Here is a 246,979-nt window from a genome sequence, read left to right as displayed (position 1 = left end):
TGCAAAGCTCTTGGCGTGTTGGCCAGGTCTACTGAAACAGCTTTTGCCATGCTAAGCCAAGCTGGTCTGCTCCTCCAGCAAAGATCTTGCAGATCAGCCTGTTTGCTGACACAGGCCATTCCAGGCTCTCCTGCAGCTCCCAGGGGTATTCATATTCCTGGGAAAATCACTCCTTGGCACATAGGAACCTTCTGCAGAGAATCTCGTTTGTGGTGAAGGCAAGAGCTGTGCTAAGCAGAATATACTGGTGTAAACCTGGCCTGGGAGAGGGGGGTGATGTCTAGGCAAGAACTTGCAGAGTGGGAAGGAAGGAGGGTGCAGTGTGAATGTGGGTTTGGGACCTTCGACAAGAGGCAGTGGGGAATTCACTCACAGACAGCGGGTTTTATCAGGATCACAGAGCAGGCTGGTTCATGTGCTTTAGTCTCACAATGTGCTTGCTTTAGTCTCACGATGTGCTTGCTTTAGTCTCACCATGTGCTTTAGTCTCACCAGTGTGCTTATTTCTTTGTCACTGTAGCCATGGGCTGTTACGGTCCCTCTAACCTCTACCATGTGCTTATCATTCTGGTGCAATGGAGAGGGTGCTGCTTGGGGCATGATGGGGAGAGCACAGAATCGTATCATAGAATCATAGAATGGTGGACATCCTTGTTGGAAAATGGTGACTTCTTCAGAATTTCACTATTCCAGGAACTTTGCAAGATTCAACCAAAAATGGGAAAAAAACACAGTTACATTAAAAATATTATTAAAGAGAATCTTCCTGCCAACCTCTAGATAAAATTTCCTAATGCCTGGTAAAGGTCCTGGGTTGTATTGCTGCAAACAAACTGCATAAACTGAAGAGTGGATTTTCTTTCTTTGTTTATAAGGCAGTAGAAGATTTTACCTCTTTAGAAAGGAAGTACAGCCCCATCCTGGCTTGGCTGGAGGCAGGACTTGAGCCAGTGCTGCCTGTGCTCTTCTTGGTGCTCTGCAGGCTGATGGGGATTTAACTCCTCTTGGATTCCTGGTTATTCCCATCCCATGAGGATCTCATGGCACAAAATGTTTGCAATGTGCTGAACACTGCTGCAGATGCAGGCTCCCTATCAAAGGCAATCCCATTGCAAAGAGAACCCTGTAAGGTTTGGGATGTGTAAGCACGAGGGTCAAGGGATGTGAAGGGTATTGTTTGGAAAAACAGCTTTCCCTTGCCCCCCAAAAAAGCCAGAGTGTCACAGTTAGAACTTGGAAAATGCCAGCTTCAGGAAGTTTCCTGTTGAAAAATACCACAGGCATGGGGAAATGAAGGACATGATGTGAGGCTCTCGATGTCTTTTCAATCATTTTTTTTCCATTTGAGAAAAATTTCTTTCAATTTACATTTCAAAATGCAGGGTAATTTAATATATATATAAAAAAAAGGAGGCTGCAAACAGGGAAAGATCAAAACAATCTCCCTCCAAGATACCAGAACTGGTTTTGTTGGCATATGCATTGTTTGCATATTTTTGTTTCATGTTTGCTGTTAGCCTTGAGGTTTCCATGCAGGCTGGAAAAACAAATTCACAAAAATTCTTAAGGGATGGAATAGTTCTTTCCTTGTGCAGAAAACCTGATTCACTGTATCTAAATCTCTCCCCTTCTTTGTTTTGGAGTTTGTGACTCAGTTTTCAGAGGCAAATGAAGCAGAAGTTCTCTGAGTTCTGCTTGCCAGTGAGTAGGACCCACTTAAACTGCTCCAAGAATTTCCATGTACAATTGTGGGTGAAAGAAGTTAATTCATCTTACTGTTTTCCATTAACCAAATCCATGTGGTACACGAGAAGGGTCTTTTGTGGTCTCCATTTCCACTTCTGGGAGTATAATTTTCACTTTTTGGTGTTTTTGCTTTCAAAAGCGCACCTCAATGAAGGTCCTTAGGTGACTGACTTTCTTGAAGGAAGTAGCAGAAATTCCTGCACTTGGACAGAATGTTTTTCATTCTGTTAACCATTCATTCTGGTTAAGATGAAGCCTGGGATAAAACAGCACCCTTCGCTGTCTGTGGGGTAGGCTACGTTTTCCTCCTCCAGTGCCAGTTACTAGGATTCATGTCATAAATCATGTCTGCTAGGGCCCGAATCCACTGACGGAAGTGTGTATGGTCAAGGAGAACCTGTCTCTGTGTATTTAGGTGCTAAACTCCTAGCAAAGTGGATAAATGATTTAAAAATTACTTTTCTTTGCATATCCTCTCAAATAGCAACCAGCAAACATTTCCTTTGGTGTTCCCGTAGGACAGCCTCGACTATGTCACAGAAAGCACTGGCATCTCATACACAGCCAAAATGTGCGCGTGCATAGTTCTCCAGTGAGATTTCCCCATCCAAAGACTGAGAGTTCATGATGGCAAAGAGATTGATTAAGTGGTTGTTGGAGACTTGGGACAGTAGGGCAAAACCCCCTTTCTCCATGGTTGTGTCTGTAATTTCATCTATCTCAGGAGTAAGAGCAGAATTTCCCATATCTGATGTCCTCCACATGTCATATCCAGCCTTTCCTCCCTAAACCTTGTCATCCAATGAAAGCAATGAATAAAATTCATTGACTTCTGCCAACACTGATGTCTCAAGAAGGAGCTTGTACAGGGAATGCTGATGAGCTAATCCACGAATGGTGGGCATTTCTACCCCACCTTCCAGACAAAGGTCTCAGTAACAGAGCCTCACAACACCCCTGTGAGGTAGATATTATTATACCTGGGTGAGTAAACTGAGGCACGCATAGATGAAGCAGAGAGCAAGTGCAAGGAAAAGCTACAATGAGGATCCAGGGATCCTTGATGCCAGTGTGTTGCTCTGAATAGCATTTTCTCTCTGAAGAAGAAGACAGGTGGCTGTTTGCTGGAAGGTGGGAGAGACAGACCAGTGAGCTCCTGGGACAGCAAATCAACATTTATTTTCCTGGTTGAAATCCAGGGTTCAGCTTGTTAAAGGTCAAAAAGGGACACTGGGCATAACACCTATTAAAGACGTAATCCAGAAGAGGTAAGAAACCAAACTGGGAGGGGGACATGAACAATAGCACAACTAAAAGATAGTTTCAAAGGGACATATGCGGGCTTTTCACAATAACACCCTCAACTGAACTTGAAACTATGATGGAAACACCAAAGGGATTTGCTTTCACACATCCAGTCACTTCCAGTGATCATCCCACAAGAAAGAAAAAGGGCAGGAAGGAAGGACGCAAAGAAGGAAAGGGAGAAAGACAAAGAAGGAGAATGTGAGAGAGAAAGAGACTGAGAGGAGAAAGAGATAAATGTAAAGAAAGAGAGGCAAACTGAGGGAAGGAACGGTGGAAGGATGGAAGGAAGGAAGGGTGAAAAGAAGGAAAGAAGGAAGGAAAAATTAAGATAAAGAAAAGGAAGGAAAAAGAAAATAAAGAAAGAAAAGGCATATATAAAGCCAAATAGTGTTCCCTGTTTGCAATCTGTTCCTGATGGGACAGAAGCAAAGGGAATATTTTCCCTTCCAACATTCTGCAAAGTGCTACTAGGCAGAGAAAATACAGGGCAGACTGTCCCATGCAGAAGGTTTTGGGAGATAGCACCTGGTGCATTGTCTGCTACAATAAGTTGGTTATTCTTTATTGCGTTGGAAATAAAACAGTCATGTAAAGTCCTGCATAAATCCACAGTTCTGTCTTGCAGAATCTCAGCCTCACCTTTACTTTGCTGAATGTTTTCAGGGTTTAGAGTTTGAGGCTTTTTATTTTATTTGGTTTCAAGGATGGAAATTAAAGCTGGTCATGGGATGTGTTCTTCTTAGGGGCAGGAAGGGGAAAGTCTGTCTATACAGAGAGATTGTAGTGATGATGTGGTTAGAGGGTGAGCAAAGCAGTGTGCCGAGATTGTAATCCAGTGTAATGTTTTTTACGAGGATTTTTACCTAACCCCAGAACATGCTCCCATTGAGCAAATCAGAGCTTGGTGGGCAACTAGAAGATGAACATCTTTCTGGCAGCTGGAAGAGACTTGTGCTATGCTGTTGGCTGGTGCATAGCTCCAGCTATTTCTGTGGGACTCTGGTAATTTACATCAGATATATGGTTAATTGCTCAAATGAAAACATTTTCATGCTGGCTTTGAGACAGGTGAGGAGGACTGTCCATTGGAGGCTGACTCTCTGCAGGATGCTGTGCTAAAAGCCGGCTTCCTCTTGATGTATGTGGGGCCACAAAGAAGCAGACAGACCAAGGACATGAGCACACATCCAGACTGCATCTGTCAAAGAATAAGCTCTTTTCTAATAGGGCACAGCTCCTTCTCCCAGACATACTGGAGATACAGGAGGCCGACCTTGCAGAAGCAAATCTTGGCTATTAGGAAAGACTCTTGCAAGGGATGGACTACTAATGTCCTCCATCTTAGGATGCTCCACATACAGCCTTGTGGACTCTGAAGTACTGATCTCACAGCCTTTGAAAGCAAAACTTGATTTCAGCAGCAGCTTTTCTATATAAAGAATTAGGACTCATAATTGACTGAATCCCTCTTAAAGAGAAAGACCCACTGAGCATCACGCCACGACACACCATATGTGATTTGGGCATTTCCACTGTTTTACTGGAGAAACTCTGGATCTGGAACAGAGTAAGAATAAAGCTTACCAAGCTGGGGAGACGACCGCCACGAGCAGCTTTTCAGAGATGCAGCCAATCCTGCAACAAATCACAGGATTTGTAGTCAGCATCAAGGCCACAAGCCGGCATCCACCAAGCTGTGTAATTTGGCCACAGGATAGTGTATGTATCTGCATGCCAAGCAAGGATTCCTGCCAGAGCCTAATGTCAGGCTGTTTATTTCTGTCTGGATTAAAATCAGTTAGAACATCAAGCAGCAAAATCAGACTGTAACTGTGTTTTAAAGGAAGCAGTGGAGGTCAGAGAAAATGGAAAGTTAATTAGCCGATAGCTTTGTATAAAGAAGGGAGGCAAGGAACGAGAGAGGGATGGAGTTGTTTTATTTCTGGAGAAGAGGAGGGGCAGATTTGTTCCCTATTCTGTGCAAAAAGAGCATTTTAAAAGCTTTCAGGAAAGAAAAAGCTGATGAAAGCAAGCTGAAAAAGTTTAGGTTACTTGGACAGATCATTGCCCGACATTGTGTGAAGACAAAAAAGAAGAGGTGAAGTGCCTCAAAAAGGAAAACAAAATGTACTTTTGCTAAGCTCCCCCAGCGGCACGATCCACACTTCTTGCACTAGACTGTTGCATATAGGTGTTGTGAGCTGAAACATGTCAGGCAGGTTAACCCCAGAGGTGGCTGCAGGTTAGTAACAGTGCTTTGCCACTTTACAGGCTGTACAAATAAGATCGTTTTATGCTGGAAAAGCCCTTTAAGACCCTCTGGGATGAAAAAAATGAAGAAATCGGATAGCTCTATGTATCTAAGTCTAGCTCTCTCATATTTTTGGAAAGGCCACTGGAGACTTTTCAGGCATTGAGACAAGAATGTATCTGCATTGAGTGGCACAGGAGAATCCCAGGAGCCATTAATGGTCACTAAATCCAGTAACTTTTGATGGTGTTGGTGCAGTTCCTGCTGGAGGCTTCGAAATGTCCCCATTCTGGTGGTTCAGCAGAAGCAAAGCTTAGGGAAGACTGGTAAGAGGTGTGGTAGGGCAGGAGATGTGAAAAAGAACTGTGGCTATTGCCTGTGCGGTCCCCATTTGTATGTTTGGTCCTAGCTCTCATCAAATCCATCAGCCAGATTCAGCTCTGCAGGGAGCAGAGCCCAGCTCCTCTTGAACATGGCAGGATTGTGCTTCTGGACGGAGCATGGAGCTTATTGCGAATGCTGAAGATTCACCGTGTTTCTCATGGTGGCAAGGGCTGGTTGTCCACACTCCATTGCCGGTACCCCGTTATTTTAGTAGTGTTAGGTGGCTGCCACTAAAAGCCAAATTCATCCACTAGAGAGCTGGGAGAAACCCCAGGGGATGTTTACTGTGATCCTGATAAAACACATGCTGCTGAGAGGAAAAGCCCAGCCTTCATTCATTAAGGAGGGACCAAATCCTGCCCTCATACCCCTCCATTGTCAGAGGTTGCCGGGCCTGACACTGATGTCCTGGTTTCCAGCTGGAGCAAGCCACTCGGGTCCTCCTTGCCCCAGTGGCACTCACAGCCTGGCCTCTAGCATCTCCCTGCCGTCAAGTAAGATCCCAAAGGAAAGTCAAACCTGGACTTCACAGCAAATAAAATGGAAAGCAACTGAATCACAGCTGAAGCACAACATGATGCAAAACATCATTTTGCTGGACGAAACGCAGTTTCCACAACCTGGTTTTAAGGAACAGTATTACATATAAATAGATAACACTATGCTAGATCTTGAGAAAAAAATAAATAAATATGCTAAATAAACTAAGACATACAGTATAGGGGATATTCTGATCAACAAACCAATCACCATTAGAATCAAAAAGTAAACCAGCCTTTCACTTAGGACCCTAACAACATTTCTCAATGCACTAAGTACATTTTAAACCATGCAAGTTTACACAAACATCTTAACTAGGTTTTTTTTTTTTTACTTTTTAAAACACCAACATTATGCATTTCTTTGTTAATTATATTGGTTAAAGTTGCAGCCGTTCACTGCCAAATATCAGATACATCATATACATATTTTTATACAGAATCTGGACAACACAACATTACACAGCCTAAATAGAGAAAAAAAGATTATTTGTTCCTTTGTTTGTTTGTTTTTTTCAGTTTTGTAAAAAACATGAAATGTGATAGGAAGGAGGGAGAAGGTGTGGGAAATCTTCTACCAAATTAAAGGATTATATCAAAATAATTGCCAAATCACAGTACAACAAGGAAAAAAAATGATTCTAACTCAGCTCCACATTTAAGATTCTCTTAGCTAAGAAACAAGACTTTACACACAGAATGTATCAGTATTTAAAAATAGAAAGAATTGCAACACCATGCTGATTCCAAATACATCTCATTTAAAAAATGTTTAAAAAGGGGAAGAAAACAAAACATCAATAAACTCAGTGATTGCAAAGTTATCTTGTTGGTTTGGATTTCCTACCTACTCGCAATGCATTGCTGTGTGATGGAGCTGGACAGCCACCGTGGCCAGAACAACGCCAGGATAAAGAAATGACTCGGAAGTCGCTCACTGGTTCTGTTGGTCATAACGATCGGGGTAGCTGGAACTCTGAACACCATCTGAAACCATCCAAGTGGTTTGGGGGCTTTACTTTTCATTCTACTCAGCTTGTTCAGGCACATGTCTCTGAACAAGAGCTGCAGGTGACCTACTCGATTCCCATGGCCATGCCCTGCCCATCAACAGGTAGCAATGCATGCGTTTGAATAGACAGAAAGGAAGCAGAACCCGGAAATTAACCATGGAGGATGCTATCGTTGACATGGGAAATATACAAAAATGCTAAAATTTCAGATATAATCAAAGATACAAAATCGGTTCTGACAAGAGGGTTTTTTTGTTGTGTGTTTTTTTTTTTTTAATAGTAACCATTACAGTGCAAGGTTTTTAAAGTTATTATTACAGTAAAAGGTGTGTATCTGGTTTTACAGTAACTGTATCACTGATATTTGTTATGTATAGTAGGTCCCTGATGTAAAGTGTATGCACCAGTTTGAGAGAAAACCCCGCACAATAACGGCTCTTTAGTTTTAAATACATTTGTTTTTAACAGATACAAAATAACACATTAGTTTCACAATTTCACAAGCACATACTTTTGCCTTAAGAAAAAGCATGAAAACGTTGTCGGAACCCCGACATCTAAAGAAATGTAAAAACTGTTCAATGAGGGATGTGGCTGTGTGTTTGAGTCACTGCATTCTGCCACCTCACTGAGCTCCTGGAGTTCACAAGTGATTTTGTGTTGTCAAACTGCTGCTCCTCACTCACTCACCAGTCTCTGGCAAGGCAAACTGGTGTTCAGCTTCCCACAGCTGGGATTTGAGTTTGTGCATTTCACATTGTAAATGATCCACTTTTTATGTGTATGACATCCCTAAAGATGCATCATCCGTATCGGCCCTGTGACTCCAAGCCACAGATGTATCTGGAAGGGGCTCTTTCTTCTTTGAAACTTTCAGGATGAGATGCAAATGACTGCAGCCCTGGCAATAACCCACTGTGTGGAACTAAGTCCAGGAAGATGCTTAGCTCCTACCCTAAGAAGCCAACTTCACAGCTAAGCAAGCAGACACATAGAACATACCACAAAGAAGGCAATTCAGGAAATTTCTGAGTGAAACCTAATTCAACCCCTTTATTCAATGCAGATAATCCATAATTACCTTAGTGCAACTGGCTGCCCTGTCTCTGTGGGCTGGATGAGACAAGCTGAGGTCCCATAACTTTATACTCACATCTACTTTGGAAGGACAGGAAAACATCCCAGAGCTAAGACAGGAACCATTGCTCTGCTGCTTGCCTGTCACTCATGGTATGCTGCTGATCTTACCTGTCTGTGCATCTCTCTATCTAGCCTATCACATGCCCTAGACACACACATATGGGTTGCATTAACAAGGGCATCACTAGCAGAGATAAAAATGTCATTGTCCCACTCTACTTGCTCTTGTCAGGCCACACCTGGAATACTGTGTGCAATTTTGATCACTGCTATACAGAAAAGATGTGGACAGGCTGGAAAAGGACACCTAAGATGATCCAGGGACTGGGTAGCCTGCCCTATGAGAAAAGGCTGACAGAACTGCATTTTTTTTCAGTCTTGACAAAAGAAGGGTTAGGGAGACCTTACCACCATGTTCTGGTATTTAAAGGGTAACTGCAAAGAAGGAGACGCCCTTTCTACATGGAAAAAATGAAGGGTAATGGGTACAGGTTACTCACAGGAAGATTCTGGTTGCATACAAGAGGATAGTTCTTCGTAATGAGAACAGTCAGCCATTGGAATAATCTTCCCAGGAAAGTAGTGGACTCCCTAGTGTTGGACACTGTTAAGATCTGGCTGGGCAGGGTGCTGGGCCATCTAGTCTAGCTCATGCTTTGCCGCAAAAGGTTGAGCAAGATGATCCTTGAGGTCCCTTCCAACTATGGTTCCATGATTCAATGTCACTTAATGGCTTACTGCAGCAAACTTTGACTTTTAAAGCAAGGTTTAAAATAGCAGAAGCATCATGGGAACTTGCTAATTTAGTTGAACACATCGATTTTACTTCATAACCAGCTAGACTTTCATCTAAGCAAGAAAACAAAATAATCAGAAGCTAGACAGGAAGATCTGAGGCTGCAGAACAGTCTCAGCTCCAATAAGAGGTATCCAGTTGACTCCATAACCACCTAAAATACAGGCTTACAGAAGAAGTGTCCCTATCCTTGAAGAGTATTTCAAGTATTGATTTAGTGCTTGATTCTGCATTCTCTACCTCCTCAATAGCCTTTACTCAGGTAAATAGGATGAGTTTCATCTGACTTCAAGTTATTGAAAGTTAGACCCCAGAAAGTGGAGTGAGATGAATTGCTCTCCAAAGGTGCCCATCTCCTTCCACTGATGATATTGGGAAGAAGATGCAAAGAGGTTAGACCAGATACTTAAACTTTTAGAGGGTGAAGTGGGATTAGAGATTTAAGAGTTTAAATGGGATTAATCCCTGTGTCAACTTCTGTCCCCACTCCAAATGGCTAGGGAAGGAAATACAGAACACTGAAGTGGGAAAGGCTACAGAATTACTTAGATGGAATATTTTATACTAAAAAAAAACAACCCTCGTATTTTGAAAATTGCGTCTGCAATCCTCAGCTAAATGTTGTCCCAGCCTGGGAGGAGATAAAGGGACTAGAGGATGAACCCTATGAGCTCAAGGGAGATAAAGACAAATGTTTTTTCAAAGGTCTTCCATCTCTGCCTCCACTTAGATTTGATTCTGAACACTTGTGAGGCTATAAGAAACAGCAGGAGTCCAGCACAGGAGTGGGATGCTCTTGGCTGTCTCAGCAAACACATCTGTTCTGTCAGACAGTACATCCTCCCACCAGGCTTGACTCCTCAGTGAGCTCTGCTGCTGTTCTTCAGCTCCTCATTGCAAAGCCCCTCCACATAGGAACCCACACCTCTCTCACAGCACACCCTGATCGTGGTCTGTGGAGCAACTCCACGTGGCAAACCTGCCATTGCACCTCTGTTAACTTATTTTTAAAAACTACCTTCTTTTTGAGAAGAGCCTTCCTTTGCTGGTGCATTCTCCCTAACATGGTGGGAGCTCGTATCAGTCTGGCTCAAACTGAAGCAAAGAATTTGGCAAAATCACTGGTCAGGAAGAATGCTTATCCCTGTAAAGAGGAAAGGCTCAAGGATTAGACACATTCTCATCACAGGAGCCCAGTCCTCCTCTACCCTGGGCTTTCATTAAACAAGGCATTCATCTCAAAGCTTGATGTGCCAGTGGAAAAGCAAAGTACAGAGGCAAAAGCTAGGTGTGTTTCCTCACTGAAAGAGGCATTCATTTAGCTATGACCATTGTTCTAAAGAAAAAACAACAAAACAACACAAAACCAAACCAATTTAAAAGACAAACCTAAATTCAACAGCAACGACAACAAAAAATCCTTGTAAAAGGAAAAGCACTGCTCCTCCCAAACTCTAAGCAATAACAACACAGTGAACCATAAGACTAACCCAAAAAGGGTGAAAAGTCAGGATATACAAAGACTTCTCTAATGCCTACCCAGAAAATACCCAGATACTTACAGCACAAGCTCTCAAGCTAGAAAACAAGTGGTCAAAATCTGACAAGCTAGATTGCTTAACATTAGCCTATGTCAAGCTTTGGGATATGAGATTGTGAGGCTAGTTGAGAGGGGTGGGTTTGTTATTCTAGGAAACAATGAAGGCCTCTGCCTTCTACAGTGATTTTCTCCCCTTGGATGTTAATGTCTGAACTTCTCTGATGAATTGTGGATGGCAGATGGACACTAGGCATGTTGCCTTATTCGTATACAAAGGAATTTGCTGCATGACTAGTGAAAGTGGCCTGTGATATCCACATTGTGTTAAAAGATCACCCTTGGCTCTTTCTGTAGTCAGTGGAAAGAAATAGGCATTTCCAGAGAGTGGTTTATCTCTCATACTTCAGATATATCTGGTAGGAGAGGCATTATTCTCCAAGAATCAAAGAGAAAGTTAAGCAGCAGTAGCTTGAGTTTGGAGTTAACTTTCAGTTATCTAAGTCATTTAAAGTGAATCTTACCAGCAATATTTATACTGTCCAAGCTCTTAAAAATTTGTGGAGGTTTGGATTTTCTGAAGTACTGACACATTTCAGTGCTGGCTTATTCCGTTTTATCTTGGAGTAACAGCTATCTTTTTATTTCCTTCTTTTCATGCAAAGGCATCACAGCTTCTTTTCCACAGCTGCTGTCAGAACAGCTCCTCTCATCTAAATGTACCTATAGTTTGTTTGCCCGGTTGGGTCACTAGTGTACAGCCTTTGACTGTAATCTTAGCCATGCTTTGTTCGCTGTGTCATGCAAGGACACTGATTGCTAGAGCAGCAAAAAGCATAGAGATTCCAGCAAGATGTTCCCAAAAAATCTGCAAGATCTGTGTTTTATGGAACACAGGGAAACTCTCAGCCCTGAATGCTTGGTATCAGTCCACTAAACCCTCTTTGGAAGATGAGAACAAATGTTGAACTCATTTGTTGTGCCAGAAAAAGATGTCAGTTTTGTGCAAGAAAAATGGGTACACTGAAAGATTTCCTCTCCAATTGTAAAGTAGCAGACATTGCAGTTCAAGCCTTTGAATTATTTTCATATGTTGCAGTAAAAATTCAGAAGAGGTGCTGAAGGACCATACAGTGCCCCTTTGGAGATGCTTTGGAGGATCTCAGTTATTTAAGGCTGTGCTACATTGTACTGTGAGCTTATCTGAATTTAAAAGCTAACTAAAATTGACTACAGGAAGTCTGGATAGAAGACCAACACTAAAAGCAACTCTAGAGTTCCAGCAGGTGACAGTTCTCTATTGAAAGAAGATGAAAACTAGATTCTTTGGAAGTGCTTGTGTACAAATAAGTGTAAACTGGCCATTAAGTTTCCAATGAGATGTTTTGCAGAAATAGAAATCGAAATGTCATGAACTTGACTCATAATGTTGCACATGAGTTCTTTTCCTTCCATACCCATACAGTGTAACGAACACAAGATCACTTGACAGGTAAGCGGTCTGCAGAGTACACTTTAAAAACTGATTTTGATCTTGAGACCATGGGAGACTCATTATCTAAACAGAGATTGATGCTTGCATTTGAGTTAGTATCTTGGACTTCTTGTAAAGTGAAGACAGACACAGACACTTCTAGGACATGATTCATCTGACAAAGTGCAGGAAGCTGCTTTACAATGACAGGAATTGCATCCCAGAAGCACATATTCTTTTATACAGGTTGTAAAAGTGGCCTCCATTCATTAATCTACTCATGTGGGACATCCACACTGTAGATGTCTAAAGTCAGGTGAGATGAATCTCACCTTTGATTGCAAAGTTCCTCATTTTTTGCATCTTTTTGCCTCCCAAAGGATCCAGGATGTTATGGAGCAAACAGAAAGCTCAAAGGACCAAGAATCGTTTACATGGAAGAGATCTTACTTCTAGTGGAGACTTGGTCAAAATCTTAAAACTTCAGAGATTCCTACTGGAGCTCTATGGGAGACCTTTTCAGTTCTTGCTAAAGATCGAGGGGAAGAAGTAAAATTGCCTTGAGAGAATGACAGAGTACCACCATCTTGCCTCACACATATGCATGTAAAGTGCAGAGGGGTGGCTAATTGTCATGGTGATGTAGATGAAAGATTCCTTAATAAAGAGCAGTAAATAAGTCATGTACTAAAATCTTACGTTACTGCTGCTAAGAAGAATTTTAACGATTGGTGAGGTATTTTTATAGTGTTCTTCTTAGTGCCTGTAAAAGCAACAAGCCTGAGATCCTACCAAGATAACACAGCCTAGACACACATAGGGGAAGAACATCTGACTGCACACAGGGGAGTTAAAGCTTTCAAGTTTAAAGGACATATCTTCTGGAACTCCTCAAGAAGCTAAACAGACAATAGATGTAACCATGGGACACAAAAATAACTATACTTTAATCATTGCTTTAACACTTTTTTCAGACTAGACCTAATGAGAAGTGAGCAGAGAATAGTTTCTTCAATAACTGGTACATCACAGCATGTAGGCTAGAAATGGCAGTGCTAATGGATGGAACAGCAGAGCTAAAGAATTTTTGTCCAATGTCCCAATACCCCATCATGAAGACTGAAACAACAGTGGGCTCCAAGGAATATCTTCATTGGCGATTCCTGCCAAATAGTTTGATGCAGGGAAAGTCAGACAAAGGGTTGTGTCAGAGTAGCAATTTTGTACATCAGCAAAGTAGAGGTAACTACACTGCCGTTATCTGCATTTATCTATATTATTCATGGATGACAACCTCATTTCTGCTTGAAATTTGGTTTGAAATTCTCATTTTTTAAATGCCATTTAGTACAATTTTTTATATGAGAAACATTTCTGCTATCTTCTTGTTCCATATTACCAGGCACTTCTTTCCCTGAGAAAAGGACAGTATTTATCCAATAAAGTGTTACAGATGATCTCTGCTCTTTCAGTTACCTGTATTTGGCTGATATGGATGCAAGTTGCTTGTATCAAGATATAAAAAGAGGAAATGCTTTTTTTTTCTCCAATAAAAAAGTTTCATATTCATAGGAAAAAAGTAATGACGCAAAAGCACCTGATACACTGAATGAACCTGACAGAGTGAGCAAACACAAGTGATCCAGAGAGTTGTGCAGCCATCTGCTTTACCAAATCTGTGAAGACTTAACCCAGTCTTAAGTTGCCATGCCAAAAATCTCCCCATTGCTCAGGTGCTACAAATTTTTTTGGTGCTCTTGGTGATGAGTTTTGAGAAAGCCCAAGGCTGATTTTCTACTGAGCACTGGAGCTGAGAAATACTTCAGGAAGAAGGTAAAGAATTACATTTTAAATCACTCTTGGGCTGGGGGGAAGTGATCATTCCCCTAGCCTGAAAAACAAGGAATTATTGAAGGAAAATGCAGCCAGCTCTGAAACTGTTGAATTCTGCAGAAGTATCTTGCTTGTCAGAGGGAAATGCACATAAATACAGCACATTTTACACCATTAAAACTCATGCAGCTCTGTGCAGTCTTTATTTTTTTTTAAGAAAAGCAAGTATAATAGGGCCATATGCTGTCCTTGAGGCTCTGCTGGCAGCATAACAAAGGGAAGGCATGGAGCAAAAGAATTCTGGGCTCTTCCTGGAACATACTGATCCCCTCAGCTCCTGTGGAAAGGAAGGATGGTATTTTTGGACTTAATAAGAAACCTTTGGCACCTTGTAAAGATGAAATCTCTTGCTTTGGTGTGTACCCTGAGATAAGAACAGGGTACAGGCCATAAGGATTAAAGGGGCCACAAAAGTTTGTTAACACTAGAATGACAACGCAGAAACAAAATTCATTGCAAGACATTTCTAAACTCTTCCTAGTCACATTTTGGTATTGTGCATAGCCTAAGGTAATACGAGAGGCATGGTTTACAGGGGAAGGTATTTTAATACCAAAATATATATTTCTAGTAAAAGATATGATCTTCCCTCAAACCTTGTCTCTGTTATTAAGCAGGGATTTGGTTGCAGATCTAGTCAATATTACCTTCTCTTGACTATCACACCAAATCTTGTCATGCCATTTAACTAGCAGTTGGTGAGGATCCTCATATCTATAGCAAACAAAACACTGACAGGTCACATTCTTTCTCCCTGTGATGGTCTCCCTTAGCCTTCAAGACTGGGTATCCACAACAAAAGTGTCTGTTGCCTCCAGACCCCCTAAATCCTCAAGTAGGGAATTGTTTGGGTCAATGCTTGCTGTGCCCAGCCAAAACAGTGCCATGAATCTTGCTTACTATTGAAAAACATTAACAACTGAGCCTGTAGCCAGGTCCTGCTCTGTTTAATTTATTAGCGTGGATGTAGACATGGAACTGAACAGGAATGGGATAACAATCTGTGGCTCTTACTAAGTCTAGAGATTTCACATCTTCAGAGCACATCCAAATGTTACTCAACCCTTCACCCTACCTTTCAGTGGTATATAAAGAGCATGCTAGATTGTGAGATGAGACCCCAAGCATGTCCACCAGCAAGGTAGTTTGGTTGTTTAACTTGAAGACTGAAATTGGCTGGAAGTACAGTGCTTATCTGCTCAGGCAGATCTGTAAGAAATTCACTGCCAAGTGATGTCACTGGTGTGGAGCTAATGATGCAAAGAGGGACTGGCACCAAGAAGAGCCAAGTGTCCTCACAGCTAATGCCATTATCACTCCATAAAAGTAATTCAAGTTGGAAGTTTGAATGTGAAGCCAGCCTCAAAGATGGGATAGGCCCACTGAGTAGGGGGAAGATTATCCTTTCAGCATCTACCAGCCTTACACCTCCTCCTTGATACCTAATCAAAGTTACAGTCAGGCAGGCCTGTGGGCTGGATGGCATGACTGCTTTGGTGATTCCAGGCTAATTATCTTCAGGTTTAAGAAGATCCATTGCTTGTTTGAACAACCACCATCTTCTGACAGTGGAATGGCCGTAACAAAGCTTCACAATTGCCACCTCAGGCAGTAAGTCCTTAGCCCCCTTTGCTGTGTCTGTATTTCAGAGAAGGATTCCAGTGGGTTAAAATTGCAGCACTTGTTCTATATATTTTAAGCTCTGGTATCTTTTGTAAGATCTTCTGATGGTGCACTGGTCTCCCTTTCAGCATATGAGCCTTGGCATGTCCTGATATTTAACCATACAGTCATTAATGTACTCAGAAGCTCTCAAACCATGGTTTTACCATCAGAACTTGGACATAAGCCTGCTTCTTAACAGCATGGGCATCTCCTTCATTTGCTTCCAACTATCCTGACTTGACCTGAGCAATGAGTATGCCAACTCTGACTCTGTGCAGGGCTCTATGCCTCCAAACCTCAGAAGATAGCCAAGAGAAATAAACAAGTTCTGTGGATGAAAGCCTCAGTGCTCCGCTGCCTAAATGATCTCAGAAGACCTTTGACCCAAACCAAACGAGTCTTGGTTTCTGTAAGGGTTCCATTGCCAGAACCTGCTCAACCCTTTACCCAAATCTTCTGTTTAGTGAGACAGCAGAAGACATTCCCAGTGCTGTTATATCCACTTGTTATAACCCATCTGTCATACAACAGTCAACAGAGAGGCAACTCCTTCTCAGATAGCACACCCTTCTCACCAATGCATGCTGCTATTCCATGCCAGGATAAACGTTGAATCAGCTTCACTGAAGCTGGTAAAGCTCTCCCACATTTACAGAGTTGCAGTAACAGGAAAATTTTGCTCACAATGCAGCTGCCACAATAAATGGGACCTTTACAAAATGAACAGTCTGACAACCTGGAAAGGAGCAGACAGCACAGCAGTAAGCATGAAGCTAGAAGAACCACGCTTTCCTCCACAGAGATATTAAACATGATGGAAGAGACACATAGAGATTCCGTGTAAAGCATAACCAATGCTACAGAAAGACATAAAACCTTGAAGTCAGCATTAGCAGATCATCATGATACACCCTGAGTAGCAAAGCAACAAGAAAATGTTTTCATGACCACCAAAGGCATCAGTGAAAAGAAAATCTAGGCTCCTTTCAGACAAAGAAATTAAGAAAAATAAATGCTTAAGACTTTCCTATTTCACAAACAATGCACTAGTGCTCTGAACATCTGAGGACACATCTAATGCTACTTCAGACATTTAATTCAACCAGCATCTATGCCTGCAGCTGTGGAGTGCAGCAAGGATAAACCTGTCCCCTTGTTAACATTTACCAGCGTGACCAAATCAGATCCACAAGTGATTTGCATGAGCTTGTCCTTCGTAGACCACATTTCTCTGCACATGAGATAAAAACCAGGCTGTCTCTTCCATTTACTGTATAGCCTCTTTGTCACACAGTTATAAGGAAACCTTTCTGACTTTACAGTAGGTCTCAAAGAGAATAAACACTAAGTACAAAACTTCAAGTCTATTTTTAGAGCAAAGAACAAATAAAGCCAGGAATTCCACATGATTTCTGAGCAGAAATGAAACACCTGTATCTCTCCCTTTTGCCTAATACAAGACGATTAGTGAACAGCTGTAAAAGGATTATATATTTCTTGTCAAAATTTGGGGATTATAACTTTCAGACAGGCAAAGAAAGAAATAACGGAATGAAACTTCAATCAAATTGTAACAGTTTAACCATGATTGTGCTTTTTGGTATCTCAAAATCCTCAAACTTCATAAAGCCTCATTATTTCAAAATAAACCTTTCAAAAAGCTCAGTAGAATGACAAAATGCTCAAATTCAAACACACACTTTGGAAGCATACTTTTCATATAGGCATTTTTCTCACCATTAGATTTTTTTTCCAAATCAACTCCAACCTGTAATTCCATCTGCTATACAATTTCATGAACACATCTTATTTCATTCCATGTAGACAAAATACTACACCATAAAAATAGAATTAGCTGGGAACAGGCAACAGAAATAATAAAACCAAACCAAAAACCAAGCCAGATTTGTACAGACACCAGATCAGAATGAGGAAAAAAAAATGCTGTTTGTACTGAACAATTTTGCCAATTTTTGAGAGAAGACTAGGCAGAAGGGGTCTTGTGAATCCAACTCTAAATATATGTTTTGCAGTCCTGTCTTGTGCTTTAGGTGACACTCAATAGCATTTTCTCCACTGAGATTTATTCACATTGGGTTTCGTTTCCTGTATTTATTTCTTTTTCTGATGGAACAGATGGATTCAAAAGTTCAGTAGTATTTTTTCTGTTTGTTTTGAAAAATATATATGTCATACTCTATTTGTCCCCATTTCTGGGAAGTAATTTTTTTGTTTGCTTTGACAAAGTAGTGGCAGAAAATTGTTATTTTCCCCACAGTCTGGTCAAAAGAAAATGGAGAGAATTCCCTTCATTCTGTTAAGTAAATGTGTGAGATCCATGGAAGCATTTTCTAATCAAGCAAAGTCTCAGCATTTGGGGCTTGATGCTTTTTTGCATTCATTGCACTGGGCAAATGTGGGCTTTGCCCCTCACATTTCTGGCAGCAGGATCCAGCTGTGGGGCTCTTAGAAAGGCTTTACTGTGAATAAATAGACAAGATGTCCCATCCATCTCAACATGAACATGGAAGCAATAGGCAAAGTTCTCACTTTACCAATAGGCAAAGCTCACTTTACCAGAAGCTCCCACCTTCCTCACCCCTTCCATTGCCAGAGCAAAAGGTACCATGTGGATCAGAATAATGCACAACCAAAAACTGAGAGCTTGCACTTGCCAGGATGATACTTGTGCAATGGAAGTCCTTGAACTCGATTTTAGCCTCTAAAGTTGGGGTATCTAATGTGAGCTCATCTTCCCAGTTCCACCCATAGAGATGGCGAGAGACAGCCATCCTGAAGGAGATGCATCCCACAAGGGGAATCGTCCTAGAGAACTTTTTGTTTCTCTCCATTCCCACAGAAAGGACATGGATTGGTGACTCTGGGGCAATGACTGCCATCAGACAGCCAGCTTTTCACAGGCTGGAGTTAATTTCAATGAGTGTGGTCTTCATGCTCAGGCAAGTGCCACATTTCAATTATTTCAAGGAATGAATCCCCTGTCACCCAATGGAAACAGATGAACATATTTTGCCTTCAGTCAGTCCTAATAGCCCCTCTTTGTTTGCTCCCTCTCTGCCCCTGCCAAATTCTGTGTTAAGATCACACAAACCAAATTAGAAGATCAGGACTGCAAATTGTTTTCTTTCAATTTCACTGTTTGATTCCAGTTACAAACAGACTGTAATTTCTTTGGGGGGGGAGAAGTAAACCAATTCATGTTTGAGAATTCTGGTGTCTATTTCACATCTCAAAAATATCACTTACATGAAAAAGTAACAGAAATAATAACCATTCACTCATGAACACAATATTGATTCTAGTGTACAGGAAAATAGGATCCAGACAGGATTTTACAATTAAGAAGGGAATATCACAATAAAGATTATGACATTTTATGAATATTTGTGTTATAGCTTTGAGCTTTATTGCAAAGCAAAAAATATATATTTGTATATATATATATATTTTTATCTACATATCACCTCTGACATTGTATACAACACCAAATCACAAGAAATCAAAGAAATCATAGTGAGGTAGATACAAAACAAAGGGATGTTGAAGAATCTGGCTGCTAAATTTGGCTTAACACAACTGTTGTTAACATATGTATATCCAACACAGCAGTGAGCTTTGATTCACAGCTTAATCAATGGATCCTACTAAGATTGATATTAAAGCCCATTTAGAAATAATGCCATTTGGAAAGGGAGGAGGGAAGGGGAATGTAAATCAGAAGCGTTTCCTACAAACTAGTAATCTCCAAGGGAAAATTTTCCATTGATTTTTCATACCTTTTACTGTTGATAAAACAGCTCTGAGAAATAGCCTGTGTTCTAGGGGTACTAGTAGTGCATGAAGGCATACAAAGAGGGAGCGAGGGAGCACTCTATAATAGGGGACTCTACTGGGTTTGAACATAAGCAAAAGAAAGGCCATTTCCCCTTTCTTTTTGATGGTCAAGAGGAAGCAGCACACCCTGGGAACACTTGAGGCTACGTTCACCAACACATGCTTGTGAATGTCGGTCTGGATTTGATGGTGGGCAACAAAAGAAGGCTTTTGTAGAAGAGCAGCCCCTTGATGGATTCTGTTGCTCTTTTCAGGCAACAGCAGATACGTGGCAAGAAAGACGGTACCACTGAAGTGACCGGGCATTGGTTTGACCAGTGCTGGTACCTGGTGGGATGTGGCTGCTTGGTCTGCACTCCCACGAGAAGACTTGTTAAGGCACCTGGATGACTGGGGCTTTTCAGTTAATTCTCATCACAATAGCTTGGGAGGGATTTGGAATAGCCTTGGGCTTCCTGGCTTTTAAATGTAGTCTATCAATCCACGACATTATGTACCTGGTGCTTCCACAGGAGAAAAGACATGAAGATGAGAAGCAGTGGGGTTAACTACAGCAAGGAGAAACCAAGTTGGATACAGAAAAACCTTTTGAATAAGATTGAGCATAGGGAAGGCTGGTAAAAGCTCCTTGGGCCACTGGACCATCCTTATCCATGAGGTGGCATGTACAACAAAAGAAGGGCATGGTACCCTCACATCCCAGGATGCAGGAGCCACATATTATCAGGGATGTAAGGAGCTCTCAGGTGTGTGAAACATCAACAAGCTGGACTAGGCACCTCCTTTGCTGCTGCTCAAACATCTCCTAATCTTCTTGCAAAGGTAGGAAGTGGTGCTCTGGAAAGAGTGTGATTCCCCAGCTGTTCTGCAAATGGTGGCAATCTGAACTTTATTCTCATGTCATTTACAATGTCATGGCTGAATTAAAGAAAATGAGGAAAATTGACCAGAACAGATTGCTAATGAGCAGAAGAACAAGCCAATGAGATTGTTACCAGCTTGCTGTGTGAATCTACTACCGCTGTAGCTCAGATTTTGCTTTTCACTTAGTTAAAGAATGACCTTATCCTTTAGAAAAACACACAGAAGGTTATTGCTTGTTCATTAATTTTCAAGGAATTTTTGTGAATCCCTAGCGTGACCAGAAGACTGTCACAGAAAATGTGCATCACTGGAGAAAATCAAATTCCCAGATCTCGAGTGCGTCCCTCTCTCAGGTGCAGTCTTATAGCCTTAGTCCTCGGAGGAGAATGCCTGATGTGGATGTGCCATTTTAGCAGGGGCTGCTGAGCAAGCATGGAACTATGCTGTAGGAGGTAACTTTGAATGCTGGCAGAGCAGAAGGAGGACAAGTCTCATGGTAAGCCATGGTGGGAAATGCTTTGAAAACGTGGTGTCATGGTTTAAGCTATAGATCCGTGCAAATGCTAGCCACAACCAGAGCCTAAAACCTGCTAGTGCGGGTAGATGGAAGAGCACGCATTTGTGCAGGAAGAGCAGAAACATAGACACTTGAGGCGATACAGCTGTGTTACTTTTTATACCATTAAATAAACTATGGGTAACACGTAAGGCTGGGTGAGATGACCTGCAATAAGTTTTTTCAGTGAGTTCTGCTTTCCAGAGAACTGAATTACAGGAAGCACTCACAGGAGGCTCCTGAGCCCACCTGAATTTACAGATCAACAACCGAAGCCATGAGGTTGTGAAAGACAGGAAGAATGCCCCAAGCTTTTCCACTACAGTCATTGTCATATAAATGTGGCTTTAACACATGTCACAAGGCTGACATGAAGTTCTTGTTAAGGGCTCAAGCACAAAAGACTGAAAGAAGCACCATGCTGCCAGAGACTGATGTGGACACACTTGTGTTCCCACTGACACATGGAAGAGATGCCACAGATCCATTCCCCTCATCCTTCCCACTTTTACTGGCTTCTGTAAGGACCCTTTCTGTATCCACAGCTGTGTGTGGTAAATCAGCTGTCTAACAGTTCACTAAACCAGTTGTCCAATGATTCAGGAATGGGGTTTCATCTGCCCTACCCCAAGAAACTTGAGGTGATAGAAATCACGGAATCTCTCAAGTTGGAAGGGATCTATAAGGATCAAGACCATCAGGTCTGCGTGTAGTATGTAGGGCAAGCATGGGCTAATGGCAGCAACCCAGGGTTTTTCTCTTTGCTTAGTCATTTTAGTGCCTGGAGGTACCATGTCTAAGGATGGTACCTCCTTATAAAGGGTACTGAGTGTTAGCATGGCAAGCCATAGCTCTCAAGGACAGAGAAGTCTTGCGTGGAAGGAAGAAGCACAATGATGCTAATTTAAAATGTCATGGTTAGGGGATGAAGGTCAAAGCGCGGCCCAAGGAGGCAGTAGTAGGCTTCCGGAACAGAAGAGAGATGGAGGACATGGGGTAGATTGGTGAAGATCTCACTGTAAACTGGCCCAAATCATCTCCCACTGGTATTGGGAGGGACCCTGCGGTATTTGCAGAGGGGGACCATGAGTGCAAAGTGCTTAAAGGCTTGATAAGCATTAGCAAACCCAGTTTTACAGGCACAGAGAAGTGGGAGTGATGCAATCTAAGTTGCATGGTGAGTCAGTGGTGGGCAGGGGACATGGCAGCCACATCTCATGGTCTCATGGTTTCCTGAGCTCATCGCTGGATGACCCTGTTTCCTCACCAACACTCTTTCCTCGGCACCCAGTGGTAAACTGGGGTGGTGAAAGAAACGTTCTAAAGGCTAAATCCCCCGGGAATATTCTCTGTTAGTAGCACAGGAGGACAATATTCTACCTTTTGTCTAAGGACAGGGAAGTCTACCCAGTAGAGTCAGGCTATTTATTATAGCTTAATGAAATACAAAACATCTACTTTAATGGTATAGATGGGCACAATCATGTGTTTGGATATGTGTGTATATATTATACACACCCTAACATGGACATACGCTATTATATATTTCTATAATATATAATATAGTATATAATACACACACATGTGTAAGATACTCAAACATCTTAACTCCTCATAATCAAAATGGTCTTCCTTGAAGGTCATGTAACACTCATTACATTTTCTATATAGACAACTTTGTACATACAAGTCGTAAAGTGCGTTAAAAAGAGCGTAAAATATTCTATGTAGAAAACTATATACATATAGCACACACATGTACTAAAACACTTGAAGTTAAGCCAAATTTCACCTTCATCTTCACATCCCAAATACCTACAAAACCAGAATTAAAAAAAGAAAATAAATACATAAGGAAACAAATTTAAAATAAATCCTAAAACCCAAGAGAGAGAAAAATGAATCAAGAAACAAAATCAAACCCCAAAACAGTCAACAAAAGCCTGGCACATGTAGAAAACATTGATTCACTTAGAGAACACAAAGAGGGTCATGTCCGAACCTCCTTTTTCTTAAAAACAAAACCAAACCAAACCCCTTTTGTTTGTCTGTTTGTTAGCTCTTATCATTTGAGAAAGTCACAGTAGCACTCTCACCTTGAACCAGAGTTTGGAACTTTTTGTGTTTCTTTGTACAAAAGAAAAAACGGTTTAGGTTATGGAAAATAGTTGGGAAATTTGAGGTTGGAGAGAGGAGATAGAGAGAGAAACTGGAAGATTGCATAGTTGTGAACAGTGGCTTCTCATCAAGGTGAAAAAGTGCATCATCTGATAAAATAGCATCTGATTATTATTTTTTTGTTCGATTCCATATGTTTTTTTCCTCAGTCAACTGTACATGTCACACATGAAAAGGTATATACAGCACACACACATGCTAACATTAAACGTCTGACATTGAAACAGCCATTCTTTAAATGTTCCATCAGTTTTTTTTCCATGCAAATTTGTATTCTTTTTAAATACATTTTTTGCTACATCCTAAGACCACAAACTTGTCTAAGCCCATCTCATGTAATTTTGATCATTAGCAACACAAAAAGGGGAAAAGCACCAGAATGGCTCGGTTTGATCACCAAACCTCTGCTTTGACTTCTTTCATTTATTTTTTAGTTTTCATTCCTTCATTCACTGCTGGTTGTTTGCTTTTACTCTTTTTTTTTTCTCTTTTTTTTTTCTTTTTTTTTTCCTTGTTATTCATGTCATTTGTTCACTTCAATTTTCCAGAGATGGGAAAAAACAATTGACTTTTTATAAGCATTCTTGAGGTAAGAGTTATACTCAGCACCTGGGGCAGGCAACAAAGCTTTCAAAACATTTGAGAAATGAAGTGTGAATCCAAACACCATCACCAACATCATAAGCTAACAACAAAACACAATAAAAAAGTAAAATTGAGATGAATATTCCATGTTTCCGTGCTAGCTAAACCCCCCCACCCTCTTTCCATCCCTCTTTTCCCCCAAATCGCAAACAGAATTAAAAGGAATAAAAGTGACTTGGCACATTCCCTTTTGCACCAGTCAAATGAAAAAAGACAGGTGTTGTAGCACATTTAAAAGGATATTTCAAAAGCTTTTCATGCTTGCTGCCTGCCATAAGTGCATGTTAATATATGTCTGATCATTTACATTTATATAGGAAAGTCATGTTTGTTACAACTTTATACAGGATCACTTCATTTTTGTCCTTTTTAACCTTTTCACTTTTTTTTTTGTTTTTTTGGATAAAGAGTTGGTTATAACAATCTACAGTAAGGCTGCACAGGAAGAATTCTGTGTATTTTATTTTTTTCTCTAAGAACCAAAGAATATAAAATGAGGTTTGATTCTAGCACCTTTTACAGTATTATTGGTGTTGTTCCCTTTAGTAGATACCTTCACTCAACATCTGTTCTATCACCTATCTGTAGTTTCAGCAATATTTCAAAGGTAACAATAAGGTGATGATTGACCCAACCTAGCAGTCCTTTGACAATAAAAAGTCCTCCCTTGAAGTCAGGCAGAACTACTCGCATGAGCAAAGCAAATCGCCTTCACCAGCTTCCCTCTTCCTCCGCAGTGAGGGCTTCATTGCTCGGCTTGCTTGGAGCAGCACGGGAAGCTGAGCATCCAAAGAGGGAAACTAAAAATACACCAAGTTTCTGTCTCACTGGGGAAGCTGAGATGGAGAGGCTTGCCAGCAGATGGTTTTGCTAGCCAGGGAATAATGCCCTTGCCACCTGATGGTTGCATCACAAAGAAAAGGCAAGGATGCTGCCCTGGGATACTGCCCCGCTGGCCGCATCGTCCTCCTTTCATGGCAAGGGGAGACCTCCCCATACCGTGGCAGGAGGAAGATGTTGCCTTGTGTCAGCTTGCAGCATATGCTGGTGATGGGAAGGGCTATTTGGAGAAATTGCTATGAAGTGAAACAGCAGCTTTCACAGAGTGCAGGGAGGAGAAGGGCAGGGGGAGAGAAAGGAGCTGGAAAAATGAATGTGGGAAAGAGAGCTCCTTGCCAAGGTTGTAATGCTTTACAGGACGTTGAGTTGTTGGTTTCACTCGAGCAGTGTATAATCCTGCAGAGGAATGGTCCATTCCCCATACAGCGGCATCAGAACCTCAATTATATATATATAATTATAACTATAGCAATATATCTATATTTATATATGTATATGTTAAAGTCTGTTACTGCACTGGCACATAATATAGAGGAAAAGTACTGGCATTGCTGTTTGATGCAAGTGGTTGCCTCGACTGAAGTCCTGTGAAGGTTAAGCACCACAAGAAAAGGCACCACAAGGTTTTGAGAATTGAAATGTCACTGCCCTAACACAGCCATCATCAACAAACATAAAAGAGCTTTCTGGAGTTAATGAGGGCAAGAGGTTCCAGGCCAAATTCTGGCCTGAAAGCAGAAAAAAGGGATGTTCCCATAAAAAATAGTGGGATTTGTGCAGGGTGGCTGGTGCCTTGGTGAAGCTGAGACCAGAATTTGGCCTTTTAAGGGGCATGTTGATTTTGCGAGCTCTTACCTAGCACTTTGGACACTTTTTAACAGCCTTCCTAAATTAAAATGACCACATCTTAACCATGTTCAACATGTTTGCACTGATATAAGGAAAGCAGAATTGAACTTTGAAAGCTAGAGCATAATCTAACAGAAACAGGGCGCAACCTGACTTGGAATGCCTCCTGGGATGTGCTGGATGCCTTCAGCTTCCACTAAACCAGGGGAAGTTGAAGGTGCTCAGCAAGTTAGATCTCATCTCTCTGTGGAGCCCTGCCTTGAATATCTCAATCTGTCAACTCCCCCAGGTGCCCAGAGAAGAAATTGTCCTGGACATAGACAATGGCTTTGATGGGTTTACAGAAGTCCCACTGGACTGAGCTGGAGAAAAAATCTGCACATCTGGTTTTCTGAGATCTTAAACCTTTGGGCTGTCCCTTGCTCTATTTCTTTTGTTCATAAAATCCTGCTCAAGCATGCCCTCAAATATATGGAAATTAGAGGAAGAGTTGGGGAATAAAACAGAGTACATGCTCAGAGCCCTCCTGTGAAAGGAGAACGCGCTACAGACACTGTCTATAAACAATGGGCTTCCCATGCGTAAGGTAATTGCTTGGTGATCGAAAAAGAAGGGACTCGCAGGCACTCTGTGCCAAGTTAATAGCACCAGTTTTGCATCTTGTTGACACCTGTCAGCCCATCCCAACTAAACCACCCTAGCTCTTCAGACAGCTGCTGACAAGCAGCCAGCCTCTGCCCTCAGCAGCACTGCACCAAATCAAGGGAAGTGCCACCAAGACCAGCAGAAGAGGAGGGTCAGGTCTGTCCTTGGCCACTTCTCCTGGCCAGCTCAGAGCAGGGGTTGTTGGCAGTCCTCATATCTCCCAAGCATGACATGTGCAGCTTGCTGGCAGAAGCTAGAAATGGTGTTGAAACACCAGTTTGGGAAAGAAAAGGTGTTGCCTGTGTCAGGACTTGACAGTTTTCCTTGTTCAGTCAGATCTATTTTTGGGGGTCTAATTTGGGTCACAGTCTTGCTAGACCCCCAGTAAGGATGGCTCAGGTGCAGAAGGGACCTAGGAAGGAAACAGTCTCTCCCAGCTGAACTGGCAGATCCTTGATCCTAACTTGGATGGATGGGCATCTTCACCTGCAAGCCATACACTGAGTTTAGAATGGCACTGGAAGAACTTCAGATGAATGACCTGGGTCCAAAACGGGCTGAGTTTGGTTAATAAGGCAAGACTGAAGGCATGGGCATGACTGAGTTTCAAGCTTAGTTAACAAAAATGTACTTTTTACTAGGAAAGCTTAGACCACTATTTCTGTCTGATGTTCCTGATCAAGAGGGACTGGGGTGAGCAGACCGTTGCTTTGGAAGATTTTCAACCAGACAGGATTTTGAGTGGGAGAATAAGACACAGGGATGCCTGTGGCATGAACTCGGGAATGCACCTGATGACCCATATGCCCTTTCCATCTCTGCTTTCTCCATCTCCATGACTGTGAAATCCATGGCTTCTCACTTGACTTCCCCAAATGCTTTCCAAAGGGAGATTCGAGCATCTCAGAGGACAGAGAAAAGCAGTCCCCAAAAGCTTAGTGTGGCATTTTGAATGGGTTGTGCTAGTCCTCCTTGAGAAGCCCAATTTCGCATCAGCCTGCCTATTTGTCTCTGCTGAGCTACATGGAGACAAGGGGAAGGTGACCATACATTGCTTTGTCCTGTTCTGCCCAGCTCAGCCACAGTCCTGCAGCTCTTTGATGTTAAGGTCACAAAGCACTTCACCAACATTGACTAAATAATCCTCGCATCATCCTTGTGAGGCAGACTTTGCACCTCCCATTTTACAGATGAGGAAACTGAGGCACAGAGCAGTTACATGACTCACCCAAGGTCACACAAACAGCCACAGTGAAACTGAAGGCTATTTTGGGGCAGGTCCATGAGTCCGTGTTTTGGTAAAGTGCTTAGCACAAGGGGCTCCTAAGCCTGGCTGCAGTCCCAGTGTGCCCACTGCAAGGTAAATAGATAGTATTCAGTGGTTACAGTTTATTGCATTCAAAAACATTAGAAAAACCCAGGTGTCTTGCTTTTATACCTTCTTTTTACCATTCTGTAGTGATTGGGGAATTTGTTCTCCTTGAATAAGCTTTACCTGAAGAATTAAGTGCAAAAGTATCTTCCAGGTTTTGAATGTTAAAAAGTTCCAGCAATGATTAGTCAAATTTCAATGTTTATGGGAAAAGTGGCACTTCTGAAGTATAAGTATTTAAATTGTGCTATTCTCTACGGCTGTGCCCATTTCCCAGTACTATCAAAATTCACTAATCAAAAATGCTCCTAGGATGAAAACTAAATTGAGAAAGACTGTGGACTTTCAGGATTCCTTTCAGCTGGAAGGTGCTCAGGAGCTTTTCAAGAAGTATATAACTAGTTTGCGTTCCCAGCACTTCTGTAGGCTAGGGATCTTTAAACCCACATTAAAGGATCTTTAAACCCACACTGCAAAACCTGGGGCAAGTATGGCAGAGATCCAGGGTTGGAGGTGGGGCAGGTGATGGGAGTCAGTCAAGAACCTGCCCATTCCCATATTGCATGCCCTGGAGCACAGGCCAGTGGTACTAGGGAACATACTATACTTGCCAGCAGAGACAACCCTAAAATCCCCTTGGCTTTTCCAACCAACAGCCCGTGGCAGAGATGGAGAGAGAACGTGTATCTTCAGGCACCATGATTTTATCTTCTGTATACAACAGTGCATCCAAAAATATACACACCAAACGGATGGCATTTCCTTGCAATCAAAAAGTTATTCAAAGCCTCCAAAATATATAGGCTTGCTGTGAAAACCCTGGGTTTAGGGGAACAGCTCCATGACGTGGCATGCTAATTCAGGTTCCTGAGCACATCACCATTAATCTATGATAGGGAATACAGAGAAGACCATGGAAGGGCCTCACCCCAGCTATTATCTTAGACTGGTTTCATACTGGGTAATCACATCATCTTTAGCAGAATGGTCTGAACTTGCCCCAGTGGCAACGGTGTGAAATCACCAGACCTAAATGTGAAATGGTCCTTCCCTGAGTAATTTAAACACTTGAATTACTTCCCATTCTTCATTGGAACAAAAGGCTGAAATGGTAAAAGTTTGCAGAGTGGAAACATTTGCCAAACCACTTATTTTCCTGATAGAAAAATGTTTTCCACCAAAAGAAAACGTTTTAGATCCATTTTGGCAGGGGGCACATTTTTTGTAGCTAATGGCAAACTTTGATATCCAATGTAAAATCTTTTCCTTCTCACTCTCCCTACATGGAGAGGATGGGGACCAAGGGATTTGGCTGTGTTTTTAGAAAACATGCCTCATAGCTCTCCTCCAAAGGACTGCAATTACATACGATTTAAGGCTTGTTTAATTGCTTGAGTCGTACTAGATTTACGGTGCAAACCAGTCCACTTCCTACTACTTAGCCTTTATAAATTTGTTGACTGATAGCCAGGCTTCAGTAACTACTGAAAAAAAACAGGTTAAATGGGAATGATGTAAAACTGTAGTAGTTTGAGGGGGTCGCCTGGGGAACATTTGGTGTATAGTTTCTCTTACATCAGTGTCCGCTCAGAGCAAGCCCATTGAAGTCAAGTAGCTTCAACTTCACGCTATTGGAATTTCTATGGGTGCATGTCCCTCTGTGTACTTACACGCTCTCAGAAGCTGAAATAAAATCCTAAAGCAAACAGATTTCAGGTGTAATCAGCTGGGATTTGTCCTGGACCTTCACTACTTGGGAAAGAACAGTGTTTGCTTTTAAGGTGGAAGTAGGGGAGAAAAGATGGGGCCAGCGTGTAGGTGGTGTTCAGCTGGGTCTGAGGGAAGGAGGCTCTGACTCTGGCAGCAAGTTTTATTGGTAAATACAGTTAGAAAGGGAAAATATGAGTTGCTTGTGACTGATGAAGAGTAGTGACATCTGGAGAGAATACAATAATCATTTTCCCTTTTAGTGGCATTTGAAGGCTTGAAACCAGATCTGGACAGGGATTAACCCCTGTAAAGGAAAGCCCAGTTTGCTGTGCATATTAAGAGGGCTGCTCTCCTTGCAATGGCAATACTCAACTAAACCCAGGGACTACAAAGCCCCTGTGTAGGTCAGGGGGTATGCAACACTCAGATGTCTCCACTTGGAAAGAAACTGCTGATTTTTTCCAAGTTTTGCCTTAGTTTTCACAAAATCTACAAGCTCAAACAGGAAAAATTTCATCCCAGGTTAAGAAAAACAAAACCAGCACCAGCAGAAATTACTATTTTCAGGACAGGGAATATAAGGAGGCACCTGGACATCAATGGAGCTTTACTGATTTATACTGGTAACTGGTAACTGCATTTGGCCCTCATTTTTGGCCTGATGTTGGCTTCCAGATTTCCTAAGAAGAAGATCAGGTTGTATAGCATTTCCTCAGAAGGACCTTAAGCTTTTGATGGTCTTTTTTTCCCTATTTTTACTTAAAATACATATAAGGAATGTTTATTTCAGCCCTGCTTGCAAATCCCAAATTACTGGCACCTCACACCAGAAACTACCTTCCTCATCTCAAAAAGCCCTTTGGAATTCACAATGTGTTCATATATATTAAAACACATATACTGTTGCAGTAACACGGCATGTATGCTTTTCTATATTTCCACAGGACTGTATATATAGACACAGACATACATGTTGATTAGTCCCTTTAATCCTGAAAATTCATAGCCACCCACTTCACATGAGGCCTAATACACACTAGATGGAGTTTTCACTCTCCTCCCACTTTTCTATCTTTGCAGTTAAAGTAGCCATTGCTGCTGAAGTGGGTCAAAGCAAAATAACCAGGTGCAAACACAGCCAGATGTATTTACTGTTGAATAGTGCATTTTCAGGAAAGTTAAAGGGTGATTTATTGATCAGGTGAACTTTTTGTTAAATATATATATGTAATGCCCTCAATACCTTATAGGCTATATCCTATTTAATTCCACGAGGTGGGCGATAACTAGCTTTGAAAGCACTCTGCATTTATATCTTATTTTTTCTCTACTAGATACACATGAAACTGTAATTGCTTTCAAAATCACACTTGCCCTCTCTCACCCCTCTCAGTCCATCCCTGTTCAAGACACAGATGTGTGGTGCTTCTTAGGACAAAGAGGGGAAATCTGTACGTTGGCCAGCATTTGGTTGGGTCGAACAAAGCAGTTAGCATAGCACCGAAGGAGTTACATTGCTGTTTTTGTCCCAACATCAATCTTTTTGGAACATAAGTAGTAAAAAGAACCCAGAAGCACTGAGCTGAGTGCTTAAAACAGGGCAAATAAACGGCTGGGGAGAAGAATGGGGAAGGAGCAGACCCAAAGCTGACACAGATGCCCATCTGCAAAAGTAGGGCTTCTGAACTTGCTCTGCCCCAGCAGGAAGATATGCAGCTGCCTGGTTAGTCATGTGGAAGTGCCTGGCCCATGTAGCCAGATGATTTTAAACTACCTCCCCATGGTGGATACAGAAAAGGGACATGGAAGGTACGTGGCAGGCCAAGACAGAGCTTTGTTCTTGCTTCATGCATGGCAAATCTTGGGTTAAGAAGACAAGAGCCACCTGAAACACCACCCAGTTATCCAGAACAGGCCAGATTTCACAGTCCTTACTCAGGAGAGAAAATAAGACCCAATAACAAACCCAGGCGTTTTGCCTGAGTAAGGAGTGCATGGGTAGACTTAAAAAGCTTTTCTAAAAGGGAGCGGGAGTCTTGCCTTGCATTGCATTTCCAAAAGAGACATTATATAATGGTCAGCATCAACAAAAACACTTGGCTCAAAACCACAAAAGTCCCTCGGGCTTTCTACCACATGCCTTTTTCCCCCTTTTGAGTTATTCAACCAGTTGTGATACTTGAAGCAATGAACTGGATCCCTTCCCTTGTTCTAAAGAATGTTACCCTGGGTTTCACCCCAGCGTCTTGGGGTTCAACCATGGATGAAATCACCTCAATGGACACGTAACTGACAGCCAAAACTTCCATGGACGGCAAGGGAAGTTTTGCCTGTGGAAGGACTGTGAAGGCAGACCTGGCCTAGTCTCTCTGGATGTGGCCCAGATTTTTCTCCAGGAAAGTGGGTACTTTGAGAAGAGTTGCATGTGAGCAGCACTGAGTCTAGCTTATCCTTTCACAACCCACCTTCACCCTTCACATAAGGAAACAGTTAAGAGAAAAAGCTACTGTACAACCAAGTACACTGCAATTGTTGCGCTGTCTTAGGCAGGCAGGAAACTTAAAAGGCAAAAACAAAAAAGAAAAGATTTTTCACATGTTTATCAGTTGAGATTCTAGTTCTCCCATGCCTACAAGAGTCCTCAGCAAACAGTATACCAGCCTCCCAAATAAGGTCCAGGCTATTCCAAAACAGCGTGAGCAAATTTTTCACTGTATTCAGATGGAAGCTGATGACTGAATGATTACTGCAAATTAACCGTGGCTGATGAGAACAACTTTTAAAGAAATTCAAGTATTCATCAGTAAGCTGTTAGGTTCAGAAATACTTTTGTGATCTTTAGTTCAAGTTTCCAGAAACTGAAAGGAAAAGGGAAAAGTCACCTGTTGTGTAAGAAAACAAAATTGCAAACAGTGCTGTTACATTTGACCAGGAAATCAAGACTATTCAGTCAGCACACAATAATATTCTCCGTTTCTTGCTTTTGGGGAGAGAAAAGCCTTAAGATCACTTTCTCGACACATGCACTCACTAGCAGGCTTTCCTTCTGCATGTTGCAACAAACCCCTTTACTTCTCATTCCTGGTAACAGCATGAACCCAACAAGAATGGAATTTTTACGGGGCAGTTCCAGCACCTCTCACATGTGTTGACTTAAGCCTCACAACACCCCTGTGAGGTAGGTAAATATTATTATACCCATGGACAGATGGGTAAACTGTAGGCACAGAAAGGTTAAATCACTTGCCCAAGGTTACACAGCAGCTTTGTGGCAGAGCTGGGGTTGAAACCCAGGAGGACTGTCACCAAGAAATCTGCAATGAGTTTTAGACCGTGGCCACTTTCTACGCTTGCTGTAAAAGACCATCTGACAAACACAGCATTGCACAAATCCAAATAACTCCACGTATTTCAAAGTGCCTGGTTTCTGAACAGTGGCCTTGCTGCATGTGTCCCAAAGGAGGGGGGAAGGAAAGTTTAGGCTCTCAAATATTTTTTGTCTGTTTGCCGTGCTTTGTTTTATTGTGGTTTGTGTTTTGTTTGGGTTTTTTTAAGTTTTTTAATATACAACAGGAAATGATATTCCATATTATTTTATCAACATCGCTTTCCAATTGGGTTGTGTGCATGTCTGAATATACCTTAAGGTCCAGATGGTTTACAGAGATTTATTTTGTCACTAATTGCTTCCCTCCTCATCAGTGAAGAGCCAATGGAACATATGTAGCTATCAGTCATCACATTTTCTCATGTTTTCCCATTATCTTAATGTCTGAGCTTCAAGTAACGAACAAGGGTTGAACACAGGCAACACCTAGCACAGCAGGAAGGTTCCTACCTTTCTTCACATTACACCTCAACAAAAAAAGAGCCATCAAACCATTATTCCCAAGTTTAAACACAACAGAATAATGAAGCAATTCTGAATGTGCTCATGGAGAAATAAGTGGATTGCAACAATCTCTAGCAGTACCCAAAGGTCTGGAAACTCATTCTGCACACAGTGAAAGGTTTGCCCACGTCTATTTGGGATAGCCTCAAATCTTCTCATTCAAACAAGGCTGAGATTCTCTGCACCAGAATACACCTGAGCTCCAAGGAAAGATAAAACCAGAAATCATAACCCTGGGAAACTACCATCCATAAGCCCCAGGGCTTTTGACAACTGCCAAAATAACAGCATGCAAGCTTCAGCAAGAAAAGGGTACACAATGGAGTTCACATCATCCCTACCATCAGCTACCTCAGGTTCTCTGGGACTGGCATAGACCTTATTTTGTTGTGGTTATTCGGTTTTTTGTTTTACGATTTTTTTTGCACAACTTTCAATCTGAACAGAATCCAGAGAAAAGCTAACCCGGTAAAAGGAGAAGATATCCTAGAAAAGCCTGTCTCCATGATTTTCCGCTGACTCTGGCAGCTTCCAAATTGTCTCCTGCCCAAGCTGCCCAGCAAGCAGGCACTAAAAGGTTTTGCAAATGCACAGTAGTAAGTTTTCCTTTTCAAAGCACCTCTGAGCTTCAATGAAATCATGCTGGACGAACCTCAGACCACATTTTCTTCAGGAGGTTTAGTCATGCTGTAGGTATGTGGGTGACAAGTGTGTCACACATTTCTTTGTAGGGACAAGGAGTAGAGATAAATTGTGAAGTGAATCTTGTGTGTACAGAAATATATCAGAAGAGCGCAGGATAATTGCTCTCTGATAGTCAATACCCTTGTGAGTAGCATCAGCCAGGTTTTAGCAGACCACTGGCTAAAGCTGGAAATTAATTTTATCCTCTTTCATCTATTCAGCTTTAAATAAAAATACATGCAGATGACTACTGACTTTTGGCAGGTGCAGGGAAGGACAGGATGAAGCCGACAATTAGCTCCAATCCAAAACACTGAATATATATATATATATTTGCGCTCAAAATCAGTGGCTTGCTTGCACTTTCCACTGGCAATTATACTTTGGCTCCTCTTCTGCAGTTCAGGTTGGATTTGCTGCAGATGAAAAATGCCTTGTGTGGGTGGCAAAGCATGACAAGGGCATGGGCAGGGACCTTGTAATTCCCGTATTTCCACTGTTGACTTGGTCTGGTCTGAATCATTCCTGTCTCCAAATTAGCTGCCTACAGATGTATAACATTATCACACTAAGCATGCCAGCCATCTGACATGGATGCAAGGATGGATGGGTTGACATCAGCACCATAAAAGTGACGTTGTTTGCAAAATAACGTCAGCAAAAAGAACAAAGTGAACCAAAAAACACCTTGTCCATTGAACCAGGCAGAAAAACAGAAGAATGCCAAGTTGAAGCTGATTTATTCCACCAAGTCCTGAATCCCGGTCTGTGGCATATAGTTGCATCTTTATTAGTAAATTAAGCACTGGGCCATGAGCCAACTGACAAGTGCTGGCCACATCCATGCTGCTAAACTCTTTCTCCATCAATACAGAGCGTCTTCATCCAAACTGCCAATTGCGGATGGTCTCTGGCCAGCGTCAATGTCTGTGAAAGCTGTATCCAAGCCCAGGGCCCATTGGAGTGGGCCAAAACCATGCCAGGGAAGGTTTGAAAAATTTAACAGTGGGGATGGTGGAGTTCTCTTGCCCAGGCTTTGCCCTGGCATGGCACAGTTGGCTGGTTTAGATGATCCCAGGACGAATCCAGCAGCACAAACATGCCAGAGAAGTTGCTCACTGCTCTCGTGATGTGAATAAATATGGACTCAACCTTCTCCACGACAGTTTGAAAAACCCATCACGCAGTATCTTCTGGCAAGAAGGTGGGACATGGTGTAAGTAAGCTACCAGGAAGAAGATGAGGAGTTAAGAACCAAGTGAAACCAAAACAAGTCACTAACCATCCTGCCAAAGTGCACACCAAAAATCAAAGAGACCCTAGGAAAAAAAGTAAACAGGAGAAGACTAGACTTTTAGCACTAGGGTTAGTACCAATAAAGAGCTAGGAGTAATTTTCCTCCCCGAGCTTTTGGCTTGGCAAAAGGCGCTGTTTGGCAACAAGATCACAGATAATCCCAAGAGGAAATGGTCACCACACCAAACTGTCCACCTTGAACTTCTTGGGTGTAGTGGTAGAGCATGTGCTTTACGTTAAGGCTGTAATGAAGTCCTTCAAAGAGAAATAGTTCTTCAGGGTTGACACAGGCTCTCACTGGAAATCTTTTGCTTAAATCAGGATGCCAGTGGATATCATTCAAAGAAATGACTAATAGCTGAGGCAGAAAGTTTATGCAACTAAGCATAATGAAACAGTCTTAGTATGCAGTGGAGGCACCTGCCTTCATTGTTATCCATACTATGAGCCACAAAGAGAAAGGACTTTGGAGGGGTGTGTCAAGCCCTTTGTCAAGCTGGTTTGGCTGTGAGAAATTAGCACTGTATTGAGAAGTAAGGTCACTTCTAGAGTGTTTTGTCCCTCTACTCCCATAACAGGATGGAGAGGACGGCTGTTGCTGTGGCGTTCTGGAGCAATGGTCCTGTTCCTGAGGGAAGGCAGGCTGCAGATGTTCATGAGAGGCAACACTGAAGGGTCTCTTCCTTGACTCCTGATAAGTGTGCCTTGGCTTGTTGACTCATTTCATTGTCCTGGTGCAAAGTGTCAGGGTCCAGCTGTTCAGTTGGGCCAGGGAGTGGGTTCACATCTCCAAACGAGACCTCAAGGTTGACCAGTCTGGGGAAGGGGACCTTCTCATAATGCTTTTGAAAATGAGGATGCTATTTTCCTGGAGGAAAGACCCTCAAGGAACAGCAGGGTTGTCTGTCATCCATTCCTTTCTCATGCTTATGCCCATGAAATGCAGATGTAACGATTCTATGATTCTATGTGTAGAGGAGAGCTCTTCATGGAAGGACCAAGGAGAGTCTTTACACAGGGAATGATTCTCAGGGAAACTAAGTCTACACTAGTATTAAATTTAAGTCAGAAGAAAGTCCTGGGAAGAGAAATGCAGGCCTGTTGCTGGAGGATGGGCACCTCTGTTATTTTATGTCTCTATCTGGGGATAGCAAGTTCACTTCACAAATTACCCCTTTTTATGGAGACAGTATACTGATTAGGGAAGAAACAGGGAGAAATGTTAATAGGACACTTGAGAAGGGACTGGTTATGGGACACAGACAATGGAGAAGTGAAATGAAAGCTTTTCACAAATACATATAAGTGTGCATATATATATTTGTATTTATGTGCACAGTAAACAAGGGACTGTGAATTTAGATAGGAGAAGACATGACAAAATCCCTCCCTTTGCATGAAAATGTGATCATCGTACTGGTTGTAATCAGAGCCCAGAAACATTTGCCTGAAATGGAGTTGACTGGGAATTACAGTACCAGTGACAATTTGGCTTCTTATAAACTTTGCCATTTGTCTATAGTTTGGCGTGAATGAGTCCTGCCCTCCCTAAAAGGGACAGACACCAGTTAAAAGTTTTCTTTATAAAACAAAATGAAACAACTGAGGAAACCCCAACATTTTCTCAGAACACTGCAAAGGATCACTGATTGAAAAAAATGTTTCTTTTCAGGTATATTCAGGCGAAGAAAGCATTCAGCTTCTTTAAACTGTTATATAAAATTGGTACTAGTTTCTTTAAATACTTTTATAATTAAAAAAACAACTGATTCCTCAAATTAAACAGAAAAATCATAACCATAATTAAAAAATATCCCCCCATGCTGATCTCCTCTTCAGGATAGGTCAGCATGGGAGTTTTGCACCCTAGACAGTTACAGTATTTCTGGAATAAAAAATTGCAATTACACACAGAAAATACTACAGCATTCACTTAAAAATATCTCATTTTGTTGTTGTTTTTCCCCTCCCAAGTAGAGGGATGGTGGGATTGAAAAGATGCCCTGAAACAGGAATATTCCTTTAAAGGAGCAATACTCTCAAAACAGAAAAAGGCGTTAGATGCAAACCCATGATTTAACTTGAAAAAAGAGATTCCAGCACAGAAACAGCATTCAAGAGATGTGAATGTTCAGACACTGAGCGGGTTATTTGGAAATGTCAAAACAACCACACAACTCTCAGCAGGTGACCATCTAGGCTTTGCCATCAACGGAGGTGACAGCATCTCCTTGCGGTGAGAAGGCTAAGCTAAACCATGATGCTCTCGCTACGCTCCTGAATTTCCTCTGGTGGTGTTTCTTGCCATGTACTTACAGTAGAGGGTGACACAAGACAGTTTTTATCAGCAGTTCCCCACATGTACCGGGTTGAAGAATTCTCAGCTAAATCACAACAACAACATCAACAAAAATACAAAGCACCAAATCATCTCTAGATGTGAGTCAGTTTACAGGTTATTATCGTTTGAAGAAGTTTGTTGGTTGTTTTGTTGTTGTTTGCTTTTTTGTTTTTTTGATTTTTATCCCGATTTTCATGTTTTGTTTTCCTTAAAAACAAAACAAAACAAAAATCAAAACCCCAAATCCCCAAAATGGAACGAAGGATGCTTTACAATCACTTTAAGGCTCGCACTGAATGAGACATGACAGGTCTTACACAAGATTACAAATAATACATGTATGCCTTTCACAGCCTTAAAATGATACAGTAGGTCAAATTATTTTGCCAGTCACTGATCAAGTATTGTGCCTTTAAATTGACTCGCTTTTTGCTACTATGCTGAGTTTTATTATTACTGAAATAGTTATTAGACATGTGTAAATGTACTTTAGTATAATGTTTTTGGTATATAATTTCAATGTTTGGAGATTTCTTATTTTCCAGAAATCAAGGTGGCAGGCCTTATTCTGGGCTCAGATGGTTCTTATTTACTCCACTGAAGGCAGTGGCACTTTAGCGTGTGCAATTGTTTGAAACAAGATCAGATACTGTATTACCACATTAATGGGGTGCAAAAAGACCATTACACATGGCCCATTTACACGAGGAAAATGGTTACATGGAGGGATCATGTTTATAACATGACTTGGTCAAGGCTCACATGCTTGGCCAAATGGTGTTATAAATGCATTGCCGAATTGAGTTACAGACCTGATTTTGTCTTTCAGTTGGAAAAATCAAACTCCATTGGGGATGTCTTGGCTTTGCTTTCTTGTCTTTAGACATTTGGGTTTTTATTCTGCTAAATCCAATCAGAGCAACAAGATTTTTTTTTTTTTAATTGTACATTTCTCTCTTTTTGTTGTTTATTTTTTCTTTTCTCTTTTTTTTTTTTTAATTTTAAGATTTGCATTTCAGTTGGTTGGTTGTTTTTTTTGTTTCTTTTTTTGTTTTTTTCCTGGCATATAATCATCAAAGAGTTTTGCATGAGAAAGGTGACAGTACTTAATGAAACTCAGCACCTAAGGGCATAAGGCAGTTGTAGGTTTGTTTGTTTGTTTTTTTATTTTTCAATCAGCACCAATCCCATAGATAATGTTCTACACTTGGTGTACGGTATAAAACTGATGTGGAGATGCCTCCTTCTCCACCTGTGAATCCTAGGTGTGGAAGTTGAAATACTGTTTCTTGTGTGTAAAAAACAAAAGAAAAGTTTTTCTTTTTGTTTTTACTTACAAAACATAGAGAATATCTTTTTTTTTTTTATACATACAGCAACCAGAAAGAAAGCTTATCTGAAGGTTTGTGTTTGTTTCATGATCTGTGTTTACCGTAAACAAAAATAAGGTCCCCTCTTTTGCTTTAAGGAGCTTTAAAGTGAAGATTCATATTGTAGCAACTCATATAAGAGAGGTCCATCTCTATACCTAATACCTACAGCTGTGGGGGTGACATATTGGAGGATGTTGATAGTTCTTCTTAACCTCCTGTCTACAAAATGAGCATCCCATGCAGGGTACCTTTTTCTTGGGATGTCAATCTTAATGAGAGGCCCCTCGGGGGGGTAGGGTCGCCCAGATGGAGTAGATGGTACCATTGCTCTCACCTGGAAAACAGGCAAGCAAGTGTCAGCCGTGAGTTCCTCCTGTTGCTCCGTGACCGCTCTGGTGGGCGTAGCCTGGGCCCCCCGGTACCCAGGGGTTTGGGGTGCCATGGGCTCAACATCGGGGGGCAAAGGAATGCCCCAGAGCAGCTCGGCGCAACAGGAGCTGGCAAAGACCTTAGCTCTTGGCCCCATGGGATGCAGCACACCATAATATAACAGCATCAAAGCTATCCCAGCAGCAAAGCTAAGAAAGACACAACACAGTGCTGGCACGGCATATGAGTCAGTAGTGTCAGGATCTCTGTAAAAATACCAAAGGAGCGTCAAGGCAGCGTTCTCCGTCAGGACTACCGTGTAATACGCAAACATTCTGTATCGAGTCCGCCCTTCCTTGACATTAAACCAGCAGAAAATGTACACAATCCCTACCACCATGTTGAAGAGGATCTCCTCCCACTTAGACATGCAGAAATCTGTCCCACCATGGATGATCCAGAAAGCCATGGCACACCAATGGACCACTACAAAGATCCCAAAGTAGAGCTGGAAAATGGAAGCAAAAAGAGCAAAAGAAATAACTCGAGATGAGATGGTGAAGAGGCGCCAGAAGACATGGATGAGGGCCCCTCTGTAGCTCATACTCTTCTTGTCGTCCCTAGAGTCCCGAAGAAGCTTGTGATAGGAGGCTAGCACCCAAGCCAGGGACATCAGGGAGGCCACAGAGGACACACCTGCCGGAAGACACACAGATCCACTGAGTTAGACAGGAGGTTTGGTTGAAAACATCATCTGCTCACTAAATTTTTGCATCTGGGGCAGGCTCAGTAGCCCAGAGGTTCAACTCACGTCAGGTTGTCCTTATAGTCTGGAGGAGAGAAATACAGAAATATCAGTGTAGGAATTGGAAAGGATGCTGTATGCATGAGTTCTCTGACAAAGCACATTATGTGGCTCATGTTCATGAGCTGTTGGCTCTGCTACCACCCCAGCTCTTCTCACAGCGTACAACCTCTGCCCTCATCCTTATTAGATCCACACTTGAGAATTTGATATCCAAATCCCATCTTCAGTAGAAAGGGGTCTACCTTGCAGTGCACCATGGCAAGTGCAGGACATCTGTATTCCCTGTAACTGCATGCATCCTTTTATTTTTTCTAAAAAACTTTCATATAAGCAACACTCACTTTGACTTGCACTTGATTCTGCCTTAACCAGGAATCCTCTGGGAAAAATAGTCAGGTTTTTGTCACCCTGTAGTCCCATTCAGATGTATATATAAGCACAAGGAACATCGAGACTCATCAATATCCTCCAAATGGTCTCAATCCAAATACTCTGATCCCTACAGAAACTCCCTGCTCTGTTTCAATGATGGACTTAAGACCTATATTGGAGGTAGCTTATTTCCAGCCTTGTCTCCTGGGTGGACCACAGATCTGAGTTGTAGTCATGTCTCCAGCCTTGTCTCATTCTGCTCTCGGTGGGACCCTTTGAAGAGTCCTTGGATCTGGTCCAACCCCTTGCCTTGTCTGAGACCATTGAGGGAGCCATTACCAACATGCACTCAGCCCCTGTGGGACTGCTCCCATCAGTTAGTGCATTGCCTGCAAAAGGCTCACCCTCCGTTTCCAACTCATCCCCTGCACCCTGGCATGGGGCAGATACACCATGATATTCCAAAGGGGCCTGCCTCATCTTATTCTCCATCACAGTCAACACTTAAACTATCTATTTGCTCCAAAGGATAAAACAGTGCCCCATCACACTTCAGAGCTTTTAGAAATAAAATACAATTGATTATCGCAAGGGTAAATTAAACAACTCATCAAGCAAAGCATCATAATGAAAAATAATTGAAAGATCCTTGGGAAAAGAAAGGGCCACTGGCATCTTACGCCTTTTCTCCCACTGCTGCTCACTGGACAGCTGCTCCACAGGTGAGGGAACAGATGATGGACTAAGATCCATGGCTGGGAAGCTCAGAAGTTTGGTGGCTATAGTTTGACTGGGCCTTGGCCAAAGATTTGTCTGGGAGCATCACCTATAAAAACTAAAGGAAAACCGCTAATGGTTTCAACCAAAGCAAACAGTAACAAATGCCCCTCCATCTCTGATGTGTAATGCACTGGAAGATAGGTCCATTTCTTTTTTGCCCTCATTATTTTAAGAAAACCTAATGAGCAGCTTGCTGCAGTGGCTCTGGATTGAAAAGCTAAAATGTTTGAAACCCTAAATTTCTTTTTCTTCTGTTGTCTTCTCACTTTTCTCCTACCCACAAGAACCTGGCTCTCCTGGGGATGGAAAGAAGATCCACTGGCTCTTCAGACCTCACTCTAGAAACTTCATCTTCTTTCCAAGAAGCCCACCTCACAGTGTGGTGGGGTTACTTTTCCACTTCCAGCCTAGCTATGTCTGGAGGACAGGTGATGGAGAAGGTGGCCAGGAAGGATGGCAAACCTCCATCTCTCCCCTCACTGAAATTCTCCCAGCCTGGAGGTCCACCAAAACTACACCCTTCCATCAGCTCTGGCATGTGCTTTAACATTTCAGACTGAACTTTTAAAAACAACAAACCACAAACCAGTAAGATCAGTGGCCTTATCAAAGAGGCTAGCTTTAGGCCACCATCTAAACCACAGTTTTCCTGAAGTCTGAAGTCCTCAGTCAGAAACACTTTTATATAGGACTTGGGGACCCTAATGGATGAAAATTTCTGAAAGTGAATAGTCTCACCTCCAAACATATGTAGAGTAAGTCTGTTTTTAACCTACCAGATGAATTACACTTTTGGTAGACACAGTTAACAGTTTTGGAAGGCTGAGCAATGCCACGCTACTCTTAAAGTAAGTGATTCTATGTGCATAAGTACTGTTTGTTGCAGTATCTTCTGGCTATTCAGTTACAAAAAACTTCCCATGATTAGCAGCAAAGAAAAAAAAAAAAAAAAGTCAGGTATTTTCTTATTTTAGTGCTGTTATACTAGAAACTTGTATGGCATTAGATGCACCTATTATACTGAAACTCAAGCAATGCCAACCCACAGGAGACAGATGTGTCACACTGGCTTAGAAATGTTTCTGTTGGGTTCATTTACTTCAGAAAAGAAAGAGGAATAAAATACACCAGAAACAAAAACCTAAAGGCTTTTCCCACTGTAATGTTTTCAGTGCAGAAGCCTACACTAATCATAGTCTTTGTTGTGAATTGCACAGTGCTGTCTGAGAGTATGTTTGTTGAATCACTCACATTGCAGGGCACCTTGCCTGCTGATAGTCATCTGAACATCCCCTCGAGTCAACAGAGAGAGGCAGACACCCCCAGAAAGTGATTCACCCTGTCCTAAGATCCATGTGTGGGACAGGGAGGGTTTGACTCATGCTCCTGAAGTGTCTGACTCCATCCCTTGTCAGGGGAGTGTGGGGACTTGTGAACACCAGCAGTCAGGTGGGATGAGTCCTACTCTCACAAACAATTCTTTGCCTCCTCATCTGCACTAAGATCTGAGGGGGGGAATGAAGGACCACTAGACATTTTGACATATTCCTGTCGTTGTTTAAAAATTTATGACCCTGTGGTGAATGAAAATTTCATGACATCCTAGTGATGAGCAGGATCTGGACCTGGGGGTAAGGGCATGCTCTCAGTGGGTGGATGTCAACAGGAACCATAGAGTGATATAAAGACTCCTCCAGTACTTTTTACTGTGTTGACACAGAAATCATTCTATGGCTATTTCATACAGACTTCACACAGTATTATGTGCAGTTCTGGTGTCCTCAACATAAAAAGGACAGGGAGCTGTTGGAACAAGTGCAGATGATCAGGGGACTGGAGCACCTCCCGTATGAAGATAGGCTGAGAAGGTTGAGGCTGTTCAGCCTGGAGAAGAGAAGGCTGCGTGGAGACCTCATAGCAACCTTCCAGTATCTGAAGGGGGCCTATAGGGATGCTGGGGAGGGACTCCTCATTAGGGACTGTAGTGATAGGACAAAAGTCAGTGGGTTAAACAGGGGAAGTTTAGCTTAGATACAAAGAAGTTCTTTACTGTAAGGGTGGTGAGGCACTGGAATGGGTTGCCCAAGGAAGTTGTGAATGCTCCATCCCTGGCATTGTTCAAGGTCAGGTTGGACAGAGCCTTGGGTGACATGGTTTAGTGTGAGGTGTCCCTGCGCATGGCAGGGGGTTTGGAACTAGATGATCTTAAGGTCCCTTCCAACTCTAACTATTCTGTGATTCTAGGATTCTATTATTCTATGAAATGACAAAGCATGCCTTGGCTTTTGTCATATTGACCATGAGTTTCTCATTCCCACCCTTCCTTGTTACTTTAGTCTGTGACATCTTCGTACAATGTACAATTCTCACAGACTGTGGGATAAATTGTCTTTTCTACTTCTCCAGGCCTTACTTCTAAGCAACTATAGAGATCCCTCCAATTACAACTAGAACAAAAGTTCTATAAGTTGGATCACATGGGAATTATTTTTTAACTTGGATCTTGACTTTTGCATGTGGTGACTGACGCACCTTCATCCACCATAAGTGGGTTTTGGCTCCCTTCCAAGGTTTGTTTATCAAAGCATTGGGGCTGTTTTAAAACTGAAGTCACTTCATAATCCCACTCCCACTCCTCCCACTCTGTGCTTAGTCTTGGGAGTGGAAAATACCTGACATGCACTGCCATATCTCCGTGGGCATTCTCAAGCCAGGAGGACATCAGGTACGATGGGGCTAGAAGCCCTGTGGCTGCATCTGCCAGATCTATTTCCCACTTTCCCATAATAAGTCAGACTGACATAGACTGGTGTTATCTTCAAACTCTCTGCACCAGGGTTTACAACAACCCCTGAACTCCTGTCACCTGCTAGGAAGCAGTAAGTGACTCACAGGCCATAGTCAGCACTAGTGAGGAGTCAAGCCCATGTGTCTTGAATAACACATCACAAGACTTAGTCCCCCACATCACTTTAGTAATGCACCCTGAAGTCCTTACGGTGAGACATCTCCTAAGCTACATTCAGCACGGTGAGGCAAAGCTCTGTAATGTTCCCATCTGACAGATGAAGCACTAATATTTGAAAGATTTACCCAAGGTCTCACATGGAGACACTTCTGTTGGAGACACCTTTAAGTGCCTGAATATGGAGCTGAACTCACCCATCATCTTGAACTGCCCTAAGACTTCTTGCCTTAGTAATTTTGCCTTTCTCAGGGGGAGAATATGTGGCACACAGACTAAGGAACAGTAAATGAAGAGAAATGAGAAAGCTGTAGAAAGTAAGGCAGCTATATAAAAGGCTAGAGTTTCTGACAAGTGTTGGACCAAGGAACAGAGTCTCTGTAAAGGGTAAATAAGAAATGCTCCTTTGGATCACGAAGACATGAATGGATTAGAGTATAATGAAGGTAGTGACCTGATATCAGAGGAGAGGAGCTCAAGGGAAGGACCTGGAGCCTTGCTGAAGCTCACAGACGCAGGCTGAATTTCAGCCTGTTTTGGTTTTCACTGTCTAATTCCTACTGATGATCCAGAAAAACAAAAGGCTGTCTCAGAAATGTACCGAGGGTCTCGGAAGAATCCACATCAATAAGCAATGACTCTCCTTAAGCTGATGTTGCTGTTTTTAAAACCCACGTATGTGCAGGAACAAAACCAGCACATAGAAAGCCTTCCCAGTCTATCTGGCCTATTCACGCTACGCAAACACATGGTTTTACAACTATACTAATAAAAACTATAGAAAAATCATACACACAAAAACATGATACCAAAAATTAACAATATATCAATTTTTCTCTTATTTGCAGTGTTCAGCTGAGAAGAGAGGCTTTTCACTACAGGTATGCACAGTTCTCATCGGAATCCAGCTGCAGGTTGCTAGTTCTAAGTAATTTTAATGCACTTACTGTAGCATATTCCTCAAGTATTTACTGTGGTGCCTGTACCTTTAAAGCTGAAAATGATGCCTAAATGGGGTTCTATTTCTTTTCTGGAGTTAATTCTCTTGAAGACTCTACTAAAACAAAATGGGAAGATACCAACATTTCTCCTGGGTGAGCTGGACAGCAAATATTCAGTGCGACATGAAACCTTCCATCAATCCCTGTGCAAAGGCAGTGCTTGCTTAATGCCAAGTGCCATGTCTCAGTTCCTCCCCATCACTTGCTGGCTGCTCAGGCCTCTGTGCTGTGAACCCTGTTATTGTGTTTTCCCCTTTGGGTGGCACGTTCCTCCCTGAAGCTCAGTATGAGTCAAGGAACAGGTTTTCATCTTGATGCACAGAGACTGAAAATGCATTTATACACAACAGAGATCAAGCTAGATTTTGCTTTTGTAACAACATTGCTGGAAAGTTGCTCCCCCCTTACTTTTAAATCTGGTTTTATTTATTTGTGCCAGCGTAAAAGAGGTCAGAATCAGACCTGGGGTCTGCTTTTATTTGTTTCTGCTGGAGTTCAATGCTTGATCTTTCTTTTCTCTTTCCTTTCAGAGAAGGGAATGACTTTTCTTAATTTTCCCTTTTTTTTCTCTTTGAACGTGGAAAAATATGGATCATTGTCAGTACATGAATAATAAAGGGTTGCATAGACCATTTTGCCATTTCTTTTCCTCTTAGGATTTCAGGACAATACTTTAACCAGTTTCCCCAGTGTGCCACCAGTCCATTATGGCAGACTAGCACTATTCCTCCTATAGTGAACATTACTCCTAAGTTTGACTCAGGAATGGCCTTCTCACATCTGTGTGACACCTCTGTATTCTGCTTTGAGCTGCAGTGACCAGTGATGACAGAGCCTGACACCGGGAAGAGATGTTACACCAATGTCCTGTTCTATGCTCTTTTCCCATGAAAAATGTTTTGGTTTCATTGGGCAAGGGGTGATTTTCAAACCCTCAATATCTGCTCCTAGGGAGCTGTTCTGAGACCTTCCTCCAAGGATCACCACAGCCCCATTCTCCCCAGGACACAGTGTCACGAGTCCCTAAGAAATACAAAACTGTTGGTGACTGCGGAAGGCAAACAAAGGTAAAGAACTCAATTCAGGGACCAATCTCCAAGAAGGTCTGGACAATAAGAAGGTCTTTTACCACTGAATCCTACTGGGATTTCCTGACATGAGGCTTGCACTGAGTTTCTATACAGGGTAGCCCATGTCCAAGCTAGCACAAGGAGGGCTCATCCACACTGGACCAGAGGAACATCCATGTTCCCATACCTTTTATTGTGAGAGTTATAAAGTCCATAGCAAGGCAACTTCAGAACAGTTGTGTACACGGAGAGTTGCCCTCCCATCCCTTGCCAGTTAAAGGCTGGGTCTTGTCCTGAAATGTGAATATTTCCTAAAAACATCTTTTTTTTTTCTAGATTAAGATGTCTTTGCTGACCCCAGAAAAGTTGGATCTCTTTTTAGTTCCCATCCAGCCTTCACCTTAGCACTGCCTTGAGGAACTGCAGTCCACAGGTTCACTATGGACTGTGTTTCAAAAGGACTTGCTTTTCTCCCCTTTTATCCTGCTGCCTTTCAGTTCTCCCAAATGCTCCTTTTTCTCTGCTGCTAGAAGAGGTGACCAGCCACATTTGTCTGATCTGTGCTCTCATTATCTCAGCTGCTTCTGTCCTGTCTCCTCCTATTCATCTCCTCTGTGAACTCCAGAGCTGCCAAACCAGCTCAGGCCCTGGGGCCATCCAGTCTTATATCTTCTCCTGGAAGCAAGCCAGTGACTGATCCTCCTTCTGCAGGAGGCACAAGCACCCCAGGCCAAGCAGAAATGAGATAATCTGCCCTCTGTTTTGGACTGTCCTCGAATACCCCCGGGGAAGTGTCAGATCTCCTGTTGAAAATGTTGGCCATCACCCACCACATAAGGACTGGCAAAACTTCTCTCCTCCCCTCTCCCTTCTCCCCCATTTTTAAACACTCTTAATTAAGATCTTCCTTTCATCATATGCTTCAGTGTTTATCTCACCCCAAGGAATGCTGCCCTCTGGAAATGCCTCTCTGTTTCTCCATTAACAGCAGTGTGAGTGATCAAACTGAAATGACCAAACACGAAGCAACTAAGAAGAAAAGTACCCTAGGCAGCAATGGTTTGGCATACATCAACTCCCTTTAAGAGTTCAGAGGAGAGCCCCGAGTCCCAGAAAGGTGAGGAGAGAAGAAAGGAGGGTTGGAGAAACTTTCTTCTGGCTCCAAGATGAGCAAAACAGCTAGCATAGGCTCCTGCAGAGCAGAAGTTGACAGACCCAACATAATGTGGACAAACTCAAGTGACGCAATACAGTGATTTTATACCACTGAGGGCCAAGTAGGCAAAACAACTCCCCAGCACAATCCTCATGAGAGAAGGACATACTCATGTTGCATTTCCCTGAACACCCAGACAGAGTTATCACCATCCTCAAGAAAGTGGTAGCAGAAATACAATATCCCCCTCCTCAATCAATTAGAAGAGGTCTGATCTCAATGGGCATGTATGTACACAGTCCTCACAAGCATGTAAGTCATAGAATTATAGCCCATAGAATGATTCTGCCTTTAGAGTCCCTTTTGATGTTACATTAATTCTTACGACATTATTTAAGATGTGAAACTAATTATTTTGAAACATCTCTTCTATTTTGAAATAGAGCCCAAACGTCAAGAAAATGTAAAGAAAAGAAATCACTGTCCCCCTCTCACCAAAAGCAGATAGTTCCACTTCAGTGGATGCTATTTTGAGGGTGTTAATATCGAACAGTTCTTTCCTTTGTAATTTTTGGCTAGTAAACCAGAAATCTCATTAATCTTACTGAAGGTTTTTTTAGTGTCTGTGCAGGGCTACATTTGATGGTGTTTCCAACTAGAATAGCTCCTGTTATCACTTAAATTGGGGTTCGTGTTCATGTTGTTTTCTAATGGCACACGTACAGGAATGAGAGACAGTCTGGTCTAAACTTATGCAGGTATTAATCACCTGGGGTAATTCTGGGCTGGAAATGTGCTGGGAGTGCAGAAGCCAGTATTGCCTGGGCACAGTTTAGGTTGTTTGAAATAAAGCATGAGAACTTTCATATATGTCTCTTTTTGTCAAAAGCTGCATGAATTGCCACTCTGCTCAGGGCAAGATACCCTCTGAAGAGTCATCACTATAATTATAAAGACTTCTAGTTAAGCTCTTTTTAATCTCAATGCCTTTAACCACTGTCTCATCATCACACTGAAAAAGAACCCCACCTGAATCCCCAAAAGTGAACAGCCACAAACAAGAGGTTTGAAGCTCCTTGAGAGAGACCCAAGGAGATTTCACTTGAAATGGTCTATCAGGATGACCTGAAAACACCTCCAGGAAGGACAGGATTTAAATCTCTGCATGCAGAGCAAAATCCCTCTTTGCAGGCAATGTTACAGGGCAGCAGAGTCTATCACAGAAACCTCATTCAAGCTCATACAGCCAAGAGAAGTGTACAAGTCATCTCTACGGACTTCCACTGCTTTTTCTTGGTGTACTTTCTGGTTACTTTTGTGCTCATTTGCTTCTGAACTCGGTTCAGAAATCGGAGTAAGCTGTGCAGAGCCTTGAATCTACAGGGCCATGAGCATGGCCCGGAGGCATCCAGACTTTACCAAGTACCTGAGATGGAAAAGAAATCAACCTAAGCTATCTTTAAAGTTAATATGAAGATCTAAGCACCACCATTAGCATGGATCTACCATGGATCTCTAGAGACTAAAGACACACAAGTATGACTGTGCTGCTCTTGCAGACTCTTGGTTAGATGTACAGCATTGTGTGGTCACTGATTGCTGAGATCTAGGGTTTTTTTCCCTCTGCTATTTAAAATAGCCTTTCCCACAGCAACATGGGAAAATACCCCGAAGATGTGATTACTTTAATTGGGAAGATTAAGATAGGAAAATGTAAGAACAGTTACTCTTGGAGGAAAAATCCTATTGCACATTCATTCAACAGCTCTTTCTTTGTGAAGGACACTTACGACACAATGTTTATTGTCCAATTCTTTGCTCAGCTACTTCAGTATATTGACTCCAGTTGCTCCCAGTTTACATTCTGCCAAGATCAGAACAAGCCTCCTATATTGAGATTTTTCAGACCTAATGATATTTGAACTCTATTGCTAGGAACATTTAGAAGAGAAATACATCTTATGATACTCCTAGAATGCACTTAAATGGGGAAAACCCCCTAACCTTGCTAAACAAGACATGGCTTGATTTAGTATAAAATCTTCCCCCACCCATTTCTGTGTTCTGAGTAGGGATAGTTGGCATCAAAAAACACAACTCCGCAAACGCATGCAATATACTTGCATTTTAACATCATACATTTGATATTTGTCACAGCATCTTTATCCTAGCATTCTGTTTTAATTTAGATGAGAACCGCAACCAGAAGAATTTAAATCTGCCTAGCACAAGTTGAAAGGATGTCGTAGTCTTGCAAGTGGGACTAAAATACTCTGAAAAATAGGGGAACACATCACCACCAGGAAGGAAAGCATTATGAGTTCTGCTGTCTGATTCTGAAAGTAGCCATGAGAATCTCTTTCCTAGCACAGGTCTGGGGCAACTTTTGAACCTGGGACCCTGTGCCTAGATACCAGTAACTGAGCAAAGCCTAATTCTGTTGACTGCTATATCCATGTCATTATTCTGTCTCAGCCTCCAAAACAGGGTGTCACAATGCAGACTCCTTGCTGGGAACTGTTCTTGGCCTGTGCTGACACCTGAGCCAAGCCTGGGAATTGTTTGAGTTGGTGCTAGTTGCCATGAGCTAAAAATGTGCCAAGGACTGTGCTGATAACTGAGCCACATGGTTGACCGAGATCTGGTGGCTGTGCTCATGTTCTGATGTGTTTCAGTTTATTAGGATAGATGAAATGCAACAGACTGGTCACCAGATTGGGGAAACAATATCTTCTGCCAAGACTTAGTGAAGGAACTTCCTGCTATAAATACAGCTCCCACGGCCTGTTCCCTAGAGATGAGGCAACATCAAGGCAATGTTTCAAACAGTCTCTGATAGCACCAAACATGGGTCCTTCAAATCACCTCTGGTTCATAGTTTGGCCTAGACACAGAAAGTGTGCAGGCCATTAGGGAAATAACTTCATCCCAGTTCTGGAAATGCTTTTGACCTGATGGGGAAGAGGAAGGAAACCCAACTTGGTTCACACTCACTGGCAAAGGTAAGAGGTCTTCATTCAGTGTGCTTAGAGGAGATGTGTCAGCAGTACATACTTCGCTAACCTTATGGTTTATAAGTCTTTGTTATTGTGTAGGGAGCCATTGGTGGAATTGTCTCAGCATAACTGCAGGTGAGAGGACTGCTCTCCTGAAAAGAAGGAGCACCTCAGAACTTCTGGAGAGTACTCAGGGCTGGCATCATTAAAGTGAGTCTGGCAGAGCCGTTCTGTGAGGGGGAGTGACAAAGTGACAAGAACGGATGTGGTGCAGCTGGTGCTGTCTCGCTCAAGGCAGTAGGGACACTGATTTCCAAGGATAATGGCAGGAACCTGTTTCTTCCTCTGCTTCCCATGCTCTGTACGCTCTGCAAAGGTCTAAGTAATGTGAAGCAGGCCACAACTCAATGGCATGCCAATGTCCACGTTAGGTCAAGTCATGCTCATGTTGCCTTCTCTCTCCTGCGTCTTTTTGCCTTCTAGAAGTTCATGTGTGTACAAGATGGAGGTGAAACTGCCTCTTCAACAGAAGAATGAACATCACCTTTCCCAAGGACAGGCTGAGATCAAACCACACATCTATTCCCCTGCCGCAAATATCTGTTTGCATCTTAGGGTGTATCAGATGTGGGGTCCTGTGATAGGGAAAGGGCCGTGGCTGGTGGATGTCCCCCATCAGTGTTGGTCCATATGAAGAGGTGAAAGTGCTGAGGGCACTGAAAGCATGAGGTTGGTCAAATGCCACTTAGGACAAAAGTCATTTCAGGAGATTTCTCCTGCCTCAGTAAATCTGCTTTACCCCCAGACTCACGACTGTCACCCAAAGCTGATCATATAAAACAAGTGACAGTTTCTGAAACAAGAAAGTTTTTTCCTTCAGTACTCACTGATTTTGAGCCAGTTGCTCAACCAAAACTGCTCCACCTACATTAGCAGTAGAAGCACAGAGAAGTCCCTGCCAGCACTCCCCATCATCTTCCCCATTTACTTTTGCTCATCTCAGTGCCTATGTGTTCTCTGTTTACCCACAGTTAGCGTGCTCTCCTAGATGCCTGATATGAACCCCGGAGCTGCACACTAGAGCAACCTGAAGATGAAAATACTTGCATTTCCATGTGTTTTACTAGCCAGTTGCACAGTGGTGTGCAGCCACCTTCTCATATGCTCTAATCACAAATTTTCCATGAGAGGTATGTCTCCAGGAAAGTCTGCAGTATACATTTACCTGAAAAAAGCCTTAATTTCCTGCCTGGAATCTGCTTGGCATGAACTTGCTCCCCAGGAGCCTGCAAGGTACAGATCTTTTCCAAGACCTCTTTCTCTGTGCCTCAGTTTCCCAGCTGTCCTGCAGCTCCTAGGAACAGCATGTGCTAATGCTTGTGTAGTGCTCTGATGATGTAACCCCCTCCCAGCGATTACCACAGTCTTAAAAAGCCTAAAATTGGCAGCACTGGCTACCTGCCAGTGCTGTCCCGTGAATGGTGACTCATCTCTATTGGCTGTGGCATGTCATAAGTGTGATGGTGGCACATGGTACGGAACAGAAGGTTTTTTATCAGCACCCTAAAATAACAGAGCAAGGACTATGGCAAGGTGGTGGATGGACAAGCTGCAGGTGGGGATGGGCTAAGGGCTGACGTGTCTCTTTGGGCTTGCTCCAAAGCCCATTGGAAAAAAAAAGCTGTCATTGGCTTCAAAGGCTCCTGGACCCAGTCCTTCCCCACTGTGCTGGGACAATACGGCTGATGATAGGGCAAGCTCTCCCTGTGCTGCTCAATGCCAGCACGCCTCGGGCTTGGCCTGCTCTCAGCATGCCAGAGCAAGACATCCTCATTGCCCACTGCCAACTGTGGAGATGGCTTTTTGATGCTGCTGGGAATTGGCCTGGGACCAGCGACTCGTTTCAAGCAGGGCACCAAATTGCTGTCATCTGGCTTTGGTGAGAAGGAGGGGAAGCAGGAACAGAGCCGTATGCCCCAGTCTGGCAAAGCACTTGAGTCATATGAGTGGCCTCCCAGGTGAGCTGCTTATGTCTTTGGAGCTATCTGGGCATTTTGTGAGGTGCCTCCTTGGTCTGCTGATGAACATTTAAAGGGAAACTGTGGCTGAATCAGGACAAACTTTCAATGCAGAATACCCCAGTTTCTCCCTGCCAAGCCCCTTCAGCAAGTGCACAAATGGTGGGATCCCTTGCCCACACGGCAATGACCAACTGCTTTCCTGCTCATGCCTGTCACAGGGAACCAGGGCTGGGTGATGGATGTTTCCCATTTCTTTTCCCCAAGAAATGGCATGAGAGGAAGAAAATTATGCCTTCAACCCCATGGGCAAAGTTTTAACATCTTTATTTCCTTATGATCTGTCTCACAGCCCAAGCCAAAGCCCAGAGTGTGACCGGTAGATCATACCTCCACCCTATCTCTTGTTAGGGGACTTTACGAGGCAAAAATATTTTTAGGCCTACTTTGCAACTATCTTACTGGATCTTAGGTCAGAAAAGGAAAAGGGGTTCTGTTTCTGGAGGAAAAGGACTTTGCTTGGCCCTGCATGAATGTCTTAGCCATCCCAAACAGTCTGTAGATGACATGTTGCTCTTTTTGTACTGAGCCTTGTAGAATCTGATGCTTGTGTAGCGAGGGTAAGCCTCAGTTTAGTTCTAATGGGTAACTCTGGTTACGGGACGCTGCACAAATGGGGACAATTTTGTTCAGTAAGGTTTACAGAGATCTGAATTTGGGGTTTTGGATTCACAGTTGAGCACTGCTGGAATGTATATACTTAGATACACCCAAATTGAAAGACACCTATAGAGAACAGGCAGCAACACCCCACAGCAAACCCTATGCATACTTTTCTATCCAGCACAGCATCTCCTTCTATGGTCCTCTTTGGCTGCATAGCTACCAAGAATCAAGTATTTGTAGGGATTGTTCTCCAGCCCAGCAGCCAGTAGGCACACTCCTGCCCATCCATATCTCATCTCCTGTCATCCAAATGTGCCCATGTCCAACTGCCCACTGGGAATGGTCCCTGGTCTGTGTATACTCCCAAGCAGTCCTTCGGGATTGTTTGGCTTAAAGTTTGCTGGTCCAAGCCAGAACCATGGCAGGCCCATGCTAACTTGGCAGCAGTGGTGATGATGCATGTCTATTGCTGATGTCATTTCTGCTGAGCTCTCTGACAGCTTAGGCCAGCATGGGGAATCTTGCACGAACTTCTAGTGTCCCTTCAAAGTTAGCAGTGCTACTTGTAGGATGAACTTTCAAATCTAACGAGTCCCTTCACCACTTTCAGTGGAGACATGGGCATTTTAGCCTCTTCAGTTACGTTCAGGCCAGTGCTGATCACATTTGAAAATCATACCTCGGGCAACGAAAGGCTGAAGGCTCTTTTTCTAACGTGATTTCCCCAGTTAAGAAGTTTACTTTTATCTTTGGGGCCTGAGTGGCAAGAGGACTGAGAAAGAAGTGATCCATTCATGTGTTGTCCTTTAGATATGGCCTTGGTTTTAGATCTCAAATCATTCCTCAGCAAGTCATGGTGCCTTAAGATATTCCCTATCCTGTGAATATATCCAACAGGACATTATGGACAGTATGTATTTCACAGCATATCCATTATTCACAGCATATTACTGGTTAACTATCACCCTGTCACTGGGGAAAATTAAGTGAGAAATGTGCCTCCATGTTAGACTTAATCATTATCACCCACACAGGAATCTTCTCACTCAGGTGCAGGAGTGCTTAACTTGAGGTTGGTTCATCCTGAACCCACTCAGCTTGATGGGGGATGCCTTGTCTGGGAAGTGAGGACAGCGGCTAACCCACCCCTGCTGCTTGTACATCAATACCTTGCAAAGACCAGTTAAGTCTTCTAAGGTAAGTGACAGGGAAAAGCATCTTAATGTGCCCCTGAAGAAAAGGACAAGACCTGATCATAAATGGCCCCCAGACATTATACAGAAAGAGGGAGGACATGATAAAAGACAGAGCTTTGCTTTGGATGGGGCAAGAATATTTGCAGACTCCACCAGGATAACTCTGCAGCCAACACACAGCCATAGCTGAGATGTCTAAAGTCCCTTTTAGCTCCTAACTTATATCCCTCTGCTTAAAAGAGTCACCCCCATAAAAAATGAGGCTGATGTTGCTTTTTCTTAAATATACAAGCAGCTTCAGACTACCTACTGTGGGCTGACACCTCCCAGAATCCCAGAGATTTCCAAAGGACTTTGCAAAATGAAGGCTCATGCTGCAAATCTCTTTCAGATCAGCAGCAGGGTTATAGAGGAGATGGGCACAGCATCAGTGGGTACACAGGCCTTTTCGTGGGGGGGAAACCCTGCAGCCTCATGGAGGCAAATTCCCAGCAAAAGCTGGGAATCCATAAGGAGCCTGTGACATGAGTGGAAGGACATTAGAGATTCTGCTAAATCTTATTAAGTCTTAAAGCAGCCACATAAAAAATTAAGTAAAAAGAAACCTCTTTAAGAGGAGATTTATGCTGAGAAACTGGAATCCCTCTCACCTCACTAACTGCCTAGAAGCTGAGTGTCTCCTTTAAGCTGGTTGTAAGCGCTCTTTTCCATTCAGTGTAGAGAAACAGGCACCTCTGTAGGATGAAGTGGGTTAAGGATGGTTTATTCTGCAAGAAGTGAGGTGGATTTACTCCTAGGAGTGATTATTAAATGAAGATCTAGGTTGCTGGGCTTTTCTTGTTGTTAATATTATGTTTCCCCCTGCAAATACACCAGGTTATTTAAATCAGGGAAAGTCCTCGGCCAGTGCCGTCCCTGAATCTGAGATGGACATCCTTTCATTCCATCCTCTCCTAAATCCTGGAGACAGTTAACGTGAGTGAGGGGCAGAGCTGCATCTTCTTCTAAGTCCCATCCCCTTCTTTTACCTAACCCTGAAGGTAGGTCTAAACATATCACCTAGGTTCTGTCTAGATTCCCTGGAGAAAGGCGCTACTGGAGGGCTAGAATCTCAGCTCACTGCCTTCATTCTCTTTGGATAATAATGGTTGATCCAAGTTTTGGAGGCATCCTTCCTCCCTCACCTTCCTCAATGGTGGTTATAGCAGATGAATAGCTCATGAAGGGCTTCCACATGCATATCCAAGAGCTGATGTTGACCCTTTTTTTTTCCATCCCAGCAGCTGCTGCATAAAGTATTTCAGCTCAGCCTCTCAGCGTGCACCTTCCAGGTCAATCTGCTCACCTGATGAAGTACAGCAAGTTCTCACTTCTTTTCTCTCTGTGCTATTTTCTGCTTTTCCGAAGTCATCAAGCAACAGCACCTAAGCTGGGATTTGGTCTGCCTTGTGCTAGGGGTATGATGGGGGAATGAATCCTGACCTTTATGAAATCCCAGGGTTACTGTCCCAAGATTTACTCAAGCTGGAACTTGACCTGAAACTCTAGCTCCAGCACTTCTGCTGCTTGTGGTGTCAGACCATGCAGGAGATGCTAACTCTAGGGTGAGCAGGGACACATTAGTGGAACTGGTCTGTTCTTTGAGCACTGAAGGAGCAATAAACACAGGTTCCACCCAACTGTTTCAAACAGGTACCACTTCAGGGTAAAATGGTTCTTACAAGGTATGGTGAGATGGTGAGGCTTTTCTTTCTTCCACCAACCCAACGGATATGGAAATGAGGAAACTATGCATTAGCCTGACTGTAATCTCTTCTACTAGCCCTTCCAGTGCTCTCTTACTCACTACAACCACAAGAGGCCTTTCTGTCACTGTGTGAACCATATGGAGTCTGGACATACCAGCACGGGCTGTGCCTGGGTTTATCAGCATGGGCTGTGCCTGGGTTTATAAGCCCTGCTGTGGGATGTTTTGCCAGTGTGCATCCTTCAACGACACAGCTGATACCATCCCTGTTTAGAGGCAGATCTGGCATCTTCCTGTGACAAGCCCATGCTCACATAGACACAATGAGCCAGGAGAGACTTGATTTGATTTTTAAACACACCGCCTTCCTAACAATATCTATCTTCCTTTGCTTTCTGCCTGCTTTAATGGAAATCTCTGGGGCTCCCTTTCATAACGGCTCCTCTCAGCATTAACTTCCTTTTATATAATTATGTACTGGCCAGGAGGAGGAGGAAGGCAGAAGCACCAAAGGAGCTCTAGGAAACCTTGTACCTGAGTCAGGAGCGCTGAGCAAGCTTTGCTGCTCGCATCCATCAGCAATACCCGCTGCGCAGCATGCAGCCCTGAGATGCGCGACCGCATCCCTGGCACAGGCAGGGAGGGAGGAAGGGAGAGGGTGCACTGGGGATGCTGAGAGCTCGGCTGCTGGAGCGTGGCAGGCGAAGAGCCCTCCAGGGCTTGGGGAGGCAGGCGGGGACGTGCGCTGCCTTGGAAGAGAGCGCAGCCTGCTCGGTGTGGTGGAGGAACGGAGGAACTGCATAGCCGAGGAAGGGAGGGGGGTGGAAAATGATGCAGCTTGTTCAGTGGATTAGGCAGCCATGCCTGGAAGTGGCAAACTGAAAGAGCCCCAGATTTGAAAGCCTGGAGGGATTATTCGGCCGTGTGATCTGACTTGCAGCACAACAGAGGCCAGCAAACTTCACCCAGTGCTTTCTGTAATGAGTCCAACAATCTGCATAATGCCCTGGCAACCCTCTTAGGTTGAGATTTATATATTTTTAGTAGGATTAATAATATTGGAAGCAGTAAGAAAAGGGTGCTGCCAAATGTGTGTAGCTCTAGCAGTAGTTGTAGAAATGAATGTTTATCATGTCAGCACTTTGGAGGCCTGGAGAGCTTGTGGTGAGAGGTTTCAGAGGACTACTACATAAATAGGAGAAGGGAGGCCTCTATAAGCAATTGTGATGGGTATGCTTAAAGCATGGAGTAGGGGAGAGCAGTCTGACTTACGCTACAGATAGCAGTGGCCTTGGTCCAACCAGCAAAATTTAACCCTGATAAAGTGCCCAGTTCCAATCCCAGATCCAAGAAACTCCTCAGGTCTGTCAGAAAGGGCATGCTACAAACAGGCTGCCTTTGGGAAACTGAGTGTCATCCCTGGTGTGTGAATTGAGCAGGGGCTGAATAAACCGGCAGCTCATCAGCTGATACCACTGTTGGTTCTTGGAAAGGACAACTCTCCCACAGGCTGGTGAACCTTAGGCAGCCAGCCCATGTGTAGGGAGGGGTTGGTTGAGCTGCTCACCCCAGGGCAGGGAAAGGGGCTTATGCTTCTCCACTGGGGTGGATGCCCCGTGCTCAGGACATCACTGCAGCAAAGGACATCAGAACTGGCAAACTCTCTGTGGTTGCTTCCAAGCCTCTGTTCATCTACTTTTGTAATGATATCTGCACTACAACATGCATGCATGTCCCTACACAACTCCCTCCACTGCCTACCCCCCCTCTTTCCTTTGGCATGCAGAGAACCGTGGTACCAATGACTAAACCTTGATTCTTGGGCATTCTTCAGAAGGTCCTTCAGCATTTAGCTGTTGAAAACCCCCCTTATACTACACACCATCAGAGCATTGCACAGGCATTGAACTGTTTGTCTTCTCAACACAAATCTGCACAGTTTTATCATCCTACTTACATAAGGAGGGAAACTGAGGCAGGGAATGATTTGCCAGTACCAGGCAGCAAACGAATGGTGATACTTGCCATAACAGCAGAGACTTCCTGCCTCCTCCTAATACCACCATCATTTCTTTAGACTGGACTCGATGTGGAAGAGCTGAATCTCATCTTTTCACTGATTCTTTTTTAACCAGCAGAATGAGCAGAGATTTTACCCAGCAAACAATGCAGCACACAGCTGGAATGAGATTTGTCCAAAGTGGCAGCCCCTTACACACCAGGCTGTGTAGGGTGGACAGTTAGCAAAACATCCATCGGGTGCTGAGCATGAGATCAGAGCGGGGAGGCTGGGAGGATGGGGAGGGGGATGAGGGGGCCACTTACATGGTAATGTTTCTGCACGGTTCTTTTGGATCATTATGCAGAGCTGTAGCACCAGTTGAGGGGCACTCTCGAGGAAAGTTTCCAGGAGGCGCAACATATTTACGTCTGCATATTCGTACATCATAGCCCAGTAGAAACGCCGCTGGTGTTCCTTCCGCCTCTGGCTCTGGATCCCCAGGTACATAGTTCGGATATACCTGCAGGAAACAGGAAGAAAAGCTAAGTGTGAGACTTTGGCATGCATCGATGCCTGAGGAGGATGGGGCTGTGGGCAGTTGTTTGGCTGAGGGAGGCTGCCTGGGGGAAAGGGAATCTGGGGTAGAAACAGGGGTCAATGCAATTCTAACACTATCTCCTGCAAGATCCAAGGACCACTTTTGTATTGCAAGAGTGGGAAACCTCTGACTCACACCACCCAAATGTGGGGGTAGGAAGTTCTCACAAAATACTTGCACAAGAAAACAACTCATGCACTTTTTAGCAAAATGAAAAGAGGAGAAGCTACTTGACAAATACAGCATCACAGAACCACAGAATCGTTAGGGTTGGAAGGGACCTCTGGAGACCATCTAGTCCAACCCTGCTGCCAAGGCAGAGCCACCTAAAGCACGTTACACAGGAAGACATCCAGGCAGGGTCTGAATGTCTGAGAGAGGGAGATTCCACAACCTCCCTGGGCAGCCTGTTCACTGCTCTGCCACCCTGAACATAAAGAAGTTCTTCCTCATGTTCAGGTGAAACTCTTTGGGTTTTAGTTTATGGCCATTGCTCCTCATCCTGTCATTGAGCACCACAGAAAAGTGTCTGGCACCATCCTCAAATGGGACACCACCTTCACCTTCAGTACATGTGTGACCACAACTGCACAAGGCCACAGCTTGCCACTGGTCAGCCATTGAGACTTTGGGCAGTGTTGGGCTAGAAAGAGATGTCTCATGCATGGACAAACATTGCTCTGTCATTGCCTCTGTTTCTGTATCAGACAGATGTGCAAAGAGGCCTGCAAACCTCACCCTGGGGATGCAACGTCCCTGCAGGGAACCTTTGGCCAGCCTTTGTGAATGGAGCTGATCAAGTCAGGGTAGCACAGGGTACACTGATATCACAGAATCATATGTCACAGGACTCATGGCATTTAAGAAAGGAAGCATCTCCTACATGCTGGTATTAATGGCCTAATGTTGGATCTTATTCCTTCTCATCCTGAATGGTGGCCATAAACTTGTTTGGGATAGGAACTGTTTCACCTAACGCTGCCCCTGAAGTTGATCATCTGAGCTAGTCTGTAGATAGAAATGTCCCCTCCCGGGACTGTTCATCTGTCCCACCTCAGATGCCAGCATGACAGTGGGATGACGTGCCTTCTGGAGGCTCTGGGAGGGGCTCACAGCACAAACTGGGGTTTTGCCAAAACGATTAGATCATTCCTTGCCACTCGGGGAGAGACTGCACAGCAAGGAAGAGCAGGAGGAAAGGATGTAAGCCTCGGCAGCCTCCGTGTCTCCAAATTACACGCAGGGACAGGGAGCCGGGAGAGCAGCAGAGGTAGGACTGCAAGCCCTGCCCTTTCTCCAGCCTCTTGTCCTTCCTGCCCGTTCGCAGTGCTCAAGCACAGATGAAGTATTCCGAACGACACAAGGACACAATAAATGACACTGGAAAGCCACCAGATGGGGCTCGACACTCGAGTAAACGCCACGCCAGTCACACACGACACTGGTGACACTGGTGTGACACCCCCATCACAGCCCGAGGCGGGTGGGAATGGTCGTGGACCGCTGCTCTTCGATGGACATCAGTCCTCCTCCCGCTCCCCAACAGGCACAAAGCCACCGCCTGTACTTGGTCTTTCCATGAAAGACGCTGCTGCAGGATGACACAGGGATCCTGCCTTCCCTCCCTGCATGCAGGAAACTAAACGCAGTTTAGCTGCAAAGGCGATACGGGGGGTGGGAGCTGTAATGGCTCAAGGAAAAAGTAGAGAGAAGGAGCATGCAGCTGGTTTTTATAGCATCAGCAACACAACCGCCACTGAAAACCAGTGTGGTGCTGCATATAAGATGCTGCCCATGGGCAACACAGCATCACCTCCGCCAAACTCTTTCCAGGGGTTATTCCCCAGATCTGTCCGGCAGTCCTGTGTGGCCTCCCCTTTGCAGGAACTCCCATTCCTGCTAGTACATGAAACCTAAATGCCTCTTCTGAAGGTTAAGCCACTAATTTATGGACATAGACAAGGAGAATTTATTCATTTTCACCCTGCAGCAGTCTTTTACCTGTTTGCACATAGTTACCATGTAAACCCTTCTTTATTCCAGACTAAAAAATCCCACCATTTCCTTCAGTCCTTTCTCACAGCTCACATTTTCTAGACCTTTTCTCTTCTGCATTGCTGTCCCCATGACCTGTCTCTAGGTTTTGGTTATTTTTAAGACCATCTTCACTTTTCCAAGCACTCCAGGTCGGCAGAACTGACCTGTAACAACACCACTGAGTCACTTGAAAAAGATCAAGAAGAAACTAACAGAGAGACACCACATTGTGCAGTGATTCCTCCTTGGTCTCCAGGAATTCACCACCATCCACACAGTTTCAGCATAAATGTTTTTAACTGGCCACAGTGAGAAGACATACCACCTATTCATGGGGGCAGCATGCACAAAAGGACATTAAAATGTGTTGGATTAAATATAATGGTTTAGTGTGAGGTGTCCCTGCCCATGGCAGGGAGGTTGGAACTAGGTGATCTTAAGGTCCTTTCTAACCCTAACTATTCTATGATTCTATGATTCTATAATGCCCTGATCCTATCTCCCTCAATGGCCAGAACTATGGCAATGACGGTAACACCAACACCAAATTCCCTCAACTGCTGAGCCCACGGACCTTTGCAAAGTCCAACTGCATTTTTTCCCCTTCCATAGATGGGGAAACTGAGTCATGGAGCACCAAAGAGCTCTCCAAAGTCTTCCGGCATCAGAACCCAGATCTAAACACCACAACACAAACAGGTGAGTGGAGTTTTGCTCTGCTTGCTGATGGTCCTCCACCTGGGGTGAACATACTCACTCGACACCATGAAACCAGCCCTGCTCAATCTGATCTGTGCTGGAAGATCCAGAAGGACAAATCTGTCCCTATCCAAATGCCACATGAGACTGTGGCCTCAGGGATCCCTTGGCATAATATTGGCCAGCAAAAGGTCACAGCCTCCCAAATGAGCAGTGTGTGAGCAAAAAAGCTCCAAGTACCCTTTGTAGCTAAAGGGAAAAGAATTTCTCTTTGTACTCTCTTTTCAGTCCATACAAAAATATGGCGCTCTCTCTTCAGCATCCCTTAGACCCAAATCTGAAAAAGAGAGGAAAAGGAGGACTAAAGCCCTCTTCCTCTTGATTCCAGTCAATTGTGAATTTTCAGCAGAGGAAGTACAAGAGTTAACTGGGAAAAGCAGTATTTCTACCTGGTAGGCTTTCAACAATTAATAAACACCTGTCTAATTAATCAATATAAAATTCCACCCAGCTGTAACACTGGTGACTCTTAGCCCTATTTCCAAACACCAATGTGCAGCACTGGTGTAAGCAGTTTTATTCCAATAGATCTGTTTCTCTGTGCTACTTCATTTACTTGTTTGAGGGTCATTTCCTACCTGTACTAACACTGGTTAAGTGCATGCAAACTCTGAAGAAAAAATGAAATCAGCATCATTTCACCTGAAATTTGTTGTTCTTGATCAAGCTGGTAGCAAACAGGAGTCTATAATTAGACTTTCAAATCCATACTCAGGCCCGACCTTCAATCTTTAGCAACACGATGCCTCCTCTTATGTCAGTGAAAGCCATTCACTGCTCCGTGCTTTAGAAAATCAGGCTAATTTATTTATTTAAGAGCTTAATTTTGGATACAGGAGCCTTACTTTGGGCTTTTTATTTTTCAAATGTTGGCTATATTTATATCCGAGTGTGTGTGTGCATGTATTTTTAGTTCTAAGTCTCATCATGGCTTCAAGAGACAGAATTAATTTGGGGTTGGGAGGGGGATTCGGGGTGATTTCCTTTAAATGCACAAAGGGTTGGCTGTCTCTTCCATTCTGGCAGGGCTCCCAGAATTCCTGTTGGTATAATTACCCTCACGCTTATTTACTACGTATGTCACAGTAGCACACAAACTGCACAGGGCAAAGTCTCTGCTGTCTCTGCGCCAAAGCTGTCTCGTGCTTTTAAGGAGCCAAAGCCATCAGCTTTGGAACTGTGGTCAAACAACCCTTGAAGAGAGCCCCAGGGTGCCACCAAGATGGAGAAGAGGAGATGTAAACAAATACCCCAACAGCTTAACTTCTATGGAAAAGGATGCTTCATGTGGATGACAGAGGCTGTTTGGCTGTCTCAGCAAGGACTGTAACAGAAATGTCCAGGGATAGGATTAAAAAGTCAGAGGGTCTGGATGTATCATAGAATCATAGAATGGTCTGGGTTGGAAAGGACCTTAAGATCATCTAGTTCCAACCCCTTGCCCTGGGCAGGGACACCTCACACACAAAGCAGACCAAAGACCAGCCTTTGTCCTTGGCCAGCTGGCATGACTCGACCTCCATGTGGCTATGGCCATGCTAGTTGGCTTTGGCCAAAATTGCCACAGTCTGTGCTAACACTTTAACAGGGTGAACTATCAAAAGACTGCCTGTGACTTGGCACTGTTCAATCTACAGAGGTGGCTTTGAATATCACCAGCAGAAAGGGTAGGAGGATGCCTCAGGCAACAGGCTGGTTTGAAATGAAGAGGATGCTGATGTGTAAGAGGGGTGCAGGAGCACAGAAAGGCATAGAAACACAGGCCTTGGGCTATGTTTTGAGGAAGGAAGAGTCGTGATGGCCTGTCCCACACAACCACAAGCTGACCAAGGTATGGAATCTCAGACTATACCTACAATAGTCAACAAAGGACAGGGGCCTGATTGCTTTTCCTAAGACCAAAGGGCCAAGAATGACCACAGAAGTGAACTCATGTCATTCTTCAAAACCAGGTAGCTGCCTTCATACTCAGTATCGGGAATGATCCCTGGCCCCTACAGAGTCCTGAACCCTGCCCAGCTCAGGGAGAGTACTAGTAAGCCTTGACCAATCCAAGTGATTATACTAAATTAAGCATCATGATGAATTTACAATGCCCACAAGCAGGTCTTGAAATTGCCCAGTTTACTTATAGGTATATGGAAAGACAGAAGGGAATAGGATTTGAAGTACTCAGTCTCATCCCAACAATTCCATGTTGGAAAACTCTTCTTGACCAACCGCAACCAACACTTGTTTTCAGAGCAGCATACCCTGGCTTGACAAATGGGAGAGCATGCTTGATGAGCCAGAAAGAGACCTCTAGGGAAAGGAGGAGCTCAGAAAATTACCTCTGCTGGGTAGGCTGCAACTTACACCTGCAGCACCTTAGTAGGCTTAGTAGGACTTACTAAGACCAGGAGAGCAACAGGTACAGCACCCTTCCTAGCATCTCCTTAACTTCCTCCACTTCTCTCCAGAGAACCCTACTTTGCCATGGCACTGCAGGACCATGGTTACATCCTAGGTGTCATGGTAGCAATACACACCATATGGATAGGCACCATCTCTCTCCCCATTCCATGGCACCAGCCTTCTCCCTGGTGCTCACTCCTGGAAGAAGAGGGGTGGGATGAGGCGTGTTATTCATCTGAAGGTTCACCCTCCTGCTGCCTCCTCTGCCTGCATTCCTGCTCACTCTTGCAAGAGGCCATTATCTCCATGCACCCCAGGGTGTTTACAGCCCGCTCCTTGTAAGGGAGGAAATGAGGACATGTGTGACTGCTCGGCTGGAAGGCTTGCAGCGGAGGCTGCCTGAAGGTACCCTTAAAATGAGGTTATGTAAGGCCAGATCTCAGCTGGAGCGAGCTGGCATCCACAGGGCTCTCACCGTTTACACCAGCTGCGGCTTTGGCCCGCTTTTTTAATTCTAATGAATTATTTGCATCCTAGCAGATATAAAAGGAACACACAAAGCAACAGGGGAGCGCGAAAGTAAAATGCTGTCGGTTGAAAAGAATCAAAATCAAACTTAGAGTTGCCATCACAATGAATGTGCTCAATATCAACATTTGTTAGGGATTTTTTTCTCTGTTGTAATGTTGCAAGTTAGCAATAAGGATTCACAGATGGATGATTATTGTTCCTAGTTCGAGTATCAAAGTAGCATCTATGGGGCCCCATACAGGTGTTGATATACCACAGCTTTGCCTGGCTGCTTCTATGGCATCAAATTCCTCCAGAACAAGTGGCTGCACCAAAATCACCTCTAGGGAACGGTTCCTGGCCTGGGCTCATCCTTGAAGGGTGTGCAGGACATATTGACACCTCTGCTAGTTGTGCTGGGCCAAACTCATGCTGGGAAACACTGCTAAACCAGGAAAGATCACTTGCTATCTCCAAAATAAGAAAGAGCACCTTAATTCTTCTCACAGGACTAAGCAAGCAGTGTACCCTTCCTTTAATCCAGCAGTCTCAGAGTTCATCCCAACAACATCTAAAACTAAATCTCTCATCATTTTGATGGCCTTCATCAGGGCCCTGATTTTTAGTATTGGGATTTTCAGAGCTTTCCGAAATCTTGCCTTTGGCATTTCTTCATATGGTTTATACCTAAGAATGAATAAAATGCAATAAAAAGTGAGTTCATCAAGTGTTTCAGTTCTTCCCCCTTGCAGTTTCTACCCTCTTCTGTCTGGTAAATATGTTTCAGTGTAAAACTACCCTTTATCTAGTTAATTGCTTCTATCGGCTCCTATCAATTAATAATCTCTGTTCCATGCCTTGTCTTGCTTATTGGAGGATAATGTTGCTGAACACAAAACAAGCTTATTCTATGCCTTAGAGACACTTATAAAGCTTAAATGCATGGCATGACATCATCCATGAGTTGTGTAAACCAGCAGGTCACAGAGGACACTGTCCTCCTTTGGACACAGTTTATTGTCATCTCGGTGCTGAACCTGGAACGCCAACATGAGACTTCTTCCACCTCCTCACTTATCACAACATCACTATGATTCAGCATCAGGCTTAGGAGTCACTTGCAGCAAGATTACACGGTGATTTCATCAAGGTGAGAAAACTGGATTAGTTGGCCTATATTAACATTTTTGAGTCAAATGGTTTACTGCATCGATCTCTTTTCATATTTTCTAGCATTCACATGTTCCTGTTGGATCATTATTTCCTTATCCTGCTTGAAAACTCCTCTGTGAGTAAGTGAGATTCTCAAAAGCAAAGATCTATTCCCTTTAGAGCCTAAAGATCAAGCCAAACTTTCTGAATATTGCCAATTCTTAGGCATGATAACCATCACTTCAGGGAAAACACTGGTCTTTATGGAATTCAAAGCCCTATTCTTTAAATGCATGTATTTGAGAGGGGATGATACTTGAACATCCATTTATATTAGAAAGTTTTGCTTTTGCAAAATACTATTTGCAACTGAAGTATGTGCTAGAAAGAATGATAGTACCAGTCTTCTGCTGCACAGGAGAAACTGTAATGATTTTCTATTCTAAGCCAGTGTAAAGCTATTTTAAAGCACAGATGGCTTTACTATACACCAACCATGAAAGAGGCATCTGATTTATAAAACATACGTTGGGGAGGATCATATCATAGAGTGATAGCATAACTTAGGTTGGAAGGAATCTCTAGAGGTTTATGGACCAAGCCTCCCCTCCAAGTGGGGATAACTGAAGTCAGAGAAGGATGGTCATGACTTTATGTAGTTGAGTTTGAAAACCTCCATGAATGGACACTCCACAACTTCTCTGGGCAACCTATGCCAGCACTTAGCCATAACCATTGCAGCAATAATTTCCAGCCCAAAATCATTTTCACTATTTAAAGAAAGTCTGCAAATCAACCCCTCCTTGAAAAGGGTCAATTCCATCAAATAGTTGGAGACAATACAATCATAATGCTCTAAGATTTTTAGGATCTGATTCCTGCAGCTTTGATATCTGCAGGCTGATTTAACTTGTTGCTGATAATTCAGGGGCTCTGATACACAAAACAGGGAGCTGTGATTGATAATTTCTTAGTAATGTTCCCAGCTCCTCTGAAATGATTTCTCTGGTTGCAATACCATTCAAATGGAACATATACATATATCACCTCCTCTGAGGCATCGTTCATAGTCTGTGTTCAACTCCCTTTTACTGATGGTTTAAGCAGATATTTGGGACTACAAGACCACATGGCAGAGCTGCAGGTGTGCATTTCATCTTGCTGACAGATACCAGGGTCATCACCTCCAGCAGATGCATGGGGCAGAAAAGTGGGGCAAGGGCATCACTGTAGTTAAAGCTCTAGAGACAAAAACTGTGTGAGCTCAGTCTGGAGGATGTTTCTGGGATTCATCTTTGTGACTATTCTCCTTTCCTAGCTGCAGAGTAGTTTCCTCTGACTCACAGACTGAAAGATCACAACCAGAAGATGAGAAACAAATCATAAGAAAGTGCTAGCCCACATTCTGGCACTGATTTGTCAAACTTCCCCAGATCTGGCTGTTACTGAAATACCCATGCTTAGCCAGAGCCTGGCCAGCATTTCTTTATTTGCAAAACCAGTCATGAATGTGTTATTGGCATGTTCATTATAACCCTCATTTTGGAAGCATGTTTGCCCATGCAGCTTCTCCTTGCCACATCCCCATGGACTGTGGGGCTTCCATGGATATCCAGGTTGCAGAATCCCTATTTCCAGATCATTTCCCACTAAAACAGTGCAGAAGCTACCATAGTTTTGAGCCAGGCTCACAGGAATCATGTTTATGTGTTTACTTGTCAATTACTTTGTGAGATGTAGAGACCTAAAACAGAAAAGAAAAACCCCAAAGACCTCTTCAGCACCAGGGTATGACTGCCTTTTTTTGATTTTTTTGATTTTAATGTGGGAAGCCTCTCTGTGCTGCATAAAGGAGCAGGCAGTATAGCAGGAGCTGCTGGAGAGGGTATCAAAGTGATGGGTGCAGCAGAGACATATCACAGCATCTATCACACGGTCTCACGTCCGAGCACTGAGGCAGATGCTCTTTTTTATCACAGATTCTCCCCTCCCAAAATTAGTTATGAATAGTTCAGCCCCACTCCCTTTCCTATTTTGCACATACTTACTTATACTCCGACACCTAGTGCTATCGCCTCCGGCAAAGCCTTCTGTTTTAAATCAAAGCTGTTAAATAGCTTTACACAGAAAGAAGGAAGTTGAATTCAGACTGAATTTTTGCTTGAAGTGTGTTTGAGCTAACAGGGTTTAATGTCAGGGCCCTCCATTTGGAAATAAAACTGGTCCTAGGCCTACGGGAACAGATGCCCTGAAGTCCTTGAAAGGAAGTGGGGGTCTTTCAATTGACTTGGCTCCAACCAATGGAAGTTTCTGGGCAAATTCAGAGAAATGCCTGAGGGCTCCCAAACTCCGAGGCATGATGCTATATGGACACATGGGAATAGTCACCTTGCCCTTTCTATAGGATGGGCAACATTACAGAGCACCCTGATGGTCTTTAGAAGTGATCTGGCATCACTTGGACTCAACAGAGACACAGGATATCTCAGGAGAGGGGAAGTTTGCATTGCTCTGGGAGTCCAGTCAAAGACAGTGCCACATCTTCATTTCCTCATAGCTCTCTGCAAGCCTCCAAGATCCCTCAGTGGAAGCTGCTGAGCTGCAAAGGCGAAAGGCATGCCATTTACTAGCAGTGAATCCCTTGTAAATGGAGACATAACAGGGTGGTTTTCTCTTCTAAGAGTTTTCCTCTTCCTGAGCAATTTAACAAACCAGTTTGGCCCAAAGATCTGAACAGAGACTGCAGCTTGCTTGGGGTCTAAACCCTCAAAAACTTATGAGTACCCCAGAGCCAAAGAGGAACACAGCCGGAGTTTGACCACTCACTCAGAGGGAAACATTTCCTGCTCTGGCTGCTGAAGAAATGAGGGGGTCACATCTCCCACTGGGAGATCAGGGAGCTGATACAGGAATTGATTTGGATTCTAGGATGTTAATCACTGAATTTACAGTATTTACTTTCTCCATGGCCATCAAGGTCACTGATGCTGAAGCAGGACCTGAGATGACTAGACAAGACTTTTCCATACAAAGTCTCTCCTAACCCCCATGGACAGTGTCTTCGTAGAGCTGAGGAGGTGGATGTTTAACAGCATGCCAGGAAAACACCAGCCAAAGGAAGTTCAGAGGGAGAGGACCCTGCTTAGGAAAAGGGGAGCTAATTCTTGAGGACATGGCAAAACTGACAAAAAGCCCCCGCCTGCTGCAGAGCTGCCAGGGTCAGAGCTGTAGGCTTGCTGCTGGCTGCAGCATGCTCTCCCTGCTGTTTGCATCCCCTTCCTGGCACACGCTGCTGCAGACCAAAGCATTAGGGCTCCCTAGGGCCAGCAAACCCTCTGGGCAGTGCTCAGAAGCAATCAGGAACGCTGGGGTCCACCCCAGCCTTGCAAGACACCATCAGGAACCTGGGACTACACATTTAGCAGCACGCTCCCATCTCATCTGTGCCGCAGGGGTCAACGGCATCCCTGGAGCAAGGGTCCCGATGTGGTGGCTTTGCACGAGGGTTAAGACTGTCGCATTCATTTTGCCATCCGTTTGAGAAGAAGGAGCTAAAAATTGGGTGAGCGCCTGTGAAATCCTGGAAGAGCAGCCTCAGATCCCAGCTATTTTTAGTTTCACAGAAGCTGTGCATACATTAGCAAGGGCCTGCCTTCCTCTCCGGGTGCACACGGCTCTGAGAAATCTCACGGCATCCTCCCAGCCTGCCAGAAAAGAGTTTAACCCTTGTCGTCTCATCACAGTCAGCTCCATCCAGCTGCACCTTGATGGGGACCAGAAAAGGGGGTAGAAAGGTTTTCATGGCTGTTTTGGGTCTAGACAGATGGAGAAAGAATTGAGGGGGGTCTTTGAGTCACGGTTCTTACATCATTATATCTGGTGGGAGGAGCAGGGATCTTTGGTAACCAGATGGGGACTGGAAGGAAACTCCAGCACAGAAATGGCTTCTGACTCACATCACCATCAGCTCTTGCTGGGAAACAGCCATGCTACAGGCTGAGAAGGGCAGGGAGGAGTTCAGTGTGTTTGCAGCACCAAAGAACTAATGCTTCAACTCCAATGACTTTTTGTGATGGCTGAGATCAATTCAATTCAATTCAATTCAATTCAATTCAATTCAATTCAATTCAATTCAATTCAATTCAAATCCATCCACTGGTTCACCACCAGTGCACCCACCATGAGATGCTTAATCCAAACCTGCGATCTTTTAGCCATACAATCTCCTGGGAAACAAGACCTCACCACCACACAGGCTCCTCAGGTGCTTGGTGTCACATCTCCTTCCTCCCACTGGCTGTGTTTCCCTTGTCCAGACACAACACCCAGGGAAAGCCATGCTTTAGACCCATAAAGTGCCCATAATGAGGATGAAGCCAGGAATGGGGCACGAGATGACAAGCTCACGGAAATGCACAATGCCTTTCAATACACTATTAACAAAAAATAATTGCAAAGTTTATTTCTAGGTTTCTTCCTCCAGGAAAGGACGGAAAGCAATGCCCGCATGAGGAGCATGCCGACGACCTTCGCACTTCACACCCACAGTGCGTGTCAGCTCACTGCCCATGCACTTTAACATTTTCCAGCTCTTTAATATTTATTACCTCTGTTGCTTTGTATTACTCATCAGCTATTCCTGGCCAGAGGAAATGTACTGGCGGGTTCTGAAGCGTGTATGTAGTCTGCTTTTTAAGGGGGCTATAAGTGCAACAGCAGTCTTGCAAACACGCACACACTGCACTGCATTTGGGCATCACAGTCTCCTGGGGCTTTTGAGGTATTTGGTACAAGAGAATCCATCCCTCCACAGTGGCTTTTCAAAGGCCACAAGGATGTAGTAAGCCATCAGGAGAGGAGATACAGCACTTTTGGAAGGTACAGGAGCCCTTACCTCAGCACGTTTGTGCTGATCCCTGCAGAAACACCCCTTTCCCCCTCAGCACGCTTAGGGAGCTCACATGAGTATCCTTCCGTGCTTTACTTGCAGTTACTTTACAAGTCTCCTCCCAGCCCTGTGATCAGCCAGAAGCCTGCCAGCAGCTTTGCCTACTTAGAACATTTATTCCAGGTGCTGGGAGCTCTGGGGCTCCCACTAAGGATATAATATAATGAGGCAAGTCAAACTACACAGGAGTCTATGGGTGGCTGCATTTGCAGCTGTTTCATTTAATAGGTACCTCCTAATTAAGACTCATTCTATATAACATGACAAGAGGACCACTTTCTAGTGGTCATGTTCAGGAGAAGAAACAGCCCAAGTACAGTATTCACTAGTATTACAGTATTTTTCCCTCTTCTTCTACTAACTTGAAAGGAGCTTTCTGCTTGGAGCTTCATAAAGGTGAAGCCACCTGACCATGTCCTCACTCCCACCACCCTTCAGGTACAGCTGAATCTTTTCATGCCGTGTAACTTTACCCAAGTGTCACAAATGCGGTCACAGGAGCTTTCTACCAGTGAACAGCATCTAGGCTGTGAGATACAGGATTCTGCAGCCCAGCCTGGGGGTCGGATGCTCATGCACACTTAGGTGCAGAAATGGAGGTAGAAAGGGACTTTTCCCAAGCTAATGAGGGAAATCAGTGTAAGGGTCAGTGGGTTTTAATTTAGGATACGATATATGATGGATAGGATAGGATAGGATAGAATAGAATAGAATAGAACAGAACAGAACAGAACTGAAGCCACCTAGTCCAACTGACAATCTGGGAGGTCCTCGTCTCCCAGCTGGATGGGCTCCTTGTCTCCTTAAGGAAGTGCAAGGTGCGTGCCTAATACAAAAGAAAAGCAAGCCTTTCATTTTCACACACATCCTTTTGACCTCCTGCTTCTCAAAATGCTTCCCCAGCCCAACTGAATGCCTTTTGCATGCCTGATATAGCCAACGCAGCTGCCCTGCACTGCATGGAGGATGCCTGCATTAACATTGACTGTCATAAATGCTTAGACGAGATATATCCCAGAATCACCAATAAATTGCTGAATGCATTGATCTAGACATGACTCAGGAGTCACCACTGAATAATCTCTTCAGGCACCTTCCTCTGGCTGGGCCAGGGCAGAGTTTCTGCTGTCATCAGGAAAGCAGCAGAGGTCTCTTCCATCTTGCACTTCTCCAGGGGAAGGCCAGATTAAACAACACGTGGGGGCTATTGATTTCCATAATGAATGAATGGATTTTCCCTCCTGTGCTCACACTCCCCATTCCTCCTGTGGAATAATTCAGCACTTCTGCCATTTACTGCCCAAATGCCTCTCTGAAGTGCAAACATGCAACCTCTCCCTAATGGCATTGTGCACTGTCTCCAAAGCCCTGGTCTATCTCCTCTGTTTCCCCCTGCCTTCTCTGATCTCGCACAGCATTACCTCCTGAGGGGAAGATTTAACCTCATGCAGTGAGGCAAGGATCCTAGGCAATGGGGAACATGGAAGTTTTTCTCCCAGGGAGAGAGGCATGTGGCCAGTGGTTGTGTAAGCTCAGGCTGTGTGTCATACTGCAGAATTGACTGGGAAAGGTGATGCAACTGCCTGTTGGGATTAGCCTGGAAGAGATTCCTGCACTCTGGGGATCTGCTCTCAAACAGGAGCAGAGCAGAGGTCGTGGTAGTTGAGGAGCTGAAGGAAATACAGCTGTGGATTCTGCAGTTATGGGTTGAAGCAAAAGCTGTGGTCAGCTGAGAGACAAAGGGATGTATTCTTGCAGCTACAAGATGTCTCACTTCTACCCCAAAATGTCCTTTCTCCCTGCCTCCATTGGAACCACTTCCCAGTGTCTCCATAGCCTATCTGAAGTGCTACAGCTGGTCTCCTGCTTTTGAGACCCTGCTCTTCATCACCCCACATTCCAGTGACCTGTCCTCCCTGCAACCTGCTGCCCTGCAGCTGTTGGCCACAACCTAGGGGAATTGCTCTGCAGTGGAGGGATGTGCCAGCTACCTGTGCACGTGTTCAAAAGAGACCTTTTGCAGGCACAGTGCCCAGATGCTGCCTGTTAGTCCTCCTGCCCCTACAAGTCCTCCCTTGCCCTTCACAGGAGTCAAGACCTCAACCATCATGGGACACAGCATATGTTACCCCCTACATTTGCAGAGAAGATGTTGGAGAGACCTGCTATCAGCAACCAGTTGAACAAGCTCTGAATTATGTCCTGCCCATAAACCTGAGATCGCAGAGCTCAGTGTCCTACCTGTCACCTTTGGGAGCTGGGATTTAACATAAACCTGCCATTACAAACTCTCAGTCTTACTGAAGTTGCCCTTTGCCTCCAAAGCTAAGCTGGGACTGGTTAAAAAATTGCAGCTAGCTCCAAACATCTCATCCCAGAAAGTAAATCCCTTAAATCCCAGTCTAAACTTCAGGTATGAGTCCCCTAATCAGGTAAGCTACAGGAGGCAGACACAGAAGGGCCCACCCAACACCAATGACACATCTAGGCCACCAAGAGTCATAATTTCCTCTTCCATCCCCCCATGCTTCCAACACACCATCTCACACGTTGGTCCAGACCTCAACACCCAACTAGGAACAGTCCCTGTGCCCTCTCCTGCCACCCAGGGGAGTGCTCAGGTGGGCTCAGACCCTTCCTGTAGGTTCAACCCCCTTCTTGTGGGTTTAAATCCCTTCTTGTGGGCTCAAATCCCTTCTTGTGGGCTCAAATCCCTTCTTTGCTAGACATGAGGGAAGGGCCAGCAAACAGAACAAGCAAACCCATTAACTACCCTGGGCCATCGGAAGAGACAAGCTCTTAGATTCCTGTGTTGGGGCTGCTGTGCAGGATGTGTAACACTTAAACATCTCCCGATTCACAACAGCATGTCAGGAAGATGCTGGCTTGGAGGCTGGACTGAAGAGGATAATACCAAGACTCGATTCCCTGCAGTAAAAAACGCTTCCTCTGCCACACAGGGTGGCCGGGTGCCAGCGGGCTCGGTTATGAACATGGTTCCATGTGGACACCCTGTTGGAAAGAGGATGCTGCTGGCTTGAGTCATCTCCAGGCTATGGAGAGAACTAAGCCTCCATCTTCTACCCCCTGCTTGCATGCCCTGCCTCTTGAGGTGACAGCTAAAACTGGGACACCAATCCTATGCCTTTTAAGGTAGCTTTGTGAATGAATCCCGTTCCCCTTGCTTTTCTCACACAGACTTTGTCTCTGGGTTGCAAGGAACGTTTTGTGTCAAATGTTTCCCCCCTCCGATACCCCCAAGCCTCTGGGGGAGCCCTAGGTTCAGTAGTTGTTTGCTTCAGCTGTTTGCAGCTTTTTGTTGATGCTCAAATTCGTGTGTCCAAAAATATTTTCTGGAGCCACAGAAGTAGACACAAATCTTCTTGAATGGGATTTCCTTTCCTACTTCAGCTGTACGAAAGTGGAAAAGCTAATTTAAACTGATTGTTGCCATCCCATCTTCTATCAGTGGAGAGTGAGAAAGATATTTCCAGAAAGCCATTCATCCCATCACAAGATAAGTGTCTGCAACACCTCCCACAGATTTCCTGTCTCCTCCCCTTGACTACAGAAGGGTCCAGACAAGTAGCTGAGATCTGATGGCTGATACCAGATGTCTCCCATCTCCTTGGCACCACTTTCCTGTCAGATGCCTCTCACCTCCTTGACATGATTTTGGTATGCCATTTTGAGGACTTCCTTGTGCTGGATGCACACACTTCCCCATGGAAAAGATTTGGGGGACATGGAGACTGCGGCAATGCCAGAGACCATGCTAACAGGTAGGAAAGGATTTTTCCTGTGGGAAGTAAAGTTCACACTTAAACTGAATGCATTAACATCTGACAGCTGGAGTAGGAGCTCCCAGAACTGGCTGGGATATTTTTATTCCAGCCATCTCTTCTCTTGGCCTTCTTTTTCTTTGTAGAGCAGATACACAGCCCTCAGAAGATGACACATGCCATGAATAGCTCTTATCTAGAATAGACCCTGTCCTGTAGTTTCCACATCCTTCCCCATGCAGAGGAGTAGTCCTGCCTTTCAGTGAAAGTCCCCATAAAGGACAATCCTGTGCATAATCAGAATCACAGGACAGTTTGTGTTAGAAGGGACCTTAAAGCTCATCCAGTTCCAACCCCCTGCCATGGTCAGGGACACCTTCCACTAGACCAGGTTGCTCCAAGCCCCATCCAACCTGGCCTTGAACACTGCCAGGGATGGGGCAGCTACAGCTTCTCTGGGCAACCTGTGCCAGCGCTTCACCACCCTCACAGGGAAGAACTTCTGCCTAAGAGCTCATCTCAATCTACTCTTCTTCATAATCCGCCAGCTGGATTCTCCAAGGCATCCCTAAAGAAGCTGGAGACCAGAGGCAAAACATAAGTATGTGGAACTGTTTCAGAGGGTGTCAAAGATATCCACAGACTGCTGGCAAGTAGGTTACATAGGGTGTAGAAGACCTATGCCTTTCTAGACCCATAGCTGGGGGTGCACTGGGACACCTTGAATGGTGCTGGGTGCACTGGGACACCTTGAATGGTGCTGGGTGCCTTGTTTGGACAACTGAATGGAGCTCCTGGATCTCAGCCCATGAGAATCTTTATGACAACAAACCATGCAGGCTAACTCCACCCTGCCACAGACAAGAAAGTAGGCTCTCCTCCTCCACATGCTATTAATTCCTCTATGTACACACTGCCTGTGGGGAAACACCCAGTTTATTCGCCTCACCCCTGGAGATCTTGCCCTTCCCTGGCCCCTGCTGCCCATTGCATGCAGCAGCGGTAAGAATCCCTTGCTGTGAGACTGACAGCATAGTCTGCATGTCCCTGCAAGCCACAACTACTGAGACCCTCTGTCCTTGCAACCTCCAGGGCTGCTAGTCCTCCTGTCACCAGCCATGCCCTTTGACAAAGATGTCACTGTTCAGTGCTTAGAAAAGAGAAGCAGCATATAAAGGAGGTTTGGGAGATCGCTCTGTAGGCTTGTCAGCAGCAGAGTGGTATATGGGCAGAATACATCTCTGCAAACAGCTTTGTTTATTAAGGCAGTAAACAGGGAAGGTTGGGAAATATGAGGGAGCAGGATAGAAATCACGCAGTAGAGCCAAGACACTACACACAAAGCCTTTGCTCCAGTATTGGATCAGCTCTGAGTAAGTGCAACCCCTCTCATTTTTTTTTCCTTAGGACTAGTGATCAGTTCTGTAGAAAGCCAAATGTTTTAGTTATTGATCTATTTAGTTATAAATCTATTAGTTGTTCATAACAGGTTATTCAATGCTTACAGCCCATCAACCCTACATTAAAGTTATTCATAAATAAATCCTGTTTTCCTCTCCAATTCAGCCAACCCTTCTGACCACTGTTCTAGACATGCTTTATTTTAGCAAAGGGTAAAGTAACTTGTCCCTGACTACAACTCAAGGTTGAGAGACCTGGACAAAGAACCCAGGAGTCCTGGCTCCCAGGTATCACTCTTATTTGTATTACAGCAATGTTAAAAGGCTTCTGCTGAGATCAGAGTTTGACTGTACTGAGTCTGGTGCATACACGCAGTAAGAGACAGTTCTTGCCCTAAAGGATTTACAATCTAAACTGACAAGGACAGAAACACAGCAAAGGAAGGATGTGTTATTAACAGCAGGGGACCAAGGCCTTGAGAGATGCAATAAATTGCCTGCGGTCACAGAGGGAGCTTGTGTAAGAGCCAAAACCCGACCCTTGATTTCCCACAGTGCTGTCTTATCTCTCAGCCATCAGGAAGGTGCATGCCGGGTATCTGGGTGAGTCAGGAACTGCTGACAGTTCAGGTGAGGCCAGACCCCCATCAAAAAGCACAGCACAGCACAAACTCATTCTTGCCCCTGACCCATACTTATTTGAACATGATTGGGAGGAGAAAAGCTGCCTCTAACACTACTACCCTTGGTGCCATTGTCATTGCCTGTCAGCTGTCTTTGGTTCACACAGTTGGGTCCCCTCCAAGCCCTGTTAAAGGGGTCAGGTCTGAGGCTGACAAACTGCTCCAGGTAGTTCTATAGACTGGCAAGAAAGGAAAGCGAAGCTGAAATCATGTTTCCTTAGGAGAAACCTGACTGAAAAGGTAGGTTTCAGGGGACACCTGGCTGAAAGAGTGATCCTCAGCAAGTGTGTTATGGTGGGCACAACGCCTTGCTAAGACTCTAAGTGAGGCTTGTCGATCATTTCTGAGTCTTGTCAGGACATCTTATAGCATGATGAGATTATCCCACCTGTCTGTGTATGCATGCCCTACAATGCTCCACATCTACTTGCATGTGAGAAAGCACATGAACACAAATAAATTTACTTAAGCAGAGGCTGGTACTGCGTTAAGGAGATTTGGCCTTTGACATCAATCCATTTTCCATTAGCCTACCAAAGCTCCTTGGTTCTCAGGGATGGATTTGAACCATAGCAGGGATGCAAAGGAGATTTATACTATGCAGTGTAACTCCTAAATCCAAAGAATTTGAAAATAGAAATAGAAGTATTTGATTTCAGTTGATAAACACCCGTAAATTTAGGTTATCGCCTTGCCACATCCAGTTCCGGGTTTCATTTAGCTACTTGTTGTCAATTTTAACATCTCCAACTGTTCAGAACTTGTAATGGTCTTATCTGCAGGGAAAAAAAGAGACACGGAAGAAGCATGGTGGGGTTGAGGTCTGGACTCTTCAGAAGTGACAAACACCAATAAAAATGGCAGTCAAAAAATAAAATAGTGGGTTTAGCAGTTAAAGCTGTGTTTTAACAAAAATAAATGTCAAGTCCTATTGAGACAACTTAGAATTTTTATTGCTGAGTGACTCTGCATCAGAGAGGAAACAGAAACAGAGAAATAGAGATGACTGTATCTGCAGCCCCATGGCTATGCCCCAGCATTGCTGGCCCATACTAGACATTTTGTGGTCATTACACTGGTTTCTATTCTTAATCCATAACCATCAGAGGTCTAGCCCTCAGACAAGCATAGCACTAATGTAGGATGTCAGGGTAATTTGCTCACGGTCTTAAACAGCAAAACCAGTATTTCTGAGATCACCCTGCCTCCATTTGGTCATAGCATCTATAGCAACCTGGTCTAGTGGAAGGCCTCTCTGCTTGTGGCAGGGGATTGGAACTGAATGATCTTTAAGGTCCCTTCCAACCCAAACCATTCTGTGATTCTGTGATTGTATAATTCTACGATCCTATGCTTCTATGATTCTATTGTGGAATGGCTTTCCTTTCCCTGCTGCCCTAGAATCCACACTGGATTACAAATGGTTATGATACCAATAAACAGCTTACTGCTGTGGGTGCTCTCAACATCTGCATGTAAGCCCTTGTGCGCAGCCACGGCAATGGGGAATTCAAATGATCTGTCTCATTTCATCTTCTCCTTGCAGCATGCCATCACCGGAGCAAACATTCCCATGAATTACTTGTGTCAAATCACAGAGTCCCTGCATGCTCCTGAGTGCAAACAAGCACTCTCCTTACATGATGTTTGCAAAGCCGAAGTATTAGGTGAGGAATGAGCGGTTTTAGGGCTCATGTCATTTATTGGGGCAAGAAAAGGAATTATTTTTAACACAGACCTTTTTTCTGGTGTCTGGGGTCTCATATAAAGTAATTAACTAAGCATTTCAGGGTCCTTTTCTTGCCCTGAGACCAAGAGGCACATCCATGATACTGAGCTCTCTGAGCCTTCAAAACAGGGTGGGCACATCTAGCACTTGCAGGGAATGGGATGAGACTGGGGGCTTCAGACAGCAGTGCAGCTCTGCCGTAGCTGCAACCACACAGTGTGCTCTCACAACCAGGAAGGACAGGATGTAATAATGCCTTATGTCGATTTATTGCAAACATTAAATATTGTCACTCTTCTTCCATGGGAAAGCACCTCTGACTCTGGGAGTATAAGCCAGGCTGAGACAGCTGTTGCCTTTGCAAAGCCTTAGTGTTCCACAGGATCCTGTCCCAGTGAGAGCCTGCTTATTCCCAGGCAGACCCCTGAAGAAGGGTAAAGTCTTCAGGACAGGACCCAGCAATTCATTACTATGGTTCCAGGGAGACTTTATAGCAGCCTTCCGCTACCTAAAGGGGGCCTACAAGAAATCTGGAGTGGGCCTTTTACAAGGGCATGTGGTGATAGAATATGAAGGAATGGCTTTAAACTGACAGAAGGGAGATTTAGATGAGCTGAGGCAGAAGTTGTTCCCTGTGAGGGCAGTGAGGCGCTGGCACAGGTTGCCCAGAGAAGCTGTGGCTGCCCCGTCCTTGGCAGTGTTCAAGGCCAGGTTGGACAGGGCTTGGAGCAACCTGGTCTAGTGGAAGGTGTCCCTGCCTGTGGCAGGGGTTGGAACTGGATAAGCTTTAAGGTCCCTTCCAACCCAAAGTGTTCTGTGATGCCTTGATTCTGTAGTTTTCTTCATAACACAGACTGCTTATTTGTGCATTGCACGACCTAAGAATCCCAGCATTGAAAAAAATCACCCTCAAGCAGACTTTGTGTTCAAGCTAGTGCCCTTGGGCTTTGCAATCTGCCCCGCTCCCCCTCCTTTGGCTTCAGCCACCCTCAGTTAAAGTTAATTTAGGATGCCAGACTTCAGATGAAAAATGGTGCTTGCCTGGGAAGCCCAAGACTGAGGTCAGCTGTCCATGAAGGGAGACGGATGCAAGAAATGGGTATTCCTTGCCTTTAAGAATATCAAGGACAGTCCCCAGGAGGCAAAGCCATGTCTGAAATCCCTGCTGTTACACCCATCAGAGGCAGAGAGCTTCCAGGTGATTGTCACAGCACCGTTCTCACCGGGATCATTTAAATAACACAAAGCAAACCAAGGTATAGCAGTAACAAAGCTTTTCTTCATGGACCACGTTACTCTCAATCAAGGTCTTTTAGTAGCATGTTCCCTTATAATATTACCGCACCATAATGGTGTCTTCAAAGCCCAGCAATGCCCAGCAATTGAAGAGCCAGTAATATTAAATAACGTATTTTCCTTCACGGTGGTGAAAACTGCAGTGCCTTCACCCATTCTACTGAATAATGGAAGTGTTTCTGCAAGCTTGCCATGGTAATTTAAAATCAATTTTACTTTTGTATCCCATTATAACTTTTGCTACAGGAAATTAACACTTTAGTAAATCATATAATGCCTGCAAAAACAACAAAGCACATTAAATGTACTGCAAGGTTTGGTGGCTGGCAATGAAAAAAACCCCAATGGATAAAACTCAGCGGATATATGTATTATAATTTAACTACTTTTGTAGCACATCAACTATGAGAAATGCAAGGAGAATAGGTGAATCTGTAACGGACCACGACATCTGCTCAGTAATGGAGAGGAACATGCCCAGCCGCTTAAAAACAAACGGCATCCTTTGAGGTACCTTCTTGTATTGTAGAAAAGAAAGTGATTGTACAACTGGGACTTTTCACATCTCAGTTATCACTTTTAATAGCTTTCATTCAGCATTATGCAGGAACAGTATGACTACATCCATGCTAGAGAACTCAGCAGCATGTAGGAATGTGGAAAATAGCTGAAGCCTAAAAGTCCACACTTAAGTTGTTAGTGTGGTCCTGGAACAGCTTTGCACTGGGAAAATTAGCCTTTTCCCAGACAATTCCCAGGCATGGTTGAGGAATTAGCTGAAGCTAGGGACCATTTACAATAAAACATCTGGGTTGTTGCAACATCATTTTGATTGTTGGTAGATTTGATAGTGCAAATGAAAGCAGACCACATAGGTCAGTCTCAAGGTGAGAGAAAAATCACTGATTACTTCCCTGGTTTAAACGTAGACACAAAATCTGGGCTTCAAGTCCCCTGTTACCTATTTTTCACCTGGAATCCAACAGAGAGAGCTCCTTTTTACAAGGTCTGAGGTTTATTATATGGAAACTCCATGTTTGGGTGTAGAAGACCTTTCTCCATAAACCAAAGAAAGCACATAGGGGATGAAAGCGTATCTTTGGGTTGAAAATCAAATTCTCTTTCAGTCTTCCATGCGGTTATACGATAAGGTGATCAGAGACTGTAGTGACAGACAATATTGTGCCAATTAGATAGATTTAAAAAGTCCACTAAAATCATTATGGCTTTTTTTTTTTCTACTAAATGGAGAGCTAGTGAAGCAATGCACATAACTTCTTCTTTTTTGTTCACTGAAGAACCAAAGAAGAAACTGAAAGAGCAGTGATGCTGGAGGCAGCCAGTGACAGCAGATCCTCACTGGTTAGCCTGTGGTGGGTAAGGGCTGGAGCTCACATCCCTGCCCAAAAATCAGACCAATGTGGCAGAGGTGGACTTAGGACTGGGGAAAACATGGGCAGCCTGCCCCCAAAAGAGGTCATGTCCAGCCTGCACATGTAGGTCAGGTAATGGGGCTCTGTGAGGATAGATGCCATCTGCTCCTATGTGCCTTCTGGAGGAGCCAGAATGGCCAAAGCATTGTCTTGCTGTGTGATTGATGTTTGTCAGCCCCATAAGCAGTACTATGGAGGTGATAAATAAAACTCATTTCAACCTGTTGCCCTGCAAAATCATGTTGGATATGATCTGAACCCAGGTCTTCTGCTAGCTGTCAATTGGCTTCACCAACTGATTACAAGGTACGGTGGAGGACCCTATTCATCTTCCTGCATTTGGGAAATGATGCTCAAACCCTCTGGTGACACTGGCGTGAAAGCCAGAGCTGTATCTTCCACAGCAAATGTACTGCTCCACCACTTTGGACTTACGGGGCTTGTTTTCTGCCTGCTTTCCCTCTGGTGAGCAGACATATCAGTTACCTGCAGCCCTTTCCCTGACTATCACTTCAATAAAAAGTATGTTAAAAAGGAGAAAAAAGAAATTCACCTGTCTCTGAGGTCCCCCATTTAAATTACTACAGCCATTAAAAAGCGATGTTTCATGCTGTCCAAATCTCCAGATTACCCAGCCCAGCTCTTTATATGCATGAGATATAAATAAATAAAAGGCATTAGGCTGGGCCTTCATCTCCTCTCCTGATGATGCCTGCTTTCAGCCCTTGCTGTCAGCAGTCCCCTTCTACTATCGGAGGAATCAAAGGTGAAACTGGCTCCAACATGAGAAATAACAAAAGCACCGGCTTCTCGCTCCTGAGGCACAAGTCATTAGGAAGTTCCTGCCTTTCTCCCAGCTGCACATTAATGAGCAGAGGGAGAGCTGAGGATGGCTTTGCTCTGCGTTTGAGAGGCAGCTCGGGAGATGAAACCTACCGTTCAGTGGCTTTCACAGGAAAATCACTCCCCTCCCAGGCTCTGAAGTAACCTCATCAAAACTGGTATGCCCAGGTGGGCACAGCCTGAGCCAAAGGATGGAGGAGGGCGGAGCCCAGTTGCAGAAAGCCCCTCTGATGGGCCCCTCATTTCCTCAGGGGTGTATTATAGGTGGGTGTGTGAATTTTAAATGCAAGATAACTTCGGGATTAATGCCAGTTCACATGATTGGAGAATGGACAAGCTAGGGCGGACGTTTAGCATGGACTTAATAAGAACCTCCTCAACAGTACGGAGAGCCTGGACAGGACTACAATCTGTTTCAACTTCCCTACCTTGGTGGCATTTGCAAAACAGGGGCAAGTAGGTAAAGTTGTGACAGATGGGCAGAAAGTCTATGTCCAGACAGCAAAACTTCCTTCTACCTTTTAGTCTCCCTCTTCCCCATGCATGCCAGGGTATGGGAGAAGCATCCCATATGGACACACTTAGCTACTTCAGAAGATGGTACATGGAGCTAGAAGTCCACTTTGGATCCAAAAATAAGAACTTTCCCATGAATGCTTTCCCAACAGCAGTGCTTTCCCACCTAAAACATTTACTTTTGACAAACGGGCATCTTCCTTCAGGGGACAGTAAGCAGCCTCACTGTGAAATGCTTTGCTTGAGTTCATGGGTATTTTGCCCAGACACAGACATGCAGGGACCCCCTCCCCTGCCACGTGGCTCAACTAAGAGGTCTTGCTCTGCAAATCCTCTTGGGAGCTGGCAGGGTGTCCAATAGGCTTCCTGGTGTACAGTAAGTCCTGGGGGATTACTCACGAAGAGCCACACAATCACAGTGTTTCACGGGCAGGCACATGGAGCAGAAGTACAGTAAGAAAAGAACCTTCTCTGCCCCATCCTCTATCATCCCAAATCAGTGAGAGGCTGCCTGCGCCTAGGGTGCCACGTCCAAGACAATCACGGCTGACAGTGCCCTCGAGGGACGCTGTCAAAGAGTTTTAGGCTCATCGTTCAGTGAGGGAAAGATTTCATGACTGACTTCATGGGAAAGAGTCCCATTACAGACATGCTGGGAATGCAGCCTGCAGCCGGCATGGCTTAACCCCTGGCTCCTGCAACTCACCACCACTGCAGGTTGGTACTACCATCCTTAAGGTAAGGGTTTTGTCAAAGAGGCAGAAGGAGAGGTTGGGTGAGGAGTCAGGCAAGGATGAGGAAGCCTATCTATCTGGAAAGCTCTTATTAGGCAAACGGTGGCAACGCAGCCCTGGTGGGATGGGGCAATGCCCTTGTCTTCTCCTTGGCTTCTAGTGTATTGGGTACTGCAGGACTCCAGCTTGACATGAGACATTGGCAGCACCTTCGGGTTTGTGGCAAGCGGATGTGCAGTGTGTAATCAGGGCACCAGGTTATTCATGTCTCTAACATCGATGTCTGATGTCAACCAGGCTTCCTCTATGACCAAGGGAGGGCAAGGGGCAACTGCAGAGGGTGACTCATCCCATGACACCAGCCTCCTGCACTGAGTCATCCTCCAGAGAAATCTCTCAGATGGAGAGCTGAGGATGAGGTGGTACACAAAACTCATGGGAAGAGGAGCAGTGCAATGGCTGTCAGTGCTTCCAGTGGCTGCAGGGGACGGGGATCCTTCCAGGTGGCATTCAGGGACCCATGACCCACATCCATCCACACTGGTAAGGCTCAGTGCCCTCTATATTCAACAGGAAAACAAAGTTGTGGTTTTTCACAATGAGAACCATCTGATGTGTTTCAGGGGTCAGTTTTAGGCTGAGATGAATTATGAGTTTAATTATATATTATATACCTCATTTGGAAATATCTCTATTGCCAAAGCACTGAGTCAGATGAGGTATATACCGTCCTGTCCAACCATCCTTGTATTTAGAAATCATCTACATGTTCACCCACATCTGCTTTCTGACACTAGACTGTTGCCCCAGTTTCAGCTTTCCCAGGATTTTGCCCACAAGTCTCTTCATGTAATGACTCTGGAATGAATTTTTAAGCAGTTTTGATTTTTGTTTTCTTTTTAAATTTATGAGCACCACGCAGGACAATGTATCCCAAGGAAAAATATGTAATGAATAAATAAACCACATACACATATACAAACCCTTACACATATCCTTAAACATAGATATAGGTTCATATATATATGTACAAACATACATCCATACATATCTATGGCTTATCTATTCATTATAGGCATATATACATACATATATGTATACATAGTGGTATACGGCATATATAAAAAAAAACTGATTTATGATCTATATAATTATATGGATAAAAAAAATGTGTTTGCATATATCATACATATGACCATATACATGGTTTTTTTTTCATTTATATATCTATACAGACAATCTCCTGCTTGTGGAGTAGGTCAAACCAGGAACTGCGGTCTGATGTAAATATGAGAAATCAGCTTTGAGGTCAAGCTGGGACAAATAAATGAGTATTTTGAAGATTTTGTGTAAAAGACCTTTGGAATGATTTGGGAAAGCTCTTTTCAGAAACTGAGGAAATGTCACTTTGTGGCAAAATTGTTCTTCCAGGTTTTATTTCACTTTTTATACTTCATATTCAGCATATGCCATCCTTAGTGTTGGTGGGATGACCCATTACCATGTAATGCATTATCATGGCAAAACAAAAATGAAATAAAATTAAATGAAATTATATAAAATAAAATATAAAATAATAAAATAAAAAATAAAATCAGCTGTAACTTCATACAGATTGGATCATTGTCTTCAGAAAAGCAAAGAGTTTCTCACTGGTAATCCAAGGAAGCAGCTACGTCTTGGGATCCCTTGGTGCAGCTAAGGATAAGGGGAAAAGATGTGATATTGGCTTCCTGCTCCACATGGAGGCATCAAGAGACCATGGCCAAGCTCTTTCTGTCCTCCCCCCATCCGCACACTCTCTGAGGCGTTACACGAGCTGAACTTTGCTCACCATCTGGCACCTCTTTCAGTCCTTCGATTACTCCCCTGCCTTTCTCTGGTTTCCCTCCTGAGCTGCAGACAACAGGTCTGGACAAAGTCTCCCCAGAGCCACTGCAGCGACGCCAATAGCAGAGATCATATCACTGTCTCTGGCTGCTCAGGAGGGATGGAGGAGCCTCTCTGGCCGTGGCTGTGTGATGCGGACCGGTGCTCAGCCTGCCCCATCCCGGCATCCCCAAGCTGCATCCCCTCCACCACAACTCCCGTCTCCCAGTCTTTGTTCTGGGAGGTGTTTCCACACTCATTTGATCTACAAATGAGTGTGGAAATGACTCATTTGATTTTACACATACGCACATGTATCCCAGCCCAATGTATCTATAAAGGAATCTCTTCCATATTAATTCATGAAGAAAATCTAAGCTCAGACACTGATCTGGCAAACTCAGGGGTTGCAGAGATGTTCCGCTCCTGTAACCCCTGCTCTGGGATTTGGTTCAGCTTTTGATAATCTCAAGGGTAGATGGTCAGAAAGGCTAATTTATTAACGCCTTGTAAGGCAACTTATTGATGTCTGGTAAGAGGGGAAAGGAGACACGGAACACAGCCCTGGACTGAGTGCAAGCCAGGGGAAAGAGGAACAGCTCTCCACTGTATGTATATGTGTGGCACTTAGGGACATGGTTTAGTGGTGGATTTGGCAGTGTAAGGTTAACAGTTGGATTCAAATAATCTTAAAGGTCTTTTCCAACCTAAATGATTCTATGATTCCATGGCAAAGGAATGCCATCCAGGAGTCAGGGGATGATGCTATGAGAAGAGGTGAGCATCTAGGTGTGGAGAAAAGAAAAACAGCCAGGATACAGCCCTTTGCCTCTCTTGGAAAATCACTAAAGCAAGCAATGATAATTGGAGAGCTACTTGTAAGCTGGGCATTTTCTCCCCTACTATAAGCTTTGCCTGTAGCACTGAAGGAGCGGCTTGGGATAAATATATATATTAAAAATATCTGCTCTGACAAGCATGAAGCTTGAGAGCAGAGAAGAAGGGGAGGAGGTAAAGTGGGCAGGAATCATAAATCAAAATGTTTTGCTGCTTCTAATTAAATCCACCAATATATTTGTAACAAAACCACTCCAGGTCAACGGGAAGAGAGTGGGACAAGAAATGCCACTGCCTGATGGCTGCGGTGGCCAACTGCTCCCTCCATCAGGCTGAGCCTCACGCAAGAATATGGTGGCCTGAGTAGCTTTACACTGTGTTTTCAGCTTCAGATAAACCTCCAACCATCTGTGCCAGGCAGAGAAACCAGGAGAAGGCAAAGCAACCACAGCTAGCTAGAGTGGAGAGGGGGGAAAAGCATTGCAGGTTGTAAAGGGAGGGCTGGAAATCTTCTCACTGCACCACGTCCTCATGCTCTCTCCAGCCAGACGGCTACAATGTGCTTCTGCCAGCCCTGCAGCAACCGTGGCTTGTGCAACCAGCACAGCCTGGGAACAGGTCAGAAGAGCAAAATCAGATAAAAGGGAAGACTGAGAAAGGAAGAAACAAACAAGAAACCATGCTACTGCTTCACTGTCTGGGATGCTGCGTGTTTGTGGTCCCCACTCATCTCCAAGAGGATAGAACTAGAAGAGGTTCGGAGAAAGGTGGTGAACTTGATCAGAGGGATGAAGCAGTTCCTATATGAAAATATTTCATAGAGACCTCGAATCTTCAGTCCATAAAAGGGTCAACTGATGTGATACAAGATACACAGCTGTAAAGTCACAAGTGGCCTGCAATGAAAGATTTGAGTAGCAAGAGCTTGGAGCACCATATGGAATGGTTTGGTGACAGTTCAAATCTAGCAAAGGGAAGGCTGTTTTTTCATATGGAGCACAGTTAAATAGAGAGACTCTTTCTCATGCTGCCAATCATTAAGGAAAAAAACACAGAGACCAATAATTCAACCACTGAGGAATATTCTGCTATTAAATTGACAGCACCTTATCTAGCTCAGGATGGCCCTTCAGGACATTCAGAGATCCAGCATTGTGTGCTTGCCTTGTTCTTACGCTGTCTTCTTGCTGCTCAACCTGAACTTGGTAGACTCTAAAGCTGGCTGGCCCAGCACAACTGTTCTTTTCTTCAATGCCAAACTTGGCTTATTTAAAATTTCTAGCAAATTCCACCCAAAAGTTGAGTTAGCATCTGCAGGGCAGCTTCTGCTGAGCCCGCTGCTTGTGGCTGCAGCAAGGGTACCCAAAAATCTTGCACAGGGATGACTTTACCTTGGCTTTCCTAGGGCTCCCTCAAAAGCTTCCCGAGCTGAAGTGCTTGAAGACCCAGAGTTGGTCAGAGAGAAGCTGTGTGGGCTGAACTGTGATTTGTCCACATTCTGTCTTCTACTTGCAAATGTCATCAGACATTGCATGCTGGGGCCACATAATGGGAGGAAGGTGGTCGGGGGCATCAAAGTCATGAAGTTTAACAAGGCCAGGTGCAAGGTCCTACATCTGGGTTGGGGCAATCTCAAGTACAAACACAGGCTGGGGAGACTGGATTGAGAGCAGCCCTGAGGAGAAGGGCTTGGGGGTGTTGGTCAGTGAAAAGCTCAATATGAACCATCAGTGTATGCTTGCAACCCAGAAACCAACCATGTCCTGGGCTGCATCACCAGCAGCGTGACCTGCAGGTCGAGGGAGGGGATTCTCCTCCTCTGCTCTGCTCTGATAAGATCCCCCCTGCAGTCCCGCATCCATCTCTGGACCCAGCATAAGAAGGATTTGGAGCTGTTGGAGCAAGTCCAGAGGAGGCCACGAAGATGCTCTGAGTGCTGGAGCATCTCTGCTATGGAGACAGGCTGAGAGAGCTGGGCTTGTTCAGCCTGGAGTAGGGAAAGCTTTAAGGAGACCTTAGAACAGTGCCTAAAGGGGTGACAAGAAAGCTGAAGAGGAGCTTTTTTAAGGGCATGTAGGAATGTGGCATGTAGGAAGGTGGAATGGCTTTAAACTGACAGAAGGGAGATTTAGATGACCTGAGGCAGAAGTTGCTCCCTGTGAGGGCAGTGAGGTGCTGGCACAGGGTGCCCAGAGAAGCTGTGGCTGCCCCGTCCTTGGCAGTGTTCAAGGCCAGGTTGGACGGGGCTTGGAGCAACCTGCTTTAATGGAAGGTGTCCCTGCCTGTGGCACGAGATTAGAACTGGATGAGCTTTAAGGTCCCTTCCAACCCAAACTGTTCTATGATTCTGTGAAAGCCATCTACTACGGTGTCTTCAGCACAGACTGGTGCAGGTAGCCCAAGATCTTATAAACAACCTATAACTCTTTCCACTTGCTGGACCTTTGCTCCCTGCCTTGCATGCTGGCTACTGAATGGATTATGGGATCTTTATCAGAGGCTACTGTTTTCTAACTCATATTGCGAGTAGGAATCTGCTGACTTGTTGGATGAAAAGTAGGAGGTAAAAGAGCAAGCTCTGGAAAAACACACTGAGGTTACTATTATCTTGAGTCACCAGGCAAAATAAACACTGTGAAATTTCCACAGGTTGGTTCAAGTGCTGTGTTAATGCTAAATATTGCTGTGAAGTGGTCAAAGCGAAAGTGACAATTAAATACTTAATAAATGACTGTTTGTGTTTCTTTTTCTTCACAGATGCACGGAGGTGGTGTAACAGGACAGTAATGAGCTTCTGGAGTGATTACCCTTAGCACCTAAACTAGGGAATTTCACTTGAGAATGTCATCAGATCCCTATAAAGGTTTTTGGCTTCCAAACTACCCAGTAGAAAGCTACCCAGGTTTGACTTATCCATGCAAATAATGGCAAAGAAAATAAAATCCCTGTTGGTGATTTGTTCCCATTACTACCTACCCACACTGTTCAATGATGTGAAGCCTGTTTCAAGTTGGAATTTGACTGACATCACTTTCCAAACATGGGAGCTCACTAGGTGATTTTATCTCCTACAGCAGATATTGCCTTTCTGAGTGTGAGTAACTAATGGCGCTCATTCAAGAAGTGGCTGTGCTTATAGAAATCAAAAGTTCACCCACTGGGGCTATTCTGACTCAGGAGACAGGAGCCATGGGAACCATTGTTAGCATTTCACAGTAGAGTGGGTTGATATTTTTTAATCAACATTTGCATGCTTTAACATCACTTCTATTTTATTTTTATCCGCTCCTTTCTCCTCGTATTTTCAGAGGACAAAAGGAAAGAAGGAAAGAGAACTTTTTAATTAAACTTTTGAAGAAAACTATAGTTCAAAGCTGTTCTTTATATTGCAGGAGATAAATCACTGCAAACATTTCAGAGTGCAGACACCTAGCATGTGCTTCTGCTCCTAGGCCACCCAGGCTTTGTTGTCTCAGTCTTTGTGTCTTAGAATCACAGAATCATAGAATGGTTAGGGTTGGAGAAGACCTTAAGATCATCTAGTTCCAACCCCCCCTGCCATGGGCAGGGACACCTCACGCTAAATCGTATCACCCAAGGCCTTGTCCAACCTGGTCTTGAACACTGCCAGGGATAGAGCATTCACAACCTCCCTGGGCAACCTATTCCAGTGTCTCACCACCCTAACAGGAAAGAATTTCCTCCTTATATCCAATCTAAACTTCCCCTGTTTAAGTTTTAACCCGTTACCCCTTGTCCTGTCTCTAATGAAGAGTCCCTCCCCAGCATCCCTATAGGCCCTCTTCAGATACTGGGAGGCTGCTATGAGGTCTTCAGAAGCAACTTCCAGGATGGACATTTTGGAGCTGACTGAAACCCTGGTAAAATGCTGGCCTTGGCATGGCTCTTCATGAAAGCAGGTGGAACAAAGGCCATGGTCTATCCCTAAGCACAACCCCATGTTGTAGCCAAAGAGGAAATAAAAGGAAAAATAAAGGGACCCTGCAATAATCCCCTCAGGGGAAGGTGTGAAGGCAGAGCACTAGTGCAGGGCTGGAGCTGGGCTATATTTAACCACACCATGAGTCACTGTCAATAAGAAGGAAGGTCTGATGGTCCCAACATTGCAGAAACTTGCCCTATTGGTGGGCTCCAAAACACCCTCCTGTTATACACCTGCAAGGAGGCATCTCCTTGTGTATGCTGTACCCCTTGAGATAGATAGCTTTAAGGATGCCATGCACCCTCTTGATTCTGGTACAGAAGGGCTTGGGGCTCCCATAGATCCTATATCCAAACTACAATCCCCACATGGATGTCTCTGGGTATCTCAAGGGATGCTAGGCACCTGTATTTAGGCAAAATGCTGAATCTGAAAAAGCAGTAAGTAATGAATAATGCAACAAGATGAACCAAACCTTAGATGACTAAAATACAAGTGTCCACTTTTGAAATAGTTGCCCTAGGTCCTTTCTGTAATGAACTGAGAAAAATGCATTTGTGCTACTTTAAACACGTTTCCTTCTGTTAACCATAAAGGGGTTTGAGGTAACAGCTCAGAAAGAAGTGTCTACAGTGGTGGAGGGTTTCTTCTGGTTTGATGACTCCCACTATTTATATTGCCTGATATTTTCCCAAAGGTAGATAGCCCTTTGCACTGTTTACGCTGTTCATCCAAGAACCCCACTTACTGTATGTTGTAGCCACTATTGCCTGTATATCAAAACCATGAATGCCCTGAGTTTCTCTTAAAACACCCTTAAAAATGAAGCCTTGTTCTTGTTCATAGTGGAACGGATGGGTTAGTTCACCAGATGAAAAGGCATCAGCTGTTAATAATACCTTACTCTTTATCACACCTCCCACTACAGAGTGTCACTGTGGAGCTCCTACTGTTTCTGCTCTGCTGTCAGAGATGGGCCAACTCCGTACAGGCTGAATCAACACTACCCCAGAACTGGGTAGGGAGCTATAAGGACCTCAACAAGTGGCTTTTTCAAGATAAAACAAAGGGGAAGATAAGCCCTCTGCTCCAGACTAACAGACTAATGATAAAGGCTTCCTCAAAAACTCCTCAGTTGGCTCATTAAACACCGCTGAACACAATGAACTGACAGAACACTTCTTCACTGGTGCCAACAAGGGTCTCGTCATGCTGCCATGGACTTTGGAGCAGCATTTTGGTCATCAGACCCAATTCTCCTGAGCAGTCTGGCAGCAGTAGCATAGACAGCAGTGCAGCTAATAGGCAAGACAGGGAGGGATGCTCCCCCTCAACACCCTGGCAGAGAAGATCCTTGGATCTAATGGTTCATATCCCGGCCTGCTCCCCCTTGCACAGGAGCATTTGCCTGTCAGATTAATAATGCAGTCAATGCAGCTTGTCACCATGCATAAGGTGAGCTGTGATAAGCCCAGCATCCGATAAAGCTGTCTTCAACACTGACAGCTAGTGTAATTTCCCAGACTGTCAGCAGCAAAGGAATAGAAAGACATTTAATGGGACTCTCCCAAAGTATTTATTTTTTGGGCTTGCTGATCCTGCCAGCAATGGGGGAAAGCAGGCAGGTGAAGACCAGATCACTAACAGGGCGCAGTGTGTGTGCAACAGCAGCCTGAAATCCCCACAACAAAATCCTTCCATCTGTCTTTGCTCAGACACCAGGTTTGGTTGATAAGGGTTACTGCAAAGGACTTCTGTCACGTACTTGGCTTTGTGTCATGCAATATTTAGGTGGAAAATCAGCCCAACAGATCTCATGTCTGGTTGAGGTTGCAGAGAATCAGAGAAACACTGAGTGGAAGAGAAATCTGGAGGTCTCCGACCATCTGTTCGAAGTAGGACTATGTCCAACACCTCATCAGGTCAGCCACGGTCTGAGTAACTAGCTCTTGACAAACTCCACAGACAGATATTCCCCCACTTCCCTGAGTACATCTTCCAGTGCTGCACAATCTATTGCACCTTTCCTGGTGTTCAGTCTGAACATTCCGTCATCTTGGAGAAACAATACTTAGCTGAGAAAAGGCTACAGCCAAGGGAAGTGATGTGTGAATGTGAGTAACAGTTTTGCATTAGAAGTAAAAAGGCATCAAAGACAGAGCAGGAAAGTATAAGAATTCTAGTCTGACGTTTTAAAATCAAGAGCTTTAATCTCCCTTGCCAGCAGTTAGTGCAAAATAAAATGGGAAAAATCACCCTGAAACAAAGGAACTTCTTTTCTTTTCTAATACCCAGAAACAAGAGGGAAAGGTGCATTGGGAAGGGGAGAGTCTGTCTGTGCAACGTGGAGCAAACAGGAGTGCTCAAAATCCGATAGTAAAAAAAGGGGTGGATCCCCCTTCATTCAGTTTTCCTCCTGATATTCCTGCTTGAATCCACCCAGAACCCTTAATCAGTATGTTGGCATACCTCTAACCACGCTGCATCCCAGCAGACCCCTCCTCTGCAAACCATGAGTTCAGAGACCACACCATGCATTATGTCATCCTGCAAGGAGGAGCTGGGCAACTCTGCAATGACTTCTTTCCTAGCCCTTTTTATTCCACTCCCCCACAACAGCATTGCTGAAGAACTGGGTAAAAAAAAAAAAAAAGGAGCCTATCCGCAGGGGAAGGGTTTTACAAGAGGAGATCCCACACCAGGATCTCCCGACCACCACCCCCAAATTAAAAGTGCTGCGGTGCAGGGTTGAGAGCAGTCAAACTGCCTCCCTGGCTGCTCTTCACCTGCTGCACGTAAATGCCAGCTCGCTCTCGCCTGCAAGAAAACCTGTGTGCAGCAAAAGGTGATGTCATCCTTCCCCCGCTCCTGGAATCCAGCTCCTTGCCAAACAGGGCTCGAGGCTGGTGTTATTAACAGTCCCTTTTGACACATCCTGTGCTCTGATGATTCCTTTCTTTCTTTTTTCTTTTTTTCTTTTCCATTCCTCTTTCCTCTTTTTGCTGCACAGTGACCAGGCTCCTGAGAACCAGGTTGATTAAATTTCTATGCCTAGCAGCTTCCCTGGAGTCCACATAATTTATGTAAATATGAGAGATAAGAAAGAAGGAGAATCATGAGAAAAATGAAGCATTAAACCACCAAGATCCATTAAATTCTCCATCACCCTTTTCAGAATCTCAATGTTCAGCTGTGCCTCCCCCATGTTTCCCCCTGCCACGGCAGCATGGATCGAATTAACGCTCATCAGGCTGAGGAAATTCACAGGATCAGTCCTACCTCCTGCCTAACATTTGGGTTTAGTCCTGCCTGCAATGAATCAGTGTACAAAATAAGCCCTGTTTGGAAAGCAGGTGGTGCAGCTGGTTGCAGCCTCCTTGCCTCACTGTATCGCAATGCAATGCCGAGCAGCTGGAGCTCCCTCCGGGCAGAAATGACGCAGCGCACATCCCAATCGACGTAGGTACTGGTAGGTAAAGATGACCAGGGATTCTCCGTTTCAGGATACTTGGACACCCTTTGGGATATATCCACACTGTCAGCAAATGGAGGGCTAGTCTGAGCTCACTGGCATGACTACACCTAGCAATCCCTGAAGTTTGCCCCCAAACAGCCATTCAATCCAAAGTCCTGGAGAGCTGTGCCAGGCAGAAGTGGGAATAAGGTCAGCAGCCTGTTGCCCTCCTTCATGCAGTCCCTGCCTTTCCTAAGCCATTCCTAAGAAGCTTGCTGACTTTAAACCCTTTCTCCAGCCCATTCCTCAGTTGTGTCAGTCACAAAGCCAGCAAATCTCCCTAAAAGAGTGCCAAGAGGTCAGCAATACAGCTTAGTGGTCTATCTTGTTAAACTGCTCCTCGGCTGTTTTGGCCCACACCAAGAAACAAAGACCAAAACCAATTCCTGATACTGGTTTGGGAGGTGGCCTGGATGGAAACAGTTCCCAGTTGGCAGTATGGATGGAAACGCTCTGAGGAGGGTGCACGGATAACAGGATTGGGAGACAGGAGAGTGAGAGCATGGCCAGACAGCACTCATTAGCCTCAGGGCTGGAAAACACATCTGGAAATCTATTCCTGAGGTGTATAACCACTTGGTAAGTACCATCCCAGGCACGGGCAGCCATCTACAAGTGTGCACACACGTCAACCACCTCTGCCTGCTCCCAGGATAGGCTGAGCTCAGTCTGTGGGTGAGAATCACCACGGTCACAACATCCACAATCAACAGCAGTGCTCAGAGGGTACCTGCTTTCACAAATGGCATCTGAGACCAACTGTGACAGCACTGGGAGCCTTCGGGCAGGCTGCACTGTCTGTAAGTCACTCAGGGACAGAAACCTGCTCTTACACACAGCCTCCTGCTTCCCTGGGATTTTCAGCCCTGCACAGAAAATACAGTTTACTGTATTTTAACTGTTAGCTCTTCAGAAATATGTCTTTCCCTCTCCAAATGGATAGCATTACTAATAATACCACAGACTTTTTATTTAAGTTTCAAGCTCATGGGCAGCACTTGAATTGCTTAACAAGTGTGACAGACAGAAACATCTCTTTAATGGAAGTGAAGACTCTCCAACAACAGTATGATTTTAGGATATTGGAGCTTGAGGTGATGAAGTCCCAAGAGCAGAAGTATCAGCTCTTACTGAGCCCTGCCCCTAACTTGGATGCTACAGCATTACTTTGGGTGTTTCTGCTTACAGTGCAGAGTCAATCCTTGGTGCCTGTACCCAGGGCACGATTAACTACTCCAATAATCAAATAACAGCTTATAGGTCTTCCAATAGTCATCCAGGATCAAGATCTAATTAAGACTGTGAATGAGTTAATCATGTGTGATGAAGTCTTCTAAGCAAATTACACCCAAGACTTACATTTTGTCTGAGCTGCAGATACTTTTGACAAAGCCCCAGAGCAGAGATTAAAATAGTGAAGATTAGATGGAGTGATGGGTATGAAAAAGCAAAACTGCACATGTTTCATAAAAGAAGGCTACCTACAACCTGCAGCTTCGAGTGCTGAAATATTTGAGAGAAATCTGATTTGACAGATTCCCTTGAATTTTGCAACTCATTCAGTGACCAGCAATCAAAAGAGACCTATTAAGTCTCTCCCTTTGCCTGAGCGAAATATCTAGTTTTGAGCTGTGGGCAAATGAAACACACTCCCAAGACTACCCTTGATCACAGCCAGAAAAGGCCAAGAGAAGGGACGACCTGTTTGAACTTCCAAATCAACAATGGGAACAACACAGCAGAGTCTAAAGTGCCCCATAAATAATATGTGAGCCTGACATTTAGCAGGGTTTGAAAGGTCTGTTCCTTGGCTTTATCCTGTCCCATGGATGCATCATTTGCTGTGTTATCATGCTAAAAATGACTACGGTCATTAGGAACAATTTATGCTTAGGAAAATAATTACGGTCATTAATGGAGCTGAAAGCAAACGCCATTAGGAAGCAGAAGTGGAGTTGTGACAGCTGACCGTGCATGTGATGTGATTGACATACACGGCAATTATGGTGTTCACATGATTAGGCATCCCGAGTAACTCAAAGTTAAGGCTCAGAAGGGAGCCAATAAGTGATATGTCTAAGGAACACCTGGGAAAGGCCAACAGGATCACAAGACAAGCCACAGCAGCGTCTTGGAGAGCTGGAAACAGAGGATGGGTGGCAGTCACCAACAGTCACCACTGACCACAATGGTATACCAAGTGTGCCTGCAGTTTTAAGTCTGCTGATAATACTCAGTGAGTGGTGTCAGTGGCTCATACACAAGGTCATGTCTGGCTACTGGACCATAACTTCACAGAAACATGATGTCTACAAAGAGATGTCTAAGCCAGATACCTAAATCTTTAGGCCAGCTGATGGCACAGGTAGGATTAAGCATGGGTAGATACATGGAAGATAGCTTATTGTTTGGTGTAGCTCTCCCAGTGAAAACAATGGTAAAATGAAATCTGTAAGCATCCAACCAGGATCCCATTTTCAGGGCAGGTCACATACTGTGAACTAAAAAGCCCTGGTCTAAGAAACTCAATGAGAATTGGAAAGATCTGCCTGGATTTCCTCAGGCTCCCTCTTTCTGTGAAAAACATGGGATTATTGGCAGTTAGTTAATAAAGCTCATTTGGGTTGTCTGGACAGAGTCCTAAAGATTTAATATATTACTTTACAAAAGAGTGAATCTGGAAAGGGTACTGCTCAGTGAAACTGGACAATGGTTGATTGATATCTACACTAGTAATACAAATACCTACCGTTTCTGTTGAGACCAACTAGAAAGGGAAGTTCAACTCAGCACACGGCCATTCATATCTGAGGCAAATCTCTTCCATCCTCAAAACAGTAGTCTCAATTCAGCCTCGCTGTGTACCCTGGCCACATGTATGAGTTTCAGAACATGGATGGCCACATTTTTGCTCCACAGAGGACAGCAGTGATGCCTCAAGGTTATCAGGCATTGTACAAAGCCTCACAGACTCCTTCTGATATGATATCCAAGAGCAGTCACACTCAACCACTTCTTTAATACTCCCTGGTTCAAAACATCTCCCTCTTCCCTCATTGATTCCAAATTCACAGACCATCTGCTCTCCTCAGCGACCAAGTTACACCCTTGGGGACCTAATTTCCAGATGCCTGGAAAATATCTTGTCCCTTTGGCAGAGAAACAACTGATCATGTTTGTGCTCCCTGCTCTGTGTTGCTTGCAAGTGTCTGGACTTGCATTGACTTCCAGGCTGAATTTTACCAATTCAGCAGCTAGAACCTTGTTGTGATTTAACTTGATAAATTAAGGAGCCTTTTAGTATCGGGGATCTCCCTGGTGTTTATTTAGTGAGCCAGATTACACCTGTTCATATCATTGTGCACAGTCAAGAGTGCAGCCTGACAGCCCAATGGGGACATACTGCTGTCCCTGCTTTCATTGGGATTCTGCCTAGTGAGAGACACGGTTTCACCAGAGAAAGAAGCACACGAACATGGGGGTGGTAGGGAAAGAATGGGTTAAACCATCTGTTTAAAACCCAGGAAAACCCATCACAGAAAATAAGTACTGTCAAACTTCTCATCTGGTTGGATTAGGCACAAAATGAATTAACCGTTTGCAAAACAAGGATGTGCTGTGGCCATTTGTCTCCACGGCATCCTTTGGGTGGGAAGATGTAGTAATGGCCAACAACATTGAGGTCCCATCATCACCAAGCCCCTAAGTGTCAAGAGGATAAGTACATTAAGGATGCAAAGTGCTTAGATGTTAGCAAAATAAATGTGGCAGTGCTTTGGACTGCAAGGCTGACTGGACAGCAGGAAAATTACTGTGGTTGTAGCAAGCATCATGTCAAGCAGGACACAAAGGTTAACTGGATACTCAGGCTTTGGTGCTGCCTCCCAGGCTTCAGCATTTCTATAAATAGTACCTCTAATAAACAGGGCGTTTGGTTTTGCAAACATAGAGTCCCTTCATAGCGTATTCCAGCAGGTAGTACATGAAACATGGTGGCAGGACACAGCATCACCAGACTGGCAGTACGGGAAAGACTAATTAACAGGCAAAGAACACAGCATACAGAAAGTGAATGAGAACAGGCAGCATGGAGAGATTAAGGCAGGCAGGAGCACAAGCTTGCCAGGGAGAAGAGCCCACATACAGGCATGGGAAGAAGAAATGAAGCCAGCTGCAGGGGTGAACATGGATGGTAACAATATGTTAGAAAAAAATAGTTTTATCACTGCATTGTTGGAGACAGAATCATACAAGAAGAGAATAAGAATGGTGCTGATGACAGCTTCCCAAAACACAGCTTTTTGATGATTTTGAGACCCAAAGGAAAACTGGGGGAGTTGACTAGACAACCTCCTAAGGTCCTTTGCAACCTCAAATATGCTGTGACTCTGTGAAACGTCTGTAGTAGAGAAGGCTGTGCCCATCGGCTGCAGTCAAACTCTTACAGTCCATCCAAAGCCAAAGGGGATTGTGGGCTCAAGGAATCACTTGTAAAGCAACGGTCAGACAGCCTTGTTTGGAAAGACAGCCAAAAGTCTGATAGCAAAGACAAAATGGAGAGAAATCCCACAAACTTGCTTCCCACAGGGAATTAGACAATGGCACAATGGTAGTCCAAGAAACAAGACTCTTCTTTCCATCAAGGTTGGCTCCTCGCAACCTGGCTACAAAGCATGGACAGTCCACATGGGCAGGGAAGAAAGCCAAACCAGCCAGGTTTGTATTAGCAACCTCTGGCCCCTGCAAGTCAGCGATCATTTGCAAATGAAAAGTTAAAAATAAGAAAAACAGGAAAAAAGGGAGCTATAACAGCCCATATAGACACAGAGGAAGTCAAGTTGTAGAAGGAGGAGGTATCCTAGGGCTGTTTGCCTGCCTGAGGCTGGAGAAAAGGATGTGTTTAGAGATGAAATCGTTTCATTTCAGAAGCATTAAGCCCTTTTCCATGCTGGTGCTCAGGGCAGACCAGGTGGTGGCCCTTTGTCTATGTATGCTAGCAAAAGCAGGTGAAAGTGGCATCTCCATCAGCCTTGTGGGCAGGAGAATGTGGATGACTCCTTGCCTCTGTACTCTGCCTCCTGTAATGAAACAGGCAGAACGACCTACTTGTGTCATGCCCTGAGGGTCTTTTCTTGCTCCAGCCAAAGCGCCTCCAAGCACCGCTCTTACCAAGGCTCCTGTTCTATTTGCACTGTCTAAAAGGATTGCATTGCTCTCCTCTTCCATTCCTTCCTGTCCTGTAATCATCCCCTTGGCTCACCTAGGGCTAGACAGGCTGCAAAAGCACTTTGAGAGATTCAATGGGAACAGACAGCAGCCAGACTGCTCACAAGCCCAAGTTTTGCCATGTGATGGACACCTTCCACTAGACCAGGTTGCTCCAAGCCCTGTCCAACCTGGCCTTGAACACTGCCAGGGATGGGGCAGCCACAGCTTCTCTGGGTAACCTGTGGCAGGGCCTCACCATCCTCATGGTAAAAAACTTGTTCCTAATGTCTAATCTAAATGTCTTTTAGTTTAAAGCCATTCCCCTTTATCCTGTCACTACACACCCTCGTCAAAGCCCCTCTCCAGATTTCTTGTAGGCCCTTTTTAGTAACTGGAATTGTTATAAGGTCTCTCCTGACTCTTCTCCAGGCTGAAAAAGTCCTACTCTCTCAGCCTATGGGTGCTCCAGCCCTCTGGATCATTTTATTGAAATCATCCTCTCCTCTCTCCTTACAAGGAAGGAGCTGGGCTTTTGGGGACAAGGCTCTTTTTTTGGTTGGGGTATTTATTTCTGTGCCTGCTTAGCCACAAATATACAAGGGATGAGCTTTTCAAAAGCTCTCAGGATCAGCAACACTCTGCTCCCTCATTGATTTCGGAGGTATAACCTCTGTTGACTTCAGTGGGAGCTGAGACAGCCCTGCACTGAACTGCTTTGGAAAATCCAGCCCTAAAAGCATAAATTCTATTAATCCTTTTTTTTAAAGATTTTTATAAAAAGTATCACTGTGCACATTATCACGGGCTTTCTGCACAGCTCCCACAAAGCCAGACACATTTGCTCTGCATCTTGCAAGGCAGTCATAAAGAACCTACTGTCTGTGTTATTGAGCTCTTGTAGATATTTCTTTGTCCTTTAGTTGCGGCTGTAGCCTAACAGTTGTGACAGATTTCATTTAAGGTCCTTTATTTACAACTACCATGTGCTCTCATTTAATCAGCCCTGTCCATCCCGCTTCTCACATTACTGTGGCTAACTGTACTCTGGCTGGTTTGCTGGTCTGCTGCTAAGAAGATGGGAAAGACAAGGAGCAAAACTTAGAATTAGAGAGCTAATGACATTTTCCCTCTCCCATGGGTTGTCATATTATTTTTCCTTCTGTTGAGTTTTCCATGGACACTTGGGCAGAAATTGCTGAGCAAACTACAAAGGTGGGTAGACCCTATCAGAGCAAGATGTACTCTTTAGGAATATTGCTGAACACATCTCTATGGCACTGGCACTTACCCTGTTCTCCTAGTCAAATCGACCAAAGACGGTGGGATGCCTCAGACTTACTGCAGTAGGCATCTCTCCCATTGGACAAGCAACACTTTCTTGGTCATCCAGGTCTGAACACAAAACAGTGAGATCTGCAGACAGATGACATCCTGGAGCATGTTATTGCTGCTGCTGTAGTGGCATTTCACCCTTGCCTATATGGGAAGCCAGATCTGGCCAGTGTGAAGCACAAACCATCTGGATCGATGGGCATTCTCTTTGCCTAGGGGCCAGGTGATGCAGGACACCCAACTTAGTCTCACATCATAGGCGGTCTGATCATGAGCCATTGACTGCCATCTAGAAAAGCTCCTGCACGTACTCTAAACCAAAGGGACATTTCACGTGCTTGAACCCGGGCTTTGAGCTAAGCATCCTGTCTTAGGATGGTGAAATGGAGATGCTGTTCAAGTTTTGTCCACTTTTTGTCCACTAAGACAAGGTCTTGCCAAGTCACATGCCAGATGTGTCTGCACTTCAGAACACATGCTGGCAGAAGGGCCAGCAACAGGCTTCCCAGCCACCAGCTGCATTACAACTTCCCCACACTGAAGCCACCAGCTTAAATTTGGCCAGTCCGACATCAGCTTATGGGACAGCAGCAAAGATGAGGTTGTGGGTTGCAGAGGTGTGAGGTACATAACTTCAGTGCAGAGGAAGTACCAGGAGAGACCAACATACGCAACTCTGCTTGTAAAAACCCATATGAGATGCTAAACTCCACAGATGTATCAAAAATTGATAGTTCTGACTAAAGCTTGATGTAAAGCAACTTTGGCAAGGCTAGTTCACCATCTTTGTGACTTAACCCCACTGTCTCTCTGACACATAGCTCAAATCTTGAAATCATTTGAGCAAGCAAATAAAACTACAATGAAAAATACAAGGAAAAACCAGTGTGTTGTGCTGTGAGTGGGGTTGCAGAGTTAGACCATCCTTCCTGCAAATGCCTTGCTGTAAAATGCCAAGGTCCCCAAGAAGAAGCATCCATGAGAGGTGGGCAGCTTCCATCACAGGAAGCTAGTTTTGCAGCTTGGGTCCTAGGAGAAGAGCTGTGGCCTCCCCACCACCTCAGCATGCTCCATCCCCAAACCACCACTCCTTCCCTCAGCACGCACAGCTTCTCTTCTTGCTGAGAAAGCCTGGCTAGTATCTACACATTAGCACCATCACCATAATTGTTCCCCCAGGCAGCTCATCACAAAGAAGTTAATGTGAAGAGATGGGCCCCACCATCATCTGTTCCAAAAGTGACAAAGATCTCTGGTCATCCTAATCTCTGGAGGACTGAGTCCCACAGCCAAAGGGCAACTGTGCAGAAGGTCTGCCCTTGCTGCACTTGAGAAGTTCACCCGAGGCCTGTTAGTGCTGGCCTCCCTGGGGAGCTGAGCTGTCTCAGTTGGTTCCATCATGGGGGCAGGAGACAGATGATCTCACAGAGATTTTCTCCCTCCCTGACTTCATATAGCTTTTATTTCACTGATTGTGTTGCATTCCCACTGCCTTGGAGCTCCCTGTGTACCACAGCTCCTGCCATTTGAGCCTCTACCTTTAAAGTAGCACCCCAGCACTACCCCTGCCCTGTTCTAACTCCAAAAGCACTATTGGCCCCAAATCATGTCTTGGCACTGCCTAATTCATACAGCTGTAGACTGCTCACTGAAATGATGGAGCAGTTGATATCTTAAGCTGCTTTCAAGCACTTTTAAGACTTGGATCTGATACACCTTGGCCACATGACTGTTGGTGTACAAATCTGGACTCATTGGTTTTATACCATGGTCACTGGAAGACAGGAGGTCCAAAAGAGGTCTAGGCCAGGAGGTCTGAAGACCACAGGAGCATCTGATTCTCAGAGAACTTCAACCGTGTCGAAGTGAAGTACCTTAAAGTGCTGTTACAGCATAGAAACCATATTTTATACTACCTGGAAAGCTTGCAGGAGTTTTGTGGAAGGAAAAGCAAGTTCCAGTAACTTAGGAAGATCCCTTGCTACTAGGCTCAAAACCACAGCTGGGTTGCTTTGTGTCTGCTTGTCTTCCTATCATCAGTGCCCCACAGCCCCCCTCTCAGAGAAATTTTCACCTCTCTCTGTTTTTCCTGTCTTTTTCTAATAGCAGAGTGATTTTCTTTATGCTGCCCTGGAGCTGGAAACCTCTGTGGTAGAGCAGGGATTCTGTGCCCAAGCACTCCAGACTAATTACTGATGGGACCTCTTCTTTCTCCATGAATAAATCAGGACTCTGCCTGCAGCCTCCTTTGGGACTGCTCAAAAAGCCCCTTCCTGCACTCCATCAGGAATTTGTTTAATTCGTGCCAGTGAGGACTTTTCCCAACAAACAATATCACAATCCCATCGAGCTGAAGAAAGCAACATGCAAGGGAAGACCCATTCCCCATAGTGGTTTGGCACATTCCTGTGGCAGATGATGGAGACCACAAGGTCTCTCTGCCAAGGTCCAAGCTGCTGCCTCACTCACCAGCACAGCATCTGATGAATGGTCAGAGAAAAGAGGGGTTCAGCACTATTACTTCTGGTTCTGCAAGCTAAATACTCCTCAGTAAATGTGCAGTTACCCCTTGAATATACATTCTGTGCACGTGATGCTTTGGTTTTCTGGAATGATGCCTACACACAACAGGTGAATTATCATTGACAAAACAAGTCCCCATCACATTTTTGCATTTTTCACCTATGCTGGTTCTTAGGATAAGTAGATTTGTCCACGGCACCTAGGATAAAATTCCATATTTGTTTCAAATGCAAAAGTTCTGCAGCTTTAGAAGAAAAAATCAGCAAAAAATGCAGAAACCCTATATTAGTAATTTGTTAACCTGTGCACCAGGGGGTAAAAGAACTGTTAAATAATCAACACTACACCCAGAACTGAGCTCTCCCAACCCCTTCTCCTAGTCAGGCCACCAATCCATGAAATTTTGTCTGAAGATTTATTTTCAGGAGAAAAAATCCCTTTGATTACAGCAGGAAGAGAGTTTGGAGTAGAAGAGCTATTTCCCAGTGGTGCTGGGGGCTTTTACACTGTATCACATCACTGCGACTTAAAATATTACTGTACATCAGCTGAGACTTGGTTATTGCTCACATGGTCATTTTTACTCAGAGGCAGGTACTGCTATGTGACTTTATCCTCCTCTCTGATATGTAAAATTAAGCTGAATCCCTTTGCATTTTCTAAGGGCTTGCCTGCCTATCCAGTTAGTTGCCAAAGCTCGACTGATTTGTGCTAATTTCTTAACCTGGTTTTGTGGCAGAGTCCCGAGTGGATTGAACTAATTTGAAATAAGGTGTGTCTGATTCTGGAATAAGAGCATCAACGCAGGGAATTAATTATGAATACTAATGTCACGTACGCAGTCCAGAATAAGTCCTTGGAGAGATGAGGCTTAAGGCCATCTCTGATTTTTCTCAAAAGCAGATTTCTTTTTCTTGGTCTGCCTCTTGATCTATCAGAAAATACTCACACAGATATTTTGCCTTCACCCCATTTCAACCCCTGATCACTCCAGATCAGCTCTGTGAATGGGATGCTCAGTGTGCGAAGTCCTTCGTACACCGAGGGCTTGATCTTGCCCTTAAAGTCACTAGGCTTATTTATCTGAAATAAGTTATTCAGATCACAGTCCCCACCTAACCAGAGTTCAGCCAAAGAGATACAGACCTCCTCATACTTTTCTAAAGACTGACTCTATGGGAGTACCCTGAAAAACTGAACCAGAAAGTGTGATTTTCAATGCCAGTGAATTACTCTGTTTACAATGCTCCATGCACCACTCTCTCGCAGTATTCTTTTTGTTTATTTAATTTCATTTCACATCTAATTACAGAATCACAGAATCATTAGGGTTGAAAGTTACCTCTGGAGCTCATCAAGTCCAAACCCTCAAGAAAACTCTCAAGTGGGATTATGCCAAGGATGTAAAGTATCAGTATCCTCCAACTTCAGCCACAAATACTCTAACATCCCACCAGAAGGAATGGGGACCCCTGGGGTTGTAGCTCCCTTCCCAGCATGGGGGGTCCCCAGGTGACCAGAACATCTTGGGAAGATCGGTGACCTAATCACTTGTTTCAAAGCACCGCTAATCTCTGAGCCCTCCCCCCTCCTTAGGGGTGGTTACAAAGGAGACAGAGACTCTCTTTTGACAAGGAGTCACATGGAAAAGATGAGAGGTGATGGGCACAAGTTACTCCTGGGGAGATTCCAACTGGACACAAGAGGAAAATTTTTCACAATGAAAATAACCAGCCACTGGAATAATCTCCCCAGGGAAGTGGTGACTCCTCAACGCTGGACACTGATAATATTTGGCTGGACAGGGTGCTGGGGCATCAGGTCTGGGTCATGCATTGCCTAGAAAGGTTGGACCAGGTGATCCTTGAGGACACTTCCAACTTGGGATTCTATGATCCCCTCCTTACCCATCCCCTCAACACAGACTAAAGTCCCTCATTAGCTATAAACCTTGCTTGGCTCTGGATGCAAACACTGCCTTGTTACAGCAACCTCTTGTGCTGACCCTACTGAAGAGTTTTAGCCTTGCAGCAGTGTAAGCAGGTGAAATTTAAACCTGAGCAGCTTTCCTGGAATGAGGACACTGGATTGTGTGTATGCTGGCTTACAGAAACCCTTTTATCCTGGAAAGTTTCAGCAGCCTTGTTAGAGACCGTGATAAGAGACATGGTAATTCTATTCGGTTTGTCATTTATCTGCTCAGATTGTTTTCAGTTAGAGATGAAGTGCATGGGCAATTCCTAATTCCAGTACAACCATGACAAAGTGAGGATAAATACTAAACTTAGTTTGACTGGAGTGGCTTGTAGAGCCACCTAGAATGATGCTGTAAATTACAAATACAGCAAATATGTCTTTAGAAAAATCCCTGTGGACAGTAGATAAAACAAAAGGACCATATTGGACAGATCCTTTGGAGATCTCCCAGAGGTAAGGTGAGATTTCTGCCCGCTCCATCAGACTGTGCAGTCTCTGGTAAAGTCAACGGAGTGAATTATTGCTTTGATTTTAGCAGTACAGAAGGGTAATTCTGTGTCTTGATTGCCACTTGAGTAAACCTGTGACTCCCTGTAATGGTTCTGGTGTGACTAGTCATAAATAAACCTAACAAAACTGTTAATTGGGCCTTAATGCAATCTGATGGCCAACATCTACCTCCACAGGTAGTCACAATGCTACGAAGTGCAATAGGGCATGATGCTGTTCTGAGCTTATGTAAAGAAGACGTTGCCTCACCACTTCCAGATATTTGACATCCCCTAGACATGACTGACATGTCACAAGATGGGGAGGCTGACGAAGATGCTCTGATATTGCAGCAATGGATTACCAATAGCAGTGCCCATCTCTTAAGACATCCTATCCAGGCAGTGGACATCCAGCTCCCTTGGACTGTTGTTTGCTCAAGAGATGCATCTGCTTCTGAGGTGGGAAGAGCCAGATAACAGAGAAAATGGGGAAGATTTTGGGTGGATGCAATTGTCTGGAAAAGAACAACTGAACAACTGAAAACCTCTGGCCAGTATCAATCAGAGCTGTGCCCCAAACTGGACTGGGGATGACTCTCCACTAACTTACTGGTGGAGCCTGGAGCTCCTGGAACCTCACAGCAATGATAAACTTGGTGGTACTCACTGCAGAGCTCCACCAGCATGGCAAGTGCCACCCATCTCTAATGGGAAGGGGCTAAGGAGATGGTCTCCTCCAGGACTGTCGTCTCTGCAGGAAGAAGGTTCAGGATGCATCTCATTCGCAACCCTCCTGCTAGATGTGTCTCCTTGTCTGCCAGAGCATTTGGGATTAACCCTGGCGATTGCGTACATCCCCTTAGGAAGCAGGTGACAGGCTTTGCTCAGCATAAGCCTCAGTTTTACAACCCAAAGAGTGGGTGATAGTGTGAAGATCTCAAAATAGGATTTTCCCTTTTTTTCCAGAGTAAATACCACTCATTTTCCTGGGACTCATAAAAAAACAAGCCATCTTCAGGCACACAGCCTGCATTTTCTGTATTTGTCTACCTGCCCCTCTACATACAACTCTGGGCGCAAATCAAACATACACCAAGCATGCCTGGGGACTGTCTGCTTGGCTCCAAAACCCTCACTGTGGCAGGGCTGCAAGAAGAGTCCCATGAGTGCCTGGGTCCTCTTCCCAGGATCTCCATGGGCTCTCTATGAGGGCTGGATTGCAGTGATGGCACTTCAGGAAAGAAGGGGGCGTGATATCAGCTTTCCAGCTGCAGCTCTCCTGCATGCACACATACTCAGTGACATCCAGATTTCTTCTGTCACTGCCACATCCACCAACATAAAGGAGGGTCCGCCAGACACTGGATGAAGTTAGCTGAGGATTCCCCATGCTGCAGCCTGTGCCCATTGCTTGTCATCCTTTCTTGGCTATCTCTGAGAAAAGCATGTTTTGATCTCCACACCCCCTACTCCATAATAGAAGACAGAAATTCAATCACCCATCACCTTCTCCTCCATGGGCTGAGCTCACTTGGCTTCCTCAGTCCCTCCTTGTAGGTCAGGTATGAGCAGACAGAGGACACTCCCATGCAACAAACCCAGGGTAAGTCACCTCACTCACTGTGTGACTTAGTTTCCCCTCATTTTCCTTAGCAATCTCATTGATGTCCATACAGAGCAGTCATCTGCTCAACCTAAAAGTTGCTTTCCACCCACAGATTCAAACACCTCCTGGTCTCCTTGTGAAACTGCACACCTCCAGATGACTGCCTAGCACACACGGACTTTAACAGGTATGGACTTTTCTCAAGCTTGTGTCACCATCCCACCTCAATGCAACCTACTGGTCCCTAGTCATTTAAGGGCAATGACCCAGGACAAGATCATGACCCTAAGTAACACCACCAGGCACTGTGCTAGGACATTTGAAAACACCAGACATCTGGAGGGCATTCAGCAGTCTTAGATGAAAATTCCTGGAAGCAGAGAAATCTTAATTTTGGCTGTGAATTCTCCCATCCTAAGAACCCTTTGGCTTCTCCTCCTTCCCATTAACCCCTTGTCTTTTTTAAGAACAAAAAGATTGATAGAGCTTAAAAAGATGAATTACCTGATCTGCATATTCAGTGAAGCTCAAATACTTCATAAATGAGACATGAGTTTTAACAGTATTTAATGGTTTGCATTAATTAATAAGTCTTTAAAGATGTCAAACATTTGTAGATTTAAAAACTTTTTAACTTCCAATAAATTCAGTGGGGCTTAATGAATTCCTCCAGATTTATACAGCCCTTGAAACACGCTCCATCTCTAACAAATTCAATAACGTATGCAATTGTGAGAGAAAGGAAGGAAAAAAGGAAGGAAGGAAGAAAAAGGGTGAGGGAAAGAAGAGACAATTTATTAAGTCTTGATTTAATGGGAAATAGACATATTAGATCACTTCAGCATTTTATTATGTTATTTGATTGATTTTTTTGAGCAGTTCTGTGGAAGAACTCTTGATGCAGTGAGGGATGGGGAGCTCACAGACTGAGCAAGCCACCGGCTGAGCAAGCATGCCTGTGAAGAATTTGGGTTCAGCCCTTTTAATGTGGGTGGGGTGAAGCAGTCTGAAACAGGGGTTCATCCTCAAGGAAATAATAGAGACCTACAATGGTCAAACTGCATTCTAGGAGGCCATGGGGCTAGGGTGGACACAGATTAACACCAAGGTGACCTCCCAAAGGTGAAAATCCCACTTGGAAAATGATTTTCTACAAAGAGAAAGGTTGCTCTGCAGAACAAACAAGTACAGGATCTCAGCTTCCTTCTCCCAGTCCAAGAAGAAAACAAGAGCTGAGATATTAGCATTTACTCTCGGACAGAGTCTGATTTTCTACCATTTCTGGAAATGTTACTAGTTCAGAAGATGGCCTCTTTATGTCTCATTTACTAGTGTGAGCTTGTATTTTGTGAACTATATTATTTGTATCGTATTTATAATATGATAGTAGTTGCATTTCCCTCCTCAGAAAAGGGATAGAACACAGCTGGAGCCAGTCCTGCTCAGATGATTTATGGTTATTAACAGAAGAGTTTCACTTACATCCTCCCGTAGCACAGGCTCACTGGATATCTCAGCCTAGGTCCTACAAAAGGGATGTCTTCCAGCTCCAACAAGGAGTAGTGCACTGCACTGTGGGGAAGCAGTGAATCGTGAAACAGTGTCAAATCCCAGCAGAAAATCCCAACTCCCATGTCCCATCGTGGTGCCTCAGCCTTGAGGATGCTGCTCCTCACCGAGCTCTGTAGGTCTCTATGGATGGTGAGATTTCATTTTCCAGCCAGGTGGCTGTCCACAGGCAAGCATCGCTTGGTTAAAATCAGTAATTTCACTGGAACGTTCCCATCTTGAGGAATATTTGAAACCTTCTGTATTCAAAATAGGAGACTTCCTTTTTTTGAATTGGGACTATCAGCTTCTAAAACACTTTGTATTTTACAGGATGATGTTTTGATCTTTTTTGAATAAGAAGACTGCAATAATATCAACAAAATAGCAGCAAATAGATGCAAAATGAGGCCTGGATTTCAATTAAAATACATACATGTCTCTATATACATCTGTGCTTCTGTATACATCTATATCTGTATTTATATCCCTATTGACATACACACACACACAAAAATACATATATTTTGCTAGTATTATTTTCGAAGCAAACTATTTCAGAAATCCAATTCCACAAGTGTATCCTAAAGGTCAACTTCTTACCTCCATCTGGTATGAACACAAAGCCTGGACATTCCAATTCCCCCCACACGCTGGAGAAGCTCTTTGCACAGAGAAAAGGCAGAGTCAGAGCTGAAAGCAGAGCAGGGGAAGGAAAGTGAACATAACTCGTTCTCATGGGCAAAGACACCCATATGAATGGACTGGGATTTGTCCTAAAACAACTTCTCATGCTCATGTCAGAAGAAAGACAAGAAGGACTGTAAAACCAATCAGTTTAGAGAGGGCAACGAGCCTTTGCTGTGGCTTGTTTAGGGAATTATTGATTCTCCCATGCATCTCACCTGCGTTCTAGTCAAGATCACTCATCCCACTCCTACAGCACATTGGATGTATAAATCTCAGGGGACAGTCACTGAAATGCTGTCCCTGCCTTCACAAGGGCCACTCTACAAGGGATGAGCATGTCATACTGTAGGGCTCATTGTCTGCTCTTAGTTGATGGGGATAGAGAAGGAACCACAGGGGCACAGGCAGCTACAGGTTTGACAGAGGGTTGGCCTTGCCTTTTCTTAGTCATAATCACCTTGTAGTAGAATCAAAACAGCATAAAAATCAGAGCAGAGGCACCACAAAAAAAAAAACATGTGATGTTGTTAATGTAGGTCAGGATCTTCCCACAGATGCACCAGCAGGGAGGGACATGCCCATAGTCCCTCAAAGACTTCCCCAATGAGTGAGCATACCTAGGAAGGTGCAAAGAAGTACTAGCTGGATTTGCACCCAACAGCTGCTTCCTGAGTGAGCTCTTGTTTTTTGCATAAGAAAGATCTGAGGAGGTTTAAGATGCAGAGAGTCTCTGCAGAGAAATGTATGCGATCAGGTCTGGAAAGAACCCATAGAAAGCCTGATTCACAGCACAGGCTCCAGGACAAACAGGAGTTTGGAGTTATGGGTGTTCAGGGGTACCCACATGAAAGCTGGCAGATACTACAATCCACATACCTCTTCTTGATCCCATTCTACTCTGAGAGCCTCACAGAAAATACAGGCATCAAACAAAACGTCCATCTGGTGGTGACCAGAAGCAGGTGCCTTGGGAAGTTTTATAAGATGACCTTCTCCTGTGTCCACCACACTGCAGATCAGCAGCTCAGGGACCCTCAGGGTCTGTGCATCATACAGGCTGTGTTGCTATCCAGTGATGGAGGTGCCCTCCATGAACGTCTGTTCACTGTTCAAACAGACTTCCAGTCCCAGTCTCCACAGCACAAAGTGCCACCATGCAAGCACAGCCTGCCCTACGACATGTAATTTTTCAAGGCTTGTTCCTGATCATTCTACTGATTGCCCCTGGTCCTTTCACTGTCAACCTTCATGATTTAGGTAACAGTCTAAGGTAATTCTGCTTCCATTGTTCCTTGAAGTAATTCATCCTAAAGGGAATGGAGTCTTTGAAAGGCATGTGGTCCACAGCCCCACACTGTGAGCCCCCACACAGACATGAATCCTAGTCCCAGATTAGCTACTGACCTTCTAAACAGTGTTGCTTTCCTTGTGTGAACCTTGTGTGAATACAATCCTTCAGGACAGGGATTATAATATGCACTTCTGTCTCTAAAAGCATAGTGCAGCAGGGCTCCAGCCTCACTCTCTGCAAGCTCCTGCCATGCAAACCAAACCCTAGCAGATGCTACTGAAGTCTACTATCCCTTGTAATGAGGAGGACACCTATGCCCTCATTAACACAAGCACTTTGAAGTAGCTTCAGTCCTGATCTTCTCCACCAACCATTTCTCATTTTCTGTAACTCATGTGGTGACTTGCCCACACCCAGCTGTGCCAAACATCATGTACCACGGGGACAAAACAGACCCCTCCACTTCTCATCACTCTCAGTACAGAGTGCCCTCCTGTATTCGGAAACCTTCTCCCCTTCTGCTCCCCTCATTTTATCCTCACTCCTATTCATCACTGGGGACAGCAGAGAAGTAATGGTGCTCTGGAGCCCCTACCCCAAAATAATGCCCATCAGATTGTGCCCATCAGATGCAATGGCTGGGATGCTATTGCTGCCCACCACAGCTTTAGCAGGACCCTCTCTCCAGCAGGCAACAGGATGCTCAGCCCCTGTGACAGAACTCAAAGAGATGTTATCATCCATATGGAGGTTTACACCCAGGGCGCATGATGCTGACGTGCTGCTGCCTCCACTTGGCCGAGGGCACCCTGCCGTATGTCTGGCTCACCCCTATCGTTCATTTGCTAATGTAGATCAGCTGCTTGGAGGCGCAGCATCCTTGGAACTTCCTGGCTATCAGCTTTACTGGGCAGGCTGAGTTCAGAGACAGAGGAAGCAAGTCTGTAATTGCAACAGAGGGGAAAGCTGCAGGGGAGTTTGTCTCTGAATGACAAACAGGAGGTGTAAAGGAAAGAAGAGGCTGAAGGAAAAGGGATAAACAACAGTGAGCATGGCTTGACCTGCTTCATTGCACAGCCAAATGCCCTGGAGAAGAGAGAAGCAGGCTCACTCCTCGTCCTGATACGACACAGCAGCACCAAAGCACTTCACTGTGGCCAGCCACTCACTGGACCTGGCATGCAGATCAGACCTGGCCTTGAACTGTTACTGAAGAAGATCTTGCCAAGGCCAGAGCATCCTGATGGATTGCTTTGGCGCTGATAAATGATCAGAAAAGCAATGTTAAAGTTGTGCTTAGAGCTGCTGACCAAGAATGGCCCAGAGAGGAGATACTCTTGAGCGGATGTTGTCTATTGAGTCTGTAAGTGCTGGGAATTGAGCCACAGAGCAGTGACCCAACTTACTCAGCTCCTCTGGCCCAGCTCCTCTGGCCTAGATGATGCTATCCTGAAGGAAATCAGCCTTCTAGGGACATACCAGAAAGGGTGGTACTCTCTCATGGAAACACAGACGTGATGCTGCCTAGAAACATCTACCAACTGCAGCTGGGAGCAGCCAGACACCAAAATGTCTGATTTTGGGTTGCTCTTCTTGCCTAAATTCAAAGGCAACGTTCAAAGGAAAGGCAACTGGTTGGAGGCACCTGGGAAAGAAAAATATGAAGAGTATCTGAGGAAGAGATTAAAATTTCCCTACAGCACCTTCTTCTGCCCTGTGCTCCCTGTCCTCCTGGAAGGTTTGAGTACTCCTTGTTCTGGAGCTGGGGCGATAAATAAAGTCTGTGGCCTTTTTGGATAATATAATAAAGCCTTAGATGTTTTTCGGACGTCAGCTGCTGCCAGTAATCAGCACTTGCCAGCTGCTGAGTCACAAATAGCCTGAAAAATATTTCCAGTCCTTGCTCTCCTGAGAGCTAATCCCAGAAGGGGCAGCCTTAAAAAAACCTGAAATCCCTAAATTACCAGAATGGCCCCAAAAATCTCTTTTAAGGAGATTAGTTAAATGTTGGTTCTGGATTGTCTGGCTCGTTGCTTTCTCTTCCATGTTCCCCTCTCTTGTCCATGGATATCCCTACACAGTTGGAAAAGGTCATTTCTCTGTCCCTCATGCTGTCCTCATACTGGTGACAAACAGGCCCCCAAACTCCAAACCAGCCCAATCCTCGACATCTCAGGATCAGAAAAAACATTTCACTAAGGACAAAGACCTTCTGGTTTTGGTTTGTTGGGTATTACTTTTTTTTTCCCAGGGAGAACAGAGATGTTTCTCTTTGGGGTTATCCACACATTCTTCAAGTCACCCTTCAAGACAAACACCCTTCCCATGGCTGTCCGCAAGAGATCTTACCCTGGTGTCCAAATGGCTCCTCTAGGTCTGTCTTAAGCTCACTCAAAACTGGTTTAGCAGTATTACTAAGAAGAACCAGAAGAAATAATCAGCTCCTTTATGACACTTTGTCTAGCGAATGCCAAGCATGCTTCAAGACTCGTCATTATTAATTAAGCAGAAAAAAAGGCCAGCTGAAGCCAACACGATCATGTCCATGCAGCTGCTTGCATTATTTAAAATAAATAAATAAATCCATGTATATATTTCAGAGCTCTTTATCCAGCTCTGTCCCTAAAACCACTTCCACAGCACCAAATCCTCACAAATAGGGTGGTTGCACCTGAGCTGCCTGGTGGGGATGGCCCTTGGGCTGGGGTAACTCCAAAACTGAACCCAGCAACTGCTTGGGTTGGTCCTCTTTAGCCAGGTCAAAGCCGCGTCAGCAACCATGACATCATTTAAGTAGTGTGGATGGCTGAGTTCCCTCCTAACTTGCTCATGTAGGTGAGACTGAAGCTGATATCTGTCTTTCAGGTAGGGCAGGAGATGCCAGAAGCTCTTCAGAACACCATAGTCCATGTTGTCAGAGTGGAAACCACATCTAAGCAGCTTGGTCCCAGGTAACGTCCTGTTTGATTGCACAGGTTGGTGTCTCCCATGTTGGAAATGACACGCCTGGAATTTCATGGCCCCAGTTAGGTTGAGGGTGCTCAAGGCTGGAAAAATGGGAGAGGAAAGCTTATCCTTTAGGTGCAGGTCCATAACTCTCATGTCCTCTCAAGGGGGTTGGTGGTACGCAGACCACTTCCAGGGAACAGTCATGGTTCCTAACACATACCTGGGCATTATGTTAGTCAGTGCGCATTGATCTGGCCAACCAGAACCATGATAAATGAGCAATGTAGACAGTCAAACAGCAGACCCTGTGTCAGGGACACAGCACTGCACTAACTGGCACAGAAACCCAATGGCTCTCCCTGCTTTCTTCTTGACCCACAGCCCCTCCCCCCTCTCCTTGTGACCCCAGTTTTTCTCTCCCAGTTCCAGAAATCTCATTCCCTTTCCCGTTGTGAGGACTCGGCATTTTATATAAACCCAGGACATGGGAAGATGTGAGACATTCACATGGAGACAGCCTAGCAAAGCAAAAGCCTCTGTAACTCAGCAGAGAATATTTTTAACATTAGCAATAATAACCGTATGGCCTGGCCTACAAAATGCTGCTACAGGGCATCCATCCCAACGTGGCAATGCTCCCGACTGGCTGCTGGGACTCTCTGAACTAAGTTTAGCCCTGAAATGAGCTCAGAGCCCTTGCTGAGGTCTCTGACTCGTGATCTCCCAGCTGAGCCGATGGAAGAGGTTTGCTGCTTCCCTTTCCAGCCTTTGGCGCTGATGACTCCTTTGCCATGAGTGGCTTCTCTACGCCATAGCAGAAGACGCAAACGCACCCATGGGATGTGTCATGGGCTTCATGTCCCCTCCAGGGTGACAGCACGAGGCTCTGTCCGTGCTGAAAGTTTTGGCGCCAAGGGACTGGCAACAGCCCTGGGTTGCTCCGCACTCTCTTTCTGGCTTTGTTTTTCTCATTGCCGCTCCCCCTGTGAATACAGCCCCAACGGCTGGAGCCAGACTGCACATCTCGGGGCTGGGGTTTTGCCTAGCATTGCCTACCAAGGCTTGAAGTATGCTCTTGCAGGATCCTAGGACTCCCTTCACATCAGGGGAGGGCTTAGCTATTCCCCAGTGATGCTCCTGAGTGGCATCCCAGCATCACCTCAGGCATGAGAACTCCTGGCCTGCATTTGTCACCCTCTGGCTGCCCTGACTGATTTTCTTCAGGGAAGCACCAGCTCCTTCCAAACCTTCCCTTGCTACATCGGAATGTATGCAATGGTCAGAGCTGAGTTCTGCCACCCCAGTGAGCTAAGCACCGACCAGGAGGCTTCAATGACATCTTTACAAAGTATGGTGAGACACGGATAATATGGAAATAAATAAGGAATAAATTAGGGGGGGAACACCCCAGGAATCTCACAGTCATCATTAGGAATATGCACAGTCAAAGGGGAAGGAGGGGCAGTGAGGAGTGAGCTTGCTATTTTAAGGACAAGCTCCAATAGTAAAGTAATCATCTCCCGAGCAATGCTATTTTCTGGATCCGTGCCCTCAAGTCAGCATGAAGCCACCGTGCTTTCTATTCCAGTCACACCAAACACTTCTCACCAATCTATCCATCTTAATCCAAGACCCAGCAGCCACAAAGCCTCACTGGGGTGGATGGGTGCCTAGGGACAGACAGTGCCGAGCTGGGTCCATCCGTGCTGTCTGCCCTTGGGCACAGCAGACCATCCTCACCATCACCTTTTCCCCCAGAAGGAATGCTTCTTTCATCTGCATCCTCACTGCTGCTTCTGTTGGTGTGGGACAAAATGCCTCCCATGTAATCAGTTCCCAGCCTCCCTTTCCTCCTCCTCCTTCCCCCCTCCATCGCTCTCCTCCCTCCATCCCCTCCTCTAGCACACCACCACTACAGATAAAGAGATCAGTCCTGCGGCGATGGGGTCATTTCGGGAACTGCCACCGCTGGAAAGGCGAATGTTTGCATGCACAAAGATCCTGTCCTTGCTGCAGCACCCAGCGGTAGCACCACGGGGAGCCAAGGAGATGCCAGGATGCTTCACCCAAGTTATGCACCTGCATCCTTCCTTGCTGGCACCCCAATGCCATGCTTGGCTATTTGCATGCTGTGTCCCCCATCTCATGGGGGCAAAAAGCTCGGGCTGCCATTCAAAAGCTACAGGCACAACCTGAATGTCTGTTTGGAACAGATACGTACACAACACAAAAACTCCTTCATCCCCACTATAAGCACCACATCCCTCCCCACTCCCCTCTCCCTGCACTCAGGGAATCCAGCCCCAACCAGACCACAGCACCACAAAAAGCTCTTCCTCTATTAGCAGTGTGAGCACACTGCCTGCAGAATCAGGCAGGAGCTGCACTTCATGCTGCACGGATTTCCCTGCAAACTTCACCTTCAAAAGCCCAAGTCCCCAAAGCCCCAAGGCACAAGGTTTCCTTCTGCTTAGCACTAGCAACTGGTCAGGAGCTCAGGGTTTTTGTTATTGTTTCCTAAATATGTTTCTTCAGAAGCCCAAGAGATTAAAAGCCCAGCTGGCTGATGTTTATATGGAGCACAAAAGGATCTGGACTTTAAAAAGGAGTACACACACATACATGCTTACAAGGACCCTCCCGGACACAAATTAACCTCTATCTATGCTCTGGAAGGAAAGTTTCCCTGGGGCTGTGTGTTTCCTATGTACCCAGACAATACCTAAATGATAATCATGCAACAAAAAATACACTGCATTGAAAAGCCTGATCCACCCAGGCAATCTCAGTACCCCTTGCTCCCAGACACAAGGATTTGAACTCCATTTTTTTCCCATCAAAGTGCTCCAAAGCCCTGAGCTCTGAGACGTGCCTCCCTCCGTGCCTCAGTTTCCTTTCAAGGTGCCTCAAGGGGTGAAGTCAGACAACACTGAAGTCTGTGACACAGAATCATAGAATCACAGAATCACAGATCGGTTTGGGTTGGAAAGGACCTTAGGATCATCCAGCTCCAACCCTCCTGCAGTGGGCAGGGCATCTCACCCTAGAGGATCTCACCCAAGCCTGGCCTTGAACACTGTCAGGGACATGTCCAAGTACTGTTTCTGCTGAAAGAAACCAACTGCAAATCAAAAATCAACGTTGAGAAAATGCTCAGGGCAGAAAAGTTGGGGGGGTTTGGGGAGGAAGAATTTTTATATCCTTTTTAAATATAAATCTTAATAAGAATTTCCTGAAAAAAAAACATTTAATAATGATCCAAAAATCAGCCAAAAATCAGTCAGGAGAAACCTAAAATTTAAAAACAGGACCTCCAAATTCTTCCCAAAGCTGTGGACCAGCTCAAATAGGGACCTTAAGTTCCTTCACCAAGACCTTTGCAGACCACAGGTGATTTGGATTTGGTCTTTACAATCATTTCCCCATTAGCACCTTTTTCCCCCCCTTCCCACGCCTTTTGTCTGGCTCAGCACAGCATTGAGCAAGGCAATGCTCTTTAAATATATTTATAAATAAGCACGTATTTATACACTCAGCAGGTGAGTTTGAGTGAATGAAGCTGAGGAGGAGAGGATGGGTAAGGATGGCTGCACCCATGTGGCAGATGCACAGAAGTTGTAAGTCTACAGGTAAAATCAATTCCAGGGTTCCTTTCCTGAGCCCATGTGGCCCCACTGGGCTATATCCAGACTGTTCCGCTCTCCCTTCCTCCCCAAACTGCCTGGGACAGGGCAGGATTTCAGTGCCCGAACAGTATATATGGATATACATCCACAAACACTCAAGACTAGAAATTTTTAGGGCTTTTCCCTGCCTCTAAAAAAAAAGGTGATGGGGGAGAAAAAAGGGGGCAGGACAAAAGCAAACCTCTAACAAAATAACAGAATATGATCCTGCTATGAAGTCATTCCAGGTCCTCAGGACTAAATTGGAGCAGGTCCCCAGGAGTCTCTTGAGCAGCAGAGAAGAGGCAAAGTTCTGAAAGAGTCAGTTATACACCCTGCAGCTGGCAAAATAATAATAATAGTAATAATAATAATAAGCCATGTCCAATCAGCCCTAATATCCATCACCACTATCAGGTTCAATGCAGGATTAAGAGCTGGAAGCGAATAAATATGCTTGTTATTTCCATTGCATTCAGAGACTGATTGGAAATCCCAGCAGAGGCATGTTTTCAGCCACGGATGCACTTCAGGCGTCTCTCTGAGCTGGGGCTGCTGTGGCTCTCTCTTGGCCACACTCTCGTCTCTCCCAGCATCTAACCCTGCTCCTTTTCCTCACCTCTCACTTGAGTTGTGCTTTGGCTGTAGCTGGGGTCGTGCTGGGCTGTAGACCACGCTACAGTGACAAAGCCAATCTCATTCATTAACAAAACAAAGGACTTACTCTATCCTGCGTTAGTGACCCCCACTGCTTCGGCTTGAGTTTATCCTGCCAAAATACAGCCACACAACTGAGGGCTCAGGTTAGCACCTAATATTTAGTAGGATCAACCAGGGCTCATTCTGGTGCTGGTGGAATACTCATCCCAACTCATTCATTGTTTGAGTTGGCAGGATTTTGAGTTGAGACCACAAGTAAGACCTTGCACAGCATTTGACAGAGCAGCCAGAGAAGACAGCAGTAAGTCTCACACAGCTCAGGAAACTTCTTCTCCAGCCAGCACCTGTCATGGGGACTTTCAACCCCACAGTGATACAGTAGGAGCATATAACTTCATTTGGTCTCGTCAACACTCCCCATAAATGCAATTCCCTCACTTTGCGTTTTGGTAGTCAAAGGCCCACTTACAGATTTCATCACCCTGCCACAAAAAACTCACGGAGAGCAACGGGAACATGCTCAGTAAGGCAGTGTAGGTACAGGAAGATCTGGAGAAGCTGGCCTTAGGGCTGGGATCTCACTGAGGAGTGTTGCAACTCCCTTCAGGTGCCTGCTCCTCCAGCTCAGCCATTTGGCAAGAGCCATGGCCACCATGGCTTCATCTAGAATCATGACTTAAACACTGTCATGCTGCTGGTACTTGACCACCCCCACCAAAACTGCTAATGTGGTCCTTGGCACAGCTCATACTGACCTAGACCCAGCGAGGGCTCAAACAGGGGGCAAACACAGCCCATCGGACTCCCCAAAGTCTTGTTCCCATGGCGGCACATATGGCTGCGCCACAGTGTTACCTCCTCATGCATCTTGATGTCCGCATGTGAACCTCTGCTCCCTGTCATTGTCACCCTTGAACTGCATGACATGGCCTTTGGTGACCTCTCTGCAGTGCCCCTGGGAGAAGCCAGCAAGCATTCAGATGTCCAACAAAGTTGCAGGAAAGGATGGAAAAGTGATGGAGGCCCCTGCACGACAGACATGTCCTGCCCCCCATGGCAGTGGTCCTGCAGCACCTCCATGGTGTGCCAACTCTCAGAGCTCCCTGATGAGGAGCAACGTGGAGAGCAGGATATTTTCTGGGGAAGGCCGAGAGGGGGGTGACTGTGTTTGCATTGAAGCATTCAGGTGTTGATGGATGGTACTGTTACGTGGGTGCCTTCCAGTGCCACGCTGCAACTCAGGAATCATGGGTATGGGCATTTGGTGTCACTCCTCCACATGCCTCTAGATACTCTTTCCTCACCAACAACCTGCTCTTTTTCTTTCTTTCTTTTTCTTTTTGGTGCTACAGGGAGGAACGGGTTGACTTGGAGAAGGAACAGTGCAGGCAAATCCATCAACCTCATCCCCGCCAACTGGGAGGAGCCGAGCCAACAAGCTGCTGAGCCCCAGCATAGCGAGATGCCTGTACCTTGGGGGAATCTCTGCACTGACAGATGACGGGAGAGCCCCTCAGCCCCCTGCCTCCCCGAATCCTCCGCACTCTCGGCATCCCCTCTCCAGCTCCGCACCAACTCTCTGGTCACCATGACAACGGTTGGCTCACACGAGGCTCTCCCGATGCAGCACTCACCCACCCCAGCACAAAGCACAGCTTGTGGTGCCTCTGCATCCTACCTGGGTTTGCAGGGCTGCCATCAAGCCAGTGCCCTTGGTCTGGGTACTTGGAGGAAGCTCCAAACTGCAGTTGAGTCTTGCAGTGGAAAGAAGCCTGCTAGGATGGGGATCACCTCTTTTACCTTGCTCCTAGGAAAGGAGATGGATCTGAGACCAGCTGGGATGCAGGAAAGGAAAAGTGGCAGAGCCCTGCAGTGTTCAGTTACACCTCCACAAGGGCACAAACCCACGCTGGAGCCTGGTCTCCAGCCCTGAGGCTTGGCCATGCCCACACCATTAGTCTTCTTCACCCTCCTAAGCATGGTGGCTGCATCCCAACCACCTGTTGGGGATGGTCCTTCACCCATGCCAGCTCCTGAGCCATGCCAGGGATGGTTCGGATAAGTCTGAATTGGCCAGGGCTAAAACAACACCAGGGATGGTGGTGGGAGCATAAGGGCAGACCAAGTTGAACCTCAGCCCTTGTGTCCAGACTCTGTTTCATTTACAACTTACAATAGCCAATCACTCAGCCAGGTCAGGGCCTGGGCAAACCTGAGCACATGTCCTGGCTGCTGGCAGCTCTTTTAATTCATCAGTGCCCTAGCTGATGTCAGGGCAGGTGCCAGAAGCCGCAGTGGTGACTTTCAATGATGAATGGAATCAGATGGTGACTCACTTAACGCCCTTTCAGTCGCTTGCCCTCTGCTCCAGGGGATAGATTCAAATGCCGGCCACTTTGGCTAAACAGCCACCAAGGACATGAAGCCACCTCTACGTACACTGATAGGAGTGTCTGCAGTGAGCAAGGGCTGTGCTTAGGAAAGTGGCCACATGGTGGGACAAAAGAGCAGGGAGCATTTCAGTTAGCGCAGGTGGAAAAGGGACCATGAAGAAGTGCCCAGGGATAGAGAGGGGACATGCAAGTTGGCTGGAGCAATCACTGACTCTGCACATCCCTGCTGAGCGGTTGTGAACTGGAGTGAGGGCAGGGAGGAGAAAGCAGGGAAAGCACACTCCAAAATAAGCTTGACTGGTTTAGTTGTATTGCTACTGATCAGCAAACATGGCAGCCTTGTAACCTGGACCACAAGAAAGCAGTGGAAGTGATATCCAACTCTTGCACGTCTTCTACCTATCCCAGTCCTTGGCACAAGCAAGGTGTACGGAGGACTTTGCTTGCCAGCAGAGTCCCTGGCACAGTCTTGGCCCAGACCAACAAGCACTGTCCCACCATATGGATCCTAAAGAGGACACAGGACCAGCTGCCACACAGTGAACAGTGATAGGTTCTCCCAATTTATCCTAGCCTTACATCCCCACAAAAACCACAAAAATAGGCACCTGGGTAGAAAAGAGAAAGGGAGACAGACAAAGGTAGAGAGAGGGCACACACTTCTTCCTCCTTTTCCCAGGGAAAAGACTGATCCAAGGAAAAGAATGTCTTAATCCTGCAAAAGACATCAGTGAATCCAAGGGGGTTGGAGAGGCAAGGTCCCTCTGCTTTCCAGTTAGGGCTCAAGGCTGACACCAGCAATGAGGGAATTATATATACTGCTGCCTGCCGTGGCCTATGGAAATAAATCAGTGGAGGGGAAAACACAGCTCAGTGTGAACCTTGGACCACTGGAGAGGGAGTTAATTAGCCCCCCTGCAGCTAATTATTGCCATGAGATCAAGTAGTTTGTGCTCTTTGGAGAAAGCCAACCATTCAAAGGGAAGACAAAAAGATTGCGGGGGGAGAGGCAGGCAGGGGCAAAAGAAAAAGGGAAAAAAAAAACATTATACTGTCACTGCTGGAATTTGTTTGCAAGACTACTTTACCAGTGCCAAGAGAAAGGCAGGCTGGTTTGCACCACAGGGGTCCACAGAGCTCAGCTTAGTAAAAGGCAGCTTGCTGGGGGGCGAGAGCCTGTTGCTGCCAGCTGAGGTTCTTTCTAAAGGGGCCCAAAGGCGATGGAGACGTTACTTATGGGCAGCCAAATTCCCAGCACATGCAGGAAGGGACTGGCACAGGTAACCTGTACCACATGGAGTTATGTTTTAACATCGGCTGGGAACAGAGTCCACTTCAAGACTTGAACCTTTGGCCTTGGTGGAAATACCAGCACCAGTAGAATATGGGCCGACCTCATCAACACTGAGAACAAAGCTCAGATTCACTTGGTAGCCAGAACAATCACTGAGGACCAGTACTTAACAGCATGAAGATACAGCTATATATTACATACATACAGGCACACACAAAATTGTCCCTAGCATTAAAATTTCATTACAAGGAGTGTACCAGGAATAACCATTATCAATTATATATTACACGCTGCTTTAGTCTAAAAAAATTTAATGGCTCTGGGGTTCTGCTGCGAGAAAGAGTCTCTCTTGCAAGGTTTGAAGCTGGTTGTGTTGAGGAGCTTTGTGATTCACCACACAACCCACCCCCATATTGGTATGGTGGGGTTATCCAGGCAAGAGGTGCCCCACTGACTGTCTCCCCTGGCTCCATGAAGGTAATGTTGGTTTACGGATTCCTCTGTGGGTTGCCCAGGACAGGACAGGGGCTGAGGACTGGATCTTTGAGCTTTCAGAGGAGTTATTCTGTAAAGCCCTCAATTCTCTGTCTGGATAATGCCACTGTGTCATGGGTCTCCATCCTTACTGCTCCTTCCATGTGGTCATTTTGCACCCTGGCCTTCACGGACGGCCTTGCTCTCAGATTATCTTTGTATTGGTACCAGAGATTCACATGAGTCACCTGAGATGCCATCTACCGCTATGGGCACCTCCAAAGGTGGTTGGTCCTGTCTGTCTTGGACATCTCTTGTGAGCAGGATGACTGGAGGTATCTCCACTGCTGACAGAAGGCTCTTTGTTCACCACAATCTCCTCCTTTAGATACTTTGGTCTGAGCATGAGACAGGACCCATATCCCATGCAGATCTGCAGTGTGTCTGTGAATTGTCTCATGCCATTTCCCTCTGAAAGTGATGACATCCCTCCCTCCAGAGTCTGCTCCTCTTTCCCCCAGTGTACCACATCTGAAGGTTGAGCAGCTTTTAAAAACCAAATCAAGAAGAGATAACCTCCTCCATTCTCAGCGTGCTCCTCATACCTGCTCCCACCTCCTGCCATTCAGCCCCGAGTAGCACTTGACCTGGCACTATTGAAAGCACCAGCTGGCTTCCACATCTTCATGTTGAGGAATAAATATCTGCATTGTCCAAAGGCTTTCCAGTTAAATGTTCTGCAGATCCTCCTTTGTGGATGGCAGACAGTGAACAATCCCAATGTCCTAATAGATGCTGTCTAATAAAAGATAATGACAGGGATGCTAAGCCGCAGTGGGGCAGAGGGAGGGGCTGCCGTGCTAGAGTCTTAATGCTGATATTTTAATCCAATTAGTGCCCCTGTGTGTACCAAGGCATCAGCTCTCGTGGAAACCTCTGTGTGAAGGCAAATGGATGGGTAACAGTCAGGCTAGGAGGGTCTGCAGAACTCTGTCCATCCCCTCAATGATTTGGGGGGAAGATGGGGCTGCAGGGAAGGAAATTAAACTGCAGAACCATCTTGTTCAGTGGTTCACGTGGAAAAGGAGTCTTACAAAACATGGTTTATTCATTTTGGGGAAGGTTAGGGCGTCAGTAGGCTGTAAGTAGAGTAAGACAGTAGAGTAAGCCCAAGCCCAGTTCAGGAGATAAAGGATAAGACAGAGATCATTGCCAAGAAGCAGAATGGATCTGGCCACTCTGACGGGTGGGAGACAAAAGCAACGGGGAAGAGGCATCAGTACCATGGACATCATCTGGGCTAATACTAAAGTGTGTCCCACATTTCTCTGCTGCCAACAAGCCCACTGCTGCAATTTGAAAGCCCTATTTCCCTTTCCCATTCAGTAGATCATGCCTAAGAAAGTAATTTCTCAGGATGGAGATTAAAGCAGAACAGCAGAGAGCCCCCAGTGCAATTATGAAAAGGAAGTCATAAAAAATAGTAATTAAAAGTCGTATTTCTGCTGGGTAAATGCCTGGGCAGGGCTGGGAGTTGTTGGACAGAATGATGCCTGAAAAAAACAGAAGATGCAGAAAGGTAGAGACGGGGCAGAAAGGCTTTGCACTGGTGAATGAAACAGGATCGCACCATCCGCACTGTAACCTGTTAGCACAGCCCCTTGCACAGTTTTAATACAGCAAAACAGGCCTGTTGGATCCTTGTCTCTGCTGTGACCTGTCTGTGCCTTTTGTCTCTCATGGCAGGAGCCATGGATGATAACATGTCCATTGGATGTCGTGTCCGTGCGGATGATGTGGCAGTGGAACACATGGTGTTCCAGTGTGGCTGCTATACTGGAGTTGGGATAAAGCAAAGCAATTTGGGTTGCATGGAAGAGGTTTCTTTCACTGAAATGAAAACATGGAAGCCATATATTTGGTTCCACCCTGAACTGAGAACATATGACCTCTGGAATGACAGTTAGGGCATAGCCTGAGGGCATCTCAGATGGCACTTTAAACCTATGTTTGGACAGAATTACTAGTAAAAGCCACCGTGTGAAGACAACATCTGTATATGTAAATTAACCAGAGCCTCTTCTTTGAGGTCCTGAGGTTTTCTGCTTGGGTTGCCCAAACTACAAACACTCTTCCAGTCCTCCATCCAGCAGTACATGTAAGCATCATGCACCACCCATGATGCCTCCTGCACTCCTGAGGGAGATGAGGTACTTCTTTCCACTCCCCAAGTTGGCATTGGACCCTCAGACTTGGGCAAAAAGAGGACCTCCTAGCATTGCTGACTGTAGTATGAGCATGCTGCTTTCGGAAGCTAACCAAGCTCCTGCCATGGATGTACAGGCAAGAGAACCTGCCAGTGGGATGACTGCAATGAAACCTTCCCAGGAGAGGCTTCACGCACCATCCATCAGCTCATTTCAGCTGCAGCAACATTGTGCCAGCCCCAAAGGTAACAGATGAGGCCTCAGCCTTGATGATACTTTCAGGAAATGCTCATAAAAGCCCCCAAACCCTAAAGTCCGGTGGGACTCTTTGCCTTCCTGCTGCTGAATCACCAGCTATGCGGGCAGCAGGAATTAAACAGAAGAAATAAGAACGGAGCAACGGTAAATGGAGATTGTAAACACGAGCCAGATTACAAACTTAATGGGTCTAAGCAGGCACCAGGGGGGAAGCAGGAGTGAGAGGAAACAGGCTGAGAGGGAGGGGGGTGGTTTTGTCTGATGGGCGGAAAGGGCTGCGGGAAGATCAAGCAATCCCACTGCACTCAAGGGAAGGGAACCGGATGCTCAGGGAGTGGGAGCTGGAAATGCAATTTCTCACCCTGTCATGAAGCCGATGCTGCATGGGGCTGGGTCACACAGAGGAAATCTGGAGGGAGCTGCGTGCAAGACAAGGTTCATGACCTCCACCATGCCATACCCTGTGTTGTCCCCACCTGGGTTTGGATAAGATGGGGCACAGACTGATGGAGGCTATTTTAGGGATGATGGGAAACTGTGCATATGGAGGAGAAGAGGTTTTCCAGTCCTGTGTAAATGTTCCTGGGACAAAGTGGAGGTCTGCTCGTGGAAAACAACTCCCTCAGTTCTCCCCACAAAAAAGGAGGATGCTCAGGCTAGCCCAGGGTGAGCCTGGTGGGTGAGATACGGGACTCAAGAATGGAACACTGCAGCTCAGACCCCTGCTGCATTTACTTCCCTATGCTGCAGGTGACCCTGCTAGGTAGAATCTTCCATAAAGTCTGCTCCAGACAAAAAGAAACAGCACCTCTGGGTTTTGACACACCATGATCTTGCCACAGAAGAGCCATTTTATCCACCAGTCTCCACCTGCCTTTTACCATCAGTGATACAATATTCAGCATCCATGTTTTCTCTGCGAATTCCTGGAAGCAATGTGCTCCAAAAGCCCTATGGAGAGGGGTGCCATATTCCAAACATGTCCAAGAGCCTCCACAGGTCTCAGCAACCTCACAACTTAAGAGCTCTATGACTACTGTTGGAAAATGGACTATTTTCTGGGCCAACAAGCTGAATTTCTAACTCATATTATTTATCCCCTTCTCCTTTGAAAGCCATTTGGGAATGATTTTCAGACCAGGGATGAGCAAGCTGGTGGCAAGACAGGCCTTCGGAAGCCCAGATAGAACAGTTATGGTCCTTGTATCTCTCCTGAAAACCCTGCTAAAACACCGGCTTTCCCAGTGTGACTCTTCCTGACCCAAAGCTTTACCTAAGCTCCCTCAGCCCCTGAAAACCTACCCTTACTGGTTGGAAGTATTTTTGTTAGGATATGCAGAACTAAAGCCCATGATCCTTCCCAATGAACCTCCCTTCCATTACAACAAGTACAACTGTACTTTCAGTGCTGTGCATAAATACACTTTAAGTTTCACTCTGCCATCCACAAGAGATGATCAAAAATGAAAGCATAAACAATCAAGGCAACATCAGTTTTGCTGTTATTATGCCTGTTATGAAATTTCCATGTTCTTGCAGTACCCAGGGTTCAAAAACAATCTGTTTTTTTTTTCCATTTGCCCACCAAAGTGTTTCTTTACATGCTCTAACACGAAGTCACCACCAGAACTCTCCCTACACTATGATGCAGCTACGAAAACAAATGGGTTTGTGAATAAAAGAGCAAAGCAAGGTTGATTTCTAAGGGATGGTGGATTCTCTGGTGTCCAGTAGAGCACAAATTCCAATGAAATATCTGCCCAAGGCTGTGACATCCATGAAGTCTCTCTAATGGGTGGTTTGGCTGGAATTTAATGCGGGATATGCTCCAGAGCTGCTTTTTTCTTCAGTGAGGATACTAACTTGTCCCTCTTGTCTTTCCACATGTCTGGTTGTGTGAAACTGGTAGGATTTATCCTTAACAAATTAGTATTGAAATACATGAGGGGTCCTGAGACGGCTGCTGACAACCACCCTCCATCCCTACGTAGGTGTGGTTTCCCTAGGAAATCAAAGCAAAGCTGTGATAGTTGCTGCGGTGAAAGCTGCACAAAACCAGACATGAAAGCTCTGGAAACAGATTTTTGCACTTCTCACATGAGGATAAGCATTTAAAAGGTCTCTGAGGTGAGATATGACTTTGAGATTTTCCTTCAGGCTCTAACACTTAGGAGAAAAAAATAATTAAAAAATTGAATGCTGATGACTTTTCTCTACTCGCCTGCCTTCAGCATCACAGAATCATATAGATTGGTAAAGACCTTTAAAGATCTTCATGTTAGTCAGTTTCTGAGGGCAGAACATCCATCCTGGAGAGCCATAGCTAAAGTCAATGGATTTCAAAACATGGGGAAAAGAGCTGGTTGATCACACCACTGTGAGCTACTGATGGGACAGGGACTCTGCCAGGCAGCTCACCACTCATCTCCCAGATGGTAGTGACCAAGTCCTCTGCCTGCTGTGCCAGTCACCCCAGCCCATCTCTGAGACCACCATGGAAAAGCTGACATATGCTGTACTACGGTGCACACCTCAGCTGCACCTGTTTTTTGGACCTTCTCTGAGTGTTTCAGCCACCTTCTTGTTTCCTGCTCCAAGAAGGGACCACAGCCCTGCGTGGCTGCCCTTGGAAAAGGGGACACGCAGGATGCCACCTTGTCTGAGCACACACATGAAAACGTTTACGTTCATGTAAATTTGAGCATATGCACACGTGCTTGGGTGTATGCTTGCATTAAGTGTGTTTATGCACGCATGTTTGTGCACATGTACAGGTGCGTGCATGCCCGTTTTTGCACCTGTGCAAGCTGGTTTTTGCAAGTAGGTACATAGAGCACTCATTACATATACGAGTACACTGCACACATGCAGACAAATGGGAGGTGTGTTTGTGTATACAGCCTTGTGTGTGTGCCCTGAGCATGAAGGGGCTGTTTGCCCTTCAGGGTGTATGAGTGCAAGGGGATGAACAGCTGTGTGCACACACGTGTTCACGAGGGTCCAAGCAACCCTCTTCCCTGGATCGCACTGCACGAGGTATTAATGAACAGTAATGGGATCTGGCTGTGACTCATCATCATGGATCTGACAAACTGTTGATCCCATTGATAAAAGCCCAGAGGGTTTGGGCACCCAGCCAAATCCCTCCACTTCATTCATGGAAAGGAGGGTTGGGGAGGGAAATCGGCTGGGCTCAGCTCCAGAAGAACAAGCGTCGCTGGCTATAGCACAGAGTCCTCTGATAGCCATGGATGGAAGCCAGAGGCATGGGCAGAAGCCGGGAGCCGTAGACATCCCCATGCAACAAGGCTGCAGCCAGAAAACAGCAAGGCAGTGGTGCCCTGGGCCAGAAATTCTCATGTAGGGGAAAAAGGAGCAGACCCTTCCACAAAGCCCTGTCCCTGGGAAAGGCCCTGTCCTTCTGCCCCTGTGCAAATCCCTCTGCTGGTGCCATTGACCCATCCAGTGCTGTTTGCTTGGCTCTAAATCTGACTGATTTAGAGCCAAGCTCCAGTTCTACATGCCAGAAGCATGGAAGACCCCTTCAGTGAGATAGGTAAGGATAAGGAAGGGGTAGCCCATGGCTGTTGCACGATGCCCAGGCTGCAAATACCCCTCACGCAATCCTTTGTGCATTCACAGCATCCCCAAGCTCTTCTAGATGTCTCCAGTGACAGAAATTATGTTATTTACAGCTCTTTCTGACTGCTGCTGGAGAAGAAGAGTCACCTGAAGCAGCCAGCCTATCCACCCCTTACAAATGAATCCCCCAAGCCTTTCTTTGCAGGGCTGGGATGCTTACACAGTGCATCATGGAGAGAAGTCTCTTGCTAGTGAGTGGTGTAGGCAGATGAAGCACGTCATTGGCTACTGGAATACATTGCACCCGGGGGGTCCTGTCACAATGGGCAAACCTGTAAACAGTAACTTGCAGGAAGTTCCCAGGCCATCAGACTGTTAGTTCAGAGAGGTCATTCTGCTGGAGACTTTACTGAAACACGCACATTCCCATAAAATTGTGGTTATTGGTGTGTTCCAGCAGGGAAATCAAAGTTTGTGTTGAGAAATTCCTGGTCACCTTTCCTGGGAGATTCATGAAACAACATGAACGGGATCACTGAAGGAATGACTTATGCCTCAGTGCAGTCTGATGTAAAAGGGCTGAAGAGGCAGGAAAGCCTCCCAGTTGCCTTGGGTGGTGCTGGACATGGTGCTCTGACCCATCAGCAAGGAGCTAAGGCATTACTGCTCCAGGCAGAGATCTACTCATGCAGCTCCATGCACAGCTGCTCTCAAACTACTCTGTCGAAAAGACAAGCATGGCTCATTATGCAAAGGTGTGGGGCTGTTTTTAAATCCACAACATTTTGATAGACTGGTCCAAGAGGCTGATCGCACACAGTGATGTTCACAGACCTGAGGAAACAATCAGTTCAAGCAGGTTAGGGTGACCTTTGCCAGAGGGAACATTTCTCACATCTCAGGTGCAACCAGAAAGAGATCATGTCATGTCATGGCGGCTAAATGCAACATCTTATGTACATAGCACAGGAACTTCTCAATGGATTTCTTCCAAGTGTCAGGTCATAAGATCTGACAGTCAACCCTATAATATTTTAAGCTGTTGGGATAAGAACTGAACCACAATCCTCTCTCAGAAGGCAATGTATGAGGGACCCAGGCTTGGATAGGCTGAACACATCCTGTTTTCACTGATAGCATCTCCAGGTCTCATGGATGAACTGCAGAGATTGACAACCTGTCACGGACAAAAGACTTTTCAATATGACCTCACCTGGAATTTGATCCCTAGCCAAACCTGTTGTAAGAGGGAGATGATGGCTGGTTAGCTTTAAAAGCTGCAGCAGTGGCTTAAGTCAGTCCAGCCCCTGGACTACTGTTGACTAGTCTCACTCCACCGCTTTAATGTGTCTGTAAAGGTTAAGTGCTGATTCCTGAAGGTGTAAACCATGCAATGGGACTGTGCTGGAACGGAATGTAAAAATGATGGCTTGAAAGCAAGCAGAAGGAAAATGTAAAGTGTTTAAGAAGAGCCTTCTGAAGAGAGAGATGGTCTGTGGAACAGTGCCTAGAAGGGAAGGGAGCTCAGTGCCACTACCCACTTGGGGCTGATTTTGCCGAATCATCAATCCCACAGGAGACAGCAAGATAACTTTAGAAGACTTGAATCTAACACAAGGCAAAGATGCAACAGCAAGAGTAAAACACCTACAGAGACCCTGATCCTGCTACTGGACCAAAGCAAGCAAGCCCTTGGAGAGTGATCTACACCATCCCCTCACATCCTCACATTACTTCCAAGCCTGGATGCAGAATTCAGGGAAGCTCCTGCCAAAGTACTAGTGAATAACTACATCCAGCAGAGAGGAAAATTAATACTTCAGCTGTGCATTGTAGCATTAGTCACAAGTTTTTGTGCGTGAGGAAAGTCGATCCTTGTGTTGTGCTCTACCCACACAAGCAGTCCCATTGAGATCCAGAGTTACTCAAGCGGGGAAAGTCAAGCGAAGTGAGGATGTGTGGGTAGCTTTCACAGAGCTTTTAAGGTAACATTTGAGGTTGCCATCCAATTTCTCCTCTTGAAATTCATGGAGCAATTTTCTCCCTCTTGTAATGCTTTGCTTTCTTTTCTCTCTTTTTTTAAACCAAATCCACATTACAGAGAAAAATGGCAAGAAACTGTAATTGTAGAGGAAGGGAGTGAATGCAGAGAAGGGAGAGAAGGCAGCTGTATTGACCATCTGCTATACCGCTAAAAACACCCACTTAAGTATCTGTTTACAAATCAAGTTGCCTGTGTTAGTAGAAACAGAGGCACTTGCTTCAGAAGTATCAGACGATTGGCTGCCAACACGCTGAGTTTATTAGGTAGCAGACTGGGCCTTTGTGAAAACGTGTGGTAGGAGGAATAAAACCAAAAGCTGTTCTTAACAAGGAAATACTGAGAGGCACACGTTAGAAAAAATAGTGCCTGCGAGGAGCTGCAACGCGTGCCCACCCCTGAGCCAGCTGCCATTCCTAGAGAAATCCTACGCTTTCCGAAACACAAGGTGTACATTGCAAATATATAAATGAATAACAAACACTCAGCTCCAGCTTTGTCTCTCTTGTTTACCAACGACTGTGTCCAGGAATGCTGTACCACCACTGACACATCTCATGGCTGGCTCATAATATTACTGGCAAAACTGTTATTCCTTTAAAGAAATGAAGTTCCCAGTTGGTTTAGTATTTCTTTACTCACTGAATTCCTGGAGTGCTCAGCATCCATCAGGAACAGGTTATGTACCCTTCGAGTGTTTATCTTAAGAAACCTCCTATGAACTGTTATTACATTACTGCATTTTTGACATTTTGTGACTGTTACTATAAGACACGGTCTGATACCTGATGGCATCAAACCAGACTGGCAGTCTTGATTCAGTCCCAGCAAGTGGGCAGAAAGGTCTCTGAAACCATGAGCCTGAATGCTCTCAGATTAACAAGGCCAGCAAGTAAGAGCCTGTTGTTTCTTCTTCAGATCTGATGGGGATCTGAAGACTCTTGTGTTCACACTGAAAATGTCGGTGTGTTCAACTGGCCTGTTTGACATCCTCTCAGCCCCAAATGTTGAGTCTCATGTAGTTGCAGGTAGAAATACATCATGCAGATAATTTGCCTTGGATTCTGGATCCTTTCTCTACACGTGCTGGTGAAAAGGACGTCCCTCCTTTCCACAGTTTCCATTAAAAGCCCTGCTTTCAAAACACTTCAGTGGAGACCAGTGGTAGAGTGTGACTTTGAACCTCCCACAACACTTTTATGCAGAATTGAACCTCTGGTTTTAGGAGCACTGAAAATGTGCAGATAAAGTCAAGCATATGGGGCTGCACAGGCACCTGGAAGACATGTGGCAATGGAGAACAATCATTGCAGGCCGTGGATTTGGCACGTGATCACCCATTTAATGTAGACACCTAAAACAAATTAGATGAACTGAGTTCATGCAGTGCCCATTCACGCTTGGTGCTTATAGAGCAAAGAGGTTCTTAGACGGAAACAACTGTGGGCACCTGCAGCTAGTTCACTTCTTTGTGCATAGCCATCTCCTGCCATTTCAGATGTCCTGAGGGATCTCTCACACTCATGCATGCTGTGCCTTTCTGGAGCAGCACCAGATGGATCCTGTTGGCATTTCAAACCTCACAAGACACTTAATGGTGGGCAACCAAACCAATCCTCAGGGATGGAAGTCAGGTCTGGATTCAGAAACTTACATTCTTTGCCAATCTCCCCCCTTTGGATAGGTGCTGCTGGACCCTCACTGCAGAGAAGCCCAAAATCCCATCAGACAGCATTGCTTGGAATTTTATATCCATTTTATACAGAAATGTTAAAAAAAAAGCTCCCCCAAATACTTTCTAAAGCTGTGTTTAATCACAGCAGGGATAAAGAAGCATTAAGACCCCTAAGATGCCAGGTCATCACTCATGATGCACAGGAGGCATTTGCTTTCTCCTGAGGTGTCTGAGTGCTACAGACACCTTTGCTTCCTATGCACTGGCATCAAAACAGTTGATTGCAATCTCACTCCAGCTCTTCACCAAAGAGTTGCAAACGTAATATCCATCTGAGTATTTCCACAATTGTGGACCAATGAGTGGCCATTTTGTTGATGTTCAAGTCAAGTAAATCAAAGCTGCTCAGTCAAGGTCAGCCATTTTGCATTTCTTTACATTCACAGAAGATCTGGTTGGTGTTCTAGTTTAGGCATAAGAAAGGATCAAAGTGGAACTATGGAAATATTGGTAGGAATACTTAAAAATGTTAAGGCAGATGGCACAGCTCCATCCTATCTCCTGCCCTCAGAAAGCTCTGCAAAACATTGAAGTTCTGGCTGACCTGTCTCCAGCTACTGCCTATTCAGACTGCTGGGATCTTCTCCCTAACAATCAGTTGTACCAGTAGCCTATCATATCTCTTCTGGTGTGAGTCCTGCCTGGTTTCCCTCCCTTATGCTCTCCTACACAGTAGTCTTCTCTTGCTGAGGAGCCCAAGGAAGAAGAGCCTGTACAGGCACACTGGGTTTTAAGCTCCAACAACAGCAGCAAGGACAGCCCTCTCCTGCAGCCTGTGGTAGGCTGGCAAGCCTGCAAGACAGCCAGATCCTGGCAGCTGCCAGCTATTCATCTCCTGTAGGAGACAATATTCCTTGTCTCTTTGAACAACTGCATTTTACAAGGGAGTGAAAAGAGCAGACACTGCCGATCAGCTGTTAATGCTCACTCCAAAGATGAAAACATTTAACATGAAATCAGATCTCAGCGGATAAGATTTTTTTATTATTATTACTCTCTCTCTTTTTTATTCCCTTCCCTTTTAATTTGCTCCTTTATCTCCTGGCCTTGATAGTGTCAAGAACTGACTGATGACTACAGTGTTAAGTTGCTTCTGGTTAAATCAAACACAGCTTCAAGCAATGAGTGTCTGGTTAGGAGCAGTTCAGAAGTGATGAGAGAAAGGGAACAGGCTACACTCTGATGGGTGGAGGAAACTACACTCTTGGACTGATGGAGAGAGGAAGAAAATCTCCCTGTGCTGGTTATCTCTGTCCTTTGGCACAACAGAGATACCCACAGGGAGGGTTCGGATAATTTGGGCAAGAGACAGGGTCTGTGAGGGTGGTGCAGGGCAGCAGAGGATGCTCATAGGAACAAAGAAGTGACACTTCCCATTCAGAGGGAAGAGACAGTCTTGTGCTTTGTCTTCCCCAACTGAAGATACATATATGCATAAAGAAACAGCCTAACGCCTCCTACTACAATGAAGTTCTGTGCTACACAGCTTTTCTCTCTACAGGAAGAAATGTTAGGCAGGAGACTAGTTGTGCTCAGTGGCATTGCCTCTTCAGAGGGTAGTTCCACAACCAAACCAGCACCATCCAGTTGCGCGTATAGGTGCACATGGTATAACACCATCACAATACTGGTGCTGAACGCACAGCCATCACCACTGCTAAATAGCAATGCAGCTGTTCCAAGTTGTTCACAGATGGCCAAATCTGAGCCGAATTTTCCTCAAGGTCAGTTCCTGCCTCTGCTCCCACCAGGTGAAGCTGCTCCGAAAAGCCAGTACACTTCTCCCGCTTCACTTTGTGCCATCTTACATTAGCATCAATGCCACTTAGAGCAGCAAAGCTCTGCTCTTTATTAATTCAGCAGGGCTGTTCATCCACCTTATGCAGATGAGCACCAAATACATTCTGTGAGCAGCACTGGAAATCAGTCCCCCACTAAAGAAGACATTTTGGTTTAACACAGAAAGTTGAAAAATCTGGAGAAAAGGGGTAATTTTAGGAGCTATGCCATCTGCAACACATTAGTATCAGCCAGGCTCCCTATAATGAAGGCTGCATTTACATGGATTGGTCCTCGGAGATGAAGCATGTCACCTTGGTGGCAAGGTGGTTTCCACCATGGCTCTGAAGTCCCACAGCAGTTGTGATGCTGTCTCTGGGATATTAACAGCCCCTTGGAGCCTGAACACTTCTCCCATGGCTGTGTATAGCCTTTCGTATGCTGTTGTGTATTATAAGTTGCTATCACATAATTTAAACATTCAAGAGATGTCAAAAGTGGGGTCACAAATCCAAACTCCCTTGAATTGCTCAGGCTGGATCAAAATACATAAGATCTCAGAAACTGCTGTGCAAGGCCAAATTCATCCATTTTCTGTCTTCAACAATAGTCAGTAACAGATTCTCAAGCAGAATTAGGTAAAATGGTAACTTCCCACAACACACCCAATCTCCTGCAATCTCCATATCAGGAACTACCTACAGAGCTGTTTTTTCTTCAGATTTTCTAATTCTAATGACTTTTCAGGCTATATAAACCTCTAGCACCCACAGCCCTCTCCAGCAATGAGTTCCACAACTTAACTTCATGTGAGGACAGCATGGTGCACAGCAGAATGCTGAAGGCAAGTGTCTGAGCTAAAACACAGGCGTATTAATGCTGCTGACCAGCTCCCAGATGCTGGGTGAGTTGCATCTGGTAAGTCCAACACTGGCAGGCAGATCTCCATCCACTCTGAGGGCCCTCATGAGTTCCTATGTGAGAGGAGCTGGATGGGATAAACCCTTCAGAGCCCTGACACATACTTATTTATGCAGAAACCAGTTCCTCACATTGGCTTTACCTTGATTTGCCCAGCACAAACCAGTCACCCACATCCAAACAGCATCTCCTTGGTGCTGGTTTCCAGAATATGTGGATCCAGTGTCTGGATCCTGTGGGATCCCGTATCTGGATCCTGTGGGATCCCAGTAGGTTAAAGGAATCCTGTACCTCAGTTTCTCCTGTGTTTTGACTGCAAATTCTCTAGACCTGGGGCTATTTCTGCTTGAGTGTATTCACAGAAAACACTGGATGTTGGAGGACATCCTGGGTTTCCCATGGAGGGGTGGCAGCCAGTGAGGCTTAGTTTTCTCATTAACAGTCACTAAAACTTCCAGACACCTGGCAAAGGGCAGGTTTGCTTGCACAGTCTGACAACGCAGTGCACAAATCCAACACCTCCGGGACACACGCCCCACATCCCTGCTAGGAAATAAAATGGGTCACAGCTAGTTCTCTGAGGGCAAGCAGCACGGCACAGCTCACATCCATATGGCTAAACTCACCCGTCCTCCAAAACAGGCTGGCATTATGCCGGTTCGAAAGCATCCACGCTAAACCTTCAAGCATGCCCAGATATTGTCTGGGAGAAGGATAGCTGGTCTGGACTAAAACTGTGCTTGGGACCATGGTAGTGTTGTAGTGTCATGGATGATCCTTGACCAGCGTTCAACCTTGTGCTTTTTCTCTGGCTGTTGGTTAGTGCAAATATAGAGACAGGGACCTGGTGAGCTTTCAGACTGTACACACAGACCATGCCTGCAAGGACCCACCATTCTGAGCTGGATGGCTATTTCCATGAACACCAGATAGCAGAGATACCTAAAATTCAGCCTTTCAGATAACTGACCTCCAGTGTCCAGGTCCTGACAGTGTTTAATTTGCTAGTACAGACATACACTCACCACCTAAGTACATACTCCATGTGCCCACCTCCCTGCCCATCGTTTCTCAGAAAACATCAGAGGAACAGGCACTTTTGCATCCTAGAAGATGCTGAAGGCAAAAGTAGCTATGCAATCCACATGTGTGGGCAGAGGCGTTCCTGCTCCAAGCTATCCTAATCCCAAGAAATGACAGACACAAGTATGGCAAAATAGGGGGAATACACCAGGACTGAATACATGGCAAAGCTGGAGCCTATTTGAAAGCCTGACTCTGTTAGAATGCCCCCAAAGCTAGATGCAGCGCAGGAGAAGTCCCAGTCTCTGCCCTTCCACTGCAAAACTCAATTATCTCATAGGCACAGATTACTAAAGAGCAGGGAGAGGGGAGAGATCCAAAATCACAGAACAGCATGGTCTGGGTTGGAGAGCTCATCTTAAGCTCATCTAGCTCCACCCCCTTGCCACAGGCAGGGACAGATTCCACCAGACCAAGTTGCTCAAAGACCCATCCAACCTGGATTTTCATTTGAGCCAAGAAAACATCCCTCCTTCTTGTGTTGCCACAACCAGTTAAAAATAGAATCACAGAATCACAGAATGGTTTGGGTTGGAAAGGACCTTAAGATCATCCAGTTCCAACCCCCTGCCATGGGCAAGGATGCCTTCCGCTAGACCATGTCACCCAAGACTCTGTCCCACCTGGCCCTGAACACTAGCCTGACTCTTAGCCTTCACCACCAAGCTATTGACCATTATGTACAGCACTGTATTAATTTGTGAACTAGGAGCAGTGAGCTAGTAAGAAGAATAGATTTTTCCTTCAATACTTTTTGACAGTAGGAACCTCTCCACACAGCCAAACTTCTGGAAGGAAAAAATTTACTGGGGGGTAAGAAAGGAAGGAAATAGCAGCCATCAACCTGATGTATCGACTTCAGAAATGGCCTTTCGACAGCTCTGATTCATAAGTCTGGCCAAACCAGGAAACCCTGCCAGCCTCCAAAGGAAAACCCTGCTATGGTCAAGCCTCAGTCATTTCAAGAAGCAGAACAGGCATTGTACGATGTGGTACTGTGGTGAGCCCTTCCCTGGTTCCATCCACACTGGCTGAAGACTCTTATTAGCGTAGCTGCATTAGAACAGGCTTCACCTGACTTCGGCTTGCACCATGAAGACATGCCTGCAGGGATAAGAGATTTGATCCCAGAGAAATACAGCTAGAGAAAAGTTAATTTATCTGCAGAAGGGCCCACTTTGCTTGGGGTCCTTTCAGAATGAGGATAATTAATGCCAAGAGATTTAGAGGCTTAGTGAAGATTTGGCTTCCTGGAGGTCTGAAGCCAGCAAAAGACAGGCAAAGGGCTCCAAGGTCAGTGCACCCAGCGGAACAACCACCACTGCCCAGAAATCAAAGACTTTGCCAATTCATAGGTGAAAAGGATACGTATTTTCTGCAGAGAGAATTAGCCACTGGCAGGATTTGCCAAGGGATGTAGTAAATGCCTTGTTTCCTTATGTATTTAAATGAAGATTGGATGTCCTTCTGCTATCACCCTTCTTGGGCCTGGCTGAGGGAAGTTAGTGCCTACTTTTGACTTCAAACTTCAGAGCAACCTGATCACAGATAAACATACATGTATACACACACACATATAATATATATATCACACACACATCGAATCATAGAATAGTTTGGAAACCTGCTAAGGGTATCTGTATTTTAGTGGGAAGCCCAGGAGATCCCAGAATCGAACCCTCATCTCTGTTCATGTCCTGTGCCTTCACCCTTTATGCACACCTTGTAGTATTATTTCATTTTTCTTAAAGAGTGCAGACAGCTCTTAGTTTTCTCACTCTTAAGTGAGAAATCCGGCAGCATTTCTGGAAGGGAGAGAGGGCAAGAAGGAAGATGGTAATTGATACAACAGATACCTTAGATCCTGTGCTGCATACATTGAGATGGATCTTTTCTCCAGATCATCTATAGAATTGATTATATTACAGTAAGTACGTGTGTGTAGGCACTTGTGTATTTCAGACAGTTTTCAGCAGTGTGAACAATGCACTCTTGCTGGTTTGGTGGCCAGTCCCAGGGGGAGCAGACTTGGGCACAAGCATTAAGGCAAAAATCACAGATGGCCAACTCTGAAGGAAAACATTTACATTCAGGGGAAAAGCAACACAGAATCATAGAAAAGTTAGGGTTGGAAAGGACCTTAAGATCATCTAGTTCCAACCCCCCTGCCATTTGCAGGGACACCTCACACTAGACCAGTCAATCACAAGAACTGCAATACACGCAAAACTCCCTCACTCCAACACATGGTTGTCATCCTGGTGGTGATGTGCACTGTTGTACATAAACTATACCCTGGTCCTGAGAGCTTGCTGCAGTTAAACTCTTGCCCAGGAGAAGACTTGTACACCCAAAACCACCTTCTGGGAATGGCCCACAGCTTTTCCTAACCCCCTGAGTGTGGCTGGGAACTGTGGCAGGTGGTCTGGATCAACATAATGCTTTGAGTCCATTGCTTTCCGAATAACACTATGCATGCATGTACACAAATGCACACCTTATTCTATGAGGCTAGGAGCAGAACACCTTCTAGGAAACAAAGCATTATTCTGCATGATTCATCATGCAACTTCTTGTTCACATCCTCTGCGGCTCTGCAACTAAGGCTTTAGCTGTGTGAACGTCATAGCTTTAGTTCTGAGGTCTTCTGCCCTGGCTCTGCAACACATCTGAAAGGCTTCAAATCAATCCTGAGGGGACATTTATTATTACAGCTTTCACATTTGTATTTTTAACCTCCTTGAAGAGTTCCCAAAGATAGCCAGAGGAGGGATACTATTTTAAGTGCATGAAGCAGATGAAAAAACCCCACAAAATTAGCACTTAGTGCATTTAGTGGAATGGCAAGTGTTTGATCCGATCCTCAGGTTGGAAAGGGTTGGATATCCTTGTACAGAAGCTGAACAGCATCCTCCTCCCAAATCAAATGTCAGTCCCCAGTTCCAGGCTGTGGTTTCAGAGGATGCTTTTAAGAGCCAGGACTACGTGCCCAACCCCTGTGTTAAGTGAACACACACACACTACAAGAGCTCAATCACACAATGGTATTAGCTAAATTATGAGCAGTGCTGCTAGAAAAGCTCCAGTGCATGCTGGCAAAACGTTAGCAACCCAGACTAGCAATAGCATCCATTGTAAGGAGCTCAGGGGCCGACAAACAGCCCATGCAGAAAGGTGACAGGTGCTTTTTGCACGCAATAGTTCTTCTGGCACGGAAGTGCTATCAACCCTGAAGTGCTGGAAACAGCAAAAGGAGGTGAGAAGTCTCCCCAAAGACACTGAAGAGGTCTGGCACCTAGCAGGGAATTTTGTGCACTCCACGAAGCACTTCTAAATCAGAGGGCAACACCTTGTGAACAACATAAACTGATGGACATCTAAGTGATAGGAAGAAATGGCCCCAGCCAAGCTACATTATAACCTACTCTGTTTCCCTCCAACCTAGCTGGCAGTGGGACAGAGAGAGGGTTATAAGCCAGGTGAAAGAGGGAAGTTGTTTCATATCACCCAGCATAATAATTTCCTTTTCAGGTCCTCCTCCCTAGGCAGATCCACCACTCGCTGCCAACAGAGCCATTCAACCCACTTTGGCACCTGGATGCTACACTGTACCTTTTTGGTCTGAACTCTTGGAAACAGAGAGCACAATCCTCCCTTTCCAAAGGCTCTTCTTAACTTTGAAATTGATTTTGGTGCAGAAACTACTCATACACACCACCAAGCAGCCAAGACCACCAGCCTGGGTTTCAGCTCCTGGTTAAGGTATCTAAGCACAGTACCTATATATTGATGTCTCCATTCCCACAAAATCAAGGGAGCCCTAGCCCATACAGTCAGCAAGGGTGGGAAAGAAGTTCAGCTCTTCCTGAAACAGATGTCTCCTCCAGGACAGTTTGAGTGTGCTCTCCAAGCTTCTTTGTGCTCAAGTCTCTTGTCCACAGGGAGTCATCTAGTCACAACTGTGATGCACCAAGGTATTTCTCCTAACCTTTACCTTCTGTTTCAGAGAACTGCTGCAGTCCCACAGTCATCCTGTACATCTTCCTATAGAAGACTAATCCTCCTATCTGGCTGCAATATTCCTTCAGAGCAGCAACATCCAGTAAGGATGTGCAGCAACTTCAGCACGTGGGTAATATCATCTGGGGCCTCTGGGTACCACTGCAACACCACTTCTGGGAGGGAAGGCAGGCAAGGACATGACTGTGGATCTGCACATGCTGGAGAGCATTAAGACAGTGTCTGGGATATGCTTTCCTGTTGTTGTGCAGGTTGTTGCTCTAGCTGTGATTAATTCTGCAAACCTTTTGGGGATGCTAACATTTTTATTACTGTGCTACTAATAAGAGAGGTTAATTAGTCCCTCCTTTCTTTCAGCTGCATGGAGGTGGTAGCTGTCCTGGTGTGGTGTTAGCCGTCATAGGCTGGGATGAAAGAGCCATTGCCAGGAAGGCAGGACCATGGACAGGGCCTGTCTGGAGTGCAGTAGACATGCAGTAGACAGTGCACTAGATCTGGAGCAAGGGGAGCACCAAATTCAACCTTTGGGTTCAACCAACCCCAGGTTTCCTTGCAATAACCCAGCAAAGCAAGACCTCAACCCCACGGCTCAAGGCACAGCAGTTTCCTTGCTGGTAGCTTCAAATGCATGGGGAAACAAGGGGTGTTTCCAGCTGATACCCCAACCCCTTCCATTATATCTCCAGCTGATCATTTTAGGATGATCTGGACATCCTGTCTCACCCTGTTTTGTCACAGAATCATGAAACAGTTTGGGTTGGAAGGGACCTTTAAAGATTATCTAGTCCAGCCCCCTCCTCTGGACCCTGCCTCTTAACTCTACCCCATTCCAGCCTGGACTCACCCTTGATGTACCAGGGAGACCAGAAATAGGTGCCATGTTCCAGCGGGATCAAGCTGGTCTCCACTAGAGATCCTTCTGATTTGTCCTCCTTCCACTTCTATGCTACATCCACCACCCTGTGATCAGTTTACACCTGAGTTTCCTTCTTCTGCTGTTTCTAAGAAGCCCCTGCACCTTGGCAGGAATTACTGCCCAACTCTACCTGCTGCACACATTACTCCTTGGGACTAGCTAGGCTTACCTGATGGCTTTCTGCCTCTCTCTCTACATCCACATCATGGCAGCCCCAAGACCAGCTCTGGAGGCCAACCTAAGGTTTGTGGAGCTAACAGAAATTATTTAATTAACATGAATTCACAACAGATCAGGCCTTTGTGTGAGGAGCTCCCCTCTGTAGCCAGAACATCCTATTTAGCTTGTAATACAAATGCTTTTTGCAGCACAGCATGGTGGCAGTGCCAGTGTCTGCAACAAGATGCCAAAGAGCAATAACAGCAGCAGCAGCCTCTGTAGGAAGTGCCTGGTTTCAGCAGCAATCCCGGCCGGGATGGGGCATGTGATGGTGCCTCCACAATGGAGTAGGGCTGAGGCCCCCTGCTTTTTGATCTGGGGAGTCTGAACTTGTTCAAATCCTTTGCCTTTCCACTTCTCTCTCCTGGTGAAGCAGGAGTGTTCATCCTTAGCTTCTGGAGCGCACAGGCTTTCTCAGAAAAAAATATGCTTTCCAAGCAAAGATCCCTAGGAAAATGGAATACTTGATGAAAAGCTATCCCCTTGCCTTCCCTCCCAGTTATTTTTTAAGTCCTACAGACATGAAATAAAATATTTTTATTAAAATGTCAGCAAGCAAACGAAAAATCTGAAGAGGTATTCCTCACCAAAGCCAGAATCAGCTCTGAAAAACTACTAAAGCAGAAGAGTTAACCCCCAGACTGTAATTTCTTTCCTAGGGAGACAGCAAAGCCTCTAGAGCTCTCTGTACAGAGTGACTACTGGTGTTATTTGATTTGGTTTTGATTCAGTGTAATAACAGTCCTTCTCTAAGTCTGAGGACTGGATTTGTCCTTATAATATGACCTTTTTGTAGCCTACAAGTAGCGGGAAAAAGACAAACCCTGGGAGAAAATGGACAAGATTTGTGTCTTTCTGACTGTGGAAAGTCATGTTTTACCCATGCTCAGCTCCAAGTTGCTCTGGAGACAACAGTGTGGTGATCTCCACTTATCTGCTGTCATCTGCCATTTCTAGAGCTCCATAACATCAGTCTCCAGCACAGGGCATTCTTGATCACTCCTCTGATGGGATTTATTCTCTTTAGTCAACTGCTCCTTTGTCTCCCCCAAAAGATGCCCTGAGAACTCCTCACTGTCTGTTTTGAAAATGGCCAAGTGCTGCAAATGGAGGGATAAATTGCTTCTTTGGGTAAATCAGAGCAGGTCAGGGAAGGCTGGTTACCACAAAAACCACCCCTTCACACAGTGATAAAGGTGAAGAACTGACATGAGGCTACACTGAAGGGACTGTCTTGTCACTTAACATCATTAGTGAGAAAAAACCTTGCATTTTGTTTTCAAACACATCTAATGATACCTTTTCAATGAAGCTACTGTGAGAGGGAATAGTATTTTGGCATAGGAAGCATGAAAACCTTCCCAAACAAACCAGCTGGTCCTGAAATGTCAGGCAAATCCTTACTCAAGGAGTGCATCAGTAGGTACATCAATCAGACAAGACTTTCTTCCAGCATGCACATGAGTGAACGAATCCCTCAATTATGGCTATGTGTTTCATTGCACATTGACCTTAAGAGTCCAATGCTTTATAGGAAGGAGTTTAATTCAATTAGCACACCCATGGGGTTTTCAGCCAGGCTACTAACTGACCCACTGATGTAGAACATTTAAAGGTAGCAAAGGGCACTGAAGTCCAAATGTACCATCTTGCCCTGCTTTCCATTTGCAGTCAAAACCAGAAAAGAATGATTTCTTTTCTGGTTTTGAAGAATCACCTCTGTCAATGATCGCAGAGGCGGTGTTTGTTGCAAAACCATCCTGTTTGATTTTGCAGTTTAAACGGCAAGAGATTATGACTGCTATTCTTCAGGCTTTCAAAGTATATTCACACAGGCATGCATGTCACTCAGAAAACAAGGAGGAAGTAAAATCCATCGAGTACCCAATGGAAGAGTCTTGTACTGGGATCAAAAGACAAGAGGCCAGATGGCTTCTTCTTTCCTTGGCAACACACTGGAGAAGCTGCTTTGCAGGTTGTAGCAGACTTGTTCTCACATGGGTCAAACACAGGTGCTGGTTTTTTTTTCCTAGAGGGATAAGGGTTTGTACAGGACAAATATCGAGTGTTGGACAAGGCAATGTCCATGGGACCACTCGTGACCTTGACCATACCAGTTGCCCATTCTTTACTGTTTCTGGAGCTACAATGCCATGTCCTGAGCCTTTGCTACAAGACCAGTTTAACCCAAGCCATTAAGGAGAACAGTCTGAGCACATCCACTCCCTGACAGCATCTGACCTTGTTCATGCAGTTTGGCCAAACTAGGCAAACCATGGCCAGCATCCTGACATCTCGCTCTGTCACCAGCTATCTCAAGCTCTTCTTGACTGCATAAGTGCTCCTACAGCCAGCCAAAACAGGGCCAAGGCACAGGCTTCACCTCTGGGAAACTAATGATCCACATTGCTAATAGCAGGGTTTGTGACGTAGGGCTTGATGGAAACTCACATTGACCCAAACAAATCCCAGGAGTGACCATTCCCAATAGATGGCATAGACAAATTACAGCAGGTTGCCTCCCCTCATCCTGCACAGTTTTCTACCACCAGCCCAACAAGAGCATCTGCACAAGGGAGAGTACCTTTCTCACTCCAACGCATCAGAGGATGACTTGAGGGGTAGGGGAGGCATTATTAATCCCAATTTGGAACACCAAATTCCACCTCATTTTAAATTCATTTTTAAGTCAAACTGAAAGGCCAAAAACTTTTGAAACATCAGTGACAGCACAAGCTCCATGAAATCGGTGTCTGTGCCCCACTCCTCCTCCGTGCAATACATAGATAATGCTGCATCCTTTCTTCTCAGCAGAATTTGCCAACACAGCCACGTAAGGGGTGTGCTTTATGGTGTGCAGGTGTGAGTGGCCAGCAATGCCTGTTGTGCACCTTAACCTGTGCACAGCATCCCACTGGCTGTGCACCAATGGTCTATGCCCAGGGATGTCTATGCTTGCAAGGCTGCAAGAGAAGGAGGCAGCAGGGAGGGGAGATAAGATCTTAGAAAGCTCCAAGGAAACTTGAGGAGCAGTGGGAATTGCTGAGGCGGACGTGAGCTGAATAGCTACAGGAATGGGAAGATAAGGAAAAAACAGCAAAGCCTCAAAAACTCAGGGTGCTTCCCAGTGAGTGTGCTCCAAGGATAGCGGGGATACAGCAAGGGAGCATGCCTGCTGAAGCAGTGTGAGGCAGGGGCACCAACAGCTCCCATCCTGCTCCAGGGTATCTTGGATCTGGGCGGAAAGAAAGGAGAAAATCCATTCAGCAACCTCACTGAAATTAGAAACTTAACAATGAACACGCTCCACATACAACTTGCCTGTCTCTGTAGCCATGGAGACGGCTACAAATCTGTGTCAGATGCAATCCACTCTTCAGTTCCTAAAATTTAAACGTAAAAGGAGGGAGTGAGGGCTGGGAGGCAGGAGCGGGAAGGGGGAATTCCTCTGCACTGTTTGGCTTTGATATGCATCACGTTTAAAGGCGCAGGGGATTATCCAAACCTGATGCTGGATAAAGCAGCGGCTGGGTAGCAGTTGATGTGTGCAGGACATGTTTATCTCCAGCAGAGCATCTCCCCAGCCTCTCTAACAGCTGTGTTAGAACATCTTGGCGACGGGGATGCACCTCGGGCGGCTACAAAGCATCATCATCATCATCAACATCCTGGAGGTGGTGTCTTAGAGGGGTGGAAGGACCAGGAGATCTGGGAAAGGAGCATCTGAGGGATCAGAGCAGTGTTTCAGACAGAAAACACCCAGGAAGGAGTTTGGTGGTCCCTGCACAGCAATAAGGGCAGAGTCAGAGGGCAATTCCTGCTGCCAGAATGGCAGGAGAGAAGATGAAGCAGGAAGAAGAAGAATGGGACCAGAAACTTGTTTCACCTGAGCTTAGAGGTTTTTAGATTTAGGACATTAACAATACACCACAAGTGAGGCAGGCTATTGGCTGGCTCTGTCTGCAAAGCAGGAAAAATGCAGATGTCTGTACTGTCAGACAACACTTGCAACCTCCTGGATTTGTAAGCATGTCCACAAATGAGCAGGAGTGGTGTATTGAACCTCTGACTACACAGAAAGATCATGGAAAGTTGCTCTTTGAGGTAGGCAAGAGCAAAATGAAGAAATATCAGGTCTAAAGAATAGCCCCACTCCAGACCTTCATGGAGAAATACAACCAACCAACCAAAACCCCAACCAACATGCCCATCCACCCATTTAATCCCCACCCTTGACAATTACTGGGGTTTGGGCCATTTTAACTTCTTCTGCATTACCTTTCATTTCTTACTTGGACTACTTTTGGCTGGTTTGGTGCATTTTTGCTACCATGAATCTTAATCCTACTCCATGTGGAGCTACATGGAGTTGAAGGCAATATATCATATGAAACTAAAGGGCTGCAGTGAAGGAAAGATTAGAGGACTCTTATAACAATGGAATAATACTGAAGACTGCACCACCAATGCTAATTTATACAAAACCATCCTCAACCCATGGATGATCTACTGAGTTACAAAGCAAGAAAGAGCGAGGGCTGTTCTCAGCCCTGCATCTTTGAAAACGCCTTGGGGAGATGATGTAAGGTTTCCCATCCAGGTCACTAAGGAAAGCTGGAGGTGTCCATTCAGAGAGGCAAAAAGAGACATGGACTTCTCAAACCATCTCCATTTGTTTGAAGGTCTAACTTGCTGAATCATCCACAGGTCACCAGTGCAGAAGCAGCATGCAAGTTGTAGCCATGATGACAGAGAAAGCAAGCTCAGCTCCCATCGGGTTTTGTTTTTTTTTTCATGAATGGAGGGTGCTATTAGCCACAAATTCAGGAAAACCCACCAAAAGCAACCTAATATATTATGGGGGAGATTTGGGATGGATAAGGTTGAGGGGTGAGAAGTTATCCAGCAGAGAAAGACACTTGGAAAACTCTCTTGGGCATGGATGCAAAAGAGGAACACACCTCACAGTGACCGTAATAACAGAATGACCTACATCTCCTAATTCATTAATCGCTTCTGTGGAATAAGTCTTATGCCAACAGGGGTGAAATTACCTTGCTCACTGAATGTACTGTCAAATAAGCTACCACTTGATTAAGGTCTAAAATGTGCATGAAGGATTTATTGAAATGGTCTCATTTGCTGCAATGCAATTAATTAGATACATTCCCAGCCAGGTATGGTTTTAAGGCTATCTGATCAGTATTCAAACAAAAGAGTGAGAGAAAGGAAGAAAGAATGACAATTTTAACTCATTTTAAATCAGGAAATCAAATGCATCAGTGTAACTCCTCTTTCTAGAGCTCAGGGGTTCTGCTTTTCCTTTCTAAGAAAAGCCCTTCAGAAGGCAGGTTTGCTGTATCTTGGATTTCCCCCATCAGTGAAGTATAGCTGAAAGCAGCACTTGCACTGGAAGGAAGAAGAGTAAACACAAGTACTTGAAGTAGCCTGTTGAATAGAGATATGTCAACTCCCAGACTAATTAGCAGGGCTCTACTTGTTATGTGCACTGCAGTAACTTTCCAATTAATTCGTTCCTATTTGCAAAGCCATTGAAAGAGGTGAAGCATTAAATATAGATGCTAAATAAAAGGGAATAAATAGCAACCGACACTTAGCTCTCCAGGTTTTCAGGCACCGTCAACAGGGACATTCACTCACTGCCCAGAGCACGCTCCTTAACCAAGACCCGTAAGTGCATTATTAATTCTTCAGTAGCATCTAGCAGACCTAATGAAGACACAGTTATGTTATACATGACAACTCCACCCAGCCTTAAAATCTCCAGTCTCATGGCTGGTTAGAGTCACGGCTGATCTGCATGTCAACTGTAGGATGGTAAGGGCATAAAGACCAGTATCCCCTTTGCAGCTCTGAGTCCTGTTCCTGCCCATTTTTGTGTTCCCAAACTGGCTGCCCATTCAGAGAGGTAAAAAGAGACACGGACTGCTCAAGCCATCTCCATTTGTTTCAATGAATCAAAAATGACTCACTGAATCATCATCCACAGGTCACCAGTGCAGAAGCAGCATGCAAGTTGAAGCCATGATGTTGGAGAAAGCAAGCTCAGTTCCTATCGTTTTTTTGTTTGTTTGTTTTTTCATGAATGGAGGGTGCTATTGGCCACAAATTCAGGAAAACCTACCAAAACCAAAATAATATATTATGGGGGAGATTTGGGATGGATAAGGTTGAGGGGTGAGAAGAAGTTATCCAGCAGAAAAAGATACTTGGAAAACTATCTCTTGGGCATGGATGCAAAAGAGAAACACAAAAAGAGAAACAGCATGGACATGGAATGAATCAGACAGCCACCATCCATCTTGCCTCTCCCAGTCTGGACTCTTCAGTATATGGTTTGAATTTTTGACTGTTTTTGCAGCCAACGAGTTGCAGCTCCAGGAGAAAACCAGAGCCAGGGACCTTCCTACAGGCCCTGCTGTTAAGCTATCCTGGCATTCAGAACAGTGTAGTCACATCCAAACTGCCTGCTGGGAATGGTCCCTGCTCCCACTGTGCATCGAAACTGGCAGTTTGGATGGACCTAGGATTTCTTTGGGATGGCAGCGCTTCCATAGGTGTGGTAAGGAAATGATATATTGTCTGCTGGATTCCATGATAGATCTCAACACGTCCTGAATGGTACCTAAAGATCCCAGTTGAAGCCAGGCACTGGTGGCCAGCAGGACCCTGCAGAGCTACCCTTCCTTGATGAAGACTCTTTGCCAACAGTTGTTTCGACACCACAAGATCCTGGTTCTGATCCCACTGGCACTAATTTAAGAGAAAAATTAATCCTACCATCATGGGTAAAAGCCTGATGGTTTCTACATCATCCCAATGGCTCTCAGCAAGCAAGAAAGCCACCCCTACTGAGAGGACAGTGGTGGAGATGTCCCTTTCTCAGACTAACGTGGAGGTGTACCTCAAAGTTCCAGCTCTTGCAAAGAGCGTGCTGCCAGCCTTCCTTTTTCAAAACTAAAAGGGAATTTCAGCTTGAGTCAGGGCTCCGCATTGGTTGCATCTATAGTGAGAAGATGGCAATAGATAGTTTAAGACATATTAAAAAGTTGTCACCTCCTTCCCTTGCAAAAGCTGTCTTCCACAGGAACCCACAGTTATGAGCTGACCTCCAGGGAAGGTATCAGCTTCTTCATATCCATCCCCAGAGTGCCTCTCATGAAGGGCAGTGAGCTTCCAAATTGGTCCTTCCACCCTCACTCACATCATCTGCTGTTATTTCATCACACATGATGATCAGGGGAGCAGCATTCAAAACACACCCTCTTCACATGTTCACCCCATGACCTCCAGGTGTTGAGGAGACAGGCTTATAATCTGTGCAGTCAGCTGGTGTGCTCCCTCGCTTTAGGATTACATCAATTATCCCTATTTTTAGGTTTGAGGGTAAAGTCCCATCATCCACAACAGAGGCAAACAACTCCCCCCCCAAAAGGCATTAACATATCTTTATATTCCTGTCTTTGTTAAGCTCCATGAGGGATCCATCAAGAACCAGAAGCCTACCGATTTCCAAAACCTGGAGTATTTCCAGGATTCAGTTCTGCTCCAACCCAGCTGGATTTTTTCCCCTTCTTTTTCTTTCCTTGTTCTCTGCTATCTGCGGGAGTTCGTTTGCCTCAGAGTACCTCCTTGTACTTTGCTGAGCTTGTGCCATTAATATCCTCCCAGCAGAAAGTCTCATATAGGGGGTTTAAAGTGTGTGATGAATTTCTCCATTTGTGGCTGCATCCCCACTACTATTAGCAGCCAGAAAACACAATGTCTGATTAGAATTTTCTCCTTGATTTAGGCTGGAAGCTAACTGCTTCCTTGCCGACCTGGCCTCAAGACTTGCCGCAGCACTCCTTGTGCAGGTCTTGTTTTTCAAGTCATTATAATCCATTCACATGAGTGTTGTGAACCTTGGACACTGCACAATAGAGACCACTGTGATGCACAAACAGGGATACTGCCCATTCGAGCTAGAAAATCTCTGAAGGATGTCTGGACTCTTCACATTCTTCTTTTGGAAACAGAGCTATCAAGTCGCAGGGATTGGGAGCGTGGCAAGGTGGGTTATGCAATTAACTCCCTGAACTCAGGTGTCACTATCACAAGGAGCTTTCTTGTGTGTCGTGGTTTAAACCCAGTCAGGTAACTTGTTCACTCACTCCCAGTGAGTGGTGCCGAGCTGACAACAATCGAGGTCCGTGTCCGTCTTCCCCCCCCCTGCACCGGGGCTCTCCCCTTCCCCGCTCCCGGAGGAACGGGGAGGAGGATCGAGAGAGTGCAACTCCTACGGGTTGAGACAAGAACAGTCCAGCAACCAATGTACACAAATCACCACCGCTACTATCAGCTAAAACAATGATAAGGGAAAATAACAAGGGAAGAGAATACGATACCACCGGCCAAGAAAGCGAGTTCCACCCGGAAGACCCGTGTCCTTCCGGGTAACTCCCAGTTACCCCCCACCCCGGGCATGACGTGCTGTGGTATGGAATACCTCCCCGGCCAGCCCGGGTCAGGCGCCCCGTCTCTGCTTCCTCACAGCTTCCCCTCCTCCCTGGCAGAGCATGAGCCTCACAGAGTCCTTGGTCAGGGTAAACATCACTTAGCAACAACCGAAAACATCAGCTTCACCAACACTGTTCTCAAGCTAGAAGTCAAAACACAGCACTGCACCAGTTAACACAAAGGAAAAACATGACTGCTACTGCTGAACCCAGGACATTGTGCTTTAACCTTTCCTCTGTGACACCATTTTGCCTTTCAAGGGCAAAAAGCAAACAAAAGAGGCTTCTGAGCCATTCCATCACCTGGATGCCTTTGCTTTGTTTTCCAAGCCTGCGTGACAGGACATCTCACAGCAGAAACAGAACTGCAGAAGCTACAGTCAGCACTTCAAGTGCTTTTGGACATCCACTCTCAAATTAACTCTATGCCAGCAGAAACCAGGACACACATTTGGGCAGCTAACTCTTCTTTAAAAAGAGAAGCTCCTTCAGTGTAAAGCATTAAGACACCACTAAGACCCTTCCTAGGAGCACGGGAAGTAGTTGCTATCACAGCTTTTGGGAAGGATTCATCTCAACCACATGTGAATGCTTCCAGTGAAGACATCCATCACTGAAAATGTCTGTGGAGATCTGCTCAACACCAGGACACCACAGAGAGGCAGTGCTGGGGTTGGTGAAGCCACACATGAGGCCGCAGAGCCACACAACATCTCCTGTATTACATACCCCTGAACACAGGTAATCCACCAAGTCACACTTAAGAGGGCCAAGCACCCCTTTCCCTCCTACCTCCTAGACCCTGTAGACAGAGTTATTTAACACTACTATAAAAATAACACCCAGACTGCCCTGCTGTGCCAGACAGAGCACAAACATCTAGTAGGCAACAGATCTTGTCCCCAAAAACTTAGCAGGATACTGCAGGGTAGCTGAATGCTATATCCATGTGTCCCAGGACCCTGTGAAGTATTTTACCCTCTATGTGATGCCAATTCTCCCAGCAACATGGAAAAAGATATTCCTGCCCACAAACTAGCATGGCAGGAACTAGCACCGGGAAGCGTAACACCCAGCCTGGCTTTTTGCAGTCAGACGTGAATAATCACATGCTATAACTGAGCTTCCACTGTTAAATGAAAACTAATATTAAATATAAGAAGCGAACCAGCCCTTTTAGCAGAAATAATTCCCAGTGCAGAGGCTCAGCTGCCTCTATACTCATGGCTCCTTTTGAATTCAGAGTTGGTAGAAAACCAGAGTCCCACTCGGGGCTTGCTTCTTTCACATCTTGCCCTTGTTGTGGGGCTCAGCAGCAGTTCCCAGGGTCCCAGCAAGTCTGTCCTGTGTGTAGAGAATGGATTGCATGTGGTTCTCACAGGATGCTCCTGGCTTTGCGCTGAAAACCATGTTACAGGGGTAGCACATTGCTCTGCCACCTAAATCCATCATGGGAGATGCTTTGTGGATGGAGCTACACAAAGCAAGCAGGCTTTGTGAATTCCCAGGAAGGGCTGCAGCCCACTGAACCGCAGATGCCCATGTCCAAGTCCCCTCTCCAGGCTCCCACTGCAGCTGATGGAGATATCCTCATGCAGCCAGCACAGGCTGCAGAGGTTTCCTTCCCTGGAGCAGACTCCTACATGTAGGCGTAGGAGGAGATGAGCACAAACGCAGCCTGGCTGGCTGAGTGCCTCTTTTATATCCTTACCTGACCTCTAAATTCACACACAGCTCAATCTAAAGGAGGTTTCCCAGCTGATCCACTCATCTGCCTGTCTGATCTCTGCCATGGAGATGCCTCATTCAGGACCATGGCAGTACTTGGGTTTGCAGCAGGGCAAATGCATGCCATGCTGGTTGTGAGTGCAGCCAGGGCTTTGTCATGCATGATGGTATTTCTTCACTCAAAACTAACATTTTGGTGTAAGGAAAAGATGGGAACAAACACCTGAGCACAGCAGTTCTTGTGGCAAAAGCAATGGGCTCAGCAAAGGTGGGAGCGAGATGGTGCTGAACTCCCCCACGGGGTTTCACTGAGTGATGGGTCTCAAATTGCATTAGTTAGTGATATTCTCCCTGGAGGCCTCAGAATCAGAAAATAGTGGAGCTGAAGGGACCACAGGGACCAAAATCCACCTGGCAGCTCACTGACAGCTAAGCTTGCTCTGGCATCAGCTCTGGCTGTCTCCTGCTCCTGGAAGTGCTGCTGGAGCCTGGGCTCTGCCTGCACCTGCTTGTGCCGATGCTCTGAACCATGTTGTGATAAAGGTTGTGCTTTCTTGGACATCACTGATGAGTATCTCCGTGCTGTCCTCTCACTCCAGAAGGCAAAACTGTGCAAGCATGGGGCTGCTGGCAAAATCTGGTCACTGCCTCCCATTCAACTGCAAGCTCTTCCAGGGGCACAGTCAACAGCTCAGCTGGAGACTGTTAAGCCCAACATCTAACAGAGGAATCAGAGACGTCTCCAAGCTGTGAGCAGAACTCTGGAGCTGCTACTGCTCTCCTCCAAGGAGATCAGTGTCCTGACTCACCACTAACAGGCAGACAGGAGCCTGCCTGTCATGGCTTGTCCTGGTCTTTGCCAGACAAGAAGTGTTTGAGGTTTACCAGGGGCAGGACAGCTGGGTTTGATGTACATCTGGACAGCTATCAGGCCTCTTCTGTTGGCAACAAGAGACCACGTTGGTTTCTTCACTGGCTGCAAGCCCCACATGCTCTCACATCTTAATTTGCTTGAGTAAAGCAATGGGACTGCAACTGAAGTGGCTGCACACGATGACACCGGGAAGGTTTACGCTCTGCCACCCTGGCCAGTACTTGTTACCTCTCTCAGATGCAAGAAATCTTTGAGAGTTTCACCATAGGAATACATGCTTATTTACTTGAAAAGCCACTAAATGGAAAAGCAAGCAGCGGGGAATGGCTATCAAGACCAGGCTCTGGAAGTCCGCAAGCTGGGGCCATGCATTGCAAGAGGTGCTTCAAGCAGCCCCCCAGGCTGCTCTACACCCTTTGCAGTTCTTGGGCACAGCCACATGGGCTGTGATCATGGTGTGTTTGGGATAGCTGAACACTAGGAAGACCCAAGCTATCACCATAGCTAAGGAAGCAACATGAACTTCTTTGTCAAGCTGGATCACAGCGCTGCTGGCTTCCCATGATGCAGATAACTACACAGCACCATCAGAAGGGACCACAGATCTGGAGGCTATCACAAAGCCCAGAGGGATTTTACAGAAAGAAGCCTGCCAGTTTTGACAGGAGAGAACTCCTTCTGCCCACACACAAAGACAAAGTGCTGCAGAACTCTTTGAAAGCTGCTAAACCTCCCTCCTGGGAATTTCTCCCCTGGTTTGAGTTTTTCCTTTTGAAAATAAAAAGCAGATTTCTGTGGCCACGCAATCACACGACGGGGCTGTTCACACATCAAAAGGTTTCAAGACTCACTTAAAAAGAAGGTTTATTTAATAATCACATTTGCAGCTTGCAAAGCAACTCATTTATAGTGAAGGAAGGATGAAGACTTTACACGAAGCAGGAGACATCCACAGAACAGGCTTCTGCCCCTGACATTTAACATGAGCTGGGCTGTCCCACCTCTCCCTTTCACAACACTGCAATGGCAAAACCAGCTTTTTACAGGCCCCATACCAAACACCACCATGATGTAGCATGTGTGTACCCAACATGGGAGCAGCAGCTCCCACCACCACTGCTCACACACCACAGGCCTTACAGTCCTCCCCCTGAGCAACCAGCTCCAGTCCTTCTCTGCAAAGTCTTTGTGGCTCTTCCTGCCACAAAACCTAACTTGTCTCCTGAACCACCTACTCTGTGCTGTTAAGGATAAGGTGAGAGTAGGCTTGCCTAGCTGGAAAAGACGCACTGCCTATGTGAAGTGCAAGTTTTTGCTGTAAACTTATCTTAAGCTCCTGGTGCTGTTAACTCAAGAGCTGCTTTGCACAAATAATCTCTTTAGTCAGAAGTGAAGGTGTTTTTAGACTGATTTGACTGGTAGTGCTGAGGCTTGCAGAGGAACAGGAGGGAAACAGCCCATCACTGCTACAAGGGGTGCTCTGGGCTGTGCAAAAGGGAAATGCCAACCTACATGACCATTTCACAATCCATCTCCCAGTTATCTGCACTGTGCCCCAGCTGACAACAGCGCCCAAGCCACGGCATCCTGCAGTTGGACTAGATGGTCACTGTAGACCCCTTCCAACTGGAACTGCTCTACTCTAACATACAAACCCAGTTTCAAGTTGCCTTGAACTGGATCAACATTTCCACAACTCCTTGTGCCAAAGCCCCAACCCAGCGCAAATAGATTAAAACTAGCAGAGCTTCATGCCGAGGTCACTGTCCTCTCACAGACACAGAGTGCTGACAAAGCTACTGCACGCTTGGCTAATCTGACATGTTTACACCGACCACCATCTCTTGAGCTTGGCCAAGCAGAGAATGGCAGCTCAAGCACAGATGACCCCGAAAAGCTCTGCAGGAAAGCCAAGAGACATCAAACCGACCAAGTGAGATCAGGTCTGTCCCCTCCAGGAAGATGCTCGCAGCTCAGTTTCTGAGATCCAACTGCCACCACCACCATGGGACTGATAGAATGATGCATTTTTTGCAGATTCTTACCAAACTGCAACAAGGTTTTGGGATGAGACGCAATCTCAGGAAGTGCTCAGGAAGGCTCCAAAAGCCACACGCTGAATCTCTTGCACCTCCCAGGAATCAGTGCTGTCCAGCCTCTTCTGCAATTCCTCATGCAGCATGTTCAGAGACCCACCTCTCCACCTATTAGAGCGAAGGAGTCTCAACTCCTCTGGCAAAGGGACAGGGCTCAGCACTGGGACACTAACACTTTACGCCACCACTTCCAGATGCATCTTCCCCACAAGAGTCAGAGAAACCAGCATGTGGATGGATGAGTTGCTTCTGATGAAAACAGCCAAATTTTGTTCAGTACTGGAAACTACCACTTTTACTGCACCTCAGATTTTCATTCTCCTGACCCCCACACACAGCTCAAGACTGTACATAAGGAAAACATATGTATTTAGCAGAACCAATGGGGAAACAGCCACAACCTCAGCACCCTGGTCTCACAGCACCCCTGTCCTGCTCTGTGTGTCGTCATTTCACACAGCAGATCCAGCCTAGAACCCAATGTCTACCTATGCTTCTACAAATGCTGTTTCTCATAGATGGTTTGGCATACACTGGAGTCTTGCTATAGAAATCAGGCTAGGCAGCTCTAAATGGCACAGGTGCTTATGAAGGGAAGAACTGCACCTTAAAAGCATGCTACTGACCGTAAGAGTCATTCAGTTCAGAGAAGAGGCTGGTATTTAGGCTGCAGATGGAAAAAAAAAATGTCAAGAACATGGTTCAACCCACTGCTGTTTAAATAACCCCCTCTAGACAGCTTTGGTAAACATAATGCCATAAAGGAGTCCTTCTGCTGCCCACAGAGGCTCTGAAGTCAGTAGATGATAGTGATCGGTCATCTGGCCTCCTCTGCTCATGCCTCTCAAGCACCCTGCTCCTTTCATAAAGGGGAGATGCTCAGAGGTAAAAATGCATGGCTGGTACTCTTGATCCAGAAATATGCTGCTGTAACCCTAGAAAGGGTTCCTTGCCAGCACAGTGATGCCATGAACTGAGGCCCAGCTATTACACAAAACACCCAACAACCATTACGTGATGTTTAGCCCCTTGCTCCTATTCCCCTTCCCAGTCCTTAGCAGAAGGAGCAACATCTTTGACCAGAAGCTCTGCAGACTTGGATACATGCCTTGGTCCCCATAAAGCATGGCCACAGTCTTGATGGCCCCGGCATATCATTATTACTTTAATTGGCCAGACCTGAGTTCCTGAAACACCTTTACACGGTTACACTTGTTCTGGCAGTGCCAGACAGGGCAGCCTGGTTTAATAGGTACAGCACTGAATTTCTGAGCAGCCAAAGCCAGCCTCAGCACCATGAAGCCTTTTTCATTACGGTCTCACTTGCTGGAGCTGTCTGAAGGTATTTCCTGTTGGTTTGAAATTTCCCACAGCCTCGAGTGATGCCAGAGAAGGGAGACAAGGGAAATCTTCAGGCTCCAAGTCGTAAATGCAGGCAGGTTAGAATACACTGCTGGTGAGCTCGCTGCATGCCTGCCCCACCCTGGAGGGCTCTCCCCTTGTTGCAAGCCATCCTTTGCTAGAAACAGCCAGCAGCAACATAGGAGATGCCTGAGGACACAACTTGCAGCAGGAATCCCTATCAGCCTTGATCTTTGCAAGTCAGAGCCCAAATTGAACTGGATTGAACTGCCTGATGCTATTAACCAACCTCCCCGGCTCAGGCAAGTCCCAAGTACAGCATACAGTTATGTCCTCAAGGCAGGGAAACCTTAACAGTGCTTTGCCGGTGCCTAAGGCAGTGTTAAAAGGGTTTTAAGAGGGGAAAAATGGTTTAAAGGCCAGTAGCTTGGTCAACTTGTTATTTTACATTTGTAAAGCAGAAGAGCAAAAGGCATCTCCATGCTCGCTTCTGCAAATGGTGGGGAGACAGGACCTGCTGCTTCATTATCTGCCGGTGCCTAACGAGGATTCACAGCTCTCTGGAGTGCATCCGTTATTACTAGGGCTCATCTTGGGGAATAATGGTAGCGCAGCTATTGGACAACACTGCACTGTTTCTGACCTGTAAAACTGCTCTTGAACAAGCAAAGGCGGTGTGTGCTTGTACTCTAGAAGTCATGGCAGAAGCCTCAGCTTAAAAAGGGCTGTATGCAGGCCAGATTTCGGCTTTTCTGCCCCAGGCAGGTGACTGTGTGCTGTTCAATGCACTAAATGTGATAGATGAAATAGTGAGCATCCCCCCCCAGCAGCAACCAGCTCAAAACTCGTGAGCCTAAACCCATGTTCACACTAGACGATGTCACCCAAGGCTCAATCCAGCCTGGCCTTGAACACTGCCAGGGATGGAGCACTTACCACTTCTTTGGACAACCTGTTCCAGTGCCTCACCAGCCTCACAGTAAAGAACTTCTTCCTTATATCTAACCTGAACTTGCGCTGTTTAAGTTTACACGCATTACCCCTTGTCCTATCGCTACACTAAGGGATGGAAATAACAGCATCCCAACTTTAGAAAACACTACAACCTCACTGTCTTCCATCACTGAAGTAAACACCACAGTCAGTGTCTATTTCAGAGCATGTTACTCAGTTTTAATACTTCTCAAGACTGGTTTTCTTTCTTTTCAATTGCAAGTCCACCTTTGGGATTAGTGATTTCATTTTACGATGGGATATTAAGAGTAGGCAGACAGCCCTTTTTTCTATTTTTTTTTCCAAGCCAGTATTCAGAAGAAATAGATTAAATCATTAAATACACACAAGCACAGGAAACACTGGAAACTCTTAGCCATTATCCTACGAAGACAATGCCAGTGCAAACACAGTAATAAAATATTCTTCACTGAAACCAATACTAATTTTCTGAGGCAATCAAATCCATGCCCCTGATCCCTCCTCCTAGGAAAACTGCCAGCACAGCTAAATTCAGATATATGTGGCTCCATGCTTAAATTTGGCTCAGACAAGCTGCAAATCAATGCTTCCAGAAAGGTTTGCTGAGGAAAAATTCCTGATGGGCAACGTTTACTACAGCATGGGGTACCTCTCCCAACACGGCAGCAAAGAGTACAATGCTGCATCCATCCGGGGCTCCAGGAAGGCTGAAGCTTCAAGCTACAAACTTTGTTGAGGCCACCTTGACCATTATTTGGAGATGGCTGTGTGTCATGCAAGGGGACAGTCTCCAAAGAGAGTTCAGCCATGAGGAACATCTCCAAATGCAGATGCTCCACCAGCAGCCCAGCAATAGCACCAAGTCTTTCACAATGCCTCCTCCTTCCTAGTCCATCCACAGAAGGGAAGAAGGTTACGATTGGAAAGGACTACAGCAGGTCTGATCAATACCTGCCCAGCATCAGAGCAGCAGGACATGTCACAGAATTACTGAAACATAGAATGGTTTGGGTTAGAAGGAACCCTTAAAGGTCATTTAGTTCCACCCCCCCTGCAATGAGCAGGGACATCTTTAACTAGACCAGGTTGCTCAAAGCCCCATGCTTCTAGCAATGGGGCACTGACCTTCCCTCTGGGCAACCTGTCCCAAAACTGTCTTTCCCCAAATCTCTGCGATTTGTGGATTGCCCACACCAAGGGCTGTGCTCAGTTTTCACATAACACCCTCTCCTGTTTCCAGAAAGCCATTGGTGCCTCTCTTTGATGTCCCTTAGATCTTCTATGCTAAGAAAATGAATAAATGTTAAAGCCAGGCATTCTACAGTGGGTGAGTACCCTCCATGATTTCTTTAAGGATCCCATAGCATTCTGCAGATAGTGGATTTTCACACTAAAACTTGAGACGTGTTAATTCTCCTCCCTACTGTATGAAGGTATCCAAATAAACCCACAACAAACAAACTAAACCAAGACTTCTCTCTCAGATACAACCAGGTAAGATTTTAACCAAGCACGCTGCTAAACCATGCTTCAGATGATAATGGTCTCCAGTCTGGAGAGAACCTGTAGCCATGATTCAGGTGAGCCCACGATCCAATCTGTCACCGGAGTTACTGTAGGACACACATTACCAGGATCCATCCTCCAGTCATGGCGCTACCAGGCACAGCCACATCCTACTGATTCTCTCCCCCAAAAGGTGGTTGCATCTAAAATGCCATTTGGGAGTGATCCCTGGAGCAGGCCAACTCCTGAACCAGATTCAGGAACCATTTGGGTCAGTACTAGCTGGCCCAGGTGCCACAGCTTATATTCAGCTTCATGAGGTGAAAGAAAATCAAACCCCAAGTGAGAGTCTCTGTGTCCTCTGAGGTGTTCTTGGCTTCACACAGTAACATATCCTCCAGCATGGCTAAGGTCGAATGTGAACTCTCATTCTTGCAAGAATAATTTCTACACAACGCCATCCAGGAAATAAAAACCTCTCAGTGTTTCCGATGATCTCTGGAAGGTGCCAGAAATGCCACTGATTTTTTTCATATGATAACACAAGAATCGGGATTCAGCATGTTTCATTAGGAAAACAAAACCCAGCTTACTCTAAGTTCAGTAAACCTGAAAGGACTTGCAAAAGTCATGATTTTGAGAATCACAGAATTTTAGTTTGGGTTGGAAGGGACCTTAAAGCTCATCCAGTTCCAACCCCTGCCACGGGCAGGGACACTTTCCACTAGACCAGGTTGCTCCAAGCCCCATCCAACCTGGCCTTGAACGCTGCTAGGGATGGGGCAGCCACACAGTAATTTGCAAGACACATGAGATGCACCAGGCAAGTAACAACCTTTGCATGTCAATGCCACTCTTGTACTGAGGGGCCCAGAACTGAACACAGGATTCAAGGTGCTGCCTCACCAGTGCTCAGTACAGGGAGACAAACACTGCCCTGGTCCTGCTGGCCACACTATTATTGAGACAACAGCCTGGATGCTGTTGGTCTTCTTGGTCACCTGGGTATATTGCTGGCTCATATTGAGCTGGCAGCTACGTACCGCATGGACGTACCAGCCACATCAGACCAGCACAGGAGCCCCTGTATACTGCTTTTACAATGTACCCAGCCATTTACAGCTCGAAACGCCAAAGTCCTACATAGCACACCGGTGACGGTCTCTTGGCCATGCAGCAAAAGCTGCGTCATCAGGCTTGGAAACAGGCAAGCACCTCTGTGACAGAGGCTGAATCACTTCTCCTTCCTGTATCCATGGCACAGGACCAATTAACCTTTGCTGTACCTCCTCTTGTGAATCACTTAAGAGGGGTAACAGTTAAGCTGCTTCACAGGAAGTGGTTTTAAAAATGCCCTGCTCTGCTCTGCATAAGATGAGAGAGCTTGCCACAGAGAAGGGGAAAAAAAATCAAGCATGTTCAGCATCTTAAGGATTAATCCTAGGCCTAGAGCCAGGCTAATTACTGCCATAAGGAATAAAAGTACCATAAATATAGGTTAGTGCACAAAGGATCCCGTTTGCAAGGTTTTATACATCACCAGCTCAAAAGCGGATTTGTAAATTTAATTATAGAAAGATTATAAAAGCAGGTAATACCCAAAGGGTTGTAAAAATAATTTTACTATAGTGACGAGAACAGACCAACAGAAAAACAACCTAAACATCTTGAATTAAGTAGGGCATCTGATAGATCTCTTGAAGACCTTCCGTAGGATTCAGACCAGACTGCTCACTGGGGATGCGCAGGAAGCATCCTGCTAAAGCAGCATCCGCCACAATCTTCCAGAAATGCTATTTCCGAGAGAGAAGAGATAAGTCACTCTGACAGCCTTGCAACCTTTCAATGCTGATTTACTTAAAAGCATCTAAAGTTTTTATCGAAGGTGCTCCTGGTGGCAGAAGCATGTGGTGGTCTGGTCATAGCCATGTTAGGACGGAAGAGGATGGTTCCTTTTCTGCATGGTGATGTGAAATCCCTGAAAACGCTGGTGTCCATCGGGATTAATGGCACTTCTCTGCCAAGAAAAGCTTTGGGGGAAGACAGTTCATTAAATGCCATTGGGATGGATTTAGGTTCTACCCTACAGCTGTGCTAAGTAAGCAGTTGACAGTGAAGAAAAAGGGAAGAGCACAGGTTAACAACTCAGCTCAGACAAACTGGAGACCAGTGACAAGTGGTGTTCCTCAGGGGTTAGTGTTGGGACTGGTGCTGTTCAACATCTTTGTTGGTGACATGGATAATGGGATCAAGTGCACCCTCAGCAAGACTGCCAATGACACTAAGCTGTGTGGTGCAGTCGACACACTGGAGGGAAGGCATGGGATGCAGCGGGACCTGGACAGGTTGGAGAGATGGACCTCATGAACTTCAACAAGGCCAAGTGCAAGGTCCTGCACCTGGGTCAGGGCAATCCCAAGCACCAACACAGCCTGGGAAGAGACTGGATTGAGAGCAGCCCTGAGGAGAAGGACTTGGGGGGGTTGGTCAGTGAAAAGCTCAACATGACCCAGCAGTGTGTGCTTGAGCCCAGAAACCAACCGTGTCCTGGACTGCATCACCAGCAGCGTGACCAAGGGGATTCTCCCCCTTTGCTCCGCTCTGCAACACCCCCCCTGCAGTCCTGAGTCCAGCTCTAGGGCAATGACATAGGAAGGATTTGGAGCTGTTGAAGTGACTCCAGAGAAGGCCACAAAGATGCTCTGAGGGCTTGAGCACCACTGCTATGGAGACAGGCTGAGAGAGCTGGGCTTGTTCAGGCTGGGGAAGAGAAGGCTCCAGAGAGACCTTAGAGCAGCTTCCAGTGCCTAAAGGGGCTGACAAGAAGACTGGAGAGGGGCTTTTGACAAGGGCCTGTAGCAGGACAAGGGGGAATGGCTTTAACCTGATAGAGAGGAGATTGAGATGAGATCTAACCCGTGAGGCCCTGGCAGAGGTTGCCCAGAGAAGCTGTGACTGCCCCATCCCTGGCAGTGTTCAAGGCCAGGTTGGACGGGGCTTGGAGCAGCCTGGTCTAGTGGAAGGTGTCCCTGCCCATGGCAGGTGATTGGAAGTGGATGAGCTTTAAGGTCCTTTCCAACCCAAACCATTCTGTGATTCTATGATTCTCTGCCATTCAGGCTGCAAGAGGCATCCTTCACACTGCTAAAAAAACTGTCTGAAATGCACAAGTGCCTACACTCTAACTTATAATGCAATGTAATTAATTCTATAGACAATCTAGAAAAAAAGCCCATCTCAATGTACGCAGCACAGGATTTAGGGTATCTGTTGTATTAGCTCTTTACCATTTTCCTTCTTGCCCTCTCTCCCTTCCAAAAATGCTGCCGGATTTCTCACTTGTGGTGCTGTCTGACTCTTTAAGAAAAATGAAATAATACTACAAGGTGTGCATAAAGGGTGAAGGCACAGGACATGAACAGAGATGAGGGTTCGATTCTGGGATCTCCTGGGCTTCCCACTAAAATACAGATACCTTTAGCAGCTTGGAATTTTAATTCTTGACCTATAAACCACATTTTTTGTGTATAAATCATATTTCTGACCTGCCCAGCACTTTCTACTCCAGAAGGCAGTTCCTGAAGGGTCCCTGGGACTGATTTGGGTTCTAACCTAACACAGCTCTGAACAAGGTTTTGCCAGTCCAGCAAAACACTGTCAGGTTTAAATGCATCGCTGGTGTACTCAAAATAGATCATGTGCTTAAATGCTCTGCTGGTCTGCTGCTGCGATGCCCGATGCGTGTAAGGAGGAAACGTTCTGAGCATGCTGACAACACCGAATGCCTGTAAAGAGGCACTTCAAAGGATCACAGACAATGATTTTTTTACACCTGAAAATACACATTTATTAGGAAGAAAGCATGTTTTTACAAACTCATCATGTATAAAATGTGGTGCATTAAAAACCAAACTCAGGACTGACAATTTTAAACCTTCCAGTTTGCTGGAAAACAGTGACACAACCCTCCCCTTTGCCTTGATAAGCAGTATTTCTACATGCACGGCTCTTTAGCTCATTTCATACGAGCCATTTTCATGCACTAAGATCCACACTGCATACTATAAGCCCTTTTGTGTGTAAATATGTTCAACAGTTTGGAGACCTACACACAACTCACACACAGTTCTCTGCAGTGCAGTTTAAATATATATAGTTCAACTAAGTGTATAGTGAGCACAGTAATGATCCATAAGCTTTTGTAAGCCATACACCATGGAGCTGCAACACTATGTGTATGGCACAGAATAAAATGGGATGCAGTAATGCAAATGCAAATTGAAGCATCTGTATCAAGTAAGTACCTCTATATCAGAGGCACCACCACCCTACTGTTTTGCAGAAGAAGTCATAAGAAGAAGCCCAGTTCCCCAAGATGTGTAAAACTGGATTAGGCATGAACTTCAAAACCAGTGTGATGCAAAATAATCCTATGCTGGCAGAAAGGGATCAGAGCTAATTTCTCTTCCTTCTGTGGAGGTTTCTGACGTCTGGATACACACCAGGCAGGAAGTTAAAAACCTCTTTCTTTTGTAAGGTTTAGCAGTGGCTAACTGGAAACAGAGCAAGTTAAATAACCCAGAGAGCAGTGTCATTTTTAACAAGCTTTTATAAATGGAATCCTATGGCTGGGAACAGCAGGTCTGCAGCAAGAAAAGCATCGTTACACAGCTTTGTCCACTCCTGGTTACTGGCAGGATGTCATCATCCAAACCACATCCCATCTGATCTCAGTACAGAAATTTCAGGATGCCTTTGCTCATGACAACTCTTGCATTGTCCTGGTGGAGGCCTGCGAGTGCTCAGGCAGGCGATTTAGTGCTCTGCTGAACACACCTGAGCACACGAGGAAATTAAAAGCACACTTCAGTTCTCTGGCCAAGGGGTGAAATCCCAGTGATATTGAAGCTCCCCACTGCGCTGCGTGGTGTCTGGGACCTCACCTGAGGCTTCACAACCTTTAGCATTGTGAGATCGTGCTGTCCCAGCAGATGCCTCACCTGTTTGGCACAGGAAAGGGATTTTCCTTTTCCATGTCATTCACACCATAGCAGAAACCTTGCTAAACCTCAGGCTGAGGTAAGCTCCAGCTGAAATGGCACTGTTTCCTTCCCAGTTTTCTTTGTGGAAGTTGGCTTCTCTGCTAAAAAAAAAGCTGCGTTTGGTCCGTGTGGGCATCACGGCTTTCATTGCCCTTCCGATATCGAGTTTGAACAACTCCTGAGCCAATGCTTCCCTCATCCCTCTACTTTCCTCTGTGCAGCTCCTCTGAGCCTTTTTCTGCCCTGGGATGGTTTAATTTGCTCTGTACATATACAGTGTTATAATATGTTTATATGCATACATACATGTCACCTGGATCTGCTATGCTGACTTATAATGACTTAGTTACTATCAACTTATTATTATCAATTATTAATTACTTACTATCAATTTAAAAAGACCCAGCCAAACAACAGAAAAATAACTCCTTCCCAATATTAAATGAAACACACTGCTCCAGGCACTGAACATGTCACCACCCTTAAAAACCTTTCAGACCTGAAAAAAAAAGAAAAGAAAATTAAATAAATAGTAATGCTCAAATTTTAAATAATCCATCATCAATCAATTAAAACTTAAACGGTGAAATAAAGATTAAAATAATACTTCAGATGTACAGGAACTGAACCACTCAACAAAAACCTGCTTCTAAGTACAACAGGGATTTTTTTTCACTTGGTGTAATATCATGTTCCCATTTATTGGAGGAAAATAACTGAGCAGAATTACAGAACTGAAAATATACTATTATCTTGACAAAATAAAACTAGGGGAATACTTAGCATCCCAACATTACTTGTAGGGAACTGGCTTCATATTTACATGCATTATCTTTGAGTGGAATATAGCCAAGAAGAGATGAGGTTCAGACTTGTGAGCAAGAAGTACAACCATAAGGAACAGTCCACTCTGGAAGCTGAGCTTGTTTGTGCCCAGAACTGACTTGGCTTTGGAGTTTGGTGAGTGGCAGCTTGAGGAATCCACACCCCACCATGTGTGGCATTCCCATGATACATACCTCCTCTCTCTACAGTTCACAGCATTTAATCAAGAAAATACATAATTCAGAAGTGAAGCCACTGATAAAAGTATCTCCATTAATTTCAATGAAGAGAGAATGCTACCCTAAAAAGGGAGTATTTCTTTTTCCTTCTTCCCCTCTGCAAAGCTACTGCAACAGAGTGCTCTCCTGGGTTTTCCAGATGACTGGTAACAGCATTTTGAATCAGCAGCTGGTTTCAAGTGTGCTCTACTTGTGGCTATTCAAGGCCATACGGTATGACTACAGCCTTCCAGGGCTGCCATCTCAAACCATAGTGCGCTCCCATCCCAAACCATAATGCACTCCCATCATTATCATGTATGGCTCCCAGACCCAGGAAAGCTCAGGCTGTTTAAGGATGTCTGCAACCATGGCTTTTGTGGAGATGGCATTGTAGAGAAGAGAAAAATCCAATCCCTGTGTCTAGCAAAGGTCTCCCTCAGCAAAGGCAGAGTGCCAGCTCATGGCTTTGATTAAGCCATTTTTAATTAAATATTTACATTATTTAATTAAATATTGACATACATTCCCCTTCTAGAACTACTGGCCACAAGGTTCAGATCGAGGACAAGGTGTTGCATGAGAATCAGCACACCAACCTCCCTGCTGCATGGCCAACACCATCCTGCTGCAGCAGGGGCAGCTCTGCAGCGCTGAGTGGGCTACTGAGCTTGCACACCTAGGGCAAAAAATTCCAAGGCACCAGGGGATGTCCAGAGATCAGCTCCTGCTCATGGGGTGGCAGAGTCCATCCTACCAAACATCAGCTGTCAGAGGTGGGTATCCAGTCAAAGCTGGAGTCAATGGAAGGACAGGATGACTAGGAGAGGGCACACTGTGGTGTCAATACCATTGACAGAGAGAGAGCCAAGACAAGTAGCTCTGACTGGACAACTAATTTCTAGATAAATGAAATCAGCTGGAAAAAAAAAACCAACAAAAAAGAACCCCCAAAATCCCCTCAGGGTAAAGTAACCACCCCAAAGCCTTTGAAAAAAATATTGTACAGGCAAGTGCAAATAGATTAGTAACTATACCTTACACTGGAACAGGAATAGGGCTACCTGGTCTGGGATGAAACACCCTTCCACAATGTAGGAGTACCGTAAAGGATAGTGCTAACTAATAAACCCAGAAGCACTCCAGAAGAAATAGTCTATTTTCAAGTGTAAATCAAGTGTTACACTGCCATCTAAAAAATACCCTGCTGCATAAAAGGCATGAAAAAGTAAGTACAAAGAGGCTAGATCACATCAAATAACAATTAGCCATAAGCGGATACATTATATCATACACGCATCTGTGCTGTGTTAAATATTAATTTAAATTGACATATTTAAAAAGACACATAGTATGGTTAAGCACGTTTTGTTAGAAGAGAGCAACTCTCATTAGTAAGAAAGGAACAGCTACAAAGGAGAGCAGAAAAAGGCATTTCACACAAGGAGTAGTCCAAGGATGAGAAAAATACGTGGCACAGTAACCTAATACATGCAATTTTCTGGTATGGACAATAAAATTCTTATGTGCATTCAGTGTGGCTCTTGTAAATTCCTTTTTACAGGACTTTCTTAACCTTGAATTGCAAGCTACTTCTTATGATATACTGCTGTCTTCCAGAACTGTAAGATTATTCCATTTGAAAAGATTACTCTAACGAGACTCGAGTTAACACTATGCTAAAACATACACTCTGAAATAAGCGCTGATTTAGCTGTAACTCAAACCAGACAGCGTTAGCTGCACGTCTGTCACTTCAAAATGTGAAGAAAGTTCTTTCAAAAGCTTCACACACGCACCCTAAATATAGCTTGTGCCAAAACACAGCAAATACTCTCTGTAATAAACCAATCTGTAAAGATTTTCTTCTTTTTTCACTTCCTTCTTAAGTTCCAGCTTCAAGGAGTACTTGGCTATCCTCTCAGACATGCACTCAACTATGAAGTGAGATACCAACCTATGCACGTGCCTGTGTTGTTTCCTCCACTGTAGTGGATTTACAGACAAAATTTTGCTTCATTTGCCGATTATCTATCTATCTAGAACTACATCATTCTTAGTCATGAACGGGTTTGCTTGTTAACATGCTGCTTGATCTCCCCTCTGCTCCCAATGCACTGGCTTTTGAAGGAGTGACAGGGTATGTGGAACTATACGCAAATGCAAATCCTGCAGAAAAGTGAAGAGAAGCTGCATAAAGTAGCAGTAGCTGTGTTTGAAGACAAAGAAGCAGAGGAATGACAGCACAACACAAGCCTTTCGCTCATTACCATTTTGTTGGGGATTTTTCAGTGCAACGATCTCCTACAGCACCTTCTATGATGAAATCAGATGACGTCAAAACAACCCCAGTTCAGCCTTAACGCTCTCGTGTCTTTCTCTGAAGCTAAAAATAAAGATACACATGGATGATTATGAAATGGCAGACACAAAAAATTGAAAAGAATGCTTTGTTCCAGGATTCTGGGTTACCATGAACAGTGGAAAGAAACAGAAAGGTACAAGAAGGCTTTATCTTAAATGATGGATTTAACACATATACATAAAATCTATATGCACTGGAACTCATCAAAAACACATAATGGAAATAACAGGTGAAGAAAATATGCCTCTAACAGACAAATGAAATTAAATCTGCTTGCAGGAACAGAAAACATGTTTTCCATGTTGTATTCCTGATGTAGGATAAAGGCATTTTAGCAGTTACACAGCTGCAATTAAGATCATCTCAGTCCCAAACAGCAGCATCGGGGGGGGGGGGGGGAATTATTTGCAGCTTATTTGTCATACTGAATTACCTGTCATATGTGTATGCAGAAGTACCAGCTTAAACACTCAAACAACTCGCCTCCAAGAAAAGTCATCTTTATTTTCATTGTCCTCAATTTCATGCCCAGGCCAGCAACATGTAACGTATGCATGTCAGCACGCAGACGGCAGTTTGAGGAATCCACACTGACACGACAAGAACTAATCCTATTATTTCCTTAACAGCATCTGAATAGGCATTTTCCAAGTACTGCTTCTTATTGTAAGTTTAACCCATGTGTTAATTCTCTTACTGAGATCTCAAGCTGCTTTCTCTAGAATCGGGGATTTAGGGGAATAAAATCCCTTCTATTGAATTTCATACTTAAGAGACAAACCCTTCAAAATTAAACAGGGGCTTGCAGACTGTTTGCCTGCAAAACATCGCTTCGCTTTACAAGGCACTGGAAAATATCTCTAAAGTCTTATTTTAGCACACAGAAAATAAGTTTTTAGCACATCTCAAGTTTAAATCTGACAGCAGTTTGGGCAGCTGCCTTTAAATAAGAATCAGGACTGCAGAAATACATCGCGGAGGAGTTTTTCCAAATGACTTGAATGACAATTCAAATCCATTACAGTAAATTGTTTCCTACGACTGCAATTCTCCCCCAGTAAATCACAATATTCAAAGGTGATCAAGTCAGAAAAGACCTGGGCAAAACAGCGTCCCAGCAGTCACTTCCCTTGGCTGAAGAAATTCTGGAGCATGTTGTGCCCAGGGGAGTTTTCCTTTCGGTAATCAAATATTCAGATATGAAGCACAATGAAAACAAACATCTTACTCTACACACAAACACACACAAACACTTTCCATGCTTTCCAGCAAAGCTGCAATAGCAGATTGGCTGTGGGGATGCAGGAAGGTATAGGTATCTTATTAAATATTGATTAAAAATAAATCCAAATAATTAGGCTTAATTTTTAATACCCATGTACATTTCTTCCTAATTCATCATGAACGGAATTTTATAAGGCTCCACGAGAGGCTCTGAGTTTAATTTTAATTATGCATTTATTACATAATTCACAAAATTCAGTAATGTGCAGTGAGTCTTCCAGCCATTCAAGTGAGTAACGAGATTTATCAGCCCAGTTTGTCACACAACAAACAGGATTCAGAGCAGTCATAAAGGCGGGTGATGAAAGATACATGGAGGGAGGGAAGAACCAGCAGCAGCTTTATTTCCATGTAATAATGCTAATAATATGCAAATAATTCCCCATCTTAATGAATACTTCAGATGAATGCCACGTTCAAAAATGAGATTGCATGCTGAAAGCTCGCAGTGAAGGAGGAAACACGGCAGCTCAGCTGCTGTGAGGTTTCAAAGCTCTTTTGAAGCCACGAGGTTACAACTGCCGGTACCACTGAGCACCCATCCACCCCTACCTGCCTGAAATGATGCTGTTATGCAGCAGAAGATGGCCAAGGTCTTCAGGCTCCTTAAGTCCTGGTTTTAGAAAGTGGCAATCATGTCAAAGCCACCTCGGAAACATGCTTCATTTTCAAAATATGCAGGGATCCACACGCATGTGTGGGATCTGAACCTGGCCTCTGAAGCGCAGCTCTCAGGGTGAATACAAGACGATCTTAAATGCCCAGACCTCCCATGGAGTGGGACTTACTCCCCCTAAATACTTCTGGTGACATTTCAAATTTGTATTTGGAAGTTTCTCTCACATTTCTGCAATTATTAAGTCTTGCAGTCCTTCAACAAAGCTTTTGCCAACGTCCCCCCCTTTCAGAAGGTATCACCTCCTCCAGGACAACAGGCACATGCTCAGAAGCAAGTGATACTAGCTATTATAACAACCTTGAGCCACTACGCTTTTGCACGCTGTTCTCTTCCCCCATTCTATTATCCTCAATCATCTTCTTGGAACTCAAATATCTAAGACTTGCAACTTGCTCACCAAGCAAAGCCACCCCCTGTCTGCAGCATCCCTTCCCACATTCTCACTTGAAACCCACTTTTTTCATTCCTACTTAGACATCTGTTTCATTTGGCTTCCCACATCCACAAGTATCCTCTCCAATTTCCAGCCTCTCTCCCTTTACAACAGCCCCTTAGGAGATGCATGGACCTTCAGGGTGCCTTCTTCCTCTGCTATCCAACGCTCAATTCAAGGCTCAGGCCCAACATCCCTTATCAGAGACACTCAGGGATGACATGACCTCATGTCCTCTGTCCAGCTGAGACTCTTCCCACTCATCTTTAAGTGTTCTTCAAGGGAACATCTTCCCCTTTGCCTTCAGCCTTCACACCTATCCATGAAGTGGTCCAAATTTACCTGCCTTCTTAATACGTCAAACACAAATAATTGTCACTGCAAAGTCCTTTCTGAGTTTATCAGAAACACCTTCAGGAGCATGTTTTTTCTCATACTTCCACAATTTCAAAGGCACTTCAGAAATAGCAAATCATTATTGCTCTGCTCCAGCTGGATGGTGGCCTTTTCACCTGCCACCGAGATGAGCGGTCAGCTTGAATCCTTGAGCAAGAGGCTTTTGCTCCCACCTCTTCCAGAAATGCAGCTTTCTTATAATCCGAACTGACAGCATTACACAAATGCCTTAATCACAGGATTTACAAATATTTAAACATACATGGGGGAAGTGGTACTTTTTACTTCTTGATTTTCAGCATTTCAGACTCATATTCTCCAGCTGTTTTTTTGCAACTAGAGTCAGGAGTGCACATACACACTTCTTGCGTACAAACTGAGGTTTCTTCCTCAGGTGATCACCACATATTGGCAGCTGAAGCTCTGGAAGAAGGAACAAGTGTTCTCCCAAATAACAACATGCACAGTTAGTAGAACTATCTCCCTGTACGGCTGCTGAATCAGCAATCCCACACTCACCTGCACTGTTTTCTTGTTCAATGAAGGGCATGATGAGCACAGGTGATTTCTCAGGCTGCTACATGGGTATTCCCTTTAGAAAATACCAATAGACGTATTTCTTTTGCTTGTCTGCTTTATATATTATTTTTATATATTCATATGTGTATGTATTTACACATTTTATACATATCTATGTTTTTACCTACATTTATCCCATTTTGTATTTATTCATGTAAAGTTTGATCCAACACTGCAACTCCAGTTTGAAGTGGACAATCTGTTTTTCCTGTAATACTTGCATTTGCCACACTACAGCTTGGAGGCAGCTGCACAGTTAAGAGGTTTTTACTGTTTAGTTGTCACACAAGTTCTTTTAATATCTTCAGTTGTTTTCTTATGGACAGGTAACTTACCTCGCCATATAGCATGCATGCCACATATGACAGAGCATAAGCAATCTTAAATATAATTGGTGTTCCTAGAGGTTCTATAGTGATAAAGGGAAGGGATATTGAGTTCCAATGGATGTCACAGGCTTAAAATCAGTTGAAGTCTACAAAAGTTCAGCCTGATGCTGAGTGGGGGTGGTGGACACCCTTCTGCTCTCATCCTTGGGGAAAGACTATAGTGTGAACCTCCCCCTTTTAGGGCTACAAAGGATCTGCCCAGACAAGAGCCCTATAAATGACAGAAAACCCTTGCACAGTTCTGCCATACCCTCCTGGGGTCCAGAGCAGCCAACCGTGAGACACAAGCCCCCAGGATGCCAGGCTTCATTAAGTCTGGCACTCACAGCACTGTTCATGAGACATCCAAATGGGAAGGCAGCAAAACAGGCCTTTACCAACCTCCTCCTGCTGGAATCCTCCGCTCCAACACTGTTGTATGACTTCACTATGAAACCACTGGCCCTTCAAATATTCTGCTTATTTTGACCTCAGATCCAGAAGCCCCCAGCCCCAGAACTTCCCCCCCCCCCACCCCAGAGGGGGGATGAGCAGACAGGATCTTTTCAACATCTGATCCAGCATCAGAAAGCTCCCCATTCACTCAACACACAGTAGCTCACTCTCTGAACTAAAAAAAGAAACTCATTCCTCCTCTTTCACTTAAAGGATGCCTTTACACACCAGATGTAGCGTCCTCTTCCAAGATACTTACTGCAAAACACCGAAGGTTGCTGCAAGAAAGAAGAAAACCTGAGCTAGGAAAGACCCACAGACTGTACTGCATCCAAAATAAAGATTGTAAATTTGACTTTCCTCATAACCCAGACAACAACCTGTCTATGGGTCAGCAGAATTACTCAGGAAGATACCAACTGAGTCTTGAGTAAGTCAAATTACACTTCATCCTTCCTCTTCCATGCATGTCCTGGGCAGCTCAAGCGTGAGGAAGATGTGGCAGCTTCCTGAACCAATCAGCTCCAGGACAAAAGCACAGTATCGCCAAGCAGGGCACTGGGAAATTCTTCAGACTCCACGTCATAACACAGATTTCCAATATCCCATGAAGCCCCGGACTCTTTCCCAAATCACCCTGGTTCAGAAGATCCAAGTACACAAAGGAAAACAAGCAGTAACAAGTCTTGTAGGAGGTCTTGAAGGAACCATTTCAACCCTTTCTTTGATTATATCACATACATGTGTGTGTGTGTATATATACTTATATGGTCATTGATTATGTTCATGTATATGTGCTCTATGTCTGGAAGTGCTGAAGGCCAGGTTGGACAGGGCTTGGAGCAACCTGGTCTAGGGGAAGGTATCCCTGCCTATGGCAGGGAGTTGGAAATGGATGATCTTTAAGGTCCCTTCCAACCCAAATCATTCTATGATTCTGTAGAACCCAAATAAAACAGAGGAAGGAAGATGGACAAATAAAGCAACCAAAGCAGCATGACTGAGATATCAGGCAGAGGAACATCACTTATTAAGGCAGTTCTGTGGGCAGCACCAGAGCTGGAAACCTTTATTCTGGCCTCTACAATCAGCACTTGGAGCACTCTGTTGACACAACAGAACATGGCTCAATTACAAGCATCGTTGAGGTTGAGTAATTTCAAACATCTTTTAATGTTTGTAGATAGTCCAGTGGGAAGTTGGCTGGAAAGAGCAGCCACATGAAAATAGATACAAACCCCTTCAAATCATTACAGTGCCAGACAGGAGGGAAGAACGGAGACTGAAGAGGGAAAGGGGGAAAGGTTAAGATTCAGACTTCCAGCTAAACCGCTTAAAGCATTTATTTATGTCCAGTGCCTCCATTACAAGTTTATATTATGCCTTGGGGAGCAGTAACAGATCAATTCCATCAACCCAGATTGTTACTTCAAAAGTAAGATTTTAAATGTAATCCATACTCTTCTTTCTTCTTGTTGTATGAATACTCATATTAGAGAGAAGTCATTCTGCTTTCTTCTGGGTAGGAAAAATGCTGCATGAGAAATCAGATGTTAATATAGCTGGACTTAACCACAGTATTACACACTAAGGCAGTGCTAATGAAAACCTGGGAAAGACTGTTCATAAACCCGGGTTAGAAACAAAGCATGTCAGGCAAAACAGAGCCATCTACAGAGCTTTCCCTAAACTCACGAGGTCAAGGGAGAGCCCTCTGAAAGTCTTTAACTAAATTTACAAAGGACAAAATCAGCTGCTCAGTGTCAGTATTACAGCACCTTCTGGAGGGTGATCTGGCAGCTGAGTGCTGCTCAAGTGTGTGAGAAAGACATTTGAGGAAAGGCATGGGGAATCCAACACATCAGCATCTTCTAAATCAAATCCGTTATCTCAAACCAGGTTCTTTGGATACAGAAAATTAACAAGAGAGGAGCAAAAGGACCTTTCAGATATTGCTGGATGCTGAACCCCTGAATTCTTAACAAAATTTTTCTCCATTTCACAGGTATTACCTTGCTGGCAAGGTCAAGCCAGCATCCCAGCAAGGAACTGCAGGGTAACAAACAGTAGTAACAAAATAGCACTTCACAGTCTCGTGGGGTTTTTTTGGTCACTCATACTATGAGGATTCAGAATAAGAAAATCTGTTCTGAGAACTTCCAGGGAAACTCACCTATTAAAACAGGGCAAATGTGTCTGTGAATGCCACCAACTCACCACTCCTGCTCTGGTTTGTGTTGCTGAAGGGAACAGTAAAGGATGTCAGGGCAAACAGCAACACACACCGCCTGCAACAGGGCAGCATGCTGATGTCAGAGAATCTGCAGCATACATGGCTAAAAGCTACTCAAATCTTGCTGACAGCTCTGATTTCTCACTGTCCTAGTAACTCGGAGCACAAAGTGGATTACCCACTGCTCCAGTGGCTGGCTGCTCAGGACAGGGGAAATTGAAATGTGGCAGCAGGGGAAAACAAGAAGGGCCAGAAATGGCCCAGAAACCCTGAGCCACGCACAAAGCCCAGAGATGATTGCAGATTGTTCGGTCTTCCTCTGGATGAGCTGCAAGCCTCTACGTCTGCTTTCAGAAACTTTCTATTAGTGCTTAGCAGTGGTAATGCTCTTAGAAGTTAAAACAAACATAAATGTTCATGAACCCATGCCCACACCATTTCTGTCATGTATGGAGGTGGATGGTTTTATGGTGGGAGAATAAAACTCAGCAGGACTGCCAGATTTGTTCTGAAGCCAGTGGTGGGGGTGACTGTGCAGCTTCAACCTCCACCTTTGGACAGCTTGTCTGTGGATCTGTCTGCTTCAGACACCTGCTGCTGCATTTACCACTTCTGAGCACCTCTGACAGCATCACTTTTAGAGTTTCAAAGGAAAGCAAAGTTAAATCCTTCCTGCCCATCTGCAGCAACATAATCACCATGTTTCTTCAGGAGATCATTTGTAGAATCATCACAGAATGGCTTGTGTTGAAAAGGACCTTAAAGCTCATCCAGTTTCAACCCCCTGCCACAGGCAGGAACACCTTCCACTAGACCAGGTTCCTCCAAGCCCCGTCCAACTTGGCCTTGAACACTGCCAGGGATGGGACACCCACAGCTTCCCTGAGCAACCTGTGCCAGGGCCTCACCACCCTCACAAGGAAGAACTTCCTCGTTATGTCATCTAAAGCTCCCCTGTCAGTTTAAAGCCATTCCCCTTTGTCCTGTCACTTCATCCTGCTGTACAAATCCACACAGCTACCCCAAATGGGATCAGAATGGCTTACTTTTTTCCTTAAGTTGAAACCACTCTCTCAGCATTACAGGGCAGTAAGTTTTATGAGTATTCAGTGGGTGAAGGATGAAAAAAGGTGGGTGTGACAGCAATGGCCCTCTCCCACATCATCCAGAAGACAGAACCTCAGAGGCCACTGCATCTAATGAGTGCCAGAGGCTGCTTAGAATATTCCTCCTAAGCCTGTGCTGATACCAAAGTATCTGACCCTGAAACCATTTCCTAAAGGAAGATTTCCCTCTATGCAGCCAGACAGAGCACAAGCTACTCCACCAAGCCCTTATTAATTTGCCATTTGCTCATATCCAGCAGAGGTAAGGAGTAAATCAGCAGCTCTGTAGCTCTGTCACAGATGCCACAGGATTTTCTAGACAGACAGACTGTAAGTGCTGCCCTGCTGGGACACTGCACTCCATGTCAATAGCACATTAAGAGGATCGCGATCCCAGCATTAGCTGTGTGAGTGCTACCGATAAATAGATATTTTTCAAGCCTGATTTCCCCAGCTCCCATCATTTCCCATTTTGATTCAGATTCTTACCGTGACCAAACGCATCACTGCCCAGCTAACTTTGTCCATCCAGCCCAGACACCGCGTTTGTTCACATAAGACTGCTACATACGGATTTTTCCTTCCAAAAATTAGGAATGTCAGTGTTTTTATATCCCTGCTCCGGAGCAAAAATGGTGCCATTGGTGCCTGAGATGAAGAGATGCTGCCATGCAGCACAGCCGCCCCATGCAGCAGCTGCTCTGACAGCCAGAACAACATCCTCCAAGCACCCAAAACTTTATCCTGTGTTACTGCTTAAGCCTATCCTATTAAAAAACAGCAGTTTGTTTTTAAATAGAGACAGAATTCACCTCTGTTGCCCCACTGAGAACCAAAGATGCCAGCAAAACACTTCACCATGTGCTCAAGTAGCCCCAGTTGGCATCATGCTTAAAAGCAAGATGCACTGGACAGTTTTGTTGAGCCCACGCAGGACCAAAATGCAGTCCCATCCTTCACCCCAGGCATGGTGCTGGTGGATTATTTAACTCCCCTTTCCCAAAAGCAGGAGCACATCGCACACGAACTCCATTTCATCAGGCCATGGTGAAGTCTGAAAAGCAGCTTCTAAATGTGCTGTAAGGGTCGACATCGCTGGGAGAGCAGAGGAGGATCCCTGACATGTTCAGGCAGTGCCAGGTTCTTCAGCAGCTCTCTACTGCCTGAATGTAAAGTAGTCTCAACTGAATTTCACTAATTCCTTCAAAGGCTCTCTTACACACGGCTCCACAGATTATACAGTAAAAAAGCTTTAAGAAAGCACTCTCTAATCCCAACAAGGCTATCTAAAAGTTAGACTTAACCAGCTGACCTCTGATTATCTTCAGCATTTCACCCGTCTATCTCCAATGCACAAATTTCAGTCTCAAAGTAACACTTCTTTCAGGCGGTGTAGTTGGAAGGTAACAATTACAATGCTATTCAATGCCTTGAATGAACTGGTGACATGAAAGCATCCAAACTGTCCCCAAAAAACTCAGGGAGGGCCATGAATGCTAGACCTCTCCTGAAAGCCACCGAGTCCCAGGCACATGGCACCTGAGCAGTGGTTTTGCTCTCAAGTGCCACAGCTGATAAATCAGCACTGCCCCATCAGGAGCTGGCCCATGGTGCGCCTGCACTTGCACAAGATTAGTCTAAATGAAATGAGATGAGCTCAAATCTTTAAATGCTAATTAGATCCCACATGATGACTTTAAGAAAAAACCTCTCCAGTAACTCTGCCTTTTGTGATGACAATGTTTACAAAATTTGGGAGTTGTGAATAAAACTGGAATCTCTTAGTGGCAGCTTTCATTAAATAAAGCAGCCTGCAAAGGAAGTGACTAATTTTACACTAAAAATTAGTAAACCGTTTGCCTGATGGCTCCTCCAGAGGCAAAGGTGCTGGCATCCTCCTCCAGCTCGCTCATGTCTTCCTCCATCCTTGACAACCTTGTAACTAGACTGTAGCACGTGGGCTGCAGAAGAAGTGGTACCTGTCATTCATCAGCAAACTTCATAGAATCATAGAATATCAGGTTGGAAGGGATCTGGAGGATGATCTGATCCAACCTTCCTAGGCAAAGCATGACCTAGACTGTATGTCCCAGCACGCTGTCCAGCCAAAAAACCTTAAGGGGGATCTCAAACCACAAACTTGTCCTTTTTTGCCTTTCTGTCTCAGGCCATCTTTAAGGCTCACCCACTTCTACCTGCCAGCCAGAAGCTCATTCTGCCACCAAACATGTAAGAGGAGCTGGCAGTGTCAACATGTTAATGCTTTTTATAATGATAAGCTTATTTTTCACTGTTACATTTGTTGGGGGCTGGGTGCCAATGCCTAATGCGAATCTGTGTGTGCCACACACTGCAGGCTCTCCAGACACTGCCACCCTACTGATGGCTGTAGACTCAGAGAGCAATTTCAGCTGCTCCCAGCCTCTAAAACCCGTGTTTCACTGTTTCCAGCCTGGTATGCATGCCATTTAAGGACCATGTTCATTAACTGTAAGCAGTTTTTGCATTTGAAGGCTTTCCACTGAGTACAAGTTAGGTCTCTTTAGGACAAAATCTGTTTCACAATGCATTTGAAAGCACCCAGAGAAACCCTGATCCCTGCAGGGGCTGGATACTGTTTCAATTACAAAAGGGAAAAAATGCACAAATACATCCTAAAGAAAGGGGAAGAGCCTTCGAATGGATACAGCTTTGTCAGAAACAGAAAAAAAAAAAATCACAGGAAGAAGAAGACACGGAACACCAATCTGGGAAACAAAAGACCTGCAAGAGGCTGATTATGGCCTTGATTAGCAATCACTGCTTAGGGCTGGAGAATCCACGAGCAAAGCCGTCTCTGAAGCAAGGTAGGTGCTGCAACAGTTTGCTGCTTTCCAAGAGAGGTGAGCTACAGGGACTCTTCACACATCCGTTATCCGTGAGGAGAGCGCGCAGGAGCATCCTCTTGCCCGTGGAAATGAATCTTGGCTCAGGAGCGAGACAGCACTGTTAGAGTGGAGGAAGTGCCTACATCCAATTACACTGCCTTAATGAGTCTAAGAATAGATGAATATTTTATCATTTTTCACCCTGAATATTTGAAGGGTTTTTCATTTCAGCAGAAAGGGAGGATGCAAATTGATAGCATTAGCATGGTGGGGCATCCAGCTGGTTCAAAAAGAGCTGTGGACCTCAGCTTGCACCTCTGAATCCCAATAACAGAGCTGGACCATGGACACATGTTGAGACGTCACCCCTCAGCCGGAGTCCACTCTCTGCCACCTGCAGTATAAGGTTAGCTGCAATTCTGAAATGCCCTCTTCTGGGGAGGACAGCACAGAGGGGGATTGGGTGCAGGTATAGCCATCTCCTGCTATCTCTCCATTCCCTGCTCATACTCATCATCTGTCCTCCTGGGAAGAAACCTTGTGGTATAACAGAGCACCCACCCCTTTCTGCAGAAGGATGTAGTAGTAGTGGCTCAACATGCTCCTTTGTACACCCAATGATATGGATTTTTACTGACAGCTCTCCCTGCAGGGTGGTAGTGCATACCCCAAGCTAGCTAGGACCTGTCTCTAGCAATTCATTGGGGGGCATATACAGATTTACGGGATCTTCCTGGGCAAATTGTCTCCCTCTACCTTGAATTAAACCTAAGCATGAAGCAAAAGCAGCTGCATTTGTGTAGTGACACATTAAAGTGTCTGTAAAGCATTTTAGGATCCTTCAGGAAAAACACTAAATATCTGTTCTATAATTCAATGTATGTTAATGTATTCAGTGCAGATTTCAACTCGCCAATTTCACAGAAAAAAAACCCAAGAAAATTGGCGCTTGCTGAAATGTTATGATGCCAAGGGATGGAAATGGTCCAGGGTCTTAGAATACTCAACTGAGTTTTGCACAGAGTGCAGTGAAAACCCCGTCACAACACACACACACAGAGTCTGCACAGCATAGGATACAGAGCAAGCTCTGTGCTTGAGCACACTGGGTTTGACCTGCAAGTGCCAAAGCCACAAGGCAGATGCTGTTTCACATTTCTGTGGTTGACAAGATCAAAACCAAAGCCTGCCTCAGTCCTCATACAGTGAGAGTCCTGGTCCTGCTTTATTCCTTTGCTGCTGGCCAGGTGGAGAAACACGTGAAGCATTCTTCTTGCTCATTTTTCACTGTGTCCTCTTCTAAAAAGCTGTACCTGAGGTGCTCCTATCCGCCAGCAGCTTTTGCCTGACGTGACCTCATAAGGACAGCACTTCAAATCACAAAGCGAAAGCACTTGCCCTCTTTTCCCATAAACACATGCTATTAATTGCTACTTCTGGCCTGCAACATATTTTTGTTCACTGCTCAGAGCAACTCGGAGCACGTAACTGCCCTCCATTGTTCACGCTCTTCAGCATACACACGAACAAGAGAACCTACTGCTTTTCCAGTGTGCTCAAACATAAAGACTCCAAAGCAACACCATAGTTTAACAGACCCAGTGCTATTTTAGTATGTGCTAATTAGGGGGGTGTTTGAAACACTCACTAAGTAATCAGTGCTCACACACCACCTGCTCCTACACCTTGAGAAACAAAAAAATCCCTGCTGCAGCACATTGCACATGGGAATACTCTCCTGCACAGCCCCCCTTCGATCTTCCCCAAGCCCCTGGAAAACGCTCTGCAGTTGATTTCCTCCCCCAGCATCTCTGGTTTCTTGGTGTCCATTTAAGCAAGTCACTTCTGGACCCCAGCCCTTGTTTCAAACCTCCTCCTGTTTTGCTACAGTGCTACCAATAATACATCTCAGCCTGACAGCTGAAGCGCTACCGAAGAGAACTCTTGAGTGCCTTTAGCAGGAGGGGCAGGAGAAGCACTTCAAAGTGAAAGTATTATTCTCCAGCAGTGAAGCACCCTTCCCTCCTGCCTCGAGCAACAGCAACCCTTCCGTTCCTTTGGTTTCTAACAATATCCTCCTCCTGCTGCAGAGTTACAAAAAGCCCGACCTGAAAACCAGCTCTTAAAACAACTGTCAGCAGTTTTTAAAGCCCTCTAAGTAGTACACTGGAAGGAGAAGGGGAACAAACTCGCCGCAGGGGCACACTCCAGTTCAGCTCCACTTAGCCATAAAAGATACATATATACGTAAAAATATGGGTGCATATTGGTAAACCTGAGGGCTGGCATGTCAGAGGACGGCAAAGCGCAGGGGTTGCTGGCGGATGGATAGCTGCAATACATCCTCTTGCTGTACGGTGGACAGAGCAAGACAGCCTGCAGGTGCTCCACAGGACAAAAGCAGGAGCTGTCAAAAGCCTCCTTTGACCTGCTCTCACCCGGGGAGAAGGAAGAAAAGGACGTGTTTTCTCATTACAGGACACAATGCTGCATCTAACTCAGTAGCAATCACCTTACCCAGCTGTGACCCCAATCCACAGAAGGTCCAGGAGCTGAGACACACACCCCCCTTTCTCACAGTCTAGTTGTGATCCTGGAAGATGCTCACCTGTAAGAACACTGGCAGGCATCACAGAACTGGATGCAAACATTAAAAGTCTTCAAAGATAGGAAATATTCTACCAGAGCAAGGTAAGAATGCAAATGTGCAACAGGGCTGCAACGTGTCAGCAGGAAGCATGTCTGCAGAAGCATGTGATGTGCTCATTCTGCTCAGAAGCCCAGAGAGCATCTGTACATGGGCCATCAACAATGCATCAAGGACTTCTTTCATTTTAACACACTCACTGGCAGGGATACAGAGACAGTTCTCTGATCTTCACTTTCTCACTGTCCAAGTGCATGTTTCATGGACCAACATATTATATAGCTCCATGTAACAAAAGAAGATGAACAATCTAAGAACGCTAGTGTTACCATTTTTTCCACATGGAAGATCAAACCAAGAAATTACTGTCTACTCTTTATTTCCTCAAGCACTGGTGCATCTTGCACAGGATTCAACAAGTACGGGGATGAGTCTGAAAACCCGAGTTCCTGAGAAAACTGCTGATGAAATACAGCAGGGTTACAACATTTTAACACCTGGTTACTTCTGGATGCTACTCTCAGAAAATGTCTGCAAAACAGCCGTTTGAGATCCCATCTTTATTATCTCAATGCCATCAACACCAAACAGATCTTGCCTCTTAGTAAATACAGAGTAATATTTAGATATTTTGAGTTTCAAGACTGGAAAGCCATTTCAATGATTAGAGCCTCAAGAAGCAATGCATCATAAAATTTCAAAAAGGAGTTGGTATTGACTCCAGTATTACTGAGCTAAATTACTCGCACCATTACGGAAAAGTAATTCCGCATGTGAGAAATGAGCAGTAGCACTTTGGTGATAAGGACAGAGAGATGTACTAATGAGGAAACATAAGCTCCATTCTAACACAGACATGCCGCAGCTGTAGCTCTGGAGCCGTTAGCAGTGTCTCCTCAGTTTTCTCCAGGGACCAACTCGGTATCACTATCACATACTCCTCTGGAGTGATGAAAGCACATTATAAACTGATAAAAGGCAATCCACAGTATTTCTTACAGGCGTCCAAAGATAAGCAATTTATTAAAAAGAGCTTTTCAGGAACCTGGCAAAGCCAAAATGTTCCTCATCAACACCTCACACCAAATCCATCTTCCTTTAAATAAATTCCTAGAGCCAGTGGTACGGAGTTGCTCTTCCCTAATTGCCACTGTTTCACATTTGCAAATTACAAGTGGTAATGCTTCTTCGCCTGTCAGCAAAGATTTATCAACCCAGTCCTGTGTTGAAAGGTCACACGAGTAAATCCAAGTGCACTTTTTAGCAAGTGCTTTAAGCATGAAACCCTCCCCTCTGCCTGAGCTGTGCCATCGACACGGTGCACAAAACCAGGATGACAGAACACATAATAGCCTAAATAATTAAACCCAAAATTACAATTATCAAAGTAAAAGAACAGCTCTGAGATGTAACGAGCCTTGCTTTCCTTTATCCTCCATTCACATATTCGCAACAGGTCTCCCAGACACTACTGTGAATTAGAGTAATGTAGAGACGCTCTAGGGCTTGGTTAAAGGCTACTGCATCCAGCTGTGCATCCTTCATTAGAACAAAAAGAAACCACTGGAAAACTGAGGGTCTGATTCACACTCACCACTTTAAACCACTCCAGCAGTGTAAATGCGAGGATAAATTATACCCACACCTCCTCTAACAGCAGTGTAAATGAGCTGTAAACTGTGATCCAGCTGAAGATTTCAAGAAAAGAATTAAGGGGAACACGGAAGACAGATGTTTTGTTGTCTTGTGCCTTGTGCAAACGCTGCTTTCCACATGGAGTTGTTCAGATCTCTGAACAGCACCTGGGAACTGCAGCATCACCTGAGACACTATAAAAATTAGGCATGGAAATCCCCAATAAATTAACTATCCAAACCTCCTTTTACTGTGTCTGCACCTTCACTCATATGAAAACCTCTCTCACAGCCCACCTGCTGACATAAAGCTCTCCAATTCACCCACACTGACAGGAAAAGTTTAAGCCAAACACCTCCATGTGAAATGAGGCAAAATCAGCTGAATTGGCCAAGTCAAGTGAAATAACCAGGCCTTGCACTATGTGCGAGGAACCCTGCCCCTCACGGGTGTATTTTATTCATTGTGGGTCATACCTCTTGATTTCAGGCACGTTACTCCTCTGGCTTCACAAGGCACTCTGCAGATAGATTTGCACTGAGCAGGGTCACCACCTGACAGCTCATCCCTTGCAGCAACGTGTCATCCTCAAAAGCCCCGAACGAGAGGTGACCTTGCTATGATGGGCTGATGGGGATGTACGAAAGCGCGGTGGAAGTAGAAGCCTGGCACAAGCACCTTGCCCTGGTGTCTTCCCACTGGTGCTCGCTCCAGCACCTGGCTGACCTTAACTGCACTGATAATAGCAGGGGTTTCATTCTGTTATTTTATTAATCACATAAGACTAAAAAGAGAAGATTTTAGAATAGAAGGACCTGTGCAGCTCAAACACAACACGCTCCAACAGCAGTGTGGGGAGTTCAAGTCACCCTGGGTTTTATTGACTCTGGAATGTCTCCCTTCTGTCTGGGTCAGGACATCCTATTCCAGAAATCAGTTACCCAGACACTAGATTTTTTACAGTCCTACAAGCTGTAAAACCTTACTCTCCTCTTCCTCCAAAAAGTCTGAGGGATTCTACTTCACCATTGAGACTCCAGAATATATCATCTGAGAGTGGGCTGACAGCAGAAAAATGTCAAAATACACATTCCAGGATTATACTATCAAATTGGATTGGGAGGGGTCAAAATATTTTGGTAGAGAAAGATTTTAGAAGCTCATCATTTAAATTCCACCGTGGTGCTGAAAGCGAGCAGCACTCAGCATTTCAGCCAACGCCTAATTCAATTTGACTCCGACTCGAAACGAGAAAACAGCACGTTGATCCCAAATCCCAAAACCACAGACTTGTAAACTCTCTCCTCTGTCTTCCTCACCCATGCCATGGAGGGTTGGCCCGTGTTTGCAAAGTCTGTGTGAAAGCAGATGGTAACCACCTAATTCGGATTCAATGCAATCTGCTGCTTGTGGGGAGAAAATCTTGCCTGCCTCTCCGACAAATGTAAAACCTGGGAAGTTCAACCCACTTCGTAGTTTTGTTAGATGTTTTGTAACAGTTTTGCCAACAAACCCAGCTATGTTCAGGGAGAACACATGCTTCTTGTTCTCAGCCTTAAGTCAACAGCAAAAAAACCCTCAGATAATTCTGGAAATGGTGAGTGGTCCGCTTGCTTAGCTTTTAGTCTGGCTTTGCAACTTGCACATGCACTGCTCATGACAACATGATACAGACAGACTGATACAGCTTATCTAGATCATTTTTTATCACTGCATCTGAGACCTAATACAAATTACATCGCATTTACAGGTAAGTGCTTTCTGTCTCAAAAGAAAACCAGGCTGGTGACCTGCTGATGAACTCACTCCTTTGTGGAAGTTTTGTGGAAGTTCTTTTATTACGGGGCACAAAACTGGATGCTGGAAAGGGGGTCAAATGACTGCCCTCTATGGGCTGTGCTCCTGTTTAAAGAGCCCGAGATGTTGGTGGCTTCTCTTACTGCTTCCACCTCCTGCATACTGCTTTTTTTGCACAGTGAAAGCAGTATCAACCACACCTCCAGTCGTGCCCCCAGCAGAGGTTGTGACATGATCCCTCGAAGTGAAAAACCTCTTTGACCCTACTCTAAACTCAAGGATTTGACAGTTTTTCTCTTCAAGAGATGAAATACTGGCTAATGCTGATTAGTTAAGTCTCTTCACAGCAGCCTGTAAATAACCCCGGCTTGACACAAATGCCAGTGGTCACAAAGCTTCAAAACTGGGCAATTTTATTTGACTGGCTTTCTCTGTGCAGGAATGCATTTTGGAGGTTGATTCTGTGTGATACAATCAGGATGTTTTAGTTCCTGGAGATAAGATGACACTTCTCCTCCTATCACAGCTATAAACTTTAGAAGCATGACACAGATTTCCTACAAACTTACAAATGTTTGTTTCACTGTTTCCGCAGCTCAACGTGAATTAACTGCATTAAAAGGAGACAAAGAATCGCTAAATGTTGAAGTTAACAACATTTCTCTGATCCCTGATGTTTTATACACATAAAATGAAGCTTTCAATGAGCACATTCTTATTCTCACTGGCACAAAGCTGCCTTGCTTTGGTTTTCTCTCCTGGGGAGAAATGAAGCTCTGAATCCAACCATGACTAATTTTAAGAATAAAAGCAGAAACTGGACAATCAGCTGGAGAGTTGGGTTGGGCTGGTGATGAGATGATATGGGAAGACTTTTCAATGTAATTGATGCATTTTCTCAGTGCATTAATCCACGTGAGATAAACTAATGATAAGAATAAAACCTACCCCCAAACTCTGAAGTTACTCAGTATCAAAGGGTTTTTTAAATTTTTATTTTGACATTAAGTCACTCATAAACCATCAATATCCACTTTCAACACTGTAACAGAATAAAAGAAAGAAGAAAATTACGGAGAAAACCTTCACTTCTTCCTCCTTGAGAATGTTAAGTCCCAGAAGGCTCCAATCTTAACCCTGATTTTAAACATTTAGAACCATCAAATCACACAACGACCTCTCCTCTTCAACTACCCGGTACACCCCCTGGTGAGCAGAACAAGAGCATCCTTTCCCAAGCGATACAATGTTCTGCATTTTCCACCTGCTCTGCCTTGGAAAAGCTGCTGTTGCTGAGCTTCACCCAAATCCACGGCTGCTGACAGAGCAGCGTCGTCGTAGTACAGCCTCATTCACTGCCACTTGCCCTAGATCAGGAACTTTTAGGGGTAGAATCTAAGTCAGCAGCTACTGCAGATTGGCCATGTTGATGTTTAACCAAGCACTGATGCCAAACCTCACTGCCAAAACCAGTCCAGACACTGTCTGCAGCATTAACTGAAAGAGCTGCACCAGGGTCTGTTTTCTCCTCTGGAGATGGTCTAGCTGCTTTCCTTGGTCTACAAGTTATACACCACCACACCAGGGGTTGTCACTAGATATTGGACTGATGCCCACCCTCAGGGTCCATCCAAGTGCACCAATTCAGTTTCTGGCAAACCAAACCTGTATTAAACCTGGAACAATGCTGTCACAGCACACACCACAGGCTTCAAATTATGTGCCAGCTCTTGACCCATCAGGTCATCTCTTAGTCAGCATCAAGATCAGGGGCTGAGTTTTAATGCCCTGGAGTCAAGACAGAGACTACCCTCTGTCTCTTAACAGTGTAATTTCACAGAATACATCTCTTCAGAAGCACTTTTGCTCACTTTAAAGGTTAGATGTGGTTTCACAAGATTTATTTTCATGAAATGAGACTTTTATTCTCCTTTTTATAAATCATTTGATCTCACAGTATATTCCAGCTATAATATTAACTGTACAAATTCACACATACCCAGGCAGAAATGTTAAACAGGGAATGCTCGAGAAGTGGAGAATGATGTGCAGACAACTGTGAGGGATACAGATGGATGCCAAGTCTAAGAGCATTACAGCAGCTTGCTTAAACAGAAGATAGGAATATGCAACCATCTTTCACTAATGTAAAAAAAGCTTAGGAACACTTAATCTTAACATTTCCCTCAACAAAGCCTTCCACTTGCAGCTTCTGCCATGGTGTTGGTACCTTTCACCTGGCAGTAATGAAAACTCATTGAAATGACTGCAAAAACATGCAAAAGCTCTTCTTGCCTATTCATGCAAGCACTTCCCCCATTGCTGCTCACAGACCTGCACTTATGCTAGGCCAACAGTGAGAGTCAGCAGCGATGTAACCTAAATGCAAAGATAAACAGCCTTTCAATCTTGGACCTAGAAGCCTTAGGTTTGTTAATAGGTTTCTCAGAAAGAAAGCAAAATTGAGAATATTGGAAAAGAAAATCCTCTTGCGCTAAAGTTCAGGCCAAAGGGAGAGCAGATTACTTGGACATGGCACTTTCCTCCTAAGCATAAATCAAGCTCTCAAATCTTCTAAAGCAAAGCAGAGCTCTCCAGGCTTACCCTATTTCCAGTATATTGATGCCAAGTACACAAAAATCAGCAGCCATAATTATCACAGGTTTGGGAAGCAGACATTTTGTTGTAACTTGGACAGAAATTACACATCAGTGAGCAGTAGGTGAGATATTACTGTACCCCTGACTACTTGGCTTAAACAGTAATAAGCTGCACCTATAGCAAAATGGGAAAGTCCACAGTCGTCTAATAAGAATGCAATCCATTGCCTCAGAGCACAGTTCTGGCCAGATCTTAATGCTGTGGAAATGACATTTGTTTCAGCAATCAAATCTCCCTCTCATCACCTCACTGATACTAGGCTGCTGATATAATTGACATGATCACTTCTAATGGTCAGGAAAGTTTTGGGATTAGAACAGCCAATCTTGCCCTCTTTTTTTCTGTAATACTTTAGATTTACGCATTTACACAATCAGATTTTTTTTGCATATAAATACATTTCCTGGGAAAATAAATTCAAAATTGTTCTAATTCCCTAGTAATTAGGAACACAAATAGTGAAAAACCACAAAAAGAATTTCTAAAAGGACAGAACCTCTTGCTTTTTCACCTAAGAGGACTGGGCTTCCTGATTATTTCCACATACAAAGAGCTCATCCCCAACCTAGTGACATAGAGGACTGCATAGTGCCCCTCTGAATGTTCTCATTCACACCTGGCCACCCCTACTATCCCGCAGGTAAATCCTGCAGTTGTTCCCTCTCAAGCACCAGTCAGGCAAATGACAGCCCAGGCTGTGACCCATCCTGCCAGTAAGACTGAATTCTGGCCTCCAGAAACCCTTCCCAGTGATGAAACGACTTTCATACAAGTATTTCTTGCAGTGGTGAGAACAAGGCTGCTTGTTAATAAAATCCTGTCCCACTAACAAACAGTTCTGGCATAGAACTTCATAGAATCACAGAATGGTTTGGGTTGGAAGAGACCTTTAAACGCCATCCAGTACCACCACCCCCCCATCCCCCCCAATAGGCAGGGACATCTTCAACTAAATCAGTGTTTCAGAGCCTCATCCAACCTGACCTTTAATGTTTCCAGGGATGGGGCACCTACCACCTCTCTGGGCAACCTGTGCCAGTGTTTAAACACCCTCATCACGAACAATTTCTCCCTTACATCTCCTTTCTTTATGTCCTTATCTCTTTTGACTCCCGGGTCCTCCCTGCACAAACTCTTCTTCCCTTGCACAGGGTTTCTCTCACTCCTACAGAAGTTACGCATTCACCTGTGCTTGCAGGCTCACCCCTGTGCTGCTCAAAACCAGGCTGGCTGAAGAGGGAAAAAATTTAAAACAAAGAACATAAAGCTTATACATGGGGTATTTCCTCTAAACACCTCTTCAAGCATTCACTGTTCATCAAGCCTTTCACTTCCTTCTCAAATAACCTCCCACTGAGTTAAACCAACACAATCGAACAGAATCTCAGTAACCAGGCCGTCATATGGAGCTCGCATAAATCTACAAAGCATGTTGAGATCTGTCACACACCCTGCCCTAGTGCCATGCTCCGCAATGCCTCAGATGCCACACAGCTGAGCTGGGATCGGCTGATGCAGCAGGAAGAAAACCAGAGCCCTGGATGCAGAATATAGCACCATTTCTGCCAAAAACATACTTGTAAAAGAGCTATGCTCCTCTGAGACAGCCACATCTATCAGCACAGGGGGTGATGAAGCTCTGTGTGCCATGGACTGGTATCTCCTAATGAACTCACACATAGATACTCCAAACACAGCATGTGACAGCTTTTAGTCCATGGGGACAGCAGCAGTTTTTCTCTCCTCTCCACTTTCATGGAGTCTGCAACAATTTGGTATCTTCAGAATCTACACTGAAAAATCTGGTTGAAACCAGTAAAATTCAAAAGTTACTACAGCCTGTGTCTCCTGCACACAGGTTGATCATCACAGTAAGCATCAATTAATGATCATGTGCTTTATGCTATGCTTTGTCATGATTCAGGTGCATTTTCCTTGGAAAAAAAATGTAACAGGACATAAAAAAATTGAAGTTAAATATCACTATGGAAAATGCTAAATAGGTTTTCTCAGTTTTCTAAGTAGCATAAACACAACCACCATTTCTTCTAAACATGAGTCACTTTGCTCTACAGACATTCAAGGAAAACTAAAGAAAACTGGCAAGGCCTAGCTATACTTCTCATACTGGGCATACTAAAGCTTTCCGACAGCAGGGTGACATTGTCACAGCAGTGACAAAGCTCCCACTGGCTCTCAGCAGTGTGCAGGGTTCATTTCACACTGCAGCCAACTTTATGCATATTTTTTTCACTTGACCACAGAACCATTTTTTTCTGGCCCCTCTGCCACATATTCCTCAGTACAGACAGTGTCTGGACTCCCACAGCCCAACTTCCCCACATCTCAGTCTCAGCTCTGTAACACATCCTTCCCCAGAGCTCCAACTCGTGCGTACTTTACCATTTCCATCCTCAGGAATGTGATACCTTTGAAGTGCTTATTTTAAGCAACTCAGAAGCTGCTCAGATCTATGCAAAAGAGCAAGTCAACTCTCTGTCAGTGCTTGCTTCAGTTTCTGCACCAAACTGGGGCATCTATGGGATCTGTGAAAGTCAGGCTGAACATCCCACCCTCTCCTTCACACTCTTCCTGGCCTCCATCCTTTTCCTGCACTGCTAGGGTTCTTAAAAGCTCTCATGGTCAAACAGGACACCTGCATCACAAGAGCACAGTCTTCTTTCCTCTCCTGCAGTCTTCACAGTGGCAAAAGTCAAACATGCACATTTTTGTTTCTTGCTGGTGAAAACCCCTCTGCTTTACACGCCAAGCACAAAATCAGAGAAGTTGGAGAAAACTGGTTGTGCCTGAGGAGCAGGTATGCCCTCCTTGGGAAGGGATGTGCTATGAGAATGATCCCTTCTCCACAGGGATGCTCAGTGATGCAGCACTCCCTTAAGAGTACTCTCTTACATGTATAGGGGATAACACTACATCAATCAACACCAACCTTTGAAATGCAAACAAGCAGACTATTCTCTCCCAGCACATCAAAACCACATGCAAACCTAGGTACAACTCCAAATCACGACACCAGGCTTCCCGCTTTCCTCCCACCCCACATAACCTCTGCAGAAGACTGTAAGTGAAAAAAATACTAAATCCAAACTAAACAGTGAGACCCAGCTCCCATTCTACTGACACGATGATTCCATATTCTGGCTGCAAGGCACGCAAGTCTATGGACTCTGGGCTGTGTCACGGCAACACATGGATATAATGGGGACCCTAACAGAGCCTGACAGCAGATGCTTTCCTTATATTCTCTGGCAGGTCTCCTATGTGCCAGAATATTCAACCATCCCCACCCTTGAGAAAATACACCCCAGCTCTGCCTTACCCTGATGGGAAGTCAGTTTGCAGAACACTGATGGACAGAAAGCAGCGGCCCAGGTTACACCAGTCAGCGCAGGTGCTTTTCATTTCCAGGGTTTAGATGCTCTGAAGTTGTACCTAATGGCTGCTGAGCAAAACCTGCAGAGTCTGGCATTATGAGCTGCCTTTCTGTTTTCTCAGAAAGCCAGCAGTTAATGGCATTCAGACTGAATCTAGAATCATGAAAATATCTTTATTAAGCATGTCAGAAAACGTAGCAAAATGCTGTGCTGAACAATTGGCCGTAGCAATGCTACTCAGTTCTGCAAAGTGAGTCTGTATCACATCTGATGTGTTACATAAAATATATGTCAGCGTTTTCCTGGCAATAACAATACAGCAGTTTCTGAGAACCTTAACACACTGCAAATAAAAAATTTGCAATGCACTTGGAATTGTGGTCACTTTGCAGCTTAACACAGCTGTACACTCATGTCTCAATCGCCTTAGAAGAGTGCTGAATAAGCCCAACTTTTTAGGGCATGTACACAACGCTGAGTCTTAGGTCCTCTTATGTATTTCACGTATAAAAGAAACATATTTTTATTTAGCTCTATTTATGAATTCCTGCATATAGGTATGTACCCCGGGGAAAAAAATACAGGAGAAGCATGGAAAGAAGGCCAGCATAAGGAAGGAGGCACAGCCACCATGGCTTTTTATGAGGCTTAACAATTCCTGTGATTAGGCAAGCTAAGAAAGAAATTAGATTATGAAAAAGATAGATGGTTCATCTAAGGACAGGAGGAGAATAACTATAGGAAGGGGATGGAGAAATCAAACCAAACCAAACCCAAACAAATAAGCAGAGAAGGACTGACTTTTAAACGATATAGTATTGTCTGGGGTTGGAGAAGAGTACCAGGAGCCAAGAACATACCCTCAGAGTTCATCCAGTGTGTGATTTCTGCCTGGAAATCTGTTCTGTTGGAGTCTTGTTGCTGTCTGAGACTTTCTGAATCCATCCACTGTTGACTGCCAGGCACACACACCCACCAGCAACACATCTCCACAGCATGCTTTCATCCAACAGGAGCTGCTTTCAGTTCTTGGGAGGATGGAGAAACCCTCCAACTAAACCCAAGCACAGATCAACAGAGGTGGCTTCCTGTGACCCAAGCCTATGTGACATATTCCATCTAAGACCAGCGCTGCCATTTTGACTCCAACGGGGCCAGGATTTTACCTCCTGCCACTCAAGGGTCTGAGCTGCACTAGCTCTTAACCCCACAGAGGTGCTGACACCTCATAGCTGAGCCCTGAGCAGAAACCTTCTCCCCCAGACATGTCCCCATTCTAGCCCCACTCGTCTCACAGCCCAAAAGCTTCTGCTGACCAGTAGACCCATGCCCAACAGTGATGTTGCTGCACTATCAGTAAAAATCCCTCCGGCACGGCAAAAAACAAGAGCAAATTAAACTGAAATGAAAAGGACCACAAAGGCAGTGATTTGACACTGGTTCAGTTTAAATTCAGCATTTCATGTAACCGCAAGAATTCCCAGCTTTTTACACTGTGATATCCTAGGACCATTGCATACACAGGCCTAGGCTGGAGCAACTGGAGAAGGAAGAGCAGGACTGGGTTGGTGGCTGTACTGTGTTTCAGCTACCTTTGAAGAGAGACGGACACCAGCAGAAACAAAGCATTTGTGCTTCTGTGAGTGCAGTCATCCCAGGAGGGCACTTCTGAAAGGTTTAGGAAGCCTTTTGATTAGAAGGGAAATTGGAATTCCTAGCTACAGATCCTAGCACGTAACAGGCAGAAAACCTGTTGTCACCAAAACTACCCATTTAATTTTTTCACACAGCTCTAACAGAAAATGAGTAACACGCAAAACCACATTAAGGAAAAGGAAGAACAGACAGGGCTGTTAGCATGGTCTCACCATCACCTTCACAGACACACTCCCTCCTTCAGGTAATTCTATCTTTTGTCTAAGCCTACCGCAGAGACACCGCCACTCTTACCTATTTTAACCGTGATTTCTCTTTAGAGGTGACACGACTGGATTCTGATTTTGACACATCTCAACACCTATTAAGGCTCCTGATCTTACAAGTAGTGCAAGATGTCTCTCCTATCCTTTCCAGCTCTGCTTCTTCCTTGAAAATCTGCATCAGACAAGGACTTAGCCCTAAGACAAACAGCTTAAATTAGGCAGTCCTCCCTGTGAAGGACGGTATCGATGCTCATTGGTGGTGGAGTGGTTGAACATCAGTAGTACTCTTTTGCTACTGCTATGAAAATGAAAAAACAAAACCTAGAAATCTGGACTGTTCTTGAGCCAGAACCGAGTGGCTGACCCTTCTCTCCAGCTCCTCCATTTGCAATGACCTGCAGTGTGGGGAACAGCATCCACACCACAGAGAAGCTGGCATGTTAATAACTTGTCCTGTGCAAGGGGAAGAGCGGTTTCCAGGCCTGTCTGTAGCATCCTGGACAGAGACGCAGCTCACCCTAGGACCTGGTAGACCAGGTGAGGACAGCAATGAGTTCTAGAGGCAGAGAAAAAAGGCTCAAGGAGGCACAGCTTTATAGGAGGGTGGAGAAATCTGGCAGGCTCATTGGACAGGCGATTTACTTTTTTAGATTATTTAGGGTCTCCCCCTAAATCTTCCTTGGCCCTGCCTTGTCTAATGCTGGCCCTGCCAGAGACACTAATTTTCCCTGCCCCATCTGTTTGGATTTGCTTACTTACTAATTTATACAACGTCTAGCTCCATGGTGGCTAAGCATTTTAATCACAGTGATTAACACACTGAGCAAGAACAAAACAAAAATGGTTAATCAAAGGCTATTAGCAGTGTTTGAATGTCTAGACACCACTTTTTAAACACTAATGCTGGTTAACGATCATCTCCCCATAACGCTGGTACAGTCTCGGATTTATTCATTCCTTTGCCAGCTCTGCAGTTTGCCACAACCACATCAGATTTTGACCCATTTGGCACCAGGAGAATACAGTACACTCCTGCAGGAAATACTCATGCTTTTGAGCCTGTCTGAGGTGCTTGATGCCACAAGCAAGTTCAAGAAAGGGGAAAACCTCATGAGAACAAGCCCGCTCTATATGAGAGCATGACAGTGCACTGGAGATGCAACCTGCACTACGATGTGCTGAACTCCCTATGCCTCCAACATAAAAGAGGATCCTTCCCAAGTTGAGGAGTAGGACTGATATAAACAACAATACCAAGAACCCTAATTATGAGATGAATGATATTCTAACTAGTGTTTGTCACAACAGCAATATTATTTATACACACACATATAGAGTCTGGCATTAAAGTAAGGCTGGGCTTGCTTCTACAAGCTACGTGAGCTGGCAGCTCACCTCCTGGGTGCAATACTCGCTATCCCTAAAATATTATTGCCAGCATCAAAATAGAACCCAGTATCCTACTGGGAATCAGAGCTCCCCCCTGGGTAAAGCAATGGCTGTATACAAAAAACAGGCTCTGGCTCACAGATTACTTAGAGAAGCCAGGCAGAGGGTACACAGGGAGGTGAAGGGATGCCTCAATAACTAGAAAAAGTACTAATTTGAAAAGCCCAAGCCTCTAAGAATGAGTTACTTGCACAGGGAAAGCATGCCTCACCAGTGTTTGTAAAGCCCTGTGTAAATTAAGTCTTACATAAACAGGATTTAACATAAAAACACAACTGCAGCTACAGGGTTTATTGCTTTAAATACATCTCCACTGGTTTACACTGTGAATAAAGAGCTGAATGCCTTTATTTACAAGTCACAGCTGCTTACAGCAAATCATAAATCTAAGTTTGTTTGGCTTTTTTTTTTAATAGCTAATAACAACTAAAAGCAGCCAAAAAATTTTGGCCACTCTTCAATGCTTTGAATTTAGCTACTCCTCCTGTCACTGACCTCCTTCTGAGGCCACTTTGGCCAAATGATAAGTTTTATCTTCCTTACAAAATAGGGCACCACAGCTGCAGTACTGGGCTCTGGGCTGGTTCTGGATTCAAATGCCTCCACTGAATATTGGGTAAATGTCCATGATAACCAGTAAAGTTAGAAAATTCTATAATCCCATGCATGTGCAGAGACATTTGTGTCTCTCTCTGTGATAACGAAAGGTCTGTTTGGCAGTAAACTATAAGAAAATTAAATGAGTAGCACAATGCTCTGCTCTGTTTCTTACCTCCCTCTTCTAACAAATCACCACATCAGGGACATTAATCATTTTAGCTATATCTTTGCTTTGTTAGAAGTGTATGCTCACAGTCAAATAGCAGTTTTGAGGAGTTTATCTCTGGGTGAAATCCTGTGGAAGACATGTATCCAAAGTCACAGTGCTGTGCAATAAATAGAGAGGAAGCCAGTCATCTCAAGACGGACCTCAATTAGCTCAGTTGAGGTATGCCTCCAGTCACTTAGGTCCCTTAATACAGCATTACCAGCCACAAAAAGTAATAACCACACTGAATCTGCACATTATTAATTCAAAAAGACTGGCTGGTAGAACCTCTCATTGACCATCCCAGCTTTCCACCAGTTCTACTCCATCATCAACTGTTTATTTATTATTTACTATCTAGGTGTCTCTGGGACAACATAATATAGTATGATAGTCTCTCATCTCTTCCCTGCTAATGAATGTAATAAATAACTACAGTAAGCATTATAATCAATATTACACCCTGCTCACATCCCAGAGAACACAAGGTCTGTGGCCTGCAGTCCTGCTGGAGATGAAAAGTCTCCATGGGATCCAGATCTATTTAGTGCTCAGAAAGAGAAGGTGAATTAGCAGCAGTGGGCTGGGGTACCAGGGGACAACTGTGCTCCCCGCAGGGCTGGGAAGGCATTGTGTAGCTGACTGTTTCATGTACCAGAAGGGCTACGAAGCATAAGTGCCTGCTTGCTTGTGCTCATTGCAAGCAAACCTGAAAAAGCAGCATTAACACTGTCAGTGCCCTGCAGGAAATGCAAGAGGAGTTTGCTCTCATAAAATACAATAAAAAACCAGAAGAGGGGATAGGAAGAGACATCAAAAGTTTATGCACTGAGTAAACCTCAGCAAACAATCCCAGGTTTGTTTCTCTTCTGAGAAAATAAACTATTTTAATGGGAAAGCATTATTAACCACACAACATGAACAGGCTGGAGCTAGACAGAATTTTCCTTCCTATAAGGCAGGATCATGGAAAGCTCCTGAAAAAGCTCATGGAAAGCTGTTTTTTCACTTTGTTTCTTGCCCTTATGAATTCAGAAGAACCACACACAACATTTCACGCTGTCACTTGCTGAAGTAATGATATTCCTCAACTTATCCACCAGCCCTCCACTCTCTTCCTGACCTGCTCCTCCATGGACAGCTCCAAGGAATGAGCCAAACCACTTTATGAGGAAGCTGAAATCAGAAAGGAGCTGTTCTTTTTAAGACAGCTATTACCTTTGAGATTAGCTATTACACCAACTTGGTAGCCTCCCAGAAGTATTTAGCCAACATTATCTTCTCGCAATGCCCACGCTCCCTTCTCACTGCTTGCCCTCTTCCAGACTTATTCTTCAAATCAAACAGTACGTCTTGCAGCTCGGATCACAACTTGAACAGTGGGGACCCAGGTCTCAGAACATATCTGTGCTGCCGAAGTTATTCCTAGTATCACACCAAAGCATCTCTGTGTATAATCACCCCAAGTACTCTGTTCATGAGCATGTGCATCCCAGGTAGAAGACGGTATCTCATCCTGAGGGGGTATTACAACACCCATATACTGTTTTCAGAGCTGGGTTTCTCACCCTCTGAAAGGTACTCAGACCTCTTTGCAGCAGTTGTAGAGAGCACAGATTATTTTTTAAAGCATTCTTACCTTACCATTCTTTCACACTAAAACACGCTTCAACTGCAAAGTAAATAACTCATTCACGCTAAAAATTCTAACAGCAAAAGAGAAAGTACTCTACACATATTCCTAAAGTTAATGTACACAAAATATAATCATCTAGTAAAAACATCAAGAACAAACACAAGTTTTCCAAATCTTCTTAACTGTGCTGTTCAACCCAGTGCCTCATCTGACTATAGTCCAGATACTAACTCTAGCCAGAAGGTATTACACATACAAACCCTAGAAACTGCAAGGATCTTCAAAGTCTCTTTGGTATATGACAAATTCTCAACTGACATGACTCTGTTGATAATGTCACCAGGAAAGAACATGGTCCTCCACAGATACACCACAGAGAAGCTGAAAGACTAACCTTGCAATATTCAGTATCTTGCTCCACTCAAAAATGACAGTCCCCACAATCAATCTATGGAAAAGTACTTCTTGCACAGGTATTTTCTTTCTCTGCAAGGGGCAGAAACTCACCCTGCCGAGTTTCAGCACTTCCAGAATAACATGTCTAAAGCTGAAGTGACTGAATGAGATGCTTATTCCACACAGGAATTTGTGGAAAAAAATAGTCCCACTCTCAATTTTGCAGGCAAACAACTGCAAGCCCTCAGAATTCACTCAGAATTCACACTCTTATGCAGGAATCTCCCTAATGAAACCATCAAGGAGACACCAAGTGAAGCAAAATCTCCAAAGCAGCACTGAAGAAAATTTTGCCAAGCTTTAAAACCCCTCAAAGGGCTAAAGTCTTTATTACGGGCTATTAAACACACCACCTCCTCCTCAGGAACGTTCTAAGCCACAAATGCCAGATGACGGCATGATAACCTGCAGGAAAATCATGACGCATCTGCCGGCTCCAATGCCTTTTCTTAAGCCACCTGTGCTCCTTTCTGTTCACCATCAGAAACCCGGTAACAAGCTGCACGGCGGCTTGGCCTGAGATCTCTGAAGATACACAAGCTTCAGTTGCGCTTTCCTACTCCCAGAAAAGCTCTTTCAAGCACTGAAAACTGTTTTCAATAAGAGGTAGGTTCAAAGGAAAAAAAAAGCAATTTATGCTCAAATCGGAACTCCATTAAAAACACCAAACATTGATGATGCTTTGTAGTTTCTTCTGACTCTGGCAGTCATTACAGATCACAGGGAGCTCTGCACAATAGCTAGTTATACCTGTCACCTAGAGCACTGACCCATTCAGCACACAGAGTTATTTAATTCACCAAAGGCATGACTGAAAGACTGCAGGACACCCTGGGAATGGCCCCCATCAAAGCCAGCACACAGCAAGAAAACCCAGCACCAAGTCAGGATAGGTAGGGTAGCAAACAGCCTCATTTCGATAACCCCATTGGTCTGACCCAAGGCAATATAATCTTACCAGACAGCAGAACTCCTGTGGAAGGGTGGAAAGGCATGAGATCATAAACTGACAGAAGATGCCTTTGCTGACTGAATCCAGAGGTTTTAGATGTATCTACCTCTTCACATCTGCACATCAGCCCCATTGCTGTGGTGTGTGGAGCTGCGGAGATAACACAGAATGGGAAATGGTGTATATAGGAAAATAATAGCTACTCCACAGAGCTGGGTAAGCAGCCTAATTTAAAGCAGAAAATTCTTTTTATAATTCTACTCATATCATTAGAAGAGTAATATATATCCTTTAACGGACAAATAAAGTCATTTCAGCATTATCATTAGAATCACTGAGCAAAGGATGCATGAGCAAATTTTATGTTTGGGATGGTAAATTTTCACGGTCATTCCCTACTCCTATGAGTGTGTTTTTCTGAAATCTAATATAGTGCATAACAGCGCTTTCAGTAAAACCAGTCCTGATTTGTCAAGCTTCTAAGCTGCACTTCTATTATGAAACTTCCCTTTTGTTGCTATCTTCTCAGCTAAGCTCTTCATTGTCAGCAGGAAGATGACCCTAAATGACTTCTCCTGCAATGAATGCCTCTTTAACTTAAGTCACTATTAGCTTCTCAGTCTCCAACACTTTTCAGAACTTATCACCTGTAGAGTTATGCTCCCTCAAGCAGGCAGGTTGCCTGTTGAAGACCCAAGCTGGGACTAGTGAGGGTGGAAAAGCCAGGCCAGCAAGGCTGCATCACAGCCTGACAGTGTTCAAGCTTTTGTTTGACAGCTGAAAGACTCTTTGGCTAAGAAATTACAATGACAGGGTTTCTTTCCTTTGATTGCCACTATTTCTCACCCATTACAGCTAGCTGTCTGCTACAAAGCTGGCTGGACTCAGATGGGGTACAGGGGTATGGGGCAGCTGCCAGGCACTGCCTCTGCTTTTGAGACAGATAAGTTGAAAGTACCCAAGTTCCAAAACCATGAAAATTCGTGAGGGTCAATGGCTAGGTGTAACCCCAGCAGATGATGCTCCAGGAGCAGGCAGAGTCAGCCTGGGACAACCAGAAGCATCCCTAGCAAATTTTTTAGGTGACCCAACCAAGTCTGCATAGAACATCAAAGGAAGCACTGAAACTCGACAAAACAAAACCAACCAAACAAAAATGTGCTGTTCACTGGTTTCTGCCACTCTATTCAACAAATATAGCAAGTAATCCAACCCTGGAGAAACCTGGTTTAAAAAAAATTACCACAGCAATTCAATGCACTGATTACACAAAAACTCCAGGTTTCGGAATAGGTAAGATTCCAAATAAAACACTGACCTACCTTACAAGTATTGCTGATGAAAACAACAATACCTTAAAAGACAGAAGTTGCATCACAGAATCCCAGAATGGTTTGGGTTGGGAGGGAGGAACCTGAAAGCTCATCCAGTTGCAACCCCCTGCAACAAGCAAGGGCACTTTCCACTAGACCAGGTTGCTCCAAGCCCTGTCCAACCTGGCCTTGAACACTGCCAGGGATGGGACATCCACAGCTGCTCTGGGCAACCTGTGCCAGCGCCTCACTGGAAGGCTCCCACAGGAGGAAAATGGGTAAAGAAGAAAAAACAGCAGATGGGCAAAGCCAAGGGAGGAGGACATTGCTCATCTTGGAGCTCTTGATAGATATCAGAGTACCACACCCACTCTGCACACACAAATGCAAACTTGCAGTTATGGTTAACACAGATTAAATATCTCACTGAAAGGTTTTTTCTTGAAGAGATGGGAAGAAAAATAAGTTTCTTTAAAAGTAACTGCTCTTTAAGACCAATCAGTAAAAATCCACAGTTTTATGATGGTGAAACTACTCCTAAAAATGCAGACTCCTCTTTTGAGTGAGTAACAGATGTTTTCACTGAGGATTTCAGACAGGAAGATTACGAATGCAATGATAGTGGCAGCCTAATGAAGTTTAGTCTTCAGTTAATTTGCACAGCCAATTAATACTATACCCAGTGGAAAGTGTTACCAAGGCAAGAACTCTTTTGTTGACTGTAAGGGTCAATGCCAGGAAAAATATGCACTCTAAACACGTGCACGTTAATTTTGTACTACGGAGGAGTGAGCATGCTGTCAGTGGGCTGTGGTCCTTCACAAGCAGTATCTTCACAGCAGCACACAAGAACCCAGAGCAGCATCCCAACCAGCAACACTGGCCCAATTATGGTCTGGTTCCTTGAGAGGTCAGGAGGCTTCAACAGCTTTCTGTTCAAGTGAGCCAGATTTTCCACATGGGAAATGGCACTAACAAATTTTCAATGCTTGTTCATCCTCTCCATTTCCCCCAAAACACACTTTCAGGACCGTAAAAGCAATTCTTTCAAAGCAAATGAAAGAGATGTGACCTTCCCAGTTTTTCAGACACCTTTGTTAGGAGGGCTGGTTTACGAATCCCCTAATCCCCTAAAAGAAAGGGGAAAATAATCCAGTCCCAGGCAAAGAAGTCAACAAAGCCATCAGAAATTAAATTTAAACCCTGAATTCAAACTCCCTGCTGCAGTTATGTAGCTCCCGATAATTGCAGTAGCAGGGTTTTTGCTCTGAGGACACAGTTAAAATATCAACAAGGAAAATATAAGGGTCAGCAGCAATTTGCTCCCACTGCTAAAAAACTAGTCACTTCCCAGCAACCACAAAGAGCTTTTTCCTGGTTAAAGGAGGAGCGGGAATTACAGTGAGATCCATGTGTTCAAACAGCAAAGACAGCGGTTCATTCCACAGAGACCTTGATCACAACAAGGAAAGACAATGAGAGCCTTTAACAAATCTCTGATTGTGCAACAAGCCAGACCAGGAAAAAATGTTTTTATAAACGGAATTATTACACTCCAGAGCAGCAAAGTAAAGACTAAAACCACGCTCTGCACAAGGAGTAATAAAGCATCAATTACGGTGATGTTCTGAAGTGGAGAGATTATTCAGGTAAATGCCAGGTTACCCAGGCAGTTTCTGGTACAAAAATGTGGTGTTTAATCTTAGTTTTTGCTCTCCTGAATTTGGGGAAGGAAAATATTTCCCTAACTCAGGGTTAATTTCTATCTTCTTCTGAGAGTATGTGGGTTGTTTCAGCCCACTTCTTCAGATTTTCCTGCACATTCTGAGATATAAGGCACTATCAGAAAGGACCAAACAGTAAGACCAGCCCGTCAGGGTTCATCTGTCTCTTGTGTTCACTGTCTAACAAGCAGATTTAAAATTGGAGTTTGCATCCCCATCAGAGAAGCCACATCAATTTTAGAGCAGCGGAGGAGATCTTGAGAACACTGAACTTAGGGATGCCAAGATTTTTACACAATAAAACTGCAGCAGATCAATCATAACTTTTTGCAAATCCTAAATGACACCTGAAGTCCTGGCTGTACTCATCTGCTGAAGGATGATTAAGTTGAAAATCTACAATTACTTCTAATCTTAAATAACCATTAGGATTTTAACTCCCAACATACAATAGCTAAGATGTGACATCACTGGGAGCTTTTTGAAACCAATCAATAACTATTAAAGCTGGATCCCATCAGCTACCACCAGGTATTAGCCACTTTCTCAATATTTCAAGTATGAAGTTATTCTTAGGAACAGTTAAAGTAGTAAAATGAAGTGGTCTCATACTGACACTGCGATAAATATGAGATTAAATATAGAACAAATTTATTACTCCCTGAAGTCCTACTGAGTGTCCTGATTTTTCTGTATCCACAACAGCATGGCTTACTTTGATGTGTTATTATCCCAGATCTAAAGTGCACAATCGAAAAGCAAAGAGCATGCTGGTTCAAAGACCTAACCCAGCCACACCAGGTCCAAAGCAAATGCCAAACTGAACCTCCAGATCAAGATGATGGCCCTCTGACAGGCATCATGCCCCACTTAAAGCAAGTGTCACGCACACACACAAGTGATTTGTGACACTGAGCATGTGTGACACATCGCGGCACCCCTGGAGTGCCTGTGGGCTGACAGAGGAACATGCCTGCAGGAGACGACTTTTCCCAATACCCTGCTTTGAAGAAAGCAGAATAATCAGCCCATTTTAAAACCACTGTTTTTAAGGGCTCTGAGGAGTTTTAAAGTTAATCAGCTAATTACTCAGCTTGCTTAAAAAAAAAAAGAAATGAACCCATGAATTAAGCTCAGCCAGGTCTGGTGAAAATGGGTGGCACCAGAAGTGCATATTTCTTGCTTGCTGCCTGTCCTGTGCTCCCAGGATGGTCCCAGCTTGACCCCACAGGTCCTCACTGCAGAGCAAAATGTGCTAAAGACAGCTTCACGAGCAACGAACCACATCCTCCCCATCAGCATCTGAGCTGGAAGGGCTCAGATGCTGACACCAGGACACCAGTATTTGGGTCTCAGCTAGACAGACATGCCTAGGCACTTCTCCCTTCTCCATCACTCACCTGGGGGTTTCACCCTTAAGCATTAATATTGAAGTGACCAAGTGAATGTCAGTCTCCCAAAGGTGATTTTTACAATCTGATCCAATTTAGGGATTTGGGCTCCACTACTGGGGCATACATATGGGTCATAAAATAAATTTCAACCCAAACAGGTAAACCACATGGCCAGGTCTGAAAGCTAGAAGTGGATATTGCTAGAGATTCCGATACATTGGATACACTTTTACCAGCTGGGAGAAAAACCCCACATATTCTCCTCAGAAAATAAAAATTAACCCTAAGTAAGAGGAGTATTTTCCTTCCAAAAGTGTTGTACCCTTTTGGGCTCCTCCTTGAATATTAGGGATGCTGTTGCCTATGTGGCTCAACCACTATAGGACCATCTCTGGCACAATTTTGGCTAGGACTTACCAGCCCTCACCCCAGCAGTTCCTCAGTGCTGCTCAGGCACAGCCCAGAAACCATTCCCAGCTGGCAGCCTGGAGGCAATGACCCTCTCCCAAAAGCCAAGAAACCTTAACATGATAGAAATGGTCTCGCTATGTCAGCCCATCTCAGGGCCAGAGGACAAAACCTGCCACTACTCAGCTTGCAAGTGGAGAAATGACCACTGAGGGTGAGCTCCCAGCAGGCGAGAGGAAGAGGGCTCTACACTCGATGGGTGCACATGGTAGGATTTTGTAAGTCTTTCATCCAAGGCAGCAACTTGAACAGGAATGAGATGGACCCATAGAGGGGCTCCTGTAAAATCCATAAGTGAGCTGAATCAAATTTGGGACTGGACCCTTTCCCGATGTCAGTGGTACGATCCATTTACGTCAGCGTGTGACAAAGGAACAGGACTGACAAGGACTAAGGTAAGATTAAGCATTCAGGAGACAAGCATGTCCTTCACAAAAACAAGGGCACGGAAGTCTATCACACTGCCTTTGACACAGCCACGTGCTGATGCGAAAGCCTCAACCTCCAGCTCCTGCTTTGGGTCTGATGCACATGACTTGGCAAGGCGCTGCTGCAGCTCTCCCCTATGAAACCACTTCTTCCCCAGCCCAGTCGTAACAAACGCTGGGAAATAAAGCATTAAAGCAACCTCTTGCCATATCACCGTGTCAACGTGACAGTCTGTGTATGATGACTTCACACTCTAATGTGAGTTCACAGCTTCCCAGGACTTATAGCCCTAAGTCTCTCGCAAGGGAGGAACAGACGCATTCCTGCAGTCAGTGCTTCGAGAGCCGTGGATGCACGCTGTTCCAAATTATTTCCATCCGTAATTAATATTCATAAATGAGCCACAATACTGCACCTTCAGTCAGCCGTCACACACCACCCACACTAGATGAAAGGACAACTGCACGAGATAAGCAGTTTACTGGATCAAAAGGCCCCTTTAGATGAGAAGGCAGCTATTGCAACAGTGTAAAACTGACAGCATCCCATCGCGGGTGTACGCATGGAGGAAGTATCTGCAAATCTCCCTCTTTAAACCAAAGATTCAGCACAGAAAATGCACAGCACAATTATTATTTTAATTTATCTGCATTTTCCTGCCTGCTCAAGGCTTCAGCTGAAGGTAGGAACTTACGTTTGAAAAGCTGGCATTTTACGTCACCAAAAATGGCTACTTCAAAACCCTCAATCGACATTCAATTATACCATTAATTTAATTCCCTGTCCCTATTGTCAGCATTGCTGCCCCACCAGTCTCCAATGGTTTTGGGCAAGGGCTTTGCCTTCAGCTTTTGCTTTTACCTGCCACTTACATCTTGCTCAAGCAAGATCATAAGGTGCTTTCTCCCACCCATCTCCCCAAACTCAAGACTAGGTGGTGGAAATCAAGGATCTCACCCACCCATGCAAGACAGTGGCTTGGGGATAAGGTAGTGCCTGCATCTGTTGAGCACTAGCCCTGCACAGACAATAAATTAATTAAAGAGCCACCTGACAATCACATTAAATCCACTAACAGCAATGGAAAGCTTTTGGTCTGTTAATTTCCCCTCTATTTGCACTAGTATTTCCCAGGGATAGTGGCAAGACAGTTGAAACCAGCAAAGACAGGTTTATTGCCCACCGCTTTCCTCCTCAGCCTCCTCAGTTCTGCTCCTCAGCCACGAGGGACCGAAATAGTCTGCCCAGGGAAAAGCATATTTACACCCATTGCCAGAAAGGGAAAGTATAAATATTGCCAAAGCTTTATGAAGGCTAGTACTTACAGTCATGCTTTGAAAGGGAAAGAATAAAGCAAAATATTCAATTAGAAAAAATTACTATAATTGCAGGTTCTATTTTATCCCTCCATTAAAGCAATAAAGTGCCTCGAAATATTGCTGAGCTGGGATACAGAGCTTAGTGCTACTTAACATTTTAATATACATTGGGGGGCCTAATTTAATTTAGATCTGTGTGAGGGTCTTCCTTCCTCCCTGGCACCTACTCTCTCCCCCTCCACTTCTTAAAATATGACTGGATATAAATGCATGCTTCTCCCCCACACCAAGGGATGTATATGCAGAGCTGAGGCTGGACATATATTCTGACACACGCCAGCATGCCTCCAAAGCAATGAGGACATCAAGTGCATACACACATCGCTCCACAAATGCAGAAGCCCAGTTCAAAGTGCTCTTGCCTGCACCTGAAAACTCTGATGTATGAGTTTGGGGTTTTTTTATATTGGAGGAAAATGTCCAGTTTCTGCTCCCTGAACATGTAACAAAATCCGCTTGGAAATGTAAAAATCACACCATTTTCCTCTAATAACACATTAATCCCATGGGAAGGGATTTGCTATTGGAAGTCGTTGAGCAAGCAACTGCCGAGGCTAAAGAAGGGGGGGCTCTTACTCCCAGCCCTGCCTCTCGCCATGCTTCCTCCACACTATGATGCTATGAGCTGCAGTTTTCTGTCTCCCTTTGTGACAGAAGATAAGTGAATCTTATTTTAGGGAGCCCTTCATTCTTTTAATTAAACAAATTAATATCACTTCTCCATATCACATAGCCTCTGTTATCTTTCGTGAACTCCTACAATTCTGTTGAAAAGATATATTGAAAAACCACTAATTGAGATAATCTCTGGAATTCAAGAGTTGGTGTATTTTTAACCATGTTTTAAAACTATTTTCCCTTTGTTTCTGGAATGCCTCCCATCCTTCCTCCCATGCCAGACTGTTTACATTATTTAAATGCCTTCTGCTTATACCACTCTTTACAATTTTTACTTCAACAACAGCGGCCTCCATTGCTCTTTTTTCCCTCACTTAGACATAACTGGGATGAATTCCAATCCCAAACTCAAAACCACTCCTGGTGTTTTACTGCTGTCTTCTGTGTTTGGTACATCCAGCAATGCATTACTGCCAGTCCTGTCATCTGGGACTGCCTGTGGGGGGGGGAGCCAAGCTTGAAGAGTTAAACTCTTCTTCTTTTATAGCAGAAACCAGGGAAACGGTGATTCTCCCCAGACACAGGAATCCTCTGCAAATTCACAAGGATACTTGTCATCCTCACGCTTTAGCAGGCAAGTCTGAGCCACCCCCTAAGAGGATGGGGAGCCCACCGCTCTTTTATTTTTGTAGGGACCTAAGTCCAGCGCTCCCCATGCACACAGAAGGATGGCCTCACAACCCTGCCCCACGGAAACCTCTGTGCAGCAAACCCTGCAAGCCAAAGGAGTCTCCGACAGACAGCCTCACTTCCCTGTCGCTTGGGTTTGATGTGCCTTTTTCTGCAGGTTTAATTAGAAAGCTGATAAAGGCAGCTCCAGGTGCCAGAGCCTTTTGCATTGTGGCTTCTAAAGAGTTTTAATAAGAGTTCCACCAAATTGGTGGGGGGTTTACGGCACATTTTTCCCACATCAAGATGACCTGCAAAGGTAGCAAGGGTGATATAGCACAACAGCCTATTGAGTTTTTCCAGCATGAGTGCAGACCTCTGCAGTGTTAATTTAAGCCTATTCACAAACAGGCTTGTTTTCCTTAGACCTCATTCCCAGACCATCTATGGCATGGCACTAAAGCAGCACTTATGATGCACTCCTGTCTTAGTCCTATTTTGTGTGGGGTTTTAGGATGAGTGAGAACACACCTATTTCCTGAACCCATCCTGTGCAAAAGGGGATACGATACACAGATATTTATTTGGGATGCAAAAATTTTCAACAGCTTCTGCAGCAGGTAAACCGAATCATCATAATGTGGAACCACACAGGCAGCGCAGAGGAAGTGGAGGTCCTCGCAATAAGGGCTCTGGCCTGGAATACAGGAGGTTTCAGCAAAGCTGCCAATTCTGCAGATCTTCTGTGCAGCCAAGTCACTTAAGGACAGAGTGTGAATATTTCATAGGTGAACCTGAGCTCTCACAGATTTCAGAAGAAAGGAGACGTGAGGAGAAGCACAGTCTTCAGGTCCCATTATAGTTTCGGGGACACATTTAAGATTGCCTTTCGCTCTATTTCTTGTCTCTTGGCCAAGATCCGGCTTTGCTCTGGTTCAGCTAGGGCTTTGAGGCACAGATGCAAGGAATAACACCTCCAGTTATACTGAAGTAATGGAAGCACTGAGTCCATGGGTCAGATTTGCACAGGGGTGGACAAAAAGCAACTCCTGAGACTCATCCCAAGTGATACAAACATGGCTCCTATGCTCAAGCAGTTACATACAACCAAGCACAGGCTCAAACTGGAATACAGGGTGGTGGGCAACACAAATTCCCAGGGTGGGGGGATTTGCAAAAAATATAAATACAAAAATCCAGGCATGGTGAGCTGCTGCGGGCTGCTACCAGCTGCCCCGGAGACACAAACGAATGCTTAGTCCCACAACCCAGGAGGTTTCTAAAGCATCCTTGACACTGCAGGCACCACACGGGATGTGCCTGTTGATCTGCCTTGCAAGGTTGTGCTGTTCCGCTTCACAGGGTTAGAAACATGAGCTGTTCCTCCCACTGCTGGACTGCTGCTAGGCTTGGGGATTTTCTTAAGATCCTTCCACCAAGGAAAGCTCTTTCCCCATTTTTCTTAGGATCCCATTTGGAAAAGCATCTCAGTACCTTAAAGCAGCCATAGCAGACTAGGGCTTCAGTCTGAATCCCAGCACATCAGAAGAAGGTGGGTCAATGAAATAACAATATTTGAGCACATATTCTTTGCTTATGCCTTTAATTACAATTTAAATTTATCTCTAGCTATAGCAAAGCATTACTCTGATTCATGGTTCCTCCTCCCTAAAAGCTTTCAGTTGTTAAAACACTGCCTTCTGCTACCACTGATTTTCATGACAGTCAGGTGCTAAAAATCAAGCCAGGATTCAAGAGAAATAAAGTACAGGGAGAAGTTATGTGAGGGATCTAGACTTCTCCATAGGCTCACCTTCATTCCCCAAGGAAAATTACATGTTTGACGTCCAATTTCTGTTCCTTGCAGTCTCAAGACAGTGAAAGCAGCTCCCCTCCAAAGAGATGCTTTATCACCATCAGTTCTACCTCCATCCTTTTCATTAAAAGAAATGCTCCCCGAATAACCTACATTTGTACTGGGAGGAGAACTACAGCAAGGAATAAAGCTGGCTCAGTGCAGCTAAAAGCAAAATGGAAGTGTCTAGAAAGGTGGGAAGTAGAGAGCTCGCAATTTTAACATACTAAAAAGGTGAGCCATCTTTCCTCCTTCCCTTGGCACCCTGCCTCTCCTGCACCAGGAAAGGCACTTTCAGGTTGCCGCTGGCATTAGAGATAAAGCCGTAGGGCACCTGGAAAAAAAAGGCACAGCTGTCTTTCCTAGAGTTAAGTGTGAAGTCTGAGCAACTGAAAAAAACTGTTCTGGTCAAAGACCCTGCAGGTAGTACCACTTAGAAAAGCAGCCTGCAACCCAGCATCAAAGAGTCATCTTCCCTTACAGATTTCAGACCCCTGGAGATGGTCTCTTGAAAGTAACTAGCACCAGTGTCCTCACCTTGAAAGCCATGGAAACTTTATGCTGGTTCAGTCGGAACAAAGTCAGGTCACCAAAGCACTTCTACTTCCCCGTCCTCCTCCCCAAACAGCATGGGAGAGAAGTGATGAGCTGCTGTCACTGTATGACCACCTTACCCAAACTGCCCCTACTGTCCACTTGGATCTTCTTCAACAGCATCATCACATCCAGGAGGAAACCGATTCCAGTTTCTCCTCTGAATCCAGCTCACCCACACCATGCTGTCACTTCAAAAACATGGAACTGCATGGCAAAGAGAACTCCCACCAGGTCAAGGCAGCACGTTAGTTATTCCTCCCAAGAAAAGGTCTGGAGGAAACTCTGCCCTCCCAAGGCTGGCACAGCAGATCTGCTTCAACATCTGTGGTTTGACCCCCTCTAGTGGGTAGCACTCAACAAGACACAGAGCCTCACCACCACCCCACAACCAATGGAGACCCTACTCAAGTCATAAAGCCTTTTCTCATTATGATAATGATGATGATGATTTTCCCCACATACAACCTACCTGCCTTGCACTTCAGATTCAATGTCTTTGGACCTCTACAGACATAGCCCAGCACTTATGTAGATGCTGCAGAAAACACTAAGAAATGGGAGCAGAGCAGGTAAGATTTTTGCAAGGGAGAACCACCTCACAGGAAAAAAGTTATACCCCAGCCCTGATTTTGTAGGGAGAACATATTTATCATCTATCGCAGAATGTCTTCCCTCTGCCAACTTGTCAGAAGCTGACAAAACTCCATACTATAAAAGCAAGCTGTTAAAACTTGGCTAAAGGGAAAAACTTAGCTGCCAGACAAGCTAACCAGAAGAAGCTGAAAAAAATATTCAAGCGTGCCAGGGAAGGCAGTAAATTTACAGAAAGCCTCCACAAAGCTGAACATCCCAAACCAAGACAACGAGGCAGCATTAGGTCAGTGGCTTCTCATTCATTTGTCACTTGACAAGCAGAGTTCTCCCACTCCAAGGGACTTGGGCAGATACATTAAAAGCTGTAGCTGCCTGTATTTCTAAACCACCCAAAGTAGCATGTATCTAACTCACAGTTCATCCCGGAACAAAGTATTTTAGTAGAGCCTAAACCCACTCACCATGTAGTCATTAAATACCACATATTCCATTTAAACCCATTGATTCATCCTTCCACCTCCGGGCATGCCAACAGATGAACAAGTCATACATTTAGTCTTTCCATTAATGAACAAAATGTTAAGTCTTTGCCTAAATTTTGGGATTTTTTCTTTTAACTGCACATATACGTAAGGTGTTTTTAATGTCAAAAGAGTGACATGAGTTGTTCTGGTTCGGTCGTTTTCCTTCTAAATGTGTATTCATTAAGTTTTCAAAACAAAACCCATAAACATGTTATATTCAAGTCAGGACACTTAACCGTTACTGACAGTTTAACAGACACAGCAATTTCCAGCTGATCAGCATTCATTTCAGCTCAAACTACACATACTGTTAATCCAACAGAATCCAATAATGTTTTCTTTAATAGTATACTGCAACATGAAGGATTGTAGTTTACACTCTAAACCTTGTATTCCAGGACTGTAATCATGACCCACTAACCCACTTATAACAGAGGTTAAAGAAAGGTACGACACGGCAGTAATACTCCTGTCATTCATACAACTTGTGCAACTATCCAAGATATAAAAACTTCAAGTCAAAAACTATTTCTCATGAATTTTACACAGCTGAATGACTTCAGCGAAAGCAACAGCCCTGGCAAGCTTTGACGACAGACCTGCCTTTAGCCTATTTCCCACGAAACCACAGCACTGCAGCATCCCTCCTCAGTGAAGAGCCCTCCTGCAGTTTGTAGTGCAGCAGCAGCTCAGTAGTGAGCGTAACATGCCCCAACCAGCATACTTCACTTGTTGGATAGACTGGCTGAACTGTTCTAGCTCTCAAGATAATCTAAAAGATTTGAGATGAAAGGTGAAAACCAAAGATTTATAAAGAGAAGAACCCCAGGACGTGAGCTTTATCAGTGGGAATGCCATTTGAGATCATACTGCTTCAAGCAATATATATACACACACACATATCTATGTACACACACATTTCTACAATATGTATACTTTTTTCACATGTATACTTTCTTTGCAGCAGCCACTACAGGCAGGCAGTATTAACACAGCCTTTGGTTCTTAGCTGAGCATGAAACAGCCACAGACAAAAAAACTGAACAAGAATATCACTAACACACAAAGTACATGCACTGACCAACCCCTCAGCACTCCTGCCTCATCACAATTCACTCTTTGAATAGGACAACAGAGGACATGAACAGAATACAAAGCCATATCCAGACTGCTCAAACCCAAGAAGATTGTCTCCCACAATCCTGACAAAATAAGGAGACAACCTTGCTAAAGTAAGAGTCTGATGTATGTTTATATTTCTGCCATAAAATGTTATTTATATATCATCTTATTGTCAACATTTAGGAAAAGAAATCCCTACAGGACCTGTGTTATCCCCCAAATCAAAACCTGTATTAACTAATGTATTCAGGATGAGAATTCCTGTACAACTCCAACCTGCTCCCTCCATTCTTTACAACTTTGCTTCCAGCTGCTGAGCAACAGCCACGCCAGCCTCTACGTAACGTACGATCCCGATTACGCTACAAGCAGTCACAGCGCGTACCCATGATCACGCAGGAAACCAGGCTGGGTGCGTAGGCACCGAACTCACATTGCCTGAGGTCTTCCTCCTCCAGCCCCAAGTACAAACTTCCTACCAGCACAAAGCTATTTAGCTGCAGGCAAGCACCGCTAAAACAGTGCTTCCCAGTATTAGTCCATCAAAACATTCAAGATTAATTTTAATGATCTTTGCAAGATCTATAGTGGGAATGCAGAAAGACACCCACGTGGAGGCTAGCCTGCAGATCCCCATTAATTCTTGCTTCGGACATACTGGGAGTCAGCTTCATGCTGACACACTAAACAGCATGCCTTAAAGAGCAGGAGCCGTGTGCTAGTGGGATTAGTGATCAACAGGAGAGAAAGATCCCTTATTTCATGTGAGGTGATCTGGTCTGTGAACTCCTTCCGGAAGTCCCAGTCCCTCAGAAGTAAATGGTTTTCCTCTGCATTAACAAAAGAGGGGAAAACTCTGGGCAACTTGAGCTTTGTGGCTTACATTACCAAAACCAAATAAATCGCCCCTCTACAATGGACCCCCTCTGTCTCTGCCAGCATCTCTTCAGTGTCCCTCTCTCCACCTGTTCACTCAGGCGTGCGATGGCATGGGGTGTTTTTGTAAACCGGCTCTCACCACAGCTAACACACAATCATTTCTTTTCCCTAGCTCCAAGAGGAGAAAAATCCAACTTGCCAGAGGAGCATCTGCATCGAGAACTGCTTTTGCTGATGGGATCAGGGAAAGCAGGAGAAATGCTCGCATACCAGTTCATTACCCTTGCACGCATCACCCACAGGCATCCCCCTCCCGCCATCCCCCAGACCAGATACCGGATGCAATAAAGAAATTAAAGAAATAGAATAAACCCCCAAGCAGAATTTGAGAACAAATGTGCTTTGAATGCTACACAAATGACATTGAAGACGCAGAAAGAAATATGTAATTGCTATTGCACTGCATGATTTCATGGGCTTATTTCCTAGGTACCCATTCCACATACCCTTCCCACAAAGATCCCCTCCCCTCCACCCCCTTGGCTTCTTTAATGAAAAATAAAAACCCAGCAATCTTTGATCCTTGAGGATTATTTTTAAAGCTACAAAACCCAACCAACCCCTTCTGCAGCCTCTTCCCTCTAGTCTAGCCCATCTATGGGGTGGAGGGGTGCATCCACAACCCAGAGACCTCCCTTTGCCCTCCACCCTCCACACACTTCACACCCCTTCCACCTCACTATGCTGCATCCCATCTCAGAGGACACTGGGCAAAGCCAGGTCTTTACAGCTGTCCTCACAACACCCCTTTCAGACAGACCAATATCTCTGTGGAAGTGTTTGCATCTACAGGCTTTCATCCTGGAGAATCCCTCCCTGCCTCCTCCCACATCCCATTTTTGGGGGAGGATAACGCAATTTCCAGTTTACTCTGAAGGATGCTGTTTTATTCCCACTGATCATGGGGTCAGTTCACAGTCCATTCCTCCAAGCAGTTATCTCCTCCCAGAGGGGAACAATCCCTGTCTCTGACCTTCATCCTCAGACAGGCAACCCCACCGCCGTGCCCGCTCCCCCGCCACCTGGCCGAGGAGAAGGTTTCTTCTCTCGCCAAAGCCACAGCCGAGGCATCACGATGCATTTTTCCACTCCCACAGCCCGCTCCTTCGATGCGGGGGGAGCAACGAGCCGGGGGCTCCCCCATCGCCCTGTGGGGAAAGGTTCTTGGGGACAGATGTGACCCTCACCCCCTTGTCATCTACCGGGGGGAGGACACAATCCATGCAGGCGGATACCAGCCCTCTGGAAACAGCACATCCCAGCGCTTGGCAGCCGGGGGTCTGCCACCCGCCCCCCTGCAGACCCTCCCTGGAGCAGCCCCCCACTTGCTGTGGGGCCCTTCTCTTGCCCCGCCACCCCTGCTACAGAAAGGGAGCGGTGGGGCAAGCCCTCCCCAGGGCCACGGGACCTCCCCCTGCAGCGCAGCTGCCATGTGAGGGTCACCCCCAGCCCCAGGCCTGCCTTCACTCCGTCACCTCCTGTCAGGAAGAGCAGCTCCACCCCCCCACTCCCCGTCCTGCCCCGTGTCTGTGGGGCAGCAAGAGTCCAGTCCACCCCTTGAGGCACCATCTACAGCCCCACGGAGCCAGAATCCCTTCCAGAGCCCCTTACATCCCCCGTGCTGGGGGGGACATCACCCTGTGTCCCCTCGAGGCTGTAAGGGGACAGCAGCCCCCACTCCCCTTGCCCCAGCCCCACATGCTCACTGAGGGGGCACCTCTTCTCCTTTCAGGGCTCTCCTCAGTGAAGCAGGGCTCACCCCACATCTCCACATGGCAAGCACTGACCCACGTCCTGCTTAGACCAACGGACCCCACTCCTCTCAGCTCAGTCCCACAGACACCTTTTAGGAAAGCTTCTCTTCCCCTTGGACGCCCCCTCAGCACAAAGGGGGCTGTCACACCCTCTCCACCTGGGGGAGCACTGACCCACGTCCACCTTGGACCATGAGGTGACAACAACCCCCATGTCCCCCACCTCAGCTCACCCAGGCTCATTCTGTGCGGATCTCTTCTCCTGTGTCTCCTCACCCAAAGTATGAGTAACCCCTAAACCTCTCCTCCTTCTCCCTGCGAGGGTCACCACACTAACCATGACCACCTCAGACCAAGAGGTGAAACTGACTCATGCCCATTTCAGATCAGGAGCTGACAGTGACCCTCATCTGCCCCACCTCAGCCAGGGGACAATGAGCCACCTCTGCTTCAAACCATGATGCGATGCTGACCCACGTCCACCTCGCACCACTAGGTGATGCTGACCCACATCCAACTCAGACCGTGAGGTGACAGTGATGGCCATCCACCTCATCTCAGCTAGGGGACAGTGAGGTGACACTGACCCACATCCAGCTCAGACCATGAAATGACAATGATCCCCATCGGCCCCATCTCAGCCAGGGGACAACATCCCACCTCAAACCATGAGGTGACACTGACTCACGTCCACCTTGGACCGTGAGGTGACACTGACACACGTCCACCTCGGACCATGAAGTGACAGCTTCCACCATCTGCTCCATCTCAGCCAGAACACAGCGACCTACCTCAAACCATGAGGTGACACTGACCCACGTCCACCTCAGACCGCGAGCTGACAACAACCCTCAACCGCCCCACCTCAGCCAGCGGACAGCGACCAGCTCTCGGGGCGCGCCGACCCACCGCCATGTCGGGCAACGAGCTGCCGGCCACCCCCGTCTCCCCGCCCGGCCCGGGGGTACCCGTCCGCCCCCTTACCTCCAGACCTGCCCCATCTGCAGCAGGTGGATGACGGACTGCCAGACCCAGACGGAGATCCTGCAGAGGCGCTGCGCCCCGGGGGTGGTGGTGCCGCCGGCTCCTCCTACCCCGCCGGCGGGTCCCCCCCGGCGGCCGACGGCCCCCATCATGGGCGGCCCGCGGCTGCTGAGGCCCTGCACGGCGCCCAGCCCGCCGCCCGTGTAGTCCTGCACGAACCAGCGGAAGCTGAGGATCTGCACCAGCACCGAGGGCAGCAGCACGAAGGCCAGCGTCAGGCCGCACCAGACGTAGTCCCGTCGGCCGTAGTGGTGCAGCGCCAGCCACAGGTCCGTGCCCACGTCCCCCAGCAGCACCAGCAGTGCCAGCACGATCCACAGGCAGTCCAGCCACGGCCGCTCGGCCGCCTCGCCGACCTCCGGCGCCCGCGGCGGCCCCTCGGCGGCGGGGCGCGGGGCCAGCGGCTCGGCGGCGGCGGCGGCGGCCGCCCGCCCGAAGAGGCTCCGCAGGCAGGCGCTCCGGCAGCCCCAGTAGCACGACGACGTGTTGCAGCAGTGGCAGATGTGCAAGGAGCTGCTGCCGCCCGGCTCCTCCGCGCCCTCGGCCGCCGCTGCCCCGACGCCGCCGGCGCCGCAGACGCCCGCCGCTGCCGCCGCCGCCGCCGCCTCGTCCAGGTTGTGCAGCTGGGCGAAGCCCACGCCGCCGCCGCCGCCGCCATCCGACTTGGCCGCCATCTTGCTGCCGCCGCCGCGTCTCCGGCCCCTTCGCCGGGCGCGCTCGCTCGCTCTGCCCCCCCCGTCCCCGCTCCCGGCACCCCCCCACCCGCCGCCCGCCCGCCTGCCCGCCCGCCGCTTCCGGGGGCGGCGCTTCCGCGCCCGCGCAGGACGGGCCGGCCCGGGCCGCCTAGCGACCGAGCGGGGCAGCGCCGCGCCGCGCCGGGCCGGCCGGGGACAGACGGGCCGGGCCGCTGCAAGCGAGCGGGCCCCTGTGCTGCCCCGGCACCTGCCGGCCCCGCGCTCGGTGCTGCTCTCTGCCGGCACCCCGTGCACACCGGCACCCGGAGCTGCCCTCCTCCCCGCTCCCATTGCACCGGCACGCAGCGCTGACCGCTGCCCGTTCCCATTGCACCAGCTCCAACCGCACTAGCAGCCGCTGGTGTCCTCTGCCCGTTCCCGTTGCACGGGCACGCAGCGCTGCCTGCTGCCCTATTCCTATTGCACCAGTTCCAATTTCACCAGCACCCACTGCTGTTCTCTGCCCTGTTCCCATTGTACTGATTCCCATTGGTCTAGCACCTGCTGCTGTCCTCCACCTTGCTCCCGTTACATCAGCACCTAGCGCTGCCCGCTGCCCTATTCCCATTGCAGCAGCACCCACTGCTGCTCTCCGCACTGCTCCCATTGTACAGGTACGCATCACTGCCCCCTGGCCCATTCACATTGCACTGGCACCCACTGCTGTCCTCTGCCCGTTCCCATTCCACCAGTTGCTATTGCATTGGCGCTCACTGCTGACCACTGCCCTATTCCCATTGTATCAGCACCCACTGCTCTCTGTCTGCCCTGTTTCCATTGCACCAGTTTCCACTTTTCTGACACCCACTCCTGCTTTGCGCTCTGCTCCCGTTGCATCGGCATCCACTGCTGCTCTCTGCTCCATTCTCATTGCATCAGTTCCCATTGCACTGGCGCCCACTGCTGCCCTCTGCCAATTCCCATTGCACTGGCATCCGCTGCCCTATTCCCATTGCACCAACACCCGCTGCTTTTCTCCCTGGGCCTCTGTGTTAGTACACACAGTATCCATTGTGTATCTTCCCCTAACGTCTGTGCACTGACGCCATCATTCCCCATGCTATCCCCAGCTAAGCCCCCTTCTTCTGACCCCATCCCACTCCCAAATCAGCTCCCCAGTCCAGTATCCCTGTCCTGCCGCGCAACCTCCCTGTTCCCATCATCACTGTTCCCCCTCAAATACCAGGACCAACACTTTGCCATCCAGGCTGTTCTCAGCCCACCCTCAGCCAGACGGCCACCCGCTTTCCACCTCCAGCAGTTCCCTTGTACCTACCAGGTCCAGGTCCTCCTATGAGTTTCTCTTTGCCTTTTCCCCTCCTATGGCTCTGCTGGGAAGGGGGTGTCCTATCCCACCCCTATCCCAGGTCCTCCATTGCATAGCAGCAGTGTCCAAGCCCACCTCAGCACCTTCCAAATCCCCCACAGTCCTGTCCCTCTCCTAACACAAGGATCCCCCATCCTCTGTCCTCTCCACTTGTCTCTTCCTTGTCCACACTGGGGGACACTGCGTCACCCATCTCCAGTTCCTTGCTGTAGGAGACAAACCTCTGCCAAGCTGAGGGAGCTCTGCTTTTGGGATCTGCCTGGAGCTGAGCTGCACCCTGGGCAGGTGTTTCACTGAAGGACCCACTGGCAGGCTCAGGAAGCCTAATTCTAGGTGCTCCACCCCCACCACCCCAGCTTCCCTTTCTACCCATTCACATTTGTTCATTCATCATATCCATCTTTCCTGTGTTGTCTTGTGCTGTCCTCTCTAGGTTACAATCTTCCCTCTTTTCTCTTTGTTTCCCCCCTCATTGCAAGTGTGCTTCTTCCCTATACTCCTTCTCCAGCTGTTGCTTCTTCCTCTTTCTGTAGGAGTTTGAATTCTATCTTTTCTCTCTCTTTTTTTTTTTATATTTATTTTTATTTTTATTTTGTTTGTTTGTTTCAAACTGTGGCAAAATACCAGGGGTGATAGGTTCAGGGCTCTAGAACTTGCTGCCAAAGTTACTGCTTTGCAGAATCTAACTTTTAATAGGGAGGAAAATTAAATCAAGCAGGTGTAAAGATGCACAAGTGCAGATAAAACGCTTTTTCCAGGGAGAGAAAATGAATTTAATCTTGATAAGAGTGGGAGGACTTGCATATATTAAATCAGCTGTCTGGGAAGCGTGTATTTGGCCTTTCTGAGGGATATCAAAAGAGCTCAAAAGTTTTGCAATGTCTGAAAGACGTTGCTGGTTTTGAAACAGTTGGATCTTCCTATAGAGGAGAAACAGGAGAAAGGAAACAGAAAGCAAAGCTCTGTGCATTGTCCAGATGAATGCTCTCTGATGCGCGCCAGTATGTGGCCAAATTGAAGTCATTTGTAGTGCCTGAAACTCCGGCACAAAGTTCTTCAAAAGGAGAAAACTGGTATTGTGGATATAATAGGATTGAAGAGGACATAATCCCACCAGTCCCCATGATACTGACTTCCCCCGAACAGTCCCTTATTTTCTGCCAACTTAAGCTATGGCAAGAAATATGAATATGGAAATAAACGCCAGCCCTCAACTTGATCAAAATGAATTCATGAGCATAAGGCATGTATAATAATGCATACCTAATATAAAAATCCTTCTCCTGTTTGACACTTTAAAACCTGAGTGGTAAATATGCATGTTAATTCTCACAGCAGTAAGAAATAAGGTCTCTGGGACCCATATTCTTGGGTAAGAGGTACCTGTACTAAACTTAAACTTCTGGTTTGCGGTACAGTGAGATATAAATGGAAGCATTCCTCATTTCTTCAAACTTTCCTATGTAGCAAATTTGCTACATATGATTTGAAAGGGAAAAAAAAAACCAACCAAAAAAACAAACCCAAAAGAGCACAGAAGTAATATAACTACTTGGTCTTCTTATTTAAACACAAGTGTAGGTGCACATTGCGCTTCATGAACCAATAATGGGGCAGAAGAGTCATCTGTTTTGATACAAAAACAACCCAAACTTCTGTGATGAGACATACGGGTGGGAGAAGACAGCAGTTAAGGATTTTAGCGTTGTCACGCTAAGTGAGAAAAGCAGTTGCTTGGGCAGTATATGACATGATACAATACACTGTTGAGACCCCTTCTGAAATTCTCAGTGCAATTGTGGCCACCTGTGTCCAAGAAGGGTGGATTGGGGCCGGAATATGTGCAGGGAAGAGCCCTTCAGTGATGAGAGGTGAGGACAGTCTGTTTTTCTACTGTGGACTGAAAGAATTCGCTTGTTTAATTTAGCAAAATGAGACTGAAGAAGGAATATGTTTTCTGCCTATAAATACGTCCTGGAAAGTAAATGCAAGCAAAGGGAAAGGTGTTGTGACACTGAAGGGCAACGGCAGAAGAGTAAATGAGTAGGAACTGTCCATGAATATATTTAGCTGAGAAATCGGAAGATCCTTCCAGTAGGAGTAACAGAGACTAAAAAAAGAAAAGTAACTAGTTTTAACACATAGCTTAAGAATTTTATAAAGGAAATTGCATACCAGTGTGAAACAACAAACAGTTGGGATGAAAGCCCTTGAAAGGTTTTCCAGCCCTGATCATCTCTCCTTGGAAAGATCTTGTCCATTTTGATGCGTGGTACACTATGTTCCTTCCTGCATCAGGCGATGAGTCACGGATACATGACTCCGTGGGTGGCCAGAAGTGATATCTCCACCGCTTACATATTAATTCCTGATTATCCCAGGTTCTCCAGCTCCTGCTCTCTCACTTATCACACAGCAGAGATGTGTGATAAGCCACATTCAAGCATCCCATGTACCCCTCAATTCTTTGGTACCCACAGCCACCATGGCATGGGTCACTTCAGCCAAGGACATGGGAGAGATGCTTTGCCTCTTCAACTGACAAAAGCTGCAGTTCTGCTTTGTTGTAGCACTGGCTAGAAGAGTCATCAGCCAGAGCCTGTTTCTTTTCTTAGCAAAATTATGTATTTTTAAGGGCTTTTTTGGAAGCTGTGAGAGCCAATCACATCCGTGTTGGCATCTCTCTTAACTCATACGCTTGAGAGGAGAAAGCTTTTCTCTGAGCTAAGCAGTGACCTGCACTTCCACCACGCTAGAGGCACTAGTGCTTGGAGGTCCAGGTAACCAACCTCTGGTGACCTCTAGATCTGCAAGTATTTATAAAACACGTTTAGCAAGGGTTTTTCCCTTGCAGCGCTCAGAGCTGATCTGTCTGTGCCTTGCATTTCATGCTTTTTCTGTTCTTCAGAAGCACCAGCGAAACACCAGGAAGGGGAGGCATGTTTGGTATTCCAGCAGTACCCATCAAACCATGGCGTGGGATCACAACCTTCTTGTGCTTGTTGGTTAAAGGCTTTTTTGTCCTGATTAATATACTAATTGAGCTGTGTGGTCTTCCATCTTCCAGGCATTTATTCAGATCAGGAGAACAAACACTATATATAGAGAGGTATGTAAGCCAGAATCGGAGTTGTGTAAGTCTGGAACTACCTCATTTGAATAACTGGGGGAAGGATCCAGCTGAGTGTTTGGTGCATGTGGAATACCATGCTACCAGTACAGATAATTACACTTAATGGGGATTTACTTTAAGCAAAGTAGGTCAGAAAAATGACATCTTATTGTGTCATTAGTTTTCATCAATTACTTCCATGTTGTTTGCTCAGTTCCCAAGTCAAACGAGTGTGGGCTGACAGCCTTGCAAGCTCAACTTGGTATTGTCTCTAAAAATCAAACTGTATTATTTCTGCCTCATGCATCATCACTAACAATAAAGCATCCACTGCTGGAATATAGCAGGTGGCTTTGCTATTCATGCATGAGGCAGAAAAGACTCCAGCTTCCTTTGCCACGACTTTGAAGTCTGCAGTCTTTAAAGTTGGACATGTTGGTAAACTTTCTAGTAATTGTGCGAGCTTAACTTAGAAGACACATGTGGGTCAGCCCTGTTGATGAACTTTTGTACTTTCTATTACTTTCTGAATGCTACATGTATGTATTGGGAGGATTAACACAATGCTGCTTCTGCTGTTACTTGTCTCCCTGTGACAGCACTTCGTGGCATTATGCTTTCTCTAGGAAAGGTGCAGAAGATGCCAGATGTTATATGGTGTCTATATGGAAAAGCCAGCTCACGGTCATCCTAAGAACTGCCTCTGAGTGTGAGGAATGTTTGGTGAGGCTTTCCAGTTCTAGCACTTCTTTTTTATTTGAGGGCTTAGCTTTGGGGGTGTCAGTTTAGCAATGCAATCAACTGATAAGTGTTACCAGTGGTTGTCAATAATCATGTGTTAGTCTCTACAGACACCTTGAAATAGCTGAACGTGGTGTATTCTCACAGGTGGACCAGGTGCTCAACTTCTAATTCCAGTTCCTTACAACTCTATTACTTCAGGTGCAACTGAGTAGTTTTGAATGACTTACACTTTCCAGGCAATACATTAACATTAAAGAATATGTTTAGGCTTCAGTAGTCCAACCGGGGGCAGGTTCTTTTCAAAGCAAATATCCCTGTGAGCCACCCTGGCTTCACTCGCTGAGATTTTAGCAGGATGGGGCTATCAAGAGGAAGGCATCTAAAACAAGAGGCTATTCTTTAAAAAACAAATACCTTTTCTGGATATATTTTTGGCAAAATGGAGTTACTGATATAACCTACAGGGGTTGGGAAGCTTAATTAAAGTCCATAAAATGTGTACAGGTCCTCAGGTGTTGCATGATAAAGTCTGGACAAAAATTCTCTACCAAATATGTAATTACAAGAATCCCAAACTTTTCTCCATTGGACACTAGTACTACATTTAAATCACTTTACACTTCCTGACATTTGAAAGTTAGTATGGTCTTGAATGTGTGCATTAGCAAACCTCATAGTTCCTATTATCTAGATCATACCTGCAGTGACATGGTTTATTCAGCTCTCTTCAGGCTTCCTTTAATCTCCTGAGAGCTGGATCTGTTTTCATTTATTGCTGTGCATCAAAAAGAACCTGTCTTTCTGCTTTCAGAAGCATGCCTTTGTGGGACACCTTTGGATGCAATCAGCCGAACCATTGACTTCTTTGCAAAGCCTGGAGTACTTGCAGCTTTCCTATTAAACCAAGCACAGTTTGGTTTAATCCCCTCAGCCGTGCTCTCTGAGGTACTCGTTACCCAGCAGGAAGAAGCAACACGACTTCATCAGCCAAAAAATGTGGTGAGCGGTGCAGGGAACTGTATGTTTCTCCCCTTGGAAAAGAATTAACAACTAAGACCTCCGGTTTGATGGACTTGCTTGGTGCTTTTCCAAGCTGGGATTTAGGAAAAGCAACTGCACAGCATTTCCTATTTCTCCCCATGGGGCTCCAATGATTTAATTGGCTATGAAGGGCAGGGACATGTCTCACAGAGTAGCTGGCTGCTATCACCAGCGTGCCACACTGCTCTTGTGAGTTCAGTGAAAAATGAAGTTATCAGGCAATGCTTCCCCTTCTGAACTGGGTGCATGTGAAGCTTGGCCACTGTGGCAACAGGAACTGCATGTAGCGTATAGCTTTTCTGTTCTGGGTTACTGGCAAAGCCAATGTATAGCCGTGGACCAAGGGAGGAAGCGGAGCTATATTTACACCTTAACTAAGGTAGAGTATATTCACTTTAATGTGACTCCCCCTTTCCAGACACACTCCTTGATGCTCATTTTAATACCTGAAAATGCTGTAAACCTCCTTCAAACCCAAGCATGTAACAGAATAAAGTATTTTCTTGTAATTAATGCTGTCACTGCAGAGCTGTTAATTCAATTCATGACCTTTTCTATCAAACCAAGACAGAATGTTGCACTAATCCCAACCTGCCTGTGTTACCCCTTGGAAAACAACAAGAAAAAGGCTGCTGGTTGTAACTGCCCTGGTGACTGTAACTTCTTCAATCTCCCCTTAGCTGGAATGTCAGCCAAAGCATTGCCTGTTTCTAATGTGGGCTATTACACCTTATTTTCTCTACTTCCCCTCGTTGTGGTCTTTTCTCTAGTCAAGGTACTGCAGAGAGATCACCTTCCCCTGATTTCCCACTGAACTTGTGAGATCCTTCATGGACCATTTTCCTAAAGCTCTGTCCACACCAGGTCTCCTTGGTTTTGTTTCCTTTTTCATCCTGAGGACAGAATTTCCATTCCTATTTATGTCAATTCCACCTTTGCAGCCCTTCTCTTCTCACCATGAGCCATGTGGGTTTTCTCACTTACGTGTCCTTTTGCACTTGCTAAATCTTTTGCCCCCTGCCTTGGCTCTACTACAGTCATGATTTCTGCCACTTTGGTCCTGAATAAAATGCCTTGATCTGGTAGAACCCCTGTTCTAAGTCACCGAGAGCTGGATTCAGCTCCAAACTGACACATCTGAATGTCTGCATCTGCACATAAGTTAGATGCTCAAGTACCCATCATAGTTGAGAAGGAGCTCACCAATGGGTCTGTTCATTTCCCCACATGCAGACATCTAGTCCCACTTGAATGGCCCTCGGGAATCTCACCTGGCCTCCTGACAATGCTCCAAAAGGTCTTGGGTCTGTCCTACCTTCTGCATCATATGTGTCAGTCTTGGAGAGGATGCCTCAGCCACCTTGGGCCATCTCAGATGACAGAAGACATTGTGAAACTGCATCTAGCTGGAGTATTCTGCTGTTAGTTTTGGTTCGAGCAGGGTTAGGCCCCTAGTTCACATCCACATGTAGCTACTACTGATGCTGTTTCTAGGCATGGATAAGATCTGTTCTCCCCAACAGCAGCAGTAGGAACAAACTGGCTTCTCCAGGGATCTTCCCACCCTATGCCCCTGTCCCTTCTAACTCATCTTCTCTTGGCAGGAGCAGACTCTGGTTTCAGGCAGCAAAACAGACTTTTTACCTGTTTTGAAGAGAGCCATTCATCATCATTTGCCACATGGCATTAAGTGATGTAAGGAGACTGGGAATAAATAATTTATTCTATAACTGAGCAAAGACTTCTTTTGTGCGATATCAGAAACACTTTATTTTCTCTCTCCCTTTTACTGTCTCGCTGTATTAAAAGCATCACCATTTCTGTTTCTCTATTTTTTAAATGCTTTTAATTAATTTGGCTTTGCACAGGTAATTTAATATCCCAGGGGACAGCAAGATTTGGCCAGTGTGAAACGGACACTTAAGGTTTCGTCTGTATGGTGAAAATGTTCACGTGGCTATTTCAGACAGTGCCTAAAAATTAAGTGTTGCTATTCTGAAGCCTTGGTTCAGGCGCACACTGTGCTTTCAGATATGTGCACATCACCAGCAGATCCAGCTTTGGCAAGTGCTCTTCTCATTTCTTCCATCTGCCAGTGCACACAATATTTCCAAATCTGTTAATTAAGGAACTGGCATTTTTCCCTAAGATACCAGAGTAACCAGTTTCTTTGCAGCAAAAACTAATGCTTGCTTTGTCCATAATTACCTAAATTGTTGAGGAAAATTATTCTCCTTTCATGTTGATTCACTTTTGTAATTTCATTGCCAAGGCTAAGTGTGGTACCCATTTAAATTATCTCCTACTCTCATTTTACTCAAGACATGCTATTTGCTAACAAAGATTCAATATGGAAAAATGGGAAGGTGACAACTACCTCCTTCATCAATGCAAATGACAATAATCTCCTCTCCTCCACCATGTAAAAATAAACATTGAATCATCCCAGGCAGAAATACCCTTCTGCATTTAGAAATATGGATAGGGAAAGGCAACACCTGCTCTCATTTATATAGCCATAAAACTCAAGTTTATCCAGTGATTCTATGGCAAATACTTCAGGAGATCAACACCAGTGTGGACGCAGACTGCAAATGTCCCCAGAGTTTTTCCCAAGAATATGCAAGTTCTTCAATTTTTGGTTTTACTTGCACTTGGAAATAGAAGATTAATTTTGGTTCTTGTTAGATCATTGACATTATTTATACTAAAAAATCATCCCAGCAACTCTGCTATAAATTCCTGCTTTTGATAGCTCTCTGATGTTATTACAGCTCCTAAAGCAACATTAAACCTCCCACAATTGAACACCTCCTGTAATACGTGCTGTAGGGTGTGCCCAGACCTGTGGTGAGCATGGGCTCAGGGTGATGGTCCTTTCTGTCAGACACTCAGCTGCTGGGAGGAGCACATGGAAACCTTCACCATCAGGCTTTTACATTACTTACTGCATAGTAAGTAGTTATCAGTACTTGAGTTGTCCCTTTGGAAACACTTACTTGAAGGCTTTTTCTATGACTCCGGGGTATCCTCTGTGCCTGATGCCAAAAATGCACCTCCTTCCAGTGATCTTTTCCTGGAAGAGTATGCTTGTGTGCTAACATGGACCACAGTCATCAACTTTGTGGTTAGAAAAGGAAGGACCAGGTACAAGTGCATGGGTGACTTTTGCAGAGCATGGGAACATTTGCTCTTGGGAACATAAAAAGAAGGTTTTTATCTCACATTTGATTAAAAAGAAATCCCTGACCTGCCACAGAAAACCACTTTCAAGATCTGACTGGTGCTAGACTCTGCAGTCTTTACCCTGGGTCCAGCTGGTGCATGAAACATCTATGGGGAGCTGAGAGTGCAAAAACTTGGTCAAAATCCTCCAACAAAAAGAGAAAATGGCCAGAAAACCACCCTGGGGTGGATTTAACTGCGTTGTGCTATAACCCAGGAAAAGCAGAACGGAGGGGAACTCCTGGGAAGTTACTTGCTTTTGGCCCTTTGCAAAATATGTTGCATACCAGGCCCCTGCTTCCTAAACAGAGCTAATAAATAAAACCTGCCCATGGCTCCATGAAGCTGGCATGGAAGACAAAAATTAATTACTCCAAAGGCAACCCTTTTCTCACCCCGCTGAAAATACGAGTTCTCCAGGCTCTGCTGACTTCTCTTTTGATTCCTTCTCGTGCTCTGAGCCATTCTTCTCTCCGCAAGGATAGATGTTTAGATGCTCGCCTTCTAATCAGCTGCCATTACAGCCTTTCCCAGTACCTTCTGCTGCCAAACTGGAGGGGGGGAAAGAGAAAGGTTTTTTTTAAAAGAGAGAGGGAGGCGAATGCTTGAAAAGACATATGTGTTTAGTGTTGTTGGCAGATTTGTAAACTTATTAGTGCCTCCGCACACCATGTAATTAAGATCTACTGGTAATTAGTCAATAGTTAAAAATAGGGGTTGTTATTGTGCTACTGGAAACACGTACAAAATAATGTGTTCTCTGCGCTCAAGATGCAGTTAGTGTCTCTAAAAATGTTAATTTAAAAAATATATATTTGTTTCGGAGCCAGATCTTTTAGCAAAGCAGATTTCAGTGCGCCTATGTGGGTGCATGTGTGCGTTCAACCTATTTATCTTCATGCATTTATGCGTGTTTGTGTGATGTCCAAAGAGACTGACTGTGTGTTTTGTCTTGGATAGAAATGTTAAGCTATAAAACTACAGACTCGACACAGCCATGGAGGGAATGGGAGCTTTCCTCATTTGTAGATTTTCATTGAAATAAACCTGCTCATCAAAGGAAATTGTTCAAAACTCCACAGGAATGGCAGATGTGTAGCACCATGGGGCAGATGTCTGATGTTTGCAGAATCCTGCATGTATTTTCTAAATATTCAGGGATTACCACAGTCTATAGTTATAATCCTCTAGTAACCTGGAATGGCAGAGACAACACAAAAGCTCTAATGCCTTGTAGCACACATTTGACCAAACTGCCCTGTAAGAGCAGGCACACCCCCACGCATTTGAGGTCAGTTGTCCTTATCCTGTAAAAGACAACCCAAAAGAGATGATGTGGTTTTTAGATTTCTTTACTCCTGCTTTATAACGTGAGAGCTGTGTGAGAGTTGCTGGGTGATGTTCTGAAAGGACGTCTCATTTGGCTGTCATAAGCAATCTGCGGTGATTTGTTGTGCAGACAGGCATTTGTCTCGACTAATCCAAAGGGCTTATTTTGATTGCTTGATAGATTCAAGGAATGTATACCCTACTCAACAGGGGATTCATTTATTATGCTCCCAAACCACTCCTAAATCTTTCCTTATGTCATGTCAATGGATTTGTCAGGCCACCCTCATGTAGCAGTGGTGCACTGGTGGGAGAAATTTACCTTTGCCAAGCAGAGTTAGTTGCTGTTTCTGAAGTACCAGTGGTGAGTTAAATTCTGCAGCAGGAAACAAACTGGACTTTGTTTTGTGCCCTTAAGAGAAGCACCTTCTGCTGGACTCTGTTTTGTGCCCTTAAGAGAAGCATCTTCTGCTGATCTTAGGAGAAAAAAAATACTACTCCAAATCCATACTGAAGCCGAAAAGACCAAGCCTAGAAGCTCCTAGAATGGCCCAACAAAGTTATTCCATGGGTTGTTCATGATACACATAGCAGTTAATGTCTAGAAAGCCCTCCAAGGATGCACCTACACAGACACCTGCTATTGCTGACTTTGAGTTCACAGTAGGATTTCCAGTAATGTTTCCTTCATGCTGAAAGTCAATTTCAATCTCATCGCATTCAGACCTAGAATTTATAGAGTGAGGTTTTTGCTCAAACACCTGAGTAGCCATTGAAACTAATTTTCAAATAGCATTTTTAGGTATGAATATGTCTTTTCTCTAACCTGTTCCAATGTCCTCTTCCCCAGCTGGTTAGGTATGACCATTAACCAACACATGGCAAATACACTGGAAATGTCATAAAGTTGATTACAACAAATCCACAAGCAGAACAGTACTATATCACAGAATCACAGAATGGTTTGGGTTGGAAGAGACCTTAAAGCTCATTCAGTTCCAACCCCCTGCCATGAGCAGGGACACATTCCACTAGAGCAGGTTGCTCAGAGCCCCATCCAACCTGGCCTTGATTATGATAACTAGAATGTACATATGTATATTCATGATTCTGCTTGGTTTTAATCAAACAAAATTACTGATTGAAAAAGAAAAAAAAAATCCAAATAAAGTGAAAACATTTTTGAACAAGGAGTAGTTTTAAGAATTCCTTTCCTTCGAAGCTGTGCCTGTCATCTGTAGCCTTGACTGTGAGAAGACATTAATAGATGTCTCTTCTTGCCTTGGGTTCCAGTAGAAACTGGCCAAGGGATGAAGGAGTTGTTGGAGGGTGTAGAAATGATATGACACAGAAAATCTAGAAGGACAGCCTGGGGATGCAACCTTCTAAGCCTCGTTTCCTCAAGAAACCATAAAGACATAAACCTCCCTTTATTCCCTTTGCTCTTTTCTGCTTCACTGCTTCAAGCTGGTTTATGTATCACCATCTCCAAGCTTCACTGTCCATCCTGGGCTCACCTGGGACTCAGCACAGCCTGCAGATTCACCTTGGGGTTGATGCACATTTCTTTGCAGAACAAACTTCATTTGTCAGCTGATCAGCCATCACCGGGGACCACCGGCTGATCCCTGATCATGTCAGTGCTTGGAAACAACAACTGCTGGAGCATGAGAACCTCTGAGACACGCAGGTGCTGAGGTTGGACAGTGACAAACCTCTCCAGTGGGACTCCTGACATGCTCTGCAGAGTCCTGGAGGACTTGAGAACTGTGAATAGGGGGCAACTGCTCACTGTCTCTTCCAGAATGAGAACTAGGAAGAAGAACTCATTGCAGGCAAATAGCAACAGGAACATGGAGTCCCCTGAACTGAAAATGACTGGAAAGCCAGACATTAGTAAGGGTAAGTATTATATGTGCTTCCCCTGTTCTTACTTTTCCTATAGGGTCATATTGTTTTAGCCATCCAAAAGTTGGACATCCTGTTCAAGCTGGTCCTTCAGAATTTCTCTTAAGGACTTGGAGAGGATGCCAGCACATCTGGAAGACAATTCTTCTCTCTGATTTAGGCATGCTTTATGGGACAGGTTGAACCATGCTCTGGAGATGACCACCCTTTTCCTGCTGAGTGTGGAGAGAGTGCAGAGCACTGCACAAGAAATCTAACTTTGAGAGGGCTGAAGCAACCCAGAGGGACGTGGACAGGTTGGAGAGATGAGCCAGCACAAACCTCATGGAGTTCAACAATGCCAAGTGCAAGGTCCTGCACCTGGGTCAGGGCAATCCCAAGCACAAACACAGCCTGGGAAGAGACTGGATTGAGAGCAGCCCTGAGGAGAAGGACTTGGGGGTGTTGGTCAATGAGAAGCTCACTGTGACCCAGCAGTGTGTGCTTGAGCCCAGAAACCAACCGTGTCCTGGGCTGCATCACCAGCAGCATGACCAGCAGCTTGAGGGAGGGGATTCTCCTCCTCTGCTCTGCTCTGGTGAGATCCCCACTGCAGTCCTGTGTCCAGCTCTGGGACCCCAACATAGGAAAGATTTGGAGCTCTTGGGGGAAGGCCAGAGGAGGCCACGAAGATGCTCTGAGGGCTGGAGCATCCCTGCTATGGAGACAGTCTGAGAGAGCTGGGCTTGTTCAGGCTGGGGAAGAGAAGGCTCCAGAGAGACTTTAGAGCAGCTTTCAGTATCTAAAGGGGCTGACAAGAAATATGGGGAGGGGCTTTTGACAAGGGCCTGTAGGGACAGGACAAGGGGGAATGGCTTTAACCTGACAGAGGGGAGATTGAGATGAGCTCTTAGGCAGAAGTTGTTCCCTGTGAGGGTGGTGAGGCCCTGGCACAGGGTGCCCAGAGAAGCTGTGGCTGCCCCATCCCTGGCAGTGCTCAAGGCCAGGTTGGATGGGGCTTGGAGCAACCTGGTCTAGTGGAAGGTGTCCCTGCCCATGGCAGGGGGTTGGAACTGGATGAGCTTTAAGGTCCCTTCCAACCCAAAACATTCCATGAATCAGAGGGAAACCTGGGGAAGTCAAGCAATGCTGGAGGATAGGACTCCTCAAAGAGAAGTGTGAGGAACTCAGTTACATTCTTGTTAGGCTGGTAAAAAGGAGCACGGGGTAGTCTGCAGCACAAATGCTCAGGTTGAATCTCTGAGAGGATAACAAGCTCTGGCATTTTTAGGGCAGATTAAAAAAAAAGTGGAAGAAGCAGCTGAAACAGCAGCAAACAATAACTCTTGATCTACATCTTACAGATCTCTGTACTTGCAGTGAATCCAGTGGGGCAACCGTCCAGGTAAGGACTGCAAAACTGGACCTCTTGGGTGAGACTTACCTTCACCCAAAAAGTTCTTGATTGCCCTTCTAGTTCCAGCAGAGATTCTGCAGCCTTGACCAGTCACTCCTCAGCTCCTCTAGTATTTCACCTGGAAGAGAGGAAAGAACTCCTGTTCCTCTGAGACGCAGAGACTTAATTCATGGACCTGAGCACAAAGAGTAGTCCTCCAGATCCTGCATAAGACAGGTCAGAATATCCCACCAAGAAATCTCTGCATTAGAGAAAACACCTTCTTCACAAGGAATGGCTTTCATTGCGCTTCCAAGTAACTGCTGCTTACCGCTTTGTGAGGTGCTGTGGAGATGCGGCACATCTGTTGTGCCAGCTATTAATCAATTAACATTCAAGAGAGCAGCCGCCGGTTCCACTTGTGCGAGCAAGTTGCTCTCTGCGTGGTGTGCCACAGCTCCCGGCAGCCAGAGGGATTGGGTGAACATGGCAGCTGGATGTAAGGCAGCAAACTCCTATTTTCAGGAGCCATGATAGCACTGTGACACACCGAGGACTAGCACACACATAACCGCTCCTTGCTGCATATTTCTCACAGGGAGTGCAGTACCACCGCATTGCTCGCATGTGCTTTCCGTACGTAACACGCACCACTGTTTCCACCTCTTTGCTGCCAGCTCTTTTATCAGGTCTTGATTGAATGAAACATTTAAATCCTTACCCTTATTTAAGCACATGCCAGAGACATGTCCATGTGGCAGAATATTTAAAAAATGGATTTCAGTGCCACTTGCTTCAAGGAGAACAGGCAGGCTTCAGAGTAATTCTGGGTGTAACACTTTGCTGAAACAATACTTGCCTTTCCCACTGCAAAGGACAACCTTAGACTCATAGAATCATAGAATAGTTAGGGTTGGAAAGGACTTTAAGATCATCTAGTTCCAACCCCTCTGCCATGGGCAGGGACACCTCACACTAAACCATCTCATGCAAGGCTTCATCCAACCTGGCCTTGAGCACTGCCAGGGATGGAGCATTCACAGCCTCCCTGGGCAACCCATTCCAGTCCCTCACCACCCTTACAGTAAAGAACTTCCTCCTTATATCCAATCTAAACTTACCCTGTTTAAGTTTCAACCCGTCACCCCTTGTGCTATCACTACAGTCCCTGATGAAGAGTCCATCCCCAACATCCCTATAGGCCCCCTTCAGACACTGGAAGGCTGCTATGAGGTCTCCATGCAGCCTTCTCTTCTCCAGGCTGAACAGCCCCAACTTTCTCAGCCTGTCTTCATACGGGAGGTGTTCCAGTCCCCTGATCACCCTCGTGGCCCTCCTCTGGACTTGTTCCAACAGTTCCATGTCCTTTTTATGTTGAGGACACCAGAACTGCACACAATACTCCAAGTGAGGTCTCACGAGAGCAGAGTAGAGGGGCAGGATCACCTCCTTCGACCTGCTGGTCACACTCCTTTTGATGCAGCCCAGGATACGGTTGGCTTTCTGGGCTGTGAGTGCACACCGAAGCCTTCTCATGCTCATTTTCTCATCGACCAACACCCCCAAGTCCTTCTCCACAGGGCTGCTCTGAGTCTCTTCTCTGCCCAACCTGTAGCTGTGCCTGGAATTGCTCCCACCCAGGTGCAGAACCTTGCACTTGGCATGGTTAAACTTCATGAGGTTGGCATCAGCCCACCTCACAAGCGTGTCAAGGTCCCTCTGGATGGCATTCCTTCCCTCCAGCGTATCAACCGAACCACGCAGCTTGGTGTCATCGGCAAACTTGCTGAGGGCGCACTCAATCCCACTGTCCATGTCACCAACAAAGATGTTGAACAAGACTGGTCCCAACACCGATCCCTGAGGGACACCACTCGTTACTGGTCTCCAGCCAGACATTGAGCCATTGACCACAACTCTTTGTGTGTGGCCATCCAGCCAGTTCTTTATCCACCGAGTGGTCTATCCATCAAATTGATGTCTCTCCAATTTAGAGGCAAGGATGTCGTGTGGGACAGTGTCGGATGCTTTGCACAAGTCCAGGTAGATGACATCAACTGCTCTACCCCTGTCCATCAGTTCTGTAGCCCCATCATAGAAGGCCACCAAATTGGTCAGGCTGATTTCCCCTTAGTGAAGCCATGCTGGCTGTCACCAAGCACCTTCTTGTTTTTCATGTGCCTTAGCATGCCTTCTAGGAGAATCTGCTCCAAGATTTTGCCAGGCACAGAGGTGAGACTGACTGGTCTGTAATTCCCCGGGTCATCCATTTCCCCCTTCTTGAAAATGGGGGTTATATTTCCCTTTTTCCAGTCGTTGGGAACTTCACCTGACTGCCATGATTTTTCAAATATGATGGACAGTGGCTAAGCAACTTCATTCGCCAGCTCCTTTAGAACCCGTGGATGGATTCCATCAGGTCCCATGCACTTGTGTACATTTAGGTTTTTAAGATGGTCTTGAACCAGATCCTCTCCTACAGTGGGCCCAAGGTCTTCATTCTCATAGTCCCTGCGTCTCCTTTCCAAGACTTGGGTGGTGCAGTCAGAGCCTTTGTCAGTGAAGACTGAAGCAAAGAAGTCATTCAGAATTCATTAAGAACCTCAGCCTCCTCCAAATCCAGGGTAGCCAGTTCTCCAGATAGCTTCCAGAGGGGGCCTATGTTGTCCCTAGTCTGTTTTTTATTCACTATGTACCTATGGAAACCCTTCCTGTTATCCTTAATACCCCTAGCCAATTTTAATTCTAACTGGGCCTTAGCTTTCCTAACCTGGTCCCTAGCTTCCGAGACAACATCTCTGTATTCTTGCCATGCCACCTGTCCTTGCTTCTACCTTTTATAAGCCTCTTTTTTCATTTGAATTTTCCTCAGCAGCTCCTTATCCATCCAAGGAGGTCTCCTGGCCCTCCTGCTGCACTTCCTTCTAGTTGGATGCAACACTCCTGAGCTTGTAGCAGGTGATCCTTGAATATCAACCAACAGTCTTGGGCCCCCCCTGCCCTCTAGGGCTATATCCCATGGAACCTTCCTAAGCAGGTTCCTGAAGAGGCCAAAGTCTGCTCTCTTGAAGTCCAGGGCAGGGAGCTTGCTGCACACTCTTCTCACTGTCCTGAGGATTTTGAATTCGACCATCTCGTGATCGCTGCATCCAAGGCTGCCCTGGAGAGTCACATTTCCAACGAGCCCTTCCCTGTTGGTGAGCACGAGGTCAAGCATGGCACCTCTCCTGTTGGCTCCTCTATTACTTGCAGAAGGAAGTTGTCTTCCACACAATCAAGGAACCTCGTGGATTGCTTGCGCCGGGCCGTACTGTCCTTCCAACAGATGTCAGGGTGGTTGAAGTCACCCATGAGAACAAGGGCCTGTGAGCGTGAGGCTTTTCCTATCTGTCTATAGGGTGCTTCATCTGCAGGTTCTCCTTGATCAGGCGGTCTGTAACAGATCCCCACAGTAATGTCTCCCATTGCTGTTTTCCCTTTAACCCTGACCCACAAACTCTCTGTTAACTGCTCACCTGTCCCCAGACAGAGTTCCATACTCTCCAGCCTATCCCTAACATAAAGGGCAACTCCCCCTCCCCGCCTGCCAGGCCTGTCTTTCCTAAAGAGCCCGTAACCTTCCATTTTAACACTCCAGTCATAGGAGCCATCCCACCATGTTTCTGTGGTACCAATGATATAATAGGCATCATACCCCCGTAGACGTGCACACATCTCTAATTCCTCTTGTTTGCTCCCCATGCTACGGGCGTTTGTATAGAGACATCTGAGCTGAGCTCCAACTGAAGCCGGCTCATTGGCTGGAGCGGCTGGAATGTATCTACATTGCTCCAAGCATTTATTATAGGTGCTGGCAACTGACTGGGTGTGTTGGGATGGAATGATGCCCCCTCCCCCAACACATCTAGTTTAAAGCCTCCTTGACCAGTCTGGCAAGCCTCCTACCAAAACCACTCTGCCCCTTCAGCAGCTCCACCAGCCCCCAGTAGACCTGGCCTACAAACCTGGGTCCCATGTTCAAGGCACCCAAACCCCTGACTATGACACCACCCTTCCAACCAGTTATTAACCTGGCCAATCCTCCTAGCTTTATTTAGGTCCTCCCCTGTAACCTGGAGAATTGCCAAAAAGACATTCTGAGCTCCAGAGCTCCTAACCACCTTTCCCAGGGCTCTGTAGTCCTTCTTTGTGTTCCCCAGGCTACTACTATCTATATCCCTAGCACCCAACCTTCTAGGTACAGAGAAGTGCAGTGCAAAAAGACATCACATTTGTTGCAGGAGACATAAGCTAACACTGTCTTTGAAGGAGCAAATATGGGTGGAAGGACCTCACAGGTTTCTCCTGAGCCTGCAAGTCTATCTTGAACTGATTAATAGAGGTTATGTTAAAGGCTGACTTGGTGGTTAGACCTCAACAGAGAGTGAAAGCCATATATACATTCAACTTGAGGAGACATCTCAGTGCTTTTGGTCCTGGAACCCATGTATTTTCCATCCCTGTTGTTCATTCAGCCAGACTGCATTGGCCTAGGTGCCTCTTTGGATATTTCCTGACGGATGCGGCTGTATTCATCTCTGACTTTGCCATCCAAAGCATGTGAACCAGGTGTTGCTACAAACTCCTTCAGGGTCATCACTGTTGGGAAATAGGGATGAGTCCTCTCCTTGTCTTCTACCCAGCCAATTACTGGTGCCTGCTGAAGTCTGGCCTCTTAAAAACAGTGTGAAGAGCACAGAGCTCTGCTGTGGCCAGGCTTTAAATAAGCAGAGATCCTGGTGTAGGTGCTTGCAGCTTCTTCACAGCAACAGGTACAGATAGATCAGTTGAAACTAAGTAAATATCAGTGGGAGAGTCTTGATGCCTGCTGATCACCAGATCTTCCCTTTGCTCTCTCTGGAACACGATGGATCCACCTAATGCCTCTTTGATTAAATTCAATTTGCTGTTCAACAGTCAGAAAACAACGTTGTACAGTCTGTGGCTTCCCAACCAATTTTCCAGGCCTTATCTTGTGTTTTTCTTCAGAAGAGCCTGGCCATGTCAACATGAAAACTTGCACCAGTGGAGGATGCTGGGACTGAGTAGGCTGCGTGGGCTCTATGAACAGAAATGATCGATGAATATCACAGCTGACTGCCAGCACTGCAGCAAAGCTTGTTTTCTTTAAAGCCGGGTGTACTTTAACCCAGTGCTCAGTGAATTGCGAATCTGAGTGCATTTGACAGTGTGAAGGCAGTGTAACAGTCTGGCGGCTGGGACCCCAGTGGGAAATCCTGTGCCTGGCTTGTGCTGGCTCCCTACGTCAGGGAGCTGCAATCATGACCGGAGGTGATACCTTCATTTTCAGGTGCTTCTGCTCTTTCAGCTATTTGTCTTCCAAAATCACTCTTTATTGCTATGTGTGAAAACCTTCACCACTGTGCAAAATTACTGTGTATCAGATGGGAACAGTTTCCCGGTGCCGGATTTCAATAGAATATTTCACAGCTCTCTGCTTGCTGGAAAACATCCATTGCTGCTCCAGCCTGTGCCAGCCAGCAGGAGTTACAGGCTTTCAAGACCTCCTGATGCAGAACTTGAGTCCTGTAATCAAAGATGCCACCACTTCGATGCTTAGGGTTCAAGACCACTGAAAGGCTGCTGTAAGGCCTCCCCAGAGCCTTCTGTTCTTGATACTGAACAAGCTGGAGATAAGAAGGCTCTTGGGAGACCTTAGGGCAGCTTCCACAGCCTGAAGTGGCTGACAAGAAAGCTGGGGAGGGGTTTCTGACAAGGGCTGGTAGGCACAGGACAAGGGGAATGGCTTTAACCTGACAGAGGGGAGATTGGGATGAGATCTTAGGCAGTTCTTCCCTGTGAGGGTGGTGAGGCCCTGGCACAGGGTGCCCAGAGAAGCTGTGGCTGCCCCATCCCTGGCAGTGTTCAAGGCCAGGTTGGACAGGGCTTGGAGCAACCTGGTCTAGTGGAAGGTGTCCCTGCCTGTGGTAGGGGGTTGGAACTGGATGAGCTTTAAGGTCCCTTCCAACCCAAACCATCCTGTGATTCTATGACTTTCTGTTTCAGCATCTCCTCTACCGGCCACAGAGGGCATTTTTGTCTGACAAGTGTTCATGCTACTGGCTGATGCCATTTTCTCCAAGGTCCTGCTTGTCTGTACCATCTTCTCTGCAGTGGTTTGTTCATGTTGTGATGTAAAGAGGTGTCTTATTGCCACATTGCTTTTTTACCTCTTCCATGTGGTGGAACTTTTATTTGGGGTAGGCCTGCACAGATTCTGATTTCCAAGTTTTATCCACATAAATGCCTGTAGCCCACAGCATTTGGTTCCCAGCATGATACCCACCAGGATGTTATGTTTCTTCCATGGTTTGCAGTAGTGGTAGCACCACTGCTGGTTTTTGCATTAACGTGAACAGCAATGGCTTGTCATGGGAGGGAGGTTCAGTGTTTTTAAGTGTTTGCCGAGGACTGAGGGCTTCATCAGTCCTCATTTTGGAGCTGGGCAAACTGTCACCTGCAGTCTCTGAGGATATTTCAGACTCCATTGCGTAAGTGCCCTCTGGTCCTGTTTCAGACTACAGTCTATCTACAGGCTATCTCCTGAACTGCATGCAGTTCCAAATGTGGCAGCAGAACAGCTCACCGTAGCACAGTGTAGCACATTAATCACACATTTCCTCTCCCTTGATCTCCCCAGCTCTTGCACAGTAATTGCCATACCCAGTTAGACCACTGGCTCATCAAATCCTGCTTCCTGCCTCCAGCAATAGCCAAAACCTGGGGCTTCAGAGGTTACCTCCACAGCACACCAAACTAACTGCACAGTTCTGGGTATGCGGGTGGAAAAAGCCTTTCCTGGCTGCTGCAGAAGATCCACTTAACGTGCTGAAGCATGAGATTTGATTACCTTTATTACAGGATCTTCACATGCAGAGCTACAAATGTTCATGGTCATGCAATTATCCAGTCACAGCAGTTGACTCAGTGACCTTCCTTGGCAGTTAAGTTCATAAATTGGCTGTATATAGTGCAGGGATGCCTGATTTGCTGCACCTCCACTGAACTTTACCTTGAACGAGTGACATCCAGTGACATACATTATACATGGCAGGGTAAAATGCAAAGAGAGTTTCAGGCCTGTTGTTCCTTTTTTGAATTTGAATATCCTCAAACTCTTCTTTGGTCTTCACAAACCATTTCTGGATTTTTGATCATTTTCTTTCCTCAAACAAGATTATACTTGTGATGCTCTTCAGGCTTTTCCAGCACCTGGAGCAAAGGCGAATCTCATCCATGAAAAGTCCAACATATCCCTTGGCTTCTCTGGATAAAGATCTCAGGTATGTTTGGGAAAAGAGCATGGTTATTATACAAATGCAAGAAGAAAGGTAATTTCAAGCGTCTGATGCAATCTGAGACCCAGCAGAAGAAGGACGATGATGAGTGCACCCAGTTAAACTTTCAGGCAAATCTATGAACAGGAATAAGTGTCAGTAATTCAGAGTATAATCTGGTCAGAAATAACATTTCTCAAGGAAAGTATACCGGGTGGCACAAGCATCAGGAGGAACAGCTATTCAGGGAGAGGGAAAAAATAATAGTTTTAAGTTAAACAATGCCATAAAAAACATTTAGCATCTCTTCAAACCCATGCAAGGCTGCAGCCTTGAGTTCAAGGAGCCGTAAGAGTGACTAAAGCAAGAGTCTCCAGAGCGGATTGCTCAAGTGAAAGGAAGCTGGAATGAAATGCCAGCCAGCCCTGTTGGTCCCTCATTCAGCACTGCTCAGAAATGCCTGATGCTTTCTGACTGGACAGCCAGGGCTGCAGTAATTATTCAGTTGCAGTGTTTTCACTTTTACAGCAGAAAGGAGGCTTTTTTCTTTTTTGCATGGCTTACAATTTTGCCTCATATTTGCCTGACACTATTGGTGAAGGTCTTTGCTGTGTAGTCCTTCTGGTTTGCTCTTGTCCTGGTCATAATGGCCACATGGCCACTGTCCTGCTCTACCATACTTGAAGCTCAACTCCCCGTGGCTATGTCTATACCTGTGAATCAAACAATTTGGGGTACAGATAGTCACCCATACTGCTAAATTGATAGCTTCTGCCCAGATGAATAAGCACAGCCCCAAAAATCCTTGGTAAACTCAGGAGTTAGAATAGACCAGGGATCATTCCTAACAGACCAGAGCTGCACAAGAGTCTAGGAATAAGACAAACACAGCACACAGCCTTGACACCACCATACTGCTCCTTGGATGCTGCCTGCTTGGTCCTGTTCATCTTCTTGGCAGGGCCACCTCTGAAAAGACAGCTACGCCTGTGGGCAAGAGCAAACCTGGGACAAAGAGACTAAACAGAGGTTGGTCTGGTCCAGGGGGAGCAGGGAGGAGAGCAGATACCCCTGAGATTTAGCCCTTTATCCTTATTCACCACCCTTTGCTATGAGATATTGGCATAGCTGAGGCCATTTTTCCCCAAGGCAGCTTGTAAGGCAGGGTCCATGAGTATGGGAACACCTCCCCTGGACCTCACCATCCTGCTCTCCTTCTGTAGTCAGCAAATGCCTCCAAAGGGAGATCCATCTCCAAGACAGGGACTGGAGGCCTGAATCCACCCTCCAAGGCTATGGCAGGACATGGGTGTCTGACTGGTGAACTCAGTGGCAGGCAGTCCAAGTCAAGCTCAAGGCAAACGCTGTAAGAGCCTTTCCAAGGATGATGGAAGGGCTGTTCAGCTGTGTGTTGAGCTGGAAAATGCCATAAGGTGTGTGGTGTTTGAATATCACAAAAGCAGACTGGAAACAACAATAATGTCTGCAACACAGCTGTGATCAGGCATCTGGAACCACTCCTGCCCACATTTGTCCCTGCCCTTGCTGGCCATCCTCTTCTCTTCCCTCCTTTGCATCTCCCTTATGCCACTGTGCTCCTTCCTGTGGGCTCACGTGCTCTTCAGCACCAAGAGTGGCAGCAGCTGAGGGAAGGGGCTCCAATGCTTCTGCCTGCAGAGCACCTGCCTTGGGACACCTTACCCCCTACACCCCATGTCTTACCTGAAAAGCAGAACATATTTCTGGGCAACAACATCACCTTAACCCTTCCATGCAGCCCATGAGTCCTTCCCTTCTACCAGACCACTCTCCCCAAGGGGATCACAGCCACCAGCTCCCATGACACTCTAAACCCTGGCAACGTTAGTCATTCCCTCTGTTCCAGACACCTCCCCCACATGCTTTCCTTCTCTAATTCTCAAGGAGCTATGGCTTAGGATCCCCAGCTTAGCATCACATGATGTACACATCCCATTGTCCCCCTTTAATAGCATAAGCCCCGCACGAATCCCCTTGATTTTAGGGCATGGAATGTTTATTGGAATTCCTTGCCTTGTCTGTAGTCCTTTCAGTTCTGTATTGAGTCTTTTCTAATATTTGTTTGTTGGATATTCAGAGCATGGTGTTATTGTTTAGATTTTAGAGGCAGTGTTTGCTTTAAATGTAGATAACAAAGCAGGGATGCAGCAGAGGGGAGTGCTCTGTATCACACAAGCACTGGAGGCAAAAATTGAGTAACAGGTTGAAGTCATCAAGATAAAAAGTTTCCCCCATGCCACAGACTATCAAAAAAGCTGCTGACCTGGCTTCTGGGGACTCTCACTTTATTTGCATTTGATGCTTTGATGGGGCTTGGCTAAAGGTTTCAGCTTGGTCAGGGATGGCAGGGGAGGTCAAACAATGGAGTTTTAGAGCTGCCAGGCTTGTGGTAGTGGGAAATCCTGGAATCAATGGATATTTTGGCTCTGGTTTTATTTGGCTTTTGTCAGGCTAGCTAAAAAGTGCTCTACACTCATACATCCACAGATCCTGAACACTGTGGTATTGGCTTGCCAGATGAAGACTGTATGGGATAGGGAGAAGAGGCTTGCATTGGGATATCCTGGAGAGATAGGGCAAGATGGAAGAGGGATGCAGGCTTGCAGGTTGTCTTTGGCTACATAAAGCAGGTCATTTCCCTTTGTGTGTGATGAAGCAAATTCTTCACTCCTTCATGCCCATAGAATGGAGATGAGCAGACTGGATGCACAGAAGGGGAAGAAAACAGACGATGCATCCCTAAGAAATCCTTTGGTGTGGGGGCATAGCAGTGGTCTCAGCAGGGAACCATTTGTTCTTAGGGCACTCACAAACGGGCTTTGCCCAAGACATATTTAAGCAGCTTATGGCCATTAGACAAATGTTTAATCTGCAGAAAAGTGGGCCACCAGGCAGGCAGGTGCTCTGATGTATTTAAGGTCGTGGGGCAGCTAGGGCTGTAAGAGAGAAGTATGGGACCCGTGGGACAGGTTATCAGAGGAGACTAGAATCGAGATGGCCAGTGCTGGAGCTTACACTTCATGGGCTGAGACACCAGTCACAGGAGTTGCCAATGCCAGAGGGATTTCTGTGCAAAGGTAAAAGGAGCCCCTGAAATCACCTACAGCAGCAGGGACAGGTAGAGGGAGCCTCAAACATAATGTACCAACCCTAGCTGCACCTCTCCCACCAGCATCCTCAATGTTGCCTGCAGGACCTGAGCCAGCCAGGTGGAAGGTGGCTTGAATATTGCTCTCCAGATGTGCAGCTCCATACTCACAGATGCAGCTGCTTCTGAAGGGCACAAAGGCCAGACAGAAAATCTGCCAGATCAGTTCCACATCTGATCCTGGTTTGCCCTAAATAAAGGGCTGCGTTGGTCTGTGTGAGGCAAGCGCAAGGCAGGAATAACTTCAGTTGCGTGCGGATGCACCTCTTCCCCAAAGGAAAACGCTTGGGCTGACGTCCGAGAGCAGCATTTCCAAAGCAGGTGCCGTTATTTTGTAGTTATCCAAAAGATGGCAGCCTTCCCCAAGCCTTCTTCCTCTCCAGCTGGCTGCACCCTGACCATGACACATGCCTCACCTTGGTTACTGACATTACCGCTGGCACAGCCGGTGGGACACGGAGCTGAAAAGCTGCAGAGCTGCTAAAAGCCATGTCTCTAGCATTGCTGTTGGTATTCTGCTGGTGCTGATTCCCGCCTGGAAAAGTGATCACACCTGCCTCCTCCTGGAAGAGGGATCTGGATTTCCTCTTAGTTGTACATGAGCCAGGTTACCTTCCTGCTGGCAGATCCAGCAGCATTTCCTCTCCATCCATGGTGCCCAAAGCAGCTCCTTTGAGAAGGGTGGTTGGATTGGGAGTTCAAGGGATAAAATGATGTAGGAGCCAGGAATACACTGGCTTCTCAGCTCTCTGTGGTCTCTATTCCCAAACTGTCCTTTGCAGAAGGACACAATAAGATAGTCACCACACAGTAACTTCATTGTGTGGCAGAGCACACTGTGCTACTGAGCACCCACCCACAACAGACCAGTGTATCATCATAGAACACTGAATAGTTTGGGTCAGAAGGGACCTTAAAGCTCATCCAATTCCAACCCCTCTGCCACGGGCAGGAACACTTTCCACTAGACCAAGTTGCTCCAAGCCCCATCCAACCTGCTCTTGAACACTGCCAGGGAGGGGGCAGCCACAGCTTCTCTTTGCAACCTGTGCCAGGGCCTCACCACCCTCCCCACCTCCCATCCCAGAGCTTTCCTCTGCCTCAGGTTTCATTGCAGGAGCTCCTCAGGTGTAGAAACAAGGTGCCCTCCATGTACCCATCTCACGCATCTCTGTTCTCCAGGCTTTGTCTTTGGAAGTTGAAGATGGGAACACAAATGTAAAATCCATTCTTTTCCAAGCACCCTTTTATCAGGTCACCCTTCCTCCATGCTATATTTGCAACCTATGGAAATCTACAGACACAAATACAAAACAACATCCTCAGCTCTATTGCCCCCACCTCTGTTTCTCTGAGTCTACCAGTCCGAGAGAAATAAGTCATGCAGCTTATTTCTGGCTCTGTTCCTGTGGCCTTGGACACACTGGAGGCACCTCTTCCAGTCAATTAAACAGTGCTAGAACCTATTTTCTGGCCCTGAGGCCAGCTGGCATTACCTGCCCATGACTGGTGAGTGAGTAATCCCCCATCCTTTCACCATCCATTTCCCTCACCAGTGGGCAACTTTGCTGTTGTCCCCACCTGGCCTTGCAGCATCCCTGCCAGACAGGAGGTGTCCCTGCTGAGAAACCAGTGTTTCTCTCCTGCAAATAAGCAGCTGTGGACATAAACTTTTGGAGATAAGCAAAACTTTCAGTGGTAAAGTAATTGGCTTTCTGCTAAGCTGGCTTTGACGATGAAGTCTTCAGCTCTTAGTGACATCTGCTGTCTTCAGCTCCCTGACTGCCCAGCATCTGATGTAACAAGGGCACAGAGATGGGGATCCTTTCAAAGAGCTCTCACAGCGATAAAAGCAGTAGCTGTAGTGATGCTAATAATGAAAACTCTAGAAAGAAGCACTGACTATGGTCAGCTGTAGCATTTGGCAGGTCTGGTGGTCAGGGCGTGCGGGGAATCCTGTCGGGGTGCTTTGCAGCAGCACTGGGTATGCTGGAAATTGCCTTTATGAGCATCCTTAGATATTTCCAAACAGCAAAGTGAACTGGCCCATCTCAGGTGAGGAGGGAAATGAATCACTAATACCTGCCGCCAAGTTAGATTCATTTTTGGTTTGAGATTTCAAATCTTTTCCCTTTGCTGTACAACAAAACTGAGTAAGACCATGATTTCCTTCCTCTCAAGGAGAGACAGGGGAGCCCTTTTTTCCCTGTACTAGGGATAACTCCCCTGAGGCTCGCAGGAGATAACACCAGAGTCTACAGCTAAGGACATTGATGGGAACGAAAGGAAAAAGTGGTCTCAAGCATTGACAGAAGGCAACAGTGAATTCCTCTTCAGGAAACCCACTTCGTTTCCCTTTGAACCAAAGTGAAATCTCAGCATCCACAATGCCCTGCAGCAGGGATTTCTAAGTGGCATTACTAGAAAAGGAGAGAAAATCACCATGATGAATGGGAGCCAGGGTCAGCAGTTCATGAATCTGATTTGGGATGCTTTATGCTTTGTCTTCCAAGAGAATGATGAGAAAAGCCCTAGATAGTTCCTTCTCATCTAGTTTGTGTGCTCTGCTTCCCACTGCAGCACTGGTGCATGGCCCTGTTCTCCGAACCAGAGAGGGGCACGCAGTAGATTTTCTGGTTCCTTGGCAAGCCCCAAGAATTGAAAGAAATTGACTTTGATCCAAAAAGGAATTGATCTTTTGCCTTTTCTTTTTGTCAAAAAAAGAAGAATTAGTTCAAGAAAGAATTTTGTTCAAGAAAGAAATGTTTCTTTCATATCCAGGCATTTTAAATTCTTGTTTAAATAAAAGCACAGGACAAAAAGGGGAAGCAAAGAGTCCATGTGGAGGACTGCCTGATTCATCCAGCACTGTCCCACAGCAGTACGGCTGGATAATTCACAGGGAATGTGCTTTGACACAGGAAAAAGAAGCTGCAAGACATTGCACAGGATGCCTAGCTTGTGTGGAAACAGCCACAGATGTGCCTTGTGGGAGGCACGTTGTGTTCCCTGCACATTCCTGGTTGGATTTCTTCAGCAGGGTGAGATACAAATGAGTGTCAGGAAGGCAAGTGCCTCAGAACTATTATTTAGCATCTCGGTAACACATGCCTAACCCATGCTGAGACCTTCCAAAATGGCATCCAAATGGACAATTTCCGGGGCTTAGGATGTATTTCCCTGACTATTCCTTGTATTTTCTAGGCTCTACTCCATACAAGGTCAGGTTCTTTGCTGCTGTCAGTGGCTGCATTTCTGACTTCACCAGTCAGTCACAGATCACTTTCGCATTCAGCAGATTTTTCTCCTTCAAGTGGACCCAGTGATGCTAAGAGATGCTGCCTTGGCCAAGAATAAGTGGTTGAAGGGCAAATTTCTCATGCTGCTTCCTTGGGAAGAGTCTCCTTGTGATCCAGCATGGATGCCATGGGCTATTTACCCCATCATGCGAACTCAGAGAGTTACCCAGTTTTGGAGAAAACGGGGGTTAATGAGCACAAGACTGCTGAAGGGAAAAAACTAAGTTCATCTGGGGACAATACTTAATTGCTGGTGGCAATTTGCATATTCAGAAGCTACAGCACCATTTTTAGGCTATACCAGCCCTAGCTAGGTCCAATCTGTTATGTGAGACGTGACAGATTACATCTCTCTTCTGCTTAATTCTCCAGCTACTGAGTCCCAAGGAGGCTGTGCTTACAGAATACCTCTGCAGCACAGCACAGGGCTGCTCACAAAGCAGCTGTCATTACTGTATTCCCCCTCTCATTTTAGTGTTGATCTTACACCATTTACGTCAGTGAGAGCTTTGCTCATGTATTACTGACTCCAGGACCAAGGCGTTACTACAGTCCAAACCGAAGGCTTTAGCAGGAATTTGCTGCCTTCTGAGGTCCCTATGGACAAACAGTGGGGGAAGAATGGGAGGAAACATCAATATCATGGGATACAAATGCTTTAGAGAATTGGTTCCTAATGTATTGGCAGTGCAGCAGGGTGAGGGCTGGGGATAGGACATCCCAGTTGCCTGGAAGGTTACTCACATGTTGGAGACATCTAAAGAAATCCAAAGGGGCTTTGGCAACTGAAAACACCACCTTCACTGGATTATGTCTAGGCTGCTAGTTCAGATTTTCTGGACCAGAAAAAGAGGTAATGGAAAGCTATATAGAGGTCTCTGGTCCTACAAGGCAAAGATGGTGTTGGCAATGCGAACACACAATGGTGATCACAGCTTTCAGCCAGTGCTGGCTAACCCACTCCAAGTATAACACTTAGTGGTTTTGTGGGACCTTCTGGGGTCTGATGGATGGTATCACAACTTGGCCAGTTAGCTTAGAAGCCACACCTCAGAGCTATCAATGTGGGCATGTTTAGTGATAGATCTAGAGAACATGCAAAGCCTTAGTGATTAAGGGAGTGGAGCATCTCCCTTATGAGGAAAGACTGAGGGAGATGGGTCTCTATAGTTTAGAGAAGAGGAGACTGAGGGGTGACCTTATAAGTGTCTATAAATATATAAAGGGGGAGTGTCACGAGGATGGAGCCAGGCTCTACTCAGTGGCAAACAATGATAGGACAAGGGGTAATGGGTACAAACTGGAACACAAGAGGTTCCACTTAAACTTGAGAAGAAACTTCTTCTCAGTGAGGGTGACGGAACACTGGAACAGGCTGCCCAGGGAGGTTGTGGAGTCTCCTTCCCTGGAGACATTCAAAACCCGCCTGGACACATCCCTGTGTAACCTTATCTAGGTGTTCCTGCTCCGGCAGGGGGATTGGACTAGATGATCTTTTGAGGTCCCTTCCAATCTCTAGCATACTGTGATACTGTGTGTGTGTGTGTGATAGATCATCTCAGTCTGAGTGTGGAATAGACCTCAGGGGGACAGTGATGGGCACCTAGTAGATTTCTCTCTGATACCACCCCACCCTGCCTGCAGGATTTGAATCACACAAAGGCACAATGAACAGATTACTCATAAACTCACTTATGACCCCTATTGTGATGAGGCTGGTATCAGAAAGTGCAGTATCTGCATTTGACCACGTCATCTCCATAAACATGAACCTATCTGGCAAGACTTACCAGAGCTTTCCTGAACCTCGGCACACAATTTTTTGGAAGTCAATGGACCACACAATGGACATTTCAGGGTGATAACTGGTATTTTTTAATGAGAGAAGCAAGATCCATTCCCATCAAACAAGAAGAAACTAACACAAACATCACTGTTTCCCTCTTCCTCTCATCCCCGAAAATCTTTGCTCTACTTCTTCTTCCTGTGTGTCAGGCAACAGTGCATCCTTCTGCAGTCTTCAGTGTGCTCCTCTTTCTCTTCTTTAGCACATGTCCTGGAACAATACCCCCTGCAGCTCTTTTTTGGCTGGCTTTTGCCTGTAGAAGATAAAAAAGAAAGCAGGAAAAAATCTGCATTGACTATTTCATCATGGTCAACAGCACAGAAATCTCATCACCACACAGTAAAATCTCACCTTAAAACATGTCCACATCCACACTGATACTTGGGAATGGAGCCTGGCCACTGTCAACACTTGTCTTAAGAGTGGCTTGAGCTCATGTGATTTGGCCAAGAGCAAAACTGAGCCAGTGACAGTGCTGTCAATTAAATGGTGTGGAAGACTTAGTTTGAATGCCAAATAGAGCCTCAGTCCTGGCACTGCTGAATTTATCAGTAGAGTCACACCCTGGGTATTTTGCTTGAGACGAACTGAATTTGTTTGACTCTATCCAATGACTGTGATGGGATCCAGTTCACATGGAGACCCCCTTATAAGGGAGGGCTCTAAATCTAGGCTGGTGCGATTCCAGAGCTGAATTCCACTCCAAAAGTTTCATGAGCTGAACCCAATCAAAATCTCCACACAAGACTCACCATCCACACTTTCCTAGGGAAATTCTTTTTTTAACCTGAATTCCTTTATGGTTCACTATTATCTCTCATTTCTGCCCCACATAATTTGCCACCTTACCTGGGGTAGCCATCAAAGCCATTAGAAAAACAGCAAACACAACATAAATAATCTTCATGACTGGATATCCACCAGGATGGATGGATCACAGCAGGTCTGGGATGCAGCTTTTCAGAGAGATCTTGCAGCAGTTGCTAAGAGAAAGGCTGGAGACCCTGATATTTATAGACATTTCTTGACAGAGAGGACAGTGTTAAGGAGGAGCATGACTTCGCTGTTGTTCAAGGACACATTGTTTGCTGCTTAGCAGGGTATTATGTCACTCCAACCCAGTGGCCATCTGACAATGAGATGTCCATTCTGTGCCTGTTTGTCACGGACTCTTTGAAGGCATCTCATGTGGCCTCACCTCAAGTGTGCAGGCACCTCTCCCTTGGGAGCTGGGCTCCTCCCAGTCTGGCTGTCAACAGACAATTGGGATCATCAGTGCCTGGTCAGGAGACATGGAGTTGACTTGTAGGAATTGTTGTGGTGGACAGTGTTACAGAAACAACTCTGAGACCCCTTCTTCTTCCCTTCTAAAACAGAGACCTGAGAGGGCTGCAATGGACATGCAAGTTGTTATCTTTCCTGCAAAAAAAGCTCTGGCTGCCTTAAGGTGAGTCTAAGCTAAGAACGTGGGGCTCAACTCAGTTGCCTAAACACAGACAGCACCCCTGAAATGCCCCAAGTTTCTCATGCTCTCCTACATCAACTATGTCCGATAGATTTGGAAGCTACTTTCTGCAGACAGTATAAATAGCAACTCATTCTTAGCCTCTGAGTGTTGGACTTCGTAAACATAAATGAATAGAATATAGCAAAGCACTAAGTGCAGAGGTGACCAAAGAAGAGTAGTGAGCAGCTTATGCCCCTATTGCCCACCTAAAGCCTCCTTCACCACAAGCTGGTAAGAAGTCCTAGCATTTACATTTATATCAGATTATGATTGATGAGTTTCTTCCCCCACTTCCTTCTCCCTTGTGCAGAAGCAAAGAAATACCACAGCACCTCCAGCCCGAGACTGAAGTCCAGCGGAACACACTGTAGGCTGTGCTCCCTGGCAATGAGTGAATGTTTGAGAGTGAACGATGTTGGCACTGGATTGTACCTTTCCCTCCAGAACTGCCTGTGAGCATGCTGGGGCTATCTGCCCTGGAGAGCAAAAATTGCAGAAGCACTGGCTCCAAGTCTATCCACTCTGAGCAGGTTTAATTCAGAGGTAAATACACCTTTATTCTGATTTCTCATGTGGGTGGCTTCTTTTGTTCTGGATGTCTGCACTGCTTTGATAGCCCATGGAGACCTATTCAATAAAATCCGTTGCATGAGGCCTGTGAGTGCCTATTTGCATCTCTGTTCCCCAACTCTGGGTGTTTGCTGAGATTTTCATGGGAAGAGGCCTGTTTTACTCTTAAAGGAGACATTGCTGAAATGCCCACATTTTTCAAGACATCCCCATAAAACCTGTAGCCTGAAAAAGCAGTAGGGAAATGGGAGATTCTCCCCTGTCTCCAGAGGGTTGTGTTCAGGGCAATAGAGAAGGCAAGAGGGAAAAAGACACCTTCTTCCCAAATTCCTGCCCCAAAGACCCCCAGCACCTCTGCAGCTTGTTGTCAGCAGGTGTTTTTAAGTGCGGATGAGTTTTTGGGCTGTTCTTGGAGTACTTGTGTTAAAGTTTTCTATGGGATCATGGCACACCAGTAACCACACCACACACAGAAGTGCCATCTCCTTTTTTTCTCTTTTTATTTATAGAGAGGAGGGGGTGACAATTGTGTTGGACAGGTGAGAAGCTGCTCCCAAAGCCACCGCCGTGCCTCCTCTTCCCCAGGGGCTTCCTTTGCAGCTCCTATTTCACCTTCCAGCCGGGTGGGAGGCAGCAGTAGTACTTGCAGTCAGAGGAGAAGGACCACACGTCCACCTTGGAGCACTTGCTGGAGCAGTAGCCCACCTTGGGGCAGTACTTCCTGATCTGCCCATAGCCTGCAAGGGGGAGACAGAGGGAGAGTGGTTGAGTCAGAAGTGCCTCTGTGTCACTATCTTGCCCTCCTGTCACCTTTGGGTATAAGTGTGGCACAAGTGGTCACAAGGATGAGACCCTGCTTGTGGGAAGGTCCTGATCTATTCTCCCATACATCTGCATTTGTGCCCATGCTCAGCCCCAAAAACAGGAAAGGACCTTGAAGGGCACAAGCCTGAGATACCCCTGGTGCACCCCTCTCCCCACAGTTGGTGACTAAAGGACCAGCTGATAACACAGGTGTGGTTCTGGAAAGAGATGCTCCTGAGGAGAGTGCATTCATTCCCATCCTGAGAGACAGCCCAAGACCAAAGTTCATAAAGATGCTCATCTCTGCAAGACTGCAGATGCCTGCTCTGTCTTTCAGAGACAGGATCAGTGTTCTCAAAGCAAAACAGCAAAAGCAGCATCAAGCATTTTTCAAATCTTATCTGTGCACTCAGGTCTCTGTACTCATGCTTTTAAAAACTGCTCTCTTACTCAGAAATGGCTGAAAGGATGATGCAAAGGTCTTGAAACTGGCCCCACAGCAGCCTTGCAGTCTCAGAAACAAGTATTAGCAGTAATATCTATATTACACCAGTAAATCAAATGTACCCAGGATTAAGCATTGACAGAGAAATTGATTTGCATAGAAGAGTCCCTCTGGTACTATGAAACTCCCTGAAGTCCCCAAGAGAAGCAGACACATCCAGCCTTTTGTCTGGCCTGGGGCTCACTCCCAAACTGGATGATGAAGTTTTAACCTCAGTTATTCATACACAAATCTCTCTAAGGTAGTCTTTATTTCATCATCCTTTGAAAGAAGCCATTAAAGTACCCAGCCACGTTATAGCAGTCACCTTAGATAGCAATAACTATATTTTCAAGAGCTAAAGTTACTTTAAAAGTAGTATAGAGCTAGTATAAAGTTCATCTCACCCTCTTTGTCATCTTACCTGGAGTGGCCAGGGAGACCAGCAGGAAGACAGCGAAGACAAGGTAGAGGAACTTCATGGCTGGAGTTGATCTGGGATCTAAGCGAGGCTGGAGAGAGGAGGGTTGGAGAGAGCTTGAAGGGAGGAGGTGATGTGCAGGGAGGCTGAGGCTGCTGGATTTTATAGAGCATCTCCCTGCAGAGCAGAGGATGCTGGGGAGACATGGGAATCCATCCAAGTCGTGCTGGACATATAGTGATGGCATGAGTACCAGAATTGCCCATGTGTGCCCAAGTGTGAAGGCAGCCATCTCTGTCCCCCAGACCTGGTTACCCAATATCAGATAGCATATCAGCATGCTGGCTTTGATGAGAGCACAAATGAATAGGGGCTGTCAATAGCAGAGTTAGGACTGTGCTGATGGGTCAGAGGGACCTCATGGAGATCTGCAGGTATAATGATGAGGGGAGAACAAGATGAGTATCACAGGGTTTAGGCCTTTCTCAACCTCTGGCAGGGATGTAAAGGCATGGAATGGGGCCGAGTTGTGGCCATGATACACTGATAACTCTCCCTCCATTGTCCAGACTGGTCACCATGTGGGGCTGTTGGCTTGGAAAGGACCCCATGTTCCCATCTCGGCTTGTGAAGGGAACCATGTCTGCAACATCTCTCTGATAACTTTAGCAAACATCATATTCAATGTACTCTCTTTTGTTGTCTCCTCTAGCCCCTCTGATGGGTGGTGGGCAGGAGCACTGGGGCTGACAGCTCCCAGGAGCCTGGGTGAGCAGGCCACTTGCAGACACTTTGATCATGACCTCTTCCTCATAAACCTTCCATACAGACCTGGGGCTTCAAACATGAGCAAAGGAGCTTTTCCAACCCCAGTTCACTGGGCTGCTTAATGGCTTAATAAACAGCCAGGAAAAAAGAGAGGGGACTGGTGATGGGGCAGAAGCTGCTGCTGCTGCTGCTGCAAAATTACTGAATACCATGAAGCCTAGATCCACAAAGGGCAGCAGATGGATCTTACAACACTGAGTAGCAGGGCCGCAAAACCTCAAACACCTAATCAGTGTCAGTTAGTTTAAGGTTGTGAATTGGGAAATAATAGATAATCTCTGTACAAATGATGGGTCTGAATCACCTAAAACATTAGGAAAAGGACTGGGAATCCTTGAAGAGAATGCTCTGAAAAGAGCAGGTAAGAACCAAAACATG

General features: G+C 45.4%; 1 protein-coding gene and 2 long non-coding RNA genes across 3 annotated transcripts; 1 reads left to right on the top strand and 2 right to left on the bottom strand.

The window, feature by feature from the left end:
- Window positions 1-34,560: 34,560 nt before the first annotated feature.
- On the bottom strand, window positions 34,561-212,266 carry XKR6 (XK related 6). Its single transcript, XM_061461059.1, has 3 exons — window positions 211,464-212,266; window positions 58,316-58,512; window positions 34,561-39,911 (listed from the first exon to the last, which is right to left on the bottom strand). Exons 1-3 carry the CDS (start codon window positions 212,195-212,197, stop codon window positions 38,947-38,949), a joined length of 1,896 nt encoding a protein of 631 aa, XP_061317043.1. The 5' UTR covers window positions 212,198-212,266; the 3' UTR covers window positions 34,561-38,946.
- Window positions 50,062-61,832, top strand: LOC133273107 (uncharacterized). Its single transcript, XR_009744649.1, has 2 exons — window positions 50,062-50,369; window positions 61,240-61,832. It is a non-coding gene; the product is annotated as an uncharacterized LOC133273107 (long non-coding RNA).
- Window positions 160,713-163,257, bottom strand: LOC133273106 (uncharacterized). Its single transcript, XR_009744648.1, has 2 exons — window positions 162,953-163,257; window positions 160,713-162,432 (listed from the first exon to the last, which is right to left on the bottom strand). It is a non-coding gene; the product is annotated as an uncharacterized LOC133273106 (long non-coding RNA).
- Window positions 212,267-246,979: the final 34,713 nt, after the last annotated feature.

This window comes from Pezoporus flaviventris, unplaced genomic scaffold, assembly GCF_033815535.1.
Source record: "Pezoporus flaviventris isolate CSIRO_AGI_PZ_B2104156 unplaced genomic scaffold, CSIRO_AGI_Pfla_v1 ptg000031l, whole genome shotgun sequence".
NCBI classification, from domain to species: Eukaryota; Metazoa; Chordata; class Aves; order Psittaciformes; family Psittacidae; genus Pezoporus; species Pezoporus flaviventris.
This window is presented reverse-complemented; position numbering and strand designations above follow the sequence as displayed.

What these genes read in the sequence shown, in the direction of transcription:
- XKR6 (XM_061461059.1), bottom strand. Translation starts at nt 212,197, where the DNA reads ATGGCGGCCAAGTCGGATGGCGGCGGCGGCGGCGGCGTGGGCTTCGCC. An exon ending in CAGATGGGGCAGGTCTGGAG is followed by an intron (nt 58,513 to 211,463) that starts GTAAGGGGGCGG and finishes TGTTTCCTGCAG; the next exon opens with GTATATCCGAACTATGTACC. An exon ending in CCGTGCAGAAACATTACCAT is followed by an intron (nt 39,912 to 58,315) that starts GTAAGTGGCCCC and finishes GTCTTCCGGCAG; the next exon opens with GTGTGTCCTCTGTGGCCTCC.